The 219,539-nt window shown below is 51.3% G+C and overlaps 1 protein-coding gene and 1 pseudogene across 2 annotated transcripts; one reads left to right on the plus strand and one right to left on the minus strand.

Annotated features, from left to right (window-relative positions):
* Positions 1 to 89,450: 89,450 nt before the first annotated feature.
* Positions 89,451 to 91,199, minus strand: LOC309585559 (inositol 1,4,5-trisphosphate receptor-interacting protein-like 1; the record flags this gene model as incomplete). The annotated part of the gene is given in 3 exon segments (XM_082303521.1): positions 89,451 to 90,774; positions 90,962 to 90,965; positions 90,968 to 91,199. Coding segments are annotated over 3 exon segments (1,560 nt in total).
* Positions 91,200 to 92,018: 819 nt separating this feature from the next.
* Positions 92,019 to 215,008, plus strand: LOC309585554 (epidermal growth factor receptor kinase substrate 8-like protein 2; annotated as a pseudogene). Its single transcript has 11 exons — positions 92,019 to 92,096; positions 199,610 to 199,684; positions 200,346 to 200,494; positions 200,640 to 200,766; positions 201,121 to 201,236; positions 210,807 to 210,918; positions 211,685 to 211,804; positions 212,655 to 212,802; positions 213,890 to 214,073; positions 214,480 to 214,612; positions 214,937 to 215,008. The product of its transcript is annotated as an epidermal growth factor receptor kinase substrate 8-like protein 2 (transcript).
* The last annotated feature ends 4,531 nt before the right edge of the window (positions 215,009 to 219,539 follow it).

The following is a 219,539-nucleotide window of genomic DNA, read 5'->3' on the forward strand; positions in this document are numbered from 1 at the left end:
GATTCCTGGTCCTCTGACCAAGTCACCGCTGTCACAGTAAGCATGGCTTGCTCTGGGGAATGGCCACATTCCCACACGGGAATGATAGATGTTTGTGGATGTCACTGGTGACAATGTCCAAATCTGGGCTAGGGCATGCCCCCCAGCCAAGAAACTAGGGTGCACACTTTTGTAATATAAATGCATTCACTGAGAACACAGACTGCACTTACTAAAATGTCCATGAAAAGCAGCCAAGTAAATCAAATCAATAGGGTTAAATTTGCAATTAGGATTCTCTCTTTCGGCAGGAAAATTTTAGGATAGCCACAAATTGAGAAAAATTTGCTTTTTTTTCTTCTTTTTCTCAGAAGGCAATCAACCTTCTGGTCTGGCTATTCTTTACTTCTCCCTATGAAGTAAAATCTAAAAAGACACACACACGATATTTATGGAAGGACCTCCCAATGAATTAGGAAAAATTATTACTCAGAAGATCAAACAGAAACAAGACTGTCTACACTGTATGAATTAAACATACATGAATTAGGACACTGAGCCTTCCATTCTTTAGTAACAGAACTGATGCTGTCCTGAAAATGACATTAATGAATTACACTGGTATATGAAAACCTTCTGCATCTGCTCTAGAGGTTGGAATGAGGATGTTAAATGAGGCAGCAGACAACAAGGACGTGCTGCTTAGGGAAGCTGAATATCACTTCTGTGCTTGTGGAGTTCTGCAGTTTGGATGAAGGTCACAGGTTATCTCCAGCTACATGAAAATGAGTGATAAATACACACTGTTGGTCTTAGACTGAAAGCAGTACTAGGCAAAGAGAGTCAAAATATGGAATATTACTCAAAATCATCCCCTGGTTTTCTAAAGATCATAATCTTCTATTAGAAGACAGTTTGTTACCTTCTCCTAATATTAAAGCTGTAATAGTAAAAGCACCTCAATCTTGTAGAAGTATCTAAGATACACAGAATAAGTAAGGTATATGCAGTGAGAGCACCCTAAAAACATCACAAGAGGAGTGACAATTTCTGGGATAGTAATGACATGAACGAGTATCTAAACGTTAAGTCTGAGTGAATAAGAGAATTTTTCAACTAATGGATCAGGGAAAATGTGAAAGGATGAGATATGTGATTAAAGATCATAGTGTATTCGGTTAACACAGGTGGAAAATATATGACTTTGATTCTGTACTACAACATATTTTAATTGATTTGTGTGTAGTTTTAGTTTTATACATGCACAGTTTTTTAGAACACATCTTTAGACTGGGACAAACAATAAAGGAAATCCATTGTATGACTTTACATTGATCCCAACATCACTCACTGGAATATCTTAACATTTCCTGCACAGATTCCCATTCGTTAAGATGACAACCTTGAGAAGAAGGAAACCTGTAACTGCCATTCAGAGAAGGTCTAAAATTTCAATTGCTGTTTGAACACAAAGGAGCTTTGACATGCTGTGGTTTATTGAAGCACTCCTGCAGTTATAGACACATCTTTAACCACCCTACCCTCTCCCTCTTCCTCCATCCACCACTGATTGATGCAACTGGAAGCTTCAGTAACTGCAGAGCAAAGTCCCGCTTACTTCCAGCTCTCCTGCCCCAGCAAATGCTCAGCTCTTCTGGGAAGATGGAGCTATGCCATAAGCACATTGCACCTGAAAGGAGATGAAACCTTCCCTTCAAAGACACATGTGACCAGGTTTTTGGAACTGCCTGATGTGGCCAGTTCTCATCTGTTTTCCATAAAGAAGGAAAAGAGCCCTGTATTCTCCTCTTCATGAGAGTTCAAGTATGAATTCCAAAGAACAGAGATGCCAGGACTTGTCAGTGACATGACTAACAATTTTATGAGAACTGGCAAAACAGTTCATTTCTCCTACATCTTATTCTCAGAAACCTTGGAATTGTTTTGTCTGAAAGATTTGGGGGGAGGAAGGTGGACTTAATTCTCACAACTATATTAAATATTCAGTACATCTGATATTCTGTTGTCAACACGCAAAATATAGTTTAATTATGATAAGCCATACTGGAATCATTTACAATACATAAATGTGAAAAAACAGCATTAAATTATTTCTTGTTCCATGTGGAAAAATATACACCTTCCAACCCCCCAAGAAAGTAAGACAAGGCACAATAAATTCTGGTAATTCTCTTTCTTCTGACTTTTCAGTTCCATCACAGCTCTCAAAACTAAGATTTATGTGCTGTTTTGCATCTGTATCTGTTGTTGATTTTCCCCCCCTACAGGGATATAGGTGAATAAGTTTGGACAGGAAACGGTATCCCTCAAGCCAAACTGAAAGGTTTATAAAGTTGCTAAGAAAAGTTTGGGTCAGGGCCTAAATATCAATCATCTGCTCACTGTCTTTTTAAACGAGCTCAGGCATTTTCCCAACTGTTCCCAGCAGGTCTCTGCCACTATTTTAAACTAAGATTTCAGCCATTTTTTTTCCCCTGTGTTGACCTCAATAATTTTTCTTTCTCCCCCTCTTTACCTGCCAAAGGCATCCATCAGGATTTTGCCAAAGGCTATCTGCTTTTGAAGTTGAGAGGAATTCACTAATCGTGAGTGTCAAATCCACAGTAAATGCCATGGCCATATGGTATATGCTGCTTTTGGGAATTAGCTCAAAAGGCCTAGCTGTGAGAAGGCCGGCTGTATGTCAGGAGGGTTTTACTGCTAACTTTCATAACTCATGTCAGCTCTTTCAGTTTCTGTATGCATTGGCTTCAGGGAGTGTAACTGTTCCCTGAATTTATAAAAATGTTGTCAAGATCCCTTGATCTTGCTTCCTCTGTCTCTCTCGCACAAACACATCCAAACACATTTATATACACAGTGGAATAGCATGCACAGTGGCATGCAAATCTAGCAAAAGAGAAGCTTGTAAATAAATAGCATGTCATTCTGCTTACTCAATACATTTCTCTGGGTGTTAAACTCATGATAAACATATCATAAGCCCCGATGAAGGCTCTACAGCCTGTCCCATCACACCATCCTGAGTGTAACTCTGCAATGCATAGGAAGACATAAGTTTGAAAAATAGAGCAGAAATAGCTCCCCTAAGGGCAAGGGGCTGACATAGCTGAAACATAACTAACTGGAGAGCATTTGTTTTCACTAAAGAAGGAAGTGTCAGTGACACATCTCTGTGCCTGTGGAGGTGTACTGTACATTCAAAGCAAAAAGAAATCCACCTTCTTTAAAAAATTGGCCATTAATACATAAATATGTCTGTGTTGAAATCCCTCAGACGGTACCATTCTTAACAAGAACTACACACAAGACTAAGAAATTCTGCAGAGAATCACGCTTTTGTGATCCAAAGAGGCAAGGAGAAAGAAAACCACATATGAAGAGTTTAACATACCCACTTAGTGATAGAAAAAGAATTATTACAAAAATAAATGTCAGTCCCCTTGAAACACTTGAGTCAGCGCTCTCAACTTTCTCTGATGCTGTAGGAAGGTGTGAATGTCCTCCATGTGTCACATCATCCGCACCAGCCACACAGGAATGTCTCCAATGCACCTCAGAGCCTTTCAAGGACCACTCCCCTCTAATTTATGTATAGTCTGTTAACATCCTCTTGGAGCAAACAGAAATAATACTTTTAAAAGACATTTCTACTTCAGAAACATGTGCCCCGACACAACAAAAAACCCAGATTTTAATACTGCCCCGAGGCAGAATTCATCCATCTTTAAGGCTTCTATTATGTATTTCCTGGTTAGTAATACAAAAAGAACTGCTGGCAGTATCACATCGAAACCAAAGTGCCAGAATCAGAAAAACTACTGAAAAGTTTACCTTTATAGGAAAGCTTCAGTCTTGGGATATTTTGTTTTGACGTTCCAGTGACTGGAAGGAACAGCATCGCTAAAGACAGCAGGCTGCAGGCATGTGGCACTTGCAAAGCTCTCATTCTGCTCTCCTCTTCTGTATCTTCTTTTGTACTATGGTGAAATATCTCCCCACTTTTCAAACAATCCAAGTTTTATCTGGAAGAAAAAAAGAAAACATCTGTAGATCTGCTTTACTGCATAAGCAACAATTCTGTAAGCAAGCCAGACCTATTTCTAAAGAGCACCTCAGTTAATTTCTTTGCTACGAAAGTATTTTTCCTCTAGTACAAGTAAATATGTTTTGTTTCTTTAATACTAAATTTACACATTTTGACATTGGAAAAATATGTAAACTTTTCAGACACCAATGTCTAGCCTAGCTAACGTTTAAGCACAAATTAAATTAATGCAGTATCCATAAAAAGAACATTTGACATTCAAAAGTGACCATGCAACTTGATAGTTAATACCAGTCCATTGGATATCTTACATGTTTTATAACTCTTTTTGTCTCAGTACAACAGCTATTGTGTGTTTATGCTATGACTAGAATGAACTGTAATGTCTCAGATGCCATGGGGGTACAAGCTGAGTTAACAGTGAGTACTTACCCATCAAAAACTAAACTAAGAAAACTGGAAAGAGCAAGCAGTTGTGTTTAGTTTTAATAGAGAAAAAAGTCAAAGCGGATGATGGATTTAAAAGTGCTTTCAGTATGATATTTCCAGCAGAACAACTGCCTCAACTCATCCACCAAAATGTCCTATAAACTTTAATGAGTGTCTCAGGCTGGGGTCAATAGGCTGATACGCGATTTTGTTAGCACAGTGTGCAACTAAGCCAGCTTTGCAACACTTTTCACTTAGTAAGAATCATTCATATTCCATAAATCTTGAAGTGTTTTACAACTGAAAGCAATTATCACTGCCCTTATTTTCCCTATGCAAAAACGGAACCATAAAGCTGCAGTGAACCTATTTCCTCAAGGTCACACAGCAAGCACAGTAGTTGAAAAGAAAACAGCAACAGCAGTCCTGCTGTCCTTTGTACCCAGCTATCAAGGATCCCTTTTGCCCAATAACTCGACTTTTGCACATGAAATTATTTGAAATGGCATCTTGAGTTCTGAAGGCAAAACTTCATGGTTAATAAATCACAGAGATCAGAGTATGAAAATATTTGTGAGACCAGATCCTTCCCCCTGCAAGTGCCCGATGCTAGAGGTCAAGGGAGATGGCTGGTGAAATGACAAATGTCAGTGTTTGAGTAATGCTGTAAAACCAAGGAGTAAGGAAATGTTATGGTTAGTCAAGAGATTAATGGCTCATGATGTGCCATGAAAATTCTTTTCTGAAAGGTACTGGAGCTGCCTGATTAAAAGAGCAATCCTAGTGCCCACATCAGCCAGCACTTGCACAGACACCAAAGGAGAGGTTCCTTGCAAGTCCATGAGAGATGCAGCACAGCTTGTGGCCCCTGAGCCTTTCCACCGGTCTGTTATTTGAACTCCTGCAGCACTGGGTCTTGCAATTCTGTGAGCTACAGCAGCACCCAGAACCAATTCGGCACCTCCTGATACAGGCAGTTCATCCTTCCTGGCATGAAAGGATGGAAACAGAATCCCTTCCGTTCTCTCTGACACAGGAAATCTTTCTCAGATGAAACTTGGGCTTTCTGAGCCTCCAGACTTTCGCTCAATAGCAAAAGACAAGGAAGTGTGCAAGAAGAGCATGATGGTGAAAAAGAGGGAAACAATTCGTAAAATCCCCAAAGCATAATTCCTATTGCAGAACACTAAGCTTCTTCCTTCTCAGTCCCCTCTTCAACACTCATATTCAGTGTCTGAATGCACTACTCTTGGCCAAGTGTGAGTACATGTTCACGAAATGACATGGAGAGAAAACAGACAAACATGAAATGCCTGTTTCATCTTTCTCTTCCCTTTATTACAGTATCAGATCCTAAAGGAACACCCTTACTTCTTCTGTGCCAACACATCTATCTGAGGGTGGACCACGAAGGACTAAAGTGGATTAGACTATCCCAGGGTTAAATCGCCTTTAAGAAATTTATTTAGAGGTGAAAAAGGGGAAAAGAAGGAGAGGGGAGGAGGGGGAAGAATATATGAAGATGAGACACCAGCCCTGTTCATCTTCAGCAGGATGATAGTGACAAACCATACTTCAAAAAGAAGCAATTAAGAGGGAGCCAGTCTCACTGCAAGTATGTTGAGAAGTCACGGCCTGAAGGTCTGGGCCTCAGCCAACAGGGAACTCACCAAAGGATATGGGGCTCATTTTCTTGAGGCAAATTACTGTGAAGAATCAGGACTAAATTTGACTAAAAAAACAGTTGCATCAATGCACTGTCATTTGCTGAATTGATTGAGAATCAGCACCAAACTCGGCCCTTCGGCCATAGCTCACAACCTCACTTTTTCATGTAGGCTTTTTTTGCTAATGGGAACCTTCCTTTTTTCTTGGTTGGGTTTTTTTTCCCCTTTCCCCTTTTATTTGAATAATGTCTGTGAAAAACCATTTGCTTTCACGAGGCGGTTAGTTTACACTGGAGGCAGCAGCTCTGTGAGCTCGAGCCAACCCTGTCCTGTCTTTAGATTCATTGCAATCTGGCCACATTGTCACATATATTTTTAGTTTATGATGATCCTCTAATACAATTCCAGCTTCCACACAGAGTCCTTCCAACAGTCTAGCTCAGGTTAATGAACTTCAGGCCACTTCTCTTCTGCAGGAATTTCGAGGCCCAGGGGGTGGCTGTGCCCAAGAGATTTGCCAAAATCCGCTACGATTTCACCGCGCGAAACGCCAGTGAGCTCTCGGTGCTGAAGGATGAAATCCTGGAGGTACGTGACCGCTCCTGGAAAAGGTGTGTCCCCCAGGGGCAGGAGAGAGCTCGGGATAGCAACAAGCACCAACTCCATTTTCCCTGGTGGTATCTCAGCAGTGACACAAAGCTTTGCTCAAACCCAAAGCTGGAGCAGGCTGCCTGTGCTGTGTTGTGTCATTTCCTCAGCTCAAAGACATCGGTCCCATTTTAACCACAGTGAGGAGGGAGGACAACAACTCGCTCTAGAGCCCTGCTCATCCCCCGCTGGGTCGGTTCCTTATCACCACTTCCTCCTCCACGAGGATTTGTTTTCTCTGAAAAGCACCTTTCTCATAACCTTTCTCTTACTGCAGCACTGTTGGCAGCTGGACAAGGTGGGACGTGACTTGGGCTGACACTGATCTGTGACCTGAGGAAAAGGTTTCTCTGCAAAATGTGGCTTTTTATTTATTTAATTATTTATTTTAATGCAAAAAGACATCAGAAACTCAGTCATTAGGAAAAAAAGGTCTGGAGAAACAGGGACATTATGTAGGAACTATGAGTTCTTCAGCACGCAGAGGTGCTCTCCTGTTCATCCTTACGATACATTCTGATGCTTTCCAGGAAAAGTTTCAGTCCTGGATTGCATCTGAGAGCAACAGATCTGATTAGAGCTCCTGGCCTCAGTGATGTCCTTCTGGCAACTTCACCTTTTGGATGGTTCGGCCCCGCTATATCCTGGTTGTTTATGCCTGAAATCCCATTTTCCCACAGCAGATTTATTTTTGTCCCTCTCTCAGGTGTTGGAAGATAATAAGCAGTGGTGGAAGTTGCTCAACCGGAGTGGGCAGGCCGGTTATGTTCCGTACAATATCCTGGATGTGGTGAAACTGGAAGAGCTCAAACAGGTCTGTAGTCAGGTAATACCTGACTGGTATCAGCTGCAGGGCACAATCTGCCTCTGGGAATAATGTTGTCATTAGACCTCCCTGATTTCTTAGGATACTATGCACCAATCAGGACAGACCTTCAGAAGTAGACAAAGCCAGGAGATTCCTGAGTCTCCTATGATAAAATTCACATTTTGCTACGATCGTCTTCCCAAATAAGGCCTATCCTTCCTATTTGTGCACCAGCCTCCTGCTTTCCATATTTTTCCACATCAAGATTTTTCTTGGGGGTTAAATTAAAGATGGACACTTCCCTCAGCCAGTTCAGTTCAGCACCAGGAACACGTTACTGGAGTGGAGGCAGATGGAAACACCATCTAAGTGAGAATTAACTGAATACTGCAACTTGCACTGCAGAAATGTGGAGCTGGAGTGTTCTAAACACCCTAGGGAAGCATGGAATTGCTTCCCCATTTTGGTATTGCAGCGTTTGGGCAAAGCCTAAGGCGGCCCAGCAGGCTTCTGGATAAATCCCTGCTAGTTTAATCAAAACGTCAAAAAACTTTCCAGTCCGCTCCAGGCCCTTGGCAGTGGTCCCGCTTCACATCCCAGCTACGGAGCAGTGAGGCTCTGCCTTCCAATGAGATCGAACACGTTTGGCACAACTAGGAATTCCCTTGCGCAAACTTCAGACTTTGCTTTGGGTTCTTCATTCCCAGAAATTAACTTCTTCATGCAGCTCCACCTGAGGTCTCCCCAGCCCCACATCAGCACAAGGAGAACACGGCAGTTTGTCCCTCCGTGGGTGTGAGGCAGAAAGCTTAAGAAAATTAAAAACGACCAAAAAAAATTCTTACTTTTCTTTCCCTTTCTAACCAGTCTAACCAGAGGTACAAAGGAGACCTGAGCCCCAGGGGCCATGGCCCATCCAGCCCAACCCACAAGCTGCCTGCCAGCTACGCCGGGGATAAGTGGGGCACTGAGATGTTGTCGCGCCACTCTGCACAGGACGCCAAAGAACGCACGTGTGTGTCCCACTCTGGGCTCCCCTGGGTTTGGGCGCTCGGGGGACCAGACCTGCCCAAGGGGCTCCCCTGCACCTTTTACTGATCACAGCAATGGAGCAGCACTGTGTCTGGAGGCCATTCCAGGCAGGACAAGAGCCAAGAGAGCAGCCCTGGGGCTTGTGACACCGCCGGGGCTCTCGGGCGGCCCGGGCCGAGCAGGGCAATAAGTGATCACCCCATGCCTCCTTCCTCCAGTTCTAACTTCCTCCTCCTCCTCCCAAGGAGAGAGTTTCCTTTCTCTTCCAAAATGTTTAAGTGTGTCTAAGGAACAGCTCAGGTCAATCCCTTTCTCTCACTTCCTTTTGCTCATCTCCCGGCACACACACAGTGCCCGCCTGGCCGCTTCCTTCATGTGGTTCCACAGAATTCCCGGCCAAACAGGAGATCCGCATCACTCCCTCACCCTGCACGTGCTGTGGGGCTCACAGAGCAGGAGAGAGATCAGGGGCCCTGCTCACCTCACCCCTTATCCCACCCTGTCCACTCCTGGAAGCAGGAGCCCTTCTGGGACGACAGGAAGCCCCACAATACAAGGACACAAATCTGTTTGTATCACTGAGTTATTCTCCACAGTCTTCAGGAGTTTCATGGGGAAAGCGATACTGGATGAAGAGTCACTGGAGTTTTCACAGAAGCACAGGATGCCCTGGGCTGGAAGGGACCTTCAAGCTCATCCCATCATGAGTGTGTTGCTCATTCCCAGTTTGTGCTTCCTGCCGCTTCCGTTCTGTTGCGGAGCAAAACCTGGAGCTCTGCGATCAGCAAATTAGTGACTAGAAGCAGCAGAGAGGACTGAAAAGGTCTCAATTCCAAACCTCCAATTGTAGATTCTCACAGAACTGTGCTTCCACATCAGGCAACAGCCAAGGGGTGATGGGAGCAAAATAAATGGCAACACAGGGGCACAGGAAAATGGGAATCACTTTTCTGGGCTGAATTTAAATAAGAATGTTGAGCCACATCCCCATCTGCCTTACAGTTTCCCCACAAACATTTAATGGCATTTTTGACTGAAGACTTGATTTCATTCCCTACTTGTTTCTACAGAACTTATTCACCAAACGGATGAGCTGAACGACGAGCTGCTAAAGAAGATCACAAACAATAAAATTCAGCCTCCCCACAGGAATTTCAAAGTGGAAAAGCCTCAGCAAGTTTTCGTGCCCCTCACCTTTGAATCCAGCACTGAAGAAGTCAAAGCCTGGCTGGAGGCCAAGTCATTCAGCAAAGAGTAAGATTTGCCCTATTGCCACGTGCAATGCTCGTCCTTCCCTGGAGAAGGAGCGGGGGAGGCCACCGGCACCATCTCACCTGGGACAAGCCACTTGGATTTACTTACAGAGCCTGTGTTGCAAATTAATTTCAACCCTGTTCAATCCAGGCTCTATAACCAGAATGTTCAGAGCCCAAAGTCACTCCCTTTCTCTGGTATAAATATTTTCTTGGAGATAAACAGTTAACTAACTAAATCCAAGGCCTGAAATGCTACTGGAATTGCAGCTGCCGCCTTGGAACAGCCCCAGGGCCCCGTGATATGGTCCCACTGCAGCTCCTGGCCTCCCATCTCCAACTCCTCACCTCTGACACGAGGCCACGTGCAGCACAATCGTCACCTCCCTACTTTGTGTCTCCCCAGGACCGTGGAACACCTGGGCATCCTCACCGGAGCTCAGCTCTTCTCCCTCAACAGAGAGGAGCTGAAGAAGGTGTGCGGTGATGAGGGAAACAGAGTCTACAGCAAGATCACAGTGGAGAAAAACCAGTTGGAGGTAAGCATTTTTCTGGATAATTCCTGCTGGAATGGGGGCTGTACCAGCAGCATCAGATAGCTCATTAAACAGGCATTTTAAAAAATACAATTGTGGGGAAAAAAAATGCAACCAAACCTACACCAGCAATAAAACACACGTAAAAATTCCAAAGTGTCTTTTGAGCAAATCTGTAAGATCCCCCTGTTTCCACTAATTAATCTGCTTTTTACTGATATCACTTATCTCTTTGAAACTAGCTCTACTTTTACAGCATTAATTAAATACTGTCACTTAACTGCAGCTTGAAGTTCAAATCCAAACTGCCTGTTTTGTTTCCATTCCAGAAAAGCAGAGGGGAGTCGGAGCTCCAAGAAATCACGAAGCGCCGCCAGGAAAGGATTGATTCTGCAAATTAAAGTCTCTCTGCTTTATTTCAGCTCTTAGCCCTAAGTAGTGCAGAAAAAAAGGGAATGAAAGCAATGATTCCTGGCCCAGGCCAGATGCAGCAGAGCTCCCCTTGGGGTCCAGCTGCCATCAGAGTGACAATTCCTTGAACACTGTTGGGAAGGGTTGACAATAAGACCATGTCCCACTGGGAAAGGTGTTTTAATTTTGCATGAAGTATTTTTTTTATAACTATATATTTTATACTGAAATTTTCCGTGCATGCGATCAGAGCAGGATTCACACGGGGCTGGATGTACAAGGGCTGGCTTCAAGCAAAAAAAGACCCCCAAAGCTTTTCTCCGAGGGCTGTCCCCTGCTCCCCACTCTCCCCTGGCAGAGCAGGCGTGGCACACAGCACAAGAGAGGCCAGCCTCAAGGCTTGGAGCCTGGACCAGAGGAATAAGGCTTTAGAACCCTGCAATGGTTTGGGTTTAAGGAAAGGACATTAAAGCTCATCCCATTCCACCCCCCTGCCATGGGCAGGAATGCCTGTCACAAGCCCAAGTTGTTCCAAATCTTGTCCAACCTGGCCTCGGACACTTCCAGGAATGGTGAGTCATGACCTCTCTGGGCAACCTAACCCTTTCTATTTCCATTTCCATTTCCTCCTCAGTGCAGGTGTCCCCTGCAGCCCACGAGCACAGGGCCGGTGACAACTGCCTGTCCTTGTCCTGTCCCCCTGTGCCCCCTCGTTGGACAAGGCTAGAATGGCAACACACATTCCCAAAGTCTGGCTGCTTCCTTAAATCCATGGACCAGCTAGTGCTATCTCTGAACAGCTGAAATGAGCTTTCAGTGCCTAGAAATGAGCAGGAGTGACAAACAAAGGGATTTGAATCTGGAAATAGGTGAGTTCCACCCGCCCACCGCTGCTGATGCAGAGGCTGGGGCTGGGGGCAGCTGTGCAGCCCTTCCCTGGGGCACGGATCCTACACTGGAATGTTGTGGTGGTGTTGCCAAACCGGGCCTCAAACCAGGAGAAGATAAGCCCTGACCGTTTGCTCCCGACCCAGGCACACCCACAGCCCTTCCCAGGGTGTTGGTCACTTGTCCCCATCTTCACATTTTCACTGCAAAAAGTCAGCTGAAATGATTCCCAAATAGCTGAAACCCCAAAGCACACTGGGAAAGGCAGGTTTAACACAAATTAAATGGCCACAAGAAAAAAACCCCTCTAATTTAGCACAGGGTGTTGCTCTTTACTTCCCGTTTTCCTTCATAAAGTTATGTGCATTTGTATATAGCAATCTGTAAATAGGGGTGAGGAAAATCCCTCTCCCTAGAAGCAGAATTAAGTGATTATGCTTCCAAAATTTACTCACCATTTCAAAACTCAAGCAAGCAGCGTAGTTCCTGTCCACAGCAAGTTTGGCACATTGCATTTCTAGCTCTGTTTGACTGACAGACCAATCTGATTGCAAAGCAGTGAAGCACACAGAGCTCCAGAGCTGCCCACAGCCCAGGGACAGCTGGGTTTTCTCTCTCAGCACATGCTGAGTCTTTGTCCAAATTTGTGCCTGTCATTGCACATTTAATGGAAAAAGCTTTAAAACAGCATCTGGGGAGCTCATGTCTAAAACTGAGAACACCAGTGCACCTTAGTTTTGGCTTCATTCTTAAGCGTCTCCAATGGATAATCTGTTTTCTTCATTTGAAACAGGACACTGCTCTCACCAGCAGAATTAGGGTGCAGGCAGGGGAGGATCCTGGGTTTAGTCACAGCCCTGCTAGGATCTGAGAAGGGCACTCACCTTGTCAGGGAGGGATGAAGAGGACAATCCTCCTGAGAAGCCCTGGCTCCGGATTAGGGTGGAGATGGGAGGCAGGATGGCAAGCACGGGAGGCGAAAAAGTTTCTAAAATGAAAATAAAAACGAATGTTGAGCTAGGAAACACACCATCTTCTAGTCCTGGGGTGTAGAGGAAAGCAAATCACAGGGAATTACGGTTATCTGGGATTTTAACAGGAGTGTACATGACAGCTCTGTAAAGCCGGGAGCCACAGGAGCACTTCCTAAAACAAATAGCTCAGTAGACCTTATTGCAGAGGCCACTTTTACAAATTTCCACGCGACTGAGCTGTGCATCTGTTCTGTTTGTACTGCCTGCAGACACTGCTATAAAGTACTGTACATTGATGTAACTGAGCGAAGGAGACAATGATATAACCATGCACTGTACAAGATTTATTAAAATAGTTAAGTTATAACTCCATCTCCGTCTCTTTCACTGGGTTTTCATAATGCTTTGTCACTGAGAGTCTCAGAAACTCAGCAGAATGTCTGAAACCACACATTTCCTTTTGGGTTTGGGGACTGACATTCAACAGAAGGATGTTACGGCCTGGATAGCTGTGTCTTAAGAATAGGGGCAAAGCATGAGAAGGCTGCACAAAAGCACATTCTTGCCTCTCTGGAAGGGGAACGACTGTGGCAGCTGTCCCAAGTGGAACCATACAGAAAGACAGAACAGCATAACCCCATGACTAGGAGCCTGTTAACACGGATTCTCCAACATTTCCAGCCAAGAGCCATCCTGTTTCCAGAAGCAAAAGTTTGTCTTCTCTTTTCCTTAACAATTAAATTACCCAGCTGAAATAACTGGTAATTCCTTCTGTAGATGTTTTGGAGAGTACAATTTCCAAGTGGGCCCACACTAACAAGATCACCTCTTTTACAGCCTAAATAAAGTTCAGGCGAACCACGAGCCCAAAACACCTGCCTTACTGGGCCGAGGGCTCTCTCAGCGCCTGGAGCTGCACTCGATAAACCATTTCGAACCTTGCCACAACGGCGGGGAAGGGAGCCCAGAGCGCTCAGCTCCTGCAGCGGGGCACCACCGACGCGGCCCCGAGCCTTCCCTCACGGCCGCCTCCCTCAGGGGCTGCCCGCCGCCACCTTGCGGCACCGGCCGCGCCCGGGCCCCGCGCGGCCACGAGGGACGGGTGGCTCAGGGGCGGGTCGGGCGCCGTACCGGCCGCGGGGAAGACTGCCGGGGGTTCTGGCGACACGGAGACTCCGGGGACAGGAGGTTCCGGGCCCGAGAGATCTCGGGGCCAGGAGACTCCCCCGATACGCTCCGTCGGGGACGATGGCGGCGTCACGGTCGCCAAGGCGAACCCCCGCCCGGCCCTCACGAACCAGCCAATCAGAATCGCTCTCCCTCCCGCTGCCCCGCCTCGGCTCCTCCCGCGGCCTCGTCCGTCTCCTGTCCGCGCTCCTGATTGGCCGCTGCCGCCCAGCCAGGCTGGGATTGGCGGCGGGCGGCGGGAGCGCGCGGGCCGGTGCCCTTCGGGCACGTACCGTCCCTCCTGGGCGCGCGAGTCCCCCGGAGCCGCGGACGTGTCGGTGTCCCCCGTGAAGCGGCAGAAGGTGGAGTCGGCGCTGGACCAGCTCAAGCACCACACCACGGTGGTGGCCGACACCGGGGACTTCAACGGTGAGAAGCGGCATGAGGGGATCCTGTCTCCGCAGCTTCTGCTTAGCCCCCTCTCCCGCCCCTCTTCACGGAGAGTGGGCGAGCCCGGCCGAAGGGGCGCGCGCTGCGGGGACCGACCCACCCTGGGGCCGGAGGGGGGGCGAGCGGGACGGCGCTGGGTCTCCATCCCAGGGCAGACCCCGCCGTGATTTCTCCCAGTTTGCCCTCGAGTGTGCCCTGACCACTCCGTTCAGCTCTGCGTGCTGTCAAGGAGAAGTGCCAGACTGAAGCCAGGCTCTGCTGTTCTAATTAATTTTGGGTTTTCTTCCAGTGGGCTGTCTAGATCTGGGACTTGTTTGGGGTTTTTCAGACTCACGCTTGGACGGGGCTTGGAGCAGCCTGGCCCAGTGGAAGCGAGTGGAACTGGATGAGCTTCAAGACTCCTTCCAACCCAAACCATTCCAGGATTCCATGATACGCTTAAAAACTGATTTGGGGTTGGAGAGAAAGAAGGGAAATGATGCTTTTTATTTGTTTCACTTGAGCTGTACATTGATCTTCTCCCTTTTTGCATTTCCAGGATGCAGAAAGTGAGAAGGAACTTGAGGAGATGTGCTCCGTCCAAGAGACATAATTTTGAAAAAACTCATCTCACTGGATACTGCAGCAACAGTAAAATCCCAAATGGATTTCATGATCCTGACAATTCTGAGTGCACTTCAGGGATAAGGCACAAGATCTTACAGAAAAACAGACGCAGCAGCACAGATCCAGGAAAACATCTTGGAATTAATGGCATAAAATCGTGGTTTATTTTCCTGCATCTGTTTGATTTTAGGATCCCTAAAAATGTTACATTCCTAGCATCAGGGGTCAGGGGGTAATTTAGAGGTAGTTGGTGATAAATATTTTTGGTTAGATGTAGGGCAGATATTTATGCCTTACATAACTCTGTAATATAAATATGTATTATATATTAGGGCATATAGCTATCTATTTATATATAACCTATTTTTTATGTGTGCCCAGATATAGTTTATATCAGACACTGTGCCTGTCTGAAGGCCTTGCTACTGCGCTCCTAACTCATTCCTGAGGAAAATATCAGGCAAAAGTTGTTAGGTTTAACTGGTTCCTCTTTTCCTTAATAATTATTTTACTCAGTTGGAATAACTGAGAACAGCTGTTAGAGATGTGCAGTTCCCAGTGGGACCAAGGCATTTTTTTGCACAATGCAGAGTGGCGTTTAAGGTAGTCAGAGAAGTGAGGATTAGGATTTTGAATGCTCTTGGGCAACAAGGCTGGCCAGAGATCCCTCCTAACTCACTGTGGGACAGCAAAAACCCCACAGCCAAGGGTAACCAGGGATTGTGGGGATGGAGAATTTAATGGCATCAGGTGGCAGCAGTGCCAGTTCAACTGATAAAAAAGTAAATCCACGCCTGCTCTAGAGGAGTATTGTTCCTGGACGTGTGTAAATACAGGGACACCTCTTTACTCTCAACTGAGGGAGGTTTGTGGTTGTGGTGCCAGTTTACCCTTGAGAGTTCCAGGCTTTATTTCAGCTCCCCTGGCCCGGCCTGATGTGCGGCAGCGGCGCGAGGGCCGGAGCCGTTCGCTGGCTCTGGGAACGCAGATGCCGTCATGGCCCAGTGGGGGGGGGAGCTTAGGCTGTGGTGGCAACCTCAGAAAGGGATCAGATGGCTCCTGGAACTGCCCAGAGTGCAGGAAGGGAGGGGGAACTGAACTGCTCCCACAGACCCCTGCTGGGCTATGGTTCTGGGCCAGGCCCATCAGAAAAGTGGCAGCATCAGTGGCACCTCAGTTGTTACTGTCCTTGGAACTCTCAGGATCAGGATGAAATCACGTTCATGCACTACTGGGAAAGCAGGATCAGTGCTGTAACTCTCTACACTCTCTCTCCAGGAGTGCCTTGGGTCACAGCAATTTAATGTGTGGAATAGTTTCCTGTGTCTGCCTGGGCAGCTGCAGTTATTGCACAGGCATTCAGGGCTGACAGTTCCCTGCAGGGAGAGCTCAGCACATGTGCCCAGAGGCAATCCCAGCATCTGCAAGAAAGAAAGAAGCAGCAAAAGGTGATTGCTTCTCTTTCAAAGTTATTTCAAGTGCTCACACCCAAACCCACCTTTGCTCTTGATTCTGGCCAGGTGCATGGTGAGCAGTGGGCACAGGTCATGTCATCCATGCTGGTGTGAGTGATGCTTTCTGGGGGAAAGCAGCTGATCTCCAAAGTTCCCTTCCTGCCCTGTGCCTGATCTGCACAGGAGAAAACCTCTTCCAGGAAGGGATTGTGCTTCCTCTAATGCCATTTGCCCAGTCTGTTCCATGGGGATATTGCCAGCCTGGGGCAGCAGAGGCACACGCAGCTCTCAGCACTCTCTGCTCCAAGCACAGCTCTGGGCTCCTTTGCACACTGCCTCTGCCATGGGGTTTTCTCCAGGAGAAGCCAAGGAATTGCTCATGGAAGGGTGCAGATTAAGTTATCCCAAAGGGAAGCAAAGAATAAATATCTCATTTTTCCATCAAAATGCTCATGCTCTTTCCTACAGATTATTTCAAGTTTTTCCCACAAGCTTTGCCCTACCCATCATCCCATTTTTACCCCCAAAAGTAATTTTCTCTGTCCTCCAGAATGTCTCAGTGTCTATCCCCAAAATTTTCACTGTGTCTCTGCAAGTGACTACCTCAGTTTACCTCATGCTGTTCATTCTCTTCCCTGGGGATTGCTTCAGATTTTCCCTCCAAGCTGTCCCTGCCCGTGCACTTCTGATTTCTTCTTTTTTACAAGAAAGTATTCATTCACTACTCTGGAGATTAGCTCCAGTTTTACCCCCCCAAAATTGCCCTAACATTCACTAGTCATTGCCTGATTTTTACCTCACTATGTTCATTCTCTCCCCCTAGAGATAACCTCAGGTTTTACCCCCAGTATTTTCCCTACCTGCCCACTAACTATTTACTCTTTTTGACCTATAAATATTCTCTTTCTATCCTGGAGATTTCATCAAGTTTTACCCTGAAATATTTCACTATCTTTCCAGTACTGTCTCACTTTACCTCAGGATGTACGCTCTCCCTGCCACACATCACCCCAGCTTTCACCTCCAAAATTATTGCTACTTGTCCACTACTTATTACCTGATATTCACCTCAGTATGTCCATTCTCTGCCCAACAGGTCATTTTAATTTCTACCCCCCAAAACTTGTCCAACCTGTCACCTAGTGACTGCCTCAGTTTACCTCAAAAATGTTGTCTCCCCTAGAGATTACCTCAGACTTGACCCCCACATTTTTTCCCTGTCTGCAAGTTACTACCTCCATTTAACTTCAGTATGTTCATTCTCTGGACTACAGACTCAAGTTTACTCTCAATCTCCCTGCCTCTCCAACACTGATTACTTCCTTTTTACCTCAAAAGATTGATTTATTTTCTACCATGGAGGTTACATCAAGTTTCACCCCCAGAATTTACTAATACTTCCACAACTGATTCACTCAGTTTACCTCAACAAGTGTTCATTCCCTCACCTAGAGGTGACCTTGTATTTTACCCCCAAAGGTTTCCCTACCTGTGCACAACTGATTGCTATAGTTTACTTCAAAATCTTCATGCTCTCCATTACAGGTCACCTCAAGTTCACTTCAAAAGTTTTCCCTACCATTTCCATTAGTGATTATCTCAATTTTTACCTCCAATAAGTCATTCTCTACCTACAGACACTGGATAGTAAATCATACAAAGATCTAAAACACTGCACAAGAAACAGCAGAAAGTTTTCCATGAATAACACAAGTTCCTTTTTTCCCCTCCTCTGCCTAGGACTGCTACCAGGAGACAGGAGAGCTGCTATCAACACTCAAACCTCCCAAGCGTTGTTATTGCTCAGAGAGCTGCGCTGGCACTGAGCTACTCCCATGCGCCTGCAGGGCTCTGGGGAGGGGGAAGACGACCTCCCACTCCTGCCTGGAGAAATTTCAATGCCCTAAAAAGTCACTTCCCTTCTCTCTCTCTGACCCACGGCCAAAGCAGCTGTGTAGAACAACATGGACTACTCATGGAAGGGATGATTCAGTTGTGGGAAAAACGCTAAAGAAGGCCTATCACCCCAAATTTCAGGGTGAAAACACACTGCTTGTTAAGAGGAGCACACAAACTCATTGAAACCAGAGAGGAAACTGCACACCAGGAAAAGAGCTGAAAGATAGGCCCTGCCTTGATTGATAATTCCAAAGGAAATTCCCCACAGATCATAGGCAATTACCTATAATTTTACCTCCCTAATCACTGGATTTCTGACTTGGGTTGCTGTGGAAGTGTTTCACAGATGCCTTGAGGGGTCAGGGGCTTGGCTGGATTCTTTGTGGTTAGTCCTGACAGGCCCAGGCCAAACCCACCCACCTGCATTGCTGCTCCACCCCAAATTTGCATGAAATACTGAGAACAGGTTATAAATACTCCCCTTCCCTGTCCTTCCTGACACATCCATGGAGCAAATGTACTCTATCCATTGTTCCCAAGAGCACCTCTCCAGCCCAAATCCCAGTTTTCACCAACACAAAACAAACAGACCTAAGACAATTATTCCATCAGTGCCTGCAATTCTCAGCTCCCTGTTCCCTGCCACTCACACAGCAATCTCACCTCAGCCCAGAGACTCCCTGTCCCCAAAGGGAAACACAACCTGATAGGGCACAGCTCTGGCACCACATTTCCCCTTGTTCCTGGAAAGCCCAAGTAAATCCAGTCCCTCAGACCTTGCATCCCTGAACACCAGGAGAGCTGGCGTTTTACCCAGATCCCAGTGCCCTGCACGGCTGCGCTGACACGAGCGCAGGCCGATCGCTCCGCCCAGCACCATCCCTCATTCTCCTCCCCCGGCTCCCCAAGTGGCCCCAAAGCACCCCAGCGTGTCTGTGCCGGGGCCAGGGCCTGCCCTGAGCCCGACCAGAGGCTGTCACCCAGCCCTGCACCAGCTCCCACCCCTGGGAGAGCTGGGAATGCACTGAGAGCTCGGCTCCCCAGTCCTCAGACACACAAATAATGCCCAACCTGCCCCTCTGGGCACAGCCAAACACCACAACTCCATCATCCCCAAGGAACTCTGGCAGTCGCCTCTTCACCTCTGCCCTTGTCCAAAGGACACAGGTAGGACTGGGCTGTCAGAAATGGTATTCCCTAGGCAGTTCATCCCAGCACAAAGGAGAAGAGGAACCCTGTGTCCCTCTGACTGACCCCACAGCATGGGCAGGACCAGCTGGGTTTTTCGTATTCTAAATTTTAAAATGAACTGAAGAACCTGAAAGGCAAAAAACAACACACATATAAGGTTAGAGCCAGTCAACACACACAGACAGACACACTCTCAGACACCCCTTCTTCAGCTTACACGCTGACTGCAGCCCTTACTAGAAACACTCCCCCCTAAAGAAGATGCTTTAACATCTTCTTCCATCTGCTGCTCCTTGATGTGGAACAGTGGATCCTGGGAAAATTGGTAGCATCAGTGACCATAGGGATCAAAATCTGCCTCGGGGACCTGCAAGACAGCATGAGGCAGTCTGCAAGTAGCTGACAGCTAGGAGTTATCCCCACACCAGCCCCATAAACTTTCTACCCAAAAGCCCATAGACAAGAGAGGAGAGTTCTAAAACTGTTCAAACTAGCCAGGACTGAATGTGCCAGGGCAGGGCAGCTCCAAGCATAAGTGACACATGGACACACAGTGCATCAAGTATAAGCAGAGATGACACGAAGACTTGAGATAACGCTTCAGAAGACAAATTTTTGAGACCAGGATGCTTTGAGGCGACGGAAGCTACAAAACTACTGCAGTGAGGAGGGTCTAGTATACTTCATACAGAAGTCCAAGGGAATGGCACATGGAAAAAAAGATACTACCAAAACTGAGAAGGAAGATGGATAGGAACACCTTGTGTACTTCTTCTGGTCTCAAAAAGCAAAACCATAAAGACGCCAGAATAAGCCCAATCCAGGAAAGTGTGCAAGTGCTCCTGCTGCCAATATGGCCCATAACGATGCCTGTAAAGCACTGAGACATCACAAAGCCCTATGACACTGAAGACAACGGACACAGACCACATCACATAGACACAAACTGAAACTGCCCAGCAGTTTTACCTGATGGACCCAAGATTGCTAGTGCAAGATGAGCCAGAGGCTGATGACGCCGAAGGAAAGAAGGCTCTATGGCAGTAGTACGTGACAGTGAAAGGTAAACTCCTTATGAGAAGTTAGTGCCAAAGCTGGTAAGAGGATGCTCAAGAAGTGCAGTAGGCCTAGAGAAGGAGGCAACGACTGCCAGCTGATACAAAGGGATCCCTAGAGAAGGATTCTGCTGCCAAAGGCTGAAGTGACATCACAAAACATGACCAACCCACAAATGGCCAAGATGCAAGATGCCCATGTGCTTGCTATGCTCAAAAGTGCTCAAAAGTGCTCAAAAGCATGGCTACACTGAAGAGTAGGCAAACTTTAGACTGTGGCAATCGTGCCAGACCCGAAGGCAGGCTCCTCGGGTGAAAAGATGGACAATGACATCGAGACTCAAAATCCAATGATGCAAAGCTCACGAGAACATGGAGATGGGTTGGAACTGCCCGGCCCAGCAAAGGCTCGAGTGATGCTGAAGAGAAACCCTCTCTCCCTTAACCTCCAAGGGGCCTGGCCCACTACAGCCCTCTCCTCTCAGCTAACTTCAAATTGCCTCCTGTGATTCCAAAGGTTTTTGCCTTCTCCCAACCAAAAGTCCCCACACTTAGCTCTTTGAAGACCAGCAGACAAAATCCATCCTCGACAAAAAAGAACGCTTCAGCACCGTGGATGTCAATACATGGCCCACAGCCCACTTGGGCGGCTGCAAAAGATGGAGAATAATGACAAAATTCAGACTGTGATGACACGTCCCAGAAGTGACCCCTTGCACAATGCCTCTCTCCCTCATAACTGCTGAGGCTCATTGCTCACCAGCCGTTTCCAAACTTAGGCTCTGCACCTACTTGTGGTACCTAAGACAACAAAACAGAAACTGCGACTATTGCCCTCCAGAAGAATAAATGCACGGGCTGGGCTCCCTCTGCACCACTGGCCCAGGCTCACCTCAAATCTCCATCTGACTCCGGAGGTGGCCCGGACGATACCCGCAAAGCGAAAAGGGACACGCTTCGCATGCTGCCACGTACCTCTCACCTATCAGTCGCCCCACCTAAATGCCAACTCACCTGCTCGCCTCTGTCCCTTGGCATGCCCAGGGCAGCAGCAGCACCTGCAGAGAAGCAAAGCAAAAAAACATGCTGAGAGACTGAAACCACAGCCTCCCCGCTCCAACTCAAGTACACCACACCTATAGCTTAAGCTTGCACCCACCTGGCCTCCAGCATCCCAGGGCCGGGACACCTTCCCAGTGGACCACCTAAAATGCACAAACAAAAACAGATGCTTAGAGCTGCACCAGAAACTGATACCCAAGCAGTAACAACTCATTCTGGCCACCAGTCACCGCTCACCTCGCTCCATCGACCTTGACCACTGATCTTCAGCATTACTTCCTACAAATAAAGATGAAGAACAAAGCTGTAACATAGTCACCATTTACACTTGCCCTGCAAAGACAAACAGTGACTGACCTTCCTGTGGGAACCACCTCACCTGGTATGGGGCACTCTGCCACAGATTCAATCCATCTGCATCTGAAAGAAAGTGATGACAAAAGTCAAAGTACTGCATCATAACTTAGCAGCTCCAAACATTTTGTGTTAATCTAGAAATACCATCTTGAGTCCAACTAATCCCTACATTACAAATGTCAAGTCCCTAGGACTTATCCTATTACACCTACACCCAGACTATGTAGCAGGGCAAAGCAGCCCCAGGCCAAACACACAGACACCTGTGACACAGGAGATGACAAACAAGGGGATGCAACAAGGAGAGGAAACTCTCAGCAAGAAGAATTACCAATGACATGACCTAGATGAGGCCGATGAGGCTCAAAGAACTCTGGCAGAAAAAGACCTTAACAGAAGGACTTATGCCAAGCACTGCAAAGATGGACACCCGAGAATCGTACGGTTGGAATCCTCTACCTATCCTCACATTCTCCCAAGTCCTAATCTGTTATAAGGGACTGTTGCGGTGCACAGCTGTCAATACAGCTCAGAACAAGACTGTAAAAGGTGTCTGACTCAATAGTGCTAAAGAGAGATGCGATTCCGATGCATGTCCGAGCTTGCAAGTCAAAGGTTCAAGGGTACCAGCGTCGGGCCAAGGAACGCAAAGGAGCTGCTGAGGATGATGCCCAGCATTTCTGATAAGCCCCTCAAAGGGGTAAGGCAAAAGACATGTGACACAAGATGCCCAACAGACATAGAACACACAATAGACAAGTGACACAACACGCACCAGGACTGCTCTGCCCTGCACACCTCAGCATTGTGATCAACAGCAAGACTTTCCCTTTATGTGGCCTAAGGGTCCCTCTCGTGGACATCCCCATCTCCAAAGCTAATTCAAAGATCCCTCCCACCAAGTCCTGACCCAGCACCCCACTCTCATCCCCCTCCCTGAGGTGTAGCCCTCGACTTAGCTCTCAGATATCCAGGGATGCAAATCCTCATCAGGTGCAAAACAAGGCCACCTCATCATCTGGGAAGTTCCTGCCCTCAGATGGCTGTTCTCTCTCAGTCTACTACAATAAAGAAAACCAAACATCAGTGCCTGAACTCAGCAGCACATCAGCCAAAACCCAACAATTCCACTACTCACCGGCTCCTGAGAACGCCCCGGTCCTTGGCTCACACGCTGGGGCCGCACTCCGATGCCGACGTCGCAGGGTATCCCTGGGTTAAGGGGGGACAAGGTGATGTGGCATTGCTGAAACTTGAGGGGACCCTCGCTCCTCCCTCCCTCCCCGACTCGCCACAACTCCTCAGCCATTGCCAAAGGCTGCCCAGATGGCACCTTCAAACAGAAAAGGTACAGGCTTCATCGCAGAGCCCTGTAATACTTCTGGAAGGCTCACAGGGACAGGCAGCTCAAGGGTGATAAACTGGCTCCATCAGCTGGTCCATGAGGGGGTTCAGCCCCTGTAGGCATAATACAAGTGGGCCACCTAAAACACACAAATGGATGCTCAGACAACGCATGCTTTGAGCTGCCCCAGAATTTGGCACCCGAGCAATAACTGGTTGTGTCCACTGGTCACTGCTTACCTCACTCACTTGACCTTGACTGCTGATATCCAGGTTTACTTCCTAAAAACAAAGACAAAGAACAGCCCTGCAACATAACCAAAATGAAACACCACCCCTGAAAAGCTGAATGATGACCAACCTTCCCAGGGGAGAAGGGGCAAAACAAAATGGAAAGGCACATGCCCATGTAGTGTCCAAAAGGGTTGCATTGCCAAGGTAGGTTCCACCTGAAAGTGCTTGACTGTGACCTCTTTCTGCAAGGGTGTCTGTCACGTTGGAGTAGTGATTTCAATGCTGCAGACCACCTGTAAAACACAAAAAAAAAAAAAAATCAAAGGCTACTTATAGTTTCATCACTAATACAACAACTCCAGTAGCATCCAGTTCTGTGCTGGAATCAATACTCATCCAGCTCATGGTCCCCCCGGTGCCAATACCCTGCTGTGCCAAGTGCTCCGCATCTTCAAAATGAAAATCCCAACAGTGAGGTAAACGTAGAGCCCAAAGTCAGGCCGTAGCTTGGACTTCAGGCACTGACCCACCTCGCTGCTGTGCTCCTCTGGTCTCCTCCATTCATATCAGGTTTACATGCTCTCCCTCTGCAAAAGAATTATTTGTCAAAGTTACCCAGACAGACAGGGAAAGCTTAGCCTTTCCCAAGTTCTCATTCCTCAAAGCAAACTGCCTAGGATCCCACAGTAGTCGGCCTTAGGACAAACTACTATGAAACTGCAAGACACCACTGCACCACTCCCACATCTCCACTGAACACCACACAGACTGGCCACAGTCACTCCATCCGAGGCGTGGCTCAGGTGGCTGAGCAAAGCAAAAGGCTCCCTGTAAAGTCTCCTTTCTTCTCCACCTACTCCCCCCCCCCAGGACTACTCTACAGAGCAGAGCAATTCCAGGCTAGACACAAACTCAAACAACACATTATACTACAAGCAGTGTGACATGAGGATGATAAAAAAAGCTCTCAGCAAGAAGAACGATAGCAAGGACAGGGACGACGCCAAAAGAGACAACTGATGGTATGGCAATGGTGGATGAAAGAGGCTCTAAGGAGCAGAAGAAAAGACTGGAACAGTGACCTGTTCTAAGAACTGTCAGTCACAATGATCAAGATGGCTGTGAGAGACAAGGCCACATTTAGAATGCTCCCATATCCTGACAATCTTACAAGCTCCAGGACATTACAGCTCAAGGCTGGAAAGGATGGATGGCAGTACAGCCGGGAACAAGGCCTCCAAAGAGATCCAACTCAATGCTTTCAAGATGTGATTCCAAGATGTGGCCAAGCCCACTGGTAAAAGAACAAGTGATATTGGCATCCTACCGAGAAGTACAAAAGATCAAGAAGCTAGAGATGATTGGCCAATGCTTATGATGAGCCCCTTAAGGGTAAAAGGCAGAGAGATCTGATCCAAGGGAAGCCAAAGACACAGAACACACACCGGACAAGACAACACACACTGGAACTGCTCTGCGCTGCACACCCTACAGTTGCAGTCAAAAGTAGGGCTACTCCCTTTAGCTTACCTAAGAAGGCCCTTGGAGAGCATCCCTTTCCCCTACACTACTTTTTAAATCTCTCCCAGCAATTTCCAACCCACTATCCTGCTATCATCCCATCTCCGGGCCCTGGCCCCCAACTTAGCTTTCAGATGACCGGTGATGAGAATCCACACTGGATGCAAAGGAGTCCACCTCAGCCATCTCCAAAGGCACTGGGATCACCAGGTTGGCCTCTTAGTCAGCTATGACAAAGAAAACCAAAATCAATCCACCAGTGTAGTGGCATACAAGCCAAATCCCAACAAGTCAGCTACTAACTGGGACCCTGCTCCCGCTCCCACTCATACTTGCAGTCTTTAACTTACCTATCAGAAGCCTCCATCTCCAATGTCATCTCTGACCCAGGGTAGCTCCCTCTTGCAGCACAATGAACCTGCTGAAACATTTGGAGTGTAATACTGACACAATCTGGAATTTCAGGAAATTGCAGTGCTTCTAAGAAAAACAAGGCAAAGGAAAAAAAAATACAAAAAGCACCAAGCACCTTAACAACCTTGAACACTCGATCCAAAAATCACAAACTATGCACTCAATGCTATCTTCTTCACAGTGTCTTCAAAGCCTCTATTGCTTTAGATGCCAAAAGCACCTGCTGAAAGAAAGCTGAGAAAACCTGAATGACCCCCCCCCCCCTTCATGGAAATAAGAAGACACCCTCACCCCCACTAACCCCACAGAAAGAATGAGCCTCTTTTACCCAGGGCTGGGGTTAATATACCCCTGGCCGGGCCCGCCTCTCGTTCCCACAATGCCCGGGAAAAGGGAGGAGGCAATTTTACCAGAAGGGATAAAAGCACTGGGAGGAGCTGCAGCTGTTTGGCTGCTCTGCCTTAAATTCCAGGTGACTAAAGGGCTCTGTAGATGCCTTCTGTTTTACTACAGCTGCATCCACTGAAAGGGTAAAAAAGCTTCTTGTTTTGGCAGCGTAGACACATGAGTTGCATGATTCCTTGTTAAGTTCTGTAATTGTTCATTGGTGGCTATTGAGTCACAGGACTATGGAGGGTGGAGAAGAATAGTAATAATATACATGGTGTAACTCCTGTTGGGGTCTCTAATTAGGGATGTATTCATTATAAATAAAACTGAAAAAATAAGGGGCTCTCTGGCAGCAGGAAGGTTTTGTGAGTGCTGGGCTCGCTCCCTTGTGAGAGATTAGGTGCCAGTACCCAGCTAGAAGTGCCCTGAAGTACAGATTGAAATTCTTAAAATGCTGAAAAAGGGGGAGCTTCCTTCAATTGAACCCCTTCAAATGAGAGACTAGGGAGTGTTTGTCTCTACTTAAATAGATGCCATAGCAATAAATGGGTTCTCTCCTCTGAATCCCCTAAAATACTGGAAAAAGAGGGGTTTTCCTTACTTCAGGTCTCTCCAGTGATGGAAAAAGGGGGATTTCTCCCTCAATTCACACCCTTATAAAGGAGGGACAACCGGGCTTTCCCCTCAATTTAAACCTTGGGATGATGAAAATGGGGGAGTTATGCTCAATTCCAATCAATAAAATAGCATTGTCAAGGTTTTCCCCTTCTATTTAAACTGGCGAATAATGGAAAATGGGGATTCCCTGTCAAGTGATACCCCTAAGAGCATGGAAAAGGCAGGGTTTTCTCCAACTGATGCCCTTAAAATTGCAGAGGAAGGGGATTCCCCCTCAATTTAAACACAGACAATTATGGAAGTTTTTTTTCCTCCGTTTAAATCCCTTTTCTCCTCATAACCCCCCTTTTTGAGGGGGGGCACTGGGGAAGGGCTGCCAAGATGAAAGGGGAAAGTGGAATGTTTCCCTGGGACCCCACATGCTGCCCTGCCTGCTCAGGTGCTGCCCCTTGGCACGAGGGGTTTTCCCTGGGCATTTTCTGGGAGCAGTGCTCTGTGCCCAGGTGCCTCCGGCTGCTCCCCAGCTCCTGGCGGATGCTCCGACCATTGTCCCTGGAGGGACACTGGGGATGCCCCCATTGCCCCTCTGGACCAGCAGCTCCCTGCACAGCTGTGCCCGGGGAACCCTCGGAGAGCGGCCTCTGGCAGGAGCCGCCCCCTCCTCATCCTGGCCGCTCACACCTGGGGCTGCTGCGGGCTGTGGGGTCAGCGGCGTCGGGGGCGGGCGGGAGGCGCGTGGGCGCCGGCCAGCAGGCATCGGCGGGGACACCTCCGTGCCGCGCGCGCCGCGCCTCTCCCACGAGAGGTCCCCGCGCCCCGCGGTGCCGTGCCGGGCTCTCGTTCCCCCCCCCCCGCGCCGCCGCCGCCCCCCGCTCCCTCCGGCCCGGGGAGCTGCAGGAAAACGCAAAAGCATCGAGGAAGAGCGGGCACCGGAGCTGCCCGAGCCATCGGCTTGCCCGAAGGGCGGCGGCTGCCCGCAGCCGGGAGCAGCCACCAAGGATGGAGCTGCTGTTTGCCGGGAGGTGAGAGCTGGGGGCAGCCGGAGCCGGAGGCAGGCTTTCCCCGGGAGGTGAGAGCTGGGGGCAGCCGGAGCCGGAGGCAGGCTTTCCCCGGGAGGTGAGAGCTGGGGGCAGCCGGAGCCGGAGGCAGGCTTTCCCCGGGAGGTGAGAGCTGGGGGCAGCCGGAGCCGGAGGCAGGCTTTCCCCGGGAGGTGGGAGCTGGGGACAGCCGGAGCCGGAGGCAGGCTTTCCCCGGCAGGAGGGGCCGGGAGGATTTCAGCTCGCAGCGGCTCTCGGTGGGTGCTGGATGGAGCCCGGGCTGAGCCAGGTGGCCGGTGCGGGTGCTGTTCCTGTCCCCAGGCGCCGATGAAATGGCAGCTCGGAGCAGCCTCGTGTGTCTGTGTGGAAGCAGCTCCGATGCTGGCAGCCAAATCAAATCAAATTGCTGTCAGATTTGTATTAAATGTGGTGTTTAAATCTGGGACTGCTCAGCTCCCCGGGTGGGAAAGTGCTTGGAGTAGCCAAGCTGAGCCGTTGTTGAGAATTCCAAGCATTGTGTCTTTACTCTCCTTAATACAGCGTTTAAATAATTGATACTTGATGGAGACAGTATCAGGGGGATTTGTTAGAGGGGCAGGGATGTTTTTTCACCTGGCAGTGTGTTAGGATAGTCAAGACTCCTTATGTCAAAATTAATTGATCTTCCTTCTTTTCCTTTTTTTTTCCTTTCTAGGTTGTGGCTGAGTGGGAAGAATATTTCGGATAAAGAAATGAAATGCACGAGGGAAGCTTCGTGTTCCCGTGGAGATGCTTTAGGCGCGTGCAGCTTCTGAGCTGCACCGAAACTTGAGGCTCCCACAGAAGCTTCCTGGTAAGCCTGAGTGGGTTTACTGCATGGGGGTTCCAGTCACTGCTGGACATACTCTGAAGTCCTGGGAAAACATGGAACAATAGCTCTGAGTGGAAAAAATATATGCTCAGCATTCTCTAGGGAAAATTATAGTTGGCCTGTAAGTGTACCCCCACGTCTGCATTGGTTAAAAAGTCAGTCCCACACACTTTCCTGGCTGGTGTGAAGTTGTATAGTTCATCAGATCTGATCCAGTGTGTAAAGAAATGTTTACTGTGGACTTTCAGGAGATTATCAGCAGTCCTGGGAGGCTGCTGAACTTGATCTCCCTGGATTGACAGAATGAATCCACATAGGATGCAGAGCAGGATGTGGTTTCTCAAACAGAATAGTGACATTCTTGAAGGAGGCTACAAGCAATTTGCTTGTTCCGGGCAATTTGCGAGCGTGAGGCAGAGCAAAATGGGTGCAATTGGACTCTGCAAATGCAGTTCAGGCAGACGTTGATCTTTTAACTTTTCCATTGCAGGTGCGAATTCTTGGGCATTTGTGAGTCTGCCTTGACTTGCAGGGATTGAAGGGTTTAGGTGTGGAATTGTTTGGCCAGCTTGCTCCAAGGCATCGTGTACTTCTGGAAGTGCCACACACCTCGCAGGACCGAGGAGCTGCTGGCTGGGTGCTGGTTCTGCTCTGCCCTGGGAACTGGGAGCCCCTGGGAGGGCTGGGGGTGACACCTGGAGATGGGCTGGGGAAGCCTGGAATTGTATCTCAGCACTTTTCTATGCAGCTCTATGGACCGGTGTGTGCTGAACGAAGCGGCTCTTCAGCACAATAAATTCAGCAGTTTGGAAAAACCATGGAATATCTCCGAGTTAATGATGGGAGAGGGTTGGGGCTGCTCCCTGATAACGTGCAGGGCTCGGGGGTGCAAAACGAAGATGGGGAGAGGAGTGGGGGCTGCTCCTCGTTGTCGGGGCGCCGCGGGCGCTGCGCAGCCTTCCCCTTTTACTTCCCAATTCCTCATTTTGTGCCTCCTTTTCCCTTGGGGATGTGCCCGGGCCGCATTCCAGCGGCCGCCGTGGGACAGCGCCTGCGGGCGGCGGGGTTTCCCGCGTGATTGACGGGCCCAGCGGCCAATGGGAAGGCGGGGCGGGCCGAGGGCTGGCCAATGGGGAGGCGGCTCGGGGCTGCGCGTGGCCAGTTGGAATCGGCGGGAGCGGTTGGGGCGGGCGGGCACGGACGGGCCCGGGCGGTGAGCGAGGAGCGGGAGAGCGGGATGGGGAACGGGACGGGGAACGGGATGGGGAACGGGATGGGGGAGCGGGGGAACGGGATGGGGGAGTGGGGGAACAGGATGGAGAGCGGGGGATGGGATGGGGAACGGGATGGGGAGCTAATTCATATTTATTTTTATTTTGGGGTTTAATATTATTTTTATGTCTAATTTTTCCTTTCCCTTTCCTTTCACTTTCTCTCTTCCACCTTTCTTTCCCTTTCCCTTTCCCTTCACACTCCCTTTCTCTTTCTCTTTTCCATCTCTTTCTTTCCCTGATTCCTGAATTTTTTTTGCCCCAGAATCCACAGCCCAAGCCACGTGCACACACTGCAGATGTGAAGTGTATTTTTACTGCCAGCAAGCACCTGGGAATAAAAAAACCTCAGCCCCAAAGCTTGATGTCTAAACAGCAACACAGAAGTTCTAAACCAGCTGTCTGGATTTGAAAAGACATATGTCTTTGGAAGTGAACATAGAGTTCAACCTGATGTAGTGATCGACTTAGGTTCAGCTTAAAAAAGGCCCTACCGACATTTTATTGTATCTAATCCCTGCTTTCCCCTGCGTTTTAGTTCTTGCCTCTCGGCCCACTCTGTTTCACGGGGCTGTACATGGTAAAACACTTCCCTGTGTGCTTTCTGGGTTTGAGCTGCCCTGCCCCGGCACGTAGGGTCACGGTTAAGTAGAAGAGTTATCAAACTTAGTGGTTCATCTCTTTTTCATGGGTTTTTGGGCAGAAGACTTACGGGCCCGGTGTGGGAATAACTCCCAGCCCTCGGCGTCTCGTTGACCGCCTCCCGTTGTCTCGCAGGTCCCCGAGGCGGCTCCGGATCTCCGCGGTCACCGACGCTGCCGATTTTCCCGGCGCGCGCCGTTCGACGTCGAGGAGCGGCATCCGGAAGCTGTGTCGGAGCATCTCCATGGCTGGGATGTTTTGAGTAAGGGCTGCAGTCAGGGTGTAAGCTGAAGGGTGTGTGACTGTGTGTGTGTGTGCCTGTGTCTGTCTGCCTGCGAGAAGAGTGCGGGTGTGGAATGGTCCTAACCTTGTGTGTGTGAGTTTTGCCTTTCAGGCTTTTCAGCTGCTTTTTAAACTCAGAGTAAAAACAACCCAGCTGCGCTGGCTGGGGATGTTTTCCCTCCCGGCTGGGTTTGTTTATCTGAGACCCGGCCGGTCTGTGAGGTGCCGTTCATCGCCAGGGTTTGGGTGCCGACCGTGCCGGGGATTTGTCAGGCGGGATGATTTTGGGGCTCCCGGGAACCGCGTTCCCATGGGGTGCTCTCGAGACGAGAGCGAGGGTGGGTTTGTGTGTCAGCTGAAGGAGGTGTGTGGTGGATGAGTGTTTTCTTCTCCCTGTGCTGCTGTTGTTTTGGGTTTCCTGAAACAATAAAATGTAATGAATTTTCCAGAAATAGAACAATTGTTACATTGTACTGATAGGGGGTTGGCTTGTGTTGCTCTGTGTTGGTGTTTGCTGCTGCACTTGCACATATTGCTCTGTATGTCAATTGGACTTTGACCAGTGTGCATATGGATTGTATTTGTGCTTGTGCTTGTGTATGTTGTTATTTCCACTTGCTTTGCTGAAGTGTAAATAAAAAACCCTCGTTCAGTAAAGTTGAATAAACCCTAATAAAGATACCCCCCCTCCCCCCTTTTGGTTGCTCTCTTCCTTTGGTGTGGTTTAGTAATTTTTTCGCCGTATTTCTTGCTTTGCTGCTCTGCTTTGCTTTACTTTTCAGTCTATTCCTCCCTTGACTTTTTCTAACTCTTTATCTTTTTCTCACTGTTTAACTGTTTCTGGATGTCTCTGTCACTCTATTTCTCAGTTTCTCTTTTTCTCTTCAACACTAATTCTCTTTTAAACTCGATTTCTTTTTCTCTCAAACCCTATTCTGTTTCTCTATTCCTTTTTCTCTCTATTTTTCTTTCTCTTTCTTTGTGACTCTGACTTTCTTTCTCTCTGACTTTCTTTCTTTTCTCTGACTTTCTCTCTCCGACTTTGACTTTCTCTCGCTGACTTTGACTTTCTTTCTCTCTCTCTCTCTGACTTTGACTTTCAAACGACCTTTCTCACCTTCCCTCCTTTGTTCATTTTTACCTTTCTACCTTTGTTTGTTTCTGTAGCAGCTTGGAAAAAAACAGAGACCACTCTTTCTTCAGGCATGATCTGCCCCAGTCTTTGGTTAACAGAGCACAGAGGTGTTCAGTGCCATCGTGAGTCTTTAGGGCTGTGGCTCCTGCAGAGGTCCTTGGTGCTCTGATGGACGTGCTCCAAGCGTCCATCCTGGACTCCTGTATCGGGGGCGAGAAGGAAAGCATGTTTTTCCATGTCACAATTCTGACTTCTGCTACTGTGCGTGTAGTAGCCTTTCGCTGTGCGCTACCCTCACCTGCCAGTTCGTTTGCACCGCGCTGACCTGCGTTGTTTCAAACGTTCGTCTTGCGCGTTGCTGCACTCCTCCCGAACCCAAGCACGGGCTGGGCTCTTCTCCTTCTCGCTAACACCGCAAGTAAGAACACCCCACACGTGCATGTGAACTCAGCAGCGCTGTGCACGTGCAGTTAAAAAGCAGTAATAAAACTCCTCAAACCTAAAAAAACCCCAGCAAAAATACCTGCACATAAGCGGCAGAACTCAAAAAAGCAAAGGAATGAGCAACGACTTGGAGAGCGGCACACGCGCAGTAAATTGAGAAGCCGTGCCCGTGCAGTAACGCGGAAAACCGCACCGGTGCAATGACAGAAAGCGACGTGCGCGCAGGGAAGCGGGAGAGCTGCGTGGTGCTGCTCGCTGCTTCCACCTGCTGGTGCACAGGAGGCACTACAGCCACCCCGGGGAGCAGCTGCAGGCGCGCATTGGCCCAACGATGCCGGCTGAAGAAAGCTGCGCGTGTGCAGGGAGCGGCCGCAGCTACCCACGCGCAGCGCCGCGGGAAGGCCGTGCGGGCGCGGCGGCTTTTTACGCTCGGTGCTGCCGCTCAGGGGGGAACATCCCGTACCGCAGGCCACGACCTCACGATTTCCGTGGGTGCCGCCGCCTCATGCTTGTCCCGGCCGTGTGGGGCTTCAGTGGCCAGAGCGCAAATCGCGGAGCGGTGGCGCTGCTGCCGCCAGGCATTCGCGGTCCTGTTGCTCGGATGGTGGGCACGTTCTGTAGGGGATAAAACGAACGTTTTGGGGGTAAAATGTGAGTTAATTTGTATGGGAGAAAATGAACGTTTTGAGGTAAAATCGGGGCAATTAGTAGGTGACATTTTGGGATGAAAATTGAGGTTCTTATCGGTAGGGGACAGACAGAGACAATTTGAGGGAAAAGACCTGAGCTAATCTGTGAGGGACAGAATGAACGTTTTGAAGGTACATACGAGGAAAACTACAGGGGACAGAGTGAAAATTTTGGTTTTAATATAAGAAGGGCAGCGCGCCCGCGCATGCGCGGTAGCCCGCGCGCCCGCGCATGCGCGGTAGCCCGCGCGCCCGCGCATGCGCGGTAGCCCGCGCGCCCGCGCATGCGCGGTAGCCCGCGCGCCCGCGCATGCGCGGTAGCCCGCGCGCCCGCGCATGCGCGGTAGCCCGCGCGCCCGCGCATGCGCGGTAGCCCGCGCGCCCGCGCATGCGCGGTAGCCCGCGCGCCCGCGCATGCGCGGTAGCCCGCGCGCCCGCGCATGCGCGGTAGCCCGCGCGCCCGCGCATGCGCGCTAGCAACCGCGCCCGCGCATGCGCGCTAGCAACCGCGCCCGCGCATGCGCGCTAGCAACCGCGCCCGCGCATGCGCGCTAGCAACCGCGCCCGCGCATGCGCGCTAGCAACCGCGCCCGCGCATGCGCGCTAGCAACCGCGCCCGCGCATGCGCGCTAGCAACCGCGCCCGCGCATGCGCGCTAGCAACCGCGCCCGCGCATGCGCGCTAGCAACCGCGCCCGCGCATGCGCGCTAGCAACCGCGCCCGCGCATGCGCGCTAGCAACCGCGCCCGCGCATGCGCGCTAGCAACCGCGCCCGCGCATGCGCGCTAGCAACCGCGCCCGCGCATGCGCGCTAGCAACCGCGCCCGCGCATGCGCGCTAGCAACCGCGCCCGCGCATGCGCAGTAGCCCGCGCGCCCGCGCATGCGCTGTAGCAACCGCGCCCGCGCATGCGCAGTAGCCCGCGCGCCCGCGCATGCGCAGTAGCCCGCGCGCCCGCGCATGCGCAGTAGCCACCGCGCCCGCGCATGCGCAGTAGCAACCGCGCCCGCGCGGGGGCCGCGCGCAGTGGGGCAGCGCGCCCGCGCATGATGCGCAGAGGTTTCTTTCGGACCTGGGCTGCATTTCCATCCCCCGCTCTGGGAGTCACCAGGTGCGTTAGGAGCGAGCCGATCCCGCTCCCTGAGACACAAGGGCTTGCTCGAGGAGACCGTTCCTGTTCCTCTGTTCCAGCCACTCTGCTCTCCCCAAAACACCCATTTCCTCGGAGCTCCTCTGAAACTGCATTTCCATGGACCCAGGGCTCCAGAAGCTGCAGAGTCCTGCAATGGGGTTTCTTTGGGAAGGGACCTTAAGCTCTTGCAGTTCCACCTCTGTCATGAGAATTTCAGGGCTCTAAGACTCACAGAACCATTTGGGCTTGGAAGGACCTTAAAGCTCATCCAGTGCCAGCACTGCCACGGGCAGGGACACCTCCCACTGTCCCGGGCTGCTCCCAGCCCCAGTGTCCAGCCTGGCCTGGAACATTCCAGGGCATCCAGGGGCAAATCCTCCTCTCTGGGCAGACAGAATGAGCTAAACCTGGCTATTCCTGAGGGAGTGATGGCAGCACAGCCGAGTCCTGCATCCCTGATTCCCACGGGGTTGTGGTTTGGGGATTTCTTTTCCATCCATTAAAGCTCCTTTCTAGTTCCGGGAGCTGGAAGTTTGGGAGGATGTGACACCTGGCATTAGAGCCCCCATTCCAGCAGCATCCATTGCACCTGAACGTTGTGCTCGAGTCCACTTTAGACTCAGCCCAGTTTTGATTAAGTCTACCAAGGCTTTTGAGGCCATGAGATGTTGCCTGGAAATCAGAAAATGCCAAAGGGGACTGGAGATCCGTGTTGGAATCACGGGATCGCTGCTGCAGAGGGGAGGTGGAATTCAAAACCCCTCATGAAGAGATTATGTGCAGAGTTTTGACTGAAATATAACTGTTTAACGAGCTCCAAATTGTGTGCTTTATTATATAAACATTCTATTTGCAGGAGAATATCTGGAAAAGACCTTTGGGATCGCCAAGTCCAACCCTCAACCCAGCCCCACCAGCACGCTCCCCAGCCACCCCTGTCCTCCAGCGCCACATCCACGGTTTTTGAAGCCTTGCAGGGATGGCGTCTCCACCCCTGGCCCGGCCTTGGTCATCCAGGGACAAGGATTCCTCTGCTTTTGCAGGAAGAGGGAAGGGGAAGCGTTTCCCTCGCAGATGGGACAGAAACGTGTTCCACAGGCTCCAGGCGTGGGTGAGTGACAGCTGAAGGCTGAGCCACGGTGAGCAGCAGAGCTAATTACCACCTTCCCCCAGTGCTCTAATTACCACCTTCCCCCAGTGCTCTAATTACCACCTTCCCCCAGTGCTCTAATTACCACCTCCCTCAGCTCACCCTTCCACCCAGCCACTTCCTCAAGCCTGTTTTTCAGGGGTTTTGTCACCCGGCATTCGGCTGCCGCGCAGCTTTGTCCTCCAGGTGCTGCTCCTGCCCGGAATTGGACCCAAGGGGATGGAAAACGCCGTGGTTCCAGTGGGATTTGGGTCTCCGGCACATCCCGCCCGCTGTGCCCTCAGCCTGGTGCCCCCAGCCACAGGGAAAGGGAGCAGGTGGTGTAATCCCCCACCTAATCCTAAAGATTTCTCTCCAGGAATGCCGGGGCCTCCCAGCTCAGCAGAGCATTCCCTGGTGCCAGGCGCTTCCTCACACGCAGGGAAAAGGTGGAAACCCAACGCTTTTCCCAAAAGCCCAAAATATTCCCCCATCTGGCAGCCGGGAGCTGAGGGAACGGGCACCTTCCCCTTCTGTCTGGGTGCCTGTGGCAGCTCCGAGGTGTTGCTCGGGGATTTGCAGTGTTGGGATCCTGCAGGGCCAGGGAAGTGCTTTGGGCCCCTTCATCCGTGCAGGGAAAAGCAGATATTCCATTAACCCCTTAGAGACCATTGCAGGAGCTTCCTGGGAGAACTGGGAATGGGGATCCGTAGGGGGATTGACTCCCAATTAATGCTGTCAGAAACCCTTCAGCCACCCCAAACCACCCCAAACCTTCCACAAACAAACCTGGAGGAGAACCCAGGGCCTCCTTGTGCCCTGGCCGTGTCACACCCTGGCAGTGCCACTCTGTGCTTCCCCTTCTTTGGGCCAGAATTGTTCCCAGAATGATAAACCCGGAGGGAAGTGTTTCCACCTGGGAAAGTGAGGCTGTTCCCACACCACCCTCCTATTTATTTCATGAGGAATTTTGAAATTTTGGTTTTCTGCTCCAGCCAGGGACAGAAGAAAGTTTGGGCAGCAAAAAAAATCTGAAGTTGAATCAGATCTTAAGCCTGGATTTAAAATGGATCACATTAAAAGAACCCAAAAAATCCAGAAAAGAATGAAAGAATTCGTAATTCTCTTTCTGATCTCCCTCTGCTGCATCCCTGTCCTCCCATCCACTCTTCCCATCTCCAATTATAGATCCCTCCAGGCAGAGCCCTGCCAGTGTTTCTGTCAGGGAAGTGCCAAGCCCATCCACAATGCTTTACAAATAATCACAGGGAACACAGATTTTGTGAAATATTGAAGCTTTTGCTGTTAAAAAAATGAAGTCTCTCTGCCATATCAGCCACGATGAAATGTCAGTGTGCCACCCTTCCCCAAGTAACATCCTTCCCTCTGTCACTCTCGCTCTGGCACATGGCAGGCCGGGATCATCTCCTCCTTCCCACAGGGAAGGAGTTGGGTTTAAATTCGAGACACAAACTTGGACAAAATTGAATATCTGAGGTGTGTAAGAATAAGGGTAAATCGTCTCAGATCTTCTTCAGCTGCCTTTGTTTCCTGCCCTGTAACTCTTCACTCCCTGAAATGACTCAGAACTTCTGTCCCTGTTCCCTGGGAGCAGAGCCCGCCCCCCCCCCCCCCCAGCTGCCCCCTCCTGTCAGGGAATTCCAGAGAGAGAAAAGGTCTCTCTGGAGCCTCCTTTTCTCCAGGCTGAGCCCCTGGGAGAGCAGGGATTGAGCAGGTGTGGGGGCTGAGGTGCTCCAGCTTTAAGGTCTCACTCTGAGAGCACTCCGAGTTTGTTTCCAGGCTGGAAATGGTGCCTGGAATTTTGGGTGGCCAACGGGGATCTCGAGGATTTGAGGTGGCAGCTGGGAGAGAAACCTGCTGCCCAAATGGTACTGGAGGTTATTTCCTTCTCTCTGGAATCTCTGTCAATTAAGAGCTCAGCCTTCTCCGGGGCTGCAGTTGCATTATTTGCTTTCACCTCCGATCTGCCCGAGGTGAACTCCTCTGGAGCTGGCAAACGCCAACAGATCCCATCTCCACAGGGTTAAGGGATGGAATTGTATTTCTCTTAACCTCTTTTGACCGGGAAGTTGGGATTTTCCCCCTCTGCCTGATCCCTGTTTCTCCTTTCTCGAGTCTTGAGTTGTTTTGGGGAGCAGAAGGTTCAGGGCTGTGCCCCTGAAGCAGCTCTGGCTGTGTGAACACAGCAACTTTCTGCAAGTTAAATCTGCTGCTATTTCTGTATTTGAAAAGGAGCTGAAATGCCAGTGGTGATGTAATGTTCATTTACATTTAGGGTCTGTTTCTATTTATTTTTGCTCCTATTAACTTCATCTTGATTCCAACAGTTTGGGGTTTGTTTTTTTTTTTACCCGCTGAGGCGCTCTTTGCTGTGAACAGCTCGTTTTTTACTTCAAGCCTGCCAGATTTCCTGCCTTATCGAGTCCATGAATGAAGAAGAATGACAGGTAGAAGGGGAAATGGATGTCTCCTCCCCAAGGGAAGGCTCCTGAATTGGATAGGAGCCGTTTCTCTAGGAACTGCTGCCTCTGGTTGCAGCTGGAATGGCTCTGGAAGGAGCTTGGAGGGGATCATTCACCTCGGCTTTGTCCCGGGTGTGCAGAGCTGGGGAGATGCTTTCGGGCTGAGAGATTTCCTGTGCCATCTTCCATGAACATGAAGAGAGGTGGATTAAAAGTGCCTGCAGAGCTCTGATGTGCAGCCTGTGGCTCCCTGCTCCCACTGCTGCTCCGCTCAAGGAGTTTCTCAGCCCCAGAGCAGGAGAAAAAGGCAGAAAATCATGGAATCCTGGGGTTGTTGAGGCTGGCAAAGGCCTCTAGCATCATCAAGTCCAAACATCAACCACCACCATGGTCACACCAACCCATGACCTCAAGTGCCATGTATTTATCCATACATATTTATCCCTACATATTTATGCCTATATTTATCCATATGTTTATCCATGTATTTACCCATGTATTTATTCCTATATTTACCTATGTATTTACCCAGGTATTTTATGAACACTCAAGTGCCATATCCATGTATTTTATGAGCACTTCCAGGGTTGGTGACTCCACCACTGCCCTGGGCAGCTGTTCCAGCGCTGGACAACCCTTCCCATGCTGGGCCAGGAGATGGATTCTGGAAATGCAGACTCTGAGGAGCTGGGGATTAAGGCAGCATTGGATTCCTTTATTCTCCCAGAAGGATAAAGGAGATTTATCCCCAGACGAACCAGAGGTGATCACACTGAGGTCATTAGTGGGATTTCTTCCTTACTCCCACAAATACCCACTGGGGTGACAGAGTTCCCTACAAGGGCGGTGTTGGAAGGAGCTGCTGGAATGTTTTGCTGTTTATTGGGATCCACAGGATGTTTGGTGTCTCTCAGAGCTGTTCCAGGCTTTCCACAGACCCAAACGCTCCTCACACTTCTCCTCAGAGTAGAGAGGTTTCCCAGAGTGCTGGTTTTTAATTTCAGACGCTGGGATAACGACACGGCTTCAGGAGGCAGGAGACTCATTGTGCTGTGCCTCAGTCCAGGCAGGGACAACCCCCAGCTAATAAAAACCTCTTTAAAGCACAAAAAGTCCCATTAAACTGATATTATAAAGGCTGCAAATTGAAGCAGGCCTCAATCAGAAAGCAGCAGAATTTAATTCCCCCCCCTTGTCCATTTGCATGATGATCTCCTTCCTAATTGCCCATCTACGCTTTTCCCACAGAAGTGCTGTCCCGAGGTTGGAGATGGTTCCAGCTTTATGGAGCTTTGATCTTTATCTGGTTTTACTTTTTACAGGGCACAGAACCCGAGAGTGGCAGCTGCTTTCCTCTTGTTCCTCCTGTGGCAGTGAACTGCTCTTCCCGAGGACGGCTGCAGGAATTCTCAGGCAGCAGAACGTATGGAATGCCAGGCACGCTACAGAATTCCAGTGGGAGCGGCAGGAACTTCTGTTCTTTACTGGCAGGGCTGTGCCATGAAGGGGAGCTCGGAGATATTGGTCAGCTCAGGGAATGAGCCTGGCTCATGGTAAGGAAATTCCCTGTGCAGTTACTATGGGCCCTTTCTCTCCTTCTCCTTCTCCTTCTCCTTCTCCTTCTCCTTCTCCTTCTCCTTCTCCTTCTCCTTCTCCTTCTCCTTCTCCTTCTCCTTCTCCTTCTCCTTCTCCTTCTCCTTCTCCTTCTCCTTCTCCTTCTCCTTCTCCTTCTCCTTCTCCTCCTTCTCCTTCTCCTCCTTCTCCTCCTCCTCCTCCTCCTCCTCCTCCTCCTCCTCCTCCTCCTCCTCCTCCTTCTCCTTCTCCTCCTCCTTCTCCTTCTCCTTCTCCTTCTCCTTCTCCTTCTCCTTCTCCTTCTCCTTCTCCTTCTCCTTCTCCTTCTCCTTCTCCTTCTCCCTCTCTTCCCAACACCAGTTCCAGACCTCAGTATAATCCATGTTCCCACAGCCTGACCTTGCAGTTTTCCCAGTTTAGCAGCCCCAGCCACACTTGCAGCCTCTCTGTCTGGACTTTGTCTTGCTGAAATCTCCCTTTGTTGATCCTTTGCTGCCTCACCTCTTATCCAGCAATAACGTGCAGTGGGTGGAAGCTTCTCAGAATTCCCTCCCTGTTCCACTGGAAACATTCCCAAGTGGAAGCAGCTGCACTGCCCATCAGCACTTGCCTGCTTTTAGGGGTGGTTGAGGCATGAAGGATGCAACAAATGGAGTTGGCTCCAAGGGGATGAAATGCTCCCCCTGAGGCTGCTCAGAGAGCTGGAGCTGAGGAATCCGTGTGGGAATCACTCCAAGAAAAAGGAAGGAAAAGAGAGCAGAGGAACAGGGATGCAATTCCAACCTCTCCAAGGACTGGGATGGGCACATTCACCAACACCATTTAATCTAGACACGATTTCTTCTTTGCCTCTGGCTGCCAGGAGCAGGATGAGCAGTTTAATGAGTTTAAATAGTGAATAGTTTAATTAGCTGGAAGAGACTGGATCAATAGCTGCTTAAACAAACAACTGGATCCCTGTTTCCAAGCTTGGATGTAGTTTTGGAAGGTTCCTGGCAGTTTGGCAGGGATTAGTGATGCTGAGAATGTGCTTTTTTGTGGGTTTGGGGCTTTTACTCCTGTTCACGTGGCTGCTCTTTTTCTTGTTGAGTGGAAAACAGGAGGGAAAGAGCAACGATGGAAGGAATTCCACTCTTGCTGCTTGAAGGGATGGATCAGGAAGGGAACAGGCTGCAGGGAATTTGGAGTGCAAACTGAGATCTCTCCGATATTTTCGGCTCAGTCAGTCCATCAGTGCTTGGTGGCTGTTTAGGCCACGTGCAAGGTGAATGATGGTGCACATGGCAGAGCTGCTGGTGGCTCCTTCCCCTGCCCGGCTGTCAGTCACCCTGCAGGGTGCTGGAGCAGCGTGCCAGAGGCCGTGGATCCTATGGATCCCATGGATCCCAGGGGCGTGATCAGGAGCCTGGGCCTGCTGGCCACTCCTTGCTCTCTCTTACCCTGATTTTTCAGCTCTGCAGCGAATCCAGCTTGAGTTTTTCAACCCCCTAGAAACCCAGGGACCTTTCATGTCTGTTCTCAGATCTGGGATTTAAATCCAGCCCTTATCAAAGCACCCCGTGACCAGGCAGGCCCTGAATCCCAGCAGGGATCTGATAAAGAGGGACCTGACATCCTAAAGAAACCCTTTGAAATCCTGCTGGGATTGATTTGTATCCATAATGGAGCCCCGAGCTCTCTGCCAGGGAGAGATGAAGCTGCTCCTTTGCTTTATTATCCTCAGGCCCTTCCCAGCTTTGAGGGAAATTCAGTCCCTCTTCAAGCCCCAAAATCATGGAAAAGCTCCTTTGTATCCTCTCCACAGCCCCTACGTGGATTAATCAACTTTTTATTTGATATGGTGTCATTCTCCTTTTTTTTCCATGGCTAAAACTCCACGGTGAGCAATCAGAGCAGAAATAGGAAATGCAGGAGTCTTGGATTCCACAGTGGGATTAACTTCCCTTTTCTGCTCTCTTTCAGGACAGGAAAAACCACTGAACTCGCCCCATCTTTGGGACCAAGAGCTGTGGTGCTGGAGTAGGCAAAGCCAGCTAGGGCCCCCCTTGTCCTGCCCATGGTGTGGGTCAGGGACAGGCTCCTCTTCTCCTCTGTGCTGGGATGAACTGCCTAGGGAATGCTATTTCTGACAGCCCGGTCCTAGCCCCGGCTACTGGAAATGGGCAGAGGTGAAGAGGCAAGTGCCAGAGTTGCTTGGGGATGATGGAATTGTGGTGTCTGGCTGTGCCCAGAGGGGCAGGTTGGGCATTTCTGTGTGTCTGAGGACCGGTTTGGGTGCTGGGGAGCCCGGGGAGCCGAGCTCTCAGTGCATTCCCAGCTCACCCGGGGGTGGGAGCTGGTGCAGGGCTCTGGTCGGGCTCGGGGCAGGCCCTGGCCCCGGCACAGACACGCTGGGGTGGTTTGGGGACGCTTGGGGAGCCGTGGGAGGAAAATGAGGGATGGTGCTGGGCAGAGCGATCAGCCTGTGCTCGTGTCAGCGCAGCCGTGCAGGGCACTGGGATCTGGGTAAAACACCGGCTCTCCTGGTGTTCAGGGATGCAAGGTCTGAGGCACTGGATTTACTTGGGGCTTTCCAGGACAGCAGGAAGAAGAGGAAATGTGGTGCCAGAGGTGCGTCCCCTCTGGTTGCATTTCCCTCTTTCCCATTTCCATTTCCTCCTCAGTGCAGGTGTCCCCTGCAGCCCATGAGCACGGGGCCGGTGACAACTCCCTGTCTGTAGAGGGATTCCTTATGGAACAAGGGCAGATGACACTTGTGTGAGGCTTACGACTGTTAGAATTAGACCGGGATGGGTTTAAGGAAAACTAGAATCGTGTGTTAATCTTACTGGTCAATGAACAAATGGAATCCACACTTCTATAAGAAAAAATAGAGTGTATGGAGCATATAGAAGAAGCTGTTTTTGCCTGCTGCTGCTGCTTGGCTGTATCATGTAACCCCATTCGAACTCTGCCTTCAAGACAGCTGTGAGACCGTGAAATAAAGAACTCAGCAGAACAGCAGCCTCCTCTGCTCTTTCACCCTGGTCCGAGAAGGAGGGGTACCCTGTCAAAGGCTCAACACTTGCCTTTCTGACTTTGTTTCTAAATTTCTACCTTTCTAATTTTGTTTGTTTCTAATTTTTTTGTTTGTTTGTTTCTAACTTTGTTTGTTTTCAACTTTCTCCCTTTAGAAATTTGTTTGTTTCTTGTATTTTACCTCTTTGTTTGTTTCTAAATTTCTGCCGTTGTAACTTTGTTTCTAACTTTCTACTTTTAAAATTTCATTTGTTTTTAACTTTTTACCATTCCTCCCAGCGAGGGCTGTGTGCAGAATACTAAAACCTGTTAAGTTCTTCACTTTTACGTCTATAGGCAAATGCTACTGATTTAGATGTAAATTCATTTGGAAATAAGCCAGCCTTCTCTGTCTACTCTGTCGCATACAGCAATATAAGAAGCTGGGAATAGAGATCCGCAGGTTTTGAGAATAACGAGCCGGCGTTTTTCTGTAGGAAGGAAAGCAGCAAGCGCCTGGCCGCAGGAGCCGAGACGCTCGGGCTGCAGGAGCTGCAGAGCGCCCGGAGCCGGCTTTTCCCTGTGCTCTGTGCCTGCCCCCGGGCTGAGCTGGGCGGCGCTGCTGCCGCCCGGTGCCGGCTGAGCCGAGAGGGCGGCGGCCTCGGTGGCTGCCGAGCGTGGCAAGGAGCGGGAGCGAGCGGGGCCGGGTCTGTCAGCGGAGGGGAGGGGCGAAGGGCGGTTCGCAGCGCCAATGGACACGGCCGTGCATGAGCGGGGCCACAGCTATGGAAAGGAACGGGCGCCGTGCGGGGCGGTGACCGCGGGGAATGACAGCGCGGGGGGCGGCCCGGCGGGGCCGGTTTTGCCGGGCAGCAGAGGCGCGGTCGCAGCGCGACCCGGGCGGGAGGCACCGGGCGGGCACGGTCGGAATCGAGCCGCCCGCGTGTCGCTCTCAAGGAGGCGGCTCGGAAAGGAAGGCGCAGTTCCGCGCTCTCGGGACGGCGTTAAGTGACGTTTTTATTAGAATATGACAGTCTTTATTTTATTTTATTATTTTATTATCTGCCAGGACCTTGCAGAGGGTGGTTTACACTTCCGCCACACTCAAGATGGCGGACGCAGTAGGCCCCCTGCGAGAGGTGTCCCTGCCGATGCCTGCCGCCGGTCGCGGAGCCGTCGCCCGCCTCCGGCGCGGCTGACCCCGCCAGCCGTGTCCTCGCACCGGGAAGCACGGCGGAAAATCGCGCGGAAAGCGCGGGGCCGGCATCGGAGTCCGGGCCGGATTCAGGCAGCCGACTAGACAGAAGCCCTTGTGAGGGGCGGCGGGGGCCCTAAGTGTACCACACTAAAGATGGCGGCTCGACCGGAAGTGGCTTCTGCCAGCACCCAAGATGGCGGCGAAGGGCGGAAGTGTCGTCACTGCCACTCTCAAGATGGCGGTCGTGTGCACTGTTTTCTGACCTTCTCAATATGGCGGCAGGGAATGCCCCCTCCCCCCCCCGCCCCAAGCTGCGTCTATTCGGCTGCCTGAACGCGACGCCGACGCCAGCCCAGCGCTTGCGCGCAATTTTCTGAGGCGTTTCCCGCTACGCGGACACCGACTGTGGGGTCAGCGGCGCCTGGGGCAGGCGGGAGCATTCAGGCAGTCGAATAGACGGAGCGGGGGGGGGGGGGGGGGGGGTCCTTCCGGCCGCCATCTTGAGAAGGTCGAATAGCCACATCGGTGCGGTACCGGTGACTTCCGCCCTTCTTCGCCAGGAGCGGCGATGGCGGGGAGCCCGGGGAGCAGCGCTGCCGGGCCGGGGGCACCGGGGCGGGTGCTCCGGGCTCGGAGGTGAGCGGGGAACGGGGACAGCCCCGAGCGGACGGTGGGGGCCGCGGGGGATCGGTATTCCGGCCCAGGGATGAGTGTTCCGGCACAGGGGTGGCTGTCCCGGCACAGGGATGCGTTCCTGGACTGTCTAATAATATTATTTAACGATCGTGCAAGGAGATCTGTATAAAAAAATCCTCCGTGGTCATCCTTCTCCCAGCCCCGCTGTGTTTTCAGGGTGTTGGGGGCAGAGTTTGGGTCTGGACAAGGCTCTCGGGCACAGGGTGGGATTCTTGGGGTGCAGGGCCAGGATCTGGACTCGATGCTCCCTGTGGGTCCCTTGCAGCCCAGGAAATGCTGCGATCCTGTGCCTCTGAGGGTGAAATAAAGGGGAGCGGTGGGGTTTGTGCCCGCTGTGTTCACGGCCCCGCCGGCTCAGGGCGGGTTAAAGGCGCAGCTGCCCCGAGACAGCGGGACCGGCCGGGGCTGCTCGCTCCCGGTGCTGCCGCCCCGTGGGGAGAGCCCGGCACTGCAGCCCGGAACGGCGCTGGACCACGGGATGGGCGTGGAACAGCAGCGCAGGGGATGCTGAGGCAGCCCAGGGAATGCTGCGGTCCCAGGGAATGCTGAGGCTTCCCCTGCCCGGGGCACTCGGCAGCAAACCCCTGATGTTGAGCAGAAAAAGGAAAGTTCTGGGTTAGTGGGAGGAGGTTTCTGGAATGGAGCTGGGACAGGTGCTGATCCACGCATGGAATCACGGGCTGGTTTGGCTTGGAAGGGACCACCAGGATCATTTACACTCTGTTTGTTGTCTGATTGCACAGCGAAGAACATCCAGAACTGCCACCTCACCCTCACGGACAGCAGGAATGTCTTCCATAGCTCTTGTCTTGGAATGGGAATGGCTGTTGGGAGCTCTGGCAGGACCAGGTAAGAAGAGAAATGGGATCATTCTGGCTGCTGCTGGAGGTGGTTTTCTGCTTTCCGGCTGTTCTTCTCATTGATCCTTTCACAGCAGTGTTCTAGGGCACATTTGAGGGTAATTCCAGGAATCTGAAACCAGATAAAAACTGGTGGGGAAAAAATGTGAACGTGATCCATTTCTGGTAGTTCCAAGCTTCTCCCACAACACCGTTCCAGGGGAAAGCTGATAAAAGGGTAAAGATGCAGAGGAACAAGTGCTGTAAAGCCCCCTGGCGCTCTGAGAGAGCAAACCTTCCAGTACTCCCAGCAGATCTCTTGGAGAAAGTGTGGGATCGCAAGGTTTTCCAGGAAAGCAAAGCAAGGGTGGAGATGAGGGAATGGGCTTCCAGTTCTTCCTTGAGCTGAAAGCCTGGGGGAATTGAGAGGGGCCACAAGAACTGTTTGTGTAGGAAAATGGGAGTTTGGGGGCTGAATCTGAGTTTCCCTCTGGGGCATTTTTGAGGGAAAAGCTGAGGTGCTGTTTAAGGGAGAGAATGCACATTTTTGGGGTGGAAAAGGTTGAATCAATATTGTAGAGAAAGTAAAACGCTGGGGGTAAAAGTGGATGCAATCTGGAGGGGACAGATTGAATATTTTGGAGGTAAAATGGGGAACTGAGTAGTGGAGAGATGGGGAACATTTTGGAGGCAACACTTGACAAACTCTCTGGGGTGGAGAACGACCACATGGAGGGAAAAATGAGGTGATGAGCAGCGGGCACGTAGGGAAGGTCGTGGGGGTAAATCTTGAGAAAAGCCCCGTGGTATTCAAGAAATCCTTGGAAGCAGGAGTGAGGAATTCAGTGGTGGAAAAACAGGGGAATTTTGCGGGGGTAAAACTTTAAAAGATCTAAGAGTTGAGAGTGTGTGTTTTTAGGTAGAAAGGATGTCTTGTTGAAGTTGGGCGTCTGGATTGTGGCATTTATGGATCCAGAAAGTAGAAGATAAAGGAGACTCCCAAAGCCTCGGCAGCTGTGTTAAGAAATCCGTCCCAGGGAAGAAAGGTACCTAAACCTCCTAGAAGTAGGGACTAATTGGCATGGGAAGGGGAAAACCCACCCCCAGTGGGAGAGAGCACGCCGGGTAAGGGAAGAGAAGGATGCCCTTAAGAAGAAGTAGGGAAGGTGAATTTCTCGGCTTGCTGAAATGTATCCAAAAGTTTGGAATCTGGGTCTGTGTGGAGGCCGGGATTTTCTCGGCCATATGCAGAGCCCAGCACTAGGAATAGAGTAATTCCAGGCTTTACAACGCCAAAAATGCAGTACCAGAGAGTTCTGTTATCCCGAGGACTTGGGGGATATTTGGCAAAAATTTCCGGGGGCCCAGGCTGGACCGAGCTTTTAACGCTCCCCGGATTCACGGGATCGGGGATTCCAGCGTGCCCTGCACGGGTTTTTTCAGGGAAGTCCCAAATCCTTCGTGTGAGCACGAAGCAGAATCCCCTGGGAGCTGTGAAGGCAACAGGATATTTCTTGGGAATTTTGAAGGATTGGGTGAGTCCTCAGTGTTAGGTTGGAATGAACGCAAATTGTCCGGGAGTTGCTGGTTTGGGGATGGCCGGGTCTGGGTTTGGATTTGTGGGCACCGAGTGTTCCTTGTGTCAGCTTTAGGTCTTCTGGATTGGTGGGAATTGTCAGAGAAAAGAGAAGGCACTTGAAATGCGGAGCTCCATTCCCGGAGAAATGGTCAGGATGGGAGAGGAAAGGCTGTGGAGCTGCTGGGAGCTCGTGGAGAACGAAAGGATCTGAGGCCTGGAGGCAAAAGCTGTGGAACAAAGCCTGAAAAGGGTGTGGGGTGGGGCGGGAGGGGGAGGAGGGCACCGTGGTGGGGGGAAAGAGGGAAAGGATCCCTGCTCCGGGAATCCAGCAGGGACCAGGAGAGGATCATTTTCCATCCACTGCTCTCAGTGGAATCCTAATAAGGACGGTGGAAGGGAAGTGATTCGTTTGTTCTTAGGTTTGGAATGAAAGGTGCTCTTGCAGAGGGGACTATTGACCTGTTAAAATTCTGTTGGATACAGGAAAAGAGGGAGGAAGCAAGCAGCTGGGGAATGAAGGGGTGGATTTTTTGGTGGATACAGGGAAAGACACGGGAAGGGGCTCTCAAGTAAAATACACCTCACGGGCAGCACCAGGAGAAGCCTCAAGTGCCCTTTTTTTCCAAGCTCTGACATTCCAGAGGAGTAAGCAGTGGTCAGCCCATCACTTTCTGTATTCCTTGGATGCCCAGTGCTTCGTTGGGAAGAGATAATATTTGGAAATGAACAAATCCGGGGATGTAATTTCCTGATAGTAAAGCCCCAGAGAGCCTGGTTTTGATATCCTTCCAGCACCCAAACGCAGCAGAGGGAATCCTGGCGGAGCTGGAAAACGCTGTCGCTCCGTCGGTGGAATTCCTGGGAACTGGAAAGCAGCAGAAGCAGCAAGAACAGAGTTGGAAGCAGGCTCCAGCCGGGTAAGGCAGACACCAAATCCTTTGGAACTGGGCAGGGGTAGGAAGAATGAATTCTTACATTTGTAGCCCAGGGATTCCTGAGCAGGATCCCGGCAGGGAAGACTGCAGGGATCAGGCTGGGGCCTGATCGCAGCTGGGGGCAGCGAGCCTTGGAATTGGCTGAAGGGAAGAAAGAGGGATCCTTTGAGCACAAGGATCAGGTGTCAAATGCGGAGATGGCATCAGACAATTCCTCGGGAGGGTTTAGTTCCTGGGCCAAATCGATCTCCTGCCTTGTGAAGGAGCTCAGAGAGCTGGGAAGAGCCCAAGCAACGCAGGGAATGCACCGGCAGATAAAAGTGCCGGGGAACGGTGGGGAAAAGCATCCGAACAGGGGGCCTCGTTTTGTACAGGGACGGTACAAAAAATTGTCCAAAAGAATAGGAATGGAATGGGATTTTACGTATTCCTCGGAGGCCACAATCCAGTGGGAAGGCTGAGAGAAAGAAACAAGGCCTAAAAAGGCAGATGAGCCAGATCTGCCCAAAGCCTCCAATGGCCACATTCCCTGGCATTGCTGAGGACTTCAGCCAAGCTCCAAGCAAAAGGTGAGCCCCTGATTTTGGTGCCAAGGGAAACTCCAAGTTAAGAACGATCCAAATATGAAGCGCTTCTCACAAAACTCAGCTTTGCAAACCTTTCTTTGGGCTAAAAAAGAAAAGATGGGAATGCCCTTGGCAGAAAAGCAGCTGTGAGGCACAGCAGGCTTCAAATGCCTGTCAGCAGGAGCTCCAGGAGAAACGGCTGCTGGCTCCGGGCATCCTGGGCTTTCCAGGCAGGTTTTGTAGCGGATTGCAAGGCAGTTTTCCTGCCTCTGGGGGGTGGCACCTGCATCCCGCTGGAAAGGGAAAATGTGGAGAGAGGGGCAAGCGGGAAGACGGTTGCTGATGTGTGTCCTTGGATTGCAGTTCCTCCCGGTGAGTCTGTGCTGCTGGAAGTTTGAAGGAGATCAGTCCTGGAGTACGTGTGGGTTCACCTGTGGGGTTTGGGAGCGACGCTGGCCATGAAATTCCAGGGATGTTCCCTTTGCTGGAGTGAGAAGCAGTGGAAGCACTTTGCTGTCTGCTTCTTCATCGCCTTCGCCTCGGTCCCCTGGGGCTCCAGGTAATCCCCTCTCACCTTTGCTTTTCCAAGGGTCTCTAAATGAGGGCTTGAGCTTTGGTGTGGCTCCCTTTACAGGGAAGATCTGTTCCAGGAAAGGTCTCCTGGTCTGGCCTGATGGCGTTGCAGGAAGAGCAGGAAACCCCGCAGCTCCTGTGGCTCCCTCATCCGATTTGCCTGCAGGCAGCAGCAAGGATCATTCCCAAGTGTCATCCCCTGGCTCCGTGACTCGGTGAGGTTGTGTTCCCCCAAAGGCCAGGGGCCGCTTTGTTTTGCAGCTCACGAAAGTCCAGCTTGGTGGTGCTGGGTTTGGTTTTTGTGTGCAATGAAGGCACTAAAAAATTCCCCTCCTTCACTGGCACAGCCCTGGAGTGGGAGCAGATTCCCCTTATCCCGCAGTTATCCCGCTCCTGCCCTGGATCCCTGCGGTGCCGTGTGTTCTCCAAGCTCACAGCACTGCTGGCTCTAAACAAGAAAAACAATCCCTGTTCCTTCTCTTCTCCATCCTTGATGTTCCCAGGCCCTGCATCTCCCTGGCTATTCCCTGTGGGAGTCTTCATCTCCATCCCACCTTATCCCGATCAGGTAAGGGTCTGAGACGTGTTTAGCAGCAAATGCATTCCTGTGAAGAAAGCCAAGAGCAAAGAGCATCCAGATGCAGAGAAGTCTTTAGAAAAGCTTTGCAGACGTGCAAATGAGGGATGTGTCTTCCTGCATCTCCTGTTGTTTTTCTCTGTCACGTTTTGGAAGGGTTTCTCTCAGTGATTTCCTGCAGTCCAGGTGCGTCCCTTCTTTTGTCCAAATCCAGGGCCAGAGGATCGAACAACTGACGAGTGGGGCCTGGGATGAAAACGGTTCTCCTAAAATGAGGGAAACAATGCTAGAAGAGAAATGAGCATCCTTTTAATGCCTGGAATAAAAATGCTGGAAAAGGGCACTTTTTATTTGATATGGTGTCATTCTCCTTTTTTTTTCCATAGCTAAAACTCCACGGTGAGCAATCAGAGCAGAAACAGGAAATGCAGGAGTCTTGGATTCCACAGTGGGATTAACTTCCCTTTTCTGCTCTCTTTCAGGACAGGAAAAACCACTGAACTCGCCCCATCTTTGGGACCAAGAGCTTTGGTGCTGGAGTAGGCAAAGCCAGCTAGGGCCCCCCTTGTCCTGCCCATGGTGTGGGTCAGGGACAGGCTCCTCTTCTCCTCTGCGCTGGGATGAACTGCCTAGGGAATGCTATTTCTGACAGCCCGGTCCTAGCCCCGGCTACTGGAAATGGGCGGAGGTGAAGAGGCAAGTGCCAGAGTTGCTTGGGGATGATGGAATTGTGGTGTTTGGCTGTGCCCAGAGGGGCAGGTTGGGCATTTCTGTGTGTCTGAGGACCGGTTTGGGTGCTGGGGAGCCCGGGGAGCCGAGCTCTCAGTGCATTCCCAGCTCACCCGGGGGTGGGAGCTGGTGCAGGGCTCTGGTCGGGCTCGGGGCAGGCCCTGGCCCCGGCACAGACACGCTGGGGTGCTTTGGGGACGCTTGGGGAGCCGTGGGAGGAGAATGAGGGATGGTGCTGGGCAGAGCGATCGGCCTGTGCTCGTGTCAGCGCAGCCGTGCAGGGCACTGGGATCTGGGTAAAACACCGGCTCTCCTGGTGTTCAGGGATGCAAGGTCTGTATTTATCCATACATATTTATCCCTACATATTTATCCCTATATTTATCCATGGATTATCCATATATGTTTATCCATATACATTTATCCATATTTTTATCCACGTACTTACCCATGAATTTATCCCTATATTTACCCATGTATTTCCCCAGGTATTTTATGAACACTCAAGTGCCATATCCATGTATTTTATGAGCACTTCCAGGGTTGGTGACTCCACCACTGCCCTGGGCAGCTGTTCCAGCGCTGGACAACCCTTCCCATGCTGGGCCAGGAGATGGATTCTGGAAATGCAGACTCCGAGGAGCAGAGGATTAAGGCAGCATTGGATTCCTTTATTCTCCCAGAAGGATAAAGGAGATTTATCCCCAGACGAACCAGAGGTGATCACACTGAGGTCATTAGTGGGATTTCTTCCTTACTCCCACAAATACCCACTGGGGTGACAAGAGTTCCCTACAAGGGCGGTGTTGGAAGGAGCTGCTGGAATGTTTTGCTGTTTATTGGGATCCACAGGATGTTTGGTGTCTCTCAGAGCTGTTCCAGGCTTTCCACAGACCCAAACGCTCCTCACACTTCTCCTCAGAGTAGAGAGGTTTCCCAGAGTGCTGGTTTTTAATTTCAGATGCTGGGATAACGACACGGCTTCAGGAGGCAGGAGACTCATTGTGCTGTGCCTCAGTCCAGGCAGGGACAACCCCCAGCTAATAAAAACCTCTTTAAAGCACAAAAAGTCCCATTAAGCTGATATTATAAAGGCTGCAAATTGAAGCAGGCCTCAATCAGAAAGCAGCAGAATTTAATTCCCCCCCTTGCCCATTTGCATGATGATCTCCTTCCTAATTGCCCATCCACGCTTTTCCCACAGAAGTGCTGTCCCGAGGTTGGAGATGGTTCCAGCTTTATGGAGCTTTGATCTTTATCTGCTTTTACTTTTTACAGGGCACAGAACCCGAGAGTGGCAGCTGCTTTCCTCTTGTTCCTCCTGTGGCAGTGAACTGCTCTTCCCAAGGACAGCTGCAGGAATTCTCAGGCAGCAGAACGTATGGAATGCCAGGCACGCTACAGAATTCCAGTGGGAGCAGCAGGAACTTCTGTTCTTTACTGGCAGGGCTGTGCCATGAAGGGGAGCTCGGAGATATTGGTCAGCTCAGGGAATGAGCCTGGCTCATGGTAAGGAAATTCACTGTGCAGTTACTTCGGGCCCTTCTCCTTCTCCTCCTCCTCCTCCTTCTCCTTCTCCTTCTCCTTCTCCTTCTCCTTCTCCTTCTCCTTCTCCTTCTCCTTCTCCTTCTCCTTCTCCTTCTCCTTCTCCTTCTCCTTCTCCTTCTCCTTCTCCTTCTCCTTCTCCTTCTCCTTCTCCTTCTCCTTCTCCTCCTTCTCCTTCTCCCTCTCTTCCCAACACCAGTTCCAGACCTCAGTATAATCCATGTTCCCACAGCCTGACCTTGCAGTTTTCCCAGTTTAGCAGCCCCAGCCACACTTGCAGCCTCTCTGTCTGGACTTTGTCTTGCTGAAATCTCCCTTTGTTGATCCTTTGCTGCCTCACCTCTTATCCAGCAATAACGTGCAGTGGGTGGAAGCTTCTCAGAATTCCCTCCCTGTTCCACTGGAAACATTCCCAAGTGGAAGCAGCTGCACTGCCCATCAGCACTTGCCTGCTTTTAGGGGTGGTTGAGGCATGAAGGATGCAACAAATGGAGTTGGCTCCAAGGGGATGAAATGCTCCCCCTGAGGCTGCTCAGAGAGCTGGAGCTGAGGAATCCGGGTGGGAATCACTCCAAGAAAAAGGAAGGAAAAGAGAGCAGAGGAACAGGGATGCAATTCCAACCTCTCCAAGGACTGGGATGGGCACATTCACCAACACCATTTAATCTAGACACGATTTCTTCTTTGCCTCTGGCTGCCAGGAGCAGGATGAGCAGTTTAATGAGTTTAAATAGTGAATAGTTTAATTAGCTGGAAGAGACTGGATCAATAGCTGCTTAAACAAACAACTGGATCCCTGTTTCCAAGCTTGGATGTAGTTTTGGAAGGTTCCTGGCAGTTTGGCAGGGATTAGTGATGCTGAGAATGCGCTTTTTTGTGGGTTTGGGGCTTTTACTCCTGTTCACGTGGCTGCTCTTTTTCTTGTTGAGTGGAAAACAGGAGGGAAAGAGCAACGATGGAAGGAATTCCACTCTTGCTGCTTGAAGGGATGGATCAGGAAGGGAACAGGCTGCAGGGAATTTGGAGTGCAAACTGAGATCTCTCCGATATTTTCGGCTCAGTCAGTCCATCAGTGCTTGGTGGCTGTTTAGGCCACGTGCAAGGTGAATGATGGTGCACATGGCAGAGCTGCTGGTGGCTCCTTCCCCTGCCCGGCTGTCAGTCACCCTGCAGGGTGCTGGAGCAGCGTGCCAGAGGCCGTGGATCCTATGGATCCCATGGATCCCAGGGGCGTGATCAGGAGCCTGGGCCTGCTGGCCACTCCTTGCTCTCTCTTACCCTGATTTTTCAGCTCTGCAGCGAATCCAGCTTGAGTTTTTCAACCCCCTAGAAAACCCAGGGACCTTTCATGTCTGTTCTCAGATCTGGGATTTAAATCCAGCCCTTATCAAAGCACCCCGTGACCAGGCAGGCCCTGAATCCCAGCAGGGATCTGATAAAGAGGGACCTGACATCCTAAAGAAACCCTTTGAAATCCTGCTGGGATTGATTTGTATCCATAATGGAGCCCCGAGCTCTCTGCCAGGGAGAGATGAAGCTGCTCCTTTGCTTTATTATCCTCAGGCCCTTCCCAGCTTTGAGGGAAATTCAGTCCCTCTTCAAGCCCCAAAATCATGGAAAAGCTCCTTTGTATCCTCTCCACAGCCCCTACGTGGATTAATCAACTTTTTATTTGATATGGTGTCATTCTCCTTTTTTTTTCCATAGCTAAAACTCCACGGTGAGCAATCAGAGCAGAAATAGGAAATGCAGGAGTCTTGGATTCCACAGTGGGATTAACTTCCCTTTTCTGCTCTCTTTCAGGACAGGAAAAACCACTGAACTCGCCCCATCTTTGGGACCAAGAGCTTTGGTGCTGGAGTAGGCAAAGCCAGCTAGGGCCCCCCTTGTCCTGCCCATGGTGTGGGTCAGGGACAGGCTCCTCTTCTCCTCTGTGCTGGGATGAACTGCCTAGGGAATGCTATTTCTGACAGCCCGGTCCTAGCCCCGGCTACTGGAAATGGGCGGAGGTGAAGAGGCAAGTGCCAGAGTTGCTTGGGGATGATGGAATTGTGGTGTCTGGCTGTGCCCAGAGGGGCAGGTTGGGCATTTCTGTGTGTCTGAGGACCGGTTTGGGTGCTGGGGAGCCCGGGGAGCCGAGCTCTCAGTGCATTCCCAGCTCTCCCAGGGGTGGGAGCTGGTGCAGGGCTGGGTGACAGCCTCTGGTCGGGCTCGGGGCAGGCCCTGGCCCCGGCACAGACACGCTGGGGTGGTTTGGGGACGCTTGGGGAGCAATGGGAAGAAAATGAGGGATGGTGCTGGGCGGAGCGATCGGCCTGCGCTCGTGTCAGCGCAGCCGTGCAGGGCACTGGGATCTGGGTAAAGCACCGGCTCTCCTGGTGTTCAGGGATGCAAGGTCTGAGGCACTGGATTTACTTGGGGCTTTCCAGGACAGCAGGAAGAAGAGGAAATGTGGTGCCAGAGGTGCATCCCATCAGGTTGCAGTTCCCTCTTTCCCATTTCCATTTCCTCCTCAGTGCAGGTGTCCCCTGCAGCCCATGAGCACGGGGCCGGTGACAACTCCCTGTCTGTAGAGGGATTCCTTATGGAACAAGGGCAGATGACACTTGTGTGAGGCTTACGACTGTTAGATTTAGACCAGGATGGGTTTAAGGAAAACTAGAATCGTGTGTTAACCTTACTGGTCAATGAACAAATGGAATCCACACTTCTGTAAGAAAAAATAGAGTGTATGGAGCATATAGAAGAAGCTGGTTTTGCCTGCTGCTGCTGCTTGGCTTTATCATGTAACCCCATTCGAACTCTGCCTTCAAGACAGCTGTGAGACCGTGAAATAAAGAACTTAGCAGAACAGCAGCCTCCTCTGCTCTTTCACCCTGGTCTGAGAAGGAGGGGTACCCTGTCAAAGGCTCAACACTTGCCTTTGTGACTTTGTTTCTAAATTTCTACCTTTCTAATTTTGTTTGTTTCTAATTTTTTTGTTTGTTTGTTTCTAACTTTGTTTGTTTTCAACTTTCTCCCTTTAGAAATTTGTTTGTTTCTTGTATTTTACCTCTTTGTTTGTTTCTAAATTTCTGCCGTTGTAACTTTGTTTCTAACTTTCTAAAGTTTCATTTGTTTTTAACTTTTTACCATTCCTCCCAGGGAGGGATGTGTGCAGAATACTAAAACCTGTTAAGTTCTTCACTTTTACATCTATAGGCAAATGCTACTGATGTAGATGTAAATTCATTTGGAAATAAGCCAGCCCTCTCTGTCTACTCTGTCGCATACAGCAATATAAGAAGCTGGGAATAGAGATCCGCAGGTTTTGAGAATAACGAGCCGGCGTTTTTCTGTAGGAAGGAAAGCAGCAAGCGCCTGGCCCCAGGAGCCGAGACGCTCGGGCTGCAGGAGCTGCAGAGCGCCCGGAGCCGGCTTTTCCCTGTGCTCTGTGCCTGCCCCCGGGCTGAGCTGGGCGGCGCTGCTGCCGCCCGGTGGCGGCTGAGCCGAGAGGGCGGCGGCCTCGGTGGCTGCCGAGCGTGGCAAGGAGCGGGAGCGAGCGGGGCCGGGTCTGTCAGCGGAGGGGAGGGTCCCGAGAGCGGCCCCGGTGCGGCCCCGGTGCGCGGGGCGGGCCCGGCCCGGGAGAGAGGGGCGGGGCCCCGAGCGATGGAGCCGCCCCCGGGCCGGGCAGGGCGGGCCCCGGGGCCGGGCGGGGCCGGGGCTCTGGGGCGGGGCCGAGCGGGGCCGGGCCCGGCTCAGGTGCGCGGGGCAGGGTCCGCACAGGTGCGCGGGGTCCCAGGGCGGCTGCGCAGGGCGGGGCCGAGGTGGTTTAAGCCCCCGAAATCGCCCCTGCCGCCATTTGCTCCCTCAGAGCTCGGGGAGGCTGCGGCCGGGCCGGGCTCCCCCGGCGTGGCCCGGGAGAGGCCCCCGCTCCCCCTCTTTCTTCCCCGTCTTTCTTCCCCCTGTTTCTCCTGCCCTTATCCTCCTCCTTCTTCCCCCGCTTATCACCTCTTTCCTACCCCCCCCAGGTTCTTTCTCTCTCCCCCACACCCTCCCTGTCTCTCCCAGCCCCCTGCCTGCCCTCTCCCCAGCGCCCCCCCACCCTCTCTCCCTGCTCCCCTGTGCATCCCCGACCCCCCCCGCCTCCTTTCTCCCCCACCCCTCCTTTCTCCTCTCTCCGTACCCCGCTCCCCAACCCGACTCCCCTCTCTTCCTCCTCCTCTCACCATCATCCCTCCCCCTCACCCGACCTTTCCCTTCCCCCCTCGTTCTCCCCAACCCACCCCGACTCCTCTCCCTACCCCATCTCATCCCTCCCCGTTCCCTCTTTCCCCCGCAGCCGCGGGGCTCGAGGCGCCGGAGAATAAAGCCCAGAGGGCCGGAGCCCGGCGCCCCTGCCCTCGCTGGAGCCTCGCACGGGGGACCCGCTCGGCGGGTCCCCCATGCAGTACAAAAACAGCGCCGGGGCTCCGGCTTTCCACACATCACACTGGGGATCCCCTCCTCAGGAGGGGTTCCCGGGGGGGGTGGTGGGTTTCGGGGAGGGGGGTGGGTTGGGGTTGGGGTGGGCCCCCTCCTCAGGAGGGGTTCCCGGGGGGGTGGTGGGTTTCGGGGAGGGGGGTGGGTTGGGGTTGGGGTGGGCCCCCTCCTTAGGAGGGGGTCACGGGGGGGTGGGTGGGATGGGCCCCCTCCGGAGGAGGGGGTCCCGGGAGGGGGTTAGGGTGGGCCCCCTCCGGAGGAGGGGGTCGGGGGGAGGGGGGTGGGGCGGAGGGGGGACTTTCCCCCCCTCCAGTCCCCGCCCCCTCTTCCGGACCCCCTCCTCCGGACGGGGCTCACCCCGGCCCCCTCCCGGGACCCCCTCCTCCGGACCGGGGCCCCGGAGGGAGGGAGGGGGGGTGGGGGGGTCTGGGCGGGAGGGGCTGTTGGTTTGGCCTGTGGTCTCTATGTCTGTTCATGCCACAGAGTGATGTGACCCCCCTCTGCTTCCCCCCCCACCCCCCCTCCCCGAGGCCCCGGTCCGGAGGAGGGGGTCCCGGGGAGGGGGCTGGGGTGAGCCCCGTCCGGAGGAGGGGGTCCGGGAGAGGGGGCGGGGACTGGAGGGGGGGAAAGTCCCCCCTCCGCCCCACCCCCCTCCCCCCGACCCCCTCCTCCGGAGGGGGCCCACCCTAACCCCCTCCCGGGACCCCCTCCTCCGGAGGGGGCCCACCCCAACCCACCACCCTCCCTGAAACCCACCCACCCCCCCGGGAACCCCTCCTCCGGAGGGGGCCCACCCCAACCCACCACCCTCCCCGAAACCCACCACCCCCCCCGGGAACCCCTCCTGAGGAGGGGATCCCCAGTGTGATGTGTGGAAAGCCGGAGCCCCGGCGCTGTTTTTGTACTGCACGGGGGACCCGCCGAGCGGGCCCGGCCCGTGTGGGGCTCCAGCGAGGGCAGGGGCGCCGGGCTCCGGCCCTCTGGGCTTTATTCTCCGGCGCCCCGTGCCCCGCGGCTGCGGGGGAAAGACGGGACAGAGGATGGGAATAAGGGAGCAGAGGGGGTCAAAGAAGGAGCGCAGGTGGGGGGTTCGGGGTGTGCAGGGAGAGGTGGGATGGGGGGACAGGAAAGGAGGCGGGGGGAAGACGAGGACGGAGCACAAGTGGGGGGTCAAGGTGCAGAGGGGAAACGAGGGAAGAGGAACAGGGGGAGGTGGAGGGGGAAGGAAAGGTGGGAGACGGAGGGGGAGGATTGCGGGCAGGTGGGGGGAACTGGGAGGGGAAGGGGAGCAGGGTGAGGGGGCAGGGGGGACCCGGGATGGGGGCGAAGGAACGGTGGAGAAGGGGAGAGAGGGTGGAGGGGTAGGGCAGGGTTGGGGTGTGTAGGGGGACAGGGAGGGGGGATGGGGGGGACCGGGCCGGGGGGGGAGGGAGGGGAGGGCTAGGGGGGAGAGGGGGGGGGGGTAGGGGGGGGGGTGTAGGGGGTGGGGGAGGGGAGGCAGAGGGGGGAGAACGGAGAAGGGTTAGAAGAAGACAAACTAACACAAATATAAAGGAAAAGAACTACAGAGTCATAGAAATATGGAAATACAGAGATTTAGAGCCCGGTCCGGCCACAACCGTTCCCACCGAGCGCCGAGGGAGCAAATGGCGGCGGCGCCGATTCCCGAGGCTTAAATCCCCTCGGCCCCGCCCCGCGCAGCCGCTCTGGGGCCCCGCGCACCTGTGCGGACCCCGCCCTTCACACCTGTGCCGGGCCCGCCCCGCCCCGCCCGCGCCCGTAAATGCCGGCGGATCCGCGCCCGCTCCGCTTTGTGCGGTGGATGCTCATCCTGCTCCTCCCGGGCTGTGGCGGGACCGTCGTTCGGAGCGCTGTGCGGAGCCCGGCACCGGGGGCTGCTCCCGGCGCTGCGCCGAGCCCGAGGCGCTGAGGTGGGAACGGGACCCGGGCCCTGGGATTCGGGGCTGGGTCCTGTCGGTGTCTGCTGGGGGTCCCGGACCGAGCCGCTTGTCTCTCGGCGGGCGGGGTGCGGCTGCCGGGCTCGGAGAACTGAGGTGGGATGGGGGATGGCATTAGGCATCGGGATCGCCGCGGCTGGCAAGTGCCGCTCCGGGATTGGCGCTGGCGCCGAGCCCGGCGCTGCCGCTCCGGCTGCGGCCAGCGCGGGGCTGGGCTCCCGCCGGAGCTCCGGCTACGCTCCCGCTGCGGCCGCGGGGAGCCGGGGCCGTGCCGGTGCCGGGCCCGCCGGGAGGGCGGCGCTTCCCCGCAGCAGGCGCTGGATCGCGCCTGGAAGCGGCCGGGCCGCGGGGACCGCCCGTGCCCGCCCCGGCACCCCCCGAGGCCGCCGCTCCCTCAGCGCCGCCCGCCCTGTGGGGCGCCCCCTGGCGCAACCGGAGCGCCGGCGCTCCCGGCCCGGCCCCGCCCGCAGCCCCCGCGGGGACGCGGAGCTCCCCCAGCCCCGGCACTGCCGAGGCCGCCGCACCCCCTGCCCCGGGCCGCTCCCCCGGGGGCCTCCCGCCCGCCGCGCCCCCGCCCAACCAGCGCGCCTGCAGCGGGACGAGCCGCTCCCCCGGCCCGGCCGCTGGCGCCGAGGCCGCTGCTGCCGCTCCTGCTCTGACTGCGCCCGCTGCGGGACCGGGGCCTCGCCGGGGCTCGCTGCTGCTTGAGCCGCTCATCCCACAACTGCCGCTTGACACCTGATGCTCTCCTTCCTCCCCCCCGCTTTCTCTGCGGCTTGCACGCTCCACTGCAAAAACCTCTGGCTTTAAAAGGCCAGGGAAAAATGTTTCTTCTTTATTTCCAGAGCACAGGAGATCCTGAGTGGCAATGGCTACACAAGGACCACCAAGTCGAACCCTTATGTGAATGGCTCCTCTGGCCACTGAACCCACACCTGGGCACTCTCAGCACCCTGCTCCAGCCAAGCCAATCTCAGCTCCTGGCAATGTCCTGCCTGGGATAGGAATGCCAAGTGCCAGCAAGATCATTCCTATGCAAATATAACTCCTTCTTTTATGCTAATGCTGCTTGCCACACCAGCCCCTGTAATTGCCATAGGGCAGAGCTCCATGGCCAGCACCTGATCATGCAACAACACAGGTGAGCAGTTGTGTGACAGCACTGAACTCTTCCCATAACCCTGATTTCCTGCCCTTTCCAGGATTTACCCAACAGCTGTAAAGGTGCTTGTTCCATGGCCCTTTCCAGGGAGAAATGAGCAAGGCAAGTCCTGAGGGTTCACTTGGTCCACGGCCAAAGCTCTTCTGGAGAGGGTCAGGGCTGCTCCTGCCTGCAGAGGGGCCTTTCCCACAGGTGAGTGTTCACAGCCCAAAATCCCAGGGGCTGCTGAGGCCGGGCCAGCTTTTGTGGCCCAGAGCTGCACAGAGCTCTCAGCAACTCCTGCTCACTGCCAGGAGTGTTCCTTGGTGCTCCTTGCGTGTGTCCCAGCTGGCAGGGAATGGGGGGAAGGAGAAGGCCAGGAGGCCCAGGAAGGGAAGCAGCAGCTCTTGTGCTTTGGATTTGCAGAGAGGAGCTGTGCCTGCAGTGTCCTGCCCGTGGCACGCAGTGTGCCAAACACACATCCCCGGAACGGGCACTGGGCTGCCCGGGCAGCGCTGGGATGGACATGGATAAAGGGCTGCCCGCGGCCCCTCGGCCAGGGGCTGCTCTGAACAGGCACCCAGAGATGCTTCAGTCCCGACAGACCCCACTGACACCCCAAAAATGCCCCAAGGAACAGCTGGCACTGGGCAATGTCAGAATGGGCTGTTTGCAGAGGGGCTCAGACAGCAATTCCCAGTGCTGACCTCCCACACACCTGCCAGCTATGTCCCAGCCACCCAAAATGCCTTCCCTTCCAGCCTGAGGCCATCATCCCTCAGCAGTGTTAAAGCCAAGGCAAGCTTCGCCCACAGCAATGAAATGCCAAGCAATGCCCTCAGAGATGCCTTCAAATGAAAGGTCAGAGTCAGAGAAATCTCTTTGGATTGAGTTGGGAGTTTTTGGGGAGCCAGCTGGAACTGCACAACTGATGGAAAGCTTTCCCAGGTGGCTCCCACTGCAGGTGCCCTGAAGGCAGGGATGTGCATCCCTTTCCTGAGGGAAAAGAACTTGCAGAGGCCACTCCTGAGGCTCTGGAATGAAATCAACTCCTGCAGGGAGAGAAGTCCTCCCGTGGGCACAGGGGCTGCCTCAGCACGGGCTGGGAGCGTGTCCAGCCAGCGCCTGTTCCTGCTTTCAAATATCACCTGGAGCCCCAGCTCGGGGGGTGCAGGCAGCTGAATTCCAGGGAACTCTGTCAGGTGCCCCCAGGGACATTGGGGGGGGGGGGGGCTGGGGGATGAGGGTTACAAACAGCAAATTCTATGGAACATGAAGCTGTCCTTGCCCTGACCCTGCTGAGCTTCCCTGGAAGCTCTGCTGGGTCCTGCCACAGCTGGTGTTAAATAGGCAGCTCTGCATGGGAATATCCATGCTCCAGGAGGCGCTGGGAGGCTATGCCAGTGGCAATTCAGCAGGGAATTCAGGGCTTTGGGTAGAATTCATCTGAACTAGCAAAGCCAACCCCCAAATCTGCCCACCACCCAGGGAACAATCTTTGTGCTGCCCTGGCAGCCAAAGCCCCTGGGCTGGGAAATGTCAGCAGGCAAATGGATGGAATGATCTAAATGCCAGCATCCCCCAAAGGGACAATGCCATCACCTCCCTTTGCTCCCCAAGTGTCCGCTGTGTTCCCCACAGGTGCCCTGGGGATGCCAGGGAGGTGCCTTTGCCCACAGTGCCTTTCTCCTGCCCCTCTCCAGCCTGAGGCCTCTTCTCCCTTCCCTGCCAGCTGCTGCCAAGGAAGGAAGACACAGTGAGTGCTGAGTTGACCTCCAAATAGTCCTTCCCTCACCTTGAGATGACCTGAGATTTTACCCCCAAAATGTCCCCATCTGCCTCCTTCTGAGTTCCTCATTTTTTACAAGGAAGCATTCTTTCTCTGCTCTGGAGATTACCACAAGATTTGCCCCCAAAACTTTCCCCACCTGTCCACTACCTCTTTCCTCATTTCCACCTCAATCTTTTCATTCTTTGCCCTACAGATGCTTTCAATTTTTACCCCTCTGAACTTCCCTACCTGTCCATAAGTGATTACCTCAGTTTACCCCATCAAGTGCATTCTCTCTGCTACAGATCACCTCAGATTTTACCTCCAACATTTTCCGTACATCTCCACCACTGACTGAGTACTTTATTTTTACCTCCAAATACTCATTTTCTACCATGGAGATTCCCTCAAGTTTTACCTGCCAGATTTACCCACCTGTCCACAGCAATTCCCTCAGTTTATCTCAGGATGCTCCTGCTCTCTCCTAGAGATGACCTCACATTTTACCCCCTCAGTTTTCCCTACCTGCCCAGTTCTGATCACCTCCTTTTTACCTCAAAACATGAGTTCTTTCTTCTACAGATGAACTCGGATTTTATTACCAAAATGTCTATTTTGTCCCCTGTGCACTGACTAGATTTTAAAACCCAAACCACGCAGGTTATGTCTGTCTTACCCCCAAAATGTTCATTCTGTCCCCTACAAATTAGGTCAGATTTTTTCTCAAAACCACTTATGGTTCCTACATAATTACCTCAGGGTTTGCCCCCCACATTCTACCTCATCTTGACTACTGATCACCTCATTGCTTCCTCAATATGTTCATTCTTTGCCCTACAGATCTTCCCAAGTTTTACACCCCAAATTTCCTTGCCTAGCCCCAGTGATTGCCTCAGTTCATGTCAGTGGTCACACTCTCCCTAGAGATTACCTCAAGTTTAACCCCCAAAATTTTCCTTAACTGTCCACAACTTATTACCTCATTTTTACCAAAAAAGATTCATTTTCAACCTTTAGATCATTTCAAGTTTGACCCCCCAAAATTCCCCTACCTGTCCACTACTGACTCCCTCATTCTTCCTTCAATATTTATTTCCTTTCTACCATGTAGCTTCTATCAAGATTTACCCCCAAAGTTTTCCATCTGTCTACTACTGCTTACCTCATTTTTACCTCAAAATGTTCTTTCTACAGCTTATTTAATATTATTTTTACACAAGTTTCCCTATCTGCCCACAACTGATTCCCTCATGTTACCTCAGTGTGTTCATGCTCTCCCCTAGAGATTAGCTCAGATTTAGCCCCCAAATTTTCCCCACATGCTCAGTATTCATCACCTCCTTTTTCCCTCCAAGTGTTCATTCTCTGCTCTTGAGACTTTGTCAAGTTTGGCCTCCAAAATTTTCCTTCTTTGTCTATTACTGAGTACCTCATTTTTGCTCCAAAATATTCATTCTGTCCCCTACAGATTACATCAAGTTTTACCCCCCAGTTTTTCCTTCCTGTACAATATTAACTCTTTTCTGCCCCAAAAATGTGCATTCTTTCCCCTAAACATCACCTCAGCTTTTCCCTCAAAAATGCCACCTTGCTCTGCTTGACATCACCTCCCATTTTCCTACACAAACAATTCTTGTGTCCCCTCTCAGTCACCCCAGGTTTTCAGCTGAAAATGTCTCCTCTGTCCCCTCAAAGTCATCCCAGGTTTTCCCAGTGAGGAGCTGCAAGGAATTCAGGCAGGGCCAATGACACCAGGGAACAGCTGTAAATTCAGAGGCAGAGAGAGAAGATCTACCAGGAAAGGGGAAAGGTTCAGAAAACATTTCTGCAATTAATTAATAATTATTTCCAGTTCCCCACTGAGAAGAACACAACCTCACAGCTGTTAAGGCCTGACAGTTCCCTGCAGGGAGAGCTCAGCCCATGTGCCCAGAGGCAATCGCAGCATCTGCAAGAAAGAAAGAAGCAGCAAAAGGTGATTGCTTCTCTTTCAAAGTTATTTCAAGTGCTCACACCCAAACCCACCTTTGCTCTTGATTCTGGCCAGGTGCATGGTGAGCGCTGGGCACAGGTCATGTCATCCATGCTGGTGTGAGTGATGCTTTCTGGGGGAAAGCAGCTGATCTCCAAAGTTCCCTTCCTGCCCCATGCCTGATCTGCACAGGAGAAAACCTCTTCCAGGAAGGGATTGTGCTCCCTCTAATGCCATTTGCCCAGTCTGTTCCATGGGGATATTGCCAGCCTGGGGCAGCAGAGGCACACGCAGCTCTCAGCACTCCCTGCTCCAAGCACAGCTCTGGGCTCCTTTGCAGACTGCCTCTGCCATGGGGTTTTCTCCAGGAGAAGCCAAGGAATTGCTCCTGGAAGGGTGCAGATTAAGTTATCCCAAAGGGAAGCAAAGAGTAAGTACTCCAGGAAGAGCCCTTGGGATCTGCTGGGCTGAGGTGGGAAGGGGACATTCATTCCCTGCAGGGCCAATACACAACAACCTCCAAGCCAAAGCACAGACTGGCAGGTGGGGTCTGACAGCAGCACTCTGACAAACCTCCTTGTCATTCTTCCCTGCAGTGACTTTTGCAAGCAAACTCTGAAGCTGACAAGCCCAGAAGCTCCATCCAGCCACTCTGGAAGGAAAGGATACTCCCAGGGATGAGGCACATTCCCAGCAAACTCTCCCAACACAGCCTGGAGGCAGCGCTGGAGCTCGGGTGTGGGGCTGGGAAGGGCTGCCAGGAGCACGCAGCCCCCAGGTGGGGTGGCAGCGGCAGCAGCAAATTCCCACAGGCTGATGGCACAGCAGAGAGACAAAGGCCAGCAGTGCCCACGGGAGGTGCAGGGTTAATTCTGCTCCCTGCCCTGCCCCATCCCTGCAGGAAATCTCCAAGGGGGAGAGAAACTCTCAGGGTGCCCAAAATGCAGCATCTGTCACCCTGATCCAGCTTCAACTCAGCATGGGGGGCCAAACTCCCCCCACAGGTAAACACTGAGCTGAGCTGGTCAGTCTCAAACACAGCCCCAGTTCTCACCTCCAGCCTGCTCCTGGGGCTGCTGCCACATTCCTGACAAGGAGCCCCTTTGGACAGGGCTCTCTCTGTGTCTCAGGTGCTGGGCACTGCAGGGACCAGGGCAGCCCCCTCTGGGGACAATTGGGGATTCATCCCACACCATGGGCAGGACCAGGGGCCCTCCAGTACAGGCTGGTGGGGCCAGAGCCCATTGGGTTTGGCTGCTCAAACACCAAAGCTTTTGGCAAAGATGGGACAAGTTAAGTGGGTTTTCCTGGCCTGAGAGAGAGAAGAAATTGTTGAAATTAAGCATGGCAATTAAGTCCACTGTGGAAGTCAAAGGCTCCTGGCTTTCCCACTCCTGTTCTGATTGCTCACTAGAGGGTTTTATCCATAAAACAATGAGAGGTGGCACCAAATAAAAGAGCTCTTTTTCAACATTTTTCCCCTACTTACTTTCATACCTAAAAAGGATGTTCATTTTTTCTTAGTGCATTCTTTGCCTAATTTTAACAGAATTGTTTTCCTTCCAGGCCCCACTTGTGGGTTCTTCACTCCTTTGCCATTGGACTTTGGACAAAGGAAGAGAAGCATCTGCTCCAAACGGGTGTCATCCTATGGGGAACACCCCCTGTACCAGCCCCAGCCTGGGCCAAGCACGCTGCCTCACTCTCCCCATTCTGGATGCTGGCTCCAATCCAGTCTGAGTTTTCCCCTGTTTTCCATGTCTAAGGACAGGAACTTGTCCTGGTCAGGGTGTAAGGCCTTAAACTGCACCTTGATCTGGGGGGCTGGGACTGGGATTCCAGCAGGGAATTCATTGTTTTACAAATAAAAGTTATTCCAGGGAGCTGCTGCTTCACCACACAATGTCAGCAAAAGAGAGAGAACACCAAAGGTGTATCCAAAAACAAGGATGGAATGATTCCTCCTGCTTTGAGTGGGATCAGGGCTTATGCTGCCCTGGAATGACAAAGAACTTCTCCCTCAGCCCCCTAGAGAGCCCTCAAAAAGCCAAAGTGCAGCAGGGAAGGAAGGAAAGGCACCTGCTGGGGACAGCACAGCTCCAGCTGCTCATGGGGACTGGGACTGAGTCTGGAGCCAAAAGCCCCTTCCCAGGCTGGAGGGGCTTGCCTAAAGCACCACCTCTGGGAAGCAAAGGGCTATGGAAGAAATGGAGTGGGAATTTACAATAATAATCATAATGGATCGGGAAAGAGCAACAACAGAAGCAACAATCATTCCAAGGGAGCAGGAGGGATGCTGAGCTTTAAACAAGGTTTGAGTGAGGCAGCAGCTCCTGGCAGTTCTAACCCACAGCTCCAGCTCTGCGATTCCAGGAGCACTGCAAGCTCCTCCTGCCCAGTCCCTGGCTTTGCCTCCTGCCAGTACTCGGCACCTCGGGCACGGGTGGCTGCGAGTGCTCCAGTGCTGCTGCCCCGAGGGAGCGGGAAAATGGCCACTAAACCCCTTCCCACTGGGCTGGCTCCGAGCTCTGGCTGGGGAAAACATTTGGCACCCCTGGCATTTCAGTGCAATCAGTTTCCATCACTTTGAAGATGCACTGAATAAACCCAGGGCACATAAGTAAACCTCTCCCCATAAGGAGAGCCCCAGGGAATACACAATTCTTCCTATGCCTGGCCAAAGAAACCAGGAGCCAGGTTTTGGGGAAGAGACTCCAGACTCTTATCTCCTTCCCTGGCTGTAAACCACTTGCAGAGGCTTTGGAGTTCATACAAGCTTGTCAGGATTTGGCTACTTCATTTAAATTCTATTCAGATACTGGAATGGAAGTGTCCTAAAGGCACCTCACTCAGACTTTAAGCCCTCTACCACCAAAGAATTTAGATGCTCTTTTCTTAGGAACACCCCACCTCTGCTTCTTTAGGTGTCTCCATGTGGGACATCAATTAAATGCGGACAAATTTTAGAATGCAGCTTCCAAGTCAAGTTACCTGCTAGGAAATTACTCCAGCTCTCTGGCACCTTGGGCTGTTTTAAACACAGCCTGGCCCTTCATGGCTGAGGCTCTGAGCTACACAACTTGTGAGCTGGCAAGTAACAGCAGCTGAGGTCTCATCCCAGCTGTACACAAAAACAGGGAGTGGGGGCTGCACTTGGATACATGCAGGCAGGGTTGGGCCCCTTCTGAAAGCTTCAATCCCTGTTTTTCAGAGACTCAATCAGGGATAATGACATTTTAGCAAAGCTCTCTTAAGGCACGTGAAAACCCGAGCAAGAAAATGGAATCAAAGCCTTTGTTCCACTGGCCTCACGCCCCAAATTCCAACGGGACAGACAAGTCCCTCTCCTCTCAAGGCAACGTCTCCTACCTGGATCTGTGCCTTCCCCAGCCTTTGGTGGCCGCTGTCTCCATCCTCCCACACCTCCTCATCTTCCTCCTCAGCAGGCCTGGCTTCCTCATCCTGCAGAGCAAGCACAGGGACACTCACCAGCCTGCTCATCCCAAACCTGGGCAGCAGGGATGGACTGCTGGGACCCCCTGGACACTCACCCCTCTGCTGGGCACCATCCCTGCTCTGCAGTCCATTCCCGTTCCTGGCCTGGCATCTCCTTTGAACGGGATGTTAAACCACAACCACTTGCTCTGCTGGGTTTTGGGACATCAGAGACTCCTCCAAGGCAGTGGACAAAGCTCCTGTTCCCACAGCCTCTGCCTCCCAAAGCCCTGCTAGGGCCAGGCAGAGCAAGGGAAACCCCTCAGTTCCTGCTGGAAATTTCCTCTTGTGCCCGTAAACCCAGGGAAATCGTGGCTGCCCCATCCCTGGAAGTGTTCAAGGCCAGGCTGGCCGCAGCTTGGAGCACCCTGTGGATGGAATGAGGTGATCCTTAAGGTCCCTTCCCACCCAAACTATTCTGCCATTCCAGGATGATTCTGTGATCTCTCCCTGCATTTATTTTGCATCGTTTCCTCTCTAATCTGAATTCCCAAATCGAAATGATTTTTTAAAGAAATCATTTAAAATTATCCCAGGAATAAAAAGGGGTGCATCAAACATACAAGAATCATTCCTACCTCCATCAAATCATTGTTAATTGGAAGCCTATTTCCTCATCTCTGTCCTTAGTTTTCCTTTCCTAGGAAACCTTATGATCCCACAGTTTCTCCAAGAGATTTACTGGGATTGCAGAAAGGTTTGCTTTGTCAGGGAGGCTGGGGGGTTTACAACACTTGTTCCTCTGCATCTTTATCCTTTCACCAGCTTTCCCCTGGAACGGTGCTGCAAGAGAAGTTCAGAATTACTAGAAATGGATCAGGTTCACCTTTTTTCCTCATTCTTTTCCAACGACTTCCAAATTCTTGGAATTATCCTCAAATGAGGCCTAGCAAGCTACTGTGAAAACATCAATCAGAGGAACATCTTGACAAGAGAAAACCACATCCAGCAGCAGCCAAAACAATGCCACTGCTATTCTTACCTGGTCTCCAGGTGCTCCAGCCAGAGCTCCCAACACCCACTGCCATTCCATGGGGGTGAGGAGGCAGTTTTGGACGTGTTCTTTGCCACGGGATGGGATAACAGAGCCCAGAGGGTCTTTGTGTCCCTTCCAAGCCACCCCATGATTCCATGATACCATCAGCACCTATACCAATTCCATTCTGGAAAGCCCAATTCCATTCCTCCCATCAACTCAGAATTTCTCCCTTCCTCTCTCTGCTCCACATCAGGCATGTGTTGCCACAGGCATGGGATGCCTCAGCATTGCCTGGGAATGCCACTCAAGGCTGCCCTGGTGGCCTCAGTGCTCCAAAATGCCCAGCTGGCTCCCGTTCCAGTCAGGAATGTCCCAAACAGCAGCGTGGGGTGTGCCCTCTGCCATCCCACCATTGGGGCAGCTCCCATAGAATGTGACCGACTTACTGGGTTTGGAATTCCTGGCTTAAAAGTCAGGTGGTGGAATATCCTCTCCTGGGAATATCCAGAAGACCAGAAGGCTCCCTGGAAGCCACAGGTCAGGGACAGAGTCAGATGAACGATCCTGAACTGGTTTTCAGGGGATGCATCCCCAGCCTGTGGCTGCAAAAACTCCAGAGCTGTTCCTTCCCCTTGGGACAGCCAGGGAAAACATCCCCAGCATGGATTTCTGACAGGAAAAACCTCACTGCTCCAGGCTACTTGGCTCCTCCCAAATCCAGGCCAGCACTCCAACAGGCTCTAAGGACAAAACAACAGCAAAGACCATCTCAGGGCACACGCCACGAGCTGGGCGTCACATTCCTCACTGGAACTGGGCTGTTCCCACATCCCTGGGACAGTCGGGAGCATCCCCCGTTCCTCACTCTTCCATTCAGGACAAAGAGACAACAGAGCTGTCAAACAGCCAGTGTGTAACCCCAACAATCCAGGGAAAACCACCTTGCTCTGGGGAGAAACATCATGCCCAGTTATGGAAAAAGCCAAAGAACAGTACTGGAAACACTCCCGGGCATGGAGGCTCCCAGCTCCGGAAATGCAGCTCACAGGCTTCTTCCCATGGGAACCCCAATCTTGCCCGGGACTGGGCTCAGGGAGAAAGTCCTGCCCATTCCACCACTCTGGCACAGACACCCCAGGAAGGTGTCCCTGACCATGGCAAGGGGCTGAACAGGATGGTCTGTAAGGTTCTTGCCAGCACAGACCATTCCAGGAGTTTAAGGTGGATTTGAGCAGCTCCTGGGGACATGAACACCACCCACACCTCCCAGCTGGCTCAGCCCAGAGTCCATCCAGCACTCACAGAGAGCTGCTGGGAGCTGAAATTCTCCCTGCTCCCCCTGCCTGGGAAACCCTGCCTCCAGCTCCTGGGAAAGGGGAGCTGCATCCTGCTGGGTGCCCCTGGCTCTGGGCAGCTGCCGCCTTCAGGCGGGGGGATGGCTCGGGCAGCTCTGGTGACTGTTCCACCTCAATGATTTTGTGTTTTCCTGCATTTCCCTGGGCTGGAGGGGAGCAGGGGGTGCGGTGGGAGTGCGGGAAGGCAGCGGCGGGGAGGGCAAGGAGTGGGGCCGGGCACCGCACGGCGCAGGGGGGCTTCTGCTGGCAGTGGAGGGGCGCGACCGTACGGAGGCGTCCCCGCCGCTGCCGGCCACTGCCCACGGGGCTCCTGCCCGCCCCCAGCGCCACTGACCCCACACCCCGTGTCCCCACACTGGGAACCACCACGGAAAATCATGCTGGAACCTCTAATCCTGAGCCCGAGCCTTGACCTTTTATCCCCTGACCTTTGACCCCTTGACCCATTCCTTGACAACCCGACCTTTGATCCCTTACCTTTGACCATCCAGCAAGTGGCCAAGATGCCCGCGGGTGGCTACGCCAGCGAGTAGGTGAAATGGAGACCGTGGCGATCGTGCCAGACCCGAAGGCGAGCTCCTCGGGCAAAAAGATCCACGATGATGTCGAGACTCAAAGGCCGATGACAGAGATGGGTGGGAACTGCCCTGCCCAGCAAAGGCTCGGGTGATGCTGAGGAGAAACCCTCTCCCTTTACTTCCAAGGGGCCCTCCCACAACAGCCCTCTCCTCTAAGCTAACTTCCAATTGCCTCCTGGAACTCCAAAGGCCTTTCCCTTCTCCCAACCACCGCTCCCAACACTTAGCTTTCTGAAGACAAACGGACAAAATCCATCCTTGGCAGAAAAAATGCATCAGCACCTCGGATGTCAACACGTTCCCCACGGTCCGCTTTGGCAGCTGCGAAAGATGGAGAACAAGGAGAAAATTCAGCCTCTGACAACACACGCCAAAAGAGACCCCTTCCGCAAGGCCCCCTCCCTCGAAACTGCCGAGGCTCAGCGCTTACCTGCTCTCTCCAAACTTCAGCTCCACACCTGCTCACGGTACCTAAGACAACAAAACAGAAAACGTCACTGTTGCCCTCCAGAAGAGCATCCCCGGGCTACTCCACACCACTGCCCCGGCTCACCTCAAATCCTGATCTGACTCTGGAGGTGGCCAGGACAAACCTGCACAATGAAAAGGGACACGCTCAGCACGCTGCCATAGACCGCTGGCCTATCAGCCACCCCACCTAAATGCCAACTCACCTGCTCGCCTCTGGCCCTTGGCACGCCCAGGGCAGCAGCAGCACCTGCAGAGAAGCAAAGCAAAAACACACAAAACATGCTGAGAGACTGTGAAACCACAGCCTCCCTGCTCCGACTGAAGTACACCACACCTATACCTTAGGCTTGCACCCTCCAGCATCCAGGGCCAGGACATCCTGCAAGTGGACCACCTAAAACACACAAACAACAATGGATGCTTAGAGCTGCTCCAAAACACACAAACAACAATGGATGCTTAGAGCTGCTCCAAAAATTGAGACCGAGGCCGTAACAACTCATTCTGTCCACCGGTCACTGCTCACCTCGCTCCATCGCCCCTGACTGCCAATATCCGGCACTACTTCCAAAAAAAAAAAAAGACATGGAACAATGCTGTAACATAGTAGCATGACATAGCCCAGCAGGACTGCAGAGAGGGGCAGAGAGGGAAAGCCGGCCAGGATCTCGTTCCCAGCCCTGAGCAGGAGCTTTACTGGCCTGACTGTCCTGTACTACCCGAGCTCTGGGGACAATGAACCAGGCTCAGTCCCTGCCTCACCACTGGCACCCTGAAATTCTGGCACTGCAAGAGTCAGGGGAGGTTTCAGCAGTGATTTCAGCAAGGTCAGAGCCGCTCCCAGCAAAAGCTGTTCTTAGACTACTCCTGGCAGAAGAACCCAGAGTACCTGCCACTGCAGGATGCTTGTGACTTCCAGGTGGAGGAGAAGGGTGGAAACAATCCAAGATGAAGACAGAATGATGAACACAGCAAAGAGGATTTCTGTATGCTCTGCACTGTTTTGTCACGTTCAGCCCTTCCTGGGCTGTTCTCTGCTTGTTGTTCTCAAGATCAACATCTCCGACTAAGGGCGGGTGATGTGAATTCCAAGGAAGTACAATTCAATTCTCCCCTAGATCTTTCCCTAAAGTACAAGATACTGATTCACCTCCCTTCCCACCAGAGTCAATCAAAGACTATCCAAAAACGTAAACTATGATCATGCGGAATCTGGTCTCCATTAGAATAATGTAGTATTTTTTATCAGAGCTTTGGTTAAATGTAACAACGCAGGAAGTGCCTGTGCTCAGGTTATTGGAGAGTGCGAGGTTTTCTCATCGCATCAGCCCTGTCAGCTGACAAATGTGGCTGTGCACTAAGGCACAAAGCACCGACGTTTGCACACTACAGCTGGAATCTGCTATCTCTGTGTGCAGACACAACCACTGCTCATCACAGATAAACCCACAAGGGCTGCTCCAGCACTGACTTACCTGGGGAAAAACCAGCACTAAGAGGAGCAAAATAAAAAGCATGGGAGTAGTAGTTTCACCCTGAGCAGCTCCGTGAGATGGGCAGGAATCAGAGAATCCCCTGAGTAACTCTGAACTTGCTTTTCCTGATCACCTTTCACAGAATCCATAGCAGCAACCCATGAACATCCCGTGTGTAGGTTTATTCCAAAACCCACTTGCAGAAACATCAGGATATTGCACCTAAAGCTGCCTCTGCCAGAGGGAAGCAAGAGCTGGGGCTGGGAGAGGAAACAGGCAGGAACTTGCTCTCAGGAGAGGCAGCACGTGGGCTGCTGGCACTGCCAGCAGGAGGACGCAGGTGGGAGCAGGTAAAATTCCAATACAAAATGCAACTGGGGAATGTGACGGTGCAGAGGCTGTAGGTTGGCAGTCTAAGACTTTGGGGTTTATCACAGCTCTGCAAAAGCACCGAATTTCGCCAGCAGGTACCACTCATCCTCCTCAGGACAAGCTTCCAAGAGTTCATCTCTCAATTTGTGCCCCAGTGTGGGCCAAGTGCTGGTGGAGCCTGGGCTGGCACCCCGAGCTCTCACCCCAGCTGGCACCCCCAGGCCTTTCCAATGTGCCACTGCCACCCAAGCCACAATGGTGGGGCCTGAGGAAAGGAAGGAATGAGGAGGGACTTAGGACACAATCCTGCCCTTCAGACAGGCAGATTTACCTGTGCTCCAGTCTCAAGGGGGCTCTCAGTGGATAACTCAAGCATCCCGCGTGGGACACTGGGGCCAAGGAGCAGCTGGAGGCAGCTCTGTCACCTGGGCTACCTGTGTGTAGCCATATTTAGCAATAACTGAATTGATTGAAATAAAGGGTAAAAGCTTGACTCAGCCTGTAACTTTCACCTTTCTTTCAAGTGCAAAAAGAAGCAGAAAAATCCATTCATATTGATGCTTTCCAGCTATGTCTCTTTCAGATTCCCAGGTATTCATCCCCTCACAGAGTTTTAGCGGTGACACAGAAGAAAGTTCTTTGCGTGCTGCCAGAAAAACGAGATTTCTCCCATTTTTTATTTTCACACCTAAAGTATGAAAACATTATCATCACACAGAAGAGTTCTGCACACTCTCCTCTGGGCAAGGGGAAGATTCCCTGATAGGCAGATTCCAACCCCTCCTGTCCATATTTACATCCCTAAGGCCTCAGACCCTCTGGAGGTAACCACGGGGTTCCCAGGTGAGAGGAGTCACTGTGAGAACAGAATTAAACCCCAAAGCACCTCTGAGGAGACAGCGCCTGACTCTGGGAGTGCCTCCCTCTCGCGTGGAAGGTGTGGCTTACTCAGGAGTTACTCCAGGAGTTCCTACTCTGCCCAGGCCAGGCCTGCTCCGGACACTCCCCGTGCCCTCAGAGCCACAAACCCAGCTCAGGGCTGGGCTCAGAGCTCCAACACCACCAGGAATGAGCACTCCCTGAGCCCCCTGTCCTCCCAGCCCTGCTCTAGGCTGGGCAGGCACTGAGGGGCTCACTGACACCTCCAGGGTGGCTCTTTAAAGGTGGTGGCACAGGTGCTCCACAGCAGACCTGTGCCAGACCCAACTTCTCCACGGGCAAGGAAGAACCTCCCAAAGCAGGTGACACAAAAAGCTCTGGTGTGGCCCAGGGACTGCTCAAGGTCACAACCAAAATTAGTTCTGAGCTCAGGGTGGTGTCACTTCAGTTCCCTGCCACTGCTGCCACTTCCTGCCACCTTCAGCTTTTGCTCCAGGCACCAAAATATGATTTTTTCAAGGCCAGCCCATCTAAACTATCTGAAATTGCAGCCTGGCCAATCTCGGGAGCTCCCACACTCACTCATGAGGATGAAGTGACAGACCAGCAGTGAGCACTTCTCCCTCTTCCAGCCAAGCTGTGAATTGCTCCTCCCTCAGCTTCAGCAACCACTTTTTGTGCCAGTTCCTGAAGAGAATCTCGTGCTGAACATCCATCACTTTTTCAGTGCAGAGCATTTGGCTTCATCCTCAAGCCCTAGAAACACTCAGCTAAACCAGCACTAAAACCTGATTAAACTTGCATCCTGCACAGCACAAAGAACTTGGACTTGGGCAGGAATCAGAATATCTGGGAATGAAGAGAACCCAAGAGCTCGGAGAGGTTTGCTTTGCCCTTGTCCTGCCTTGGGCTCCTGGCTCTGCCACAGCAGTTACAAGAAGCAGAGCAGCGACCTCCCCTCCCCTCCTCATCAACACAAACCCCCAAAAGCAGAGTTTGTCTCTCTCAGACCCACCTTGAGCTGTGTCCGCAGCAACAACGAGGCTGTTGAAAGCAGCAACCCCACAGCTCGGCGTCTGCAGGGCTGCACCCTCTCCATCCTACAGCCTCTCCATCTCCCCACAGCTTGGAGTGATCTGTTCTCCCAGTTTAGAGAAGGTGACACCAACCTCACTTTGGTTTGGGTACAAACTCTGAGGCAGACACTGAAGGCAAAGGAAGACGAGGCCTTGGTGGGAAGGGACCTTAAAGCCCATCCAGTGCCACCCCTGCCAAGGGCAGGGACACCTTCCACTGTCCCAGGCTGCTCCAAGCCCCAGTGTCCAGCCTGGCCTTGGACACTGCCAGGGATCCAGGGGCAGCCACAGCTCTCTGGGCACCCTGTGCCAGGGCCTGCCCACCCTCACACGGAAGGATTTCTTCCATGTATCTACTCTGAACTGAAGTTTAAGTATCTAAGCTCAAGTTTAGTTATTGCTGAGCCTCTGCTGAAGATAACTGAGACACCATAGTAGGAGAGAAAGGAAACAGGCCTGTAGAACAAACCACAGGCGAGTAACAAACCAAAATGATGTGGCCAAGAACAATTATTGCCACAGAAAAGAAACCTCAGTCACCAAAAACTCCAGTCTATTCCTACATCCTCACCCAGGGGGACTCCAAACACGACACTGCAACTCATGCTCCTCCCAGCTCCACACACACATTGCTGGGACCTCTTGCAAGCTGCTCGAGCTCTCTCCACGTGCCAAATCTGCCCATGGCAGAGGTGCTGCTTTCCTGGCTCAGCTCCCAAGACTCAACTCTCAGTATTTCCGCCCTCAATACTGTAAATTTCTGGTGATCTGGAGCAAAGATTTCTGGCTTGCTGTGTGGCTTCTCACACAGAACCTGACCCCAGGGGCTCAGTCTCACTCTCTCCGTGTTTGACACAAGTCATAAAGCAAGAACTGCAAAGACATTTCGAGGCAGTATCAGGGGCCTGAGACAGCTTTTGAGATCAAAGTTGAAATCTACTGTTTTCTTTCATTGCTGTTAAACTGTACTGGAGTCCTGGGGGCACTTTTGGGCGCCACAGTATACAAAAGATACAAAGCTGACAGCATCCAAAGAAGGGACATGGGGATGGGGAAGGGTGTGGAAGGACCATGAAAGAGCTGCTGAGGGCACTGGGTTTGTTCTGGTAGAGAAGTGTGAGGTCAGAACACATCGGGGCCTACAGCTCTGATCTCCGCTCCCTGGGACACAGACAGGACCCAGGGAGCAGCTGGAGCTGGGCCAGGGCAGGCTCACGCTGAGATCAGGGAAAGGCTCTTCCCCCAGAGGCTGCTGGGCACTGCACAGGCTCCCCAGGGAATGGGCACGGCCCCGAGGCTGCCAGAGCTCCAGGAGCGTTTGGACAGCGCTGCCAGGGATGCCCAGGCTGGGGCTGTTGGGGGCTCTGGGCAGGGACGGGGGTGGGACTGGGTGATCCCTGTGGGCCCCTTCCAGCTCAGGATATTCCAGGATTGTCTCACTCCCCAACAGGGGAGAGTCTGCTCTCACACAGAGCTGCACACACACTGTGCAGGAGGCAGCAAATGACAACAATTGACATTGATACATTAATAAAGCCAAGATATTAAGCAAGCCAAAAGATAAATTTTCCCTTTTGTTCCTGACCAACAAGACCTGTCCCAGTCCCAGTCCAGCCACTAAGCAACTCCAGTGTGACACAGGGACTGTCTCACACCTCGAGGCCGACACACAACAGCAGCACAGCACCGGGAGTTTAATCACGTTTCCCTCATTAGAGGAGACAATTAATGACCGATCAGGTGCACAACCACTCCTGCAGAGCGCTTCACTAGACCCCGTTTTGCAAGAACTCCCCCAGGCTGCAAAGCCCCATTTGCCAGGGACCTGAGAGAAGAATTCGGTAGTTTTAAAGGAATGTCAGGAACTAGGAATACACCTGAGTGTAGGAACCGAGAGTGCCGAGAATATTTCTCGGTTTCCATCTCGCCCGATCCATCTGTTACGGCGCAAGGCAGAGGCAGGTCCCTACCTCCCGAGCCTGGGGTCCTCCCATCAGATGAGCCATGCGCGCGGCCAGGGGCGGTCCCGGAGCTTCCATCGGGCCCTCCCGCTATCCCCACGCGGCCCGGGTTCGCGGCCGCTTCCGCGCTTGAACGGCGGCGCCTGCTGCTGACGTCATCACTCCCGCCGCTTCCATCCCGGCCTTACTTCCGCCTTCGGGAGCCCTCGCTTCCACGCCTGCGCGGCGCGGCATCGGCCGCCCCTCCTCAGTGCCGGTTACCCCGGCAACGCCGCTCGCGGCTCGAGCCGCTCCTGGCCCGGCCCCGGCCCTGCCCGGGACGTCAGCCCCGGCCCCGCTGCCAGCCCAGCCCCGGCCCCGCTTCCAGCCCAGCCCCGGCCCCGCTGCCAGCCCAGCCACGGCCCCGCTTCCAACCCAGCCCCGGCCCCGCTTCCAGCCCAGCCCCGGCCCCGCTTCCCCGCTTCCAGCCCAGCCCCGGCCCCGCTTCCAGCCCCGCCCCGGCCCCGCTTCCAGCCCAGCCCCGGCCCCGCTTCCAGCCCAGCCCCGGCCCCGCTTCCAGCCCCGCCCCGGCCCCGCTGCCAGCCCAGCCCCGGCCCCGCTTCCAGCCCAGCCCCGGCCCCGCTTCCAGCCCCGCCCCGGCCCCGCTTCCAGCCCAGCCCCGGCCCCGCTTCCATCCCAGCCCCGCCCCCTCTTCCAGCCCAGCCACGGCCCCGCTGCCCGGCACCAGCGCTTCCCAGGCCAGCCCGGTCCCGCCCACGGTCCCGGCCGCCCGCCCGGCACCTCCAGCCACACACGGACGCTTCAGCTGCCACGCCGATACGACCGATAAGCACAGCACCTCCAGCCAGCAGTGCAATTCGTTCGGCTACTGCAGTTCCATCCTAGGAGCTTTCGGCAGCTACACCTCCTACCAGCTCTGTGTCCACACAGCCCCCGTCTGCACCGCAGCCACAGCCGTGGACACACAGCAGAGACATTTCAACAGCTGCCGTGTCACCACGGCATGTACCCCCTATCATCACTCTGATAACACCACTCAGAGGATTATCACAACAATCACACGATGCTGAACCATGTTTCCCGTGCCATTTCAGCGAAACAAATACGATTTTATCTCCAGAACAGAAAGAGGACTTTCTCAACTATACGTGGACACCTCTTCCATCACAACAGGACCAAGCACGTGTCATTAATAGTGACGTCTCGCATCGAGACATTCCATTTCATGCACATTCTTCTCGAACTTCTCAGGGACATTCAGCTGATTTTATGGGACTTTTTCATCCTCAAATGCCTGCTCAACACTTCAGTGAGAAGGATATAGTGACCAGCACAGCTTCAGAAAGCATTCCTCTATCTTCCCAAGCTTCATCTCCTTTTTTTACAACAACCAATACAACTCCAACTTCTCATATGCCTTCTTCACAGCTTCGAAATCCACAACAGGCATCTGATCCCTCATTTTTCCACCGTCGCTTTCAGCGTTCGGATGACTTTGTTCGTCACCTTTATTTCCGACTCAGAGAACGTGCAGATTATCTGCCTCCAGAGGTTGCAGCACTGGGTCCCCACCCCTCACCCATCCCGCATGCTGGCAGTACCCTACCCAGATCCACTGCACCCTCTCCTCCAGTGGCCAGATCGCAGCCACCTGCGATGGCAGGTTCAGCCACTCCTCGTTTATTTCCTTACAGTGCACAGCCGCAAATACCGACCCCTATTCCTCATCCAGGAGGGGGAGAAGAACATGGAATAATAATAAAATAAGAATTTTAAAGTTGTTTATTTTAATTTTTTTTAATTTTATGAGAGAACTACATACCCCGTGACATTTGAGTTTCAATTATTAATTCAGTTAAGGTTCTCTTTAAAGTTTGTTTCATCCTCTCTACCCATCCTGAACTCTGTGGGTGCCATGGGATATGTAGTTCTCTCATAAAATAAAAAAAAAAAATATATATAAAATAAACAACTTTAAAATTCTTATCCCTTAGACCCTATGTTTCCCACCCAGCATGAAGCATACTTGCTTTCTTCTGTGTTAATGAGTTCTTTTGAATTTATAAATACTTGTATTAGCGGTGATGGCGCCCGCCCGCGGAGTGATCCGCCGGAGGGACTATTTGTGATGCGCTCCTGCCCGCGGAGGGATCAGCGCTGATGCCGCCCCGCCCGCCCAGCTGCTCTCGCTGCCTTTTCCCGCTCTCCCCTCTGCTCCCAGCGCTTCTCCTGCAAAGGGCGCGGCTTTTCCTGGGCTCTTTTCCTGCCGGGCTGCAGCGAGCGCTCCCCTCAAGGAGCAGGGGCAGCTTTGCTCGCGGCGGCAGCGATTCAACAGAGCAGGCCCGGAACAATTCCTGCTTAGCCGGGCTTTGAGCACATTCCTGAGCCAGCACCAGCAGCAGCGAGTGAGGCAGCGGCACATGAAGGAGGCTGCGGCTCTGGCCAGGCTGGGGAGGGGTTCCTCTGTAAAAGAAGAACAGGGAGAGACAAACCAGAAAGGGCAGGAAAAAAAGAAAAAGCCAAGACAAACTAAACTTTTTTTAAAAAAATAATCTGGATCCAGAGGGACTTCTGGCTGGAGAACTTCCTGGGGAGCAATCCTGCCCCTCTGGGAGGCAATGCCAGGGCAACTCCAGCTGAAACCTGCACACAAACACCACAAAGATTTCAGATATTTGCAGGAAGCATCCACTTAGCAACTGCTGCTTAATAATTTATTCCCTTTCCCATTCAATGGTACATTCAGTCCACAAGACTTCAACACCTTTCTGGTAGTTTTATTTACAGTCTGCAGCGTGTTCTGTAAAACACAGGAGTGCTCACAGACACACACGCACAAACATTTAAAGAAGTACAGTTTATTCCAAAGGAAGTCTACGCACTACTTTTTCCATAAAAATTATTAAAAATACTTTAGTTACTGTATTCTACCTAAACCAAGATACTTGAGAATTCTTCCACAAGTGATGCCCCCTCCCCACAAAGGGCACTCCGACAAGAAGAAATTCAGGAGACTGCATCACCAAATAAAATCCTAATGGCAACTGCTTCAATGCACCAGAAGAACAACGAATTCCCACTCTGCATCCAGCAATCCCTGCTCTGCAGCCTGTCTGCATCTGCTTTTGTAGGGCTTGTGGGGCTTTTGCATTCACTTCCTTCTCCAGGGCAGTTCCCACAAACAAAGAATGACTGAATTTCTGCAGACTGTCACTCGGCAATCCTGCATTTCACACATGCAAAGGGAAACACTTTCCTTTGAGCCCTTTATTTCAAGGAGTCTCTTTTTTACTGAGCATCCAGTGAGAACAGTGCCCAGTTGTGGCTGTTATTATTTCTCTGCTTTTGCTGCGTGGCAATATTGAGCTGGAGCTCTGCAGAACACCCACTGCAGCCCTTGTCTCACTGGGGCACACCGAATTGACAAAAAAAAGGCACAAAGATGAAACTCCTAAAGCAGCAGCAGCCCCAAGTCACTGAGCTGCTGCTTCCCACCACCAACACTCTGTGTCTCAGCAAACACTTCCAACGCACGAGCCAAGGCCACAGGGGAGTGAAAAGCCCAGAGCCTGCGGGCAGGACAAGCACTCCATTGATCAGTAACAAACCAACACAGCTCAGCTGGATGGTGCACTTAAGACTGGACCTGGAAGCATCAGGAAAAGCCATTGGAACACAAGCTCAGCAGCACAGAATCCATTTGGCACCAGCTGATGAGATGGGAGGCTCTGTGTGGGACACGTTGTGCATTCAGCTTCAACAATGCCACAGCTCCACAGCAGCGCTGAAAAACTTCTGCTTTTAACAGCTGGAGAGGATTTTCTCAATGGAAGTGAAGCTGTCATTAACAGAGGAACAGCACACGATGCACAACATAACCTGCAATAAAAAGCTTTTGCTTTCCAGCATGTAAGCATCCAGGTTACTGGACTTCAGCTCATGGAAACGAATCTGATGATAGATTTTTTTTTAATTTTTCTTGGAACTAAAAAAGTAAAATCTTCCATAAAAGGATAAAGCACAAAAATACTCTCTCAGTACGTCTCAGGAAGCCATTTAATACCTTCCATGTCCTAGGAACAACTAGGCAAAACACTTGGAAAGTGTGAGCAGTAGAAATGTTGACCATTGAATGTTTGGCAGCCGTGTGCTCCAGCCCCTGGGAGGGGCTTTTCTCCCACTCCACACCAGTCCTGCAGCTCCCCAGCTATTTCTTCTTCTTCTTCTTTGGGGGCTCATCCTCAGAGCTGCTGCTGCTGCTGCTGCTGCTGGAGGAGCTCGGATCCGAGTCGAAGTCGGAGGCGGAGGAAGAGCTGCTGGAGGAGGAGGAGGGGGAGGAGGAGGAGTGTTGGGTGGAGTCGCGGGAGACAAGCACTCAAGGCATCATGTTCAGCAAGTCTCGATTTATTTTTCAAAACTACACTTACTTATAGTACCTTTAATTAGCTCATACATATTGCAAAAGTCGAGCTCCTCATTGGTGGGAGCTATTCCGTGGGATCTGCAAACACGGTGGTCTTATCTTCCTCTTCCGTATGGTTTCTGTCTTCTTACTTATCTGAATGCACATTCTGTTATCTATGCAACCTCTTGCTCAAGGACTCAGTGTCTGCATCTTTACTAAGCCTGCTGTGTTATCATGACCTTTGCTTTTTAGCCATTCTTCAGAAAGACTCTCAACAGAGGAGGAGCTGTCCTCACTGTCACTGTCCTCGGAGGAGGTAGAGGAGTCCTGGCTGTCAGAGGAGTCGCTGGCTGAGCTGTCACTGCTGCTGCTGCTGCTGGAACTGGTCACACTTTTGGACCTGGGAGAGAACAAAGAGCTGAGCACAGCCCTGCCAGAGCCCATGGCACCGTGTTCTCTGCTCTGCTGTAATTATCCAAAGATCAATTTGTTGCCTTGAAAATTTCCAGGCCTCACCACCTAAGATGAATTCCTGTGCCCTCCCTCCCTTTCCCACTCCTGGATGAGTGGATTTTGGCCATTTGAGCAACGGCAGAGTGGCCCCAGGGCATGACATAGCCCAGCAGGACTGCAGAGAGGGGCAGAGAGGGAAAGCTGGCCAGGATCTCGTTCCCAGCCCTGAGCAGGGGCTTTACTGGCCTGACTGTCCTGTACTACCCGAGCTCTGGGGACAGTGAACCAGGCTCAGTCCCTGCCTCACCACTGCAGCAGGAATTCTGTCAGTTGTGACCAAACTTGTCCAGCGAACACATCCTACAAGCTCCTTCCTGGGCAGTTATTAATAAGGAGAACCAAGAGACTGTAAACAACCTTAAAGCAGGATACCAAGCTCCAGCCTTTTCTTTGAGAAGCAAATATGGCTAATTTGTGCCTGCTCAGGATCAGAAGGAGCAGCTGATCTCCTGGCAAGAGCCCAGGGTGGAGCACGCAGCAGAGCTGGGACACTGTGGTGGGGTCCTGCCACGTTCCTCACCATGGGGCTGCCGAGTCCCTGGGAAGTGCCCGTTCATTGGGTCACCCTGCTGCCAGCAGTTGTTTCCCACTCCACATTAATGTTTCATCTCCGGCATTTCAAATGCTTTGCATTTCGGTAGGAGCGGGGAGCCTGTCTCCCATGGAAACAGTGCCAGGAGTCCAGGACAGGAGAAGGAGCTGAATGGGAGCACAAACTGGAGAGGTTTCTCACCACAGCTCAGCTGATTGCTGTTACTGAAACCCAGTTCTTGCAGTAAATCAATCCCAAGTGTTTGCTCCTCCATTCTGCCACAGCTCACCTCAAATACCACTGGATTTGGAGCCTTTCAGTGGCCAGGGCAGCTCCGGGTGCCCCAGGCAAGACCTTGGTGGAGACTTTCCCTTGTCAGCAGTTTGCCAGGGGACCCTCAGAACACCTATCCTGTTGTTTTCATCCATGGAACTAGTGGGATTCTCAACCCTGCAAGAGGCAGAAGCACCAGCAATCCTGGCCCTTCCTCACTAGGACTTTCAAAATAAGCCAAGGTCTTCTGTGTCTGTTCAAATTAGCTTTAAAGGCACTGATTTAACAGAGAGGGTATTCCCCCCCTCCTGAAATTCATTGGGAATTAGAAATGGACACAAAATAAAAATGAATGATTCCTAGTCCTCCATCCCTTACTCTTCTCATCAGTCCACAACACTCACCCCATGTGACAGAAAAGAGAAGGCACACTCAGGTTAGGGTTAAACTGTGTTTACGTTCTCTTTTCAGGCCAAACTAAGGAAGCACATCCAAAACCCCCGTGCTTCAGAGTCGGTGCATTTCCTCTTCAGGCCGCTGGAACTGGTAAATCTTATTCCCAGGTCTCACTGGGAACTCCTTTTATTTCTAGTTCACACTTACAAGTAGATAGATTGTGCAACAGGGTTGGAAAACTGCTCATACCTGGCCACAGCTTTCTCAGGAACTTCAGAAGCGATGCCGGTTGTTCCTGGCCTCTGATCCAGTTTGAAGCTTGAAGTAAATACAGGAATCCCAGCAAATATGAATCCTTCCACCCGGTCAATAAGGCATTACTGTGAACAGAAGGGGCAGCCAGCTGGAGTCCCCACTGGGAATCTGTCTGGTCTCACCTTCAGGCAAATACGGCTCAGTATTTGCACTGAAAATGCTTGGAAGCAGAAATCCCAACTTGGAAAAGGAGCCACAAAGGAATAGCAAGATACTTTCCATTTTTTGAAGTGTCAGCTTCTGACACTTCACTCGTCTGTAACAACAGCTCATTTGTAGATCAGCTCTTCCTTTGACTCCAATCCAAAAAAATCTCATGTTCCCTTGAACTGTCCAGTCTCCTTCAAAGACTTAGGTTGATGTTTCTTGCAGTGACTGTGCTGATCCAAGGATCAGCTTTGTCTTCGCTTCCTGCTCGTCTGTGTGTCCCTGGTTTGACATTTTGACCGTTTCCTGCAAGTTCTCTCCTCTTTGTGTGGTTTGTGTGTGACCCAGATCATCAACAGCTGCGGTGGCCCCGAGCTGGCCCCGTCTGTCCTCAGCCCACTGCTTTCTAAAGACACCACCGATTTCCTGAGAGGACACCTGACACCCAAAGAGATAAACCTCTGGGATTCCCTGGGGGAGACATGGACCAGATCCAGGTAAGGACAGAGCTGCCATCTCCCCAGGCTCCCCACGCAGACGGGATGCTTGGATTCCCTGATGCTCCTGCTTCTTCTTTCAGGGGATGCCCTGAAAGACACATTCTTCGTGAATGTCCCCTCATATTCCCACTTTCTGTCCTAGAGCCGAGTGGCCCCGAGACACGAACATCCCCACCTACATCCCCAAATTCCACAACGGCTGGGAACCGCCCACAGAAATCTTCCCTGGAGCTCCCTGGGAAATAGACATTGGACACTTGCAAGAGGAAGGTTAGTCCTGTGTCCCTGTCTCTTCACTCTCCCTCCCCCTTTTCCGGAGAAATGGAGCTGCAGGGGTAGTGGTGTCATGCAACAAGTAGTTGGCTCAAAACTCAGTTGGATCTGGTTGCCCCAGTTAAATACAGAAAGCAAATGAGGCTGGAAAAGGGCAGCAATAATGAGCCTCTCCCAATCCAAGGCAACAGCACCCTACAGCGTAACTGAGCTCCAGGGACACAGGCTTCCCTGGAGAACACCTTGACCAAAATCTGCCAGACCATGACTCATCTACCACTATCCCTCTCCTTTTCTCCGATCAGCTTTCCCCTTTCCTGGTAACACTGACTCCATGTCTGCCTTTCCAGCTCTCCTCAGCCAATGGATATCCTTACTGGAACTCCTCACTCAAGTGTGGCCAGACAGCTGAGCAGACACAGGTCGGGGATGCCTTCAAACAGAACATCACTCCACATGGAAATAGGTAATGGATCCGCACGCCCGGAGCTTTGGCTCCCACCTCGGAACCTCATGAACGCACACGGACACGTACAGTGACACTGGGACGTTTGGGCATCCTGGAGACAACTCCCTGCCACTGTTAATAACCACCAAGGGAAGACAAAGATCAGCTGAGGGGTTATTCCCATAAGCACTGTCTGCTGTTTAACCCCCAGCAGCTCTGCAAGGAAAGGAATCGCAGGTGTTTTCCACGCAGGAGGCAAAAATATTGACTGACTTCATCAGTCCATCCATAGGTCTTGTTTCCCAACATCAGCCCAGCAAAGTGACCTTAAGGATCAGGTGCCAAAGATGCTGCACTGCGCTTTGGCTCTCCATGTGTGTAGAGATGCTGGAATCATGGAATCACAGAAGGGATTGGGTGGGAAGGGACCTTAAAGATTATCCCGTTCCAACCCCCTGCCATGGCCAGAGACACCTTTCACTATCCCAGGTTGCTTCAAGCTCTGTCCAGCCTGGCCTTGGACACTGCCAGGGATCCAGGGGCAGCCACAGCTTCTCTGGGCAACCTGTGCCAGGGCCTCAGCACCTTCACAGGGAAGGATTTCTTCTCAATATCCCATCTAAACCCACCCTCTGGCAGCGGGAAGCCATTCCTCCTTGTCCTTTCACGCCAGGCTCTTCAAGTCCCTCTCCAGCTCTCTTGGGGCACCTTTAGGCACTGGAAAAGGCTCTAAGGGCTCTCCAGAGCCTTCTCTTCTCCAGGCTGAACATTCCCAGCCCTCCCAGCCCGTCTGTGTAATGCTCTAGCTCTTGGAGCACTTCCTGGCCCTTCCTGGCCTCCTCTGGACTCCCTTGAGGATCTCTCCATCCATCCCAAAGTCACCCCAGCTTGCACAGACAGAAGCTGCCTACAGGAGGAATCTGCCTACAGGAGGAATCTGCCCTAAGGGAAGGGCACACACAAACCTCACCCTGTTGGAAACACAGGGCCAGGGAAGAGCAGCCCGACCTCCCAGCACTGCTGGAAAACATTTTAGCTGAGGAAGGAGCTTTGTTTCACTGGAGACAGCAGCTCCCCCTTGGCTTTAGACAAAACCAAAGGCAAACCCACTGTTTAGGGGCTGAATAGAACAGTGTATTTCAGTCCTGCCCACCTCTCCCCCAGGGAACCGACAGGGCGCTGGGTTCAGACAACTCTTCTTAATGAGACAGAATTCTAGAAAATGGGGGAAAACCCGTCCCCTTTCTTCAGAAGTCTTGGGAAGGTCACTTCCAAAGCCAGAACAAACAAGGCCACCCCTTTGCCTTTGGTTTTTCCCCAAGGGAAAGATGGCTCTTCCACCTTCTAACAGCCCTGACACTCATTTCCCATCACCGGTTACTCCGTGGTACAAAACCTTCATCAAAGTACTTTTAGTTCAGAGTTTAGAAGCCCCATCTGCTTCCTTGTTTACATGAGCTCACACCTTGGAAACTGTCACACCTCGGAGCGCAACCAAACTCTTCTCAAACTCCACGCGAATCCTCTGCCGTGATTTGACACATCACTTTACAGGGATTTGACTCAAAGTTTTCAGCTGACCATCCACTTTGCTGATGCCAGTTCGAGTCTGGGAAAAAACCCTCAAGCCAGACTGTTTTTCCATGCTTTTCTGTTCTAATCTAAAGGATTTATAAGCTTTACTACAAGAGTTCAAATCCACAGGCAAGTACCTTAAATCAAATTATATCAGCAAAATAACTCTTCTTCTCATTCACCCCATCACTGATTCTGGTAGGAACATCAGGTGGTAGAGATGCAGTGTGGAGCAGGGAAAGAATTAGGAGCACTTTCAAAGATCTGTCTATTGACTGACAAAAGATCACACATAACCAACTTATGCTTTGCAAAGCAGGATAAAAATACTCAGGCCCATCCAAACTACTTCTTACGCTAGATGTGGCTGATCAATAGCCCGGCTGAAAAATGGACAAGCCACTGTAACAAGAAATACAAGTTTGGAAAAGGAAAAAGAAAAGTCCTGAAACCACAGAACTCCTGAAGCTTGGCTCGCTCCACTCTAATGTGCTCCTCCTGACACTTGCAGCAACTGGCTTCTCTCTTGCCGTTCCGAGAGGAACTCTATTTTGTATAGGGATGTAGACGTGTCTGCATTTAGACACCATCCTCAATACAAACCTCCTCCATTGCTTTTTTCTGACTGGAGATCCTTGCTACTGGATACGATGGTGCTGTTTATTGGGAAGGGTTGCTCTGATGCCGATCACAGCACAGCACAGCAGGAGCTCCCTTTTTGCTCCCTTGGGCTACTCCAATTCCTCTTGGGTGATCTCTGAAATACTCTTTATCAGCTGAGGGCTGACAAAACACACAATGTCTGATTAATCACCCTTCTCTTCTCCAGCCATGACACAAGAGCTGGGTGCACTCAGAAAACAGTTTTCTGAACCATCCTATATAATAACAATCAATGCCTTGTAATTTCTGCCATCTAGATGAGGTCGCCATTGAACAGCTCCGTGTCCCAAGTGCTACCCAGCAGGGAGGGAAGAAGAGGAAGACAGGATCACAGCAGCCACTGATCAGTCATTCACAGGCATCATCACAAAGAAAGAGGAGAGAGTCAGGAATTTCACAGGCTACTCTGTTTCAGCAGCGCATCTCACCCTCCTCTTTTTAGATCTCTACTGATCACTACCTTCCAGTCCCTTCACAGTGCTCTCCTAATCCACATGAGTAACTAAGATGCAGAATGAGAGGGAAAATTTCTTCTGACCTCCAGTCACCTGAGAATCAAGCAGATAAGAGAAAACCTCCGCCCTACTCTAAGGAAGGTGTTTCATAAACTCACCTGTAGCTAAAGCTATTCAGAAAGCCCACACTACCAGACGCAGAGTAGTAAAGAGCCTCTTAATTTGCTGACCCTGGAGAAAAGGCAGCTTTAAACAAACTCTGCTACTCCCACTCTCTCTCCTTAGAACTTCAGGTTGAGATGCCTAGGACCAACTAAAGAAAAAAGTCATTTCATTCATGCCCTGGTCAAGCATTTCACACCCCCTTGTCCCTCCCAATCTACCAGCCAGTCAAACACAGAAAAAGCAAGAGACCCGTGGTAGGCTTCCAGTGGAAATACTGGCAAAATCTTCTTGGACTGCATTATTTGAAGGACCTGAGGTCAACTCACTGACTGGGAAAGACTTTTACTGCTCCACTTAGCCTACCAGCTCAGCTCAGCTCAGCAGCCTCCCAGCTACCTTTAGCTGCATAAGCACATGACCTGCAACCAGAAAGGTGTGAATCTTCCTTAGGAAGGAAACAGACACGGGGAATGAAGAGTGGAGATTAGTCCACACTCTTAGGAACAGGCAACACCAACCAAACACTCTGTGGCAATAGCATGTGTCTAGAAGCTCTCTACCTTCCAGTCCACCTCAAGGCTTTGGGACTTGTGCTGACTTGCACAAAGGAACCCACTCCACCCTGCAGCAGTGGGCTCCTTCTTTCCAGCCTGGATGGAGACATGTCCTGTATTTTGCAAGCATGTCCAGGTGTTCAGAATGGAACATGCTGATCATGATTAGCACCTTAAGGCACACAGCTCTTCCTTTCTCAAAGTATGCTTTGTGAAATTATAGGCAGTGCTATCCCCACCTTTCCAAACAAATTACCCTCCTTCTAATTGCACTTGCCTTCAAAATACTGCCACTTCTTCATTTCAGACTATGCTTCCCTCAGAAGGATGCACAAAAGGTTAGAGTAGCTGCAAGCACCTGCACCTGCAATTTTCAAGTAACTGCGTCTTCAGAAAGGCTTCTGACAACAGGCCATTCTCTGGACATGAACATGGCAACGCTGAGGCAAGATAAATGACTTCGCTACATCTTACAGCCCAGATGTTTAAGGCCAGAGAAGACACCACCAGGTTGTCCTGATACTTCTGCTCATCCTCTCTGGTAGGGGCTGTACAGAGAAGAACACAGTTTTAAATTCTAACTCAGTTTGTGCTTCACTGATGAAGGAAGCAGGAAGAAAGGGAAAGGGACTTCGCTTTGGAGCAAATGGGAATTTTCTTGTGGATTTCAGTGTCCAGGATTTAAACCAGTAAGGGATTTTCTTTAGTAAATCCAAAGGACAATTGGCTACAGAAACTCGTATCTTGACACTATTGATAAGCGCTGACAGTTCTCTGGCTGTGACTTATTTTATTCAAACCTGCTTTCTCCGAATGAACATCTGACAGCAGGACTTGCTCCATTCAGCCTGCAGCAGTTCCACAGGAAAGATGTTGTGAAATTGGCCACACATCTTCGCAACGCTTCCACTTCAACATTTTTCCCACTATGTTCAAATGTATTTGTCAGCTTCCTAAGGAGTGCAGTGTCCATAACATAGGAGACGAGACTTTCATGCAAAAATTGAAAGACCTTGAACTGCAGTGGCAGGAGGAACTCTGGTGTAATACCAGTGCCAGATGGCATGGGTGTGAAAAGCACATTCACATCGATACTGACAGGCTTAGGAGAGACACAGAGCAGGGTGAGCTATTCCCAAAGAAGGTGAATTGACAGTGCAAAGGAGAGTTAATACCAACCAGCTGCTCAGTTACTTTATCAGAGCTGCCCCTGTTTTCAAGGCCTGAAAGAACAGCTCAGTGCCAGAAAGACATCCAGATCATTTGGCTATGCTTGCTCTTATGGAGCACTGTTTTCAATTTCCATCCTAGTGGGGTTGCATACTACTGACCAGTTAAAATCAGCACCTGAGCTGCACAGCAGTATTTCAGTGGCAACACTGGACAGCTGTAGGTTCTGCCCTTCCCCTCTCCCAGCATGCTCCTCAGACACACAGCACACTTGCACCAAAACTCACAGCCACACCCACAGTTTAACCACCTGCAATAGTTTTGGCCCTGGCCAATCTAGCCCTGGGTGCATTGTGCAGCAAGAAGCCATGGGGGCCGTGCTTCTCCCTGACTCCAAGCATCGCTCCAGAGGCCACACAAGCTGTGCGGTCAGGCCGTAAGGCTCAATGGCACACAGAGATCAAGTCCTACCCACTGAGAGCACATGTCCTTGTGGAAGGGGCTGATGAGCGCTGGAGCAAGGGAAAGGGCAGGTCTCTGCAGCTGGGGGCAGAGGAGAGGGGAACAAAGTGGGTGTGTGTGTTTGGGGAGAAGGGAGCAGGGAGGGTGTTCTCCTCCTTCCACAAGCTGGGCCAAAGGGGCTGTGGTGGGAGCAGTGCCTGCCCAGCAGAGGAAGCAAAAGGCAGGGACCCCAGCGAGCACAGTTCCCTCTCAGTGGAACAGCGAGTTCTGCTGTTGGCAGCGATCCTCCTCTGGGAGGTTCCTGCCTGCTCTCCTCACATGGAGCTGCTTGTTCCTGTCCCTTCAGAGGCCTTCCCTCTCTGACGTGGGCCACAGCAGCTTTCTTTCCCATGCTCTGAATGAGGAGGGGCAGGTTTGAAGCAGCACTGGGAGGATTAATTAATATTTTAGCTGTTTCAACCATCATGACTTCTGGTTGCATTCATGAGACAAAATTAATCCCCTGCTCTAGTGAGTTGCAGAAGTGCAATACCGAGATGTGACTGCTGGACACAATCACCGCTTGAGTCACTCTGTCATTTTTTCAGGTAGCTGCAATGGATGGACGTTCTCTAAGAACCATTGGATTAAATATAAAGAAGGACACTTTTCAGGCAATTTGAGAAACTTCTCTCCTTTTATTGTTTTTCCTAACATAAATATCTGGATATTACTGAAAAGCAGCCAAGCAACTACAGCAGTGTAGTTTAATTGCCTAAACTAAGGGTAAGTTTACAAAATAGTTTACACACTGACAATACTAAAGGGCCTCTTGAAGCATGGATAATATATCCAGTTCCCATTATGAAAACTTGGACTACCTATTCTTCCATGGTAGTGTGACTTAAAACTACCTGTTGTACTTTCATATACTAAGAAAAACTACATCCTTAAAAAACTACAATAAGTACAGCTTACTGAAGAATTACATTAAGTCCCTAACAGGCTCTTTTTTGGACTTGGAGGTATGCCAAGCAACCTCTGTCAGTTCATAGTCTTCTGTAAGGATGTGCAGGTGGAGCCAGTTTCTGCCTCGTAGACGCAGGAACATTGCAACAGCACCGTGGTAAACTGAAAGGTGAAGGGCAAGGCCACACAGAGATGTGTGTCTGCACAATGAATTAATGTGCCGCAGCATCTTCCTTCCGCAGGAACAGGAAAGCAGCTTCAGGATTGCCAGTGAAAAAAGCAAGAATTATGCAGTGCTCACGTGGCTGCCATCGGGTGGGAGCCCCCCCAGCACAGCTCTGTGCAGGGAATTCCTCTCAGTGGTTGGAGAGCAGCATCCAGAGGCGGAATCGCAGCTGACCGTAAGCTCGCATCGCCTCTGCGTGGGCGGCCGGATCTCGGGCCAGGTGCTCAAAGAGGTTGAGCGGCTCGACCGTTCGCATTGCCGGCGGCAAGCTGATCTCCGCAGGAAGCCTCTGGTTGCCCAGGACAAAGTGCTCCAGGCGTTTCAACTGCAGGCAGCGGCGCAGGTATGCCATGATGTCCCACAGCCGCCGCGCAAATTCCCTCCTGCGCCACTGGGACAGCGGTACGGTGGTCAGCACGTGCATGACCACAGTCTTCCAGGTCGAGCTGGAAAACCCTGTGCCCCTCAGGATGCAGGTGAAGAGCTGCAGGCATTTCAGGTGCAAGCTCTCACACGGCACCTGCCTGGCGACGTGCTGGAAGAATTTTGCCTCTGCCACAGCGTACGTCTCAGGCCACGCTGTGCTTGCGATGGAGTCGGCCTCGGCGGGCTGGCTGCTCACAAAGATGCTGGAGCCGCCTTTCTGGGCCTCTGTGGGCTGGCTGACCACAAAGATGTCGGAGTCCCCGTGGCGCACCCCAAACAGCATCTCCACCATCAGGCTCTTCTTGCCTTTGCTCAGCCGGAATTGGCAGGACCGGCTGCAGGGCTGAAACACCAAGTGCCATGAGTACGACTGAGGCAAATGCAGCCACGAGCATCTCACCAGCTGGTAGAACCAGTGGGAGGTTTTCTCCACGTCCAGGTAGGAGCCGGTGCAGAGTGTCTCTAGGAGGCTGGGCTTCTGCTTCCGCCGCAGCTCCTCCTGCGAGTGGTGCAGGAAGCACAACAGCTTCTCGCCCAGCTGCTCCCTCTCGCACGTGCACACCAGCTCCACACGGACGCAGAAGGTCCTTGCTGCCATCTGCCCTGCACTGTTCAGCTCCAGGTGGAAGGCGTGTCCCGGTGGGGGATTCAGTGGGACCAGCACGCGGTACACCACATCCTGCTCACGGGGACTCCAACCCTCAAAGGCACTGCCCACCCCGATGGCTTCTTGAGGCACCGGGTAGAAACTATTGCTCACACTGTCAATAAAGACACGCGTGAAGCTCTCCATCAGCTCAGCTGCCACTGAGCGACCTCTCTCCACGTCCTCGACAGGACACTGTATGCGATCCACTAAAAGGATTCCTCGCTTATTCCCAACGTCACAGGCGTCTTCTTCCTCTTCAATTCCACCACTGCTGCCTTTGTCCTTGCCAGCACCACTGCCTTCTTTTTCACTGGCAGCCACATTTCCACCTTCTTCTTCCTTTCCATCTTCATTCTTCTCGCCTTTCACATTCGCATCCCTGTTTTCCTGATCCTTCCCATTCCAATCAGTGGCTCTGTGTTCACTGGAATGACTGTCTTCCTTCAGCTTCATATTGCTGCTTTCTCCTTCATTTATCTTATCAACACCTTCTTCAGTTGAAGCAGCATTGCCATGTTCCTCTCCATTTCCATTTTCATTCTTTTCTCCCTTCCTATCGGCAGCACTGGCTTTCTCATCTTTGTCTCCAAGATTGCTTTCTTCATTTCCAATGTCCTTCTTTTCTTCCTCAGTTGCAGCAAAACCACAATGGTCTACTGCATTCTCACCATCACGGCTGTCTTCTTGTCCTGTCCAATCACTGCTTCTTTGTTCACTGGCATCACTGCTTTCCTGCACTTTCACATCCACTTTTTCTTCCTTTCCATCTTCACCTTCACGTACGTCATCGTTGCCTGCTTTCATATACGCATCATCGGTTTTTTCTTCATTTCCATCTCCTTCTTCTTCCTTTCCAGCATCCTTGTCTGGCTCCACCTTCACATCCTTGTTTTCTCCTTCATTTGCTTCATCTAGGTCTTCCACACCTCCAGTAACATTGCCAGGTTCTTCTTCATTTCCTTCAGCAGTATTGTCTCCTGGCATATTCCCATCACTCCAGCCTTCATCTTTCCTTGCATCATGGCCATCATCACTTTTAACATCACTGTCTTTCTTCAACTTCACATCTTCATCTCGTTCATTGGCATCATTGTCGTCTCCTTCATTTGCAGCCACAGGACTGCCTTCTCCTTCATTTCCGCTGCCACTGTCATCTGCCTCCACAGTCACATCAATGTTTTCTCCATCTCTCTCGGAATCCAAATTGTCTTCTTCCTTTTCTTTTTCCTTCTCCTCTCCCAAGGTCTTGCAGGAGGTCTGGTCCTTGCCGCTGCTGTTGGTTTTGCTGGCTTCAGGACTCCTCCTGCAGCTAAACCACAGGCCCAAGAGGAGCAGGAGTCCAGCAAGAGCCCAGAATGGCCACTGCTGCAGGGCACCAAAGAGCAGGGCTCCCCAGCCCTCGTCCTGCTGCTCTGGGGGCCCTTGCTCCAGCTCCTGCAGCAGCCGAGCCATCTCGCGGTCGAGCAGCTCCTCACGCTCCTGCATTCGCCGGTGCGTGGCCTCATCCAGCCCATCCCCAGCTGGCTGGGGGTACTGGATCAGGCTTTGCACGAGCACGAAGAGCAATGACAATAAAGCCATGGTCTGCAAGAGGACACACAGAAGGGGTTCAGTAGGGCCAGAATGGAGGCAGCCAGTGCAGGGCAGGAGCCACGGGGATGTGGCAGCAGGAAGGAGAGGGCCCCCGGCAGCTGGCAGGAGGCAAGGCCTGCACCGCTGCCCCAGCAAGCACCGAGCCTGAGCAAGGCGCTCCCGCCAGGGGCTGGGCCCTGGACGCAGGGACAGAACACACGCCCCGGGTGCCAGCGCTTCTGCCCCAGCCCTCCCCCAGCCCTGCCTCCCCACCGCCTGTGGGCACTCACCGCTTGCCCAGGCTCTACTGGGGGCAGCGTCAACCAATGGGGCCTTTTATAGCTGCCCCCATTGTGACACGGCCCCTGTGCTGTCACAGGCCCCAGAGCGCATCACAGGCCAGCCCCACCCGCCATCCCCAGCCCGGGAACTGCTCATGGCCCTGGGCACCCAGAGCCTCAACAGACACAAAGTGCAGACCCATCAGTCGTGAACCTGGGAACCCCAGAGCTTCCCTGTACAAAGCAGGCACAAGCGCCCTCCCACACAAACCCTTGTCAAATATAAATTTGTGTGACATGATCCGTGGATGCTCTTGGTATATAGGTGTAAGCTTTTATTTAATCTTGGAGGGGGACATTTTTTATTAATAATATTTATATTTATTACTTTTGGGGCAGGATGTCATATAGGCTAATGTTTTGTTACAGATTTAGTGAGAAATCTTTCTGAAAGAAATCCAGGCTGCTTGAATGATGCACAGGAAGACGTAACACCCTCCTTAAAGAGGCCCAGTAAGTTAATTACAAAATTTTGGTGTCTTCAACAACCTCTCAGCTCTTAAAACTCTATGGTTCAACACAGTGCAAAATTCTGGGATAGCCAGGATTTTGTTCAGAAAGTAGAATGTCTCATTTTTCAAATTTGTAGCAAAGATGTACATCTGTCACTCCCACCATCTTCAAAATTGTCTGCCTTAAACAGAGTTAACCAATCTCTCTGACTTGTCTGATACTGCACTGGTTTATTAAAGGAAATTCTGACTCTTTCTGCTATCTCTGTGTATTTATCTCCAAAGGACTGTGAGTACGGAAGAGTCATCCCTTATGTTCCTCAGCTCTTCTTTGGGGAACTCACCTACAAATGGAACTGCAGAAATGGGGAGGGAGGAAAAGGAAACAGGATGTGAATCGAGCACCTGCATAGTGACCACAGATGTCCACTGCTAGACAGACACTGATGTCAGGCAGATCATGCCCTCCAAATAGTGCTCAGAAAGAGAACAAGTTTGGGATTCCTGAAACTGCTCTGAATTGGATTTGCTTAAACAGATGTCATTAGTAAAAGCAATCAAAGAAAGAGTTTTGATCCCTCTTCCAAGCTGATGCCACTTATCATGTATCTTCCCTGCATTCTTCTAGGGAAGCTGTTTTTGATGTTGTCCTGTCCTTCTTTTTATAAGGGAGCAAAAATACTTTGTTAAGTATTACTCTTTCAGTTTTGTTTCCTCTCCTCTTCTGAGATACAGTAAAGTGAACATTCAGCAGAATAGTTTTGTATTTTTTGAACACAATTCTTCTTTTATCCAACTGAGGCCCTTCTGTGATCATGAAAAAACAGAAACTGTTGTGAACTACAGTTTACACTCATAAGAGGTTGACATGGGTCAGTTCTCCAAGGTTATTCTTAGTTCAACTGCTGTGTAAACTGTTGATGTCACTGACTGGAGGCTGCTCTTCAGGACATTATAGATATGATAATTATATGACAGAAAATGCAACATATAGTTGAATCTGACCTTCAAGTTCACTAGCTTAAAAAAGGAAAAAAATGTCTGTAAGAAATTTGCTGCTTTTCCCATTACTAAGATGTAATAGATGCCTTCAAGTTTATACTCAGTCGACAGCATATACACATGGACAGCAGTGCCCATCCATCTTCAAGCTAGGGTACATTTTAAGTCTCAATGATCACTGCCTCCAGAAAGCATTTTTGAGACAAAACAGGCAAAGTCTTTTGCATATCTAGACAATCATCCAATACTAGGATCTTCACTCTCACATAAACACTTCATGTTTTTCCACAGAGGAATCTGAGATAGATTTTTCTGAGAAATAACAAACCACCAAAAATTAATTAAATGACAAACAAGGGAAAAGCACCACTTCCTCACTCAGCACATTTTCCTTGATTTTCATTAAGCATTCAGATTTACAGATGCTGATATTGCCACAAGAGCAGTTTTTTTCTGGTTTAACTTCCTCTTCCAGTAGAGCAAGCACAGCTGCAAAATGCAAGCTCACTTCCAGGCTCTCTTACACATCACCAGTTTACCACATTCCAACCAGTCACAGCTGTGCAACACCCTGTCAGGGTACTGGGATTACTGCAGTGCCACAGACAGTTTAAGTGAGGCTCATGGAGCTGTACAATTTTAACTATGTTCTATATGTATAATTAAATGATGCATGACATGGAAATAAGCCAGCTGTACTGAAACTGAACAAACTAACTGCTCTGATGCAACAGTTAAGCATCTCATCAGTTCTAAAATGAAACAGGTTTAAAGCAAAAACAATATAGAGAACAGAATGCTTGACACTGTTAAATAGCATGGTCAAAGGAGAATTTTTGAACATTAAGGAAATGCACTCACCCAGTCAAATTTTCAAAAGAATTCCTGGCACCAAAATGTTCTCTGTTTGCTTTTTCACCATGTTTTAAGAATGGATCACTCTGGGGGAAGAAAATCCTGTGCGCAAAACACTGCGTGAAACTAAACAATCCTTAAACATGGCTAATTTCCATGTGGAGCTGATGATTTAGCACTGTCATCCTTCAGCAGAGGAGAAAGAACTACCTGTCTTTAGTTTACTTAGGTAAGATGAAAAAAGTGAAGAGCGTGAATTTGATCTTGCTTCAATTTACTTCAGTGGAAAAACTCTTGCCATGACTTCAGTGAGAATGAGACTGCATCTTAATTCATTCTATATGGAGAAAAACAAATCAGCTGAGAATAATGCTTTTGTTTATTAGATGTAAATTACTACCACAGTCGTTTTTAACAGTGCTAAGTAAATCCTGCTTTAAAAGCCAAACGTTGCCTTCAGTCCTGCTTATTCCTCTGTACTGTGTCACAATGCAGGATTCCTGGTCCTCTGACCAAGTCACCGCTGTCACAGTAAGCATGGCTTGCTCTGGGGAATGGCCACATTCCCACACGGGAATGATAGATGTTTGTGGATGTCACTGGTGACAATGTCCAAATCTGGGCTAGGGCATGCCCCCCAGCCAAGAAACTAGGGTGCACACTTTTGTAATATAAATGCATTCACTGAGAACACAGACTGCACTTACTAAAATGTCCATGAAAAGCAGCCAAGTAAATCAAATCAATAGGGTTAAATTTGCAATTAGGATTCTCTCTTTCAGCAGGAAAATTTTAGGATAGCCACAAATTGAGAAAAATTTGCTTTTTTTTCTTCTTTTTCTCAGAAGGCAATCAACCTTCTGGTCTGGCTATTCTTTACTTCTCCCTATGAAGTAAAATCTAAAAAGACACACACACGATATTTATGGAAGGACCTCCCAATGCATTAGGAAAAATTATTACTCAGAAGATCAAACAGAAACAAGACTGTCTACACTGTATGAATTAAACATACATGAATTAGGACACTGAGCCTTCCATTCTTTAGTAACAGAACTGATGCTGTCCTGAAAATGACATTAATGAATTAGACTGGTATATGAAAACCTTCTGCATCTGCTCTAGAGGTTGGAATGAGGATGTTAAATGAGGCAGCAGACAACAAGGACGTGCTGCTTAGGGAAGCTGAATATCACTTCTGTGCTTGTGGAGTTCTGCAGTTTGGATGAAGGTCACAGGTTATCTCCAGCTACATGAAAATGAGTGATAAATACACACTGTTGGTCTTAGACTGAAAGCAGTACTAGGCAAAGAGAGTCAAAATATGGAATATTACTCAAAATCATCCCCTGGTTTTCTAAAGATCATAATCTTCTATTAGAAGACAGTTTGTTACCTTCTCCTAATATTAAAGCTGTAATAGTAAAAGCACCTCAATCTTGTAGAAGTATCTAAGATACACAGAATAAGTAAGGTATATGCAGTGAGAGCACCCTAAAAACATCACAAGAGGAGTGACAATTTCTGGGATAGTAATGACATGAACGAGTATCTAAACGTTAAGTCTGAGTGAATAAGAGAATTTTTCAACTAATGGATCAGGGAAAATGTGAAAGGATGAGATATGTGATTAAAGATCATAGTGTATTCGGTTAACACAGGTGGAAAATATATGACTTTGATTCTGTACTACAACATATTTTAATTGATTTGTGTGTAGTTTTAGTTTTATACATGCACAATTTTTTAGAACACATCTTTAGACTGGGACAAACAATAAAGGAAATCCATTGTATGACTTTACATTGATCCCAACATCACTCACTGGAATATCTTAACATTTCCTGCACAGATTCCCATTCGTTAAGATGACAACCTTGAGAAGAAGGAAACCTATAACTGCCATTCAGAGAAGGTCTAAAATTTCAATTGCTGTTTGAACACAAAGGAGCTTTGACATGCTGTGGTTTATTGAAGCACTCCTGCAGTTATAGACACATCTTTAACCACCCTACCCTCCCCCTCTTCCTCCATCCACCACTGATTGATGCAACTGGAAGATTCAGTAACTGCAGAGCAAAGTCCCGCTTACTTCCAGCTCTCCTGCCCCAGCAAATGCTCAGCTCTTCTGGGAAGATGGAGCTATGCCATAAGCACATTGCACCTGAAAGGAGATGAAACCTTCCCTTCAAAGACACATGTGACCAGGTTTTTGGAACTGCCTGATGTGGCCAGTTCTCATCTGTTTTCCATAAAGAAGGAAAAGAGCCCTGTATTCTCCTCTTCATGAGAGTTCAAGTATGAATTCCAAAGAACAGAGATGCCAGGACTTGTCAGTGACATGACTAACAATTTTATGAGAACTGGCAAAACAGTTCATTTCTCCTACATCTTATTCTCAGAAACCTTGGAATTGTTTTGTCTGAAAGATTTGGGGGGAGGAAGGTGGACTTAATTCTCACAACTATATTAAATATTCAGTACATCTGATATTCTGTTGTCAACACGCAAAATATAGTTTAATTATGATAAGCCATACTGGAATCATTTACAATACATAAATGTGAAAAAACAGCATTAAATTATTTCTTGTTCCATGTGGAAAAATATACACCTTCCAACCCCCCAAGAAAGTAAGACAAGGCACAATAAATTCTGGTAATTCTCTTTCTTCTGACTTTTCAGTTCCATCACAGCTCTCAAAACTAAGATTTATGTGCTGTTTTGCATCTGTATCTGTTGTTGATTTTCCCCCCCTACAGGGATATAGGTGAATAAGTTTGGACAGGAAATGGTATCCCTCAAGCCAAACTGAAAGGTTTATAAAGTTGCTAAGAAAAGTTTGGGTCAGGGCCTAAATATCAATCATCTGCTCACTGTCTTTTTAAACGAGCTCAGGCATTTTCCCAACTGTTCCCAGCAGGTCTCTGCCACTATTTTAAACTAAGATTTCAGCCATTTTTTTTCCCCTGTGTTGACCTCACTAATTTTTCTTTCTCCCCCTCTTTACCTGCCAAAGGCATCCATCAGGATTTTGCCAAAGGCTATCTGCTTTTGAAGTTGAGAGGAATTCACTAATCGTGAGTGTCAAATCCACAGTAAATGCCATGGCCATATGGTATATGCTGCTTTTGGGAATTAGCTCAAAAGGCCTAGCTGTGAGAAGGCCGGCTGTATGTCAGGAGGGTTTTACTGCTAACTTTCATAACTCATGTCAGCTCTTTCAGTTTCTGTATGCATTGGCTTCAGGGAGTGCAACTGTTCCCTGAATTTATAAAAATGTTGTCAAGATCCCTTGATCTTGCTTCCTCTGTCTCTCTCGCACAAACACATCCAAACACATTTATATACACAGTGGAATAGCATGCACAGTGGCATGCAAATCTAGCAAAAGAGAAGCTTGTAAATAAATAGCATGTCATTCTGCTTACTCAATACATTTCTCTGGGTGTTAAACTCATGATAAACATATCATAAGCCCCGATGAAGGCTCTACAGCCTGTCCCATCACACCATCCTGAGTGTAACTCTGCAATGCATAGGAAGACATAAGTTTGAAAAACAGAGCAGAAATAGCTCCCCTAAGGGCAAGGGGCTGACATAGCTGAAACATAACTAACTGGAGAGCATTTGTTTTCACTAAAGAAGGAAGTGTCAGTGACACATCTCTGTGCCTGTGGAGGTGTACTGTACATGCAAAGCAAAAAGAAATCCACCTTCTTTAAAAAATTGGCCATTAATACATAAATATGTCTGTGTTGAAATCCCTCAGACGGTACCATTCTTAACAAGAACTACACACAAGACTAAGAAATTCTGCAGAGAATCATGCTTTTGTGATCCAAAGAGGCAAGGAGAAAGAAAACCACATATGAAGAGTTTAACATACCCACTTAGTGATAGAAAAAGAATTATTACAAAAATAAATGTCAGTCCCCTTGAAACACTTGAGTCAGCTCTCTCAACTTTCTCTGATGCTGTAGGAAGGTGTGAATGTCCTCCATGTGTCACATCATCCGCACCAGCCACACAGGAATGTCTCCAATGCACCTCAGAGCCTTTCAAGGACCACTCCCCTCTAATTTATGTATAGTCTGTTAACATCCTCTTGGAGCAAACTGAAATAATACTTTTAAAAGACATTTATACTTCAGAAACATGTGCCCCGACACAACAAAAAACCCAGATTTTAATACTGCCCCGAGGCAGAATTCATCCATCTTTAAGGCTTCTATTATGTATTTCCTGGTTAGTAATACAAAAAGAACTGCTGGCAGTATCACATCGAAACCAAAGTGCCAGAATCAGAAAAACTACTGAAAAGTTTACCTTTATAGGAAAGCTTCAGTCTTGGGATATTTTGTTTTGACGTTCCAGTGACTGGAAGGAACAGCATTGCTAAAGACAGCAGGCTGCAGGCATGTGGCACTTGCAAAGCTCTCATTCTGCTCTCCTCTTCTGTATCTTCTTTTGTACTATGGTGAAATATCTCCCCACTTTTCAAACAATCCAAGTTTTATCTGGAAGAAAAAAAGAAAACATCTGTAGATCTGCTTTACTGCATAAGCAACAATTCTGTAAGCAAGCCAGACCTATTTCTAAAGAGCACCTCAGTTAATTTCTTTGCTACGAAAGTATTTTTCCTCTAGTACAAGTAAATATGTTTTGTTTCTTTAATACTAAATTTACACATTTTGACATTGGAAAAATATGTAAACTTTTCAGACACCAATGTCTAGCCTAGCTAACGTTTAAGCACAAATTAAATTAATGCAGTATCCATAAAAAGAACATTTGACATTCAAAAGTGACCATGCAACTTGATAGTTAATACCAGTCCATTGGATATCTTACATGTTTTATAACTCTTTTTGTCTCAGTACAACAGCTATTGTGTGTTTATGCTGTGACTAGAATGAACTGTAATGTCTCAGATGCCATGGGGGTACAAGCTGAGTTAACAGTGAGTACTTACCCATCAAAAACTAAACTAAGAAAACTGGAAAGAGCAAGCAGTTGTGTTTAGTTTTAATAGAGAAAAAAGTCAAAGTGGATGATGGATTTAAAAGTGCTTTCAGTATGATATTTCCAGCAGAACAACTGCCTCAACTCATCCACCAAAATGTCCTATAAACTTTAATGAGTGTTTCAGGCTGGGGTCAATAGGCTGATACGGGATTTTGTTAGCACAGTGTGCAACTAAGCCAGCTTTGCAACACTTTTCACTTAGTAAGAATCATTCATATTCCATAAATCTTGAAGTGTTTTACAACTGAAAGCAATTATCACTGCCCTTATTTTCCCTATGCAAAAACGGAACCATAAAGCTGCAGTGAACCTATTTCCTCAAGGTCACACAGCAAGCACAGTAGCTGAAAAGAAAACAGCAACAGCAGTCCTGCTGTCCTTTGTACCCAGCTATCAAGGATCCCTTTTGCCCAATAACTCGACTTTTGCACATTAAATTATTTGAAATGGCATCTTGAGTTCTGAAGGCAAAACTTCATGGTTAATAAATCACAGAGATCAGAGTATGAAAATATTTGTGAGACCAGATCCTTCCCCCTGCAAGTGCCTGATGCTAGAGGTCAAGGGAGATGGCTGGTGAAATGACAAATGTCAGTGTTTGAGTAATGCTGTAAAACCAAGGAGTAAGGAAATGTTATGGTTAGTCAAGAGATTAATGGCTCATGATGTGCCATGAAAATTCTTTTCTGAAAGGTACTGGAGCTGCCTGATTAAAAGAGCAATCCTAGTGCCCACATCAGCCAGCACTTGCACAGACACCAAAGGAGAGGTTCCTTGCAAGTCCATGAGAGATGCAGCACAGCTTGTGGCCCCTGAGCCTTTCCACCGGTCTGTTATTTGAACTCCTGCAGCACTGGGTCTTGCAATTCTGTGAGCTACAGCAGCACCCAGAACCAATTCGGCACCTCCTGATACAGGCAGTTCATCCTTCCTGGCATGAAAGGATGGAAACAGAATCCCTTCCGTTCTCTCTGACACAGGAAATCTTTCTCAGATGAAACTTGGGCTTTCTGAGCCTCCAGACTTTCGCTCAATAGCAAAAGACAAGGAAGTGTGCAAGAAGAGCATGATGGTGAAAAAGAGGGAAACAATTCGTAAAATCCCCAAAGCATAATTCCTATTGCAGAACACTAAGCTTCTTCCTTCTCAGTCCCCTCTTCAACACTCATATTCAGTGTCTGAATGCACTACTCTTGGCCAAGTGTGAGTACATGTTCACGAAACGACATGGAGAGAAAACAGACAAACATGAAATGCCTGTTTCATCTTTCTCTTCCCTTTATTACAGTATCAGATCCTAAAGGAACACCCTTACTTCTTCTGTGCCAACACATCTATCTGAGGGTGGACCACGAAGGACTAAAGTGGATTAGACTATCCCAGGGTTAAATCGCCTTGAAGAAATTTATTTAGAGGTGAAAAAGGGGAAAAGAAGGAGAGGGGAGGAGGGGGAAGAATACATGAAGATGAGACACCAGCCCTGTTCATCTTCAGCAGGATGATAGTGACAAACCATACTTCAAAAAGAAGCAATTAAGAGGGAGCCAGTCTCACTGCAAGTATGTTGAGAAGTCACGGCCTGAAGGTCTGGGCCTCAGCCAACAGGGAACTCACCAAAGGATATGGGGCTCATTTTCTTGAGGCAAATTACTGTGAAGAATCAGGACTAAATTTGACTAAAAAAACAGTTGCATCATTGCACTGTCATTTGCTGAATTGATTGAGAATCAGCACCAAACTCGGCCCTTCGGCCATAGCTCACAACCTCACTTTTTCATGTAGGCTTTTTTTGCTAATGGGAACCTTCCTTTTTTCTTGGTTGGGTTATTTTTCCCCTTTCCCCTTTTATTTGAATAATGTCTGTGAAAAACCATTTGCTTTCACGAGGCGGTTAGTTTACACTGGAGGCAGCAGCTCTGTGAGCTCGAGCCAACCCTGTCCTGTCTTTAGATTCATTGCAATCTGGCCACATTGTCACATATATTTTTAGTTTATGATGGTCCTCTAATACAATTCCAGCTTCCACACAGAGTCCTTCCAACAGTCTAGCTCAGGTTAATGAACTTCAGGCCACTTCTCTTCTGCAGGAATTTCGAGGCCCAGGGGGTGGCTGTGCCCAAGAGATTTGCCAAAATCCGCTACGATTTCACCGCGCGAAACGCCAGTGAGCTCTCGGTGCTGAAGGATGAAATCCTGGAGGTACGTGACCGCTCCTGGAAAAGGTGTGTCCCCCAGGGGCAGGAGAGAGCTCGGGATAGCAACAAGCACCAACTCCATTTTCCCTGGTGGTATCTCAGCAGTGACACAAAGCTTTGCTCAAACCCAAAGCTGGAGCAGGCTGCCTGTGCTGTGTCGTGTCATTTCCTCAGCTCAAAGACATCGGTCCCATTTTAACCACAGTGAGGAGGGAGGACAACAACTCGCTCTAGAGCCCTGCTCATCCCCCGCTGGGTCGGTTCCTTATCACCACTTCCTCCTCCACGAGGATTTGTTTTCTCTGAAAAGCACCTTTCTCATAACCTTTCTCTTACTGCAGCACTGTTGGCAGCTGGACAAGGTGGGACGTGACTTGGGCTGACACTGATCTGTGACCTGAGGAAAAGGTTTCTCTGCAAAATGTGGCTTTTTATTTATTTAATTATTTATTTTAATGCAAAAAGACATCAGAAACTCAGTCATTAGGAAAAAAAGGTCTGGAGAAACAGGGACATTATGTAGGAACTATGAGTTCTTCAGCATGCAGAGGTGCTCTCCTGTTCATCCTTACGATAAATTCTGATGCTTTCCAGGAGAAGTTTCAGTCCTGGATTGCATCTGAGAGCAACAGATCTGATTAGAGCTCCTGGCCTCAGTGATGTCCTTCTGGCAACTTCACCTTTTGGATGGTTCGGCCCCGCTATATCCTGGTTGTTTATGCCTGAAATCCCATTTTCCCACAGCAGATTTATTTTTGTCCCTCTCTCAGGTGTTGGAAGATAATAAGCAGTGGTGGAAGTTGCTCAACCGGAGTGGGCAGGCCGGTTATGTTCCGTACAATATCCTGGATGTGGTGAAACTGGAAGAGCTCAAACAGGTCTGTAGTCAGGTAATACCTGACTGGTATCAGCTGCAGGGCACAATCTGCCTCTGGGAATAATGTTGTCATTAGACCTCCCTGATTTCTTAGGATACTATGCACCAATCAGGACAGACCTTCAGAAGTAGACAAAGCCAGGAGATTCCTGAGTCTCCTATGATAAAATTCACATTTTGCTACGATCGTCTTCCCAAATAAGGCCTATCCTTCCTATTTGTGCACCAGCCTCCTGCTTTCCATATTTTTCCACATCAAGATTTTTCTTGGGGGTTAAATTAAAGATGGACACTTCCCTCAGCCAGTTCAGTTCAGCACCAGGAACACGTTACTGGAGTGGAGGCAGATGGAAACACCATCTAAGTGAGAATTAACTGAATACTGCAACTTGCACTGCAGAAATGTGGAGCTGGAGTGTTCTAAACACCCTAGGGAAGCATGGAATTGCTTCCCCATTTTGGTATTGCAGCGTTTGGGCAAAGCCTAAGGCGGCCCAGCAGGCTTCTGGATAAATCCCTGCTAGTTTAATCAAAACGTCAAAAAACTTTCCAGTCCGCTCCAGGCCCTTGGCAGTGGTCCCGCTTCACATCCCAGCTACGGAGCAGTGAGGCTCTGCCTTCCAATGAGATCGAACATGTTTGGCACAACTAGGAATTCCCTTGCGCAAACTTCAGACTTTGCTTTGGGTTCTTCATTCCCAGAAATTAACTTCTTCCATGCAGCTCCACCTGAGGTCTCCCCAGCCCCACATCAGCACAAGGAGAACACGGCAGTTTGTCCCTCCGTGGGTGTGAGGCAGAAAGCTTAAGAAAATTAAAAACGACCAAAAAAAATTCTTACTTTTCTTTCCCTTTCTAACCAGTCTAACCAGAGGTACAAAGGAGACCTGAGCCCCAGGGGCCATGGCCCATCCAGCCCAACCCACAAGCTGCCTGCCAGCTACGCCGGGGATAAGTGGGGCACTGAGATGTTGTCGCGCCACTCCGCACAGGACGCCAAAGAACGCACGTGTGTGTCCCACTCTGGGCTCCCCTGGGTTTGGGCGCTTGGGGGACCAGACCTGCCCAAGGGGCTCCCCTGCACCTTTTACTGATCACAGCAATGGAGCAGCACTGTGTCTGGAGGCCATTCCAGGCAGGACAAGAGCCAAGAGAGCAGCCCTGGGGCTTGTGACACCGCCGGGGCTCTCGGGCGGCCCGGGCCGAGCAGGGCAATAAGTGATCACCCCATGCCTCCTTCCTCCAGTTCTAACTTCCTCCTCCTCCTCCCAAGGAGAGAGTTTCCTTTCTCTTCCAAAATGTTTAAGTGTGTCTAAGGAACAGCTCAGGTCAATCCCTTTCTCTCACTTCCTTTTGCTCATCTCCCGGCACACACACAGTGCCCGCCTGGCCGCTTCCTTCATGTGGTTCCACAGAATTCCCGGCCAAACAGGAGATCCGCATCACTCCCTCACCCTGCACATGCTGTGGGGCTCACAGAGCAGGAGAGAGATCAGGGGCCCTGCTCACCTCACCCCTTATCCCACCCTGTCCACTCCTGGAAGCAGGAGCCCTTCTGGGACGACAGGAAGCCCCACAATACAAGGACACAAATCTGTTCGTATCACTGAGTTATTCTCCACAGTCTTCAGGAGTTTCATGGGGAAAGCGATACTGGATGAAGAGTCACTGGAGTTTTCACAGAAGCACAGGATGCCCTGGGCTGGAAGGGACCTTCAAGCTCATCCCATCATGAGTGTGTTGCTCATTCCCAGTTTGTGCTTCCTGCCGCTTCTGTTCTGTTGCGGAGCAAAACCTGGAGCTCTGCGATCAGCAAATTAGTGACTAGAAGCAGCAGAGAGGACTGAAAAGGTCTCAATTCCAAACCTCCAATTGTAGATTCTCACAGAACTGTGCTTCCACATCAGGCAACAGCCAAGGGGTGATGGGAGCAAAATAAATGGCAACACAGGGGCACAGGAAAATGGGAATCACTTTTCTGGGCTGAATTTAAATAAGAATGTTGAGCCACATCCCCATTTGCCTTACAGTTTCCCCACAAACATTTAATGGCATTTTTGACTGAAGACTTGATTTCATTCCCTACTTGTTTCTACAGAACTTATTCACCAAACGGATGAGCTGAACGACGAGCTGCTAAAGAAGATCACAAACAATAAAATTCAGCCTCCCCACAGGAATTTCAAAGTGGAAAAGCCTCAGCAAGTTTTCGTGCCCCTCACCTTTGAATCCAGCACTGAAGAAGTCAAAGCCTGGCTGGAGGCCAAGTCATTCAGCAAAGAGTAAGATTTGCCCTATTGCCACGTGCAATGCTCGTCCTTCCCTGGAGAAGGAGCGGGGGAGGCCACCGGCACCATCTCACCTGGGACAAGCCACTTGGATTTACTTACAGAGCCTGTGTTGCAAATTAGATTTCAACCCTGTTCAATCCAGGCTCTATAACCAGAATGTTCAGAGCCCAAAGTCACTCCCTTTCTCTGGTATAAATATTTTCTTGGAGATAAACAGTTAACTAACTAAATCCAAGGCCTGAAATGCTACTGGAATTGCAGCTGCCACCTTGGAACAGCCCCAGGGCCCCGTGATATGGTCCCACTGCAGCTCCTGGCCTCCCATCTCCAACTCCTCACCTCTGGCACGAGGCCACGTGCAGCACAATCGTCACCTCCCTACTTTGTGTCTCCCCAGGACCGTGGAACATGTGGGCATCCTCACCGGAGCTCAGCTCTTCTCCCTCAACAGAGAGGAGCTGAAGAAGGTGTGCGGTGATGAGGGAAACAGAGTCTACAGCAAGATCACAGTGGAGAAAAACCAGCTGGAGGTAAGCATTTTTCTGGATAATTCCTGCTGGAATGGGGGCTGTACCAGCAGCGTCAGATAGCTCATTAAACAGGCATTTTAAAAAATACAATTGTGGGGAAAAAAAATGCAACCAAACCTACACCAGCAATAAAACACACGTAAAAATTCCGAAGTGTCTTTTGAGCAAATCTGTAAGATCCCCCTGTTTCCACTAATTAATCTGCTTTTTACTGATATCACTTATCTCTTTGAAACTAGCTCTACTTTTACAGCATTAATTAAATACTGTCACTTAACTGCAGCTTGAAGTTCAAATCCAAACTGCCTGTTTTGTTTCCATTCCAGAAAAGCAGAGGGGAGTCGGAGCTCCAAGAAATCACGAAGCGCCGCCAGGAAAGGATTGATTCTGCAAATTAAAGTCTCTCTGCTTTATTTCAGCTCTTAGCCCTAAGTAGTGCAGAAAAAAAGGGAATGAAAGCAATGATTCCTGGCCCAGGCCAGATGCAGCAGAGCTCCCCTTGGGGTCCAGCTGCCATCAGAGTGACAATTCCTTGAACACTGTTGGGAAGGGTTGACAATAAGACCATGTCCCACTGGGAAAGGTGTTTTAATTTTGCATGAAGTATTTTTTTTATAACTATATATTTTATACTGAAATTTTCCGTGCATGCGATCAGAGCAGGATTCACACGGGGCTGGATGTACAAGGGCTGGCTTCAAGCAAAAAAAGACCCCCAAAGCTTTTCTCCGAGGGCTGTCCCCTGCTCCCCACTCTCCCCTGGCAGAGCAGGCGTGGCACACAGCACAAGAGAGGCCAGCCTCAAGGCTTGGAGCCTGGACCAGAGGAATAAGGCTTTAGAACCCTGCAATGGTTTGGGTTTAAGGAAAGGACATTAAAGCTCATCCCATTCCACCCCCCTGCCATGGGCAGGAATGCCTGTCACAAGCCCAAGTTGTTCCAAATCTTGTCCAACCTGGCCTCGGACACTTCCAGGAATGGTGAGTCATGACCTCTCTGGGCAACCTAACCCTTTCTATTTCCATTTCCATTTCCTCCTCAGTGCAGGTGTCCCCTGCAGCCCACGAGCACAGGGCCGGTGACAACTGCCTGTCCTTGTCCTGTCCCCCTGTGCCCCCTCGTTGGACAAGGCTAGAATGGCAACACACATTCCCAAAGTCTGGCTGCTTCCTTAAATCCATGGACCAGCTAGTGCTATCTCTGAACAGCTGAAATGAGCTTTCAGTGCCTAGAAATGAGCAGGAATGACAAACAAAGGGATTTGAATCTGGAAATAGGTGAGTTCCACCCGCCCACCGCTGCTGATGCAGAGGCTGGGGCTCGGGGCAGCTGTGCAGCCCTTCCCTGGGGCACGGATCCTGCACTGGAATGTTGCGGTGGTGTTGCCAAACCGGGCCTCAAACCAGGAGAAGATAAGCCCTGACCGTTTGCTCCCGACCCAGGCACACCCACAGCCCTTCCCAGGGTGTTGGTCACTTGTCCCCATCTTCACATTTTCACTGCAAAAAGTCAGCTGAAATGATTCCCAAATAGCTGAAACCCCAAAGCACACTGGGAAAGGCAGGTTTAACACAAATTAAATGGCCACAAGAAAAAAACCCCTCTAATTTAGCACAGGGTGATGCTCTTTACTTCCCGTTTTCCTTCATAAAGTTATGTGCATTTGTATATAGCAATCTGTAAATAGGGGTGAGGAAAATCCCTCTCCCTAGAAGCAGAATTAAGTGATTATGCTTCCAAAATTTACTCACCATTTCAAAACTCAAGCAAGCAGCGTAGTTCCTGTCCACAGCAAGTTTGGCACATTGCATTTCTAGCTCTGTTTGACTGACAGACCAATCTGATTGCAAAGCAGTGAAGCACACAGAGCTCCAGAGCTGCCCACAGCCCAGGGACAGCTGGGTTTTCTCTCTCAGCACATGCTGAGTCTTTGTCCAAATTTGTGCCTGTCATTGCACATTTAATGGAAAAAGCTTTAAAACAGCATCTGGGGAGCTCATGTCTAAAACTGAGAACACCAGTGCACCTTAGTTTTGGCTTCATTCTTAAGCGTCTCCAATGGATAATCTGTTTTCTTCATTTGAAACAGGACACTGCTCTCACCAGCAGAATTAGGGTGCAGGCAGGGGAGGATCCTGGGTTTAGTCACAGCCCTGCTAGGATCTGAGAAGGGCACTCACCTTGTCAGGGAGGGATGAAGAGGACAATCCTCCTGAGAAGCCCTGGCTCCGGATTAGGGTGGAGATGGGAGGCAGGATGGCAAGCACGGGAGGCGAAAAAGTTTCTAAAATGAAAATAAAAACGAATGTTGAGCTAGGAAACACACCATCTTCTAGTCCTGGGGTGTAGAGGAAAGCAAATCACAGGGAATTACGGTTATCTGGGATTTTAACAGGAGTGTACATGACAGCTCTGTAAAGCCGGGAGCCACAGGAGCACTTCCTAAAACAAATAGCTCAGTAGACCTTATTGCAGAGGCCACTTTTACAAATTTCCACGCGACTGAGCTGTGCATCTGTTCTGTTTGTACTGCCTGCAGACACTGCTATAAAGTACTGTACATTGATGTAACTGAGCGAAGGAGACAATGATATAACCATGCACTGTACAAGATTTATTAAAATAGTTAAGTTATAACTCCATCTCCGTCTCTTTCACTGGGTTTTCATAATGCTTTGTCACTGAGAGTCTCAGAAACTCAGCAGAATGTCTGAAACCACACATTTCCTTTTGGGTTTGGGGACTGACATTCAACAGGAAGGATGTTACGGCCTGGATAGCTGTGTCTTAAGAATAGGGGCAAAGCATGAGAAGGCTGCACAAAAGCACATTCTTGCCTCTCTGGAAGGGGAACGACTGTGGCAGCTGTCCCAAGTGGAACCATACAGAAAGAGGGAACAGCATAACCCCATGACTAGGAGCCTGTTACACGGATTCTCCAACATTTCCAGCCAAGAGCCATCCTGTTTCCAGAAGCAAAAGTTTGTCTTCTCTTTTCCTTAACAATTAAATTACCCAGCTGAAATAACTGGTAATTCCTTCTGTAGATGTTTTGGAGAGTACAATTTCCAAGTGGGCCCACACTAACAAGATCACCTCTTTTACAGCCTAAATAAAGTTCAGGCGAACCACGAGCCCAAAACACCTGCCTTACTGGGCCGAGGGCTCTCTCAGCGCCTGGAGCTGCACTCGATAAACCATTTCGAACCTTGCCACAACGGCGGGGAAGGGAGCCCAGAGCGCTCAGCTCCTGCAGCGGGGCACCACCGACGCGGCCCCGAGCCTTCCCTCACGGCCGCCTCCCTCAGGGGCTGCCCGCCGCCACCTTGCGGCACCGGCCGCGCCCGGGCCCCGCGCGGCCACGAGGGGCGGGTGGCTCAGGGGCGGGTCGGGCGCCGTACCGGCCGCGGGGAAGACTGCCGGGGGTTCTGGCGACACGGAGACTCCGGGGACAGGAGGTTCCGGGCCCGAGAGATCTCGGGGCCAGGAGACTCCCCCGATACGCTCCGTCGGGGACGATGGCGGCGTCACGGTCGCCAAGGCGAACCCCCGCCCGGCCCTCACGAACCAGCCAATCAGAATCGCTCTCCCTCCCGCTGCCTCGTCCGTCTCCTGTCCGCGCTCCTGATTGGCCGCTGCCGCCCAGCCAGGCTGGGATTGGCGGCGGGCGGCGGGAGCGCGCGGGCCGGTGCCCTTCGGGCACGTACCGTCCCTCCTGGGCGCGCGAGTCCCCCGGAGCCGCGGACGTGTCGGTGTCCCCCGTGAAGCGGCAGAAGGTGGAGTCGACGCTGGACCAGCTCAAGCACCACACCACGGTGGTGGCCGACACCGGGGACTTCAACGGTGAGAAGCGGCATGAGGGGATCCTGTCTCCGCAGCTTCTGCTTAGCCCCCTCTCCCGCCCCTCTTCACGGAGAGTGGGCGAGCCCGGCCGAAGGGGCGCGCGCTGCGGGGACCGACCCACCCTGGGGCCGGAGGGGGGGCGAGCGGGACGGCGCTGGGTCTCCATCCCAGGGCAGACCCCGCCGTGATTTCTCCCAGTTTGCCCTCGAGTGTGCCCTGACCACTCCGTTCAGCTCTGCGTGCTGTCAAGGAGAAGTGCCAGACTGAAGCCAGGCTCTGCTGCTCTAATTAATTTTGGGTTTTCTTCCAGTGGGCTGTCTAGATCTGGGACTTGTTTGGGGTTTTTCAGACTCACGCTTGGACGGGGCTTGGAGCAGCCTGGCCCAGTGGAAGCGAGTGGAACTGGATGAGCTTCAAGACTCCTTCCAACCCAAACCATTCCAGGATTCCATGATATGCTTAAAAACTGATTTGGGGTTGGAGAGAAAGAAGGGAAATGATGCTTTTTATTTGTTTCACTTGAGCTGTACATTGATCTTTTCCCTTTTTGCATTTCCAGGATGCAGAAAGTGAGAAGGAACTTGAGGAGATGTGCTCGGTCCAAGAGAAATAATTTTGAAAAAACTCATCTCACTGGATACTGCAGCAACAGTAAAATCCCAAATGGATTTCATGATCCTGACAATTCTGAGTGCACTTCAGGGATAAGGCACAAGATCTTACAGAAAAACAGACGCAGCAGCACACATCCAGGAAAACATCTTGGAATTAATGGCATAAAATCGTGGTTTATTTTCCTGCATCTGTTTGATTTTAGGATCCCTAAAAATGTTACATTCCTAGCATCAGGGGTCAGGGGGTAATTTAGAGGTAGTTGGTGATAAATATTTTTGGTTATATGTAGGGCAGATATTTATGCCTTACATAACTCTGTAATATAAATATGTATTATATATTAGGGCATATAGCTATCTATTTATATATAACCTATTTTTTATGTGTGCCCAGATATAGTTTATATCAGACACTGTGCCTGTCTGAAGGCCTTGCTACTGCGCTCCTAACTCATTCCTGAGGAAAACATCAGGCAAAAGTTGTTAGGTTTAACTGGTTCCTCTTTTCCTTAATAATTATTTTACTCAGTTGGAATAACTGAGAACAGCTGTTAGAGATGTGCAGTTCCCAGTGGGCCCAAGGCACTTTTTTGCACAACGCAGAGTGGCATTTAAGGTACTCAGTAGTCAGAGAAGTGAGGATTAGGATTTTGAATGCTCTTGGGCAACAAGGCTGGCCAGAGATCCCTCCTAACTCACTGTGGGACAGCAAAAACCCCACAGCCAAGGGGAACCAGGGATTGTGGGGATGGAGAATTTAATGGCATCAGGTGGCAGCAGTGCCAGTTCAACTGATAAAAAAGTAAATCCACGACTGCTCTAGAGGAGTATTGTTCCTGGACATGTGTAAATACAGGGACACCTCTTTACTCTCAACTGAGGGAGGTTTGTGGTTGTGGTGCCAGTTTACCCTTGAGAGTTCCAGGCTTTATTTCAGCTCCCCTGGCCGGGCCTGATGTGCAGCAGTGGTGCGAGGGCCGGAGCCGTTCGCTGGCTCTGGGAATGCAGATGCCATCATGGCCCAGTGGGGGGGGGAGCTTAGGCTGTGGTGGCAACCTCAGAAAGGGATCAGATGGCTCCTGGAACTGCCCAGAGTGCAGGAAGGGAGGGGGAACTGAACTGCTCCCACAGACCCCTGCTGGGCTATGGTTCTGGGCCAGGCCCATCAGAAAAGTGGCAGCATCAGTGGCACCTCAGTTGTTACTGTCCTTGGAGCTCTCAGGATCAGGATGAAATCATGTTCATGCACTACTGGGAAAGCAGGGAGCAGGATCAGTGCTCTAACTCTCTACACTCTCTCTCCAGGAGTGCCTTGGGTCATGGCAATTTCATGTGTGGAATAGTTTCCTGTGTCTGCCTGGGCAGCTGCAGTTATTGCACAGGCATTCAGGGCTGACAGTTCCCTGCAGGGAGAGCTCAGCACATGTGCCCAGAGGCAATCCCAGCATCTGCAAGAAAGAAAGAAGCAGCAAAAGGTGATTGCTTCTCTTTCAAAGTTCTTTCAAGTGCTCACACCCAAACCCACCTTTGCTCTTGATTCTGGCCAGGTGCATGGTGAGCAGTGGGCACAGGTCATGTCATCCATGCTGGTGTGAGTGATGCTTTCTGGGGGAAAGCAGCTGATCTCCAAAGTTCCCTTCCTGCCCTGTGCCTGATCTGCACAGGAGAAAACCTCTTCCAGGAAGGGATTGTGCTTCCTCTAATGCCATTTGCCCAGTCTGTTCCATGGGGATATTGCCAGCCTGGGGCAGCAGAGGCACACGCAGCTCTCAGCACTCTCTGCTCCAAGCACAGCTCTGGGCTCCTTTGCACACTGCCTCTGCCATGGGGTTTTCTCCAGGAGAAGCCAAGGAATTGCTCATGGAAGGGTGCAGATTAAGTTATCCCAAAGGGAAGCAAAGAATAAATATCTCATTTTTCCATCAAAATGCTCATGCTCTTTCCTACAGATTATTTCAAGTTTTTCCCACAAGCTTTGCCCTACCCATCATCCCATTTTTACCCCCAAAAGTAATTTTCTCTGTCCTCCAGAATGTCTCAGTGTCTATCCCCAAAATTTTCACTGTGTCTCTGCAAGTGACTACCTCAGTTTACCTCATGCTGTTCATTCTCTTCCCTGGGGATTGCTTCAGATTTTCCCTCCAAGCTGTCCCTGTCTGTGCACTTCTGATTTCTTCTTTTTTACAAGAAAGTATTCATTCACTACTCTGGAGATTAGCTCCAGTTTTACCCCCCCAAAATTGCCCTAACATTCACTAGTCATTGCCTGATTTTTACCTCACTATGTTCATTCTCTCCCCCTAGAGATAACCTCAGGTTTTACCCCCAGTATTTTCCCTACCTGCCCACTAACTATTTACTCTTTTTGACCTATAAATATTCTCTTTCTATCCTGGAGATTTCATCAAGTTTTACCCTGAAATATTTCACTATCTTTCCAGTACTGTCTCACTTTACCTCAGGATGTACGCTCTCCCTGCCACACATCACCCCAGCTTTCACCTCCAAAATTATTGCTACTTGTCCACTACTTATTACCTGATATTCACCTCAGTATGTCCATTCTCTGCCCAACAGGTCATTTTAATTTCTACCCCCCAAAACTTGTCCAACCTGTCACCTAGTGACTGCCTCAGTTTACCTCAAAAATGTTGTCTCCCCTAGAGATTACCTCAGACTTGACCCCCACATTTTTTCCCTGTCTGCAAGTTACTACCTCCATTTAACTTCAGTATGTTCATTCTCTGGACTACAGACTCAAGTTTACTCTCAATCTCCCTGCCTCTCCAACACTGATTACTTCCTTTTTACCTCAAAAGATTCATTTATTTTCTACCATGGAGGTTACATCAAGTTTCACCCCCAGAATTTACTAATACTTCCACAACTGATTCACTCAGTTTACCTCAACAAGTGTTCATTCCCTCACCTAGAGGTGACCTTGTATTTTACCCCCAAAGGTTTCCCTACCTGTGCACAACTGATTGCTATAGTTTACTTCAAAATCTTCATGCTCTCCATTACAGGTCACCTCAAGTTCACTTCAAAAGTTTTCCCTACCATTTCCATTAGCGATTATCTCAATTTTTACCTCCAATAAGTCATTCTCTACCTACAGACACTGGATAGTAAATCATACAAAGATCTAAAACACTGCACAAGAAACAGCAGAAAGTTTTCCATGAATAACACAAGTTCCTTTTTTCCCCTCCTCCGCCTAGGACTGCTACCAGGAGACAGGAGAGCTGCTATCAACACTCAAACCTCCCAAGCGTTGTTATTGCTCAGAGAGCTGCGCCGGCACTGAGCTACTCCCATGCGCCTGCAGGGCTCTGGGGAGGGGGAAGACGACCTCCCACTCCTGCCTGGAGAAATTTCAATGCCCTAAAAAGTCATTTCCCTTCTCTCTCTCTGACCCACGGCCAAAGCAGCTGTGTAGAACAACATGGACTACTCATGGAAGGGATGATTCAGTTGTGGGAAAAACGCTAAAGAAAGACTATCACCCCAAATTTCAGGGTGAAAACACACTGCTTGTTAACAGGAGCACACAAACTCATTTAAACCAGAGAGCAAACCGCACACCAGGAAAAGAGCTGAAAGATAGGCCCTGCCTTGATTGATAATTCCAAAGGAAATTCCCCACAGATCATAGGCAATTACCTATAATTTTACCTCCCTAATCACTGGATTTCTGACTTGGGTTGCTGTGGAAGTGTTTCACAGATGCCTTAAGGGGTCAGGGGCTTGGCTGGATTCTTTGTGGTTAGTCCTGACAGGCCCAGGCCAAACCCACCCACCTGCATTGCTGCTCCACCCCAAATTTGCATGAAATACTGAGAACAGTTTATAAATACTCCCCTTCCCTGTCCTTCCTGACACATCCATGGAGCAAATGTACTCTATCCATTGTTCCCAAGAGCACCTCTCCAGCCCAAATCCCAGTTTTCACCAACACAAACCAAACAGACCTAAGACAATTATTCCATCAGTGCCTGCAATTCTGAGCTCCCTGTTCCCTGCCACTCACACAGCAATCTCACCTCAGCCCAGAGACTCCCTGTCCCCAAAGGGAAACACAACCTGATAGGGCACAGCTCTGGCACCACATTTCCCCTTGTTCCTGAAAAGCCCTAGGTAAATCCAGTCCCTCAGACCTTGCATCCCTGAACACCAGGAGAGCTGGAGTTTTACCCAGATCCCAGTGCCCTGCACGGCTGCGCTGACACAAGCACAGGCCGATCGCTCCGCCCAGCACCATCCCTCATTTTCCTCCCATTGCTCCCCAAGCGTCCCCAAACCACCCCAGCGTGTCTGTGCCGGGGCCAGGGCCCGCCCCAAGGCCAACCAGAGGCTGTCACCCAGCCCTGCACCAGCTCCCACCCCTGGGAGAGCTGGGAATGCACTGAGAGCTCGGCTCCCCAGTCCTCAGACACACAAATAATGCCCAACCTGCCCCTCTGGGCACAGCCAAACACCACAACTCCATCATCCCCAAGGAACTCTGGCAGTCGCCTCTTCACCTCTGCCCTTGTCCAAAGGACACAGGTAGGACTGGGCTGTCAGAAATGGTATTCCCTAGGCAGTTCATCCCAGCACAAAGGAGAAGAGGAACCCTGTGTCCCTCTGACTGACCCCACAGCATGGGCAGGACCAGCTGGGTGCTTCGTATTCTAAATTTTAAAATGAACTGAAGAACCTGAAAGGCAAAAAACAACACACATATAAGGTTAGAGCCAGTCAACACACACAGACAGACACACTCTCAGACACCCCTTCTTCAGCTTACACGCTGACTGCAGCTCTTACTAGAAACACTCCCCCCTAAAGAAGATGCTTTAACATCTTCTTCCATCTGCTGCTCCTTGATGTGGAACAGTAGATCCTGGGAAAATTGGTAGCATCAGTGACCATAGGGATCAAAATTTGCCTCAGGGACCTGCAAGACAGCATGAGGCAGTCTGCAAGTAGCTGACAGCTAGGAGTTATCCCCACACCAGCCCCATAAACTTTCTACCCAAAAGCCCATAGACAGGAGAGGAGAGTTCTAAAACTGTTCAAACTAGCCAGGACTGAATGTGCCAGGGCAGGGCAGCTCCAAGCATAAGTGGCACATGGACACACAGTGCATCAAATATAAGCAAAGATGACATGAAGACTTGAGATAACGCTTCAGAAGATAAATTTTTGAGACCAGGATGCTTTGAGGCGACGGAAGCTACGAAACTACTGCAGTGAGGAGGGTCTAGTACACTTCATACAGAAGTCCAAGGGAACGGCACATGAAAAAAAAGATACTACCAAAACTGAGAAGGAAGATGGATAGGAACACCTTGTGTACTTCTTCTGGTCTCAAAAAGCAAAACCATAAAGATGCCAGAATAAGCCCGATCCAGGAAAGTAAGCAAGTGCTCCTGCTGCCAATATGGCCCATAACGATGCCTGTAAAGCACTGAGACATCACAAAGCCCTATGACACTGAAGACAACGGACACAGACCACATCACATAGACACAAACTGAAACTGCCCAGCAGTTTTACCTGATGGACCCAAGATTGCTAGTGCAAGATGAGCCAGAGGCTGATGACGCCGAAGGAAAGAAGGCTCTATGGCAATAGTACATGACAGTAAAAGGTAAACTCCTTATGAGAAGTTAGTGCCAAAGCTGGTAAGAGGATGCTCAAGAAGTGCAGTAGGCCTAGAGAAGGAGGCAACGACTGCCAGCTGATACAAAGGGATCCCTAGAGAAGGATTCTGCTGCCAAAGGCTGAAGTGACATCACAAAACATGACCGACCCACAAATGGCCAAGATGCAAGATGTCCACGTGCTTGCTATGCTCAAAAGTGCTCAAAAGCGTGGCTACACTGAAGAGTAGGCACAATTTATACCATGGCAATCGTGCCAGACCTGAAGGCAGGCTCCTCGGGTGAAAAGATGGACAATGACATCGAGACTCAAAATCCAATGATGCAAAGCTCACGAGAACATGGAGATGGGTTGGAACTGCCCGGCCCAGCAAAGGCTCGAGTGATGCTGAAGAGAAACCCTTTCTCCCTTAACCTCCAAGGGGCCTGGCCCACTACAGCCCTCTCCTCTCAGCTAACTTCAAATTGCCTCCTGTGATTCCAAAGGTTTTTGCCTTCTCCCAACCAACAGTCCCCACACTTAGCTCTCTGAAGACCAGCAGACGAAATCCATCCTCAACAGAAAAGAATGCTTCAGCACCGTGGATGTCAATACATGGCCCACAGCCCACTTGGGTGGCTGCAAAAGATGGAGAATAATGACAAAATTCAGACTGTGATGACATGTCCCAGAAGTGACCCCTTGCACAATGCCTCTCTCCCTCATAACTGCTGAGGCTCATCGCTCACCTGCCGTTTCCAAACTTAGGCTCTGCACCTACTTGTGGTACCTAAGACAACAAAACAGAAACTGCAACTATTGCCCTCCAGAAGAATAAATGCACGGGCTGGGCTCCCTCTGCACCACTGGCCCAGGCTCACCTCAAATCTCCATCCGACTCCGGAGGTGGCCCGGACGATACCCGCAAAGCGAAAAGGGACACGCTTCGCATGCTGCCACGTACCTCTCACCTATCAGTCGCCCCACCTAAATGCCAACTCACCTGCTCGCCTCTGTCCCTTGGCATGCCCAGGGCAGCAGCAGCACCTGCAGAGAAGCAAAGCAATAAAACATGCTGAGAGACTGAAACCACAGCCTCCCCGCTCCAACTCAAGTACACCACACCTACAGCTTAAGCTTGCACCCACCTGGCCTCCAGCATCCCCAGGGCCGGGACACCTTCCCAGTAGACCACCTAAAATGCACAAACAAAAACGGATGCTTAGAGCTGCACCAGAAACTGATACCCAAGCAGTAACAACTCATTCTGGCCACCAGTCACCGCTCACCTCGCTCCATCAACCTTGACCACTGATCTTCAGCATTACTTCCTACAAATAAAGATGAAGAACAAAGCTGTAACATAGTCACCATTTACACTTGCCCTGCAAAGACAAACGGTGACTGACCTTCCTGTGGGAACCACCTCACCTGGTATGGGGCACTCTGCCACAGATTCAATCCATCTGCATCTGAAAGAAAGTGATGACAAAAGTCAAAGTACTGCATCATAACTTAGCAGCTCCAAACATTTTGTGTTAATCTAGAAATACCATCTTGAGTCCAACTAATCCCTACATTACAAATGTCAAGTCCCTAGGACTTATCCTATTACACCTACACCCAGACTATGTAGCAGGGCAAAGCAGCCCCAGGCCAAACACACAGACACCTGTGACACAGGAGATGACAAACAAGGGGATGCAACAAGGAGAGGAAACTCTCAGCAAGAAGAATTACCAATGACATGACCTAGATGAAGCTCAAAGAACTCTGGCAGGAAAAGACCTTAACAGAAGGACTTATGCCAAGAACCGCAAAGATGGACGCCCGAGAATCGTACGGTTGGAATCCTCTACCTATCCTCACATTCTCCCAAGTCCTAATCTGTTATAAGGGATCGTTGCAGTGCACAGCTGTCAATACAGCTCAGAACAAGACTGTAAAAGGTGTCTGACTCAATAGTGCTAAAGAGAGATGCGATTCCCATGCATGTCCGAGCCTGCAAGTCAAAGGTTCAAGGGTACCAGCGTCGGGCCAAGGAACGCAAAGGAGCTGCTGAGGATGATGCCCAGCATTTCTGATAAGCCCCTCAAAGGGGTAAGGCAAAAGACATGTGACACAAGATGCCCACAATAGAGACACAGAACACACAATAGACAAGTGACACAACACGCACCAGGACTGCTCTGCCGTGCACACCTCAGCATTGTGATCAACAGCGAGACTTTGCCTTTACGTGGCCTAAGGGTCCCTCTCGTGGACATCCCCAACTCCAAAGCTAATTCAAAGATCCCTCCCACCAAGTCCTGACCCAGCACCCCACTCTCATCCCCCTCCCTGAGGTGTAGCCCTCGACTTAGCTCTCAGATATCCAGGGATGCAAATCCTCATCAGGTGCAAAACAAGGCCACCTCATCATCTGGGAAGTTCCTGCCCTCAGAGGGCTGTTCTCTCTCAGTCTACTACAATAAAGAAAACCCAACATCAGTGCCTGAACTCAGCAGCACATCAGCCAAAACCCAACAATTCCACTACTCACCGGCTCCTGAGAACGCCCCGGTCCTTGGCTCATACTCTGTGGCCGCACTCCGAGGCCGACGTCGCAGGGTATCCCTGGGTTAAGGGGAGACAAGGTGATGTGGCATTGCTGAAACTTGAGGGGACCCTCGCTCCTCCCTCCCTCCCCGACTCGCCACAACTCCTCAGCCATTGCCAAAGGCTGCCCAGATGGCACCTTCAAACAGAAAAGGTACAGGCTTCATCGCAGAGCCCTGTAATACTTCTGGAAGGCTCACAGGGACAGGCAGCTCAAGGGTGATAAACTGGCTCCATCAGCTGGTCCATGAGGGGGTTCAGCCCCTGTAGGCATAATACAAGTGGGCCACCTAAAACACACAAATGGATGCTCAGACAATGCATGCTTTGAGCTGCCCCAGAATTTGGCACCCGAGCAATAACTGGTTGCGTCCACTGGTCACTGCTTACCTCACTCACTTGACCTTGACTGCTGATATCCAGGTTTACTTCCTAAAAATAAAGACAAAGAACAGCCCTGCAACATAACCAAAATGAAACACCACCCCTGAAAAGCTGAATGATGACCAACCTTCCCAGGGGAGAAGGGGCAAAACAAAATGGAAAGGCACATGCCCATGTAGTGTCCAAAAGGGTTGCATTGCCGAGATAGGTTCCACCTGAAAGTGCTCGGCTGTGACCTCTTTCTGCAAGGGTGTCTGTCATGTTGGAGTAGCGATTTGAATGCTGCAGACCACCTGTAAAACACAAAAAAAAAAAAAAAAAATCAAAGGCTACTTATAGTTTCATCACTAATACAACAACTCCAGTAGCATCCAGTTCTGTGCTGGAATCAATACTCATCCAGCTCATGGTCCCCCCGGTGCCAATAACCTGCTGTGCCAAGTGCTTCGCATCTTCAAAATGAAAATCCCAACAGTGAGGTAAACATAGAGCCCAAAGTCAGGCCGTAGCTTGGACTTCAGGCACTGACCCACCTCGCTGCTGTGCTCCTCTGGTCTCCTCCATTCATATCAGGTTTACATGCTCTCCCTCTGCAAAAGAATTATTTGTCAAAGTTACCCAGACAGACAGGGAAAGCTTAGCCTCTCCCAAGTTCTCATTCCTCAAAGCAAACTGCCTAGGATCCCACAGTAGTCGGCCTTAGGACAAACTACTATGAAACTGCAAGACACCACTGCACCACTCCCACATCTCCACTGAACACCACACAGACTGGCCACAGTCACTCCATCCGAGGCGTGGCTCAGGCGGCTGAGCAAAGCAAAAGGCTCCCTGTAAAGTCTCCTTTCTTCTCCACCTAACCCCCCCCCCCCCCAAGACTACTCTACAGAGCAGAGCAATTCCAGGCTAGACACAAACTCAAACAACACATTATACTACAAGCAGTGGGACATGAAGATGATAAAAAAAGCTCTCAGCAAGAAGAACGATAGCAAGGACAGGGACGACGCCAAAAAAGATAACTGATGGTATGGCAATGGTGGATGAAAGAGGCTCTAAGGAGCAGAAGAAAAGACTGGAACAGTGACCTGTTCTAAGAACTGTCAGTCACAATGATCAAGATGGCTGTGAGAGACAAGGCCACATTTAGAATGCTCCCATATCCTGACAATCTTACAAGCCCCAGGACATTACAGCTCAAGGCTGGAAAGGATGGATGGCAGTACAGCCAGGAACAAGGCCTCCAAAGAGATGCGACTCAATGCTTTCAAGATGTGATTCCAAGATGTGGCCAAGCCCACTGGTAAAAGAACAAGTGATATTGGCATCCTACCGAGAAGTATGAAAGATCAAGAAGCTAGAGATGATTGGCCAATGCTTATGATGAGCCCCTTAAGGGTAAAAGGCAGAGAGATCTGATCCAAGGGAAGCCAAAGACACAGAACACACACCGGACAAGACAACACACACTGGAACTGCTCTGCGCTGCACACCCTACAGTTGCAGTCAAAAGTAGGGCTACTCCCTTTAGCTTACCTAAGAAGCCCCTTGGAGAGCATCCCTTTCCCCTACACTACTTTTTAAATCTCTCCCAGCAATTTCCAACCCACTACCCTGCTATCATCCCTCCTCCAGGCCCTGGCCCCCAACTTAGCTTTCAGATGACCAGGGATGAGAATCCACACTGGATGCAAAGGAGTCCACCTCAGCCATCTCCAAAGGCACTGGGATCACCAGGTTGGCCTCTTAGTCAGCTATGACAAAGAAAACCAAAATCAATGCACCAGTGTAGTGGCATACAAGCCAAATCCCAACAAGTCAGCTACTAACTGGGACCCTGCTCCCGCTCCCACTCATACTTGCAGTCTTTAACTTACCTATCAGAAGCCTCCATCTCCGATGTCATCTCTGACCCAGGGTAGCTCCCTCTTGCAGCACAATGAACCTGCTGAAACATTTGGAGTGTAATACTGACACAATCTGGAATTTCAGGAAATTGCAGTGCTTCTAAGAAAAACAAGGCAAAGGAAAAAAAAAATACAAAAAGCACCAAGCACCTTAACAACCTTGAACACTCGATCCAAAAATCATGAACTATGCACTCAATGCTATCTTCTTCACAGTGTCTTCAAAGCCTCTATTGCTTTAGATGCCAAAAGCACCTGCTGAAAGAAAACTGAGAAAACCTGAACGACCCCCCCCCCTTCATGGAAATAAGAAGACACCCTCAACCCAACTAACCCCACGGAAAGAATGAGCCTTTTTTTACCCAGGGCTGGGGTTAATATACCCCTGGCCGGGCCCGCCTCTCGTTCCCACAATGCCCGGGAAAAGGGAGGAGGCAATTTTACCAGAAGGGATAAAAGCACTGGGAGGAGCTGCAGCTGTTTGGCTGCTCTGCCTTAAATTCCAGGTGACTAAAGGGCTCTGTAGATGCCTTCTGTTTTACTACAGCTGCATCCACTGAAAGGGTAAAAAAGCTTCTTGTTTTGGCAGCGTAGACACATGAGTTGCATGATTCCTTGTTAAGTTCTGTAATTGTTCATTGGTGGCTATTGAGTCACAGGACTATGGAGGGTGGAGAAGAATAGTAATAATATACATGGTGTAACTCCTGTTGGGGTCTCTAATTAGGGATGTATTCATTATAAATAAAACTGAAAAAATAATGGGCTCTCTGGCAGCAGGAAGGTTTTGTGAGTGCTGGGCTCGCTCCCTTGTGAGAGATTAGGTGCCAGTACCCAGCTAGAAGTGCCCTGAAGTACAGATTTAAATTCTTAAAATGCTGAAAAAGGGGGAGCTTCCTTCAATTGAACCCCTTAAAATGAGAGACTAGGGAGTGTTTATCTCTACTTAAATAGATGCCATAGCAATAAATGGGTTCTCTCCTCTGAATCCCCTAAAATACTGGAAAAAGAGGGGTTTTCCTTACTTCAGGTCTCTCCAGTGATGGAAAAAGGGGGATTTCTCCCTCAATTCACACCCTTATAAAGGAGGGACAACCGGGCTTTCCCCTCAATTTAAACCTTGGGATGATGAAAATGGGGGAGTTATGCTCAATTCCAATCAATAAAATAGCATTGTCAAGGTTTTCCCCTTCTATTTAAACTGGAGAATAATGGAAAATGGGGATTCCCTGTCAAGTGATACCCCTAAGAGCATGGAAAAGGCAGGGTTTCCTTCAACTGATGCCCTTAAAATTGCAGAGGAAGGGGATTCCCCCTCAATTTAAACACAGACAATTATGGAAAAGGAAGTTTTTTTCCCTCCGTTTAAATCCCTTTTCTCCTCATAACCCCCCTTTTTTTGGGGGGGGCACTGGGGAAGGGCTGCCAAGATGAAAGGGGAAAGTGGAATGTTTCCCTGGGACCCCACATGCTGCCCTGCCTGCTCAGGTGCTGCCCCTTGGCACGAGGGGTTTTCCCTGGGCATTTTCTGGGAGCAGTGCTCTGTGCCCAGGTGCCTCCGGCTGCTCCCCAGCTCCTGCCGGATGCTCCGACCATTGTCCCTGGAGGGACACTGGGGATGCCCCCATTGCCCCTCTGGACCAGCAGCTCCCTGCACAGCTGTGCCCGGGGAACCCTCGGAGAGCGGCCTCTGGCAGGAGCCGCCCCCTCCTCATCCTGGCCGCTCACACCTGGGGCTGCTGCGGGCTGTGGGGTCAGCGGCGTCGGGGGCGGGCGGGAGGCGCGTGGGCGCCGGCCAGCAGGCATCGGCGGGGACACCTCCGTGCCGCGCGCGCCGCGCCTCTCCCACGAGAGGTCCCCGCGCCCCGCGGTGCCGTGCCGGGCTCTCGTTCCCCCCCCCCCCGCGCCGCCGCCGCCCCCCGCTCCCTCCGGCCCGGGGAGCTGCAGGAAAACGCAAAAGCATCGAGGAAGAGCGGGCACCGGAGCTGCCCGAGCCATCGGCTTGCCCGAAGGGCGGCGGCTGCCCGCAGCCGGGAGCAGCCACCAAGGATGGAGCTGCTGTTTGCCGGGAGGTGGGAGCTGGGGGCAGCCGGAGCCGGAGGCAGGCTTTCCCCGGGAGGTGGGAGCTGGGGGCAGCCGGAGCCGGAGGCAGGCTTTCCCCGGGAGGTGAGAGCTGGGGGCAGCCGGAGCCGGAGGCAGGCTTTCCCCGGGAGGTGAGAGCTGGGGGCAGCCGGAGCCGGAGGCAGGCTTTCCCCGGGAGGTGGGAGCTGGGGGCAGCCGGAGCCGGAGGCAGGCTTTCCCCGGCAGGAGGGGCCGGGAGGATTTCAGCTCGCAGCGGCTCTCGGTGGGTGCTGGATGGAGCCCGGGCTGAGCCAGGTGGCCGGTGCGGGTGCTGTTCCTGTCCCCAGGCGCCGATGAAATGGCAGCTCGGAGCAGCCTCGTGTGTCTGTGTGGAAGCAGCTCCGATGCTGGCAGCCAAATCAAATCAAATTGCTGTCAGATTTGTATTAAATGTGGTGTTTAAATCTGGGACTGCTCAGCTCCCCGGGTGGGAAAGTGCTTGGAGTAGCCAAGCTGAGCCGTTGTTGAGAATTCCAAGCATTGTGTCTTTACTCTCCTTAATACAGCGTTTAAATAATTGATACTTGATGGAGACAGTATCAGGGGGATTTGTTAGAGGGGCAGGGATGTTTTTTCACCTTGCAGTGTGTTGGGATAGTCAAGACTCCTTATGTCAAAATTAATTGATCTTCCTTCTTTTCCTTTTTTTTCCTTTCTAGGTTGTGGCTGAGTGGGAAGAATATTTCGGATAAAGAAATGAAATGCACGAGGGAAGCTTCGTGTTCCCGTGGAGATGCTTTAGGCGCGTGCAGCTTCTGAGCTGCACCGAAACTTGAGGCTGCCACAGAAGCTTCCTGGTAAGCCTGAGTGGGTTTACTGCATGGGGGTTCCAGTCACTGCTGGACATACTCTGAAGTCCTGGGAAAACATGGAACAATAGCTCTGAGTGGAAAAAATATATGCTCAGCATTCTCTAGGGAAAATTATAGTTGGCCTGTAAGTGTACCCCCACGTCTGCATTGGTTAAAAAGTCAGTCCCACACACTTTCCTGGCTGGTGTGAAGTTGTATAGTTCATCAGATCTGATCCAGTGTGTAAAGAAATGTTTACTGTGGACTTTCAGGAGATTATTAAACTTGATCTCCCTGGATTGACAGAATGAATCCACATAGGATGCAGAGCAGGATGTGGTTTCTCAAACAGAATAGTGACATTCTCGAAGAAGGCTACAAGCAAAGGGAATCTTAATTTTAGTTATTGAACACAGAAACATTTATATCTGCTTATGCAACTCTTAGAAGGGAAGAAGAACATGGCCATTCTGTGCAGTCCTTTGTGGAAGTGTACTGGCTCAAATTGTCTTTCAAACAGCCAAGTGGCACCGGGTGTCACCTGGAAAAATTAAGTACTGGGGACACTTTACACTCATAAATGGCCTGACCTTGTGTACATGGAAATCAAGGGACTTCTGTAATGTTAGAATGGGTCTCAAATGATGGGTTTTTGCAGATTAGCAATCTATCCAAGGAATGATATCATAAAATTTTGTCTAGCAAAACCTGCTGCCAACATTTAAAAATATCTACCAAATGCTATTCCCGTTAAAACAGTCTTGTTAAAATTGTCTGTTCCAAACAGAACAAGATTTTACTGTTCTTGGTGATGTCGTTTTCCTCCTCAGATTTCTGTGAAAGCATGTGTTTCACAAGGCATATCAAAGTTGTCTCATGGGCAAAAACATGTAAACATCAAGCGTGTCATTTTCTTGAAATCCCCTGTAAAATGGCTCGCCACGCTGCCTTTAACCATTCAGAAGCATAAGAGGAAAAAAGGAATTTGCAGGCACTCCAAGGCTGGGTCTGTGGGAGATCTGAGATGAGCCTGTGGCTCTGCAGTCACCCATCAAGAAGTCACCCAAATGTGCTTTTTATCTTGCAGTTTCCACATTTGGGAGGCAACTACTGCGTAAAGGATCTGCGTTCTGCTAATGAAAAATATATCACAAGGTCCGTGTGTGGCTGGGTTGGTTCCATAGTTCCAGCCATACCTGCTGTTGTGATACATAATCCCAGTTCATACTCCTGGGAAGAGTTTCCTGCAGCAGTGCAGGTGGGAAGTTTCTCTCTTGCACTGGCTCCACATTGAGCTCTTTCTTCTTAATGCAGCCAGTGCACTGAAGGAGAACAAGCTCGCTTCTTCCTTGCCTGGTTGTTCAGGGTGAATCATTAACCAAGCACTTGAGTGACAAACCAAAATTGTTTGTTGAGTGCCTTCTGCAGTCTGCACGGACAGTTTGCCTTCTGCAGGAGGTACGGTTTTCTTCTCTCACGGAATGAAAGCACCACAGACCCCCTCTGCTCGCCACTGTGCTTTAACCAGACCTGAAGTATGTACATAATAATACATAGATCTATATCTATCTACATATATATATGTACTGAAGTATATAATCTATCTATCTATAGAACTTCTTTATATGTATAGAAGTTCTGTGTTGCTCCTGCTTTATGCACGAGGAAAGGGCATACATATAATGAAGAAAGAAGTTAACTTTTCCTTGTACTCTTCCTTTGTAGCCTGTTGAGGCTTTTGGTGAGAGGAATTATAATCTTTTTCCTAGCAGCACTTAATGAACTGAAATCATTCTCCAGGATGATGATGACATGCCAGTTCTCGGTATATGGATATGAGTCCTGAGATCCCACACACGGATACACAGAAGGACTGCATAATGTGCTGAAGATGGGGAGAAGGTATGCTTGGGTGAAAGGTGGGACTGTTTCTTCTAATGGCTGCTTACATCCAACAGCAAATACTGATTTCTCCCTTTTTAATGCAAGAGCATTTATCTGCCAGTGTTCAAACTGCATTTCCATGACATAAGAAGAGTTGTCTGGATAATTAACTAATACAGTTAAAACACATCAGTTTGAGCAGATGTTCTTGTCTGTGCTTTTAACGTGAATGGCCTTGATTTTGCAGCAAAGTCCGAGAGATGGCACCTGAATGCAAGGGTTTGGGTTTGTGAAGCTTTGCAGAATGATGGCCTATATTTATATTTTTTTCATCAACTCCCCATAAGCTGCACACAAACCTCGTTTAGAGAGTTTTACTGAGACAGCAGATTCAAGCCTTCGTTATTAGGGGACGTCTGCAATGCCATTGTCTGCTTGACATTAATTCTTCCAGCTGTGCATCGATGTATTGTAATGGCCCTGGGTTTTTTGGTCGCAGTTTGTTTCCTGCAGTGCCCTCGTGCCTGCGCAGCACTCGTGATGCTGACGTTGACCCTGGGCTGTGTGGCAGATGGGGCTGTCCCGTATCCGAAAGTTACGGGAATGTATGTAGGCGTCAGATGGAATGCTGGTCTCTCCACTCACCCTTGGCTCTGTAATTTCGTCATCCAGCCATGGAGGACCTGTGCAGCCGTAACTGGCCAAGGCAGTGGGTGAGCACAAGCTGCAGCTCTGCAGGAGATCAGGGACCTCTTGCCCACAGCAGAAACAGCAAGTAACTGCAGTTCTCAGAACTCGTTACCGTGCCCTTAACTGCAGTATTTCCCTGCTCTGTAATCTGGCCAAAGGTAGGTAGGTTTTGATAGGGATAGACACATTTCTACCACAAAGGTCACCTCTCTGCCAGATTCCAAAATTTCCCTTCCGGAGCTAGAGATCCTCATGTAAAAGGTTGCCTGAATTTAGGTAGCGTGTGCCAAGCAGTATATTTTTCCTTTAATAATATTCCTGGAAATAGCGGAACTGTTTTGGCTAAAGCAGATGCTGAACTGTTCAGAATGAAATTCTCAGAGCTGAAACCTGGCGAAGCAGAGTAACGTGCCCTTTTGTTAACCCTGGGGAAGGCTGAGCACCGTGGCAGCAGGGAGGGGAGGTGGCACTGCTGGTCGGCAAACCAAGGAAACCAAGGAGCGCTGCTTTTAGCAAACTGCCAGCTTGAAGCCAGTGAGGAACATCCTTGGGCTCCTGCACTCTGTGTTTTTATGTTCACCTTAAATAATGAACAGAGAAACCCAGAGGCACCAGTGCTGCTTCCAGCTGCCTTGAACTGCTTAAATAGGTAGTTTTAATCACCCAGGCTCCGTTCTCTCCACCTGTATTGCTCCTGGGCTTAAGGCTGGATGTATCTATGGACTCTCTAGTTATGTATTGGAGTTTGGCCTGAAGTAATTTGTGTTGCCGACTTGGTACTCTTTCCCCACCCTGGAAGTCTATCTGCAGAACCCCTCTGTGCCAGGCAAGAGAGTCCCCCATAGATGTTTCACTATACAGTTACATCTTTTGGGTTAAAGCCTTACAGGGCTATCATGTGAATGAGGACAAAGCTGTTTTTCTTCTTTGCTTTCTGCCCTGTCTTCTTTCTCTGTATTTTAGGACCCAAGTAACAGGGACATATAGCTCCTGTTCTGCTTCCTGGTTGTGTCACTGAAACTGCAGGAAAAACAAAAAGCCCTCCAACAACATTTTTAATGTTAGAGAGTCAAGGCACTACTTTCTTCTCTGGCCAGGATGTACCACAGAAATCATCTCATCCGCACATAGCCCGGGTGTGCGGAGAATCATTCCATGACACATGATCTTTACTAGAATTTTCAGATCTTTTTTGCAGTCAAAACTCACAGAAACGAATTGGGTCAGTGTTCATTGGTCTCAAGTTGTGTAGTTCCTAGTATCTGCTCTCCTATTAGATCCGGATTTCTTCGCTTCTGATGTTAATTAGATCTTCATTGCTTGAATTTCTTATCAGTCTTTGCCGGAGGCAGAGTCTGGGGTAGATGTTCCTAGATGGCCACTGAGGTTCTGTTGGTTCTGTTGATGTTCCATCGATGGCTTTATCTTGTTGGGGCTACTCCCAGTCTGTTGAAATGCTAAGCCCATCAGGCCTCACCTAGAGAAACAATGCCCTGGAAAGAAGCTTCAGTTCCCTTCCCCTGGGGCAAAGATGAGCAAACCTGGCTAAAGTCATAGATAAAAGATTTTTAAACTGGTATGTTTTCTAACAGTTGTATATAATGCTTTATTACATAAACGGGCTGGGAAAAGCTCTGGTACCCCTGACCAAGCTGGTTTTGTCTCAGACAGTGCTGTTATTTTGGGGCTAGACATGAAGCTGCTGTCTCTGGACTTGAAAATGAATATAGGAATGACTGAACAAACAAACGTGGTACACTCTTAAAAAATTGTGTGCCCATTGACCAAGCTGGATTACCATGCTCTTTCCAAATTCTTGCCGTGCAAGTTCTTCCATGCCCTCACTTGCAACTCAAACTTTTTTTTGTTTTGTTTTGTTTTAAATGAAACTGGTACCAGAGCACGGGCACAGCACTTCTATGAGCTGCAGAGCTATGAATATCTCTTTTTATGGATACAGTGTGTGCATGCTGTGGCTTTGGGCACAGGGTATGTCAGTGCTAGTGCGAGACTGATAATAGCCTCTAAAGATCATTTGAGAAGTTGCTTACCTTTCCCCAGGGAACAGGACACGTCTTTGTATTTCCACCTTCAGATACACAACCCACTTGTGGGCTTGACTGCATAGCAAATAGTGTGAGAGTCATCCTTGCTTATGTGGATTTTTTTTCCCCCCTCTCCTTTATGTTTTGCTTTGCCCTCTCGTTTGCTTTCTGCCTGTTTTCTCTGAGGCTAGTGATTTCTTGGCAAGTTATTGTTCATAATCAAAGAAAGGTAGTGGGCAAGCAGCAACTGCTGTCTCAGGTAGCCCAAGCTGACCCTGCCACTGCTTTGGCAGGAGAAAGAAGCTTCTTTGGGAGGAGCACAGCTGTCCTGGGCTTTGTGCACACAAGGGCTGCTCAGAGCAGCCCCTTGACCCCATGCTGGCTCTGTGAGCTCTGCCACTGACTGGTAACAGTGATGGCAGTTTGTGTTGAGGCTTTGTTCTCTGCTCCCCAGAGAGAAACATTCAACTGCAGAGTGACTAAGTGGCTTTTCAAAAGCTACATGATGAATCAGTGAATGAACAACAACCCCCAGCAGCTCCAGGCCCCCTTCTCTCTGCAGAACAATGCCTTTCTCCCTGTATGAAGATGTGCACGTAGGATAGGTTGCATACAGAGTTATGTATTTCAAAAGAAATTTGAATATTAATCTTTATATTGTAGTGATGCCACTGTCCTCTAGGCTCTGTAAATAGCAGCACCACAACAATGTGAATTATTCCTTTTATGCAAAACCCTGGCCAGTGAAATAGCTTGTCAATACAAAATAAAATTGCTGCACAAAGGTTTGACAGCTACCTTCATTATATATGTCAATCAAAGGATCCTAAAAGCTTTATTGTTCCTGTACAGAGTCTGAACAATATGCTAGCCCAATATGCCTCAAAGCTATTTTCTCTCTACTCCTTTCATTTAAAAAATAGCCACCAATAACTTTTGACAAACAGTCTGAGAAAACTGCATGAGCAGCAAGGAAATCTTAGATTTTCTTGGGGATCTGTGGGCTGGAGCCTTCCACTCACTGGGCTCTGTCACATGTCACGGTAGATGAGATCTGGTCAGAAACACGGAGCCCTAAAATTACTCTACAAAACCCAGGCTGGCTGGGGTCGTGGGGAGGGCATGGGGAATTAGGGAGGAAAACTTATGCTGAATATGAACTACTTAAATAATTTTGGGTTAAGGCTTTTTGTTGCTTTCCCAGGTATGGGACATTCAAGCTCCTCTGTCCCAGGTCTCCCCCAGGTTAGGCTGGGCCTGTCTTGATGAGCTCTTGCTCTCATCAGAGCCCACCCTACAGCTTGGGAGTGTGAGGCGTGCGTATTTCGGCTGGATTCCCTTTTTCCATGGCGCTCGGTCCTGCGAAGCCCAGCTGTCACTTAGGGCTCGAGGTGCTGTAAGCGGGGCCGGGGTCGGGCGGGAGCGGGGCTGTGTCCCGGGAGGCGGGTCCGGCGGCCGGTGCTCCCGCACGGGCGGTGGGGCCCAGGCCGGGCCCTGCCGGGAGCGAGGGCCCGGCAGCCGCAGCGCTGCGAGCCCAGCGCGGCCCCGCGGCCGCGAGAGGGAGCGGCCGGCGCGCCCCGCTCCTGCCCGGCCCTCACACAGGCCGCCGGAGCCTCCCCGGGAGGGACGGACCCCGCGCCTTCGCTCGGCCCTGCTGAGGCCGCATCTGGAGTGCTGTGTGCAGTTCTGGGCTCCTCAGGACAGGAGAGACATGGAGCCTCTGGAGAGGGTCCGGCTTAGAGTGACAAAGATGATTAAGGAGAATCTCATGTGTGAGGAAAGGCAGAGGGTGCTGGCCCTGGTCAGCCTCGAGAAGAGACGACAGAGAGGGAACCTCATCAAAGTCTATCAGTATCTGAAGGGAGAGTGCCAAGAGGATGGAGCCAGGCTCTGGTTGGGTTTTGCCCAACGATAGTACAAAAGGCAGCGGGCAGAAACTGATGTACATGAGCAAGAGCTTCACTGTGTGGATGCCCAAGCACTGGAACAGATTGCCTAGAGAAGTTGTGGAGTCTCCCTCTTTGGAGGTATTCAGAAGGTATCTGGACACAATCCTCAATAAGCTGCTTTGGGGGACCCTTGCATGTCTGGGAACTAGGTGACCTCCAGTGGTCCCTTTCCAATCTTTAACCATTCTGTGAAAGTGTGACATTGTAATCTTGTGCCATGACAGAGCAGACTAAATCTGGTTTATGAGGGTGTCATAACTTCTTTGTTCTGGGCTGTAGCTTAAATTAAGTTTCACAATTCAAAATATCCTGGAGGTTGGTTGTTTCCTCTAAGCCCTCAGCTTGGTTCTTAGCATGTGCTGGTGCGTGGCTTTGCTCTCAGACCTGGTCATGGGCAGTGCAGCAGCAGTACCTCAGGAGGTTACTTCCTGCATGCGTATCTGCCTGTGCCTTTCTGACAGCTGCTTTTGGGATGAGCTGCTGCTCTTGGCCTGTGCTAAAGGGCTGACCTAAAAGTGTAAAGAATAGCCTTGCTCTTGTGTTGGGGAGCGAACCATGGGGATGCTCTGTGAGGATGCATGCAGAGGAGATATTGCAACAGGACTGCTGATCACGACAACTAGTGCTGGTGAAGAAACTGGTAAAATGGAAACTTTTAAAGAATTGAGGTGTTAATTCATGTGCTGAGAAAGCTGTGCTGCCCACTTACCATCCCAAAAACTGTGTGACGTTTCCCTGAGGTGCACTGCTTGCTGCTGCATCATGGCTGTGTCTTTGATCACAGGCAAAATTAAGCATGCTTTTGTAATCAGTAGACTCCACAAGTAGTTTCAAGATACATGGGAGTATATGGGAGTAAAAAGACATAGACTGACACTTCTCACAGTGTTGAAGTTTACATGGTGTGGTGTGTTCTCTCCCCATGCAGCATTGCCCTCCTGTACAGAGCCCTTTTATTCATGTTTTAAAGAATTACCACTGTTGTGGCAATGGCATAGAAGTTGTTTCGGTGCAATTTGTGGCGAGCACCAAATAATTGTGCAACAGAATGTCTGTTATCTGTGACAACAGCTGCCTTTCATAACTACCTTTGATTTCAGGTGTGCAAGACTGGACTAAGCTGAACGTAGGTGGTGCTGACAGGATGCAAAAGGCTTTCTGTAAGCAGAGTGGGCTGTGCTTTTCTCGCTAGTCCACCTCTGGCCAAGGACGTACTCTGTAGTGTGTGGGTGCAATGGTCAGGACACTGCAAACACTTTTGCTCCTGTGGTAAGGCTAGGAGCTTGGTGTTGTACATGGAAAAAAAGCCTACACAAGTCTGAAGCTTCTGCTGTGAGCACCACTGCTTCATCTTGTTATTCTGGCCCTAAAGGAAACCCTCCTGAAGGAATGCTGTACCCAGCCCCTCTGTTTCTGTGAACAGGAGGTAGCGGTGGCTTCCCAGGGGGAATAAACCAGGCTTTGGTGCTTGCCTGTCTTACTTCTCTGCCTTGTGGGAAAATGTTACGAATCCCTCTGTTTGGGTGATTGCTCACGCTTCTGCACCCTCAGACTTCATCTGTAAACTTTTAGCAGTTTATTATGCACTGATGCTGGGATGGCTCTTGCCAGCTAGGAACTGTTTTCCAGTGTCACTCCCTTGTAGTGGGCATGTGGAACTGCTGTGGCATTTTCTCGATGTTTAATGTGACCTAATTGTGTACTTCCACTGTCTGGGAGGATCAGCTCTCCTGGTGTGACAGTTGCCATAAAATCAGCGGTGCGTCTCTGGCATTTGCAGCTGGGTGCAAGGCACAAGTTCCTTGATTTTGCTGCATCAGCCCAGTGAAACATTGCGGGGCTGTGTGTGCAGCCAACTGCCTTTTGTTACGCCTGGTAACAGCTTGGCAATGTTAAAAAAAATGTAACCTCCAGCTGTTTAATTTGCTCTAGGGAAATAAAAAGGCTTCCTAATAATCTTCATATTTACTTGGCACGTTTGGTTTGAAAGCAGATGGGTTGATTTACGAGATAAATGACAAAGCAAGAGAAGAAGAAGTGTGTCAGTGGCTTTACCATTAGAGAGGAAGGCATTTCTGATATGTGGTTAATCACGATGAACCGTTCTAGGTTTTGGGGTTTTTTTGCAAGTCAGCTTCTTGGACCTTCTGCCCACCAGCTTGCTCAGCCAACTAATTCCCTCAGTGCCCATTGTCACCTCTCCCTATGACCTACAGGTAGGGGAAGGTGCAGAGCTGTAATGAAGGAGAGGGGCTGAGGTGGCCATTCCTTCTCAGTTGTGCCTTCTTTGCCCACTCCAAACTTGTGCAGGAGCCTCCCCGTTGCAGCACTCACCCCCTCCCTGTGGCCAGACCAGTAAGTGCCTATGTCCTTTTGGATGGGCTGGGAAAGGGTCCTTCCTGAGGCACTGCTGCTTGAGGCACTGAGCAGAGCTAGGTTCTCCAAGCAGGCTGGTGCTGAGGCTGTGCCCTCCCTGCCAGAGCCATGCACCCCTCTGCCCTGGCAGGCAGCTGGCAAGTTGTGAAATATGGTTCAGCACTTTTTTTTTTAATAATAAATTGTGCAGCTGTCTTGGAAAGGATTAGAAATCAGTTCTGGAAAAGACTACAGTAGATTTTAGTGAAGAATTCTGCTGTGTCCTTAATTATTGATAAGCATCAGGATGTAAGGACACCATGTTAACCCTTCAGCAGCGAGGACGATTACAAATAATCTAATAAATGACATTCGCAGATTTTCAGATGGAGTAGGTTTAGTTGCAAGTTCTGAGACTTAGAAGTGAGGAAATATCAGAAATAAGGTTTCTGCTTATTATTTTGTATGTCAGATAGCGTGTTTGGTGAGGCAACTGGGTTAGATGAACACTGTATGTCCCCTTCAACTGAAAGACACCATTCTACATTTCTGGTGGCACAGGCCTCTCCTAAGGGGTCCCAGATTTGCTTACCACCCCTGCCCTGGTTGCTCTCACCACCTTTCACTAGCGGGTTTTGCTCAGGGGATGAATCAGGGGCAGGTTCATGCCCACAAGGCTCCTGCTCTATGGCCCCAGGGCCAGGCAAGGCTGCAGGAGCACTGTGGAGGGGTTACTGGTTTTGGCAGCTGAATGGTGTCAGGAAAAGCAGCTTCCCTCCCTGCCACGTGTTTCCAGAGGGCTGCTGAATAAGTCAGGGAAGCCAAAGCAAGGCTCCTTTCTGGGCTCAGAAACCTCTGTGCTAGAAGAACCCGTCCCTGCCAGCTAGGGCCCCCCTTGTCCTGCCCATGGTGTGGGTAAGTCACAGGCTCCTCTTCTCTGTGCTGGGATGAACTGCCATGGGAATGCCATTGCCAGCAGCCTGGTGTGCTGGAAAAAGGGAGAAGGGAAGAGGGAATGTGGTGCCAGAGCTGCGTGCCATCGGGTTGTGTTTCCCTCTGAGGACAGAGGGTGTCTGGGCCGAGGTGAGATTGCTGGGAGTGCTTGGATGAGCTGTGCAGGAGAGGGAGCTCGGGATTGCAGCTGCTGCTGGAACCATTGCCTTAGGTCTGCTTAGTCAGTGTCTGTGTGAAGTGGGACTTGTGCTGGAGAGGTGCTGTCGGGAACAAAGGACAGAGTAAATCCTCTCCGGGGATGCGCAGGGAGGGACTGAGTTTCAGGGAAGGAGAGTATTTCTAAGCCGTATCAATATTTCCCTGAACCTGGGGCTGGAGCAGTGAGGGGGGTGCTTGGGTTTGGCCTGGGCCTGTCAGGAAGAGCCATAAACGAGCCAGCCGAGGCCCTGAACCCTCCCTGGATGTTTGAAACGCTTCCACAGAAAGCCAAGGCAGTCATGATTGCAGAGGACAAGTTGTAGGCGACTGCTGACGATCCGTGGGGAATTTCCTGTGGAATTACCAGTCAGAGAGTGCATGCAAGCAGAGCACATCTTTTGGCTTTTTCCGGTCTGTCACCTCCTGTCTGGCTCTAGAGAGTTTTGTGCGCTCCCGTTCAGGAGGCAGCGTGTTTTCAGCTGGAAATTTGGGGTGGTTTTGTTTCCTCAGGGTCTGGGGTCTTTCCTGAGAGAATCAGCCCTCCCATAAATCCCCCGGGTTGTTCTACACAGCTGCTTTGGCCGTGGCTCAGAGAGAGAGAAGGGAAATGACTTTTTAGGGCGTTGAAATTTCTCCAGGCAGGAGTGGGAGGTCGTCTTGCCCCTCCCCAGAGCCCTGCAGGCGCATGGGAGTAGCTCAGTGCCGGCGCAGCTCTCTGAGCAATAACAACGCTTGGGAGGTTCGGGTGTTGATAACAGCTCTCCTGTCTCCTGGGGCCCAAGGTTCGGTCTCACGGTCCCGGACCGGTGAGGGAGAGAAGGAACTTGTGCTATTCCTGGAAAAGCTTCTGTTATTCCTTGTGCAGCCTTTTAATTCTGTGTTCTGATGGACTGTCCGCTGTTTTTCTAACAGGACTTGTCAGAGATTCAGATTTAGGAATTGAATTTGGGTCCGTTCACTTCAGGATCTTGCCAAGCCTGAAGGCCTGGGGCGATGACTGCTCTCAGCGAGGGCTCTTTATGAATCCTCTGTCAGATTTCCCTCAGTGCTGGGCAGGAAAGGCGAGGGTTTGGATCAGGAATTCTGCAAGGGGGCCCTGTGTGACCATTGGCTTCTTGTGTGTGTGTGTGTGCATCAGTGAGCCAAAATCAAGAGCAAAGGCTGGTTTGGTTTTACTAACTTAGAGTAACTTTTAAAAAAAGTAATCAACTTTTTCTTCTTTTTTTAATTTAGGTGCTGGAATTGCCTGTCTGGACGTGTGCTGAGCTCTCGCTGCTGTGGACTGTGCAGCCTTAATTGCTGCAGGTTCCTGTTCTTCTCACCAGCTCAAAGTACACGTGGGGTTTTTTCCCCTTCTATATAGAGCTGTTGAGTTTGGTGATTTTCCTGAATTGAGGATATTGAAGGTCGAGAAGGAAGATTTGTGTCTTTTTGTGCTTTTCTGTTGTTATTTTTAGCACCTGCTCACCATCTGGACATGGTTGGAATACTGGAAACATAAAAGTTTTTAGGTTCAGTGCTTATTTATGCAAACCCAGGTTTTTTTTTTTTTTTTTTTGAAAGGTCTCCATTTGTCTGGGTACTGTTCCTGGTAGTTTGATGTAGAAAAGGTCACGTGAACAGCAGGGAGCAGTGAGCACTTGGAAGGGGGGGGTGCAGGTATTTCATCCAGGGTGGGGCAGTGAATGTGGCCTAGGAACAGCTCTCTGGTCAAGTGAGCAGCAGAGGAACTGAAGGATGCTCTTCCCCAGCAGAGCTGCTGCTTTGTGCTCTGGGGCAGCGCTGCCGCTGCTGGGCTTCCTCGGGGAAAACAGCTCCTTTGGGATGTGCTTTGCTGCAAAGCTTTCCCTGAGCTGGGTGTCTGCAGGAGGCAGAGTCGGGATACCAGTGTCAGGAGTTTTCCATGGTTTCCAGGCTGTTGTCCACAGCACGTTCCGGGCAATTTGCGAGCGTGAGGCAGAGCAAAATGGGTGCAATTGGACTCTGCAAATGCAGTTCAGGCAGACGTTGATCTTTTAACTTTTCCATGGCAGGTGCGAATTCTTGGGCATTTGTGAGTCTGCCTTGACGTGCAGGGATTGAAGGGTTTAGGTGTGGAATTGTTTGGCCAGCTTGCTCCAAGGCATCGTGTACTTCTGGAAGTGCCACACACCTCGCAGGACCGAGGAGCTGCTGGCTGGGTGCTGGTTCTGCTCTGCCCTGGGAACTGGGAGCCCCTGGGAGGGCTGGGGGTGACACCTGGAGATGGGCTGGGGAAGCCTGGAATTGTATCTCAGCACTTTTCTATGCAGCTCTATGGACCGGTGTGTGCTGAACGAAGCGGCTCTTCAGCACAATAAATTCAGCAGTTTGGAAAAACCATGGAATATCTCCGAGTTAATGATGGGAGAGGGTTGGGGCTGCTCCCTGATAACGTGCAGGGCTCGGGGGTGCAAAACGAAGATGGGGAGAGGAGTGGGGGCTGCTCCTCGTTGTCGGGGCGCCACGGGCGCTGCGCAGCCTTCCCCTTTTACTTCCCAATTCCTCATTTTGTGCCTCCTTTTCCCTTGGGGATGTGCCCGGGCCGCATTCCAGCGGCCGCCGTGGGACAGCGCCTGCGGGCGGCGGGGTTTCCCGCGTGATTGACGGGCCCAGCGGCCAATGGGAAGGCGGGGCGGGCCGAGGGCTGGCCAATGGGGAGGCGGCTCGGGGCTGCGCGTGGCCAGTTGGAATCGGCGGGAGCGGTTGGGGCGGGCGGGCACGGACGGGCCCGGGCGGTGAGCGAGGAGCGGGAGAGCGGGATGGGGAACGGGACGGGGAACGGGACGGGGAACGGGGGGGAACGGGACGGGGAACGGGATGGGGGAGCGGGGGAACGGGATGGGGGAGTGGGGGAACGGGATGGAGAGCGGGGGATGGGATGGGGAACTGGGGAACGGGATGGGGAGCGGCATCATATTTATTTTTATTTTTGGGTTTAATATTATTTTTATGTCTAATTTTTCCCTTCCCTTCCCTTTCCTTTCCCTTTCTCTCTTCCACCTTTCTTTCCCTTTCCCTTTCCCTTCACACTCCCTTTCTCTTTTCCGTCTCTTTCTTTCCCTGATTCCTGAATTTTTTTTGCCCCAGAATCCACAGCCCAAGCCACGTGCACACACTGCAGATGTGAAGTGTATTTTTACTGCCAGCAAGCACCTGGGAATAAAAAAACCTCAGCCCCAAAGCTTGATGTCTAAACAGCAACACAGAAGTTCTAAACCAGCTGTCTGGATTTGAAAAGACATATGTCTTTGGAAGTGAACATAGAGTTCAACCTGATGTAGTGATCGACTCAGGTTCAGCTTAAAAAAGGCCCTACCGACATTTTATTGTATCTAATCCCTGCTTTCCCCTGCGTTTTAGTTCTTGCCTCTCGGCCCACTCTGTTTCACGGGGCTGTACATGGTAAAACACTTCCCTGTGTGCTTTCTGGGTTTGAGCTGCCCTGCCCCGGCACGTAGGGTCACGGTTAAGTAGAAGAGTTATCAAACTTAGTGGTTCATCTCTTTTTCATGGGTTTTTGGGCAGAAGACTTATGGGCCCGGTGTGGGAATAACTCCCAGCCCTCGGCGTCTCGTTGACCGCCTCCCGTTGTCTCGCAGGTCCCCGAGGCGGCTCCGGATCTCCGCGGTCACCGACGCTGCCGATTTTCCCGGCGCGCGCCGTTCGACGTCGAGGAGCGGCATCCAGAAGCTGTGTCGGAGCATCTCCATGGCTGGGATGTTTGGAGTAAGGGCTGCAGTCAGGGTGTAAGCTGAAGGGTGTGTGACTGTGTGTGTGTGTGCCTGTGTCTGTCTGCCTGCGAGAAGAGTGCGGGTGTGGAATGGTCCTAACCTTGTGTGTGTGAGTTTTGCCTTTCAGGCTTTTCAGCTGCTTTTTAAACTCAGAGTAAAAACAACCCAGCTGCGCTGTCTGGGGATGTTTTCCCTCCCGGCTGGGTTTGTTTATCTGGGACCCGGCCGGTCTGTGAGGTGCCGTTCATCGCCAGGGTTTGGGTGCCGACCGTGCCGGGGATTTGTCAGGCGGGATGATTTTGGGGCTCCCGGGAACCGCGTTCCCATGGGGTGCTCTCGAGACGAGAGCGAGGGTGGGTTTGTGTGTCAGCTGAAGGAGGTGTGTGGTGGATGAGTGTTTTCTTCTCCCTGTGCTGCTGTTGTTTTGGGTTTCCTGAAACAATAAAATGTAATGAATTTTCCAGAAATAGAACAATTGTTCCATTGTACTGATAGGGGGTTGGCTTGTGTTGCTCTGTGTTCGTGTTTGCTGCTGCACTTGCACATATTGCTCTGTATGTCAATTGGACTTTGACCAGTGTGCATATGGATTGTATTTGTGCTTGTGTATGTTGTTATTTCCACTTGCTTTGCTGAAGTGTAAATAAAAAACCCTCGTTCAATCAAGTTGAATAAACCCTAATAAAGATACCCCCCCTCCCCCCTTTTGGTTGCTCTCTTCCTTTGGTGTGGTTTAGTAATTTTTTCGCCGTATTTCTTGCTTTGCTGCTCTGCTTTGCTTTACTTTTCAGTCTATTCCTCCCTTGACTTTTTCTAACTCTTTATCTTTTTCTAACTGTTTAACTGTTTCTGGATGTCTCTGTCACTCTATTTCTCAGTTTCTCTTTTTCTCTTCAACACTAATTCTCTTTTAAACTCGATTTCTTTTTCTCTCAAACCCTATTCTGTTTCTCTATTCCTTTTTCTCTCTATTTTTCTTTCTCTTTCTTTGTGACTCTGACTTTCTTTCTCTCTGACTTTCTTTCTTTTCTCTGACTTTCTCTCTCCGACTTTGACTTTCTCTCTCTGACTTTGACTTTCTTTCTCTCTCTCTCTCTGACTTTGACTTTCAAACGACCTTTCTCACCTTCCCTCCTTTGTTCATTTTTACCTTTCTACCTTTGTTTGTTTCTGTAGCAGCTTGGAAAAAAACAGAGACCACTCTTTCTTCAGGCATGATCTGCCCCAGTCTTTGGTTAACAGAGCACAGAGGTGTTCAGTGCCATCGTGAGTCTTTAGGGCTGTGGCTCCTGCAGAGGTCCTTGGTGCTCTGATGGACGTGCTCCAAGCGTCCATCCTGGACTCCTGTATCGGGGGCGAGAAGGAAAGCATGTTTTTCCGTGTCACAATTCTGACTTCTGCTACTGTGCGCGTAGTAGCCTTTCTCTGTGCGCTACCCTCACCTGCCAGGTCGTTTGCACCGCGCTGACCTGCGTTGTTTCAAACGTTCGTCTTGCGCATTGCTGCACTCCTCCCGAACCCAAGCACGGGCTGGGCTCTTCTCCTTCTCGCTAACACCGCAAGTAAGAACACCGCACCCGTGCATGTGAACTCAGCAGCGCCGTGCACGTGCAGTTATAAAGCAGTAATAAAACTCCTCAAACCTAAAAAAACCCCAGCAAAAATACCTGCACATAAGCGGCAGAACTCAAAAAAGCAAAGGAATGAGCAACGACTTGGAGAGCGGCACACGCGCAGTAAATTGAGAAGCCGTGCCCGTGCAGTAACGCGGAAAACCGCACGGGTGCAATGACAGAAAGCGACGTGCGCGCAGGGAAGCGGGAGAGCTGCGTGGTGCTGCTCGCTGCTTCCACCTGCTGGTGCACAGGAGGCACTACAGCCACCCCGGGGAGCAGCTGCAGGCGCGCATTGGCCCAACGATGCCGGCTGAAGAAAGCTGCGCGTGTGCAGGGAGCGGCCGCAGCTACCCACGCGCAGCGCCGCGGGAAGGCCGTGCGGGCGCAGCGGCTTTTTACGCTCGGTGCTGCCGCTCAGGGGGTAACATCCCGTACCGCAGGCCACGACCTCACGATTTCCGTGGGTGCCGCCGCCTCATGCTTGTCCCGGCCGTGTGGGGCTTCAGTGGCCAGAGCGCAAATCGCGGAGCGGTGGCGCTGCTGCCGCCAGGCATTCGCGGTCCTGTTGCTCGGATGCTGGGCACGTTCTGTAGGGGATAAAACGAACGTTTTGGGGGTAAAATGTGAGTTAATTTGTATGGGAGAAAATGAACGTTTTGAGGTAAAATCGGGGCAATTAGTAGGTGACATTTTGGGATGAAAATTGAGGTTCTTATCGGTAGGGGACAGACAGAGACAATTTGAGGGAAAAGACCTGAGCTAATCTGTGAGGGACAGAATGAACGTTTTGAAGGTACATACGAGGAAAACTACAGGGGACAGAGTGAAAATTTTAGTTTTAATATAAGAAGGGCAGCACGCCCGCGCATGCGCAGTAGCCCGCGCGCCCGCGCATGCGCAGTAGCCCGCGCGCCCGCGCATGCGCAGTAGCCACCGCGCATGCGCAGTAGCCACCGCGCCCGCGCATGCGCAGTAGCCACCGCGCCCGCGCATGCGCAGTAGCAACCGCGCCCGCGCATGCGCGGTAGCAACCGCGCCCGCGCATGCGCAGTAGCCCGCGCGCCCGCGCATGCGCAGTAGCAACCGCGCCCGCGCATGCGCAGTAGCAACCGCGCCCGCGCATGCGCAGTAGCCCGCGCGCCCGCGCATGCGCAGTAGCCCGCGCGCCCGCGCATGCGCAGTAGCCCGCGCGCCCGCGCATGCGCAGTAGCAACCGCGCCCGCGCATGCGCAGTAGCAACCGCGCCCGCGCATGCGCAGTAGCAACCGCGCCCGCGCATGCGCAGTAGCAACCGCGCCCGCGCATGCGCAGTGGCAACCGCGCCCGCGCATGCGCAGTAGCAACCGCGCCCGCGCATGCGCAGTGGCAACCGCGCCCGCGCATGCGCAGTAGCAACCGCGCCCGCGCATGCGCAGTAGCCCGCGCGCCCGCGCATGCGCAGTAGCAACCGCGCCCGCGCGGGGGCCGCGCGCAGTGGGGCAGCGCGCCCGCGCATGATGCGCAGAGGTTTCTTTCGGACCTGGGCTGCATTTCCATCCCCCGCTCTGGGAGTCACCAGGTGCGTTAGGAGCGAGCCGATCCCGCTCCTTGAGACACAAGGGCTTGCTCGAGGAGACCGTTCCTGTTCCTCTGTTCCAGCCACTCTGCTCTCCCCAAAACACCCATTTCCTCGGAGCTCCTCTGCAACTGCATTTCCATGGACCCAGGGCTCCAGAAGCTGCAGAGTCCTGCAATGGGGTTTCTTTGGGAAGGGACCTTAAGCTCTTGCAGTTCCACCTCTGTCATGAGAATTTCAGGGCTCTAAGACTCACAGAACCATTTGGGCTTGGAAGGACCTTCAAGCTCATCCAGTGCCAGCACTGCCACGGGCAGGGACACCTCCCACTGTCCCGGGCTGCTCCCAGCCCCAGTGTCCAGCCTGGCCTGGAACATTCCAGGGCATCCAGGGGCAAATCCTCCTCTCTGGGCAGACAGAATGAGCTAAACCTGGCTATTCCTGAGGGAGTGATGGCAGCACAGCCGAGTCCTGCATCCCTGATTCCCACGGGGTTGTGGTTTGGGGATTTCTTTTCCATCCATTAAAGCTCCTTTCTAGTTCCGGGAGCTGGAAGTTTGGGAGGATGTGACACCTGGGATTAGAGCCCCCATTCCAGCAGCATCCATTGCACCTGAACGTTGTGCTCGAGTCCACTTTAGACTCAGCCCAGTTTTGATTAAGTCTACCAAGGCTTTTGAGGCCATGAGATGTTGCCTGGAAATCAGAAAATGCCAAAGGGGACTGGAGATCCGTGTTGGAATCACGGGATCGCTGCTGCAGAGGGGAGGTGGAATTCAAAACCCCTCATGAAGAGATTATGTGCAGAGTTTTGACTGAAATATAACTGTTTAACGAGCTCCAAATTGTGTGCTTTATTATATAAACATTCTATTTGCAGGAGAATATCTGGAAAAGACCTTTGGGATCGCCAAGTCCAACCCTCAACCCAGCCCCACCAGCACGCTCCCCAGCCACCCCTGTCCTCCAGCGCCACATCCACGGTTTTTGAAGCCTTGCAGGGATGGCGTCTCCACCCCTGGCCCGGCCTTGGTCATCCAGGGACAAGGATTCCTCTGCTTTTGCAGGAAGAGGGAAGGGGAAGCGTTTCCCTCGCAGATGGGACAGAAACGTGTTCCACAGGCTCCAGGCGTGGGTGAGTGACAGCTGAAGGCTGAGCCACGGTGAGCAGCAGAGCTAATTACCACCTTCCCCCAGTGCTCTAATTACCACCTTCCCCCAGTGCTCTAATTAGCACCTCCCTCAGCTCACCCTTCCACCCAGCCACTTCCTCAAGCCTGTTTTTCAGGGGTTTTGTCACCCGGCATTCGGCTGCCGCGCAGCTTTGTCCTCCAGGTGCTGCTCCTGCCCGGAATTGGACCCAAGGGGATGGAAAACGCCGTGGTTCCAGTGGGATTTGGGTCTCCGGCACATCCCGCCCGCTGTGCCCTCAGCCTGGTGCCCCCAGCCACAGGGAAAGGGAGCAGGTGGTGTAATCCCCCACCTAATCCTAAAGATTTCTCTCCAGGAATGCCGGGGCCTCCCAGCTCAGCAGAGCATTCCCTGGTGCCAGGCGCTTCCTCACACGCAGGGAAAAGGTGGAAACCCAACGCTTTTCCCAAAAGCCCAAAATATTCCCCCATCTGGCAGCCGGGAGCTGAGGGAATGGGCACCTTCCCCTTCTGTCTGGGTGCCTGCGGCAGCTCCGAGGTGTTGCTCGGGGATTTTCAGTGCTGGGGCTCCTGCAGGGCCAGGGAAGTGCTTTGGGCCCCGTCATCCGTGCAGGGAAAAGCAGATATTCCATTAACCCCTTAGAGACCATTGCAGGAGCTTCCTGGGAGAACTGGGAATGGGGATCCGTAGGGGGATTGACTCCCAATTAATGCTGTCAGAAACCCTTCAGCCACCCCAAACCACCCCAAACCTTCCACAAACAAACCTGGAGGAGAACCCAGGGCCTCCTTGTGCCCTGGCCGTGTCACACCCTGGCAGTGCCACTCTGTGCTTCCCCTTCTTTGGGCCAGAATTGTTCCCAGAATGATAAACCCGGAGGGAAGTGTTTCCACCTGGGAAAGTGAGGCTGTTCCCACACCACCCTCCTATTTATTTCATGAGGAATTTTGAAATTTTGGTTTTCTGCTCCAGCCAGGGACAGAAGAAAGTTTGGGCAGCAAAAAAAATCTGAAGTTGAATCAGATCTTAAGCCTGGATTTAAAATGGATCACATTAAAAGAACCCAAAAAATCCAGAAAAGAATGAAAGAATTCGTAATTCTCTTTCTGATCTCCCTCTGCTGCATCCCTGTCCTCCCATCCACTCTTCCCATCTCCAATTATAGATCCCTCCAGGCAGAGCCCTGCCAGTGTTTCTGTCAGGGAAGTGCCAAGCCCATCCACAATGCTTTACAAATAATCACAGGGAACACAGATTTTGTGAAATATTGAAGCTTTTGCTGTTAAAAAAAATGAAGTCTCTCTGCCATATCAGCCACGATGAAATGTCAGTGTGCCACCCTTCCCCAAGTAACATCCTTCCCTCTGTCACTCTCGCTCTGGCACATGGCAGGCCGGGATCATCTCCTCCTTCCCACAGGGAAGGAGTTGGGTTTAAATTCGAGACACAAACTTGGACAAAATTGAATGTCTGAGGTGTGTAAGAATAAGGGAAAATCGTCTCAGATCTTCTTCAGCTGCCTTTGTTTCCTGCCCTGTAACTCTTCACTCCCTGAAATGACTCAGAACTTCTGTCCCTGTTCCCTGGGAGCAGAGCCCGCCCCCCCCCCCCCCCCCCCAGCTGCCCCCTCCTGTCAGGGAATTCCAGAGAGAGAAAAGGTCTCTCTGGAGCCTCCTTTTCTCCAGGCTGAGCCCCTGGGAGAGCAGGGATTGAGCAGGTGTGGGGGCTGAGGTGCTCCAGCTTTAAGGTCTCACTCTGAGAGCATTCTGAGTTTGTTTCCAGGCTGGAAATGGTGCCTGGAATTTTGGGTGGCCAACGGGGATCTCGAGGATTTGAGGTGGCAGCTGGGAGAGAAACCTGCTGCCCAAATGGTACTGGAGGTTATTTCCCTCTCTCTGGAATCTCTGTCAATTAAGAGCCCAGCCTTCTCCGGGGCTGCAGTTGCATTATTTGCTTTCACCTCCGATCTGCCCGAGGTGGAGTGAACTCCTCTGGAGCTGGCAAACGCCAACAGATCCCATCTCCACAGAGTTAAGGGATGGAATTGTATTTCTCTTAACCTCTTTTGACCGGGAAGTTGGGATTTTCCCCCTCTGCCTGATCCCTGTTTCTCCTTTCTCGAGTCTTGAGTTGTTTTGGGGAGCAGAAGGTTCAGGGCTGTGCCCCTGAAGCAGCTCTGGCTGTGTGAACACAGCAACTTTCTGCAAGTTAAATCTGCTGCTATTTCTGTATTTGAAAAGGAGCTGAAATGCCAGTGGTGATGTAATGTTCATTTACATTTAGGGTCTGTTTCTATTTATTTTTGCTCCTATTAACTTCATCTTGATTCCAACAGTTTGGGGTTTGTTTTTTTTTTACCCGCTGAGGCTCTCTTTGCTGTGAACAGCTCGTTTTTTACTTCAAGCCTGCCAGATTTCCTGCCTTATCGAGTCCATGAATGAAGAAGAATGACAGGTAGAAGGGGAAATGGATGTCTCCTCCCCAAGGGAAGGCTCCTGAATTGGATAGGAGCCGTTTCTCTAGGAACTGCTGCCTCTGGTTGCCGCTGGAATGGCTCTGGAAGGAGCTTGGAGGGGATCATTCACCTCGGCTTTGTCCCGGGTGTGCAGAGCTGGGGAGATGCTTTCGGGCTGAGAGATTTCCTGTGCCATCTTCCATGAACATGAAGAGAGGTGGATTAAAAGTGCCTGCAGAGCTCTGATGTGCAGCCTGTGGCTCCCTGCTCCCACTGCTGCTCCGCTCAAGGAGTTTCTCAGCCCCAGAGCAGGAGAAAAAGGCAGAAAATCATGGAATCCTGGGGTTGTTGAGGCTGGCAAAGGCCTTTAGCATCATCAAGTCCAAACATCAACCACCACCATGGTCACACCAACCCATGACCTCAAGTGCCATGTATTTATCCATACATATTTATCCCTACATATTTATCCCTATATTTATCCATATGTTTATCCATGTATTTACCCATGTATTTATTCCTATATTTACCCATGTATTTACCCAGGTATTTTATGAACACTCAAGTGCCATATCCATGTATTTTATGAGCACTTCCAGGGTTGGTGACTCCACCACTGCCCTGGGCAGCTGTTCCAGCGCTGGACAACCCTTCCCATGCTGGGCCAGGAGATGGATTCTGGAAATGCAGACTCTGAGGAGCTGGGGATTAAGGCAGCATTGGATTCCTTTATTCTCCCAGAAGGATAAAGGAGATTTATCCCCAGACGAACCAGAGGTGATCACACTGAGGTCATTAGTGGGATTTCTTCCTTACTCCCACAAATACCCACTGGGGTGACAGAGTTCCCTACAAGGGCGGTGTTGGAAGGAGCTGCTGGAATGTTTTGCTGTTTATTGGGATCCACAGGATGTTTGGTGTCTCTCAGAGCTGTTCCAGGCTTTCCACAGACCCAAACGCTCCTCACACTTCTCCTCAGAGTAGAGAGGTTTCCCAGAGTGCTGGTTTTTAATTTCAGATGCTGGGATAACGACACGGCTTCAGGAGGCAGGAGACTCATTGTGCTGTGCCTCAGTCCAGGCAGGGACAACCCCCAGCTAATAAAAACCTCTTTAAAGCACAAAAAGTCCCATTAAGCTGATATTATAAAGGCTGCAAATTGAAGCAGGCCTCAATCAGAAAGCAGCAGAATTTAATTCCCCCCCTTGCCCATTTGCATGATGATCTCCTTCCTAATGGCCCATCTACGCTTTTCCCACAGAAGTGCTGTCCCGAGGTTGGAGATGGTTCCAGCTTTATGGAGCTTTGATCTTTATCTGGTTTTACTTTTTACAGGGCACAGAACCCGAGAGTGGCAGCTGCTTTCCTCTTGTTCCTCCTGTGGCAGTGAACTGCTCTTCCCGAGGACGGCTGCAGGAACTCTCAGGCAGCAGAACGTATGGAATGCCAGGCACGCTACAGAATTCCAGTGGGAGCAGCAGGAACTTCTGTTCTTTACTGGCAGGGCTGTGCCATGAAGGGGAGCTCGGTGATATTGGTCAGCTCAGGGAATGAGCCTGGCTCATGGTAAGGAAATTCACTGTGCAGTTACTTCGGGCCCTTCTCCTTCTCCTCCTTCTCCTCCTTCTCCTCCTTCTCCTTCTCCTTCTCCTTCTCCTTCTCCTTCTCCTTCTCCTTCTCCTTCTCCTTCTCCTTCTCCTTCTCCTTCTCCTTCTCCTTCTCCTTCTCCTCCTCCTCCTCCTTCTCCTTCTCCTTCTCCTTCTCCTTCTCCTTCTCCTTCTCCTTCTCCTTCTCCTTCTCCTTCTCCTTCTCCTTCTCCTTCTCCTTCTCCTTCTCCTTCTCCTTCTCTTCCCAACACCAGTTCCAGACCTCAGTATAATCCATGTTCCCACAGCCTGACCTTGCAGTTTTCCCAGTTTAGCAGCCCCAGCCACACTTGCAGCCTCTCTGTCTGGACTTTGTCTTGCTGAAATCTCCCTTTGTTGATCCTTTGCTGCCTGACCTTTTATCCAGCAATAACGTGCAGTGGGTGGAAGCTTCTCAGAATTCCCTCCCTGTTCCACTGGAAACATTCCCAAGTGGAAGCAGCTGCACTGCCCATCAGCACTTGCCTGCTTTTAGGGGTGGTTGAGGCATGAAGGATGCAACAAATGGAGTTGGCTCTAAGGGGATGAAATGCTCCCCCTGAGGCTGCTCAGAGAGCTGGAGCTGAGGAATCCGGGTGGGAATCACTGCAGGAAAAAGGAAGGAAAAGAGAGCAGAGGAACAGGGATGCAATTCCAACCTCTCCAAGGACTGGGATGGGCACATTCACCAACACCATTTAATCTAGACACGATTTCTTCTTTGCCTCTGGCTGCCAGGAGCAGGATGAGCAGTTTAATGAGTTTAAATAGTGAATAGTTTAATTAGCTGGAAGAGACTGGATCAATAGCTGCTTAAACAAACAACTGGATCCCTGTTTCCAAGCTTGGATGTAGTTTTGGAAGGTTCCTGGCAGTTTGGCAGGGATTAGTGATGCTGAGAATGTGCTTTTTTGTGGGTTTGGGGCTTTTACTCCTGTTCACGTGGCTGCTCTTTTTCTTGTTGAGTGGAAAACAGGAGGGAAAGAGCAACGATGGAAGGAATTCCACTCTTGCTGCTTGAAGGGATGGATCAGGAAGGGAACAGGCTGCAGGGAATTTGGAGTGCAAACTGAGATCTCTCCGATATTTTCGGCTCAGTCAGTCCCTCAGTGCTTGGTGGCTGTTTAGGCCACGTGCAAGGTGAATGATGGTGCACATGGCAGAGCTGCTGGTGGCTCCTTCCCCTGCCCGGCTGTCAGTCACCCTGCAGGGTGCTGGAGCAGCGTGCCAGAGGCCGTGGATCCTATGGATCCCATGGATCCCAGGGGCGTGATCAGGAGCCTGGGCCTGCTGGCCACTCCTTGCTCTCTCTTACCCTGATTTTTCAGCTCTGCAGCGAATCCAGCTTGAGTTTTTCAACCCCCTAGAAACCCAGGGACCTTTCATGTCTGTTCTCAGATCTGGGATTTAAATCCAGCCCTTATCAAAGCACCCCGTGACCAGGCAGGCCCTGAATCCCAGCAGGGATCTGATAAAGAGGGACCTGACATCCTAAAGAAACCCTTTGAAATCCTGCTGGGATTGATTTGTATCCATAATGGAGCCCCGAGCTCTCTGCCAGGGAGAGATGAAGCTGCTCCTTTGCTTTATTATCCTCAGGCCCTTCCCAGCTTTGAGGGAAATTCAGTCCCTCTTCAAGCCCCAAAATCATGGAAAAGCTCCTTTGTATCCTCTCCACAGCCCCTACGTGGATTAATCAACTTTTTATTTGATATGGTGTCATTCTCCTTTTTTTTCCATGGCTAAAACTCCACGGTGAGCAATCAGAGCAGAAATAGGAAATGCAGGAGTCTTGGATTCCACAGTGGGATTAACTTCCCTTTTCTGCTCTCTTTCAGGACAGGAAAAACCACTGAACTCGCCCCATCTTTGGGACCAAGAGCTTTGGTGCTGGAGTAGGCAAAGCCAGCTAGGGCCCCCCTTGTCCTGCCCATGGTGTGGGTCAGGGACAGGCTCCTCTTCTCCTCTGCGCTGGGATGAACTGCCTAGGGAATGCTATTACTGACAGCCCGGTCCTAGCCCCGGCTACTGGAAATGGGCGGAGGTGAAGAGGCAAGTGCCAGAGTTGCTTGGGGATGATGGAATTGTGGTGTTTGGCTGTGCCCAGAGGGGCAGGTTGGGCATTTCTGTGTGTCTGAGGACCGGTTTGGGTGCTGGGGAGCCCGGGGAGCCGAGCTCTCAGTGCATTCCCAGCTCACCCGGGGGTGGGAGCTGGTGCAGGGCTCTGGTCGGGCTCGGGGCAGGCCCTGGCCCCGGCACAGACACGCTGGGGTGGTTTGGGGCCGCTTGGGGAGCCGTGGGAGGAAAATGAGGGATGGTGCTGGGCAGAGCGATCGGCCTGTGCTCGTGTCAGCGCAGCCGTGCAGGGCACTGGGATCTGGGTAAAACACCGGCTCTCCTGGTCTTCAGGGAAGCAAGGTCTGTATTTATCCATACATATTTATCCCTACATATTTATCCCTATATTTATCCATGGATTATCCATATATGTTTATCCATATACATTTATCCATATTTTTATCCACGTATTTACCCATGAATTTATCCCTATATTTACCCATGTATTTCCCCAGGTATTTTATGAACACTCAAGTGCCATATCCATGTATTTTATGAGCACTTCCAGGGTTGGTGACTCCACCACTGCCCTGGGCAGCTGTTCCAGCGCTGGACAACCCTTCCCATGCTGGGCCAGGAGATGGATTCTGGAAATGCAGACTCTGAGGAGCTGGGGATTAAGGCAGCATTGGATTCCTTTATTCTCCCAGAAGGATAAAGGAGATTTATCCCCAGACGAACCAGAGGTGATCACACTGAGGTCATTAGTGGGATTTCTTCCTTACTCCCACAAATACCCACTGGGGTGACAGAGTTCCCTACAAGGGCGGTGTTGGAAGGAGCTGCTGGAATGTTTTGCTGTTTATTGGGATCCACAGGATGTTTGGTGTCTCTCAGAGCTGTTCCAGGCTTTCCACAGACCCAAACGCTCCTCACACTTCTCCTCAGAGTAGAGAGGTTTCCCAGAGTGCTGGTTTTTAATTTCAGATGCTGGGATAACGACACGGCTTCAGGAGGCAGGAGACTCATTGTGCTGTGCCTCAGTCCAGGCAGGGACAACCCCCAGCTAATAAAAACCTCTTTAAAGCACAAAAAGTCCCATTAAACTGATATTATAAAGGCTGCAAATTGAAGCAGGCCTCAATCAGAAAGCAGCAGAATTTAATTCCCCCCCCTTGCCCATTTGCATGATGATCTCCTTCCTAATTGCCCATCTACGCTTTTCCCACAGAAGTGCTGTCCCGAGGTTGGAGATGGTTCCAGCTTTATGGAGCTTTGATCTTTATCTGCTTTTACTTTTTACAGGGCACAGAACCCGAGAGTGGCAGCTGCTTTCCTCTTGTTCCTCCTGTGGCAGTGAACTGCTCTTCCCGAGGACGGCTGCAGGAATTCTCAGGCAGCAGAACGTATGGAATGCCAGGCACGCTACAGAATTCCAGTGGGAGCAGCAGGAACTTCTGTTCTTTACTGGCAGGGCTGTGCCATGAAGGGGAGCTCGGAGATATTGGTCAGCTCAGGGAATGAGCCTGGCTCATGGTAAGGAAATTCACTGTGCAGTTACTTCGGGCCCTTCTCCTCCTTCTCCTCCTTCTCCTCCTTCTCCTCCTTCTCCTCCTTCTCCTCCTTCTCCTCCTTCTCCTCCTTCTCCTCCTCCTCCTTCTCCTTCTCCTTCTCCTCCTTCTCCTCCTTCTCCTCCTTCTCCTCCTTCTCCTCCTTCTCCTCCTTCTCCTCCTTCTCCTCCTCCTCCTTCTCCTTCTCCTCCTTCTCCTCCTTCTCCTCCTTCTCCTCCTTCTCCTCCTTCTCCTCCTTCTCCTCCTTCTCCTCCTTCTCCTCCTTCTCCTTCTCCTTCTCCTCCTTCTCCTCCTTCTCCTCCTTCTCCTCCTTCTCCTCCTTCTCCTCCTTCTCCTTCTCCTTCTCCTTCTCCCTCTCTTCCCAACACCAGTTCCAGACCTCAGTATAATCCATGTTCCCACAGCCTGACCTTGCAGTTTTCCCAGTTTAGCAGCCCCAGCCACACTTGCAGCCTCTCTGTCTGGACTTTGTCTTGCTGAAATCTCCCTTTGTTGATCCTTTGCTGCCTGACCTTTTATCCAGCAATAACGTGCAGTGGGTGGAAGCTTCTCAGAATTCCCTCCCTGTTCCACTGGAAACATTCCCAAGTGGAAGCAGCTGCACTGCCCATCAGCACTTGCCTGCTTTTAGGGGTGGTTGAGGCATGAAGGATGCAACAAATGGAGTTGGCTCCAAGGGGATGAAATGCTCCCCCTGAGGCTGCTCAGAGAGCTGGAGCTGAGGAATCCGGGTGGGAATCACTGCAGGAAAAAGGAAGGAAAAGAGAGCAGAGGAACAGGGATGCAATTCCAACCTCTCCAAGGACTGGGATGGGCACATTCACCAACACCATTTAATCTAGACACGATTTCTTCTTTGCCTCTGGCTGCCAGGAGCAGGATGAGCAGTTTAATGAGTTTAAATAGTGAATAGTTTAATTAGCTGGAAGAGACTGGATCAATAGCTGCTTAAACAAACAACTGGATCCCTGTTTCCAAGCTTGGATGTAGTTTTGGAAGGTTCCTGGCAGTTTGGCAGGGATTAGTGATGCTGAGAATGTGCTTTTTTGTGGGTTTGGGGCTTTTACTCCTGTTCACGTGGCTGCTCTTTTTCTTGTTGAGTGGAAAACAGGAGGGAAAGAGCAACGATGGAAGGAATTCCACTCTTGCTGCTTGAAGGGATGGATCAGGAAGGGAACAGGCTGCAGGGAATTTGGAGTGCAAACTGAGATCTCTCCGATATTTTCGGCTCAGTCAGTCCATCAGTGCTTGGTGGCTGTTTAGGCCACGTGCAAGGTGAATGATGGTGCACATGGCAGAGCTGCTGGTGGCTCCTTCCCCTGCCCGGCTGTCAGTCACCCTGCAGGGTGCTGGAGCAGCGTGCCAGAGGCCGTGGATCCTATGGATCCCATGGATCCCAGGGGCGTGATCAGGAGCCTGGGCCTGCTGGCCACTCCTTGCTCTCTCTTACCCTGATTTTTCAGCTCTGCAGCGAATCCAGCTTGAGTTTTTCAACCCCCTAGAAAACCCAGGGACCTTTCATGTCTGTTCTCAGATCTGGGATTTAAATCCAGCCCTTATCAAAGCACCCCGTGACCAGGCAGGCCCTGAATCCCAGCAGGGGTCTGATAAAGAGGGACCTGACATCCTAAAGAAACCCTTTGAAATCCTGCTGGGATTGATTTGTATCCATAATGGAGCCCCGAGCTCTCTGCCAGGGAGAGATGAAGCTGCTCCTTTGCTTTATTATCCTCAGGCCCTTCCCAGCTTTGAGGGAAATTCAGTCCCTCTTCAAGCCCCAAAATCATGGAAAAGCTCCTTTGTATCCTCTCCACAGCCCCTACGTGGATTAATCAACTTTTTATTTGATATGGTGTCATTCTCCTTTTTTTTCCATGGCTAAAACTCCACGGTGAGCAATCAGAGCAGAAATAGGAAATGCAGGAGTCTTGGATTCCACAGTGGGATTAACTTCCCTTTTCTGCTCTCTTTCAGGACAGGATAAACCACTGAACTCGCCCCATCTTTGGGACCAAGAGCTTTGGTGCTGGAGTAGGCAAAGCCAGCTAGGGCCCCCCTTGTCCTGCCCATGGTGTGGGTCAGGGACAGGCTCCTCTTCTCCTCTGCGCTGGGATGAACTGCCTAGGGAATGCTATTTCTGACAGCCCGGTCCTAGCCCCGGCTACTGGAAATGGGCAGAGGTGAAGAGGCAAGTGCCAGAGTTGCTTGGGGATGATGGAATTGTGGTGTTTGGCTGTGCCCAGAGGGGCAGGTTGGGCATTTCTGTGTGTCTGAGGACCGGTTTGGGTGCTGGGGAGCCCGGGGAGCCGAGCTCTCAGTGCATTCCCAGCTCACCGGGGGTGGGAGCTGGTGCAGGGCTCTGGTCGGGCTCGGGGCAGGCCCTGGCCCCGGCACAGACACGCTGGGGTGCTTTGGGGACGCTTGGGGAGCAATGGGAAGAAAATGAGGGATGGTGCTGGGCGGAGCGATCGGCCTGCGCTCGTGTCAGCGCAGCCGTGCAGGGCACTGGGATCTGGGTAAAGCACCGGCTCTCCTGGTGTTCAGGGATGCAAGGTCTGAGGGACCGGATTTACTTGGGGTTTTCCAGGACAGCAGGAAGAAGAGGAAATGTGGTGCCAGAGGTGCGTCCCATCAGGTTGCAGTTCCCTCTTTCCCATTTCCATTTCCTCCTCAGTGCGGGTGTCCCCTGCAGCCCATGAGCACGGGGCCGGTGACAACTCCCTGTCTGTAGAGGGATTCCTTATGGAACAAGGGCAGATGACACTTGTGTGAGGCTTACGACTGTTAGAATTAGACCGGGATGGGTTTAAGGAAAACTAGAATCGTGTGTTAATCTTACTGGTCAATGAACAAATGGAATCCACACTTCTATAAGAAAAAATAGAGTGTATGGAGCATATAGAAGAAGCTGTTTTTGCCTGCTGCTGCTGCTTGGCTGTATCATGTAACCCCATTCGAACTCTGCCTTCAAGACAGCTGTGAGACCGTGAAATAAAGAACTTAGCAGAACAGCAGCATCCTCTGCTCTTTCACCCTGGTCCGAGAAGGAGGGGTACCCTGTCAAAGGCTCAGCACTTGCCTTTCTGACTTTGTTTCTAAATTTCTACCTTTCTAATTTTGTTTGTTTCTAATTTTTTTGTTTGTTTGTTTCTAACTTTGTTTGTTTTCAACTTTCTCCCTTTAGAAATTTGTTTGTTTCTTGTATTTTACCTCTTTGTTTGTTTCTAAATTTCTGCCGTTGTAACTTTGTTTCTAACTTTCTACTTTTAAAATTTCATTTGTTTTTAACTTTTTACCATTCCTCCCAGCGAGGGCTGTGTGCAGAATACTAAAACCTGTTAAGTTCTTCACTTTTACGTCTATAGGCAAATGCTACTGATGTAGATGTAAATTCATTTTGAAATGAGCCAGCCCTCTCTCTCTACTCTGTCGCATACAGCAATATAAGAAGCTGGGAATAGAGATCCGCAGGTTTTGAGAATAAGGAGCCGGCGTTTTTCTGTAGGAAGGAAAGCAGCAAGCGCCTGGCCGCAGGAGCCGAGACGCTCGGGCTGCAGGAGCTGCAGAGCGCCCGGAGCCGGCTTTTCCCTGTGCTCTGTGCCTGCCCCCGGGCTGAGCTGGGCGGCGCTGCTGCCGCCTGGTGGCGAGAGCGCGGCACTGCCGCCCCCGACACGGCGCCCCGGCGCTGCTGCCGCCCGGTGCCGGCTGAGCCGAGAGGGCGGCGGCCTCGGTGGCTGCCGAGCGTGGCAAGGAGCGGGAGCGAGCGGGGCCGGGTCTGTCAGCGGAGGGGAGGGGCGAAGGGCGGTTCGCAGCGCCAAGGGACACGGCCGTGCGTGAGCGGGGCCACAGCTATGGAAAGGAGCGGGCGCCGTGCGGGGCGGTGACCGCGGGGAATGACAGCGCGGGGGGCGGCCCGGCGGGGCCGGTTTTGCCGGGCAGCAGAGGCGCGGTCGCAGCGCGACCCGGGCGGGGGGCACCGGGCGGGCACGGTCGGAATCGAGCCGCCCGCGTGTCGCTCTCAAGGAGGCGGCTCGGAAAGGAAGGCGCAGTTCCGCGCTCTCGGGACGGCGTTAAGTGACCTTGCAGAGGGTGGTTTACACTTCGGCCACACTCAAGATGGCGGACGCACTAGGCCCCTGCGAGAGGTGTCGCTGCCGATGCCTGCCGGCGGTCGCGGAGCCGTCGCCCGCCTCCGGCGCGGCTGACCCCGCCAGCCGTGTCCTCGCGCCAGGAAGCACGGCGGAAAATCGCGCGGAAAGCGCGGGGCCGGCGTCGGAGTTGGGGCCGGATTCAGGCAGCCGACTAGACAGAAGCCCTTGTGAGGGGCGGCGGGGGCCCTAAGTGTACCACACTAAAGATGGCGGCTCGACCGGAAGTGGCTTCTGGCAGCACCCAAGATGGCGGCGAAGGGCGGAAGTGACGTCACTGGCCACACTAAAGATGGCGGTCGTGTCCGCTGTTTTCTGACCTTCTCAATATGGCGGCAGGGAAGGCTCCCCCAAGCTGCGTCTATTCGGCTGCCTGAACGCGACGCCGACGCCGACGCCAGAGCAGCGCTTGCACGCAGTTTTCTGAGGCGTTTCCCGCTATGCGGACAGCGACTGTGGGGCCAGCGGCGCCTGGGGCAGGCGGGAGCATTCAGGCAGCCGGATAGACGGAGCGGGGTCCTTCCGGCCGCCATCTTGAGAAGGTCGAATAGCCACGGACCCGATCGCCGCATCGGTGCGGTACCGGTGACTTCCGCCCTTCCTCGCCGGGAGCGGCAATGGCGGGGAGCCCGGGGAGCAGCGCGGCCGGGCCGGGGGCACCGGGGCGGGTGCTCCGGGCTCGGAGGTGAGCGGGGAACGGGGACAGCCCCGAGCGGACGGTGGGGGCCGCGGGGGATCGGTATTCCGGCCCAGGGATGGGTGTCCAGGCACAGGGATGGGTTCCTGGACTATCTAATTATATTATATAACGGTCGTACAAGGAGATCTGTATAAAAAATCCTCTGTGGTGATCCTTCTCCCAGCCCCGCTGTGTTTTCAGGATCTTGGGGGAAGAGTTTGGGTCTGGACAAGGCTCTCGGGCACAGGGTGGGATTCTTGGGGTGCAGGGCCAGGATCTGGACTCGATGCTCCCTGTGGGTCCCTTGCAGCCCAGGAAATGCTGCGATCCTGTGCCTCTGAGGGTGAAATAAAGGGGAGCGGTGGGGTTTGTGCCCGCTGTGTTCACGGCCCCGCCGGCTCAGGGCGGGTTAAAGGCGCAGCTGCCCCGAGACAGCGGGACCGGCCGGGGCTGCTCGCTCCCGGTGCTGCCGCCTCGTGGGGAGAGCCCGGCACTGCAGCCCGGAACGGCGCTGGACCACGGGATGGGCGTGGAACAGCAGCGCAGGGGATGCTGAGGCAGCCCAGGGAATGCTGCGGTCCCAGGGAAGGCTGAGGCGTCCCCTGCCCGGGGCACTCGGCAGCAAAGCCCTGATGTTGAGCAGAAAAAGGAAAGTTCTGGGTTAGTGGGAGGAGGTTTCTGGAATGGAGCTGGGACAGGTGCTGATCCACGCATGGAATCACGGGCTGGTTTGGCTTGGAAGGGACCACCAGGATCATTTACACTCTGTTTGTTGTCTGATTGCACAGCGAAGAACATCCAGAACTGCCGCCTCACCCTCACGGACAGCAGGAATGTCTTCCATAGCTCTTGTTTTGGAATGGGAATGGCTGTTGGGAGCTCTGGCAGGACCAGGTAAGAAGAGAAATGGGATCATTGTGGCTGCTGCTGGAGGTGGTTTTCTGCTTTCCGGCTGTTCTTCTCATTGATCCTTTCACAGCAGTGTTCTAGGGCACATTTGAGGGTAATTCCAGGAATTTCAAACCAGATAAAAACTGGTGGGGAAAAAATGTGAACCTGATCCATTTCTGGTAATTCCAAGCTTCTCCCACAACACCGTTCCAGGGGAAAGCTGATGAAAGGGTAAAGATGCAGAGGAACAAGTGCTGTAAAGCCCCCTGGTGCTCTGAGAGAGCAAACCTTCCAGTACTCCCAGCAGATCTCTTGGAGAAAGTGTGGGATCGCAAGGTTTTCCAGGAAAGCAAAACAGGGGCGGAGATGAGGGAATAGGCTTCCAGTTCTTCCTTTAGCTGAAAGCCTGGGGGAATTGAGAGGGGCCACAAGAACTGTTTGTGTAGGCAAATGGGAGTTTGGGGGCTGAATCTGAGTTTCCCTCTGGGGCATTTTTGAGGGAAAAGCTGAGGTGCTGTTTAGAGGAGAGAATGCAGATTTTTGGGGTGGAAAAGGTTTGATCAATATTGTAGAGGAAGTAAAATGTTGGGGGTAAAAGTGGATGCATTCTGGAGGGGACAGAAGGAATATTTTGGAGGCAAAATGGGGAACTGAGTAGTGGACAGATGGGGAACATTTTGGAGGCAACACTTGACAAACTCTCTGGGGTGGAGAACGACCACATGGAGGGAAAAATGAGGTGATGAGCAGCGGGCACGTAGGGAAGGTTGTGGGGGTAAATCTTGAGAAAAGCCCCAAGAAATCCTTGGAAGCAGGAGTGAGGAATTCAGTGGTGGAAAAATAGGGGAATTTTGCGGGGGTAAAACTTCAAAAGATCTAAGAGTTGAGAGTGAGTGTTTTTAGGTAAAAAGGATGTCTTGTTGAAGTTGGGCGTCTGGATTGTGGCATTTCTGGATCACAGGGTGTTTTTCCAGAAAGTAGGAGATAAAGGAGACTCCCAAAGCCTCGGTAGCTGTGTTAAGAAATCCCTGCCAGGGAAGAAAGGTACCTAAACCTCCTAGAAGTAGGGACTAATTAGCATGGGAAGGGGAAAACCCACCCCCCAGTGGGAGAGAGCGCGCCGGGTAAGGGAAGAGAAGGATGCCCTTAAGAAGAAGCAGGGAAGGTGAATTTCTCGGCTTGCTAAAATGTATCAAAAAGTTTGGAACCTGGGTCTGTGTGGAGGCCGGGATTTTCTCGGCCATATGCAGAGCCCAGCACTAGGAATAAAGTTTTGATATCCTTCCAGCACCCAAACGCAGCAGAGGGAATCCTGGAGGAGCTGGAAAACGCTGTCGCTCCGTCGGTGGAATTCCTGGGAACTGGAAAGCAGCAGAAGCAGCAAGAACAGAGTTGGAAGCAGGCTCCAGCCGGGTAAGGCAGACACCAAATCCTTTGGAACTGGGCAGGGGTGGGAAGAACGAATTCTTACATTTGTAGCCCAGGGATTCCTGAGCAGGATCCCGGCAGGGAAGACTGCAGGGATCAGGCTGGGGCCTGATCGCAGCTGGGGGCAGCGAGCCTTGGAATTGGCTGAAGGGAAGAAAGAGGGATCCTTTGAGCACAAGGATCAGGTGTCAAATGCGGAGATGGCATCAGACAATTCCTCGGGAGGGTTTAGTTCCTGGGCCAAATCGATCTCCTGCCTTGTGAAGGAGCTCAGAGAGCTGGGAAGAGCCCAAGCAACGCAGGGAATGCACCGGCAGATAAAAGTGCCGGGGAACGGTGGGGAAAAGCATCCGAACAGGGGGCCTCGTTTTGTACAGGGACGGTACAAAAAATTGTCCGAAAGAATAGGAATGGAATGGGATTTTACGTATTCCTCGGAGGCCACAATCCAGTGGGAAGGCTGAGAGAAAGAAACAAGGCCTAAAAAGGCAGATGAGCCAAATCTGCCCAAAGCCTCCAATGGCCACATTCCCTGGCATTGCTGAGGACTTCAGCCAAGCTCCAAGCAAAAGGTGAGCCCCTGATTTTGGTGCCAAGGGAAACTCCAAGTTAAGAATGATCCAAATATGAAGCGCTTCTCACAAAACTCAGCTTTGCAAACCTTTCTTTGGGCTAAAAAAGAAAAGATGGGAATGCCCTTGGCAGAAAAGCAGCTGTGAGGCACAGCAGGCTTCAAATGCCTGTCAGCAGGAGCTCCAGGAGAAACGGCTGCTGGCTCCGGGCATCCTGGGCTTTCCAGGCAGGTTTTGTAGCGGATTGCAAGGCAGTTTTCCTGCCTCTGGGGGGTGGCACCTGCATCCCGCTGGAAAGGGAAAATGTGGAGAGAGGGGCAAGCGGGAAGACGGTTGCTGATGTGTGTCCTTGGATCGCAGTTCCTCCCGGTGAGTCTGTGCTGCTGGAAGTTTGAAGGAGATCAGTCCTGGAGTACGTGTGGGTTCACCTGTGGGGTTTGGGAGCGACGCTGGCCATGAAATTCCAGGGATGTTCCCTTTGCTGGAGTGAGAAGCAGTGGAAGCACTTTGCTGTCTGCTTCTTCATCGCCTTCACCTCGGTCCCCTGGGGCTCCAGGTAATCCCCTCTCACCTTTGCTTTTCCAAGGGTCTCTAAATGAGGGCTTGAGCTTTGGTGTAGCTCCCTTTACAGGGAAGATCTGTTCCAGGAAAGGTCTCCTGGTCTGGACCGATGGCGTTGCAGGAAGAGCAGGAAACCCCGCAGCTCCTGTGGCTCCCTCATCCGATTTGCCTGCAGGCAGCAGCAAGGATCATTCCCAAGTGTCATGCCCTGGCTCCGTGACTCGGTGAGGTTGTGTTCCCCCAAAGGCCAGGGGCCGCTTTGTTTTGCAGCTCACGAAAGTCCAGCTCGGTGGTGCTGGGTTTGGTTTTTGTGTGTAATGAAGGCACTAAAAAATTCCCCTCCTTCACTGGCACAGCCCTGGAGTGGGAGCAGATTCCCCTTATCCCGCAGTTATCCCGCTCCTGCCCTGGATCCCTGCGGTGCCGTGTGTTCTCCAAGCTCACAGCACTGCTGGCTCTAAACAAGAAAAACAATCCCTGTTCCTTCTCTTCTCCGTCCTTGATGTTCCCAGGCCCTGCATCTCCCTGGCTATTCCCTGTGGGAGTCTTCATCTCCATCCCACCTTATCCCGATCAGGTAAGGGTCTGAGACGTGTTTAGCAGCAAATGCATTCCTGTGAAGAAAGCCAAGAGCAAAGAGCATCCAGATGCAGAGAAGTCTTTAGAAAAGCGTTCCAGACGTGCAAATGAGGGATGTGTCTTCCTGCATCTCCTGTTGTTTTTCTCTGTCGCGTTTTGGAAGGGTTTCTCTCAGTGATTTCCTGCAGTCCAGGTGCGTCCCTTCTTTTGTCCAAATCCAGTGCCAGAGGATCGAACAACTGACGAGTGGGGCCTGGGATGAAAACGGTTCTCCTAAAATGAGGGAAACAATGCTAGAAGAGAAATGAGCATCCTTTTAATGCCTGGAATAAAAATGCTGGAAAAGGGCACTTTTTATTTGATATGGTGTCATTCTCCTTTTTTTTCCATGGCTAAAACTCCACGGTGAGCAATCAGAGCAGAAATAGGAAATGCAGGAGTCTTGGATTCCACAGTGGGATTAACTTCCCTTTTCTGCTCTCTTTCAGGACAGGAAAAACCACTGAACTCGCCCCATCTTTGGGACCAAGAGCTTTGGTGCTGGAGTAGGCAAAGCCAGCTAGGGCCCCCCTTGTCCTGCCCATGGTGTGGGTCAGGGACAGGCTCCTCTTCTCCTCTGTGCTGGGATGAACTGCCTAGGGAATGCTATTACTGACAGCCCGGTCCTAGCCCCGGCTACTGGAAATGGGCGGAGGTGAAGAGGCAAGTGCCAGAGTTGCTTGGGGATGATGGAATTGTGGTGTTTGGCTGTGCCCAGAGGGGCAGGTTGGGCATTTCTGTGTGTCTGAGGACCGGTTTGGGTGCTGGGGAGCCCGGGGAGCCGAGCTCTCAGTGCATTCCCAGCTCACCCGGGGGTGGGAGCTGGTGCAGGGCTCTGGTCGGGCTTGGGGCAGGCCCTGGCCCCGGCACAGACACGCTGGGGTGGTTTGGGGACGCTTGGGGAGCCGTGGGAGGAAAATGAGGGATGGTGCTGGGCAGAGCGATCGGCCTGTGCTCGTGTCAGCGCAGCCGTGCAGGGCACTGGGATCTGGGTAAAACACCGGCTCTCCTGGTGTTCAGGGAAGCAAGGTCTGTATTTATCCATACATATTTATCCCTACATATTTATCCCTATATTTATCCATGGATTATCCATATATGTTTATCCATATACATTTATCCATATTTTTATCCACGTATTTACCCATGTATTTATCCCTATATTTACCCATGTATTTCCCCAGGTATTTTATGAACACTCAAGTGCCATATCCATGTATTTTATGAGCACTTCCAGGGTTGGTGACTCCACCACTGCCCTGGGCAGCTGTTCCAGCGCTGGACAACCCTTCCCATGCTGGGCCAGGAGATGGATTCTGGAAATGCAGACTCTGAGGAGCTGGGGATTAAGGCAGCATTGGATTCCTTTATTCTCCCAGAAGGATAAAGGAGATTTATCCCCAGACGAACCAGAGGTGATCACACTGAGGTCATTAGTGGGATTTCTTCCTTACTCCCACAAATACCCACTGGGGTGACAGAGTTCCCTACAAGGGCGGTGTTGGAAGGAGCTGCTGGAATGTTTTGCTGTTTATTGGGATCCACAGGATGTTTGGTGTCTCTCAGAGCTGTTCCAGGCTTTCCACAGACCCAAACGCTCCTCACACTTCTCCTCAGAGTAGAGAGGTTTCCCAGAGTGCTGGTTTTTAATTTCAGATGCTGGGATAACGACACGGCTTCAGGAGGCAGGAGACTCATTGTGCTGTGCCTCAGTCCAGGCAGGGACAACCCCCAGCTAATAAAAACCTCTTTAAAGCACAAAAAGTCCCATTAAGCTGATATTATAAAGGCTGCAAATTGAAGCAGGCCTCAATCAGAAAGCAGCAGAATTTAATTCCCCCCCTTGCCCATTTGCATGATGATCTCCTTCCTAATGGCCCATCTACGCTTTTCCCACAGAAGTGCTGTCCCGAGGTTGGAGATGGTTCCAGCTTTATGGAGCTTTGATCTTTATCTGGTTTTACTTTTTACAGGGCACAGAACCCGAGAGTGGCAGCTGCTTTCCTCTTGTTCCTCCTGTGGCAGTGAACTGCTCTTCCCGAGGACGGCTGCAGGAACTCTCAGGCAGCAGAACGTATGGAATGCCAGGCACGCTACAGAATTCCAGTGGGAGCAGCAGGAACTTCTGTTCTTTACTGGCAGGGCTGTGCCATGAAGGGGAGCTCGGTGATATTGGTCAGCTCAGGGAATGAGCCTGGCTCATGGTAAGGAAATTCACTGTGCAGTTACTTCGGGCCCTTCTCCTTCTCCTCCTTCTCCTCCTCCTTCTCCTTCTCCTTCTCCTCCTCCTTCTCCTTCTCCTTCTCCTTCTCCTTCTCCTTCTCCTTCTCCTTCTCCTTCTCCTTCTCCTTCTCCTTCTCCTTCTCCTTCTCCTTCTCCTTCTCCTTCTCCTTCTCCTTCTCCTTCTCCTTCTCCTTCTCTTCCCAACACCAGTTCCAGACCTCAGTATAATCCATGTTCCCACAGCCTGACCTTGCAGTTTTCCCAGTTTAGCAGCCCCAGCCACACTTGCAGCCTCTCTGTCTGGACTTTGTCTTGCTGAAATCTCCCTTTGTTGATCCTTTGCTGCCTCACCTTTTATCCAGCAATAACGTGCAGTGGGTGGAAGCTTCTCAGAATTCCCTCCCTGTTCCACTGGAAACATTCCCAAGTGGAAGCAGCTGCACTGCCCATCAGCACTTGCCTGCTTTTAGGGGTGGTTGAGGCATGAAGGATGCAACAAATGGAGTTGGCTCCAAGGGGATGAAATGCTCCCCCTGAGGCTGCTCAGAGAGCTGGAGCTGAGGAATCCGTGTGGGAATCACTGCAGGAAAAAGGAAGGAAAAGAGAGCAGAGGAACAGGGATGCAATTCCAACCTCTCCAAGGACTGGGATGGGCACATTCACCAACACCATTTAATCTAGACACGATTTCTTCTTTGCCTCTGGCTGCCAGGAGCAGCATGAGCAGTTTAATGAGTTTAAATAGTGAATAGTTTAATTAGCTGGAAGAGACTGGATCAATAGCTGCTTAAACAAACAACTGGATCCCTGTTTCCAAGCTTGGATGTAGTTTTGGAAGGTTCCTGGCAGTTTGGCAGGGATTAGTGATGCTGAGAATGTGCTTTTTTGTGGGTTTGGGGCTTTTACTCCTGTTCACGTGGCTGCTCTTTTTCTTGTTGAGTGGAAAACAGGAGGGAAAGAGCAACGATGGAAGGAATTCCACTCTTGCTGCTTGAAGGGATGGATCAGGAAGGGAACAGGCTGCAGGGAATTTGGAGTGCAAACTGAGATCTCTCCGATATTTTCGGCTCAGTCAGTCCCTCAGTGCTTGGTGGCTGTTTAGGCCACGTGCAAGGTGAATGATGGTGCACATGGCAGAGCTGCTGGTGGCTCCTTCCCCTGCCCGGCTGTCAGTCACCCTGCAGGGTGCTGGAGCAGCGTGCCAGAGGCCGTGGATCCTATGGATCCCATGGATCCCAGGGGCGTGATCAGGAGCCTGGGCCTGCTGGCCACTCCTTGCTCTCTCTTACCCTGATTTTTCAGCTCTGCAGCGAATCCAGCTTGAGTTTTTCAACCCCCTAGAAACCCAGGGACCTTTCATGTGTGTTCTCAGATCTGGGATTTAAATCCAGCCCTTATCAAAGCACCCCGTGACCAGGCAGGCCCTGAATCCCAGCAGGGATCTGATAAAGAGGGACCTGACATCCTAAAGAAACCCTTTGAAATCCTGCTGGGATTGATTTGTATCCATAATGGAGCCCCGAGCTCTCTGCCAGGGAGAGATGAAGCTGCTCCTTTGCTTTATTATCCTCAGGCCCTTCCCAGCTTTGAGGGAAATTCAGTCCCTCTTCAAGCCCCAAAATCATGGAAAAGCTCCTTTGTATCCTCTCCACAGCCCCTACGTGGATTAATCAACTTTTTATTTGATATGGTGTCATTCTCCTTTTTTTTCCATGGCTAAAACTCCACGGTGAGCAATCAGAGCAGAAATAGGAAATGCAGGAGTCTTGGATTCCACAGTGGGATTAACTTCCCTTTTCTGCTCTCTTTCAGGACAGGAAAAACCACTGAACTCGCCCCATCTTTGGGACCAAGAGCTTTGGTGCTGGAGTAGGCAAAGCCAGCTAGGGCCCCCCTTGTCCTGCCCATGGTGTGGGTCAGGGACAGGCTCCTCTTCTCCTCTGTGCTGGGATGAACTGCCTAGGGAATGCTATTTCTGACAGCCCGGTCCTAGCCCCGGCTACTGGAAATGGGCGGAGGTGAAGAGGCAAGTGCCAGAGTTGCTTGGGGATGATGGAATTGTGGTGTTTGGCTGTGCCCAGAGGGGCAGGTTGGGCATTTCTGTGTGTCTGAGGACCGGTTTGGGTGCTGGGGAGCCCGGGGAGCCGAGCTCTCAGTGCATTCCCAGCTCACCCGGGGGTGGGAGCTGGTGCAGGGCTCTGGTCGGGCTCGGGGCAGGCCCTGGCCCCGGCACAGACACGCTGGGGTGCTTTGGGGCCGCTTGGGGAGCAATGGGAAGAAAATGAGGGATGGTGCTGGGCAGAGCGATCAGCCTGTGCTCGTGTCAGCGCAGCCGTGCAGGGCACTGGGATCTGGGTAAAACACCGGCTCTCCTGGTGTTCAGGGATGCAAGGTCTGAGGGACCGGATTTACTTGGGGTTTTCCAGGACAGCAGGAAGAAGAGGAAATGTGGTGCCAGAGGTGCGTCCCATCAGGTTGCAGTTCCCTCTTTCCCATTTCCATTTCCTCCTCAGTGCGGGTGTCCCCTGCAGCCCATGAGCACGGGGCCGGTGACAACTCCCTGTCTGTAGAGGGATTCCTTATGGAACAAGGGCAGATGACACTTGTGTGAGGCTTACGACTGTTAGAATTAGACCGGGATGGGTTTAAGGAAAACTAGAATCGTGTGTTAATCTTACTGGTCAATGAACAAATGGAATCCACACTTCTATAAGAAAAAATAGAGTGTATGGAGCATATAGAAGAAGCTGTTTTTGCCTGCTGCTGCTGCTTGGCTTTATCATGTAACCCCATTCGAACTCTGCCTTCAAGACAGCTGTGAGACCGTGAAATAAAGAACTTAGCAGAACAGCAGCCTCCTCTGCTCTTTCACCCTGGTCCGAGAAGGAGGGGTACCCTGTCAAAGGCTCAACACTTGCCTTTCTGACTTTGTTTCTAAATTTCTACCTTTCTAATTTTGTTTGTTTCTAATTTTTTTGTTTGTTTGTTTCTAACTTTGTTTGTTTTCAACTTTCTCCCTTTAGAAATTTGTTTGTTTCTTGTATTTTACCTCTTTGTTTGTTTCTAAATTTCTGCCGTTGTAACTTTGTTTCTAACTTTCTACTTTTAAAATTTCATTTGTTTTTAACTTTTTACCATTCCTCCCAGCGAGGGCTGTGTGCAGAATACTAAAACCTGTTAAGTTCTTCACTTTTACGTCTATAGGCAAATGCTACTGATGTAGATGTAAATTCATTTTGAAATGAGCCAGCCCTCTCTCTCTACTCTGTCGCATACAGCAATATAAGAAGCTGGGAATAGAGATCCGCAGGTTTTGAGAATAAGGAGCCGGCGTTTTTCTGTAGGAAGGAAAGCAGCAAGCGCCTGGCCGCAGGAGCCGAGACGCTCGGGCTGCAGGAGCTGCAGAGCGCCCGGAGCCGGCTTTTCCCTGTGCTCTGTGCCTGCCCCCGGGCTGAGCTGGGCGGCGCTGCTGCCGCCTGGTGGCGAGAGCGCGGCACTGCCGCCCCCGACACGGCGCCCCGGCGCTGCTGCCGCCCGGTGGCGGCTGAGCCGAGAGGGCGGCGGCCTCGGTGGCTGCCGAGCGTGGCAAGGAGCGGGAGCGAGCGGGGCCGGGTCTGTCAGCGGAGGGGAGGGGCGAAGGGCGGTTCGCAGCGCCAAGGGACACGGCCGTGCGTGAGCGGGGCCACAGCTATGGAAAGGAGCGGGCGCCGTGCGGGGCGGCGACCGCGGGGAATGACAGCGCGGGGGGCGGCCCGGCGGGGCCGGTTTTGCCGGGCAGCAGAGGCGCGGTCGCAGCGCGACCCGGGCGGGAGGCACCGGGCGGGCACGGTCGGAATCGAGCCGCCCGCGTGTCGCTCTCAAGGAGGCGGCTCGGAAAGGAAGGCGCAGTTCCGCGCTCTCGGGACGGCGTTAAGTGACGTTTTTATTAGAATATGACAGTCTTTATTTTATTTTATTATTTTATTATCTGCCAGGACCTTGCAGAGGGTGGTTTACACTTCCGCCACACTCAAGATGGCGGACGCAGTAGGCCCCCTGCGAGAGGTGTCCCTGCCGATGCCTGCCGCCGGTCGCGGAGCCGTCGCCCGCCTCCGGCGCGGCTGACCCCGCCAGCCGTGTCCTCGCACCGGGAAGCACGGCGGAAAATCGCGCGGAAAGCGCGGGGCCGGCGTCGGAGTTGGGGCCGGATTCAGGCAGCCGACTAGACAGAAGCCCTTGTGAGGGGCGGCGGGGGCCCTAAGTGTACCACACTAAAGATGGCGGCTCGACCGGAAGTGGCTTCTGCCAGCACCCAAGATGGCAGCGAAGGGGCGGAAGTGTCGTCACTGCCACACTAAAGATGGCGGTCGTGTGCACTGTTTTCTGACCTTCTCAATATGGCGGCAGGAAAGCCCCCCCCCCCCCCAGCTGCGTCTATTCGGCTGCCTAAACGCGACGCCGACGCCGACGCCAGCCCAGCGCTTGCACGCAATTTTCTGAGGCGTTTCCCGCTACGCGGACACCGACTGTGGGGTCAGCGGCGCCTGGGGCAGGCGGGAGCATTCAGGCAGTCGAATAGACGGAGCGGGGGGGGGGGGGGGGGTCCTTCCGGCCGCCATCTTGAGAAGGTCGAATAGCCACATCGGTGCGGTACCGGTGACTTCCGCCCTTCTTCGCCAGGAGCGGCGATGGCGGGGAGCCCGGGGAGCAGCGCTGCCGGGCCGGGGGCACCGGGGCGGGTGCTCCGGGCTCGGAGGTGAGCGGGGAACGGGGACAGCCCCGAGCGGACGGTGGGGGCCGCGGGGGATCGGTATTCCGGCCCAGGGATGAGTGTTCCGGCACAGGGGTGGCTGTCCCGGCACAGGGATGCGTTCATGGACTGTCTAATAATGTTATTTAACGATCGTGCAAGGAGATCTGTATAAAAAAATCCTCCGTGGTCATCCTTCTCCCAGCCCCGCTGTGTTTTCAGGATCTTGGGGGAAGCGTTTGGGTCTGAACAAGGCTCTCGGGCACAGGGTGGGATTCTTGGGGTGCAGGGCCAGGATTTGGACTCGATGCTCCCCGTGGGTCCCTTGCAGCCCAGGAAATGCTGCGATCCTGTGCCTCTGAGGGTGAAATAAAGGGGAGCGGTGGCGTTTGTGCCCGCTGTGTTCACGGCCCCGCCGGCTCAGGGCGGGTTAAAGGCGCAGCTGCCCCGAGACAGCGGGACCGGCCGGGGCTGCTCGCTCCCGGTGCTGCCGCCTCGTGGGGAGAGCCCGGCACTGCAGCCCGCGCAGGCGCTGGACCACGGGATGGGCGTGGAACAGCAGCGCAGGGGATGCTGAGGCAGCGCAGGGAATGCTGCGGTCCCAGGGAAGGCTGAGGCGTCCCCTGCCCGGGGCACTCGGCAGCAAAGCCCTGATGTTGAGCAGAAAAAGGAAAGTTCTGGGTTAGTGGGAGGAGGTTTCTGGAATGGAGCTGGGACAGGTGCTGATCCACGCATGGAATCACGGGCTGGTTTGGCTTGGAAGGGACCACCAGGATCATTTACACTCTGTTTGTTGTCTGATTGCACAGCGAAGAACATCCAGAACTGCCGCCTCACCCTCACGGACAGCAGGAATGTCTTCCATAGCTCTTGTTTTGGAATGGGAATGGCTGTTGGGAGCTCTGGCAGGACCAGGTAAGAAGAGAAATGGGATCATTGTGGCTGCTGCTGGAGGTGGTTTTCTGCTTTCCGGCTGTTCTTCTCATTGATCCTTTCACAGCAGTGTTCTAGGGCACATTTGAGGGTAATTCCAGGAATCTGAAACCAGATAAAAACTGGTGGGGAAAAAATGTGAACGTGATCCATTTCTGGTAATTCCAAGCTTCTCCCACAACACCGTTCCAGGGGAAAGCTGATAAAAGGGTAAAGATGCAGAGGAACAAGTGCTGTAAAGCCCCCTGGCGCTCTGAGAGAGCAAACCTTCCAGTACTCCCAGCAGATCTCTTGGAGAAAGTGTGGGATCGCAAGGTTTTCCAGGAAAGCAAAACAAGGGTGGAGATGAGGGAATAGGCTTCCAGTTCTTCCTTTAGCTGAAAGCCTGGGGGAATTGAGAGGGGCCACAAGAACTGTTTGTGTAGGAAAATGGGAGTTTGGGGTCTGAATCTGAGTTTCCCTCTGGGGCATTTTTGAGGGAAAAGCTGAGGTGTTGTTTAAGGGAGAGAATGCACATTTTTGGGGTGGAAAAGGTTGAATCAATATTGTAGAGAAAGTAAAACGCTGGGGGTAAAAGTGGATGCAATCTGGAGGGGACAGATTGAATATTTTGGAGGCAAAATGGGGAACTGAGTAGTGGAGAGATGGGGAACATTTTGGAGGCAACACTTGACAAACTCTCTGGGGTGGAGAACGACCACATTGAGGGAAAAATGAGGTGATGAGCAGTGGGCACGTAGGGAAGGTCGTGGGGGTAAATCTTGAGAAAAGCCCCAAGAAATCCTTGGAAGCAGGAGTGAGGAATTCAGTGGTGGAAAAATAGGGGAATTTTGCGGGGGTAAAACTTCAAAAGATCTAAGAGTTGAGAGTGAGTGTTCTTAGGTAAAAAGGATGTCTTGTTGAAGTTGGGCGTCTGGATTGTGGCATTTCTGGATCACAGGGTGTTTCTCCAGAAAGTAGAAGATAAAGGAGACTCCCAAAGCCTCGGTAGCTGTGTTAAGAAATCCGTCCCAGGGAAGAAAGGTACCTAAACCTCCTAGAAGTAGGGACTAATTGGCATGGGAAGGGGAAAACCCACCCCCAGTGGGAGAGAGCGCGCCGGGTAAGGGAAGAGAAGGATGCCCTTAAGAAGAAGTAGGGAAGGTGAATTTCTCGGCTTGCTGAAATGTATCAAAAAGTTTGGAATCTGGGTCTGTGTGGAGGCCAGGATTTTCTCGGCCATATGCAGAGCCCAGCACTAGGAATAAAGGAATTCCAGGCTTTCCAACGCCAAAAATGCAGTACCAGAGAGTTCTGTTATCCCGAGGACTTGGGGGATACTTGGCAAAAATTTCCGGGGGCCCAGGCTGGACCGAGCTTTTAACGCTCCCCGGATTCACGGGATCGGGGATTCCAGCGTGCCCTGCACGGGTTTTTTCAGGGAAGTCCCAAATCCTTCGTGTGAGCACGAAGCAGAATCCCCTGGGAGCTGTGAAGGCAACAGGATATTTCTTGGGAATTTTGAAGGGTTGGGTGAGTCCTCAGTGTTAGGTTGGAATGAACGCAAATTGTCCGGGAGTTGCTGGTTTGGGGATGGCCGGGTCTGGGTTTGGATTTGTGGGCACCGAGTGTTCCTTGTGTCAGCTTTAGGTCTTCTGGATTGGTGGGAGTAGTCAGAGAAAAGAGAAGGCAATTGAAATGCGGAGCTCCATTCCCGGAGAAATGGTCGGGATGGGAGCGGGAAGGCTGTGGAGCTGCTGGGAGCTCGTGGAGAACGAAAGGATCTGAGGCCTGGAGGCAAAAGCTGTGGAACAAAGCCTGAAAAGGGTGTGGGGTGGGGCGGGAGGGGGAGGAGGGCACCGTGGTGGGGGGAAAGAGGGAAAGGATCCCTGCTCCGGGAATCCAGCAGGGACCAGGAGAGGATCATTTTCCATCCACTGCTCTCAGTGGAATCCTAATAAGGACGGTGGAAGGGAAGTGATTCGTTTGTTCTTAGGTTTGGAATGAAAGGTGCTCTTGCAGAGGGGACTATTGACCTGTTAAAATTCTGTTGGATACAGGAAAAGAGGGAGGAAGCAAGCAGCTGGGGAATGAAGGGGTGGATTTTTTGGTGGATACAGGGAAAGACATGGGAAGGGGCTCTCAAGTAAAATACACCTCACGGGCAGCACCAGGAGAAGCCTCAAGTGCCCTTTTTTTCCAAGCTCTGGCATTCCAGAGGAGTAAGCAGTGGTCAGCCCATCACTTTCTGTATTCCTTGGATGCCCAGTGCTTTGTTGGGAAGAGATAATATTTGGAAATGAACAAATCCGGGGATGTAATTTCCTGATAGTAAAGCCCCAGAGAGCCTGGTTTTGATTTCCTTCCAGCACCCAAACGCAGCAGAGGGAATCCTGGCGGAGCTGGAAAACGCTGTCGCTCCGTCGGTGGAATTCCTGGGAACTGGAAAGCAGCAGAAGCAGCAAGAACAGAGTTGGAAGCAGGCTCCAGCCGGGTAAGGCAGACACCAAATCCTTTGGAACTGGGCAGGGGTGGGAAGAATGAATTCTTACATTTGTAGCCCAGGGATTCCTGAGCAGGATCCCGGCAGGGAAGACTGCAGGGATCAGGCTGGGGCCTGATCGCAGCTGGGGGCAGCGAGCCTTGGAATTGGCTGAAGGGAAGAAAGAGGGATCCTTTGAGCACAAGGATCAGGTGTCAAATGCGGAGATGGCATCAGACAATTCCTCAGGAGGGTTTAGTTCCTGGGCCAAATCGATCTCCTGCCTTGTGAAGGAGCTCAGAGAGCTGGGAAGAGCCCAAGCAATGCAGGGAATGCACCGGCAGATAAAAGTGCCGGGGAACGGTGGGGAAAAGCATCCGAACAGGGGGCCTCGTTTTGTACAGGGACGGTACAAAAAATTGTCCGAAAGAATAGGAATGGAATGGGATTTTACGTATTCCTCGGAGGCCACAATCCAGTGGGAAGGCTGAGAGAAAGAAACAAGGCCTAAAAAGGCAGATGAGCCAAATCTGCCCAAAGCCTCCAATGGCCACATTCCCTGGCATTGCTGAGGACTTCAGCCAAGCTCCAAGCAAAAGGTGAGCCCCTGATTTTGGTGCCAAGGGAAACTCCCAAGTTAAGAATGATCCAAATATGAAGCGCTTCTCACAAAACTCAGCTTTGCAAACCTTTCTTTGGGCTAAAAAAGAAAAGATGGGAATGCCCTTGGCAGAAAAGCAGCTGTGAGGCACAGCAGGCTTCAAATGCCTGTCAGCAGGAGCTCCAGGAGAAACGGCTGCTGGCTCCGGGCATCCTGGGCTTTCCAGGCAGGTTTTGTAGCGGATTGCAAGGCAGTTTTCCTGCCTCTGGGGGGTGGCACCTGCATCCCGCTGGAAAGGGAAAATGTGGAGAGAGGGGCAAGCGGGAAGACGGTTGCTGCTGTGTGTCCTTGGATTGCAGTTCCTCCCGGTGAGTCTGTGCTGCTGGAAGTTTGAAGGAGATCAGTCCTGGAGTACGTGTGGGTTCACCTGTGGGGTTTGGGAGCGACGCTGGACATGAAATTCCAGGGATGTTCCCTTTGCTGGAGTGAGAAGCAGTGGAAGCACTTTGCTGTCTGCTTCTTCATTGCCTTCGCCTCGGTCCCCTGGGGCTCCAGGTAATCCCCTCTCACCTTTGCTTTTCCAAGGGTCTCTAAATGAGGGCTTGAGCTTTGGTGTAGCTCCCTTTACAGGGAAGATCTGTTCCAGGAAAGGTCTCCTGGTCTGGACCGATGGCGTTGCAGGAAGAGCAGGAAACCCCGCAGCTCCTGTGGCTCCCTCATCCGATTTGCCTGCAGGCAGCAGCAAGGATCATTCCCAAGTGTCATCCCCTGGCTCCGTGACTCGGTGAGGTTGTGTTCCCCCAAAGGCCAGGGGCCGCTTTGTTTTGCAGCTCACGAAAGTCCAGCTCGGTGGTGCTGGGTTTGGTTTTTGTGTGTAATGAAGGCACTAAAAAATTCCCCTCCTTCCCTGGCACAGCCCTGGAGTGGGAGCAGATTCCCCTTATCCCGCAGTTATCCCGCTCCTGCCCTGGATCCCTGCGGTGCCGTGTGTTCTCCAAGCTCACAGCACTGCTGGCTCGAGACAAGAAAAACAATCCCTGTTCCTTCTCTTCTCCGTCCTTGATGTTCCCAGGCCCTGCATCTCCCTGTGGGAGTCTTCATCTCCATCCCACCTTATCCCAATCAGGTAAGGGTCTGAGACGTGTTTAGCAGCAAATGCATTCCTGTGAAGAAAGCCAAGAGCAAAGAGCATCCAGATGCAGAGAAGTCTTTAGAAAAGCTTTGCAGACGTGCAAATGAGGGATGTGTCTTCCTGCATCTCCTGTTGTTTTTCTCTGTCACGTTTTGGAAGGGCTTCTCTCAGTGATTTCCTGCAGTCCAGGTGCGTCCCTTCTTTTGTCCAAATCCAGTGCCAGAGGATCGAACAACTGACGAGTGGGGCCTGGGATGAAAACGGTTCTCCTAAAATGAGGGAAACAATGCTAGAAGAGAAATGAGCATCCTTTTAATGCCTGGAATAAAAATGCTGGGAAAGGGCACTTTTTATTTGATATGGTGTCATTCTCCTTTTTTTTTCCATAGCTAAAACTCCACGGTGAGCAATCAGAGCAGAAATAGGAAATGCAGGAGTCTTGGATTCCACAGTGGGATTAACTTCCCTTTTCTGCTCTCTTTCAGGACAGGAAAAACCACTGAACTCGCCCCATCTTTGGGACCAAGAGCTGTGGTGCTGGAGTAGGCAAAGCCAGCTAGGGCCCCCCTTGTCCTGCCCATGGTGTGGGTCAGGGACAGGCTCCTCTTCTCCTCTGTGCTGGGATGAACTGCCTAGGGAATGCTATTTCTGACAGCCCGGTCCTAGCCCCGGCTACTGGAAATGGGCGGAGGTGAAGAGGCAAGTGCCAGAGTTGCTTGGGGATGATGGAATTGTGGTGTTTGGCTGTGCCCAGAGGGGCAGGTTGGGCATTTCTGTGTGTCTGAGGACCGGTTTGGGTGCTGGGGAGCCCGGGGAGCCGAGCTCTCAGTGCATTCCCAGCTCACCGGGGGTGGGAGCTGGTGCAGGGCTGGGTGACAGCCTCTGGTCGGGCTCGGGGCAGGCCCTGGCCCCGGCACAGACACGCTGGGGTGGTTTGGGGACGCTTGGGGAGCAATGGGAAGAAAATGAGGGATGGTGCTGGGCGGAGCGATCGGCCTGTGCTCGTGTCAGCGCAGCCGTGCAGGGCACTGGGATCTGGGTAAAACACCGGCTCTCCTGGTGTTCAGGGATGCAAGGTCTGAGGGACCGGATTTACTTGGGGTTTTCCAGGACAGCAGGAAGAAGAGGAAATGTGGTGCCAGAGGTGCGTCCCATCAGGTTGCAGTTCCCTCTTTCCCATTTCCATTTCCTCCTCAGTGCAGGTGTCCCCTGCAGCCCATGAGCACGGGGCCGGTGACAACTCCCTGTCTGTAGAGGGATTCCTTATGGAACAAGGGCAGATGACACTTGTGTGAGGCTTACGACTGTTAGAATTAGACCAGGATGGGTTTAAGGAAAACTAGAATCGTGTGTTAATCTTACTGGTCAATGAACAAATGGAATCCACACTTCTGTAAGAAAAAATAGAGTGTATGGAGCATATAGAAGAAGCTGGTTTTGCCTGCTGCTGCTGCTTGGCTTTATCATGTAACCCCATTCGAACTCTGCCTTCAAGACAGCTGTGAGACCGTGAAATAAAGAACTTAGCAGAACAGCAGCCTCCTCTGCTCTTTCACCCTGGTCCGAGAAGGAGGGGTACCCTGTCAAAGGCTCAACACTTGCCTTTCTGACTTTGTTTCTAAATTTCTACCTTTCTAATTTTGTTTGTTTCTAATTTTTTTGTTTGTTTGTTTCTAACTTTGTTTGTTTTCAACTTTCTCCCTTTAGAAATTTGTTTGTTTCTTGTATTTTACCTCTTTGTTTGTTTCTAAATTTCTGCCGTTGTAACTTTGTTTCTAACTTTCTACTTTTAAAATTTCATTTGTTTTTAACTTTTTACCATTCCTCCCAGCGAGGGCTGTGTGCAGAATACTAAAACGTGTTCAGTTCTTCATTTTTACATCTATAGGCAAATGCTACTGATGTAGATGTAAATTCATTTTGAAATGAGCCAGCCCTCTCTGTCTACTCTGTCGCATACAGGAATATAAGAAGCTGGGAATAGAGATCAGCAGGTTTTGAGAATAATGAGCCGGCGTTTTTCTGTAGGAAGGAAAGCAGCAAGCGCCTGGCCGCAGGAGCCGAGACGCTCGGGCTGCAGGAGCTGCAGAGCGCCCGGAGCCGGCTTTTCCCTGTGCTCTGTGCCTGCCCCCGGGCTGAGCTGGGCGGCGCTGCTGCCGCCCGGTGCCAGCTGAGCCGAGAGGGCGGCGGCCTCGGTGGCTGCCGAGCGTGGCAAGGAGCGGGAGCGAGCGGGGCCGGGTCTGTCAGCGGAGGGGAGGGTCCCGGGAGCGGCCCCGGTGCGGCCCCGGTGCGCGGGGCGGGCCCGGCCCGGGAGAGATGGGCGGGGCCCCGAGCGATGGAGCCGCCCCCGTGCCGGGCAGGGCGGGCCCCGGGGCCGGGCGGGGCCGGGGCTCTGGGGCGGGGCCGAGCGGGGCCGGGGGCGGCTTCAGGGGCGGGGCCGGGCCCGGCTCAGGTGCGCGGGGCGGGGTCCGCACAGGTGCGCGGGGTCCCAGGGCGGCTGCGCAGGGCGGGGCCGAGGTGATTTAAGCCCCCGAAATCGCCCCTGCCGCCATTTGCTCCCTCAGAGCTCGGGGAGGCTGCGGCCGGGCCGGGCTCCCCCGGCGTGGCCCGGGAGAGGCCCCCGCTCCCCCTCTTTCTTCCCCGTCTTTCTTCCCCCTGTTTCTCCTGCCCTTATCCTCCTCCTTCTTCCCCCGCTTATCACCTCTTTCCTACCCCCCCCCAGTTTCTTTCTCTCTCCCCCACACCCTCCCTGTCTCTCCCAGCCCCCTGCCTGCCCTCTCCCCAGCGCCCCCCCACCCTCTCTCCCTGCTCCCCTGTGCATCCCCGACCCCCCCCGCCTCCTTTCTCCCCCACCCCTCCTTTCTCCCCTCTCCGTACCCCGCTCCCCAACCCGACTCCCCTCTCTTCCTCCTCCTCTGACCATCATCCCTCCCCCTCACCCGACCTTTCCCTTCCCCCCTCGTTCTCCCCAACCCACCCCGACTCCTCTCCCTACCCCATCTCATCCCTCCCCGTTCCCTCTTTCCCCCGCAGCCGCGGGGCTCGGGGCGCCGGAGAATAAAGCCCAGAGGGCCGGAGCCCGGCGCCCCTGCCCTCGCTGGAGCCTCGCACGGGGGATCCGCTCGGCGGGTCCCCCGTGCAGTACAAAAACAGCGCCGGGGCTCCGGCTTTCCACACATCACACTGGGGATCCCCTCCTCAGGAGGGGTTCCCGGGGGGGGTGGTGTGTTGGGGTGGGCCCCCTCCTCAGGAGGGGTTCCCGGGGGGGTGGTGGGTTTCGGGGAGGGGGGTGGGTTGGGGTTGGGGTGGGCCCCCTCCTCAGGAGGGGTTCCCGGGGGGGTGGTGGGTTTCGGGGAGGGGGGTGGGTTGGGGTTGGGGTGGGCCCCCTCCTTAGGAGGGGGTCCCGGGGGGGGTGGGTGGGATGGGCCCCCTCCGGAGGAGGGGGTCCCGGGAGGGGGTCAGGGTGGGCCCCCTCCGGAGGAGGGGGTCCGGGGGAGGGGGGTGGGGCGGAGGGGGGACTTTCCCCCCCTCCAGTCCCCGCCCCCTCTCCCGGACCCCCTCCTCCGGACGGGGCTCACCCCGGCCCCCTCCCGGGACCCCCTCCTCCGGACCGGGGCCTCGGGGGGAGGGTGGGGGGGGGCGGGTGGGGTGGGGGGGTCCGGGCGGGAGGGGCTGTTGGTTTGGCCTGTGGTCTCTATGTCTGTTCATGCCACAGAGTGACGTGACCCCCCTCTGCTTTCCCCCCCCCCACCCCCCTCCCCGAGGCCCCGGTCCGGAGGAGGGGGTCCCGGGGAGGGGGCTGGGGTGAGCCCCGTCCGGAGGAGGGGGTCCGGGAGAGGGGGCGGGGACTGGAGGGGGGGGGAAAAGTCCCCCCTCCGCCCCACCCCCCTCCCCCCGACCCCCTCCTCCGGAGGGGGCCCACCCTGACCCCCTCCCGGGACCCCCTCCTCCGGAGGGGGCCCACCCCAACCCACCACCCTCCCTGAAACCCACCCACCCCCCCGGGACCCCCTCCTGAGGAGGGGGCCCACCCCAACCCACCACCCCCCCGGGAACCCCTCCTGAGGAGGGGATCCCCAGTGTGATGTGTGGAAAGCCGGAGCCCCGGCGCTGTTTTTGTACTGCACGGGGGACCCGCCGAGCGGGCCCGGCCCGTGTGGGGCTCCAGCGAGGGCAGGGGCGCCGGGCTCCGGCCCTCTGGGCTTTATTCTCCGGCGCCCCGAGCCCCGCGGCTGCGGGGGAAAGACAGGACAGAGGACGGGAATAAGGGAGCAGAGGGGGTCAAAGAAGGAGCGCAGGTGGGGGGTTCGGGGTGTGCAGGGAGAGGTGGGATGGGGGGACAGGAAAGGAGGCGGGGGAGGACGAGGACGGAGCACAGGTGGGGGGGGGTCAAGGTGCAGAGGGGGAAAGAGGGAAGAGGAACAGGGGGAGGTGGAGGGGGAAGGAAAGGTGGGAGACGGAGGGGGAGGATTGAGGGCAGGTGGGGGGAACTGGGAGGGGAAGGGGAGCAGGGTGAGGGGGCAGGGGGGACCCGGGATGGGGGCGAAGGAACGGTGGAGAAGGGGAGAGAGGGTGGAGGGGTAGGGCAGGGTTGGGGTGTGTAGGGGGACAGGGAGGGGGGATGGGGGGGACCGGGCCGGGGGGGGAGGGAGGGGAGGGCTAGGGGGGAGAGGGGGGGGGGTAGGGGGGGGGGTGTAGGGGGTGGGGGAGGGGAGGCAGAGGGGGGAGAACGGAGAAGGGTTAGAAGAAGACAGACAAACACAAATATAAAGGAAAAGAACTACAGAGACATAGAAATATGGAAATACAGAGATCTAGAGCCCGGTCCGGCCACAACCGTTCCCACCGAGCGCCGAGGGAACAAATGGCGGCGCCGCCGATTCCCGAGGCTTAAATCCCCTCGGCCCCGCCCCGCGCAGCCGCTCTGGGGCCCCGCGCACCTGTGCGGACCCCGCCCTTCACACCTGTGCCGGGCCCGCCCCGCCCCGCCCGCGCCCGTAAATGCCGGCGGATCCGCGCCCGCTCCGCTTTGTGCGGTGGATGCTCATCCTGCTCCTCCCGGGCTGTGGCGGGACCGTCGTTCGGAGCGCTGTGCGGAGCCCGGCACCGGGGGCTGCTCCCGGCGCTGCGCCGAGCCCGAGGCGCTGAGGTGGGAACGGGACCCGGGCCCTGGGATTCGGGGCTGGGTTCTGTCGGTGTCTGCTGGGGGTCCCGGGCCGAGCCGCTTGTCTCTCGGCGGGCGGGGTGCGGCTGCCGGGCTCGGAGAACTGAGGTGGGATGGGGGATGGCATTAGGCATCGGGATCGCCGCGGCTGGCAAGTGCCGCTCCGGGATTGGCGCTGGCGCCGAGCCCGGCGCTGCCGCTCCGGCTGCGGCCAGCGCGGGGCTGGGCTCCCGCCGGAGCTCCGGCTACGCTCCCGCTGCGGCCGCGGGGAGCCGGGGCCGTGCCGGTGCCGGGCCCGCCGGGAGGGCGGCGCTTCCCCGCAGCAGGCGCTGGATCGCGCCTGGAAGCGGCCGGGCCGCGGGGACCGCCCGTGCCCGCCCCGGCACCCCCCGAGGCCGCCGCTCCCTCAGCGCCGCCCGCCCTGTGGGGCGCCCCCTGGCGCAACCGGAGCGCCGGCGCTCCCGGCCCGGCCCCGCCCGCAGCCCCCGCGGGGACGCGGAGCTCCCCCAGCCCCGGCACTGCCGAGGCCGCCGCTCCCCCTGCGCACGGCAGCGCCCGCCTCCCCCTGCCCCGGGCCGCTCCCCCGGGGGCCTCCCGCCCGCCGCGCCCCCGCCCAACCAGCGCGCCTGCAGCGGGACGAGCCGCTCCCCCGGCCCGGCCGCTGGCGCCGAGGCCGCTGCTGCCGCTCCTGCTCTGACTGCGCCCGCTGCGGGACCGGGGCCTCGCCGGGGCTCGCTGCTGCTTGAGCCGTTCATCCCACAACTGCCGCTTGAGACCTGATGCTCTCCTTCCTCCCCCCCGCTTTCTCTGCGGCTTGCACGCTCCACTGCAAAAACCTCTGGCTTTAAAAGGCCAGGGAAAAATGTTTCTTCTTTATTTCCAGAGCACAGGAGATCCTGAGTGGCAATGGCTACACAAGGACCACCAAGTCGAACCCTTATGTGAATGGCTCCTCTGGCCACTGAACCCACACCTGGGCACTCTCAGCACCCTGCTCCAGCCAAGCCAATCTCAGCTCCTGGCAATGTCCTGCCTGGGATAGGAATGCCAAGTGCCAGCAAGGTCATTCCTATGCAAATACAACTCCTTCTTTTATGCTAATGCTGCTTGCCACACCAGCCCCTGTAATTGCCATAGGGCAGAGCTCCATGGCCAGCACCTGATCATGCAACAACACAGGTGAGCAGTTGTGTGACAGCACTGAACTCTTCCCATAACCCTGATTTCCTGCCCTTTCCAGGATTTACCCAACAGCTGCAAAGGTGCTTGTTCCATGGCCCTTTCCAGGGAGAAATGAGCAAGGCAAGTCCTGAGGGTTCACTTGGTCCATGGCCAAAGCTCTTCTGGAGAAGGTCAGGGCTGCTCCTGCCTGCAGAGGGGCCTTTCCCACAGGTGAGTGTTCACAGCCCAAAATCCCAGGGGCTGCTGAGGCCGGGCCAGCTTTTGTGGCCCAGAGCTGCACAGAGCTCTCAGCAACTCCTGCTCACTGCCAGGAGTGTTCCTTGGTGCTCCTTCCGTGTGTCCCAGCTGGCAGGGAATGGGGGGAAGGAGAAGGCCAGGAGGCCCAGGAAGGGAAGCAGCAGCTCTTGTGCTTTGGATTTGCAGAGAGGAGCTGTGCCTGCAGTGTCCTGCCCGTGGCACGCAGCGTGCCAAACACACATCCCCGGAACGGGCACTGGGCTGCCCGGGCAGCGCTGGGATGGACATGGATAAAGGGCTGCCCGCGGCCCCTCGGCCAGGGGCTGCTCTGAACAGGCACCCAGAGATGCTTCAGTCCCGACAGACCCCACTGACACCCCAAAAATGCCCCAAAGAACAGCTGGCACTGGGCAATGTCAGCATGGGCTGTTTGCAGAGGGGCTCAGACAGCAATTCCCAGTGCTGACCTCCCACACACCTGCCAGCTATGTCCCAGCCACCCAAAATGCCTTCCCTTCCAGCCTGAGGCCATCATCCCTCAGCAGTGTTAAAGCCAAGGCAAGCTTCGCCCACAGCAATGAAATGCCAAGCAATGCCCTCAGAGATGCCTTCAAATGAAAGGTCAGAGTCAGAGAAATCTCTTTGGATTGAGTTGGGAGTTTTTGGGGAGCCAGCTGGAACTGCACAACTGATGGAAAGCTTTCCCAGGTGGCTCCCACTGCAGGTGCCCTGAAGGCAGGGATGTGCATCCCTTTCCTGAGGGAAAAGAACTTGCAGAGGCCACTCCTGAGGCTCTGGAATGAAATCAACTCCTGCAGGGAGAGAAGTCCTCCCGTGGGCACAGGGGCTGCCTCAGCAGGGGCTGGGAGCGTGTCCATCCAGCGCCTGTTCCTGCTTTCAAATATCACCTGGAGCCCCAGCTCGGGGGGTGCAGGCAGCTGAATTCCAGGGAACTCTGTCAGGTGCCCCCAGGGACATTGGGGGGGGGGGGGGCTGGGGGATGAGGGTTACAAACAGCAAATTCTATGGAACATGAAGCTGTCCTTGCCCTGACCCTGCTGAGCTTCCCTGGAAGCTCTGCTGGGTCCTGACACAGCTGGTGTTAAATAGGCAGCTCTGCATGGGAATATCCATGCTCCAGGAGGCGCTGGGAGGCTATGCCAGTGGCAATTCAGCAGGGAATTCAGGGCTTTGGGTAGAATTCATCTGAACTAGCAAAGCCAACCCCCAAATCTGCCCACCACCCAGGGAACAATCTTTGTGCTGCCCTGGCAGCCAAAGCCCCTGGGCTGGGAAATGTCAGCAGGCAAATGGATGGAATGATCTAAATGCCAGCATCCCCCAAAGGGACAATGCCATCACCTCCCTTTGCTCCCAAAGTGTCCACTGTGTTCCCCACAGGTACCCTGGGGATGCCAGGGAGGTGCCTTTGCCCACAGTGCCTTTCTCCTGCCCCTCTCCAGCCTGAGGCCTCTTCTCCCTTCCCTGCCAGCTGCTGCCAAGGAAGGAAGACACAGTGAGTGCTGAGTTGACCTCCAAATAGTCCTTCCCTCACCTTGAGATGACCTGAGATTTTACCCCCAAAATGTCCCCATCTGCCTCCTTCTGAGTTCCTCATTTTTTACAAGGAAGCATTCTTTCTCTGCTCTGGAGATTACCACAAGATTTGCCCCCAAAACTTTCCCCACCTGTCCACTACCTCTTTCCTCATTTCCACCTCAATCTTTTCATTCTTTGCCCTACAGATGCTTTCAATTTTTACCCCTCTGAACTTCCCTACCTGTCCATAAGTGATTACCTCAGTTTACCCCATCAAGTGCATTCTCTCTGCTACAGATCACCTCAGATTTTACCTCCAACATTTTCCGTACATCTCCACCACTGACTGAGTACTTTATTTTTACCTCCAAATACTCATTTTCTACCATGGAGATTCCCTCAAGTTTTACCTGCCAGATTTACCCACCTGTCCACAGCAATTCCCTCAGTTTACCTCAGGATGCTCCTGCTCTCTCCTAGAGATGACTTCACATTTTACCCCCTCAGTTTTCTCTACCTGCCCAGTTCTGATCACCTCCTTTTTACCTCAAAACATGAGTTCTTTCTTCTACAGATGAACTCGGATTTTATCACCAAAATGTCTATTTTGTCCCCTGTGCACTGACTAGATTTTAAAACCCAAACCACGCAGGTTATGTCCGTCTTACCCCCAAAATGTTCATTCTGTCCCCTACAAATTAGGTCAGATTTTTTCTCAAAACCACTTATGGTTCCTACATAATTACCTCAGGGTTTGCCCCCCACATTCTACCTCATCTTGACTACTGATCACCTCATTGCTTCCTCAATATGTTCATTCTTTGCCCTACAGATCTTCCCAAGTTTTACACCCCAAATTTCCTTGCCTAGCCCCAGTGATTGCCTCAGTTCATGTCAGTGGTCACACTCTCCCTAGAGATTACCTCAAGTTTAACCCCCAAAATTTTCCTTAACTGTCCACAACTTATTACCTCATTTTTACCAAAAAAGATTCATTCTCAACCTTTAGATCATTTCAAGTTTGACCCCCCAAAATTCCCCTACCTGTCCACTACTGATTCCCTCATTCTTCCTTCAATATTTATTTCCTTTCTACCATGTAGCTTCTATCAAGATTTACCCCCAAAGTTTTCCATCTGTCTACTACTGCTTACCTCATTTTTACCTCAAAATGTTCTTTCTACAGCTTATTTAATATTATTTTTACACAAGTTTCCCTATCTGCCCACAACTGATTCCCTCATGTTACCTCAGTGTGTTCATGCTCTCCCCTAGAGATTAGCTCAGATTTAGCCCCCAAATTTTCCCCACATGCTCAGTATTCATCACCTCCTTTTTCCCTCCAAGTGTTCATTCTCTGCTCTTGAGACTTTGTCAAGTTTGGCCTCCAAAATTTTCCTTCTTTGTCTATTACTGAGTACCTCATTTTTACTCCAAAATATTCATTCTGTCCCCTACAGATTACATCAAGTTTTACCCCCCAGTTTTTCCTTCCTGTACAATATTAACTCTTTTCTGCCCCAAAAATGTGCATTCTTTCCCCTAAACATCACCTCAGCTTTTCCCTCAAAAATGCCACCTTGCTCTGCTTGACATCCCCTCCCATTTTCCTACACAAACAATTCTTGTGTCCCCTCTCAGTCACCCCAGGTTTTCAGCTGAAAATGTCTCCTCTGTCCCCTCAAAGTCATCCCAGGTTTTCCCAGTGAGGAGCTGCAAGGAATTCAGGCAGGGCCAATGACACCAGGGAACAGCTGTAAATTCAGAGGCAGAGAGAGAAGATCTACCAGGAAAGGGGAAAGGTTCAGAAAACATTTCTGCAATTAATTAATAATTATTTCCAGTTCCCCACTGAGAAGAACACAACCTCACAGCTGTTAAGGCCTGACAGTTCCCTGCAGGGAGAGCTCAGCCCATGTGCCCAGAGGCAATCCCAGCATCTGCAAGAAAGAAAGAAGCAGCAAAAGGTGATTGCTTCTCTTTCAAAGTTATTTCAAGTGCTCACACCCAAACCCACCTTTGCTCTTGATTCTGGCCAGGTGCATGGTGAGCAGTGGGCACAGGTCATGTCATCCATGCTGGTGTGAGTGATGCTTTCTGGGGGAAAGCAGCTGATCTCCAAAGTTCCCTTCCTGCCCTGTGCCTGATCTGCACAGGAGAAAACCTCTTCCAGGAAGGGACTGTGCTCCCTCTAATGCCATTTGCCCAGTCTGTTCCATGGGGATATTGCCAGCCTGGGGCAGCAGAGGCACACGCAGCTCTCAGCACTCCCTGCTCCAAGCACAGCTCTGGGCTCCTTTGCACACTGCCTCTGCCATGGGGTTTTCTCCAGGAGAAGCCAAGGAATTGCTCCTGGAAGGGTGCAGATTAAGTTATCCCAAAGGGAAGCAAAGAGTAAGTACTCCAGGAAGAGCCCTTGGGATCTGCTGGGCTGAGGTGGGAAGGGGACATTCATTCCCTGCAGGGCCAATACACAACAACCTCCAAGCCAAAGCCCAGACTGGCAGGTGGGGTCTGACAGCAGCACTCTGACAAACCTCCTTGTCATTCTTCCCTGCAGTGACTTTTGCAAGCAAACTCTGAAGCTGACAAGCCCAGAAGCTCCATCCAGCCACTCTGGAAGGAAAGGATACTCCCAGGGATGAGGCACATTCCCAGCAAACTCTCCCAACACAGCCTGGAGGCAGCGCTGGAGCTCGGGTGTGGGGCTGGGAAGGGCTGCCAGGAGCACGCAGCCCCCAGGTGGGGTGGCAGCGGCAGCAGCAAATTCCCACAGGCTGATGGCACAGCAGAGAGACAAAGGCCAGCAGTGCCCACGGGAGGTGCAGGGTTAATTCTGCTCCCTGCCCTGCCCCATCCCTGCAGGAAATCTCCAAGGGGGAGAGAAACTCTCAGGGTGCCCAAAATGCAGCATCTGTCACCCTGATCCAGCTTCAACTCAGCATGGGGGGCCAAACTCCCCCCACAGGTAAACACTGAGCTGACCTGGTCAGTCTCAAACACAGCCCCAGTTCTCACCTCCAGCCTGCTCCTGGGGCTGCTGCCACATTCCTGACAAGGAGCCCCTTTGGACAGGGCTCTCTCTGTGTCTCAGGTGCTGGGCACTGCAGGGACCAGGGCAGCCCCCTCTGGGGACAATTGGGGATTCATCCCACACCATGGGCAGGACCAGGGGCCCTCCAGTACAGGCTGGTGGGGCCAGAGCCCATTGGGTTTGGCTGCTCAAACACCAAAGCTTTTGGCAAAGATGGGACAAGTTAAGTGGGTTTTCCTGGCCTGAGAGAGAGAAGAAATTGTTGAAATTAAGCATGGCAATTAAGTCCACTGTGGAAGTCAAAGGCTCCTGGCTTTCCCACTCCTGTTCTGATTGCTCACTAGAGGGTTTTATCCATAAAAAAATGAGAGGTGGCACCAAATAAAAGAGCTCTTTTTCAACATTTTTCCCCTACTTACTTTCATACCTAAAAAGGATGTCCATTTTTTCTTAGTGCATTCTTTGCCTAATTTTAACAGAACTGTTTTCCTTCCAGGCCCCACTTGTGGGTTCTTCACTCCTTTGCCATTGGACTTTGGACAAAGGAAGAGAAGCATCTGCTCCAAACGGGTGTCATCCTATGGGGAACACCCCCTGTACCAGCCCCAGCCTGGGCCAAGCACGCTGCCTCACTCTCCCCATTCTGGATGCTGGCTCCAATCCAGTCTGAGTTTTCCCCTGTTTTCCATGTCTAAGGACAGGAACTTGTCCTGGTCAGGGTGTAAGGCCTTAAACTGCACCTTGATCTGGGGGGCTGGGACTGGGATTCCAGCAGGGAATTCATTGTTTTACAAATAAAAGTTATTCCAGGGAGCTGCTGCTTTACCACACAGTGTCAGCAAAAGAGAGAGAACACCAAAGGTGTATCCAAAAACAAGGATGGAATGATTCCTCCTGCTTTGAGTGGGATCAGGGCTTATGCTGCCCTGGAATGACAAAGAACTTCTCCCTCAGCCCCTTAGAGAGCCCTCAAAAAGCCAAAGTGCAGCAGGGAAGGAAGGAAAGGCACCTGCTGGGGACAGCACAGCTCCAGCTGCTCATGGGGACTGGGACTGAGTCTGGAGCCAAAAGCCCCTTCCCAGGCTGGAGGGGCTTGCCTAAAGCACCACCTCTGGGAAGCAAAGGGCTATGGAAGAAATGGAGTGGGAATTTACAATAATAATCATAATGGATCGGGAAAGAGCAACAACAGAAGCAACAATCATTCCAAGGGAGCAGGAGGGATGCTGAGCTTTAAACAAGGTTTGAGTGAGGCAGCAGCTCCTGGCAGTTCTAACCCACAGCTCCAGCTCTGCGATTCCAGGAGCACTGCAAGCTCCTCCTGCCCAGTCCCTGGCTTTGCCTCCTGCCAGTACTCGGCACCTCGGGCACGGGTGGCTGCGAGTGCTCCAGTGCTGCTGCCCCGAGGGAGCGGGAAAATGGCCACTAAACCCCTTCCCACTGGGCTGGCTCTGAGCTCTGGCTGGGGAAAACATTTGGCACCCCTGGCATTTCAATGCAATCAGTTTCCATCACTTTGAAGATGCACTGAATAAACCCAGGGCACATAAGTAAACCTCTCCCCATAAGGAGAGCCCCAGGGAATACACAATTCTTCCTACGCCTGGCCAAAGAAACCAGGAGCCAGGTTTTGGGGAAGAGACTCCAGACTCTTATCTCCTTCCCTGGCTGTAAACCACTTGCAGAGGCTTTGGAGTTCATACAAGCTTGTCAGGATTTGGCTACTTCATTTAAATTCTATTCAGATACTGGAATGGAAGTGTCCTAAAGGCACCTCACTCAGACTTTAAGCCCTCTACCACCAAAGAATTTAGATGCTCTTTTCTTAGGAACACCCCACCTCTGCTTCTTTAGGTGTCTCCATGTGGGACATCAATTAAATGCGGACAAATTTTAGAATGCAGCTTCCAAGTCAAGTTACCTGCTAGGAAATGACTCCAGCTCTCTGGCACCTTGGGCTGTTTTAAACACAGCCTGGCCCTTCATGGCTGAGGCTCTGAGCTACACAACTTGTGAGCTGGCAAGTAACAGCAGCTGAGGTCTCATCCCAGCTGTACACAAAAACAGGGAGTGGGGGCTGCACTTGGATACATGCAGGCAGGGTTGGGCCCCTTCTGAAAGCTTCAATCCCTGTTTTTCAGAGACTCAATCAGGGATAATGACATTTTCACAAAGCTCTCTTAAGGCACGTGAAAACCCGAGCAAGAAAATGGAATCAAAGCCTTTGTTCCACTGGCCTCACGCCCCAAATTCCAACGGGACAGACAAGTCCCTCTCCTCGCAAGGCAACGTCTCCTACCTGGATCTGTGCCTTCCCCAGCCTTTGGTGGCCGTTGTCTCCATCCTCCCACACCTCCTCATCTTCCTCCTCAGCAGGCCTGGCTTCCTCATCCTGCAGAGCAAGCACAGGGACACTCACCAGCCTGCTCATCCCAAACCTGGGCAGCAGGGATGGACTGCTGGGACCCCCTGGACACTCACCCCTCTGCTGGCCACCATCCCTGCTCTGCAGTCCATTCCCGTTCCTGGCCTGGCATCTCCTTTGAACGGGATGTTAAACCACAACCACTTGCTCTGCTGGGTTTTGGGACATCAGAGACTCCTCCAAGGCAGTGGACAAAGCTCCTGTTCCCACAGCCTCTGCCTCCCAAAGCCCTGCTAGGGCCAGGCAGAGCAAGGGAAACCCCTCAGTTCCTGCTGGAAATTTCCTCTTGTGCCCGTAAACCCAGGGAAATCGTGGCTGCCCCATCCCTGGAAGTGTTCAAGGCCAGGCTGGCCGCAGCTTGGAGCACCCTGTGGATGGAATGAGGTGATCCTTAAGGTCCCTTCCCACCCAAATTATTCCGCCATTCCAGGATGATTCTGTGATCTCTCCCTGCATTTATTTTGCATCGTTTCCTCTCTAATCTGAATTCCCAAATCGAAATGATTTTTTAAAGAAATCATTTAAAATTATCCCAGGAATAAAAAGGGGTGCATCAAACATACAAGAATCATTCCTACCTCCATCAAATCATTGTTAATTGGAAGCCTATTTCCTCATCTCTGTCCTTAGTTTTCCTTTCCTAGGAAACCTTATGATCCCACAGTTTCTCCAAGAGATTTACTGGGATTGCAGAAAGGTTTGCTTTGTCAGGGAGGCAAGGGGGTTTACAACACTTGTTCCTCTGCATCTTTATCCTTTCACCAGCTTTCCCCTGGAACGGTGCTGCAAGAGAAGTTCAGAATTACTAGAAATGGATCAGGTTCACCTTTTTTCCTCATTCTTTTCCAACGACTTCCAAATTCTTGGAATTATCCTCAAATGAGGCCTAGCAAGCTACTGTGAAAATATCAATCAGAGGAACATCTTGACAAGAGAAAACCACATCCAGCAGCAGCCAAAACAATGCCACTGCTATTCTTACCTGGTCTCCAGGTGCTCCAGCCAGAGCTCCCAACACCCACTGCCATTCCATGGGGGTGAGGAGGCCGTTTTGGACGTGTTCTTTGCCACGGGATGGGATAACAGAGCCCAGAGGGTCTTTGTGTCCCTTCCAAGCCACCCCATGATTCCATGATACCATCAGCACCTATACCAATTCCATTCTGGAAAGCCCAATTCCATTCCTCCCATCAACTCAGAATTTCTCCCTTCCTCTCTCTGCTCCACATCAGGCATGTGTTGCCACAGGCATGGGATGCCTCAGCATTGCCTGGGAATGCCACTCAAGGCTGCCCTGGTGGCCTCAGTGCTCCAAAATGCCCAGCTGGCTCCCGTTCCAGTCAGGAATGTCCCAAACAGCAGCGTGGGGTGTGCCCTCTGCCATCCCACCATTGGGGCAGCTCCCATAGAATGTGACCAACTTACTGGGTTTGGAATTCCTGGCTTAAAAGTCAGGTGGTGGAATATCCTCTCCTGGGAATATCCAGAAGACCAGAAGGCTCCCTGGAAGCCACAGGTCAGGGACAGAGTCAGATGAACGAGCCTGAACTGGTTTTCAGGGGATGCATCCCCAGCCTGTGGCTGCAAAAACTCCAGAGCTGTTCCTTCCCCTTGGGACAGCCAGGGAAAACATCCCCAGCATGGATTTCTGACAGGAAAAACCTCACTGCTCCAGGCTACTTGGCTCCTCCCAAATCCAGGCCAGCACTCCAACAGGCTCTAAGGACAAAACAACAGCAAAGACCATCTCAGGGCACACGCCACGAGCTGGGCGTCACATTCCTCACTGGAACTGGGCTGTTCCCACATCCCTGGGACAGTCGGGAGCATCCCCCGTTCCTCACTCTTCCATTCAGGACAAAGAGACAACAGAGCTGTCAAACAGCCAGTGTGTAACCCCAACAATCCAGGGAAAACCACCTTGCTCTGGGGAGAAACATCATGCCCAGTTATGGAAAAAGCCAAAGAGCAGTACTGGAAACACTCCCGGGCATGGAGGCTCCCAGCTCCGGAAATGCAGCTCACAGGCTTCTTCCCATGGGAACCCCAATCTTGCCCGGGACTGGGCTCAGGGAGAAAGTCCTGCCCATTCCACCACTCTGGCACAGACACCCCAGGAAGGTGTCCCTGACCATGGCAAGGGGCTGAACAGGATGGTCTGTAAGGTTCTTGCCAGCACAGACCATTCCAGGAGTTTAAGGTGGATTTGAGCAGCTCCTGGGGACATGAACACCACCCACACCTCCCACCTGGCTCAGCCCAGAGTCCATCCAGCACTCACAGAGAGCTGCTGGGAGCTGAAATTCTCCCTGCTCCCCCTGCCTGGGAAACCCTGCCTCCAGCTCCTGGGAAAGGGGAGCTGCATCCTGCTGGGTGCCCCTGGCTCTGGGCAGCTGTTGCCTTCAGGCGGGGGGATGGCTCGGGCAGCTCCGGTGACTGTTCCACCTCAATGATTTTGTGTTTTCCTGCATTTCCCTGGGCTGGAGGGGAGCAGGGGGTGCGGTGGGAGTGCGGGAAGGCAGCGGCGGGGAGGGCAAGGAGTGGGGCCGGGCACCGCACGGCGCAGGGGGGCTTCTGCTGGCACTGGAGGGGCGCGACCGTACGGAGGCGTCCCCGCCGCTGCCGGCCACTGCCCACGGGGCTCCTGCCCGCCCCCGGCGCCACTGACCCCACACCCCGTGTCCCCACACTGGGAACCACCACGGAAAATCATGCTGGAACCTCTAATCCTGAGCCCGAGCCTTGACCTTTTATCCCCTGACCTTTGACCCCTTGACCCATTCCTTGACAACCCGAGCTTTGATCCCTTACCTTTGACCATCCAGCAAGTGGCCAAGATGCCCGCGGGCGGCTACGCCAGCGAGTAGGTGAAATGGAGACCGTGGCGATCGTGCCAGACCCGAAGGCGAGCTCCTCGGGCAAAAAGATCCACGATGACGGCGAGACTCAAAGGCCGATGACAGAGATGGGTGGGAACTGCCCTGCCCAGCAAAGGCTCGGGTGATGCTGAGGAGAAACCCTCTCCCTTTACTTCCAAGGGGCCCTCCCACAACAGCCCTCTCCTCTAAGCTAACTTCCAATTGCCTCCTGGAACTCCAAAGGCCTTTCCCTTCTCCCAACCACCGCTCCCAACACTTAGCTTTCTGAAGACAAACGGACAAAATCCATCCTTGGCAGAAAAAATGCATCAGCACCTCGGATGTCAACACGTTCCCCACGGTCCGCTTTGGCAGCTGCGAAAGATGGAGAACAAGGAGAAAATTCAGCCTCTGACAACACACGCCAAAAGAGACCCCTTCCGCAAGGCCCCCTCCCTCGAAACTGCCGAGGCTCAGCGCTTACCTGCTCTCTCCAAACTTCAGCTCCACACCTGCTCACGGTACCTAAGACAACAAAACAGAAAACGTCACTGTTGCCCTCCAGAAGAGCATCCCCGGGCTACTCCACACCACTGCCCCGGCTCACCTCAAATCCTGATCTGACTCTGGAGGTGGCCAGGACAAACCTGCACAATGAAAAGGGACACGCTCAGCACGCTGCCATAGACCGCTGGCCTATCAGCCACCCCACCTAAATGCCAACTCACCTGCTCGCCTCTGGCCCTTGGCACGCCCAGGGCAGCAGCAGCACCTGCAGAGAAGCAAAGCAAAACCACACAAAACATGCTGAGAGACTGTGAAACCACAGCCTCCCTGCTCCGACTGAAGTACACCACACCTATACCTTAGGCTTGCACCCTCCAGCATCCAGGGCCAGGACATCCTGCAAGTGGACCACCTAAAACACACAAACAACAACGGATGCTTAGAGCTGCACCAAAAATTGAGACCGAGGCCGTAACAACTCATTCTGTCCACCGGTCACTGCTCACCTCGCTCCATCGCCCCTGACTGCCAATATCCGGCATTACTTCCAAAAAAAAAAAAAAGACATGGAACAATGCTGTAACATAGTAGCATGACATAGCCCAGCAGGACTGCAGAGAGGGGCAGAGAGGGAAAGCCGGCCAGGATCTCGTTCCCAGCCCTGAGCAGGGGCTTTACTGGCCTGACTGTCCTGTACTACCCGAGCTCTGGGGACAATGAACCAGGCTCAGTCCCTGCCTCACCACTGGCACCCTGAAATTCTGGCACTGCAAGAGTCAGGGGAGGTTTCAGCAGTGATTTCAGCAAGGTCAGAGCTGCTCCCAGCAAAAGCTGTTCTTAGACTACTCCTGGCAGAAGAACCCAGAGTACCTGCCACTGCAGGATGCTTGTGACTTCCAGGTGGAGGAGAAGGGTGGAAACAATCCAAGATGAAGACAGAATGATGAACACAGCAAAGAGGATTTCTGTATGCTCTGCACTGTTTTGTCACGTTCAGCCCTTCCTGGGCTGTTCTCTGCTTGTTGTTCTCAAGAGCAACATCTCCGACTAAGGGCGGGTGATGTGAATTCCAAGGAAGTACAATTCAATTCTCCCCATGATCTTTCCCTAAAGTACAAGATACTGATTCACCTCCCTTCCCACCAGAGTCAATCAAAGACTATCCAAAAACGTAAATGATGATAATGCGGAATCTGGTCTCCATTAGAAAAATTAATGTAGTATTTTTTATCAGAGCTTTGGTTAAATGTAACAACGCAGGAAGTGCCTGTGCTCAGGTTATTGGAGAGTGCGAGGTTTTCTCATCGCATCAGCCCTGTCAGCTGACAAATGTGGCTGTGCACTAAGGCACAAAGCACCGACGTTTGCACACTACAGCTGGAATCTGCTATCTCCGTGTGCAGACACAACCACTGCTCATCACAGATAAACCCACAAGGGCTGCTCCAGCACTGACTTACCTGGGGAAAAACCAGCACTAAGAGGAGCAAAATAAAAAGCATGGGAGTAGTAGTTTCACCCTGAGCAGCTCCGTGAGATGGGCAGGAATCAGAGAATCCCCTGAGTAACTCTGAACTTGCTTTTCCTGATCACCTTTCACAGAATCCATAGCAGCAACCCATGAACATCCCGTGTGTAGGTTTATTCCAAAACCCACTTGCAGAAACATCAGGATATTGCACCTAAAGCTGCCTCTGCCAGAGGGAAGCAAGAGCTGGGGCTGGGAGAGGAAACAGGCAGGAACTTGCTCTCAGGAGAGGCAGCACGTGGGCTGCTGGCACTGCCAGCAGGAGGACGCAGGTGGGAGCAGGTAAAATTCCAATACAAAATGCAACTGGGGAATGTGACGGTGCAGAGGCTGTAGGTTGGCAGTCTAAGACTTTGGGGTTTATCACAGCTCTGCAAAAGCACCGAATTTCGCCAGCAGGTACCACTCATCCTCCTCAGGACAAGCTTCCAAGAGTTCATCTCTCAATTTGTGCCCCAGTGTGGGCCAAGTGCTGGTGGAGCCTGGGCTGGCACCCCGAGCTCTCACCCCCAGCTGGCACCCCCAGGCCTTTCCAATGTGCCACTGCCACCCAAGCCACAATGGTGGGGCCTGAGGAAAGGAAGGAATGAGGAGGGACTTAGGACACAATCCTGCCCTTCAGACAGGCAGATTTACCTGTGCTCCAGTCTCAAGGGGGCTCTCAGTGGATAACTCAAGCATCCCGCGTGGGACACTGGGGCCAAGGAGCAGCTGGAGGCAGCTCTGTCACCTGGGCTACCTGTGTGTAGCCATATTTAGCAATAACTGAATTGATTGAAATAAAGGGTAAAAGCTTGACTCAGCCTGTAACTTTCACCTTTCTTTCAAGTGCAAAAAGAAGCAGAAAAATCCATTCATATTGATGCTTTCCAGCTATGTCTCTTTCAGATTCCCAGGTATTCATCCCCTCACAGAGTTTTAGCGGTGACACAGAAGAAAGTTCTTTGCGTGCTGCCAGAAAAACGAGATTTCTCCCATTTTTTATTTTCACACCTAAAGTATGAAAACATTATCATCACACAGAAGAGTTCTGCACACTCTCCTCTGGGCAAGGGGAAGATTCCCTGATAGGCAGATTCCAACCCCTCCTGTCCATATTTACATCCCTAAGGCCTCAGACCCTCTGGAGGTAACCACGGGGTTCCCAGGTGAGAGGAGTCACTGTGAGAACAGAATTAAACCCCAAAGCACCTCTGAGGAGACAGCGCCTGACTCTGGGAGTGCCTCCCTCTCGCGTGGAAGGTGTGGCTTACTCAGGAGTTACTCCAGGAGTTCCTACTCTGCCCAGGCCAGGCCTGCTCCGGACACTCCCCATGCCCTCAGAGCCACAAACCCAGCTCAGGGCTGGGCTCAGAGCTCCAACACCACCAGGAATGAGCACTCCCTGAGCCCCCTGCCCTCCCAGCCCTGCTCTAGGCTGGGCAGGCACTGAGGGGCTCACTGACACCTCCAGGGTGGCTCCACAGCAGACCTGTGCCAGACCCAACTTCTCCACGGGCAAGGAAGAACCTCCCAAAGCAGGTGACACAAAAAGCTCTGGTGTGGCCCAGGGACTGCTCAAGGTCACAACCAAAATTAGTTCTGAGCTCAGGGTGGTGTCACTTCAGTTCCCTGCCACTGCTGCCACTTCCTGCCACCTTCAGCTTTTGCTCCAGGCACCAAAATATGATTTTTTCAAGGCCAGCCCATCTAAACTATCTGAAATTGCAGCCTGGCCGATCTCGGGAGCTCCCACACTCACTCATGAGGATGAAGTGACAGACCAGCAGTGAGCACTTCTCCCTCTTCCAGCCAAGCTGTGAATTGCTCCTCCCTCAGCTTCAGCAACCACTTTTTGTGCCAGTTCCTGAAGAGAATCTTGTGCTGAACATCCATCACTTTTTCAGTGCAGAGCATTTGGCTTCATCCTCAAGCCCTAGAAACACTCAGCTAAACCAGCACTAAAACCTGATTAAACTCGCATCCTGCACAGCACAATGAACTTGGACTTGGGCAGGAATCAGAATATCTGGGAATGAAGAGAACCCAAGAGCTCGGAGAGGTTTGCTTTGCCCTTGTCCTGCCTTGGGCTCCTGGCTCTGCCACAGCAGTTACAAGAAGCAGAGCAGCGACCTCCCCTCCCCTCCTCATCAACACAAACCCCCAAAAGCAGAGTTTGTCTCTCTCAGACCCACCTTGAGCTGTGTCCGCAGCAACAACGAGGCTGTTGAAAGCAGCAACCCCACAGCTCGGCGTCTGCAGGGCTGCACCCTCTCCATCCTACAGCCTCTCCATCTCCCCACAGCTTGGAGTGATCTGTTCTCCCAGTTTAGAGAAGGTGACACCAACCTCACTTTGGTTTGGGTACAAACTCTGAGGCAGACACTGAAGGCAAAGGAAGACGAGGCCTTGGTGGGAAGGGACCTTAAAGCCCATCCAGTGCCACCCCTGCCAAGGGCAGGGACACCTTCCACTGTCCCAGGCTGCTCCAAGCCCCAGTGTCCAGCCTGGCCTTGGACACTGCCAGGGATCCAGGGGCAGCCACAGCTGCTCTGGGCACCCTGTGCCAGGGCCTGCCCACCCTCACACGGAAGGATTTCTTCCATGTATCTACTCTGAACTGAAGTTTAAGTATCTAAGCTCAAGTTTAGTTATTGCTGAGCCTCTGCTGAAGATAACTGAGACACCATAGTAGGAGAGAAAGGAAACAGGCCTGTAGAACAAACCACAGGCGAGTAACAAACCAAAATGATGTGGCCAAGAACAATTATTGCCACAGAAAAGAAACCTCAGTCACCAAAAACTCCAGTCTATTCCTACATCCTCACCCAGGGGGACTCCAAACACGACACTGCAACTCATGCTCCTCCCAGCTCCACACACACATTGCTGGGACCTCTTGCAAGCTGCTCGAGCTCTCTCCACGTGCCAAATCTGCCCATGGCAGAGGTGCTGCTTTCCTGGCTCAGCTCCCAAGACTCAACTCTCAGTATTTCCGCCCTCAATACTGTAAATTTCTGGTGATCTGGAGCAAAGATTTCTGGCTTGCTGTGTGGCTTCTCACACAGAACCTGACCCCAGGGGCTCAGTCTCACTCTCTCCGTGTTTGACACAAGTCATAAAGCAAGAACTGCAAAGACATTTCGAGGCAGTATCAGGGGCCTGAGACAGCTTTTGAGATCAAAGTTGAAATCTACTGTTTTCTTTCATTGCTGTTAAACTGTACTGGAGTCCTGGGGGCACTTTTGGGCGCCACAGTATACAAAAGATACAAAGCTGACAGCATCCAAAGAAGGGACATGGGGATGGGGAAGGGTGTGGAAGGACCATGAAAGAGCTGCTGAGGGCACTGGGTTTGTTCTGGTAGAGAAGTGTGAGGTCAGAACACATCGGGGCCTACAGCTCTGATCTCCGCTCCCTGGGACACAGACAGCACCCAGGGAGCAGCTGGAGCTGGGCCAGGGCAGGCTCACGCTGAGATCAGGGAAAGGCTCTTCCCCCAGAGGCTGCTGGGCACTGCCCAGGCTCCCCAGGGAATGGGCACGGCCCCGAGGCTGCCAGAGCTCCAGGAGCGTTTGGACAGCGCTGCCAGGGATGCCCAGGCTGGGGCTGTTGGGGGCTCTGGGCAGGGACGGGGGTGGGACTGGGTGATCCCTGTGGGTCCCTTCCAGCTCAGGATATTCCAGGATTGTCTCACTCCCCAACAGGGGAGAGTCTGCTCTCACACAGAGCTGCACACACACTGTGCAGGAGGCAGCAAATGACAACAATTGACATTGATACATTAATAAAGCCAAGATATTAAGCAAGCCAAAAGATAAATTTTCCCTTTTGTTCCTGACCAACAAGACCTGTCCCAGTCCCAGTCCAGCCACTAAGCAACTCCAGTGTGACACAGGGACTGTCTCACACCTCGAGGCCGACACACAACAGCAGCACAGCACCGGGAGTTTAATCACGTTTCCCTCATTAGAGGAGACAATTAATGACCGCTCAGGTGCACAACCACTCCTGCAGAGCGCTTCACTAGACCCCGTTTTGCAAGAACTCCCCCAGGCTGCAAAGCCCCATTTGCCAGGGACCTGAGAGAAGAATTCGGTAGTTTTAAAGGAATGTCAGGAACTAGGAATACACCTGAGTGTAGGAACCGAGAGTGCCGAGAATATTTCTCGGTTTCCATCTCGCCCGATCCATCTGTTACGGCGCAAGGCAGAGGCAGGTCCCTACCTCCCGAGCCTGGGGTCCTCCCATCAGATGAGCCATGCGCGCGGCCAGGGGCGGTCCCGGAGCTTCCATCGGGCCCTCCCGCTATCCCCACGCGGCCCGGGTTCGCGGCCGCTTCCGCGTTTGAACGGCGGCGCCTGCTGCTGACGTCATCACTCCCGCCGCTTCCATCCCGGCCTTACTTCCGCCTTCGGGAGCCCTCGCTTCCACGCCTGCGCGGCGCGGCATCGGCCGCCCCTCCTCAGTGCCGGTTACCCCGGCAACGCCGCTCGCGGCTCGAGCCGCTCCTGGCCCGGCCCCGGCCCTGCCCGGGACGTCAGCCCCGGCCCCGCTGCCAGCCCAGCCCCGGCCCCGCTTCCAGCCCCGCCCCGGCCCCGCTGCCAGCCCCGCCCCCGCTGCCAGCCCAGCCCCGGCCCCGCTGCCAGCCCAGCCCCGGCCCCGCTTCCAGCCCCGGCCCCGCTGCCAGCCCAGCCCCGGCCCCGCTTCCAGCCCAGCCCCGGCCCCGCTGCCAGCCCCGCCCCCGCTGCCAGCCCAGCCCCGGCCCCGCTGCCAGCCCAGCCCCGGCCCCGCTGCCAGCCCCGGCCCCGCTTCCAGCCCAGCCCCGGCCCCGCTTCCAGCCCAGCCCCGGCCCCGCTTCCAGCCCCGCCCCGGCCCCGCTGCCAGCCCAGCCCCGGCCCCGCTTCCAGCCCCGGCCCCGCTGCCAGCCCAGCCACGGCCCCGCTGCCAGCCCAGCCCCGGCCCCGCTTCCAGCCCCGGCCCCGCTGCCAGCCCAGCCCCGGCCCCGCTGCCAGCCCAGCCCCGGCCCCGCTTCCAGCCCCGCCCCCGCTGCCAGGCCAGCCCCGGCCCCGCTTCCAGCCCAGCCCCGGCCCCGCTTCCAGCCCAGCCCCGCCCCCGCTGCCAGCCCAGCCCCGGCCCCGCTGCCAGCCCAGCCCCGCTCCCGCTTCCAGCCCAGCCCCGGCCCCGCTTCCAACCCAGCCCCGGCCCCGCTTCCAGCCCAGCCCCGGCCCCGCTGCCAGCCCAGCCCCGGCCCCGCTTCCAACCCAGCCCAGCCCCGGCCCCGCTTCCAACCCAGCCCAGCCCCGCCCCCGCTGCCAGCCCAGCCCCGCTCCCGCTTCCAGCCCAGCCCCGGCCCCGCCCCCGCTTCCAGCCCAGCCCCGGCCCCGCTTCCAGCCCAGCCCCGGCCCCGCTGCCCGGCACCAGCGCTTCCCAGGCCAGCCCGGTCCCGCCCACGGTCCCGGCCGCCCGCCCGGCACCTCCAGCCACACACGGACGCTTCAGCTGCCACGCCGATACGACCGATAAGCACAGCACCTCCAGCCAGCAGTGCAATTCGTTCGGCTACTGCAGTTCCATCCTAGGAGCTTTCGGCAGCTACACCTCCTACCAGCTCTGTGTCCACACAGCCCCCGTCTGCACCGCAGCCACAGCCGTGGACACACAGCAGAGACATTTCAACAGCTGCCGTGTCACCACGGCATGTACCCCCTATCATCACTCTGATAACACCACTCAGAGGATTATCACAACAATCACACGATGCTGAACCATGTTTCCCGTGCCATTTCAGCGAAACAAATACGATTTTATCTCCAGAACAGAAAGAGGACTTTCTCAACTATACGTGGACACCTCTTCCATCACAACAGGACCAAGCACGTGTTATTAATAGTGACGTCTCGCATCGAGACATTCCATTTCATGCACATTCTTCTCGAACTTCTCAGGGACATTCAGCTGATTTTATGGGACTTTTTCATCCTCAAATGCCTGCTCAACACTTCAGTGAGAAGGATATAGTGACCAGCACAGCTTCAGAAAGCATTCCTCTATCTTCCCAAGCTTCATCTCCTTTTTTTACAACAACCAATACAACTCCAACTTCTCATATGCCTTCTTCACAGCTTCGAAATCCACAACAGGCATCTGATCCCTCATTTTTCCACCGTCGCTTTCAGCTTTCGGATGACTTTGTTCGTCACCTTTATTTCCGACTCAGAGAACGTGCAGATTATCTGCCTCCAGAGGTTGCAGCACTGGGTCCCCACCCCTCACCCATCCCGCATGCTGGCAGTACCCTACCCAGATCCACTGCACCCTCTCCTCCAGTGGCCAGATCACAGCCACCTGCGATGGCAGGTTCAGCCACTCCTCGTTTATTTCCTTACAGTGCACAGCCGCAAATACCGACCCCTATTCCTCATCCAGGAGGGGGAGAAGAACATGGAATAATAATAAAATAAGAATTTTAAAGTTGTTTATTTTATATTATTTTTTTTTAATTTTATGAGAGAACTACATACCCCATGACATTTGAGTTTCAATTATTAATTCAGTTAAGGTTCTCTTTAAAGTTTGTTTCATCCTCTCTACCCGTCCTGAACTCTGTGGGTGCCATGGGATATGTAGTTCTCTCATAAAATAAAAAAAAAAAAATAAATAAAATAAACAACTTTAAAATTCTTATCCCTTAGACCCTATGTTTCCCACCCAGCATGAAGCATACTTGCTTTCTTCTGTGTTAATGAGTTCTTTTGAATTTATAAATACTTGTATTAGCGGTGATGGCGCCCGCCCGCGGAGTGATCCGCCGGAGGGACTATTTGTGATGCGCTCCTGCCCGCGGAGGGATCAGCGCTGATGCCGCCCCGCCCGCCCAGCTGCTCTCGCTGCCTTTTCCCGCTCTCCCCTCTGCTCCCAGCGCTTCTCCTGCAAAGGGCGCGGCTTTTCCTGGGCTCTTTTCCTGCCGGGCTGCAGCGAGCGCTCCCCTCAAGGAGCAGGGGCAGCTTTGCTCGCCGCGGCAGCGATTCAACAGAGCAGGCCCGGAACAATTCCTGCTTAGCCGGGCTTTGAGCACATTCCTGAGCCAGCACCAGCAGCAGCGAGTGAGGCAGCGGCACATGAAGGAGGCTGCGGCTCTGGCCAGGCTGGGGAGGGGTTCCTCTGTAAAAGAAGAACATGGAGAGACAAACCAGAAAGGGCAGGAAAAAAAGAAAAAGCCAAGACAAACTAAACTTTTTAAAAAAAATAATCTGGATCCAGAGGGACTTCTGGCTGGAGAACTTCCTGGGGAGCAATCCTGCCCCTCTGGGAGGCAATGCCAGGGCAACTCCAGCTGAAACCTGCACACAAACACCACAAAGATTTCAGATATTTGCAGGAAGCATCCACTTAGCAACTGCTGCTTAATAATTTATTCCCTTTCCCATTAAATGGTACATTCAGTCCACAAGACTTCAACACCTTTCTGGTAGTTTTATTTACAGTCTGCAGCGTGTTCTGTAAAACACAGGAGTGCTCACAGACACACACGCACAAACATTTAAAGAAGTACAGTTTATTCCAAAGGAAGTCTACGCACTACTTTTTCCATAAAAATTATTAAAAATACTTTAGTTACTGTATTCTACCTAAACCAAGATACTTGAGAATTCTTCCACAAGTGATGCCCCCTCCCCACAAAGGGCACTCCGACAAGAAGAAATTCAGGAGACTGCATCACCAAATAAAATCCTAATGGCAACTGCTTCAATGCACCAGAAGAACAACGAATTCCCACTCTGCATCCAGCAATCCCTGCTCTGCAGCCTGTCTGCATCTGCTTTTGTAGGGCTTGTGGGGCTTTTGCATTCACTTCCTTCTCCAGGGCAGTTCCCACAAACAAAGAATGACTGAATTTCTGCAGACTGTCACTCGGCAATCCTGCATTTCACACATGCAAAGGGAAACACTTTCCTTTGAGCCCTTTATTTCAAGGAGTCTCTTTTTTACTGAGCATCCAGTGAGAACAGTGCCCAGTTGTGGCTGTTATTATTTCTCTGCTTTTGCTGCGTGGCAATATTGAGCTGGAGCTCTGCAGAACACCCACTGCAGCCCTTGTCTCACTGGGGCACACCGAATTGACAAAAAAAGGCACAAAGATGAAACTCCTAAAGCAGCAGCAGCCCCAAGTCACTGAGCTGCTGCTTCCCACCACCAACACTCTGTGTCTCAGCAAACACTTCCAACGCACGAGCCAAGGCCACAGGGGAGTGAAAAGCCCAGAGCCTGCGGGCAGGACAAGCACTCCATTGATCAGTAACAAACCAACACAGCTCAGCTGGATGGTGCACTTAAGACTGGACCTGGAAGCATCAGGAAAAGCCATTGGAACACAAGCTCAGCAGCACAGAATCCATTTGGCACCAGCTGATGAGATGGGAGGCTCTGTGTGGGACACGTTGTGCATTCAGCTTCAACAATGCCACAGCTCCACAGCAGCGCTGAAAAACTTCTGCTTTTAACAGTTGGAGAGGATTTTCTCAATGGAAGTGAAGCTGTCATTAACAGAGGAACAGCACACGATGCACAACATAACCTGCAATAAAAAGCTTTTGCTTTCCAGCATGTAAGCATCCAGGTTACTGGACTTCAGCTCATGGAAACGAATCTGATGATAGATTTTTTTAAAATTTTTCTTGGAACTAAAAAAGTAAAATCTTCCATAAAAGGATAAAGCACAAAAATACTCTCTCAGTACGTCTCAGGAAGCCATTTAATACCTTCCATGTCCTAGGAACAACTAGGCAAAACACTTGGAAAGTGTGAGCAGTAGAAATGTTGACCATTGAATGTTTGGCAGCCGTGTGCTCCAGCCCCTGGGAGGGGCTTGTCCCCCACTCCACACCAGTCCTGCAGCTCCCCAGCTATTTCTTCTTCTTCTTCTTCGGGGGCTCATCCTCAGAGCTGCTGCTGCTGCTGCTGCTGGAGGAGCTCGGATCCGAGTCGAAGTCGGAGGAGGAGGAAGAGCTGCTGGAGGAGGAGGAGGGGGAGGAGGAGGAGTGTTGGGTGGAGTCGCGGGAGACAAGCACTCAAGGCATCATGTTCAGCAAGTCTCGATTTCTTTTTCAAAACTACACTTACTTATAGTACCTTTAATTAGCTCATACATATTGCAAAAGTCGAGCTCCTCATTGGTGGGAGCTATTCCGTGGGATCTGCAAACACGGTGGTCTTATCTTCCTCTTCCATATGGTTTCTGTCTTCTTACTTATCTGAATGCACATTCTGTTATCTATGCAACCTCTTGCTCAAGGACTCAGTGTCTGCATCTTTACTAAGCCTGCTGTGTTATCATGACCTTTGCTTTTTAGCCATTCTTCAGAAAGACTCTCAACAGAGGAGGAGCTGTCCTCACTGTCACTGTCCTCGGAGGAGGTAGAGGAGTCCTGGCTGTCAGAGGAGTCGCTGGCTGAGCTGTCACTGCTGCTGCTGCTGCTGGAACTGGTCACACTTTTGGACCTGGGAGAGAACAAAGAGCTGAGCACAGCCCTGCCAGAGCCCATGGCACCGTGTTCTCTGCTCTGCTGTAATTATCCAAAGATCAATTTGTTGCCTTGAAAATTTCCAGGCCTCACCACCTAAGATGAATTCCTGTGCCCTCCCTCCCTTTCCCACTCCTGGATGAGTGGATTTTGGCCATTTGAGCAACGGCAGAGTGGCCCCAGGGCACGACATAGCCCAGCAGGACTGCAGAGAGGGGCAGAGAGGGAAAGCTGGCCAGGATCTCGTTCCCAGCCCTGAGCAGGGGCTTTACTGGCCTGACTGTCCTGTACTACCCGAGCTCTGGGGACAATGAACCAGGCTCAGTCCCTGCCTCACCACTGCAGCAGGAATTCTGTCAGTTGTGACCAAACTTGTCCAGCGAACACATCCTACAAGCTCCTTCCTGGGCAGTTATTAATAAGGAAAACCAAGAGACTGTAAACAACCTTAAAGCAGGATACCAAGCTCCAGCCTTTTCTTTGAGAAGCAAATATGGCTAATTTGTGCCTGCTCAGAATCAGAAGGAGCAGCTGATCTCCTGGCAAGAGCCCAGGGTGGAGCACGCAGCAGAGCTGGGACACTGTGGTGGGGTCCTGCCACGTTCCTCACCATGGGGCTGCCGAGTCCCTGGGAAGTGCCCGTTCATTGGGTCACCCTGCTGCCAGCAGTTGTTTCGCACTTCCCACTCCACATTAATGTTTCATCTCCGGCATTTCAAATGCTTTGCATTTCGGTAGGAGCGGGGAGCCTGTCTCCCATGGCAACAGTGCCAGGAGTCCAGGACAGGAGAAGGAGCTGAATGGGAGCACAAACTGGAGAGGTTTCTCACCACAGCTCAGCTGATTGCTGTTACTGAAACCCAGTTCTTGCAGTAAATCAATCCCAAGTGTTTGCTCCTCCATTCTGCCACAGCTCACCTCAAATACCACTGGATTTGGAGCCTTTCAGTGGCCAGGGCAGCTCCGGGTGCCCCAGGCAAGACCTTGGTGGAGACTTTCCCTTGTCAGCAGTTTGCCAGGGGACCCTCAGAACACCTATCCTGTTGTTTTCATCCATGGAACTAGTGGGATTCTCAACCCTGCAAGAGGCAGAAGCACCAGCAATCCTGGCCCTTCCTCACTAGGACTTTCAAAATAAGCCAAGGTCTTCTGTGTCTGTTCAAATTAGCTTTAAAGGCACTGATTTAACAGAGAGGGTATTCCCCCCCGCCTGAAATTCACTGGGAATTAGAAATGGACACAAAATAAAAATGAATGATTCCTACTCCTCCATCCCTTACTGTTCTCATCAGTCCACAACACTCGCCCCATGTGACAGAAAAGAGAAGGCACACTCAGGTTAGGGTTAAACTGTGTTTACGTTCTCTTTTCAGGCCAAACTAAGGAAGCACATCCAAAACCCCCGTGCTTCAGAGTTGGTGCATTTCCTCTTCGGGCCGCTGGAACTGGTAAATCTTATTCCCAGGTCTCACTGGGAACTCCTTTTATTTCTAGTTCACACTTACAAGTAGATAGATTGTGCAACAGGGTTGGAAAACTGCTCATACCTGGCCACAGCTTTCTCAGGAACTTCCAGAAGTGATGCCGGTTGTTCCTGGCCTCTGATCCGGTTTGAAGCTTGAAGTAAATACAGGAATCCCAGCAAATATGAATCCTTCCACCGGGTCAGTAAGGCATTACTGTGAACAAAAGGGGCAGCCAGCTGGAGTCCCCACTGGGAATCTGCCTGGTCTCACCTTCAGGCAAATACGGCTCAGTATTTGCACTGAAAATGCTTGGAAGCAGAAATCCCAACTTGGAAAAGGAGCCACAAAGGAATAGCAAGATACTTTCCATTTTTTGAAGTGTCAGCTTCTGACACTTCACTCGTCTGTAACAACAGCTCATTTGTAGATCAGCTCTTCCTTTGACTCCAATCCAAAAAAATCTCATGTTCCCTTGAACTGTCCAGTCTCCTTCAAAGACTTAGGTTGATGTTTCTTGCAGTGACTGTGCTGATCCAAGGATCAGCTTTGTCTTCGCTTCCTGCTCATCTGTGTGTCCCTGGTTTGACATTTTGACCGTTTCCTGCAAGTTCTCTCCTCTTTGTGTGGTTTGTGTGTGACCCAGATCATCAACAGCTGCGGTGGCCCCGAGCTGGCCCCGTCTGTCCTCAGCCCACTGCTTTGTAAAGACACCACCGATTTCCTGAGAGGACACCTGACACCCAAAGAGATAAACCTCTGGGATTCCCTGGGGGAGACATGGACCAGATCCAGGTAAGGACAGAGCTGCCATCTCCCCAGGCTCCCCACGCAGACGGGATGCTTGGATTCCCTGATGCTCCTGCTTCTTCTTTCAGGGGATGCCCTGAAAGACACATTCTTTGTGAATGTCACCTCATATTCCCACTTTCTGTCCTAGAGCCGAGTGGCCCCGAGACACGAACGTCCCCACCTACATCCCCAAATTCCGCAACGGCTGGGAACCGCCCACAGAAATCTTCCGTGGAGCTCCCTGGGAAATAGACATTGGACACTTGCAAGAGGAAGGTTAGTCCTGTGTCCCTGTCTCTTCACTCTCCCTCCCCCTTTTCCGGAGAAATGGAGCTGCAGGGGTAGTGGTGGCATGCAACAAGTAGTTGGCTCAAAACTCAGTTGGATCTGGTTGCCCCAGTTAAATACAGAAAGCAAATGAGGCTGGAAAAGGGCAGCAATAATGAGCCTCTCCCAATCCAAGGCAACAGCACCCTACAGCGTAACTGAGCTCCAGGGACACAGGCTTCCCTGGAGAACACCTTGACCAAAATCTGCCAGACCATGACTCATCTACCACTATCCCTCTCCTTTTCTCCGATCAGCTTTCCCCTTTCCTGGTAACACTGACTCCATGTCTGCCTTTCCAGCTCTCCTCAGCCAATGGATATCCTTACTGGAACTCCTCACTCAAGCGTGGCCAGACGGCTGAGCAGACACAGGTCGGGGATGCCTTCAAACAGAACATCACTCCACATGGAAATAGGTGATGGATCCGCACGCCCGGAGCTTTGGCTCCCGCCTCGGAACCTCATGAACGCACACGGACACGTACAGTGACACTGGGACGTTTGGGCATCCTGGAGACAACTCCCTGCCACTGTTAATAACCACCAAGGGAAGACAAAGATCAGCTGAGGGCTTATTCCCATAAGCACTGTCTGCTGTTTAACCCCCAGCAGCTCTGCAAGGAAAGGAATCGCAGGTGTTTTCCACGCAGGAGGCAAAAATATTGACTGACTTCATCAGTCCATCCATAGGTCTTGTTTCCCAACATCAGCCCAGCAAAGTGACCTTAAGGATCAGGTGCCAAAGATGCTGCACTGCGCTTTGGCTCTCCATGTGTGTAGAGATGCTGGAATCATGGAATCACAGAAGGGATTGGGTGGGAAGGGACCTTAAAGATTATCCCGTTCCAACCCCCTGCCATGGCCAGAGACACCTTTCACTATCCCAGGTTGCTTCAAGCTCTGTCCAGCCTGGCCTTGGACACTGCCAGGGATCCAGGGGCAGCCACAGCTTCTCTGGGCAACCTGTGCCAGGGCCTCAGCACCTTCACAGGGAAGGATTTCTTCCCAATATCCCATCTAAACCCACCCTCTGGCAGCGGGAAGCCATTCCTCCTTGTCCTTTCACTCCAGGCTCTTCAAGTCCCTCTCCAGCTCTCTTGGGGCGCCTTTAGGCACTGGAAAAGGCTCTAAGGGCTCTCCAGAGCCTCCTCTTCTCCAGGCTGAACATTCCCAGCCCTCCCAGCCCGTCTGTGTAATGCTCTAGCTCTTGGAGCACTTCCTGGCCCTTCCTGTCTGATATTGCGCTGGTTTATTAAAGGAAATTCTGACTCTTTCTGCTATCTCTGTGTATTTATCTCCAAAGGACTGTGAGTACGGAAGAGTCATCCCCTATGTTCCTCAGCTCTTCTTTGGGGAACTCACCTACAAATGGAACTGCAGAAATGGGGAGGGAGGAAAAGGAAACAGGATGTGAATCGAGCACCTGCATAGTGACCACAGATGTCCACTGCTAGACAGACACTGATGTCAGGCAGATCATGCCCTCCAAATAGTGCTCAGAAAGAGAACAAGTTTGGGATTCCTGAAACTGCTCTGAATTGGATTTGCTTAAACAGATGTCATTAGTAAAAGCAATCAAAGAAAGAGTTTTGATCCCTCTTCCAAGTTGATGCCACTTATCATGTATCTTCCCTGCATTCTTCTAGGGAAGCTGTTTTTGATGTTGTCCTGTCCTTCTTTTTATAAGGGAGCAAAAATACTTTATTAAGTATTACTCTTTCAGTTTTGTTTCCTCTCCTCTTCTGAGATACAGTAAAGTGAACATTCAGCAGAATAGTTTTGTATTTTTTGAACACAATTCTTCTTTTATCCAACTGAGGCCCTTCTGTGATCATGAAAAAACAGAAACTGTTGTGAACTACAGTTTACACTCATAAGAGGTTGACATGGGTCAGTTCTCCAAGGTTATTCTTAGTTCAACTGCTGTGTAAACTGTTGATGTCACTGACTGGAGGCTGCTCTTCAGGACATTATAGATATGATAATTATATGACAGAAAATGCAACATATAGTTGAATCTGACCTTCAAGTTCACTAGCTTAAAAAAGGAAAAAAATGTCTGTAAGAAATTTGCTGCTTTTCCCATTACTAAGATGTAATAAATGCCTTCAAGTTTATACTCAGTCGACAGCATATACACATGGACAGCAGTGCCCATCCATCTTCAAGCTAGGGTACATTTTAAGTGTCAATGATCACTGCCTCCAGAAAGCATTTTTGAGACAAAACAGGCAAAGTCTTTTGCATATCTAGACAATCATCCAATACTAGGATCTTCACTCTCACATAAACACTTCATGTTTTTCCACAGAGGAATCTGAGATAGATTTTTCTGAGAAATAACAAACCACCAAAAATTAATTAAATGACAAACAAGGGAAAAGCACCACTTCCTCACTCAGCACATTTTCCTTGATTTTCATTAAGCATTCAGATTTACAGATGCTGATATTGCCACAAGAGCAGTTTTTTTCTGGTTTAACTTCCTCTTCCAGTAGAGCAAGCACAGCTGCAAAATGCAAGCTCACTTCTAGGCTCTCTTACACATCACCAGTTTACCACATTCCAACCAGTCACAGCTGTGCAACACCCCGTCAGGGTACTGGGATTACTGCAGTGCCACAGACAGTTTAAGTGAGGCTCATGGAGCTGTACAATTTTAACTATGTTTTATATGTATAATTAAATGATGCATGACATGGAAATAAGCCAGCTGTACTGAAACTGAACAAACTAACTGCTCTGATGCAACAGTTAAGCATCTCATCAGTTCTAAAATGAAACAGGTTTAAAGCAAAAACAATATAGAGAACAGAATGCTTGACACTGTTAAATAGCATGGTCAAAGGATAATTTTTGAACATTAAGGAAATGCACTCACCCAGTCAAATTTTCAAAAGAATTCCTGGCACCAAAATGTTCTCTGTTTGCTTTTTCACCATGTTTTAAGAATGGATCACTCTGGGGGAAGAAAATCCTGTGCGCAAAACACTGCGTGAAACTAAACAATCCTTAAACATGGCTAATTTCCATGTGGAGCTGATGATTTAGCACTGTCATCCTTCAGCAGAGGAGAAAGAACTACCTGTCTTTAGTTTATTTAGGTAAGATGAAAAAAGTGAGGAGCGTGAATTTGATCTTGCTTCAATTTACTTCAGTGGAAAAACTCTTGCCATGACTTCAGTGAGAGTGAGACTGCATCTTAATTCATTCTATATGGAGAAAAACAAATCAGCTGAGAATAATGCTTTTGTTTATTAGATGTAAATTACTACCACAGTCGTTTTTAACAGTGCTAAGTAAATCCTGCTTTAAAAGCCAAACGTTGCCTTCAGTCCTGCTTATTCCTCTGTACTGTGTCACAATGCAGGATTCCTGGTCCTCTGACCAAGTCACCGCTGTCACAGTAAGCATGGCTTGCTCTGGGGAATGGCCACATTCCCACACGGGAATGATAGATGTTTGTGGATGTCACTGGTGACAATGTCCAAATCTGGGCTAGGGCATGCCCCCCAGCCAAGAAACTAGGGTGCACACTTTTGTAATATAAATGCATTCACTGAGAACACAGACTACACTTACTAAAATGTCCATGAAAAGCAGCCAAGTAAATCAAATCAATAGGGTTAAATTTGCAATTAGGATTCTCTCTTTCGGCAGGAAAATTTTAGGATAGCCACAAATTGAGAAAAATTTGCTTTTTTTTCTTCTTTTTCTCAGAAGGCAATCAACCTTCTGGTCTGGCTATTCTTTACTTCTCCCTATGAAGTAAAATCTAAAAAGACACACACACGATATTTATGGAAGGACCTCCCAATGAATTAGGAAAAATTATTACTCAGAAGATCAAACAGAAACAAGACTGTCTACACTGTATGAATTAAACATACATGAATTGAAGAGCCTTCCATTCTTTAGTAACAGAACTGATGCTGTCCTGAAAATGACATTAATGAATTAGACTGGTATATGAAAACCTTCTGCATCTGCTCTAGAGGTTGGAATGAGGATGTTAAATGAGGCAGCAGACAACAAGGACGTGCTGCTTAGGGAAGCTGAATATCACTTCTGTGCTTGTGGAGTTCTGCAGTTTGGATGAAGGTCACAGGTTATCTCCAGCTACATGAAAATGAGTGATAAATACACACTGTTGGTCTTAGACTGAAAGCAGTACTAGGCAAAGAGAGTCAAAATATGGAATATTACTCAAAATCATCCCCTGGTTTTCTAAAGATCATAATCTTCTATTAGAAGACAGTTTGTTACCTTCTCCTAATATTAAAGCTGCAATAGTAAAAGCACCTCAATCTTGTAGAAGTATCTAAGATACACAGAATAAGTAAGGTATATGCAGTGAGAGCACCCTAAAAACATCACAAGAGGAGTGACAATTTCTGGGATAGCAATGACATGAACGAGTATCTAAACGTTAAGTCTGAGTGAATAAGAGAATTTTTCAACTAATGGATCAGGGAAAATGTGAAAGGATGAGATATGTGATTAAAGATCATAGTGTATTCGGTTAACACAGGTGGAAAATATATGACTTTGATTCTGTACTACAACATATTTTAATTGATTTGTGTGTAGTTTTAGTTTTATACATGCACAATTTTTTAGAACACATCTTTAGACTGGGACAAACAATAAAGGAAATCCATTGTATGACTTTACATTGATCCCAACATCACTCACTGGAATATCTTAACATTTCCTGCACAGATTCCCATTCGTTAAGATGACAACCTTGAGAAGAAGGAAACCTATAACTGCCATTCAGAGAAGGTCTAAAATTTCAATTGCTGTTTGAACACAAAGGAGCTTTGACATGCTGTGGTTTATTGAAGCACTCCTGCAGTTATAGACACATCTTTAACCACCCTACCCTCTCCCTCTTCCTCCATCCACCACTGATTGATGCAACTGGAAGCTTCAGTAACTGCAGAGCAAAGTCCCACTTACTTCCAGCTCTCCTGCCCCAGCAAATGCTCAGCTCTTCTGGGAAGATGGAGCTATGCCATAAGCACATTGCACCTGAAAGGAGATGAAACCTTCCCTTCAAAGACACATGTGACCAGGTTTTTGGAACTGCCTGATGTGGCCAGTTCTCATCTGTTTTCCATAAAGAAGGAAAAGAGCCCTGTATTCTCCTCTTCATGAGAGTTCAAGTATGAATTCCAAAGAACAGAGATGCCAGGACTTGTCAGTGACATGACTAACAATTTTATGAGAACTGGCAAAACAGTTCATTTCTCCTACATCTTATTCTCAGAAACCTTGGAATTGTTTTGTCTGAAAGATTTGGGGGGAGGAAGGTGGACTTAATTCTCACAACTATATTAAATATTCAGTACATCTGATATTCTGTTGTCAACACGCAAAATATAGTTTAATTATGATACGCCATACTGGAATCATTTACAATACATAAATGTGAAAAAACAGCATTAAATTATTTCTTGTTCCATGTGGAAAAATATACACCTTCCAACCCCCCAAGAAAGTAAGACAAGGCACAATAAATTCTGGTAATTCTCTTTCTTCTGACTTTTCAGTTCCATCACAGCTCTCAAAACTAAGATTTATGTGCTGTTTTGCATCTGTATCTGTTGTTGATTTTCCCCCCCTACAGGGATATAGGTGAATAAGTTTGGACAGGAAACGGTATCCCTCAAGCCAAACTGAAAGGTTTATAAAGTTGCTAAGAAAAGTTTGGGTCAGGGCCTAAATATCAATCATCTGCTCACTGTCTTTTTAAACGAGCTCAGGCATTTTCCCAACTGTTCCCAGCAGGTCTCTGCCACTATTTTAAACTAAGATTTCAGCCATTTTTTTTCCCCTGTGTTGACCTCACTAATTTTTCTTTCTCCCCCTCTTTACCTGCCAAAGGCATCCATCAGGATTTTGCCAAAGGCTATCTGCTTTTGAAGTTGAGAGGAATTCACTAATCGTGAGCGTCAAATCCACAGTAAATGCCATGGCCATATGGTATATGCTGCTTTTGGGAATTAGCTCAAAAGGCCTAGCTGTGAGAAGGCCGGCTGTATGTCAGGAGGGTTTTACTGCTAACTTTCATAACTCATGTCAGCTCTTTCAGTTTCTGTATGCATTGGCTTCAGGGAGTGCAACTGTTCCCTGAATTTATAAAAATGTTGTCAAGATCCCTTGATCTTGCTTCCTCTGTCTCTCTCGCACAAACACATCCAAACACATTTATATACACAGTGGAATAGCATGCACAGTGGCATGCAAAGCTAGCAAAAGAGAAGCTTGTAAATAAATAGCATGTCATTCTGCTTACTCAATACATTTCTCTGGGTGTTAAACTCATGATAAACATATCATAAGCCCCGATGAAGGCTCTACAGCCTGTCCCATCACACCATCCTGAGTGTAACTCTGCAATGCATAGGAAGACATAAGTTTGAAAAATAGAGCAGAAATAGCTCCCCTAAGGGCAAGGTGCTGACATAGCTGAAACATAACTAACTGGAGAGCATTTGTTTTCACTAAAGAAGGAAGTGTCAGTGACACATCTCTGTGCCTGTGGAGGTGTACTGTACATTCAAAGCAAAAAGAAATCCACCTTCTTTAAAAAATTGGCCATTAATACATAAATATGTCTGTGTTGAAATCCCTCAGACGGTACCATTCTTAACAAGAACTACACACAAGACTAAGAAATTCTGCAGAGAATCACGCTTTTGTGATCCAAAGAGGCAAGGAGAAAGAAAACCACATATGAAGAGTTTAACATACCCACTTAGTGATAGAAAAAGAATTACTACAAAAATAAATGTCAGTCCCCTTGAAACACTTGAGTCAGCACTCTCAACTTTCTCTGATGCTGTAGGAAGGTGTGAATGTCCTCCATGTGTCACATCATCCGCACCAGCCACACAGGAATGTCTCCAATGCACCTCAGAGCCTTTCAAGGACCACTCCCCTCTAATTTATGTACAGTCTGTTAACATCCTCTTGGAGCAAACAGAAATAATACTTTTAAAAGACATTTATACTTCAGAAACATGTGCCCCGACACAACAAAAAACCCAGATTTTAATACTGCCCCGAGGCAGAATTCATCCATCTTTAAGGCTTCTATTATGTATTTCCTGGTTAGTAATACAAAAAGAACTGCTGGCAGTATCACATCGAAACGAAAGTGCCAGAATCAGAAAAACTACTGAAAAGTTTACCTTTATAGGAAAGCTTCAGTCTTGGGATATTTTGTTTTGACGTTCCAGTGACTGGAAGGAACAGCATCGCTAAAGACAGCAGGCTGCAGGCATGTGGCACTTGCAAAGCTCTCATTCTGCTCTCCTCTTCTGTATCTTCTTTTGTACTATGGTGAAATATCTCCCCACTTTTCAAACAATCCAAGTTTTATCTGGAAGAAAAAAAGAAAACATCTGTAGATCTGCTTTACTGCATAAGCAACAATTCTGTAAGCAAGCCAGACCTATTTCTAAAGAGCACCTCAGTTAATTTCTTTGCTACGAAAGTATTTTTCCTCTAGTACAAGTAAATATGTTTTGTTTCTTTAATACTAAATTTACACATTTTGACATTGGAAAAATATGTAAACTTTTCAGACACCAATGTCTAGCCTAGCTAACGTTTAAGCACAAATTAAATTAATGCAGTATCCATAAAAAGAACATTTGACATTCAAAAGTGACCATGCAACTTGATAGTTAATACCAGTCCATTGGATATCTTACATGTTTTATAACTCTTTTTGTCTCAGTACAACAGCTATTGTGTGTTTATGCTATGACTAGAATGAACTGTAATGTCTCAGATGCCATGGGGGTACAAGCTGAGTTAACAGTGAGTACTTACCCATCAAAAACTAAACTAAGAAAACTGGAAAGAGCAAGCAGTTGTGTTTAGTTTTAATAGAGAAAAAAGTCAAAGCGGATGATGGATTTAAAAGTGCTTTCAGTATGATATTTCCAGCAGAACAACTGCCTCAACTCATCCACCAAAATGTCCTATAAACTTTAATGAGTGTTTCAGGCTGGGGTCAATAGGCTGATACGGGATTTTGTTAGCACAGTGTGCAACTAAGCCAGCTTTGCAACACTTTTCACTTAGTAAGAATCATTCATATTCCATAAATCTTAAAAGTGTTTTACAACTGAAAGCAATTATCACTGCCCTTATTTTCCCTATGCAAAAACGGAACCATAAAGCTGCAGTGAACCTATTTCCTCAAGGTCACACAGCAAGCACAGTAGTTGAAAAGAAAACAGCAACAGCAGTCCTGCTGTCCTTTGTACCCAGCTATCAAGGATCCCTTTTGCCCAATAACTCGACTTTTGCACATGAAATTATTTGAAATGGCATCTTGAGTTCTGAAGGCAAAACTTCATGGTTAATAAATCACAGAGATCAGAGTATGAAAATATTTGTGAGACCAGATCCTTCCCCCTGCAAGTGCCTGATGCTAGAGGTCAAGGGAGATGGCTGGTGAGATGACAAATGTCAGTGTTTGAGTAATGCTGTAAAACCAAGGAGTAAGGAAATGTTATGGTTAGTCAAGAGATTAATGGCTCATGATGTGCCATGAAAATTCTTTTCTGAAAGGTACTGGAGCTGCCTGATTAAAAGAGCAATCCTAGTGCCCACATCAGCCAGCACTTGCACAGACACCAAAGGAGAGGTTCCTTGCAAGTCCATGAGAGATGCAGCACAGCTTGTGGCCCCTGAGCCTTTCCACCGGTCTGTTATTTGAACTCCTGCAGCACTGGGTCTTGCAATTCTGTGAGCTACAGCAGCACCCAGAACCAATTCGGCACCTCCTGATACAGGCAGTTCATCCTTCCTGGCATGAAAGGATGGAAACAGAATCCCTTCCGTTCTCTCTGACACAGGAAATCTTTCTCAGATGAAACTTGGGCTTTCTGAGCCTCCAGACTTTTGCTCAATAGCAAAAGACAAGGAAGTGTGCAAGAAGAGCATGATGGTGAAAAAGAGGGAAACAATTCGTAAAATCCCCAAAGCATAATTCCTATTGCAGAACACTAAGCTTCTTCCTTCTCAGTCCCCTCTTCAACACTCATATTCAGTGTCTGAATGCACTACTCTTGGCCAAGTGTGAGTACATGTTCACGAAATGACATGGAGAGAAAACAGACAAACATGAAATGCCTGTTTCATCTTTCTCTTCCCTTTATTACAGTATCAGATCCTAAAGGAACACCCTTACTTCTTCTGTGCCAACACATCTATCTGAGGGTGGACCACGAAGGACTAAAGTGGATTAGACTATCCCAGGGTTAAATCGCCTTGAAGAAATTTATTTAGAGGTGAAAAAGGGGAAAAGAAGGAGAGGGGAGGAGGGGGAAGAATATATGAAGATGAGACACCAGCCCTGTTCATCTTCAGCAGGATGATAGTGACAAACCATACTTCAAAAAGAAGCAATTAAGAGGGAGCCAGTCTCACTGCAAGTATGTTGAGAAGTCACGGCCTGAAGGTCTGGGCCTCAGCCAACAGGGAACTCACCAAAGGATATGGGGCTCATTTTCTTGAGGCAAATTACTGTGAAGAATCAGGACTAAATTTGACTAAAAAAACAGTTGCATCATTGCACTGTCATTTGCTGAATTGATTGAGAATCAGCACCAAACTCAGCCCTTCGGCCATAGCTCACAACCTCACTTTTTCATGTAGGTTTTTTTTGCTAATGGGAACCTTCCTTTTTTCTTGGTTGGGTTTTTTTTCCCCTTTCCCCTTTTATTTGAATAATGTCTGTGAAAAACCATTTGCTTTCACAAGGCGGTTAGTTTACACTGGAGGCAGCAGCTCTGTGAGCTCGAGCCAACCCTGTCCTGTCTTTAGATTCATTGCAATCTGGCCACATTGTCACATATATTTTTAGTTTATGATGATCCTCTAATACAATTCCAGCTTCCACACAGAGTCCTTCCAACAGTCTAGCTCAGGTTAATGAACTTCAGGCCACTTCTCTTCTGCAGGAATTTCGAGGCCCAGGGGGTGGCTGTGCCCAAGAGATTTGCCAAAATCCGCTACGATTTCACCGCGCGAAACGCCAGTGAGCTCTCGGTGCTGAAGGATGAAATCCTGGAGGTACGTGACCGCTCCTGGAAAAGGTGTGTCCCCCAGGGGCAGGAGAGAGCTCGGGATAGCAACAAGCACCAACTCCATTTTCCCTGGTGGTATCTCAGCAGTGACACAAAGCTTTGCTCAAACCCAAAGCTGGAGCAGGCTGCCTGTGCTGTGTTGTGTCATTTCCTCAGCTCAAAGACATCGGTCCCATTTTAACCACAGTGAGGAGGGAGGACAACAACTCGCTCTAGAGCCCTGCTCATCCCCCGCTGGGTCGGTTCCTTATCACCACTTCCTCCTCCACGAGGATTTGTTTTCTCTGAAAAGCACCTTTCTCATAACCTTTCTCTTACTGCAGCACTGTTGGCAGCTGGACAAGGTGGGACGTGACTTGGGCTGACACTGATCTGTGACCTGAGGAAAAGGTTTCTCTGCAAAATGTGGCTTTTTATTTATTTAATTATTTATTTTAATGCAAAAAGACATCAGAAACTCAGTCATTAGGAAAAAAAGGTCTGGAGAAACAGGGACATTATGTAGGAACTATGAGTTCTTCAGCACGCAGAGGTGCTCTCCTGTTCATCCTTACGATACATTCTGATGCTTTCCAGGAAAAGTTTCAGTCCTGGATTGCATCTGAGAGCAACAGATCTGATTAGAGCTCCTGGCCTCAGTGATGTCCTTCTGGCAACTTCACCTTTTGGATGGTTCGGCCCCGCTATATCCTGGTTGTTTATGCCTGAAATCCCATTTTCCCACAGCAGATTTATTTTTGTCCCTCTCTCAGGTGTTGGAAGATAATAAGCAGTGGTGGAAGTTGCTCAACCGGAGTGGGCAGGCCGGTTATGTTCCATACAATATCCTGGATGTGGTGAAACTGGAAGAGCTCAAACAGGTCTGTAGTCAGGTAATACCTGACTGGTATCAGCTGCAGGGCACAATCTGCCTCTGGGAATAATGTTGTCATTAGACCTCCCTGATTTCTTAGGATACTATGCACCAATCAGGACAGACCTTCAGAAGTAGACAAAGCCAGGAGATTCCTGAGTCTCCTATGATAAAATTCACATTTTGCTACGATCGTCTTCCCAAATAAGGCCTATCCTTCCTATTTGTGCACCAGCCTCCTGCTTTCCATATTTTTCCACATCAAGATTTTTCTTGGGGGTTAAATTAAAGATGGACACTTCCCTCAGCCAGTTCAGTTCAGCACCAGGAACACGTTACTGGAGTGGAGGCAGATGGAAACACCATCTAAGTGAGAATTAACTGAATACTGCAACTTGCACTGCAGAAATGTGGAGCTGGAGTGTTCTAAACACCCTAGGGAAGCATGGAATTGCTTCCCCATTTTGGTATTGCAGCGTTTGGGCAAAGCCTAAGGCGGCCCAGCAGGCTTCTGGATAAATCCCTGCTAGTTTAATCAAAACGTCAAAAAACTTTCCAGTCCGCTCCAGGCCCTTGGCAGTGGTCCCGCTTCACATCCCAGCTACGGAGCAGTGAGGCTCTGCCTTCCAATGAGATCGAACACGTTTGGCACAACTAGGAATTCCCTTGCGCAAACTTCAGACTTTGCTTTGGGTTCTTCATTCCCAGAAATTAACTTCTTCCATGCAGCTCCACCTGAGGTCTCCCCAGCCCCACATCAGCACAAGGAGAACACGGCAGTTTGTCCCTCCGTGGGTGTGAGGCAGAAAGCTTAAGAAAATTAAAAACGACCAAAAAAAATTCTTACTTTTCTTTCCCTTTCTAACCAGTCTAACCAGAGGTACAAAGGAGACCTGAGCCCCAGGGGCCATGGCCCATCCAGCCCAACCCACAAGCTGCCTGCCAGCTACGCCGGGGATAAGTGGGGCACTGAGATGTTGTCGCGCCACTCTGCACAGGACGCCAAAGAACGCACGTGTGTGTCCCACTCTGGGCTCCCCTGGGTTTGGGCGCTCGGGGGACCAGACCTGCCCAAGGGGCTCCCCTGCACCTTTTACTGATCACAGCAATGGAGCAGCACTGTGTCTGGAGGCCATTCCAGGCAGGACAAGAGCCAAGAGAGCAGCCCTGGGGCTTGTGACACCGCCGGGGCTCTCGGGCGGCCCGGGCCGAGCAGGGCAATAAGTGATCACCCCATGCCTCCTTCCTCCAGTTCTAACTTCCTCCTCCTCCTCCCAAGGAGAGAGTTTCCTTTCTCTTCCAAAATGTTTAAGTGTGTCTAAGGAACAGCTCAGGTCAATCCCTTTCTCTCACTTCCTTTTGCTCATCTCCCGGCACACACACAGTGCCCGCCTGGCCGCTTCCTTCATGTGGTTCCACAGAATTCCCGGCCAAACAGGAGATCCGCATCACTCCCTCACCCTGCACGTGCTGTGGGGCTCACAGAGCAGGAGAGAGATCAGGGGCCCTGCTCACCTCACCCCTTATCCCACCCTGTCCACTCCTGGAAGCAGGAGCCCTTCTGGGGCGACAGGAAGCCCCACAATACAAGGACACAAATCTGTTCGTATCACTGAGTTATTCTCCACAGTCTTCAGGAGTTTCATGGGGAAAGCGATACTGGATGAAGAGTCACTGGAGTTTTCACAGAAGCACAGGATGCCCTGGGCTGGAAGGGACCTTCAAGCTCATCCCATCATGAGTGTGTTGCTCATTCCCAGTTTGTGCTTCCTGCCGCTTCTGTTCTGTTGCGGAGCAAAACCTGGAGCTCTGCGATCAGCAAATTAGTGACTAGAAGCAGCAGAGAGGACTGAAAAGGTCTCAATTCCAAACCTCCAATTGTAGATTCTCACAGAACTGTGCTTCCACATCAGGCAACAGCCAAGGGGTGATGGGAGCAAAATAAATGGCAACACAGGGGCACAGGAAAATGGGAATCACTTTTCTGGGCTGAATTTAAATAAGAATGTTGAGCCACATCCCCATTTGCCTTACAGTTTCCCCACAAACATTTAATGGCATTTTTGACTGAAGACTTGCTTTCATTCCCTACTTGTTTCTACAGAACTTATTCACCAAACGGATGAGCTGAACGACGAGCTGCTAAAGAAGATCACAAACAATAAAATTCAGCCTCCCCACAGGAATTTCAAAGTGGAAAAGCCTCAGCAAGTTTTCGTGCCCCTCACCTTTGAATCCAGCACTGAAGAAGTCAAAGCCTGGCTGGAGGCCAAGTCATTCAGCAAAGAGTAAGATTTGCCCTATTGCCACGTGCAATGCTCGTCCTTCCCTGGAGAAGGAGCGGGGGAGGCCACCGGCACCATCTCACCTGGGACAAGCCACTTGGATTTACTTACAGAGCCTGTGTTGCAAATTAGATTTCAACCCTGTTCAATCCAGGCTCTATAACCAGAATGTTCAGAGCCCAAAGTCACTCCCTTTCTCTGGTATAAATATTTTCTTGGAGATAAACAGTTAACTAACTAAATCCAAGGCCTGAAATGCTACTGGAATTGCAGCTGCCACCTTGGAACAGCCCCAGGGCCCCGTGATATGGTCCCACTGCAGCTCCTGGCCTCCCATCTCCAACTCCTCACCTCTGGCACGAGGCCACGTGCAGCACAATCGTCACCTCCCTACTTTGTGTCTCCCCAGGACCGTGGAACACCTGGGCATCCTCACCGGAGCTCAGCTCTTCTCCCTCAACAGAGAGGAGCTGAAGAAGGTGTGCGGTGATGAGGGAAACAGAGTCTACAGCAAGATCACAGTGGAGAAAAACCAGCTGGAGGTAAGCATTTTTCTGGATAATTCCTGCTGGAATGGGGGCTGTACCAGCAGCGTCAGATAGCTCATTAAACAGGCATTTTAAAAAATACAATTGTGGGGAAAAAAAATGCAACCAAACCTACACCAGCAATAAAACACACGTAAAAATTCCGAAGTGTCTTTTGAGCAAATCTGTAAGATCCACGTTTCCACTAATTAATCTGCTTTTTACTGATATCACTTATCTCTGTGAAACTAGCTCTACTTTTACAGCATTAATTAAATACTGTCACTTAACTGCAGCTTGAAGTTCAAATCCAAACTGCCTGTTTTGTTTCCATTCCAGAAAAGCAGAGGGGAGTCGGAGCTCCAAGAAATCACGAAGCGCCGCCAGGAAAGGATTGATTCTGCAAATTAAAGTCTCTCTGCTTTATTTCAGCTCTTAGCCCTAAGTAGTGCAGAAAAAAAGGGAATGAAAGCAATGATTCCTGGCCCAGGCCAGATGCAGCAGAGCTCCCCTTGGGGTCCAGCTGCCATCAGAGTGACAATTCCTTGAACACTGTTGGGAAGGGTTGACAATAAGACCATGTCCCACTGGGAAAGGTGTTTTAATTTTGCATGAAGTATTTTTTTTATAACTATACATTTTATACCGAAATTTTCCGTGCATGCGATCAGAGCAGGATTCACACGGGGCTGGATGTACAAGGGCTGGCTTCAAGCAAAAAAAGACCCCCAAAGCTTTTCTCCGAGGGCTGTCCCCTGCTCCCCACTCTCCCCTGGCAGAGCAGGCGTGGCACACAGCACAAGAGAGGCCAGCCTCAAGGCTTGGAGCCTGGACCAGAGGAATAAGGCTTTAGAACCCTGCAATGGTTTGGGTTTAAGGAAAGGACATTAAAGCTCATCCCATTCCACCCCCCTGCCATGGGCAGGAATGCCTGTCACAAGCCCAAGTTGTTCCAAATCTTGTCCAACCTGGCCTCGGACACTTCCAGGAATGGTGAGTCATGACCTCTCTGGGCAACCTAACCCTTTCTATTTCCATTTCCTCCTCAGTGCAGGTGTCCCCTGCAGCCCACGAGCACAGGGCCGGTGACAACTGCCTGTCCTTGTCCTGTCCCCCTGTGCCCCCTCGTTGGACAAGGCTAGAATGGCAACACACATTCCCAAAGTCTGGCTGCTTCCTTAAATCCATGGACCAGCTAGTGCTATCTCTGAACAGCTGAAATGAGCTTTCAGTGCCTAGAAATGAGCAGGAGTGACAAACAAAGGGATTTGAATCTGGAAATAGGTGAGTTCCACCCGCCCACCGCTGCTGATGCAGAGGCTGGGGCTCGGGGCAGCTGTGCAGCCCTTCCCTGGGGCACGGATCCTGCACTGGAATGTTGTGGTGGTGTTGCCAAACCGGGCCTCAAACCAGGAGAAGATAAGCCCTGACCGTTTGCTCCCGACCCAGGCACACCCACAGCCCTTCCCAGGGTGTTGGTCACTTGTCCCCATCTTCACATTTTCACTGCAAAAAGTCAGCTGAAATGATTCCCAAATAGCTGAAACCCCAAAGCACACTGGGAAAGGCAGGTTTAACACAAATTAAATGGCCACAAGAAAAAAACCCCTCTAATTTAGCACAGGGTGTTGCTCTTTACTTCCCGTTTTCCTTCATAAAGTTATGTGCATTTGTATATAGCAATCTGTAAATAGGGGTGAGGAAAATCCCTCTCCCTAGAAGCAGAATTAAGTGATTATGCTTCCAAAATTTACTCACCATTTCAAAACTCAAGCAAGCAGCGTAGTTCCTGTCCACAGCAAGTTTGGCACATTGCATTTCTAGCTCTGTTTGACTGACAGACCAATCTGATTGCAAAGCAGTGAAGCACACAGAGCTCCAGAGCTGCCCACAGCCCAGGGACAGCTGGGTTTTCTCTCTCAGCACATGCTGAGTCTTTGTCCAAATTTGTGCCTGTCATTGCACATTTAATGGAAAAAGCTTTAAAACAGCATCTGGGGAGCTCATGTCTAAAACTGAGAACACCAGTGCACCTTAGTTTTCGCTTCATTCTTAAGCGTCTCCAATGGATAATCTGTTTTCTTCATTTGAAACAGGACACTGCTCTCACCAGCAGAATTAGGGTGCAGGCAGGGGAGGATCCTGGGTTTAGTCACAGCCCTGCTAGGATCTGAGAAGGGCACTCACCTTGTCAGGGAGGGATGAAGAGGACAATCCTCCTGAGAAGCCCTGGCTCCGGATTAGGGTGGAGATGGGAGGCAGGATGGCAAGCACGGGAGGCGAAAAAGTTTCTAAAATGAAAATAAAAACGAATGTTGAGCTAGGAAACACACCATCTTCTAGTCCTGGGGTGTAGAGGAAAGCAAATCACAGGGAATTACGGTTATCTGGGATTTTAACAGGAGTGTACATGACAGCTCTGTAAAGCCGGGAGCCACAGGAGCACTTCCTAAAACAAATAGCTCAGTAGACCTTATTGCAGAGGCCACTTTTACAAATTTCCACGCGACTGAGCTGTGCATCTGTTCTGTTTGTACTGCCTGCAGACACTGCTATAAAGTACTGTACATTGATGTAACTGAGCGAAGGAGACAATGATATAACCATGCACTGTACAAGATTTATTAAAATAGTTAAGTTATAACTCCATCTCCGTCTCTTTCACTGGGTTTTCATAATGCTTTGTCACTGAGAGTCTCAGAAACTCAGCAGAATGTCTGAAACCACACATTTCCTTTTGGGTTTGGGGACTGACATTCAACAGGAAGGATGTTACGGCCTGGATAGCTGTGTCTTAAGAATAGGGGCAAAGCATGAGAAGGCTGCACAAAAGCACATTCTTGCCTCTCTGGAAGGGGAACGACTGTGGCAGCTGTCCCAAGTGGAACCACACAGAAAGAGGGAACAGCATAACCCCATGACTAGGAGCCTGTTACACGGATTCTCCAACATTTCCAGCCAAGAGCCATCCTGTTTCCAGAAGCAAAAGTTTGTCTTCTCTTTTCCTTAACAATTAAATTACCCAGCTGAAATAACTGGTAATTCCTTCTGTAGATGTTTTGGAGAGTACAATTTCCAAGTGGGCCCACACTAACAAGATCACCTCTTTTACAGCCTAAATAAAGTTCAGGCGAACCACGAGCCCAAAACACCTGCCTTACTGGGCCGAGGGCTCTCTCAGCGCCTGGAGCTGCACTCGATAAACCATTTCGAACCTTGCCACAACGGCGGGGAAGGGAGCCCAGAGCGCTCAGCTCCTGCAGCGGGGCACCACCGACGCGGCCCCGAGCCTTCCCTCACGGCCGCCTCCCTCAGGGGCTGCCCGCCGCCACCTTGCGGCACCGGCCGCGCCCGGGCCCCGCGCGGCCACGAGGGACGGGTGGCTCAGGGGCGGGTCGGGCGCCGTAGCGGCCGCGGGGAAGACTGCCGGGGGTTCTGGCGACACGGAGACTCCGGGGACAGGAGGTTCCGGGCCCGAGAGATCTCGGGGCCAGGAGACTCCCCCGATACGCTCCGTCGGGGACGATGGCGGCGTCACGGTCGCCAAGGCGAACCCCCGCCCGGCCCTCACGAACCAGCCAATCAGAATCGCTCTCCCTCCCGCTGCCCCGCCTCGGCTCCTCCCGGCCTCGTCCGACTCCTGTCCGCGCTCCTGATTGGCCGCTGCCGCCCAGCCAGGCTGGGATTGGCGGCGGGCGGCGGGAGCGCGCGGGCCGGTGCCCTTCGGGCACGTACCGTCCCTCCTGGGCGCGCGAGTCCCCCGGAGCCGCGGACGTGTCGGTGTCCCCCGTGAAGCGGCAGAAGGTGGAGTCGGCGCTGGACCAGCTCAAGCACCACACCACGGTGGTGGCCGACACCGGGGACTTCAACGGTGAGAAGCGGCATGAGGGGATCCTGTCTCCGCAGCTTCTGCTTAGCCCCCTCTCCCGCCCCTCTTCACGGAGAGTGGGCGAGCCCGGCCGAAGGGGCGCGCGCTGCGGGGACCGACCCACCCTGGGGCCGGAGGGGGGGCGAGCGGGACGGCGCTCGGTGGCGGCGCTGGGTCTCCATCCCAGGGCAGACCCCGCCGTGATTTCTCCCAGTTTGCCCTCGAGTGTGCCCTGACCACTCCGTTCAGCTCTGTGTCCTGTCAAGGAGAAGTGCCAGACTGAAGCCAGGCTCTGCTGTTCTAATTAATTTTGGGTTTTCTTCCAGTGGGCTGTCTAGATCTGGAACTTGTTTGGGGTTTTTCAGACTCACGCTTGGACGGGGCTTGGAGCAGCCTGGCCCAGTGGAAGCGAGTGGAACTGGATGAGCTTCAAGACTCCTTCCAACCCAAACCATTCCAGGATTCCATGATACGCTTAAAAACTGATTTGGGGTTGGAGAGAAAGAAGGGAAATGATGCTTTTTATTTGTTTCACTTGAGCTGTACATTGATCTTCTCCCTTTTTGCATTTCCAGGATGCAGAAAGTGAGAAGGAACTTGAGGAGATGTGCTCCGTCCAAGAGACATAATTTTGAAAAAACTCATCTCACTGGATACTGCAGCAACAGTAAAATCCCAAATGGATTTCATGATCCTGACAATTCTGAGTGCACTTCAGGGATAAGGCACAAGATCTTACAGAAAAACAGACGCAGCAGCACAGATCCAGGAAAACATCTTGGAATTAATGGCATAAAATCGTGGTTTATTTTCCTGCATCTGTTTGATTTTAGGATCCCTAAAAATGTTACATTCCTAGCGTCAGGGGGTAATTTAGAGGTAGTTGGTGATATAACCAAAAATATTTATGTAGGGCAGATATTTATGCCTTACATAACTCTGTAATATAAATATGTATTATATATTAGGGCATATAGCTATCTATTTATATATAACCTATTTTTTATGTGTGCCCAGATATAGTTTATATCAGACACTGTGCCTGTCTGAAGGCCTTGCTACTGCGCTCCTAAC

Source organism: Coloeus monedula (genome assembly GCF_965178545.1).
Source record: "Coloeus monedula genome assembly, contig: HAP1_SCAFFOLD_68, whole genome shotgun sequence".
NCBI lineage: Eukaryota > Metazoa > Chordata > Aves > Passeriformes > Corvidae > Coloeus > Coloeus monedula.